At 45.3% G+C, this 288,358-nt stretch overlaps 3 protein-coding genes, 2 long non-coding RNA genes and 1 pseudogene across 6 annotated transcripts; 2 read left to right on the top strand and 4 right to left on the bottom strand.

Annotated features, from left to right (window-relative positions):
• Positions 1-30,274: 30,274 nt before the first annotated feature.
• Positions 30,275-44,885, bottom strand: Reg4 (regenerating islet-derived family, member 4). 2 transcript variants are annotated; one of them, NM_026328.2, is made up of 6 exons: positions 44,821-44,867; positions 42,183-42,366; positions 37,145-37,239; positions 35,738-35,875; positions 33,913-34,018; positions 30,275-30,725 (listed from the first exon to the last, which is right to left on the bottom strand). In NM_026328.2, exons 2-6 carry the CDS (start codon positions 42,247-42,249, stop codon positions 30,658-30,660), a joined length of 474 nt encoding a protein of 157 aa, NP_080604.2. In that variant the 5' UTR covers positions 42,250-42,366; positions 44,821-44,867; the 3' UTR covers positions 30,275-30,657. The 2 variants fall into 2 exon arrangements, with proteins under 2 accessions (NP_080604.2, XP_017175186.1); XM_017319697.1 differs by lacking the exon at positions 35,738-35,875 and having other exon boundaries at positions 30,279-30,725; positions 44,821-44,885.
• A 15,377-nt stretch (positions 44,886-60,262) lies between these two features.
• Gm40104 lies at positions 60,263-64,676 on the bottom strand. The gene is made up of 3 exons (XR_867492.1): positions 63,564-64,676; positions 61,741-61,809; positions 60,263-60,728 (listed from the first exon to the last, which is right to left on the bottom strand). It is a non-coding gene; the product is annotated as a predicted gene, 40104 (long non-coding RNA).
• Positions 75,878-77,257, top strand: Gm9771 (predicted gene 9771; annotated as a pseudogene).
• A 25,596-nt stretch (positions 77,258-102,853) lies between these two features.
• Adam30 (a disintegrin and metallopeptidase domain 30) lies at positions 102,854-106,389 on the bottom strand. Its single transcript, NM_027665.2, has one exon. It carries the CDS (start codon positions 106,168-106,170, stop codon positions 103,972-103,974), a length of 2,199 nt encoding a protein of 732 aa, NP_081941.1. The 5' UTR covers positions 106,171-106,389; the 3' UTR covers positions 102,854-103,971.
• A 10,266-nt stretch (positions 106,390-116,655) lies between these two features.
• On the bottom strand, positions 116,656-253,485 carry Notch2 (notch 2). Its single transcript, NM_010928.2, has 34 exons — positions 253,252-253,485; positions 219,214-219,295; positions 195,904-196,163; positions 194,101-194,436; positions 184,984-185,106; positions 168,694-168,927; positions 167,444-167,599; positions 166,635-166,823; positions 165,389-165,502; positions 164,584-164,697; positions 162,441-162,674; positions 159,866-159,976; positions 155,281-155,473; positions 153,868-154,013; positions 151,678-151,791; positions 150,203-150,322; positions 149,678-149,830; positions 146,068-146,296; positions 144,918-145,119; positions 143,125-143,278; positions 142,690-142,874; positions 140,779-140,911; positions 135,589-135,825; positions 132,352-132,464; positions 131,192-131,697; positions 129,395-129,748; positions 128,495-128,637; positions 128,171-128,381; positions 127,341-127,437; positions 125,394-125,559; positions 123,829-124,130; positions 122,514-122,661; positions 121,804-121,901; positions 116,656-120,970 (listed from the first exon to the last, which is right to left on the bottom strand). Exons 1-34 carry the CDS (start codon positions 253,322-253,324, stop codon positions 119,579-119,581), a joined length of 7,422 nt encoding a protein of 2,473 aa, NP_035058.2. The 5' UTR covers positions 253,325-253,485; the 3' UTR covers positions 116,656-119,578.
• Gm40103 lies at positions 240,915-244,717 on the top strand. Its single transcript, XR_001783932.2, has 2 exons — positions 240,915-241,568; positions 244,410-244,717. It is a non-coding gene; the product is annotated as a predicted gene, 40103 (long non-coding RNA).
• Positions 253,486-288,358: the final 34,873 nt, after the last annotated feature.

The raw sequence follows: 288,358 nt of genomic DNA, 5'->3' as shown, positions 1-288,358 counted from the left end.
TGGCTTCTATTGTTGAGCCTCCATCTTTGCAAACCTTTAAATGGGTTGAAAAGGGGAAAAAAATCCATTCTCGCAGTCACTTTATGTTATTAGCAAGCAAAATGTCACAACACATTCATCTAGCTTTGATTGCTTTCTTGCTTCTCTCTGCATTCTTGGAATTCTATTGATAGATAATGATCACAATATTTGTCCTGTTTGTTATAATAACTTATAATTGCACTGTATTTGATCATGTCAAAACTTTTCTGCATAGCTATACAGAAAACTGCCATAGGCTGTTGGCTGCTTCCTCTCACATCAACCTAGAACATACTAGAGAAAAGGAGAAAGCATGAATGTTAACAGTGTGTACTTGAGAAATCCAACAGAAGTCCTTGAGGGGTCTGAAGGGTATGGGGAGGGCTGGGCACATTAGTGCAGATGGGGCTGGATGTTAGAGGGACATCAGCTGGGGGAAACAAGAATAATCTTGTCAAAACTGTCAAAACTCAGCTGGTGAGAAGAATTCCAGACAGACCAACCATAGCCTGACAGTCCCTCTCAGAGACCCCCATTTCTACTCCCTAAGGCTGGCCTAACAGTATTTTCTCCTAGTGCTGTTTCCCAGGAGCATTGTGGGAACCCCCCAGTCAGAGGTGGCTCCTAAAGTCAGCAGGCAGGAATGGCAGATGGGCTTGTACAGGGTCTGTGGCTCTCCATGGTGTGCTCAGCCTTGACTCTTCACCTTAAACATGCCTTGAAAGGCACTGACCAAGCTGGCCATTAGTGCTTCCCACACAGAGCACCAGACAGAGCAGCCAGTACCCCTGGAAAACCAAACTCACCCATTAAAATAGCAGAGTGCCGAGCATGTGTGAGGCAGACGGTGCAAGCAAGAATTTACAATGGCCACACTATGTGCGAGTAAGAAAGAGCTTTCACTGAAAAGAAATCCTAAGCACGCAGACATAGCGTTGGTATAACTCCACTATCTGAGGAACATTACAACATGAATACAATCAAAATAATTATCAGGAATTTGATTGGGGAGCTTTGAAAGAAAGGCTAACAGGCAGGGTGTGTTGACCCAAGCCTGTAATCCCAGCACATGGGAGGTGGAGACGGAGTCACAAGCAAGGACAGCATCAGTGATGCCTTGCCTTAACCTCACCCCTCCCCAACTCCAAAAAAAACAACAGGCAAAGGCTAAGATGCTAGAAAAATAAATGTGTAAATATCAGTAATATCCAAATAATGGGTAGCCCCATAAGAGGGAATGTTGAAAGAACTAATAAAGTTTTATTTTTGAGGAGATCAGTCCTTTAATAATAATAATCCCAGCTACCCAAAGCAAGGGAAGCTGGGACAGGGATCGAACATCAACCCAAAGAACTGGACAAGTCCTTATATTTATAGACACTAGAGGCGGGGAGTCTCTGAGCTTTAGCAGTTTATCGAAGGACCTAGATAAGCTATAGGGTATGGCTTATCCCCTCTACTGGGGCAGCCTCTGTGAATTATTTCACAGAACATGGGTTAGAGGGAGTTAGGGCCCAAGGGGTGTATGGGTATTAACTTCCACTCTGGCTACTTCCTGCTGAAATTAGAGCATCCCAGGGGTTAATGGCAAGCCTCTCTCCCTCTTCATCCTGTGCCAACTGGTCAGTTGGCGATCCTTGAGTCAGGGGCTGGTATCTGTCTGTATTCACATACCGCCCGAGAGGATGTTATTTATGCTAGTCTGGGGGCATGCTGGGCTGGTCTAGATGGATCAAGCTACAGTTCAACTAGGAAGGGGTTGCCTTTAAATAGGAATTCGAGCTTCTCCCTGTAAGTAGAGTCAGCTGAAGGGCAAAGCACCAAGAGCTGCCCTTTGGAATGGGACCAAGAGTTGAAGTAATGTCTAGTTTAAGGGTGGGTGTCTGCTTGCAGTCCCATAGATGGGTTTAGCCTAGAAAAACGAACTGAGACCCAACAGGTTGGTGGAAGTGGAGGTGATAAAGAGGCCCAGGTAGAGTCCCTACCACAGAGCTTGAAGGAGTTTAGGGTTTAGGATTTTGAAATAAACTGAGTCCTGGGTGGATAGGCCAGGATAAACATAAACGAAATCCAGGTGAAACCAGGAACTCTAAACGATGTGACACCGGTATCTCATTTAACTCTCCTTTGGCTCAAAAGACAGTGCCTGGCTTTCCTTTCACTATCTTTTAGCGTCCAGATTCTTGGTTTTCCGAGCTGCTGTGGGATAGGAGCCTGGGAAGGAAGAGACAAAACCCCAGGAGCATATGGAGTCCAGAAAAAAAAAAAAAAAAAAGGAGTTAGCAGAATCTAGACAATAGGGCAACACTCTTGCGGGAAACCAGAGTCCACCAGTAGACAAGCCAGAGGGATCATCACAACCAAGTTATAGGGCACAGCCTAAGGACCACCGGAACCCTGGCAGTAGGACTAAGGCCAAGTCAGGAAGTTAAGGGTACAAAATGGCTAGCTAGAGCCCCTGAGGTGGTCTAGATGAGAATGACCCACATGGGCGCATATATTTGAATGTTTGGTTCTCAGTTGGTATATTGAGTTTAGGAGGAATACAAAAATTATTGGAAGGGGCATGTCAGTGGGGATGGGCTTTGAGGTTTCAAAAGCCCACTCTAGGTCCAGCCCAATTCTCTGCCTCCATCTTGCCAGTAAGACATATGCCCTCAACTCCTGTATACACACACACATGCAGTATACACACACACATGCACACACACACAAATACACACATACACCACACACATACTACATCATACATCCAATGCTGTGCCTGTCTGCATGAGACCTCACTCCCCACCATGGACCATCCCTCTGAAACTATAAGCAAGCCCTCCTCCTGCACACCCCAGTAAATGCTTTCTTCTATAAGCTGCCTTAGTCATGGTAACTCTTCACAGCAATAGAACAGTAACTAAGGCAAAAGTAACTTCACAACAGAAGAAATAAAATCAAGTCAGTTTAATCCCCAAGTTCACACCAAATATTTTATATAAGGAAGGTTCTTTCCAGGTTTGGTAGAGAGATTCACTGAGACACATTTCAGGTTTACAGCCCTTTAATAATATTAGACTCTTACAATGGTGGGGGTCAGGGGGCTGGGAAAGGAAATACAGAGCAACCAAAACTACAGTGTTTGCTAAAGATGATTCATCTAGGGGCTGACAAGATGGTCTCAGGAGGTGAGAGTGTTTAAGCTCAAGCCTATGAGTTCAATTCCAGAAAAGAGAGACCCTTCTCCCTCAAGTTGTCCTGACTTTCACCCTAGAGCTGTGAATTGCAAGTGTACACACACACACATACACACACACACAAACACACACATACACCACACACATACTACCTCATACACACACACACACACACACACACGAACACACCATACCACACGGATACACCACACCAACACCATACACATACTGCACCATACACACACACACACACACACACACACACACACACGAACACATCATACCACACACACACACCACACCAGCACCATACACACATACTACACCACACACACTACACTAAACAAACTAAACGATTTTTTTTTTTTAAGAAAAAGCTCTAATGTGATGCATTAGTGTGAAAAAATCAGACACAAAATTTGAGGGAACTGTATCACCATGGCAACACTGGGATCAACCAGACATTGAAGTAATAAGGCTGAGGCAGGAGACTGGGAAGTTCCAAACCTTTCTGTGCTACATAGGAAGTTCAAAGCCAACCTGGGCAACTCACTGAGAACCCCTCTCAGAGAGAAGAGGCAAGACAGAGAAAATAGCTCCTTGGTTGGTGTACTGGCTGGTTTTGTGTGTTAACTTGACACAAGCTGGAGTTATCACAGAGAAAGGAGTTTCAGGTGAGGAAATGCCTCCATGAGATCCAGCTGTAAGGCATTTCCTTAATTAGTGATCAAGGCGGGGAGGGCCCCTTGTGGGAGGTGTCATCCCTGAGCTGGTAGTCTTGGGTTCTATACGAAAGCAAGCTGAGCAAGTCAGGGGAAGCAAGCCAGTAAGTAACATCCCTCCATGGCCTCTGCATCAGCTCCTGCTTCCTGACCTGCTTGAGTTCCAGTCCTGACTTCCTTTGGTGATGAACAGCAACATAAGTGTAAGCTGAATAAACCCTTTCCTCCCCAACTTGCTTCTTGGTCATGATGTTTGTGCAGGAATCGGTACCCTGACTAAGACAGTTGGACACTTGATCAGCACACGCAGGGCCCCAGCTCAGCTCCAGAACTCTCCCCCAAACACACAAACACAAGCAGCAAACAACAAATACACGCTCAGGTTCTCAAGAATCTGTGAAGGAAACAGAATTGGGAAGATACTAAAGCAACCAGGAGCACACGGTGTGAGGCACGGGAAACACACAGGTGATCAAATATTTCAGAAAATGTTCCGTTGATTCAGCAAACTTTCCAGAGACAGCTCAATTTCTACAACTCAACGGCATTTCTCTATATCAGCATTAATCTGTAAAAAAAATTTAAACAACAGCAAGAAAATAATAACTGGAAGTAAGTTGAATCAAGGTAGCATAAGATTTGTAAACTTGAATGTAGCTTTTTGCCTCTCTTTGAAATCAGGCTGTGTTTGGTTTCAGTGACATAGATCTAGAGGAAAAGTCAACATGTAAGCCTTTGGACAGAGTGCGCAGGCCTTGCTCACATGTACATTCTGGTCAGTGCTGGTCCGGGACTTTGGACTCCCACTCCTGTGAAAATTCTAGTAACTGCAAACTATTAGTAAATGACTGGCTTAATAAAGACTGGCCAGCAAGTGTAAATTTGGTCCCAAAGACAGTTTTCCTTTATTTTTCTTCTCTTAAGAATGAAACTCATCTCATAAAAATAGAAATAAAGGGTCTATGAGATAGGGCTTAGTAAAGGTGCCTGCCATCAAACTTCAAGACCTGAGTTCCAGGCCATGACCAACTCGGTGGAAGAAGTTGTCCTCTGACCACTAAACATGTGCTTTTGTGCGCACACACACACACACACACACACACACACACACACAGTAGGAGGTAGGGAGAAGGAGAGGGAGAGAAAGAGGAAGAGAGATAGAGAGAATAAAAATTTTAAAAAGAAGGTGTAAATAAGTAAACAGAAGACACCACAACTCAGTCACAATCATGATCAACGCCCTCTTGTGCATCTGTATAGGTAGTTTCTTCATAGAGTTCCAGTGTTGAAAGGACATTCCAGCAAAGCCTGATGCTCAAGGCACCTAGAGCAGGTAGAACATGTGTGACTTCCCAGGCATCCATTTCTCCTTTGGTGGGCGGGGAGGGCTGTTCCTTTCCTATCTAAGAGCCATGTGTTCCTCTCTTGTTTGCATACCACCAAGTTGTTCACTGTGTGCTTTCTCTTATCTTTGCAAGGCCACCCATGCTCCTCGCCCTTCCGAAATATTCATCCCAGCCCCCACTTTCCTGAACATCTAGAACAGATCAACTCAGGGCAGAACCACCTTGCCCACTGGCCCCTAGTCCAATTTCATCTTTTCCCACATTTACACAGTGGCTCTTCAAACAGTGCCAGCTCCACCCGCCACCTGCTGCAGAGCTAGTCTGAGGCCTCTTAGAGACAATCCTACCTTCTTGCACATTGAAAACTTTCATTCCTCCCCATACAGTCAACAGATACAATCCCAGTACCTGTTGTGCACATGTCAGCACAGAGAGCTAATTTTTGTCTGAAAAAAAAAATCTGCCAGTTTCTTCAGGCAGTGGCCCTAGATGGGAGAAAGAAAAACCAAACAGAGAATGGAAAAGAAGAAATGGAGAAAGGAAGGGAGAAAAATAGAGGAAACTACTGGAGAAATGATGGATTTGAACGTGTGCCATTTACTATACATCATCTTAGCTGATCTCCTTCACCTCCCTGATCCATAGGAAAGTTAAAGGAGATAAACGTCTGTTTGCTTCTTTGAGGACAAGTGACAAGTATCCAATCAATGTCAGTAGTTATAATGATTCATTTTAGGAATAAGCTTGGTGGGGCTACTGAGCACCAAGATACTTGGTAAGACTACTGGATATGTCTGTGAGATTATTTCCAGCTAAGTTTAACAGTTAAATCAATAGACTAAATAATGCTGAAGGGGGGGGGGTTGGACCTCATCTAATCATTTAAAAGCCCAAATAAACAGAAACAATGAGCCTCCCATAAGTCAGAAAGATGGGATGCCTCCTGCCAGGGGAATGGTTGGAGCATCAGCCTTCATTCTGGCCTCATACTGAACAGTCAGCAATTCCTTGCTGTGCAGCCTGCCAGCCTTTGGACTAGAATCATTTCTTAGTCTCCTGGTTCTCAGGAGTTTGGACGAGAGCTTGAATCTTCAGTTTTCCACTCACTGATCTCGGTACTTATCAGTTTCCATAATCATGTAAATACCTTATGAGAAATCATATCCATGTCTACACACACGCCCAATTCTTTGTTTTTCTAGAAAGCCCTGACTAATGCAGTTATTTAAAATTTAATTGTAGTTTTTATTCCTTTTCAAAATGATATTCTCCAAAATGATAATATCCAAGATACCTTCACTCTTTTTGTTTAATCCAGTCTTGTGGAAAATTGTTTTGTTTGCAAAACAAGGAACTAACATGACATTTGAGAAGTGTTCTGCAGCCATGAGTTCTGGAGCCTTCTTTACTTCAAGAGTTAGCTATAGAAAAGTAGCTTTTCCCCCCTTTAAGGTCAAGGTTTTACACAAGTTTTTACATTTTTATTATTATTGCTTTCCTATCCAATAAGTTAAACAGTGACCAGAAAGGCAGGGGAACATTGGAGGTATAGAACAACGTAGGCAAAGGTTCAGTAGGTTGTAAGAAGAAGCCTGTGGGACTCTAGTAGCTATCGGCTGAGTGAAGCACTTTCCATAGAAGTTAGTGGAAGACTTTTCCTCTAACAGGAGGAGACCTCAGCCATGACCATGGACATCGCCGGCTCTATTTACTGTTCCACAGAAGTGTTGGCTATGGTTTGCCCACATAGCAGGAGCAACTAGGAGGAACCTTACACACCACCTAGTCTGCAGCTCCTTGAGAAGCAGTAGTGACAGTTTTTGAATCCCTGATCCCCACATAAAAATGGTTAAAGGAAAATCAAAAGCTCAGGAGTACTGGCAAGAAAATGAAGTCGTAGCGTTTGCCTCTGATCTCTCAAATGCAAAAGGGCAAGATCATGCCGCAGATAGAACATTCATGTTGGCCTCTGGGAGTAAGGAAGCAGAGGGCAGGAGGCCTTGGAGGAGGCTCTGAGCACAGAAAAACCCCTAAACCATCTGCCAGAACCTTGGGAGAGCTGGCAGGCTGACACAAGAGCAATAGCTGAGCCTGAAAGCTGACCACCAGTGCTAGTTAAGCGTAAGCTCCACGCCCTGGGGCCGAACAGCACAATCACCCAGGTACTGTTTATACTTTAACAACCTGATTGGTAGCATTCACTGGTTTCATGGTATAAACACCCTCATCAGAGTCAGTTGCAGGTATCAACATGAGCATAAAATTGGGAAGAGCTATATATGACTATTGCGAGTGGGAGCTGGCTGTGGGAAGAGTCATGGCCCCTTTCCAGGCCTGGCTGAACACTGAGTACCAAGTGCTGAAAGAAAAACCTAAACAGAGCTGAATAAGGATGAAGCAGATACCAGAAAGGGAAGGCCAAAAAACCTCTTCCTTTCTTGGGGGGATGGAACCGAGCCAGGGAATTATAGAGAACACTAGCAAGTTTCCGAACACCAAGGAAACGGGAAAGTGCTCTGTAAAACTAGCAAGGCTACTTCAAACCAAATCACCTTCTGATGATCAGGAAAGCCAAGGAAGGTTTCACTGAAATAAGCAACAGAAAATAACGTGGTACCACCCTGTAAAATGTCACTGTAAAACGTCATGCTAGTGAGCAGTAGTGACAGTTTTTGAATCCCTGATCCCCACATAAAAATGGTTAAAGGAAAATCAAAAACTCATGAGTACTGGCAGTAAAATGAAGTTGTGGTTTTTGCCTCTGATCTCCCAAATGCAAGAGAGCAAGATCATGCCTTCCCCTTCCTGCCTGGTATGCAAGTGCCCTGAGGGGAAGCAGCAATCCGCAGACTGTCCCACAGTCCCAACTCCCAGCAGTACCCAATGATTCCTGGGTACACTGGAGACTGGTAAGCACAGCACCTGCCCCAGGCCCTGTTGTTTCACACCCAGGAAACACAGGCTTGGGACCCCTATCACCGACTGTGTTCTGCCTCCCAGAGTGGCTTGCCATCGGTGATGAGGCTGAGGCAGACATGCCATTGATTTACAACTAGAGGTATACCTCATCATAACCCCAGTTATCCACACCATGTGCCAGACCACCTCATCATAACCCCAGTTATCCATACCATGTATCAGACCAACTCATCATAATCCCAGTTACCCATACCATGTACCAGATCAACTCATCATAACCCCAGTTACCCATACCATGTACCAGACCAACTCATCATAACCCCAGTTATCCATACCATGTGCCAGACCAACTCATCATAACCCCAGTTATCCATACCATGTGCCAGACCAACTCATCATAACCCCAGTTATCCACACCATGTGCCAGACCACCTCATCATAACCCCAGTTATCCATACCATGTATCAGACCAACTCATCATAACCCCAGTTACCCATACCATGTACCAGATCAACTCATCATAACCCCAGTTACCCATACCATGTACCAGACCAACTCATCATAACCCCAGTTATCCATACCATGTACCAGACCAACTCATCATAACCCCAGTTATCCATACCATGTGCCAGACCAACTCATCATAACCCCAGTTATCCACACCATGTGCCAGACCACCTCATCATAACCCCAGTTATCCATACCATGTATCAGACCAACTCATCATAATCCCAGTTACCCATACCATGTACCAGATCAACTCATCATAACCCCAGTTACCCATACCATGTACCAGACCAACTCATCATAACCCCAGTTATCCATACCATGTACCAGATCAACTCATTATAACCCCAGTTATCCATACCATGTGCCAGACCAACTCATCATAACCCCAGTTAACTATCCATTCTCAATCTCCTTACGGCTTACACGAGAGCTGATAAATCATTAACGAATGAGGTTCCTGTGATTAATTTTAGCTTCACAGATTCCTTTCTCGGTGCTTTTCTACAGCAGATATTTCATCCATTTCCATCTCTGGATTAATTTAAACAATAATGAATAGATGGTTTTAAAATAACTTGGGCAGGATCTGTGGAGGAGATCGTTGCTTGAAGAAGCTTTAGCAGCTTGTTCCTTTGGTAGTAAGTTGAATTCCATACAGACTAGAAAGACTGGATGTGCATGGTTTAGGATGTGTAGGAAGCAGGTGCCCTCTGGGGAGTGAGATAGTGGCAGGTTGTTGTTTTGCCAGTTGTCCAAGAGTGAATGGGCAAACACTGAAGGGAGAAAGTGGGCCCAACTTTCTAAAAAAATATTTTATATAATTATATATATATATATAATATGTTACATATAATATATAATAAATATATATATAATAAAAATAATTTTTGAAATTAAAGCATAATGATATTATTCCTTCCCCCCTTTACCTTTCCCACACACAGCTCATTTACTCTCTCTCAAATTCATGATCTCTATTTGGTTTTGCTTTTTAACTTTCATTTTGCGTGTGAGTGTTTTTGCCTGTACGTATGTATGTATGTATGTATGTATGTATGTATGTATGTGTATCACATGCATGCCTGCTTTCTGAGGTGCTCAGGAGGGGGAGCCAGATCCCTTAGAACTGGAATTATGGATGGTGTTGGAGATCGAACCAAGGTCCTCTGCAAGAGCAACAAGTGCGCTTAACTGCTGAGTCATCTCTGTATCCTGATGTCTATTATATATATATATATATATATATATATATATATATATATATATATATATATATATTTCTAAATATATAAATAGAGCCTGTTCAGTCCATATAGTAGTATTTATAGTACTATTTGTATGTATGTGATTTCAGGGCTGACCACTTGGTATTAGATCACCATTTGGGGGCTCTTCCCAAATTGAAAGACTATTTCTCCACTTCCTAGCTCTTGGGAATAAAGGAGCTATCGTATCAATATTTTAATAAATCCTGGTGCGGAGTTGCCTCCCTCCTCAATGGTTTACGTTCCCGAATGAAAGACACATGTAGGAAGCCGCCCTCACATTCGCCGTTGCAAGATGGCGCTGACATCCTGTGTTCTAAGTGGTAAACAAATAATCTGCGCATGTGCCAAGGGTAGTTCTCCACCCCATGTGCTCTGCCTTCCCCGTGACGACAACTCGGCCGATGGGCTGCAGCCAATCAGGGAGTGACACGTCCTAGGCGGAGGATAATTCTCCTTAAAAGGGACGGGGTTTTGCCATTCTCTCTCTTGCTCTGGCTCTTGCACTCTTGCTCTCTTGCTCTCTGGCTCCTAAAGATGTAAGCAATAAAGCTCTTGCTCTTGCGCTTGCACTCTTGCTCTCTTGCGCTCTTGCGCTCTGGCTCCTAAAGATGTAAGCAATAGAGCTCTTGCACTCTTGCACTCTTGCTCCTGAAGATGTAAGCAATAAAGTTTTGCCGCAGAAGATTCCGGTTTTCTGCGTCTTTCCTGGCCGGTCGCGCGAACGCGTGTAAGAGACACACAGCTTTTATATTTAATATGCCTTGTACAGCACAATAACTGGGCAACTGCTTAGCCTCCATGTTGTTAGAATCTACCTTGAGTTACACTAATTTCTATGCTCCATCTTGGCTGCTCCTGACCCAATTGAGCAGCCCTCTAGGCTATGTGCTCCTGTCCCCTTTACATGGCAGCTCTGCCTCTCTGTTCTGCACTCTTCTCCAGAATGGCTTCTCATCCTCCTCCTCCTCCTTCCTCTTGCAAACAGTTTTGGGGGACCTAATTAGCATTAGGATACAAGGAGCTACAGGTAGCCCTGAACTTGTCTGAGCAGGTATCTGTGGGGTGGGATGTCCAGTCCTTTGGTAAATGCCCAGGAGTGGAATAGCAGAGTCACAAGGTAGATTTACCTTTAGCCCTTTAAGGGTGTCCACATTGATTTCCAGATTGGCTGTACCAGTTAGCAATCCCACCAACAATCGGTGGGGACTCCTTTTTCCCCACACCACCTCCATCGGTGTTGTCAAACTTATTTTGATTTGCATTTCCCTATTTGCCAGGGACAATAAACACTTTTTGAGCTATTTCTTAGGCACTTTTATTTCCTCCCCGAGAACTCTGTTTAGATCCCAAGCCCATTTTTCGAATGGATCGTTTGCTTTCTGCCTCTATTGTTGAGGTTTTGTTTTTGTTTTTGTTTTTGTTTGTTTGTTGCATATTCTAGACATTAATCCTCCATCAGATGTACAGCTGGCAGGTTCTCATTCAGCAGCCTTCCTCTTCAAGTGACTGTACTTGTGACTGTATCTTTAGCTGTGCAGAGACTTTTAGTTTTACGAAGTCCTACTTGTCAAGTGTTGGGAAGGCCCAAACTCTTGGTGCCAGCCAGATGTCAACCAACAGATGTTGTTATGAATGTCATAGCTCTAAGTCCTTGATGGGCCTCAGGATGGCAGCAAAGGTTAGTTTTCTGAATGTGAGAAATATTTTCCTCCCCATCAAAGGTTAAGGGTCAATATTCCACTTCCCCTACCTTGTAAATCTTTTATGAAAATCGTTTAATCTTCCTCACCTGGTAAAACTTGTTTACATGAAGGCCCCATTGAGTTCTCAGAACTTGAAGGCCTGGAGTGGCTGGCCTCTTCCCCTTCCCTTTCTAATGATTCTTTTAAAACTAGCCAATCTTGAAAGACTGCAGTCAGACACAAGCCAATGGGGAAAAGACACAGCAGCCATCTGTTAGAACAAAAACTGGCTGAACTCCCTGCTTGCACGCAGTGCTTGCTGGTGCGCTCTGGGTCATGGCGCACACTTTTTTACAAAAAGAAACTGTTCTGCCAAGTTACTCTCACTTTGTTCCTATGCTTCTTGGTTCCATACCAAGATTATCTGTTCCTAACACAGAGAACAAGTCTGGGACAGCAGGTTACCAACCGCCAGTCTCAGAGAGCAGGGACAGTAGCTCTGCCCTGAGGCAGGAAGGAGTCCTCTGCTGGGAACAGTGGGCCTCTGCCAGATCTTGGAGACAGGAATGGTGGTTGTTTCCACAACAGAAATGAATTTCCTGCCTTAAGTGGAAGCAGCATATCTAAGAAATGGAGGCAGGGACCAGTGCCTCTCTTTGGGGCTGGACCTCGTGCAGGTCCTAAGGGCAGAAGGAGTCTTCTCTGTCCGAGAAAAGCCTAGTAGGCTTTTATCCAATAAAATGGCGAGGCTGTGCACAGGGTTTATACTATAAGGTGGTCTCAGCCTTTTTAAGGCTGCGGCCCTTTTGTATGGTCCTCATGGTGTGGTGACCCCCATCCACAGAATTGTTTTTGATGCTATTTCATAACTCTAACTTTGCTACTGTTAAGAATCCTAATGTAAATATGTGTTTTCTGGTGATCTTAGGCCACCCCTGTGAAAGAAAGAGTCATTCAAACCCCCAAAGGAGTCACACCCACAAGGTTGAGAAGTGCTGGTTTATAAAGGCCCTGCTTGGCTGGGTGTATGCAAATAAAGTGAAGATAAGGACCAATCAGGAGACAGCCTGTCGGCATGGAAGGGAAGCAACCGCTCACCACAACCAGAGCAAGTTCTCAATCAGCTCCACTTCTCTGGCCCCCTTTCCTCCTTCCTCAGCGTGGAGGAGGAAGGGAGGAGAGTGGACCAGAAAAAGTAAGAGCACTGCCCCACCCCCACCCACCACCATACACAAGCATCCAAGTCCCCACTGTTTTCTAGGGTCAGGCCATCTCATCAGGCCCCCCTTTACACCTTCCTTCTCTGTGCTCTGTTGTCAGCCTTTGTGATCAGGAGGTACCAGACATTGAGTCCTGAGAAACAAACACATAAAAGCAATTTTTATTCCTCAAGGCACACGATACAGTGTTTGTTGCCACGGCACTCTGGTGAAGTTAGCTTGACAGATGAAAGTCTGGAAGCTTTCTCATGAAGCAAAGAGTTACAAGGAAACTCTCTTCCTGGGGTCTGGCATTCTCTCCCTAATCTATATTAATCACAAAATCAATTTTCCACTCCCACGTTAGTCTAGTGTATGGATCCACATGCTCTCTATTAAACATTACCCTATAGTAAGTGCTTTTTAAGATTGTATCCTGAATTAGCTAAAGCCTCTCCCAGTGTTCCAAGATTCCAGTTAGCGGCAAGGAGCTTAACCTATTCAGTAACTAATTAAGCACTACAATAAAACAATAAATCAGAGCCATTATCTGTGGTAAGAGTCTGAGAGTCTCACTGAGATAGAAATCTTTTACTACAGGCTACATTCCATGCCAAGAGAAAATTGATATACTATCCTGATAAAGGGGGAACTCTCCAGACAGGATAAAGTTTTACTAGACCTAAGAATTTAGAGCTCCGTGATAACACATTATTCTTGAGGCCTGTCAAGAGTTAACAACCCCCTGGTGCTATTAACACTAAAGTGTAAAATTCTTGCCTGGCACTAGGCTGATCCTAGACAGGGCTTGTTATCCCTAATGTAAACATTTAATTCGTCCCTACAAATTCCTTTCTGCTGTAACTGGTAAATTTCAGTGTATCTTGTGATTTGTAGCTCCTGATAATTCGCTATAATATAATAGTCTTATACTCAACCAGAAGATTACATTCAGATCCAACACCTCTCTTGTGTGTGCGTGTCTGTTTGTCACTCCATCCGACTCTTTGTCCATCTGCTCGAGAGACTCTTTTCACACAGACAAGGGGCCCAGAGGGTCTGTGGCAGTTTGTATCTTGTATCGTAAGAAGCATCAAGCTGTTTCCTAATTGTGTTCCCATGTGCCTTAGTCTTACAACATGGACCGGTCCTCCTTATGAGCTCCTGAAAGGGAAGGTCCTGACATCTTACTCGTTCTATTATGCTGTACCATCCTAATTTCTTCAGTGTAAGCTCCTGTATACGGCAGAGGGGGATCAAGCCAGTCTAACTTCTTAACAGAATTTGCTTCTGCTTGTGTGTACTGTTGTGTTAGAAGCGCGGCTCGTGTCCAGACAGACCACACCACGCCAAACAGTTCCTTGTGAGGTCTATTGTAGGAGGAAAGGGCAAAGGTGGAGGCAAAGAAGACCAGGAGGTTAAGAGAGAGATCTCAGAGGGGTCCTCCTTTTATTTGGATAGTTGCGGAGCAGTTTGCAGGTAAAGGTGGGAGGTGAGCCAAGTGGATTCTGGGAATATGGTGGGAGTTGCCTTGGCAACAGATGTGCGGGTCCATGTTGACTAGGTGTGATGTCACCGGGTTCAGAGCCAATCCTGATACCTACATACCTCCCTTTTTCTTATCATAAAAAGAAGAAAAAGGGGGGGGGCAATGGTGAAAAGGGAATGGTGGCTCCATGTCTCTTAAGCTGCTTCCTGCTGTCTAGGGGCATCATCAATTTTGGGGTGTAGCTGACTTTCACCATCGGGATACACTTGACAAACAGTCACGTCAGGTTCCTCTGTGTACAGAGGCTCCTCTGTGAACAGCAGCTGGTAATTTGTAATAGGAACAATTTAATAGTTTGGTAGAATTTTTTTTGTACTTGTAACTGAAGGAATGTAGAAAGGCATGAGTAGCCGGGCATGATGGCGCACACCTTTAATCCCAGCACTCGGGAGGCAGAGGCAGGCAGATTTCTGAGTTTGAGGCCAGCCTGGTCTACAAAGTGAGTTCCAGGACAGCCAGAGCCATACAGAGAAACCCTGTCTCAAAAAAAACAGAAAAAAGGAAAGAAAGAAAGAAAGAAAGAAAGAAAGAAAGAAAGAAAGAAAGAAAGAAAGAAAGAAAGAAAGAAAGAAAGAAAAAGAAAGGCATGAGTAATGGCAGGAAGGGCCTGTGCCTCTACCACCTCATTGTCTGACACTAAGGCATAGCCAGCTTTTCTGGCCCCTTCATATAGAAAGGAGCTTCCATCTGTATACCAATCTTCTGAGTCTGAGGTATAGATGGCTTAAGGCAATGTGCCCTCCTGCGTGTGTGAAGGATGAGGTAATAGTTCCTCTAAAGTTTCAGTGCAGGAATGAGATAGGGAGTGGTCAGTGTTAGGTCGAGGAAGAAGATTGGAAATATTAAGAGGCAGGCATGATTGGAAGGTGAGTGTGGAGTCTTCTATTAGCGCTAACTGAAGAGACAGAAGCCTGGATGGAGGTAGAGTTTGTAAGCCTTTGTAAATTAGGAGCTGTGACAGGTTAGAGAAGAGAGGACAGTTATAGGTGACCCCGAGGTTAGTTCTTTTGACTCTTGAATAAGGAATTCAGTGACTGCTAAGGTACGAATACAAGGTGCCCATCCCTGGATGGTTAGATCTAGGTTTGTTTTTTTGACAAGTATGCTACAGGTGCAAAAGAGGGTCCCACTTGGTGACCTAAGACTCCAAGGACAAATACCTCATTTTTCAGCTACGTAGAGGGAAAAAGGACGAGTCAGGTCAGGAAGATGTAAGACCGGGGGCCTTAAGGAGAGCCTGTTGGAGCCTTTGAAAGGGCTTGGTAACAGGTTTGAGGAGAGGTTCGTGGGTGGGGCCTAACACTGCTTCATATAAGGGGAAAGAAAGGAGGGAAAAGGAAGGAACCCAGGAACATAAAAAGCTAGCCAGTCCTAGGAACAATAAAATCTCTTCCTTTGTAGAAGGGACGGTTAGGGACTGAATCAGATCTTGTCATTCATCCTGTAAGTCACGTGCCCAGGGGATCCATCACGGACACTATTCTATACTTATTAACTGAACCCTTACTCTCAACTGCCAAGGCCTCAGACTCTGGGTCTGGGTCTGCCCGTTGTTTCTCTGGACCGTGTGTGCTTTCATCCCTAGGACAGGTATAAATGCCTAAGAGTTCCTGAAACCACATTTCAGTTGATAAATCTTTAATTTCTCATTCTAGGGGCAAACAGGGGTGCAAACTTGGCATGAAGATATCACTCCAAGGTTTGGGATATATGTGTGGCTTTGTTTGTGTCCTACACACATCATTAAAAAGTTAAAGAAATTTTATTAGACGTCCATGACCTTCCTAAATTCCCTCCATGGGCAATTGCCCTCTTGTCTCTCTTTATGTATGATGGGTGGAGGACACATACTTTTCACCTGCATGTATGTCTGTGCACCACGTGCTTGCAGTGCCCCCACCCCAAGGCCAGAAAAGGGTATCAGATCCCTTAGACCTGGAGTTATAGACCACTGTGAGCCACCATGTACATGCTGGGAATTGAACACAGGTCTTCTGTTGGCATCAGGACCTCCCAAACCTATGACATCACATAGGCGACAGCGTGACCTACAGACCTGTTACCAAGACAACAGCTACCATATTCCCAGAATCCACTTGGCTCACATCCCACCTTTCCCTGCATTATGTTATGTCATTTTTCATATAAATAAGGGGAACACTCCTCCCTCTATCTCTTTGTTTCCCCTTCTCTTTCTGCCCCACACCTCTTCTTCCCACCTCCTCTCTCTCTCCCAATGAACCTCTCACACGTGGAACTTCTTGGGTCCAGTGTGTTGTGTTCAGATGCGAGCCAAGCCGCTATTGTAACACATCACCCTCTGGAAGAGCAGCCAGTGCTCTCAACTGCTGAGCTGTCTCGTCAGCCCCAAGCCTCCTTATGTTTCATGCCTGCTGTTAGTGTATAAAACCCTGACTTCCTCACTCCTCATGTGGTGCTGTGAGGGCCCTGTATTGTGTATATTACCAGAGCCTCGAGGGGCTTAAACTCAACTTGCCCACACTTTGTAACTAACTAACACGATTTACTAGTAGCCACTCCCCCATCTCATTTCCTCTCCCTGCCACAATGTGGGTGTCTCTGAGGAACACATGCCAAATAGAGCTGCCCTATTTGAAGCTTTGTTTCATAATCTGATCCGGAGAAAACACATACCGATGTAGTCCTCCCACTTTCCCAGAATCCTGCACTCGGGCCATGTGCACACACAACACACATATAGGGAAATGTTTTAAAGTGTGAAGGACACACCTTAAGGGCAATCCCCAGCGACCCGTGCCCTTCAATCAGTCCCAGTGATTGAAGTGGATGGAACTTGGGACTTAATTCTAGTCAGAAAACGCAACCGAAGTAGTAAGTAGTCAGTTCTATGATCGAGTTTTGTGCCTGCAGACTAGAGAGACTTTCTCCTGTAGGTTGGGAAGAGGCAGATTGCCCCACTTGAGGTGCCTGTGAAAGTCACACAGCAGGTGGCCTCTAGGAACCAGGATATGTCTCTAGAAACAGCCAGGGACCTCAGTCCTGAGGCCATAAGGAAATGAACTCTGGCAACAAATTGATGCTAAGAGCCCAGACCGCTGACACTGCATCTGTAGCCTATGGGCCCCAACTAAGCCATGTGCCTCTTGACCCACAGAAACTTTGAGATAACAAACCTGTGTTGCTTGTAGCAAGCAAGTTTGGGCTGTGTGTATGTGTATGTGTGTGTGTGTGTGTGTGTGTGTGTGTGTGTGTGTGTGTGTGTGTGTAGCAATAGAAAACAACTACACCCTTTGTGGAACTTTTTCATGTGGGGTGCATGTGTGTGCATGTTCACATGTATGATGGAGTGGAGGCCAGAGGACAATCTCAGGTGACACTTTTCAGGTGATTCCTCCCCCCACCCCACTTTAAAAAACCAAGCCACCACCACTCTTAGCACCATGCCAATGCAGGCTAAGCTGGATGTCCAGTAAGCCCCAAGGAATCTCCTGTCCCCATTTACCCAAAGTTGGGATTGTAAACAGGCCACTGCACTCCGCTTGGGGGGGGGGGCGCTAGGAAAGATCCTTTTATTGGGGTGGACATGGAGCACTGGCTAGTCCACGATAAATGATGTAAGAGAAAGATCCAGAGAAGCCAGCCCTTTCCTGCCCTGGTGCAGGCGCAGAGTGAGGTCTGGGCACAGGAGGACCAGGGGGACCTGTGACCAGGCCAGACCTATGGGTGGGGAGGGACGAAATGGCCATTCAGTATGTTGGGGGATCAGCCTGCCCTGGGGTCTGGACCCTTGCAAAGTATCACTGCGGGTGACCTGGTGGGGGACACCACTGTGCTTTAAAAAGCATCTACTGATTCCTCAAGGCTGGGCCTGATGTCCCTTTAACCAATGCTTGACACGAGTTACAGCATAAATAAAAACTCACGGAAAATAAATACATGGGTCCTATGAGGTCGGAGGGCACAGACTGGATGTAGGAAGTGAGTTGCGCACCCAGGTGGCAGCGGACAGAGCTGACAACTGAGGGGCGATGCACATGCACCCAGCTTTTAAAATGTGGATTCTGAGAATCAAATTCCAGTCCTGGGCAAGCACTTAACTAACACAGCTCCTCTGTGGGATGGCTCTGGGGTTTTGTTTTACTAATTTATTTTTTAGATTTACTGTTTTATGTGTGTGAATTTATTGCCTGTATGTATGTCTGTACACCATGTGCATTCAGTGCCTGTGGGAACTAAAAAAGGACAATTAGGTTGGGCTCCCAGGTGTCCAGGGAGCACAGGTGTGTCCGTCCATTAACGTCTCTCTACAAATGGTTTCTGGAAAGCTTGATCTGGTAGAACCTGGTTTCTCCAGTGGCCAGACTAGGTCAAGGTTCTCAGTATGTTCTCGCATGTTGTTCTGGGCTCACTTCAAATGTCTGTTGGGGCTGGAACTTGGCATGTGAAGTTTCTTTCTTGCGTGCGCCAGACTGGCCAGCAGTAACGACGCTGCAACAGGATCCTTCTGCACACGTTTATTGGGAGAGCTTGATTGCAGAGGCGAAGAGACCCCGAGCCCAGAACTGGTGCTACTTATATAGGCCTAGGAGAGGCATGTCTCACACCCGGATTGGTTATGCACTAAGCCTCATTTGCATGTTCCTCATCTGATTGGCTACTCTCTCTCTCTCTGTACCTCACAGAGCCTCATTATCATACCTCATTTGCATGTCTCACATCTGATTGGTTATACTCCCAAAGCCTCATTATCATGCCCGGGCCAGGCAGTGTCTTTGCAAAAAACTTTACTGCATATGTACACATTGGTTGTTTGTCCAAACTTATGCGTGGTGGCCAGCAGTAGTCAGTGCCACTCTGCAACGGCACATGTGGCTTCCCACATTTCTTCTTCTCAAATACATAACTTAGGGATTCAAGCAATCCTTCCAGGTGCTGTGAGTGGAAGCCACCCCATCCCACTCCTACCCCCTCATCCTACCCCCACTGTGAGACTACAGCTGCAGCACTCATACTCCTGGGCTTGTTTCCTGGGCTTCCTGCAGCTGCAGACAGTCTGCAAGGGAGCTGCAACAGCCCGGTGTTCTGATATCAATATCACCTAACAGTTCAGCCCACAGTCACACTGAAAGTCTGAAAACTCCAGATAAAGTTCCATTGCCCTTATGGGGCAGTGGTGGCACACGCCTTTAATCCCAGCACTTGGGAGGCAGGGGCAGGTGGATTTCTGAGTTCAAGGCCAACCTGGTTTACAGAGTGAGTTCCAGAACAGCCAGGGCTACACAGAGAAACCCTGTCTCAGAAAAAAAAAAAAAAAAAAAGTTCCATTGCCCTGCGCTGAACAACCTTGCAAACCCCTCTGCACTGGTCTTCCAGAACAACCCCTTTTCAGCTTAGTCTCATCACCGAGCACAGCTATTACTCAGTTCAGTGGCGGCTCTGAGCCTCCTGTGTGGCTCTCAGCTCAGATACCTACTGGGTATCCAGGGAAAGGAATGTCAGGTCAGGGCTTTGTTTGACTCCACACTCGCACAGGCCCCTCCCATGTTCAAAATTTCCCCCCGGAAGCACAGCCAGGCTGCTGGGCTGCTTCCTTGGGCTTTGCAGAATCAGCCACAAGTTGATTTAATACCTGTCCACAATTTCATCAAATGTATTCAAAGATGTTTTAACACAGCCCTTTTTTTTTCTATTTATTTGTTTATTTGTATTTTGCTCACCTCGTGTTTTCTAGTGGGTAGCCAATGTCACTGCTCTGTGGCTTCAGATACAAACAACTAACCTGCCTGTGTCCTGTGACAGCTTTGGTAACTGAGACCCTCAGGAATTTTAATCAAGTTTCAGAGCTTTCTGTTAAACCCGGGATAATACCTAGTGACAATATAATTACAGCAGCCGGTGAAATCCTTTCTTCGTTGAGCAGGTATGGCTCTCGTTATCTAGGGACACATGTGGCTGTGCTCCCAGTTTAAATACCTGTCCATAATTTCATTAAATTTATTCAATGATCTTTTAAGACAGTCGTTTGTTTGTTTCTATTTTGCAAATGGAAAAATAGCCTCAGAGAGATTGAGCAATGCCATGCCACTATTAGTCAGTAGATCTGGGATTGGAAATGTTTGACAACAAGATTCATGCCCCTTTTTTTCTTTCTCTTTCTTTCTTTCTTTCTTTCTTTCTTTCTTTCTTTCTTTCTCTCTCTCTTTCTCTCTCTCTCTCTCTCTCTCTCTCTTTCTTTCTTTCTTTCTTTCTTTCCTTGTCTATCTGCATTGTTCAAAACAAAAAAGGATCACTTCAGCTTTGCACAAAGGAGCATGCAAGCAAAAAGAAGGGAGCTGGGCAAGGCGATATCTTTTTACAAAAACGTTGCACAGGAAGCTAGCAAGCACAGGGGGTAGGGGGATCTCTTAGTTTTGATGGTAAGATAAGTGGTGACAGTCTTTGTCCTTCTGTCCTGGCTCTGACCTCACGGTCTTTGCAGATTGACTAGTTTTAAAAGAATTGGCGCAAAGGAAATGAAAGACAGGGGGAAAGGGCAGGTTCCAGACTCCCAAGTGTTGCAACTCGACCTTTGTGTAAACAAAACGTTTACCAGGTAAGGGAGATTAAAATAGGGGGGTGGAGGGGGGATTTATGAAATGTTAGCCTTGCCCCTCCTACACGTCCCTCCCCCACCCCCATCCCCGTAGCTACCTTTGACGAGAGAAAAAAAAAAAAACTTTCACAATGTGAAAAAATATACAGACTGCTTTACCAACCTAATCACACCTCCACAGCTAGGCTGGACTGGTGTGGCAGTGCCCTGAGCAGGACACCTGGATGCAGAAAGGGAGGTGATTCGGCTCATTTTAAGAAGGTTTCTGTCAAGGCAGGGAGGGTGTGGCAGAGAAGAACAGTCAGGCATTAGTTCAGGAAGGACTGTGCTGGCAGGCTCTCTCCTTCTTCCCCTGGATTTCCATTAGGATCCCCAGCCTGTAGGATTATGCCACCCACAAGCAAGGCAGGTCTTCCCCTGACTCCTCTCTGGACACACTCTCAGACTTATCCAGAGATGTGCTCGGCTAAACCTTCTGGACATCACTCTATCCGATCGAGCTGAGAAACACCCATCTATCCCTGTTGCTTCTCAAGTAATGCCTTGAGATTTTTCAAGCTTTGTTCTGAGTTTGTGACAAAATTCAGTGGTATATTTGCTTCAGTGGTATATAGCGATTATGAGGAAGAGGAAGCCAGTGCAGCCTCAATTCATAGGTGTCCAGGTCCCAAGTAGAGTCCAGTGTGGCTGCAGGGCTTTCAGAGGACGAAGTAGTTAACTGGTACTTGAGTCAGAGTCCCTGTTGAACTCCAAAGAATATGGACAACTGCAGACATTCTAGGCCCCTTTTGCAAGCCTGCTTTATCTTTGTCAAACCCACAATTTCTGTTAAGTCAAGGTTATGTGAGTTTGATGATTTTTTAGAAATGAGTTTATTTCTATTTATTACATCATTTTTCTTGGTGTACACATAAAGAATATAGTCCTGATTTGGTATTGTAAGGGTCCGTGACTCAACAACGAATGATACCCCGGACTCAAATAGTATGTAAATGCAAAGAGTGTTTTATTCTGCAGAAGTCCAGCATGCTGAGGTCTCCCATTACCAGAATAGAGAGACACCCAAGTGAGCTTGCAGGCCTGATTTAAAGCACATTAGGAAGAGTTTTACAGAGAGAGGTTAAAGAGGCACAGGTTGAAGACATAGGTTGAAGACAGAATGAGCCAGGCAATTGGAACAAATTGCCAGAGTTAGTTTGAAGCCAAGCAGAGCAATTCAGGAGAGGCCTAGAGAGTTTAAGCAAGGTTGAATCAGTCAGCTTGGAGAGGAGTTTGAGCCAGAAGAGCTGAATTGAATCAGCCAGCCAGAATTGAAAAAGAACTAGGAAGGGGTGAGCTTACTCAACCGCAAGTCTTAGAGGCTGAAAAAAGTCTAGGCCTAGATAAGATTGTACAGAGGCTAGACGCTTCCAGGAGCGGGCCCAGGTTAGCAGAATGAGGCACTAAGTCTCCAGACAACAATTACAACAGGAGAATAACAGTTAATTTTACATGCTTTGTTTGGGTACTGGAGTACAGAGGGGACACCATGCATCCACAATGCATTTGACTGAGTGAGGAATTATTTTCCTAATCTTTCCTCCTTATTCCACTTGGGATGTTTACTTGCTATTTATTTATTTAATCATTGTTTTGTTTTGCTTTTGCTTTTTTTAAAGATTTATTTATTTATTTATTATATGTAGGTACACTGTCAGACACACCAGAAGAGGGTGTCAGATTTCATTACAGATGGTTGTGAGCCACCATGTGGTTGCTGGGATTTGAACTCAGGACTTCTGGAAGAGCAGTCAGTGCTCTTAACCGCTGAGCCATCTCTCCAGCCCTTGCTTTTGCTTTTTGAGGCAGGGTCTCACACTGCTGCTCTGGCTTGCCTGGAACCTGCAATGTAGATCAAACAGGTACCAAATTCATAGAGACCTTCTTACCTCTGCCTCCTTAGTGCCAGGATCAAAAGTGGGCACCACCACACACAGATATTTTTTGTACATATATTAATATCTTTTACTATTGTAACACCTACTCATAAGCGTGTGAGGATTCCATTTTGATTAGTAATGTACACAACAATAAAGATGTATGCTATGTCTTTATCGCACTTTTCTGCGTTACTCAGTTCTAGACCTATTCATTGTTTAATTCTAAACTCAGGATAGTCGGGTGAGCGCACAGTGAAACCAACAAACTAGACCACTCCACGGGTGGGAAGAAGGTTTATTGTAAATCTGAAACTTCTGCAGGGCTATCTCTCTGTGGTAGAGGATAGCCAGAGGCATTTGGAGGAGTCCAAAGCAGCCATGGCTGCCTCTCAGGGACATGGAAGGTAGCAAAAAGGCAAGGGAGAAACCTGCCAGTTATAAAGAGAGCAGGAAGCCACAGGGAGGGACGTGTGTCAGAACAGCTTGGGCGATGGCATGGGGCTTTGAGTATGTGCTAATAGAGAACCAGATGCTCCATTTGTCAGAGGTAGGGGGAAGATGAGGGAAGTGACTCTTCCTGGCAGGCAGAGACTGGTTCCACAGGCTCCTGAGGAATGCTGAATATACCAGTAATCCTCCTGTTTCAGTGGTACTTAGAGGCTTGGAGTTTGGGACAGAACAGGTAGGGAGATGGTTGGATTGATAGAGTGCTTGCTACTCAAACATTAGGACCTGAGTTCAGATCCCAGGGCATGGCCGTGTAGTCCCAGCACCCAGGAGACAGAATCAGAGGAACTGTTAAAGCTTATTGGCCAGGCTCTCTACCCTAATTGGCAAGCTCTAGGCTCAGTGGAGACCCTGCATCGGAAAATAAGGTGATTGAAGATGGTCTCTGACATTGACCTCTGGCCTCCACACAAGCATACACACGGACCCATTGACCTCTGGCCTCCACACAAGCATACACACGGACACACTTACAAAACAAATAAATACAATGTAACATTTAAAAATATCGATATGGAACAACCAGTCAGTAGGACATTTGCTATTCTCTAATGACGTATTCCAGAACCAAAAGAGGCTCTAATTCTAATCCACTTACAAATTAAACTTCTGCTGCAGATTCCTTTTTGTCTAAACTTTGTCCCTAAGTCTACGTTTCCAGCTGTCTTCATGGGGCCCACAGGCTGCAGGACAGGATATTGATCTTAGTCATAAACTCTACTATTGAGGCCTGTTTACACACCTGTATTTGTCTGTCCCCTGACTGCAAACAGCCTGGTCTGCCCTCCAGCAGGACACACGACCCGTCACTACTGTGTACATCCTTCTATTTTTATTTTCACTGTTATTTTGTTGTAGCCGTCCCAGTGACCTCAGAGGCTGACCCCGACTTAGGGAACTACATGATCCAAATACAAGTTGAACAAAAGAGTGAGTTGTTCATTCTAGGGTTATCAGCTAGTCCCCATGGACAAAGGTCAGCAGACCTACTTTGTCTGGCTTATACTTAGTTGAAAGAAATGAATTTGAATGCTAAAGTCCTTATTGCCCTGCATCGAATCACTGCACTTAGCCACATTGAACTTGACCTTGACGCGTTAGTTCAAGGGTCTCATTGTATAAAGAATTGAAGTCTGGAAGACAAGCACACATTGAATTAACAAATGGTTAAAATGTCAATGAGAGTTGGGCAGAGGCTGTGTGCTCTAGAAGCTAAGAGCAAAAGGCTAGTGGCATAGGAAAGGCTCCTGGGAAAGGGAGTCATCTCATCAGAAATCGTCAACAGAAGAGAGAGTTCTGGGAAGATGGCTTGGTGGTTGAGAGCGCAGACTGTTCAACTCTCCCTCAACAACACCCTAGTCAACCTGCTTACAACTGCCGGTTACTCTTGCTCCAGAGGATCTGACACCCTCTTCTGGATTTTGCAAGCTTCTGCAGCAACATGTGCACAGACATATATAGAGAGATCATTGAAAGAAAGAAAGAAAGAAAGAAAGAAAGAAAGAAAGAAAGAAAGAAAGAAAGAAAGAAAGAGAGAGAGAGAAAGAGAGAGAGAGGAAGGAAGAGAGAGAAAGAAAGAAAGAAAGAAAGAAAGAAAGAAAGAAAGAAAGAAAGAAAGAAAGAAAAAGAGAGAGAGGAAGGGAGAGAAAGAAAGAGAGAGAGAGAGAGAGAGAGAGAGAGAGAGAGAGAGAGAGAATGAAGACCTAGAGACCTTCCTGCCTCCATCCCACACAGCCACACAGCTTATGCAGGCAGGAGACACACAGAGGCCTGCCTGTCACTTTGCCACACAGTGCAGGTGAGTGCAAGACACCTAGAGGCTTACCAGCTCCATGGACTACCCGCAATGGAGCCACACTACAATGTGCAAGTATGTGTTGGACAGAAGGGAGAGAGAGAAACGGAACAGTTTGAGCACTGTGAAGAGGTGGAACTGCTGAGGAGTGGGGAGGGATAGCCTGTTATGAGTGGCCTGCCCTGCCTCCGGAGGCCATGATGACACCCCAGCCCATGCTGCTGCTGCTGCTACTGCACGTTAGGGTTCATAGCCATGCAACAACAGAGGTCTGTGTTGATGTCTGTGACTCGTATTACCACTAAAGGCCATGCAGACTTCCAGGCAGCCACCTGGAACCATGTAGATGTCCAAGAACTGTGCAGAGCTGGCCCCACCTCTCACTGGCTGCCAAACTCTAGAGAGCAGGCCCTGCACCTTGCCTGGGCAGCACAGTAGAACTGGCCCTGGTTTGCACGTGTTGGGAGTGAGGGGTGAGCCTACCCAAGGTCATGAGCGTGGGAAATGAAGTGATGTGGGTTCAGGGGTGATGTTCTCCCCGTGCCTTGCCCCTTGCCACCTGCAGGAGGGAAAGCTAGCCCTGTCCCTCACCAACTGCAGCAGTCAGGAGAGTGGGCCCCCACACCGCAACTGGGCAGCACAGTAGAGCTGGCTCTAGTGGCGTAGGTGCAGGTGAGCTGCCCCAAAGTCATGAGACCAGGAGGGATGATCCTGCTCCCTGCCTGCTACAGCATTGTGTGAGCTAGCCTGGGCAGTGCTGGAGAGCATCCTGGTTGTTCGAGTGTGGAAAAGCTGGTGGGCTAACCAGCTCAGCTACCACCCAGGCCGAGATCCAGGGCTTTGATTTACCCCAAAATCCACCTCATGTAGGAATCGCTGGAGCTTGTGAAGGACCCGGTCCTGTAGATCCAAAGCTGCAGGATCTCCATGACACAGGGCAACAACAGGACATCCAAGAGGAGTCCCAGTAAGGATCCAGTATTGATGGTATAGCAGAAGCCAGAGGTCTTGGACCAGACAAATGCTTGCAAGTAAAGATGTGTGGACAAAGGGGTAGGTACACTGTGGGACACACTGTGACACACTCCAGCTTCCATAAGGAGATGTTTTCTGTGCTTTGTTTTGTTTTGTTGTTTTTAACTTTTGTTCTTTTTTTTTTTTTTTTTTTTTTTTGGTGGGGAGGTTGCCAGGGCGGAGGGTGGATATGAAGGGGAGGGGAGAAGAGTGGGACTGGGGTGCATGATGGGAAACAAATCATGAGTAAAAAGTTAAAAAATAAAAAAAATAAATTAATCTGAAGCTCTTCTCTCAAGGAATCTGGGTTAGTAGCCACGATGAGTTTGAGGACAGAGAAAATGATTGGTTGCCTGATCTCTCACTTTGTTTTTTGGGAGGTTTGAAGAACTGCAAGGGTTAAGTGTCTTTTGTATTTTGGTTTTAAAAGTATTTGTGGGGGCTGGTGAGATGGCTCAGCGGGTAAGAGCACCCAACTGCTCTTCCGAAGGTCCTGAGTTCAAATCCTAGCAACCACATGAGGAGATCCATGAGGAGATCTGACTCCCTCTTCTGGAGTGTCTGAAGACAGCTACAGTGTAGTCACATATAATAAATAAATAAATCCTTTTTAAAAAGCATTTGTAATTATAAAAATAGATGGAGATGGACAAGGTAGGAGTGGGAAATAAATAATTCCGGTAGAGTTAAAGCTGAGGACTGCTGAGCACAAGCACACTGGGTTTGAGACTCACCTAGCTCCCGCTCGTCAGCATATCTTTTGGATGTCCAATGATATGGTTTAAAAGCAAAATATTACGTTTGGTGGCAACAGCTCAGTCATTAAAATACCTGCCATGCAGATGTAAGAACTTACATTTGGTCCTCAACATCCACGTACATCCATGTTGGGGGGCGCAGGGGGAAGTGTGGTGGTACAAACTTGTGGGAAGGCAGAGATCGATGAATTCCGGGAAATGGTGGCTGGTCAACCTAGCCAGTGAGCTCCAGATCCCAGTGAGAGAGCCTGTCTTAAAAAAAAAATGAGGCCTTGAGAGACAAATGCAGGGTTGAGCCCAGCCTGGTCTTCAGTGAGTTCCAGGCCAGACAAGGCTACACAATGAGACATTGTCTCAAAAAAAAAAAAAAAAAAAAAACCAACAAAACACTAACAAGAGTCAAGTTAGACAGCTCCTGAAGGATGGCACCCCGAGCTGACCTCTGGCCTCCACATCTACGTGTGCCTGTGTGTGTCTGAACCTACTCACAAGCACCAGCATACACATGAGCACACACACACACACACATACACACCAGCACACATATACACAAGGATATGGAAACTTCAAACCAAATTAATCCATGTCTCTCTTTGATGACTTGTGCTTTCTGAATCATAAGAAATCTAACGTGAGGCCACACTGATATTCATCTACACTTAGTCTGGCTACACGTGGCTTCTGGGAGAGTCCTCGAGCTCTTGTCTTAGAACACTTTGTACATATTAACTCCATGACTGAGTGCACATTGATGATTCCGATCAAATGCTCTGCACGCACCTGTTATGATAAAACCACACCCACAAGCACGTGTGTGTTGAAGCCTTAGTCCCTCGAGATCTGACACAGGGCCTTTGGGCTGTGGATCATGAGGACTCTGGCTTCACAAATTAATCAATCCATTTATGGATTCATAGTACGTTAGTCAGTTGGGTTTTGTTGTTGTTTTTCAAATCACTGTGACAAATACTGGAAAGAAATCATCTTAAAAGACCCCCTTCTGTCACCTCCCTGTCACAGAGGTGTCAGTGTGTGGTTGTCTGGATCTTTGATTCTGCCCTTTAGTACGTGGTGGGTCTCCATCATGGTGGAAAGTGAGAGAGAAGCAGATTGCTCACTTCATGGTGGCCAGAAGCACAGGGTGGGGACGAGGGACAAGACTTACAAAGGCATTCCTCCAAGGACTTACTTCCAGCTAACACTCACTTCCCCATATTGCTTTCAAGTATCAAGGGATTTACCCTTCATGATCGAATTATCATTCAGATATTAAATCTACCAGCTAGGAGCCATCTAACTTAACACAAGAGCCTTTGATGAGATTTTTCTTATCAAAACCATAGAGGAGAGCATCTGGGTCTCACTGTGTGTTATGAAAAGCACTCCCTTCCCAGCCAGTATGGGTTAAGCAGCTTTGCTCTGCCGCATGCTCCTGACATGATGCTCTGCCTTGGGACAGGACCAGCAACTGGACCAAGTGATCACAGGCCAAAGCCAGGAACCAAATCAAATCTTTCCCCATTTCAAGTTGGTTTTCTCTGGTATTTTTGTTACATTGACAGAGTGCAAGCACACAGCATTTCCTTCATTGCCTTGTGTCAGGCTCATTCACAGAGCTCTCTGAAGCTTTCTCCAAAATTTCTCCTGCCTCTGTCTTCCCACGCTCTTTAGAGACCGTTAAATTATAATTTGCCACAGTATTTGAGCAGTTTTGAAAGCTCACGAGACTTCCATAGGATTAGCCAGACCCCATTCCTTACTCTTCACATATCTGAACTTAATCCTCAAATTCCTGAGAAAAGATGACAGCTAGCCTGGAGAAGAGCATTGGTTCTTGGTCCCAGCATGTATTCCTAGAGATTTGTGGAGTAGCATGCCTATGTGAATTTCTAAAGATTACTGAAATTTTGTATGCATAAGAGCAGGTTGACCAGCTCTAGAGTCAACTGTAAACCAGCCTCCCTTCTAACCAATGAGAGCCATTTGTCCATACGGAAGAATGCCCATCATGTGCGCCCAAGGGCATGCCAGTTCCTAGTATTGCAGCAATTTCAGGGAGGGGGCTTTGCTGTCATTCCACAAACACTGACCCAAAATGGCCACGATTCTCTTCACAGAACTAATTCAAACCCATTTGAAGAGCTTTCCATGTGTTTATAGAATATAGTTTTACCAGTTACTGTCTGGATTTGTAATTTGTTCCTCTCTTTTGCAGTCACGGGGATATAAACGAATTAGGAGGGAAAGTGGGTCCAGGTTCTTTTCCAGAAACAATAAGGCCTTCTCTTAGTGTCAGTGACTTCTTTACATTCTAGTTCTCACTGCGACGATGCAGGCCTTGCTGCTTGGGTTCCATGTGACCCCTGTCAGCCGGTGCTCTTAATTTAACTACCATGCTTTTATTTCCCGGGCAGTGAGCTGTCCAGATCTCTTTTTGGAGTGGGTGGTTAGCATTTCAGTGGAAATGACCTTCTGTATCTGCCTGTCACCTCCTCGGAAATCTCACCATTGCAGTTTATTTAGTGGTTGACGGGCCTCAGTAGAGCAATACATTATTGTTGAGAGCAAAAGGAAGGGCTCCCCTATGACCCTTTCCTCACTAAGCTTTTCTCCAGTTCCCTTCAGCCAGCCCTCAGATGGCCCAGGGTATGAAGGAGCACCCTCAGGCCAGGGCGAGCCAACTGTTTTCACTGCTTGACCACGTCACGAGGATAAAGCAAGTGACCATCCACCTAATTTGACTGCATGGCCAGGCCACAAAGACTTTCTTCTTAGGCACTTTCCCTTCTGATGGGCATGGCCATGATCACACCTTCTTAACAGCCAGCAAGTCTTAGTGACTTCTATTGCCATGCAGGCTCCTGACCTGGGGGGTGGGGGTGGGTATGTTTTATGGTTTGATTACCTCCTTAATATTATAGCAAGCATGCTGTAAGGAATCCCAAACTCTGAGCACAGAGAACTGAGCCAGGCCACGGAGCTTGTTAACGGCAGAGGAGAGGCAAGCCCCAGGGTCTCCAGGTCAGTCCGCTGTACCACTTGTGACTGTCAACTCCCACCATAGGTCCAGAAGAACTCGTAATTAAATGTCATCCATTCACTCAACCTCGCAGACCATTATCTCTCCTGCTCAAACCCAGTGTTGCCAGGGACACAGGAGGCAGAGATCCATTCCAGACAGGCAGGGACTGACTGATGAACATTCCATGGCAAACGGAGCAACAGCAAGAAGTAAGGGGACATGTGTGGACGACAGAGGGAGGTCAGAGGTTACGGAGGCTAAAGAGGACAGAAACTCGCTCACTCATTGCTGTTTCTTGGCTCCAAAACTTTACTGGTTTGACAGAGACGCAGTAGTCAAGAAAGCACATTTCTAGCTTGTTAAGCATTGCTGTTTAAGACAATGAGAGGGAAGGGGAGTACCAGAAAGGATTGTAGAGTGAACACGGAGACCAGAAGCCCTTGTCCCACCATGCTAATCTCTGAGACCGGAAGTCACCGTCCCACCATGCTAAACTCTGAGACCGGAAGCCACTGTCCCACCATGCTAAGCAGGGCTTGATAGCCAGTGCCCTGGAGGCCTCCTCAATGTTTGCTACAGTGTTTACTCTGGGATAATGATTAGATCAGCCACCAGGTGAGAGGGAAGTGGGAAGAGTTTGTGCAAGGCTGGTAGACGCTTGATTTTTGCTCTATGTCTTATACTTGCACAGGAAGTGTTGGCGGTTGGCACATCCATTTTTGTTCCAAGTTAAGAATTCTGTAAGAAAATAAACAGACATTTAAAACAAGCTAGTTCACTACTGAGTTTACCAGAATTATCTGTGTGCGGTTTTCTGAGTCCTGGACAACAGCCAATGGTGGTTATTTCATGTGTCAACATGGGTAGGATATGATATTGTTTAGTCCAGGTGTCCAGCAATTGCTAGCTGCCTACATGTCTCGATGTTGCTCTGCAGGTATTTTGTAGATATTGTTACATTCAAATCAACAGACATTGAGTAAAGGAGACCACTCTACGTTATGTGGGTGGGTCTCGTCTAATAATGTTGAAGGCCTTAAGAGAAAGGGTCTCCTGAGCCAGAAAATGCTGTCTCTGATGGCTTTTGACTCAATCTTTCCACATCAGCTCTTGCAGTAATCTCCAGCATCACCACCACCCATCTCTCTCCATCCCCCATTTCTTATTCTCTGGGGAATCCCTGACTAATACAAGCAAGTCTTTTCTCACCTAATTGCAGACTATGGAAGCTCCACTCTGGTACCCCTTAGGAGGAAGCAGCAAAGGCTACCCTATGTGTGTGGTGTTTAGTTTGTACGGGTATTTCTTGAGGATGCATTTCTTATCTTTGTTTATGTGTGTGTGAGTGTGTGTGTGTATGCATGCATGTATGTGTGTCTGATTCTGTGTGCACATGTGTGTGGGTGCCTCAGTGTGTGTGTGTGTATACATGTGCATGCATGTGTGTGTGTCTGTGTCCATGTGCACATATGTGTGGGTGCCTCAGTGTGTGTGTGTGTGTCTGTGTGCACACATGTGTGGGTGCCTATGTAGGTCAGAAAAGGACATCAAGTGCTTAGAGCTGGAGTTACATGGGGATTGTGAACTGCGTCTAGTTTTATGTCAACTAGACAAGGGACAGCAGTTCTCAACCTGTGAGACTCCAATGACCCTTTCACAGGAGTCACCCAAGACCATCAGAAAACACAGATATTCACATTACGATTCATACCAGTAGCAAAATTAGTTATGAAGTGGCAACAAAATCATTTTATGGTTGGAGGGTCACCACAACACAAGGAACCTATTGAAGAGTCACAGCATTAGGAAGGTTGAGAACCACTGTGCTAGAGTCATCAGAAAGGATGGGGCCTCAATTGAGAAAAATGTCTCCCTAAGATTGGTCCAGAACTCAGGCTGATCTGACTTGACATGCTGCTGTGTAGAGTCCTTTGGTACATCCACGCAACCCAAACAAGACCTGGAAGAACAGCTGCAGGTGACCAAGAGCAGCTTTCCTATGGGTAGGTATCCATTCTAATCTCTTACTGCTTGCATCCCTCCCACAACATCAGAGGGAGAATGTCCTGGGAATGGAGGGTGAGGGCACACCAAGCCTGGGCAGTGAGCTCAGCCTATCCATGAAGGCACTGGGAGAATATTAAGATGGTAGAGATTCTGTTCTCTCCCTAAGGCACAGAGAAGGGAGAAGTCTGCACCAGGTCAGATAGTAAGAGGAAAATGCTGTACTTCTACAAGGTCATTCAGGACGGAGGTTCTGCCCTCAACCCCAAGCCATTGTGAATATAACTTTTCTTCTTCTTTCCTTGCATCACTGAAGGTTGAACAGAGGCCCTCCCTCACCTATGCTAGCCAAGTGCTCTACTGCTGAGCTATAGTCCCAGCTCTTGTCTTACATTTTATTATAAAATAGGGTCTCATTACATTGCCCAGACTAGCCTTAAATTCACTCTGTACCAGACTAGCCTTAAACTTAAAGTACCCCTTGCCTCTGCCTTCTAAGCATTGTGGTTATGGGCCTATGCAAATTTAAAATCCTAAAGTGAAATAGTGGGTCACAAAACAGATTATGGTGTAGTGTGGAGAGTTTCAAGGGATGACAAAGGGACACAAGTAGCAAAATACCAGGAAGTTCTTCCTAAAAAGAAAGGAAACAGGAATGGGTCCTGCAACAGAGAGCAGAGCTCATGCATAGCGGCACACAGGCAAAATCCATCTACAGCTATAAAATGGCACTGGTGGGGTTTGTGAAGGTTTTCCCTGAAAACCTACCTGTCACCAGCTTAACACCAGCCTTGTTCCTTTCTCTGGGGTTTTTACTTAATTACCTAATTTTATGTTATCCCCTTGCCTCCAACCCCATGCGTGTGGCTGACCTTCCAGCATCTTCACCTCCCATCTTCCTGTAGAAGTGCTGGGATCACACACACACACACACACACACACACACACACACACACACACACACTACCTTGTTTAGCTCTATGTGGGTTCTGGGAGTCAGGTCTTCACGCCTGCACATCGAGCATGTTACTGTGCGCATTCTCCCCAGCCCCCATCTTTGGGTTGCATTGTGTCTGCAGTCTGTGTTCTGACTGCTGTGAGCTGAAGTGAAGCAAAGTGGAAAGGAATGGACTAAAGAGATGCAGGCTCCCAGTTCTTACAGACTGGCTACAGGCTCCTTCAGTGTGGGATTCTGCTAACAGGTAAAGGCTGGAGAGCCCTGAGCCATGAGGATAGAAGGGACCTAGGGAAACATCTGGTCAACCTCTTACCCAAAGCTGGTTGGGCTAAAAGGCAGCTATGGAGTGTCTCATACCATAGGCCTGAGAGTTCCTGGAATGTGTTCTTTTGGAATGTTCTTCAGTTGCTCTTTGGGGCTTTGAGTCTCTCTTCTAACCCAGTTTCTACTACTCTGAAAAGCCATGTGCCCACATTTTCATTGGTTAACTCTGGTGGAAGGCTTCTCATTGCTTCCTAGGGTAGCTCATTGTGTATTAGGATAGCAATAACTATTCACAGTTTCCCTTTAACTTGAGTGGGCAGCCTTGTTTTAATAGCTTGTCCCTATGGGTTTGCCTGTGTTCTGGCTAACTCACCTTTCATAGCAGCAGTATGGAATCTACTGGCCTAAGAGATTCCCTTCTTTAGCTTTTTGCCTCTGATGACATTTGTCATAGAGTGTCCCCTCATGCCTCCCTCCGTTGCTGTTAAAAAGTTCCTTCACTAATATTGACTTGGCAGAGGCTGTGGAGAAGGTACAGAGGAATGACGGTTGACAGACTGTGTTGAGGCCACTGTCCTGTAGGGCAGTGGTGATGGGTCGAAGCGGGTTGGGAAGGAGAACAAGGACACCCCATTTTCTCCCAATAGGTTAAAGGATGGAGCTGCAGCTTGCGGAGAGGGAGGTGGGCAGGGAACTTACTATCCTTGGGGTTCATCTCAGCGCAATGCCTGGCTTCACTCTTTGTCCTGGGATTCCAGCGTCTGTACAGGTTTGTAGACCCATCAGTCCACTGCCATAATTGCTTCTGCAACAACAGGAAGCAGAGGGGATGTGGGGCTCAGCCAGCTTACCTGCTCACAGCCATGCTGCTCTCTCAGCCCAGTGAGATGGGTGTCACGGGGGCAAAGTATAGAGATGTATGAAGAACCCAAATCAGGAAAGCCGCCCCTTCATTCAGCGATGGAAGAAAGCATCACTAATGTTTTACCTTATTATTTCTGATGGAAATGTGGTTATCAATGTACTAAAAATACTATACTCTTCAAAATATATATTCATCTTTCATGTTGCATTCTAAGACCTCCCTTAGCATAACGATGTACCATAGCCTACCTTAACAATCTCCTATTGACTACAGACTATTCTTTCTCATTTCCAATTACTATGGAAAACACTGCTAGAACTAATTTTCTTGAGAATCACTCTGTGTTCTCAAAATTATTTCCTTATAATAGATACCAAAAACAGAATGAATGGGTCAAAGGATGTTACTGCTTTGTGGTTATCAATACCCTCTGACAAAGTACTTGCCACACACTATCTACTTGTACAAACATACATCCTCACTGACCGGGCACAAGGACAATTTCTCTATAGCTTCAAGATATTATTCCTTGTACAAATGAAAATGTTAATAACCTAAGTCAAATTATATCATTTTAGTATTCATGTCTTTGATTATTGGAGATAGGGTACAGTTTTAGAACAGTCGGTTGTCATTTGTGTCTCATATGTAAAAAAAGATCAAACAAAAATATTTCACAGAAATAGATGTAAATATATAGCTTGTCTCCAAATGCAGAGTTTTGATTGACAACAAAGTAAATAAATAAAAATGAAAAAAAAAATTGGTCAGGTGTGGTGGCACATGCCATTACTCCTAGCACTGGGGAGCCAGGGGCATGAAAAGCTCTGTGAGTCTGAAGCCAGCCTGCTCTGTATGGGGAGTTCCGGGTCAGCCGAAGCTACGTAGTGAGACTCTGTCTCAAAAAGTGGAGGACCTGGAAAGACAACTCGGCTGTTAGAAGGATTTGCTGCTTTTACCGAGGGCCCGGACTTGGTTCCTAGCACCTACATGGCAGCTTTCAACTGTGTTACCCCAGTTCCGGGGTACCTGACATCTTCTTCTGGCCTCCTCAGGCACCAGACACATACATGCTTGCAGGCACACACACATACATAGAAAATAAAAATGTAAAATATGTTTAAAGTAAAAATTGTGAAAGTCAAATAAACACCATTTAAAGCAAATAACTGAATAGCAGTGTGTGTGTGTGGGTGTGTGTATCATGCTGATGGAGAGAACAACAGTGATCCAGAGGAAAGAATTAAGAATGATGAAAAAGTAGCAGAGTCTAAAGAAAAGGTCAGCTGAAAGTGTTCCCCTTTAATCAAGACCTAATGGCAGTGAATGAATCTGAACCTTCTAGAATATCACTTGCATGCTTTCTCTCTCCCCTCTGTCTTTCTCTTTTTTGAGAGGACTTTAGAAAAATTGGTAATTTTGTGCCTGAATGATCCAGGAAGACCGTAATTTAAAGTTCTACAAAATGGAGCTATTTAATTATTTCTTCCACTGAGGGCAAGAAAGGGGCCCCTGACCTTCAGCTTGGCTTTTATCATTGGAGTGCTTGGCTGAGGGGCAACTCCTTTCGTCTTGTTTGTAGGCCAGGAGGCTATTTCTCATGACTAGGTTATCATCCTGGGTTTCCCAAGAGGCTCTGTGAGCCAAACCTAGTGTTACCTTTTGTGGGTCATGCAGGCCAATCCACACAGGCAGGTTTCTCTGATAGCCAGTTATGTACTTTGATATGACACTGGCTTCCTTTTGATTCAAGACAGATGCCAGATGGGATCCATTTCCATATGACTGACACTCCAGCTGCAAGGAGATGTCGCATTAATGATGCCATGAGTGTCCAGTTCTCTCCTTGGAGCCCTGGTGTGCCAAGCAGGGTAGTTCTATCCCCCAACTCCAGAAACTGGGATCTGAAGCCCACAGGTAACTTCTGTCACTATAGAAGACAGAAGGCCTTACTGTTGGCTCTCAGAAGAAAAGGCAGCTCTCCTGAGATTTAGGGCCAAAGGGTCTCAATGACCTTCACAAGTCACTTCATCTCTCTGAAGCACAATTTCCTCATAATTACAGACTCTGGTGTCTATCCATCTGCCTCTCATCTTCTTGCTCTTTCCTCTTGCTCTCTCTGTTCCCTGCCCCCAGTTATTCAGGACCCCACTCAATAAAACATTTTGTTCCTTGGATTATCTCTGCTACTTCTCTTGACTTATTCAAAAGGAGATCATTTTTGCTTACACTGCAATCACATTTCCTGCTTTGATGTCACACCATGCATCCTCTCACACTTCTATTGTTTGTTGAGGGAAAGCATCCCTATGTAGCCAAGGCTGGCCTCAAACGACTCATGACCACCCTGCCTCAGCTCCCAAGAGCTAGGATTGTAGGCATGCTCCAGTAGGCCCTGTCCTCTCACCGTTCTGGAGGTCAGAGAACACAGCTGGATAACTCATTAGCTGTCACCTGGTGGGTCTTTGTTTTGGGACACAGATAGGAATCTTGAGGCCACTATGGGCCTGGATCATGTCACATTGTATCTATATGTATCAATCAGTCACAAGCTAGACAGACAACAATATCAATCCTTCACTTACTTGGACTGAATATTTGGATATATCTTAGCATAGCTAGAAAGAATAAAATTCAGGCGTGTGTGGGTTGGGTCAGGCGAGGCCACCTTTTTTTTTTTCTATTTCTTTGCATTTCACCTGGCACCCTGGAGACCTGTTTCAGGTGTTTGCACATCACTCTGGCAAGCCTCACAGGGGAATTTGGGTCTTCTTTGCACAAGAACCCCGTCTCTTCCTGTTCCTTTGATCTGCTTATTTATAGCTCTCTGGAAGTCATGGCTACTCGCTCCTCACTCTGTGTCCACGCAGCCTATTGAAGGTCTGAACGCAGTACCTACATGACCAATGATCACAAAACTGAAGAGGCTGGGCGGATCCCTCTTCTCTTCAACCATGAGGCTTCTCCTGAATGCCCAGGGAGAACTCTTAAATTTAAGTTAAATATGATCTGGGGCTCTAGCTGGCCCTTTTCTTTAAAAGAAACCAACAGCCCAAAACTTCTTACCTCAGCATGAGACCAGTTTCTTAGCTTCCGGAAGTACCCATAGCAGTGGGACCTATAGTAAAACCATCCTGGGGCACAGCTGGGTCTCAAGATATCTGTACAGAAACAAAAGGTAGTTACAGATTATGATGCCAAAAAAAAAAAAAAAAAAACCTGTCAGTGCCACGATGAGACAGTTTTTAGATCAAGAATACCTTGAATAAAGGGAAGAGTCTCTTTTGGAAGGACCCTGCTGAGCTGTTGAAAATGTGTGCTGTGTAGACTTAAGGATCTAGGTAAGCTGATGAAAGAATGCCTGCCTTGCATGCATAAAGTCCTGGGTTTGACTCCTAACACTGTTCATGTCTGTGATCCTAACAGAATACTAAGTAGAAGAATCAGAAATTGAAAGCCATCCTTGGCTACATCGTGAGTTTGAGGACAGCCTGGGCTACATGAGATTCTGTCTCAAAACATACACACACACAGGGTAGAAGCAGAGACAGAGAGACAGAGACAGATAGAGACAGAGACAGAGACAGAGACAGAGAGAGAGAGAGAGAGAGAGAGAGAGAGAGAGAGAGAGATCATACAAAACAAAACCAAAAACTTTATTATTACTCTTCTCCCAGCCCTCCTCAAAGGATCTTTCCCAGGGTGGGTATTTCCTGGGAAAGGGGCATCAAGCTTTCTGAGACTACTGAACACTCTAAATCAATAGGAATTTTAAGGAGCTCAAATATTGCTGTGGTCCAGCTGTCAAAGAAGGAGTTAAGGAGGTCTTATAGCCATTGGAGTTTTGTCTCTGTGTGCTCTGAGGGCTCAACGCTCATCGACTGCTACCATTTCACTAGATCAGGATGTGTAACTACAGTGAACACACTCAAACAATTGGTAGAATGACACAGTCAGGCTTTGTCGAGTAGAGACATAAACTGGGAGTTGGGGGCATTATTAGGAGAAAGAGCCATTTTGGAAGGGGGTGGGACAAACGGCAACTTAGCAGAATGTGACGATGGGTGGGCTGTGCATCAATAGAGAGAAGAGAGGACTTTTTAGAGAAAAGGAATGGGCTGGGCAGAGGCATGGGGACCAGAATGTGTGCAGAAACAGCAAGCCCCTAAGTTTGAGTATAGGGGATCTGTAAGACAAGCATGGCCAAAGGAACGAGAAAGGCTTTGTGGCAAAGGAGACTGTGACTCAGGAAGGCTCCAGTTTCTTACTGGAAATTGATAAAGAAGAGACGAGGAGAAGTGAAGAGGGGCTGATGGCCAAGGGGCAACCAGGCTAGCAATCCGAGCCCTGTGACAATGTGGCTGCACACCTACACTCTAGACCACTGCAAAGGTCTTCCACGGTGATGTGGGCAGACTAGAGCTGTTTAAGTGTGTTGACCTTTTCCCAGTCAGATGACTGCGTGGCACTCTTTGTTCTGTTTCATTTGCTCCCTGTAAATCTCCAGGGCTTTCACACTGATTTCAGACAGGTTCCCTGCTCCTTAGTGTTCTTCCTTCCTTCCTTCCTTCCTTTCTTTCTTTCTTTCTTTCTTTCTTTCTTCCTTTCTTCCTTTCTTTCTATCTATCTACCTCTCCCCTTTTCCCCTCTCCCTTCTCTCTTCTCCCTTCTCTCTCTTTCTTCCTCCCTCCCTGTCAACTCCCCCCTCCATCTCTCTCTTTCCCCCCTCCCTTTTCTTTCCTTTGAAACAAAGTCTCATGCAGCCCAGACTGGCCTTGAACTCACAAAGTAGCTGAGGATGACTTTGAACCTCTGACTCTCCTGCCTGTGGCTCCTTGTGCTGAGAGTATAGGCATTGCCATCATTTGATTTTACAAAACAGTGGAGGGTCAAAGCCAGGTTTTCATGCAAGCTAGGCACACCTTCTACCAACTGAGCCTTGCTGCCAGCTCCTTAGCACTGAAGTGCTTTCTTGGCTCCATCTTCTTGCCCTCTCTAGCTACAATCTCCCAGGCACCAGTGCCAGCTGATCTGGAGCACGAGGCTCTTACAGATTTAGCTCTATTGTGTGTGTGAGCAGATCTGTGAGTGAAGGATAATCACTGAGCTAACAAATGGGAAGGAACGCGTATTGGTCATCTTTTTCTCACAGCTGTGACCAGATACCTGACAAATGCAGCTGGAGGAGAAAGGGGTTTATTTGGTTTGTAGCTTGGCGGGATTCGATCCTTCAAAGCAGGAAGGGCAACGCTGCAGGAGCAAGAGGTAGCGGTGGCGGTCATGTTGTATCCGGTCAGCAGCCACAGTCAGATAGATATTGACATTCAACTTATTTTTTTCTTTTTTATTCAACCCAAGACCTCAGCCCATGGCGTATTTTCAATTCGCCTATCTCTTTTGTTTTTCTCCGTGCCTTTGTGCGCTCCTCCTCGATTCTTTCCTCCCCTCTGCTTTTCTCCATCGTTCTTTCTCACCTTAGCCTTGCATTGTTGCAGCTACCGACATGCGCCCCCTGGTGGGAACACTTAGAAATGCTTCCAACTGAGGCCATGCGCCGTTGTGCCTCGGGTTTACCCAGCATTCCTTGGTACCAGGTCCTTCTCTGGGCAGTTTATACTCTAGAACCCACCCTCACCCCCATTATATAGTTCCTGATATTGCCACCACGTCCCAGATGAGGAAACGAGGCAGAAAGAAGTTGTTGCGCCTCACACTCCCACAGCAAATAAGAAAAAGAGAAGCTATGGTCTAGACAGTGTGGCTCTGAGTTGGGACTCTAGCCGGCTTAGTCATGCTCAAGCTATGTTTAAAAAACAAAAACCTGCAAGCCACTCATATTTATTCGGGCTGTCCTACTTAATAGCCAGACTGTCTCAGACAGATGGGAATGGGCACTCGTGGTACGGACAAGAAAACCTGTTAAGGCCACGAGACAGGAGTGGAGTGGGACTTCTGAGGAGCCGCTGCGTTCTCAGCAGCCTAGAGTCTTTTCACATCTCTGCCACAGGTGCCAAGTCTCCTCATTGCTGCACATGGGGTGACAAGAGACAGGTCCTCGCACCAGGCTCTCTATCTTTAGTGGTCTTTCTAATCTCCTAACCTTCGTACAACTCTGACTTCTTGTCTGCACAGTGAACTGATGTACACTTTCCCCACAGGGTTGCCTGGAGAGCTGGTGGGATAATGCATACCTAATGCAAACACAGTGGTTAGCACGCCGCCTAGCACAAAATAATTGCTAAATAAATGACAGCTGGTTAGAACTATAGCTTTCTTGTGTGATACTGGGGACTGGTCTGGTGCATGGTGGGAAAGTCCTGCCACAGAGCTGTAGATCTACAGGCTAGCCCTAGGCTTCTTTTCTTTTCCTTTTCCTTTCCTTTTCTTTTCTTTTCTCTTCTTTTCTCTTTTAAACCTGAAGCAGAGCCTGTTTAAGCTTCCAAGACTGGCCTTGAACTCTGTGTCGCCCAGGCAGGTCAGGGCTCTGAGGTCATGCTGCACTGTTCTCCTGAGTAGCCAAAATTCCAGACATGCAGAACCAGACTCAGCTAGAATTGTAGCTGTGAGAAACCAGCACCATTGTTATGATAACAAGGTGGAGTATTTCTGAAAAATATTAGCCAGTGCAGTTTTCATTGTGTCTAAATGTCTCTCTGTTTCTCTTCATTGAGCCCCACAGGCCAGGGCAAGGAGCCATTGCTCAGACAACAGAGCTATGATGTTGGCCATCAGCCTCCGTTGAAAGAAAAAAAATCAGTTTCTAAGCTCTCCACATCTACTTTAAATGCAAGATTAGACTTTTTTTTTCCACAAGCTTTTGTGCAAATATATATATATGGGATCTGTCCTAAGCACAGTTCTCATGAATGCAGCAATAAACAAAAAGGTTTTCTACAGCTGGGAGGAAGATCTGTCTGGAAAAGAGCCATGGAAGGACCCGTGCTATATGTTTTGGCTCTAGTCTCCTCCTGGGGAGAGACCCAAGGAGATTAGTGAAGTCCTGGGAAGAGGTTGGGAAGTCTTATCTCATTCTCCAGAAGATAGCCAGGGTCAGTGTCAAGCTCTTAAAGGAAGCCAGAGGTCAGGGCAGCCCCCAAGGAGCATACAGACACGGCTGTAAGGCAGCAGGGACTGGGGACAGTTTCCAGTGTTCTCTGCATTCTTGCAGGGTGCAGGGGCAGTGGCTGAATTCCCTGGGTCCTGAGAAATCAGACACAGAGAGCTGGTAGCTGAGACAAGTGTGGAGTCAGGGGCAGAGTATCATACAAGGCCACGTGGAGGGTAGGCCACGGCAAAAACACAGCCTTCAACCGATGCCCCAAAAGCTCCACCTCTCCCCACACTTCCTTGCATTCATTCATCCCCTTGGCAAAGTCCATTCGAGAACTTCTAGGCCTCAGCAGATCTTTTTAGTGGCCTCTTCCCTCGACAGAACTAATGCTCAAACAAGCAACTCTTGTTTCTCAGAGGTCCTGCCTCCTCCAACTCCCAGTGAGGTTGTGGGGTACTGTGGGAGATGACCAAGCTAGGAGCTGGGCATCAGTGTGACTTTTGTCATTCTCAGATTCAACGGAGCATTTATATCAGAGGACCCCACATTGCATCTCTTTCCATCCCGGATAGTCCGTGGTGGTTCTCCTCAACACACTCAAACCTTCTTCATCCTCCTTTCTCTGCTGCAGATTCCACAGTGTCCCTGGCACGCTCCCTGTCCTTGTGCTATGAGTGTACAATAGTCATCTCTCTAACTAGCTTTGCAGGTCCCTGGTAAACAGGACTTTGTAATATGCTCAAACACGAGAACAGTGCATAAATGGTTGGACATTGTGATTATAGCTATGAGCTACAGACAGCCTGAGGCCTGTTGGCTTCTTGAAACAGGCTCTCTATCGCTCACAACAAACTCAAAATCTTTATTCTGCAACCCTTGACTTAAGGGTGGCTTCCAACCGTCTCAGACTGGCTCTTCTCTGACGGCCACCTGATTTTGCATTCTCATCTTGATATGCTTTCCTGGAATGCCTGGGCAGGTGAGTGGATGGCATACTATGTGCACTGTGTACTTACTACCTGTGGCTGCCTTCCAATAACTGACTGAACTTACCGCTCAGGACTTCGGGGCCAGCTACCCAGCTCAGCAGTAAGAGTAGCCGCACGCCTTTGGAAGCCATCTTCCTCTTTCGATGGAGATGATACTTCAATGCTTTGATTTCAAGGCCCTCAGAGCCCGTTCCAGTTTTTTTCTTTTCTTTTCTTCTCTTTTTTCTGGATTCTCCTAGACCTGCAATCTGGAGCAGTGAGAAAGATGCTGGGATTTAGCTACCACGTCAAAATACTGTCAGGTAGATTAGCATTTTACAATGAAGATAATCTCAAGTTTAATGTAGGGATTGCAGACATTGTGGAATTTTATTTTTCCCTGCAAGCCCTCTGGACCAATGCCAGAGTCCTAAGGACAGGGGCAGAAGTGTTGAGCAGTTCCTGAACTACCCAGAGTTCCCGAGTTGTCTCCAGGACAGTCAGCAGAGGGCGACCTGGGCACGTTTTCTCACAGGGGATACTAGGCCTCCTCAAGTCCAGTAAATGAAAGAAAGGGATTCCAACACTGGGATTTTTTTTTTTTTTTTTTAATGTTGAAGGTAAACAGATGGCTCCAATACAGTTACAGATAAGAAAGCATTGGGTTTAGAGGGACTGGGAGTCATTAGCTCATGTCACCAGCTCTGACTCTTAAACCTTGGTTACATCACTTAAAACAAAGAAAAGGAAAAAAAAAAAGAATCTTTGCTGGTCTCCTCTTTCATTATCAAAAAACTTATAAGTCATTAAAACATCAACACAGACCAGGAGATAAGAAGTGATTCATCTCCCAGAGACAAGCAGTTTGGGCAAGAGCCTGCAGAGCCTAGAGTCACCCTGCCTGGTACCAAGCCGGCTACAAAGAACGTTCTTGCAGCCAGGCTCTTTGCCTGCTTTCTCTTCTGTTTGGTGTGAACCCACGTGTTCTGCTGCGTTTGCAGAGGAAGGCCGCTGTCTCCTGGCAGGCTTGCCTGCTCACTCCTTCGTGGGAACTCAAGACTGCTGCCCTCCTACTCCATGATGCTAAAGTTTGTCAGAAAGTGCTTTTTACTCAGTTTGGTATTTAAAAAGACATTTTTGCCCCTATTTAAAAGCTACCAACAAAATGGAGCATAAGTGATATAATTTTTATCTACTTGTAAATTATATAAATAAAAATGATACACTTTTTAACATTTCGTTTGTGATTTATCAGTTCATAGCTTCGTACATTTTTCTACATGTTGGATTTTTTCTTTTTGATGATTTGTGAGACTGCTTTTTGTATATTTATACCTCCTAGTGAAGTTACTAACAGTGTATCTCAGTTCATATTTTCTCTCATTTATGATTTTTTTTCCACTCTGAAGGGGGACAAACAACAGCTGTAGGGGTTCAACATGACACCCAAAAGCTCCACTTCTGTTTGCTTCCTCGAAGTAGTCCCTGCCCCTTTGCCAAGTGCTGAGCTCTGGGCCTCGCTGGATCTCTTCACAGAAGTCATGTTCAGGTTTTTAAAATGCCTTTGTCCTATGCATGCTCTCCTTTATAATCTTTGGAATTTCTATGAGAAACATTAACCACCACTGTGGTATTAGGTTAGTGTAGTCACCCACACACCCTTCCATTCTTAATTATGCTTTCCTACAATTCTAAGCAATAGTTGTTTTCAAAAAACAAAACAAACAAAAAATCTCCAAAAAACAAAACTATGATAAATGAAGAATTCATTGAGTTCTTATTTAACAATGCTTTATGATAAAAGAATAATAATAAAATATCAAATAATTGATGGCTTAGGAGGGCCGATGTAACTAAAATGGAGACTTCTGGAAACTCTAATCTGCAGCCCTGTGAGCACTTTGGTCTGACATTCACAGAGGGGGCACCCCTTCTTTTTCTTTGCTTTTTTATTGTTTTTTAAATTATCATATGAACCTTGACTTATTTATTTATTTATTTTTGCTGAGGAGTTCTTTCAAATGTACCCTGGGATTTCAAAGTCCTTTGAAATGCCAATGGCGCGGCTCAACTATAGGCCTGACTGACTGGAGGAAGGAGGTCCGCATTTCTTCCCTTACTCTGAATGAGTCTTAAACATCTGGTGAGGCCCTAACATCTCGTTTGACCTCCACAATCAGACTGCACTGACAAGTGTCAGTAACAGAACCGCTTTAGGGTCAAACAAACTGACATCCATTGAGAGAGATTCTTCTGTGACGGTCCCTAAGTTTCACAGCGACCAGTTTCACACCACCACGGAACCCACTACTGCTGGACGCCAAAGCCAACTAACTCTCTTTCAACAGAGCAGCAAGAAAACACAGAACCCAGGGCTAAGCAAAGGGCTCAGAAGGTAAAGGGGCTTGCTGTGCAAGCCGGATGACTTACCTGAGTTCCATCCCTGGGACCCACGTGAAGATGAGCTCACAGTGCTCACAGTGCACTGACTCCACAAAGCTCGCCACGCACGCACGCACGCATGCACGCAAGGGTGCATCCCCGCACATCCATTAATAATGATGATTTTGTAAAAATTAACAATTTAAATCAAACATTACTGTAACAAACTCCCCAGCAGGAGCGATGACGCTGTGATTTGTCGTTTCTGACCCACTGGGTAGCTAGCAGAGAATAACAGGCGTTCACAGAAAGCCCCCTGTCCCTGCTACGGCGAAGATTACCTGATTGGAAGCAACACTCCGAGAACCCTGCCTTCTTCAGCTTGAGTGGGCCTACGTTAGAGTCCTGCAGCTCTTATACCTTCTTGTCTCAAGATGTAATCTGTTGAAGTCATGAAGCAATAGTGTTTACCAATAATTAACCTTATCTATAGTTAAAAAAAAAAAAAGCTGTTCAGGTGATAACTTTAAAATGGACACACATTGAGCTTTGTTAAAGCAAGAGCAGGACCCCTCCCTGTGAGCAAACAAAATCTTCTTTCATGTCCACGTTATTAAAATCCACAGTATCCTGTAGTCGGCAAACTGCCGTTTGCTGTCCATCTCTTCCCTTAATGGAGCCTGGTTCTGCTCTTCCTCTCGTTTTTATCTCTTCGTGTTGTAGATGACCTAACGTCCTTCCCTCTCTGGAACGACGTTAGATTTCTATCCTTGCAGAAAAGACTTGACTTTGGGTCACACCTGATGACCAAACAGGACTCTTGTCCCCAAAGTGCTCATTCCCACCTCCCAGCCTGCACCAAGGTCCTTGGAACCCTTCCGGTTGTCTTTATCCTATGGAACTGAAGGTACAGAAGTCATGTTTTAACACAGGCAAATGTGTCCAAGTAGCTTACACTGATAGAATAGTTAACAGCAAATTCTTTCTTAGACCATCAAACAAGATGCTAACCAAAGCCCTGTGGGCAACCTAGGGCAGGCTTCTCCCATGCACAGTTAAGAAGCCCACCGACTAGACCAGGAACACCTGGCTGCTCTTCCAGAGACCTGGATCAGTGCTTAGCACCCACACCAGGTAGCTCACAACCATCTGTAACTCTAGCTCCAGAGGATCTGACACCTCTGGTTCCCACAAGTCATCTGTGCTCAACTGCACCCACACATAGACACACATACCTACACATAATAAAAACCTCGGGGAAAAAGCCTTAACAAAAGAAAATAAAAGAAATCCAATTCCAAGACAGCAGTGACCTGCCTGGTTCTCAAGGCTTGTCAGTGGTATTCAGAGAACCCTGGCCTCAGTCTAATCTAGGTTTGCTTGCTGAATTCACAACCATTTGAAAAAAACGAGCTATTTAGAAAGGACATCAAGGTTTGCTTGTCTGTGCAGAGGGTAAGGGATTGATTTGTGTTCTGGGCGTCGGACGTTGCTCATCGTACATTATAGAAATGGCTCTGTAAGGTCCCTTGTGCCTGAAGGCGGCCATGCAGATGCTTGGGTCTTACTCCGGAGAAGTGCTGTGCCTAGTGTGGTTAACAAGGGAAGTTATGGCTCCCTGCTCCAAGCCTAGTGTTGTTTTCTAGATGCTACTCTGCCTCTGTCATTGGATCTTTCCCACCTTTGTGTAAATTTATGCTAGGGCCTGAGAAACCAATGTCTTCCCAGCTTACCTCCCCCAACACCACATACCCGAGAGAGAGAGAGAGAGAGAGAGAGAGAGAGAGAGAGAGAGAGAGGCAGGTGGTCTGGCTCCTGGCAGTGGCTGGTTGAGGTTTGAGTTCTGTTCCTCTCTCACTATAAAGCACGGGGAATGTGTTGAACCCCTTGGAGTCACAGGCCCCTAATCTGTATATGAAGGAGGGCATTGCTAGGTGATCTTACCTAGTTTAATACACAACACCTTTTCCCTTTTAGAACTGGATGGGAAAGTCACTGCCACACTGTACAAGAAAGAACACAGATTCCAACTCGGAGCCTTCCATGGTCCAAAGACCTGATGCAGAAGGAACACAGAAAAGTTTCTGCAAAATATTGTGAGCACGTAGATCTTCTCCATGCCAGACTACCTTGACCCTGCTCTGACCTCTGTGCCATTGTTCCAAGACTTCAGACAACAAGAGGATTGTCAGAGCACAGGAGACTATGAGAGGTCTCTCAGCAGAACCTCCATTGCTCTGCACCAAACAAAAGCCCGATAGAAGCCACACACAACACTGAGACATAAAAATAAAAGGGAATTCACCTGATGTAGAGTCTGGCACACATGCGGAATCTCAGAACTCAGAGGCTGACAGAAAACTGTGAATGTGCAGACAGGCTCCATAGTAAGTCCATAGTAGGTCAGCCTCTGCTACAAAGTGAGCTCTAGACCAGCCTGGGCTACATGAAGCTCTGCTTCAAAACCAGAGAATATAAATAAGGGGTCAGAAAGATGCCTGGATTTAAAGCTTCATTGACTATCAAGAAACAGTGATATAAAAGAAACTGTGCTGATAGATGCACCATACCTGAAACTCAGAAAGTAGGCAACCCAAAATGTGCAAATCAGTCACAATTACCTACCAAGAATCAAGGGTCAGAGTGGAGCACTGGAGAGATGCCTTGGCTATTAAAGGCACTGACTGCTCTTGTGAAAGACCTGGGTTCAGCTCCCAGCACTCACAGAGAGGGTCACAACTGCCTGTAACTTCAGGGTCAGGAGATCTGACACCTTCTGCTGGTCTCTGTACACTTCACACATGTGGTACATAGACACACGTGTAGACAAAACACCCATTCACATATAGTAAACTAATAAAATCTAATATTGAGAGAGGGAGAAATAGTCTTTCCCTGGATTAGGATCCTAATTGGTTATCTGATACCAAATGGTGAGCCATGATTGTCCATTACTTGTATGTAACAAACAAGTAACACTAGATAGACTGATTGGGTAGTACACACACACACACACACACACACACACACACACACACTAGCAACCCTGACTTTAAAAAAAAGATGCCATGATTTCAAGAGAGCATAAGGGAAGGTGTATGACGGCGAATGGAGGATGGAAGCAGTGGGGAAATGATGTAATTCTATTGTGGTGGTTTGTATATGCTTGGCCTATGGGAAGTGGCACCATAAAGAGGTGTGGCCTTGTTGGAGGAAGTGCATCCCTGTAGGGGGAGGCTTTGAGTGCTATGCTTAAGCTCTACCCAGGCAGAAGAGACCCTCCTCCTGACTGTCTGCAGAAGACAGTCTCCTCCTGGCTACCTTTGGATCAAGATTTAGAACTCATGGCTCCTCCAGCACAAAGTAATCCTGCACAATGCAATGCTTCCCACCTTGATGATAATGGACTGAACCCCCGAAACTGTAAGCCAGCCTCCATTAAATGTCTGCCTTTATAAGAGTTGCCTTGGTCATGGTGTCTCTTCACAGCAACAAAACCCTAAGACATCTATTTTAACTAAAGTAATAATAATAATAATAATAATGATGATGATGATGATGAAAATAAGAGAAGAAAATAAGTAACAAAAAATAAAAGAATATAAGAGTTAACAGCACCAAGATGGAGAAATAAAGGAAGACAGTGTTGGAAAGCAACCTTTAAAGTGTAAAGGGAATTGGCTGTCCATGTAGAAGCCTAACCTTGGCCAGGCAGTCATAAGGAAAAGTACAAGATAACAGTATTTAGATTATAAGAACTTCAAAGAAAATCCATGGAATTATTGAAATTACTGTTAAAGTATGTCTTTAGCAGAAACAGCAACAAAAACAGAACAACAGCGAAACAAAAACAAATCCATAAGCAAAGACTTTGCTATGCCAAAAGAATAAGCATTGAGTGTAATTAGTAATTAGTAATTATAAAGACATTAGGAAAGATCTGCAGTCGTTTATTTTCAGTACAAACAGAACTCAGAGTGGAGTGCCAGGCAGCACCCACCATTGAAGAGAGTTCACATGAGGATGAACCCTGTCGTGGTCTAGTGTTGATTAAATTTAGACTTTATTAGAAAACAACCATTTAAAGGCTGTGACCATGGTTCAGTTGGTAAAGTGGTGGCTTCACACCATGAGCTCAGTTCACCTAAAAGGCTGGGTGTGGAACCAGCTACCTTTAATCCCAGAGGGAGGTGAGGGCAGGTGGATCTCAGGGGCTCAGTCACCAGCTAGGGCTCTCAGAAAAATCAGGTGGAGAGTCATTGAGTAAAACAGCTGACCAGGATCTCTGACCTCCACATTAGCATGTGACCCCCCACACACACACACACACATACACACACACACTCACACTAGCTCCGCACACCACATACACACAAATATTTGAGTGTATCTATTTTCAGAACTCTTGATAATGAAACTCTAATGTTACACTTCCCATGAAAATTAAGTTGATGAAACTGGAGAGGTGGCTCAGCCTTTAAGAGCACTGGCTCTAGAAACTGGAAACAGCCTAGATGTCCCTCAACTGAAGAACAGATAAATAAAATGTGATACATTTACAGAATGGAATGTCACTTAGTCATTAAAAACAATGACATCATAAATTTGCAGGCAAATGAGTGGAACTGAAAAAGATCATCCTGAGTGAGGTAACCCAGACACAGAAAGACATCCATGGTATGGACTCACTTATAAGTGATATTAGTCCTAAAGTACAGGATAGCTATGCTACAATCCACAGACACAAAGAAGCTAAGTAACCAAAGTGTGTGTGTGGGGGGGGGGTGCGTGAATCTCACACAGAAGGGGAAATAGATATGAAGGGTAGATGAAGGAAGGGAACTGGGCAGGGGTGGGGGGCTGGGAACAGGAGGCACGAGGTGGTGGAGGAGGATGAAGGAAGGGAAAGAGTACTGGGAGAGACAACTGGTTTGGGAGGCATCTCTGGGATGAGCTAGAAACCTAGGACAATGGAAACTACCAGTTATCTATGAGGGTGACCCTAGCTAAGACTCTTAGCATGGGAGGATTATGGAGCCTAAACTGGCCAACTCCTGTAGCCAGGAAAGACTTACAATGGAGGCATTGGGACAGGAACTCAGCTACAAAACCTTAGACCCACAATTTGTCCTGCCTACAAGATGTTCAAGGGTAAAAGATGGAGCAGAATTTGAGGAAAGGGCCAACCAGTGACTGGCCCAGCTTGAGATCCAAGCTATGAGAAGGAGCCCACCGGACATTATTAATGTTACTCTGCTATACTTTCAGACAGGAGCCCAGCAGAACTGTCGTCTGAGAGGCTTCACCCAGCAACGGATGGAAAATGATGCAGAGACCCACAGCCAAAAATTAAGTGAAACTTAGGGAATCTTGTGGAACAGGGGGAAGGATAGATTTAAGAAGCCAGGGGGGGTCAAGGTCACCATAAGAAAACCTACAGAACCAACTGACCTGCACCCTTGGAGGTTCATAGGACTGAACTGGCAACCAGGGAGCATGCATGCAACAGTTGTACAGCTGGGTCTTCATGTGGGACCCCAAACAGCAGGAACAGGGACTGTCTCTGACTCTGTTGCCTGTTTTTGCATCCCTTTCCTTTGACTGGACTGCTTTGTCTAGCCTCAATAGGAGAAGAAGTGCCTAGACCTACTACAACTTGATAGCCAAGGCTGATTGATATCCATGGGAGACCTCCTTTTTTTCTGAGGAGACAGGCTGGTGGGGAAAGGAGGGGAGAGGGAGGAACTGGGAGGAGAAGTAGGAGGGGAAGCTGAGATTGGGATGTAAAGTGAATCAATAACTTAATAAGAAGAGAGAGAGGGAGGGAGGGAGAGAGGGAGGGAGGGAGGGAGGGAGGGAGGGAGGGAGGGAGGGAGGGAGGGAGGGAGGGAGGGAGGGAGGGAGGGAGGGAGGGAGGAAGAATGAGACCAAGACAAAGTTTTTGATCAAGGTCCAATATTTAATTCTTAAGTCTGAATTTAAAGGGGGAGACCCATCCCCCCACTTTGCCAGGATCGCCTTGCTTGGTCAGGATCTCACCAGGAAAATAAGCTCAGCTGCTCAGCAGGTGGTGGCTTCCTGACAGGACAATGGACTTCACCTAGGTCGGAAGACTCCATCCTATGTGGGCTAGGGGACTGTGGCAAAACAAGGTCTGATTTAGTCCCTCAAGGCTGGGGTAGGGCACAGTTCCTCCCTTTTATTTATTAAAAATTAGCTGGACTGGGGCATACGATTTACTTATGCTCTATGGTCCCGTGTGGGAATTATACCGACTGGCAGCTGCGTCTGGCTTAGGTCTGTGTCTATACTCTCTCTTACCTGTCCCAGAGGACACACACAGCTCGGTTGTGTTTATTTGCACAAACATGGCCTTTTAGTGTTTATTATGTATACATATACATGACCTCTTGACACATGCCTCTGTCTTAGGGTGATAGGAGTCATAGAACATCAGTGGCCCATCTTTGACTGCTGGCCCTCATACATATATACATATACATATACATATACATATACATATGCATACATACATGCAGTCAAAACACTCACATGTAAAATAATTTTCATAATTAAAATAAAATTTAAAGAAAAGAGAATGAGCACCCTTGAGCCCCACATTTCTGCCCCTTTGGTATTCATGCTTCCTACACTGGTACACTGATCCAGCAATACCACACGTCCACAGTGGGCCACAAACCGCCAGGCCACTTTTCAGGCCTTTCCTGTTTACAACACCGTTCTTCTCTTTCCTTCCTTGGTCATGTTTATACGTGGACTACTTAGTTAATTCAATAAACGTTAAACATGGTCAAGTGCAAGGGTCTGAGTGTGTAGATGTAGCTACCAGGTGAAAGGGGACAGGAAGATGCATCTGTGTGCACGAATGCACATTCAGAGATCAGAGAGCAGGCTAAGGGGTCATTTCTTAGGAGATGTCCACCCATGCCACCAAATCTGTGGGGACCAAATGACCTTCTTCATGCTTGCATAGCAAGCTCTTTGCCGACCAAGCTGTGTCCCCAGCCCCAGTTGCTGCTCCGTTTTGGAAGTTGTTCCTTTGGTCTACTCTGACAGGGCCATGTCTCCTGACATGGTTCACATGCCTGTGCTTGTGTTCAATGTGTCTCTTTCCATCAGTTTCCTTGGTGCGTTTCACCATGGGGATTCATGCCTCTTTTCTCTTTATGAGACCATTCTCAGCAGAGTATGGACTAATGGGACCAGACACCCCTGAAAACCCTTGTTGCAAACCAACTGCTTGCTGAGGTCAGGTTCCCTCACTCACCTTTTATTAAGTGATACCCACAGAGAAAAATGTCATTTAAAGATGTTTCTTTAGGGAAGGTCCTCCGAAAGGCCTCCAGCACTTTCTGATGAGAGATGCTTGTTTCCTCTTTGGGGAGAACTTACACTCGAAACCCACTGGAAGCCACTTAGCTCTGTCAATGTCGTGATTCAGTTTGGCTTCCCAAAAGTCTCCTTAAATGGAAACACACTCATTGGTACGTCACTATCACAAAGGGAGCACTTCTGAAAAGAGGTGGGTGACTTAATTGGGCTTAGGTGGATGAGGGCTGAGCTCCATGTCAGAACACTTGCTGAGCATGTGTGAGAGCCTGGTTTAATCGCCAACACCAGGAGAAGGAGAAGCAGCATCAGAAAAGAGGAAGAGGAGGAGAAGAGAGGAGGAGGAGAAGAGAGGAGGAGGAGAAGAGAGGAGGAGGAGAAGAGAGGAAGAGGAGAAGAGAGGTAGAAGAGGAGGAGAAGGGAGAAGAAGAGTAGGAGGAGAGGAAGAGGAGGAGGAAGAGAAGAAGAAGAAGAAGAAGAAGAAGAAGAAGAAGAAGAAGAAGAAGAAGAAGAGCAATTAGATCAAAGTGCATTTGTTCATGAAACATTATACTCTTTCCTCCTTTGCCCCAACACTCAGTGAACTCTCACCAATTCATGTACTATTACTGTGACTGCCCATCAGCCTTGCTGTGCTCATGGGCCTGCTTCAGTCTGTGTTGTCCACAAGGAGCCACAAACCACAGATGCTGAAGGTGAATAGTGAGAATAATAAATTGAATATTGAACTGTGAATTCTATTTCTTCTTCTTCTTCTTCTTCTTCTTCTTCTTCTTCTTCTTCTTCTTCTTCTTCTTCTTCTTCTCCTTCTCCTTCTCCTTCTCCTTCTCCTTCTCCTTCTCCTTCTCCTTCTCCTTCTCCTTCTCCTTCTCCTTCTCCTTCTTCTTCTTCTTCTCCTTCTTCTTCTTCTTCTCCTCCTTCTCCTCCTCCTTCTCCTCCTCCTCCTCCTTCTTCTTTTGTGACAGGTTCTTATTTATCCCAAGCTTCCAAGCTGGCCTCAAATTCAATTTGTAGTTGAGGACTATCTTGAACTTTTGATTCTTCTGTCTCCATCGCCCAAGTGTTGGGATCTCAGGTACTCAACACTATGTTTGGTTTTATGCAATTGTGGGGATTGGCCTCATATATGCGAGGCAAGTACTCTACCAACTAAGCTACATCACCAGCTCATGAAACTTCATTTTTAATAGCTATGTGTCTCTAGGGCTACTGTCTTGAACAGGACAGACCAAGAGGGTTGTAGGCAGTTTTTCCCCCCTGTAAAACAAAATAAAACAAAACAAAAAGGTGTTTCTGTTCCTTTCTTCTCACGGAGAAGATCAGAGATGAAGACACAATTCAAGTAAATTCCGAGGACTTACAGGAACCATGGAGAGGTTTGGGGCAAAGCTGTTGAACTTGGATTTGAGCTGAATTTAATTATATCTCCATGTAGCAGAGCCTTGGCTGACAGCTAAAGTACACCTTGCTGAGGAGCCTGTCATCTGGGGTTGGGGAAGGCTTGTGCCATACCTGCAGTATGATTTTCTGACTCCATTCTCCCTGGCTGATGTTGGAAAGGCAATGACCTGTTTGTCTTCCTTGCATGAGCAGCAATCTCCCATTTTGAGTCTGGTAGTGGCTCCTGTTTCTTCATTCAAAGTCAAGGATAAACTGTACCCAGCTTTGGAGTGATGGGGACTCACTTGGTCCCTATTCCTAACTACTGAACCATTTCTGTTTTACTGACTGCCCCTGCTAGAAGCATTTCAGAAGCATCTTTGCTGTTGTGATTTACATGTAAGCATTAGATTAGCAAGGAGAACCCTAGCCAGACAGAGTCAGTGACCCAGGCAGCACACCACCATGCTGATGAGAGAAAACAGTCAGAGAACGTTGCATTTTAGGAGAATTTTAAAAATGAAACCTGGTGAAAAGATTTGTAAATCTGAAGTGACCATATGAAAGGCAGGGGGTAGTCTTAATTCTTTTCCAATTCCAAATCCTAAGGAAACAGCATGAATTTTTGTTGCTGTTGTGTTTTGGTTGTTTTCTCAAGACAGAGTTCTATGTCTAGCCCTGGCTGTCCTCGAACTCGCTTTGTAGGCCAGGATGGCCTTGAACTTAGAGACCTGCCTGCCTCTGCCTCCAGGATTAAGGATGTGTGCCACCACCGCCCGGCTTACTCATTAAATTTTAAACAATTATTGCACTTTGGCTGGAGATCTAGTTCAGTCTGTAGACTGCTTGCCTATTATGCCTGGTGCTGGTGTAGAGTTGTCACGGTAGTGTATACTGCAAACGCTCAGCACTGGGAGGCAGAGGCCAGAAGATCAGAAGTTCAAGGTTAACATTGGATACATAGGGAGTTTGAAGACCACCTGGGCTATATGAGACCCTGTCTCAAAACCACATAAAACAATTGTTCCCCCACACCTTTATGGAGTGCAAATTGTTATGGCTTTAGACTTTGCTCTTTTATATTTGACAGAGATATTGAGCATGAACATCGACGCAAGCAAGATGTACACCACCTGTCTATCAACCCGTCTAGGATGTAAAAGCAAATCCTACCACCGGGAGAGAGGAAATGAGTCAGCATCAAAGTGTTTATTGACTTTTACAGCCAGCTCGCAGAAGCATGAAGACCACAGGAGTCCTACCCCCTCACTCAGCTCCCAAGTAAGGGTCGGATCCCTGCCATTTCATAGGCAATCTGCTCCCTACACTCATGGAAAGCTCTACCACTCAGAAAGCACCAGGAAACTTGTGCAAGAGGCACAGCAGAAAACTCATCACCATGATGGAAGCTGAAAGCCTTCATCAGCTCTGACCTTATTGCCACCTAAACTAAACCCTTCCTCTCAGTAACAGATCTCAGAGGGGATGTGATTACTGTCTATGATCTGTGTGGCCTGAACACAGCATCTCTTCCCAACCACATCTTTATTGTTGGTCTGACTCAGGTATACGCTGGACCATTCCCAGTATACAGAGATGCCTGGGTTCAGGGTACAACAAGTAGATTGCCCACAGAACCCGTTTGTTAGCTTCCCATTTCTGTATTTTTATCTGAAAGGACCTTTATCCTACAATCGTACATTTTACATATGCATAGAAACAACTGTGAAAGATTGTCATAAAAGAAAGAATTGTAGCACATTTCAAAGTTTTTAAATAATGAAACCGTGGTGGAAAAGTCCTAAAACTGGAGGAGAATGTAATGCAGTTTAATGTTTACCTAAATTATTCGTTCTTAGCAGTGGGCTTAAAACAGGTGGAATAGGGAGATAGGGAGTGGAAGAAAGCCAGAAAGCCACAGTCAGCAGGGGTGGGGAAGTGGGGGGGGGGTAGTGAGAAGGTGGGGGTGGAGCAGGGGGTGAGATGTAGGGAGTGTGGGGGTGAGGGAGTAGGGAGGGAGGAGGTGGGGTGGGGAATTGGAGATGTATGCATCATTTTCACTATTTTTCAACTGTCTCTGTCTTTTCATACTTGCTTTATGAGTTCTGTCACAGTCCCAGAGGCCTGGTGACAGAGGGATTATAACTCTGCTTTTACTGCATTTTTATATCATGATTTCACAGTATCATGTTGATTGGAAATCATGATGATATACAAAGAGTGCCTTTCCGCTGTTATAAGAGAAAACAGCCACACCGGATCTCTATGTGCTGCTAATTGTGCATCCATTAAACATGCAGATCGCATTCGCAGTTCCCAGCCAGCTCCAGATGGGAAGCACTCCCACTCCTGTGTGAATAATTATGTGTTCTTAGAAGATGGCCAAGAGTATATTTTCCCTCTGTAATTAGGAGACAGAAAAACAAGATGAAATTATCTGTTTCCTACTTGCCTCACCAGGCTGCTGGGAAAGTCAGTCAGGGTAAGGTTCATGAACGCCCATCTTCAAGCATAAAGTACCAAGTATAAGTACCATGTCTATATAATAAGTTATGGTGCTGAGTAAATGTACCTCATGACTTGGGCTTTTTGTTTCTTCAGCAATAAAATAGAAAGGTTTTAAGGTTCAGATTCTTGTGGGTTATTTCTGCCTCGAGTTTTCGATCACAGGCAGCAGCCCTTGGAACCTCTTCCCTTAGCTTCCTGGCTCTGGTATGTCCTCCGCAGCCCACCCGTTACAGCGCACTGGGCCGGTGAGCAATGCAGCTCACTTATTTAGTCTGGGATCAAGCAGGGCTGTGCTCCAGCACTGAACGTCCAGGATGTCTTTCCTGTTTCTTGGCTTCACTGGGTTGCCATAAGGCTGGATTAGTTGTCTGTAAACATCTTTAATGGCCGGATTATGTGAGAACTAGCCGGTACCTGCTCTTTCTTGGAGAAGAACGAGGGCAGAACCTGTGACAATTCTCTCTCTCTCTCTTCTCTTTTTATTTCTTTCTCCTTGAATTCTGATGGTTTCAGAATTCGTTACTGCCCCAAACCTTATTTCTTTCCAGCTTGTCCTTTAAAGTAATTTTTAAAATCTATTTCATATACCCACCTTGTGTCCTATCTGTCCTCCAGCATGCCTAGATGACGTGGCTTCCATGGCTGTTAAAGTCCTTCTGTTTGTTTTCCTTTGCATCTAAAATATTTTATAATGTTTGGTCTCCATCAAGACAGAGAACATTTTCTCGCTCTGGGACACTTCTTGCTCTTCTCAGTCAGTATCCCCACCAAAGCTACAATTATCTTATTCTTCTCACTAGAAAGTAGTTTTTCTACTTTTTAAATTTTATATGAATAAAATGACATAATGTTTACTGTTTTATACCTGGATCATTCACTCTATATGATTCATTTAGCTCGTATTAACACAGGAGTTTATTCTTTTATCTTATCAAGTAGTAATTCATTACATGGATACGGTACAGCTTATTTGTTGTTATTATTATTCATTCTTATTTGATGGGTGGATGGGGGGGTGAAAAGGAGGCCATGACTGATCTAAATGTAGTAGAGGAGAAGGCTTACTGTAGATAAAAGGGAGAAAACAGCCAGAGGCCGAGGGAGAGGCAGAGACATCTGGGAGAATCCAAAATGAACATGGCCAGACTGAGCCAGGCCATGTGAGGGAGAGAGGAGAGTCTGGAGACCAAGCCAGGAGGCCAAGAGGCCAAAGGGAGACAAAGGCACCAAAAGGGTAAAAAGGACCACATAGCCCAAATGACTCATTATATAGAGAAGAGCAGCGAGGGAAAAGCAAGCCCAATCTTTGGACTGGAGAGTTCAGAGTAGGGGTGGGGTGTGCTAACCAGAGGGAAAGGTAACAGGTGCGCACTGAGGAGTCCTGGGAGAACCTGGCAGCCAGAGTCCACTTTGATATGTTAATGGACACCTCAGCTGTTTGTCCCAGGTTTGAGACCCAAACAATGGACAGTTCAGGTATTTCCAGTTTCTGACTAAAACTGCTGTGAATCATCTTTTTCGAGCTTTTTGGTGGACATATTTTCCTTTCATGCATAGTAGGACTTTCTTTCCTATGGAATATAGGTATATTTAGATATTTAGAAAATGACAAATTTGTATTATAGAACATTTTAACAATTTCCCACACCCACCTGCAATGCCAGAAGGCTGAGAATCATCCCCCTTCTCCCTGACACCCTGCAAAGTAGTGTGTGTGTGTGTGTCCCAGCTTCAGCAACACTTGGCTATGTAAGTTCCTGATGCTTCTTGTGGTGATTCCATAATTAATATGTTTGTTTCATGAATATGAAGATTAAAATCTGCCCAACTTTCAACAGAGGTACAACTCAAAATGGCATAAAGTATTTTAAAACCATGGGTCTGGCTAGAGATTAATGTTTGACATACACAGCTAGAGAAGTCCTAAAACTCAACAAAACACATACCGTCATGTGGAAGGAATAACGTCACCCCATGGGTATGGTGATATAGCCATACCAGACTGAATCAATATCTTCACCTTTGGCACTATTCACAATAGATAAGGCTTGGAATCAACCCAAGAGCCCATCAGTGAATGAAAAGATAAAGAAAACGTGGTATTTAATTAATGAGACACAGTGTCGCTCAGTGTCCACAGGGATTTCATTCCAGGGCTCCACCCCAAATCTTGTGGAAGCAAATGTTAGAGAGGTCTGCTCTCCTCCTGAAAGGGAACAGTTTCAGATCCCTTCAAGGCCACACTCCCAATGACTTAGCATCCCTCTAGACACTACTCCTCATAAAGGAGCCACTAACTCCTAGTCACATAACACAGGTAAACAAGTCTGTAGATATGGGGATTCAGGGAAAATTAATATCCAAACCATAACACCATATAATCTAGCAGTTTACTTCTGGGTAGATACATGGAAGAGCAAAAGCCAAGCATGGTGGATCATGCCCAGTATTCCAGTACTTGGAAGGCTAAGACAGGAGGATTGATTGTCTTGGCTACATACTGAGTTCCAGGCCGGACTTAAGTAGGAAGTAGGACCTCAAAAATAAACAGAGTTAAAATCAAGATATCGAAGAGATACTTGTTAATTTATTCTCATATATATTATTCACAATGGATAAAACATCTAGCAACAAGTTCAAATGTCTGGCAACACATGAGTAGATAAACAGAATGCAGTGTACCCATACATTGGGTACACTTCAGCCTTCTAAAGAAAAAACCCTCTGTAATACAGGCATGAGTTAGTATGGGGTCCATTGTAGTAAATGAAATAAATGACTCGCAGGTAAAACTGTGTGGTTTCACTTACTCGGGGTAATTTAGAGACAGAAAATAAAGCTGATAGTTTGCAGTGAACAAGGTGAGGGAGGGAATTCCAAAGAATAGTGTTTCTGTTTTACAAGATGAACGATGTAATGAGAGAGACACTTGCCCATTACATACATGTTTAACTTGACTGAACTGTATGTTTAAGACAACTGAGATAGTAAATTTAGTGCTGATATCTATTTAATTTGGAGGAAGATCACTCAAATTTCACAGCCCTTCCAGTAACTCATTCTGGGCCTCAGGTTTCTCATCTTTAGAAGAATGAGGCAGGAATGAATGATTTCTGACGTCATTTTTACCTCAACAGACTTTGAAGGAAGCAGATGAGTGTAGGTATGGTTCATAAGTGCGGTACTAGAAGATGGGTTCTTACCATTGATTGGGTACAGGCATAGGAGATGGGTTCTTACCACTGATGGATGCTGGCATAGGAGATGGGTTCTTACCACTGATGGATGCTGGCATAGGAGATGGGTTCTTACCACTGATGGATGCTGGCATAAATGAGTTCTTACTACTGACAGGTTCTGGAATAGGAGATGGGCTCTTACTTCTCATGGGTAAAGGAGTAGGAGACAGGTTCTTACTGATGCTTCTGATGCAGGGGGCTCTATTATTCACCTAATAAAGTCAGAAATGAATTGTGCATCCCTAGACAGTTTCACTTCTACTTCTATGCTATATAAGCACACACAACTCCATATGTACATGCTTGGCTTCATGTATCTATAGAAAAATCTAAGAACCACACATGAGAGATAACAGAATGTTTGTCTTTCTGAGGTTGTCTTAATTCACCGAATGTTATTATCTCTGGTTGTATTAATTTCTCTGCAAACAACACAAGTTTGCTCTTCATGCCTGAAAAGATCCAATGTGTTTAGAGATACCATATCTTCCTCTCATCACTTTGTTGTTGGACATCTAGGAAGGTACCCTCATTTAGCTGTGATTGGACAGTGATGCAATAAATGATGATATGTGATGATCTCTGATATGTTGACTTAGATTCTGGGCCATTTGGTAGACCTATTTTATGTTTTAGAGGAGCCCCCATATTAGCTTCCACTGTGGCAACTCCCAGTAGTGAACAGGGCTCCTTTTGGTCCACAGCCTTGCCATCTTTGGTAATGCCTTCTTAACGACTATCTAAACATTATGTTTTTAGAAGTAGATGCTTTCAGAAGCATCAGGTTTCTTCCTGCACCCACAGAAGCTGGGGACAGAGTGGAAGAGCTTGACTCCCTAGGGTCTAGTCAAGTCCTGCTAGGGTGAAACATGAAGCCAGTTTTCATGCAGAGGTTATGCTTGGAATAACAGAATGGCTAAATGAAGGCCTGGGTAAACTCTAAGCCATCAGGACCTCAGTCTCCCTTTGATTTATGAGCAAGCCCTTCCCCCAAAGTCCCCACCGAAGCACCCGGTTTGCTCTGCTCTCTAACTTCTTCAGGACAAACAGTGAAGATAAGAAAGAGATTATGATCATTTACCTTCAAGTCTGGGAGATATTTATGTCCCTCAATGTTCTCATGCCTCTTAATTTTGAAGTTTGAAACATGTCTTATCTCTTGAATAAATAGTAGATAAATTTTCTTTTAAAAATAGGAAATGAACACTAGCCATTTACTTTGAGAGATGGATTTATAGGGTTTTTTTTTCATTCATTTTTTTTTTTTTTCATTGCTTAAGAAAAGGTCAACCCACAAGTGGATTTTTTCTTCTTTTTTCTTTTTGGTTTGTTTGTCTGATGGAGTCTCGTGTATCACAGGTTAGCCTGGAATTCATTATGTAATGAAGAAGGGGTGGCCTTTGACTCTCCATCTTCCTTCCTTACCTGCTTTATGTAGTGCTGAGGATGGAACCTAGAACAGGGAAGGAGAGGGCCGGGTTGAAAGGAAGAGGTTCCTGGGACACGGCTTGCCAGCTGTAACAGATGTGGTCCTTGATCAGAGGCTTCAGAAGTGTGGTCTTTTTTTGTGATGGGCCATATGCATCGGCCGACTGTCTTAGCTGTGTTAGGTTGATGCTGTCCTAGAAGGTGTACTTCCGCAGCGCTAGAAAGTCAAAGCCGAGGGAAGCCCTGCATGGAGATGTGGCAGGGAGGATTGACTATGGGGTGCAGGGATGCTGGCGCTGTGATCCCAGGCAGGGAGGCTCCTTGCTCATGCTCAGCTTCAACACCTGTCATGTGGAAAGGTTTTGATCTGTGTTTATTGAGTACATTAGGGGGAAGTAATGAGGATCAGTGTGTTTGCAAACTAGCTTCCCAAGAATCACTGTTGGCACCACACACACAAGGCCCCATACCCCCACGCCCTCATACCCCCACACCCCCCCACACAACGCCCCATACCCCCATGCCCTCATGCCCTCATACCCCCACACCCCCACACACAACGCCCCACACCCTCATGCCCTCATACCCCCACACCCCCACACCCCCCCCACACAACGCCCCATACCCCCACGCCCTCATACCGTCATACCCCCACACCCCCACACTCTAAGACAGAGTCTTGCTGTATAGTCCTGATGGCCTCAAACTTTCAATTCTTCTACATGGGTCTCCTCAAGCACTAAGATCAAAGGTATGTACTACCATGTTGAACTCCAGAACTACCCTTCGTGTAATGGCCTGTGTGAGCTAGAGCAATTTTATGTAAACATTGGGAACTGTGATATGTGTAGTCCCACCAAGAAAGGAAGCAGGCAGATGCTGCTAACCCGACCCATCCTGCTACCTAGAGATGGAGACCTTAAAGTTCTTCCTGTCCTCAGAGTCTGTCACTTCTCACCAGCTTCTACAATTTACAAATTTATAACAAAGCATGGTTTTATTCTGGCTGAGCTGTTCTACTGGAAAGTCCTTGGTGTGATTGAGAGAAAGTGTAGATGTAGGGTCTCCAGATGTTTGCAATGTCTCATTTTTTAAAATGATTCATTTATTTATTCTTATTTTATTGTGAATTGGTGTTTTTCCTGCATGTATATCTGTGTGAAGGTATTGGATCTTCTGGAGCTGGAGTTACAACAGTTACCATGTTGGTGCTGGGAATTGAACCTGAGTCTTCTGGTAGAATAGCCACTGCTCTTAACCACAGAGCCATCTTTCCAGCCCCACAGTGTCTCATGGTTACCTGCTTTTTCCAAAGCAAAGCAAAACTGAAGAGTCGCAGCAGTCAGATGGTTTTACCTGCACACCCAAACCTGGAATCTTTATGAACACTTCATCTTCTGCTTATCACAGTCTGCAGTAAGCCACCTGCCAATCCATCCAGCAATCCAATTTAGTTTCTTGATGTATTTCAAAATACACTAAAGACGTCAGTGACATTCCTTCTAAATACTCCAGCATTCCCACCCTCTACCGAGCCAGTATTTCTAGGCTTTTTGACCTCACCCACAACAAAACGAATAAATCAGTCATAGTCACTCGGTGAGACTTGATTAAATGCATACGTGCCTGTGGACCGGGTATTAGGAAGCTGCGGCATATCACTCTGAAAAGTGTCTTGTCTCTTACATCTCATGGCAGTTCCTACCCTATATTCATAGCATATATAAGAGTTTTCACTGTCATTTTCTTGCCTTTAATCCAAGATTTCTGCCAATGCAATTAAAGACCACGTTAAGGAGCAAGTACTGCTTATTTCACTGTGGAACAATCTTAAGGTTCACCCAAAGCAAACAAAAATGGTTTGGGGTTTTAAGAGCCACCCAGCCTTTGTGTGCTCACCCCCTTGGACATGCAAAGAGGGTATTGGATTCCCCTGTGGCTGCAGTTACAGGCTGAGCTGCCCAACATGGCAGGAAACATACTCGTGTCCTTTGTAAGAGCAATAGCTGGTCTTAACTGCTTAGCCATCTCTTCATCCCAATGTAACCTGTGTATCAGGAGCTGAGCCATCTCTTGATCCCAATGCTACTTTTTAACCCCACTGAACAAGTACATCATAGATTATTAGCTCACTCTCCCATTAAGAGACACTTGAATGCTTTCAGATTTAGTTCCTATGGATAAAGCATTCTTGTACAAATTATTTGTGGACAATTGCTCTCATTTCTGTTGGGTCAATGCTTTGAAATGAAGGAATCACACAAAGGAGAGTAGTTTGTTTTATAAAAGTCAGCCATGTATTTTCCTGAAGTGTTCAAAGATTGTATAATCCCACCAATATTGTATGAAGGAAGAGGAGGTTCTCGCTGCTTCCAAAGGGCCTCTCTGCATGCGTGCATTTGTTCTAACTAGAGATGAAGGTGAATGTGATACAGGGGACCCTCTTGCTACCACCACTGCCACAATTCTGGGATTCTGAAAGGATCTTAATAGTGTAAGGAATGAGTGAGAGGCTGCTCAAGGCACAGCTGACCTTGGCGGTAGGGTCACAAGGATGTGCTTTGTTGGTGAATTATGGCACCTTTGCCTAGGGGGCAAATAAATCCTTCTGTCTTTATCTTTGAGGCTATGGAGAGCCAAACCCAATATCGTCTGTGGAGAAAGCCAAGCCTTGATAAGAGTTAGTGGCTAGAAACTGAGAGAGAATGCATCTGTGTGTGTGTGTGTGTGTGTGTGTGTGTGTGTGTGTGTGTGTTGGGGGGGTGCATGTATGTGAACTTTATACATGCAAAAATCAGACAGCTTACAGGAGTCTCTTCTTTCCTTCCACAATGTGGTGGGGGACTGAATTCGGGCTGTCAGATTTGGCAGCAAGTGTTCCTACCTGAAAGGATCTCATCGGCCTCATTATGTTGCCCAGACTGGTCTCAAAGTCCTGCGCTCAAGTGATTCTCATGCCCTAGTCCTCTGCCTAGCTAGGGTTCCAGGCATATGCCACCGTGTCAAGCCTCAAAGCAGCTTTTAGATAAGGGTTTATTGTCATCTTTTAATGGGTTAGGCTTAAAGTTAATCCGTCTTATGGTGTTATTACAAAGTCTTGCGTCCTCTGTGTTCTCTCACCGATAGCATCGTTTATAAAATGCCCACATGTTGCCTGTGCCCTCCCTTTATGTACTTACCACATGGTCAAACACTTGGCCAGGAAACAGATGGTCTCAGAATTGGTCCAGTGTTTATGAGCATAGCAACCCAAGAGTCTCTTATCTGAAACAGCCCTAGGAATGTAGGAGATAGTAGCCAAAGGTTGTCCAGATGGCTGCTTTAGGGTATGAGCTTCCATTAGCAAACTAGTTGAAAGAAAACCAGAGTTACAGACTGTCCAAGCCAGAGGATAATTTGGAGGTAATCGAGAACTTTCTCATAAGGGAGCTGAATCCAGGGTGGGTGCGACTGCAGCGCCCCCCAGAGTCTGACAGGTTGTTACAGTTAGGGTTTTAGTCACCATGAGGGAGAAATGCACTTGAGTGACTTAGTTCCAAGGAAGAAGAGTTGCTCTGTTCCTCCAGACCCAATTCTGCAGTCTCATCCTGAGCGAGCCCTGCAGCAGATCCCCAGCTGCAGCTTTCCCTCCTCTCTGAGCACATCTCCTGAGGCTCTAACAGACATCCCCTTCTAACCTACCTCCCTCACTCATCACTGTATCCCAGCCTGCAACACCAGCAGGCATTCCCTATGACCACACCAGCAGAGCAAACCAGTAAAATAGACAACTTACAGCCATCTCACTCTGAGAATCCAGAGATGAAACAGAAACCAAGAAACAAAACATCCAGCCAACAAAGACAAACGTAGACATCAGCAGTATTTTCCCACCCAAAAGAGACTGGAATGTAGGGTAAAGGCTCATGGAGGCACAAGCTCCACTTCTCCGTGTTCAATGAGTTGTGTGGATGCTGTCTCCAGCAACTTTGTGGTCCTCAGTCTCTGTGTGGGAAAGTACTCTGCAGACAACTGAAAGAGAAATGTATATCCCAACCCAGCCACAAGACCTTTGGCCTACAATGTGTCCTGCCTGAAAAAACAAGCTAGGGCAATGGTGGCACTGTTATGAAATATAATGTGGTGACAGTGGTTTCATGCCAAGGTGTCCCCCTAAGAAATTGCACCATGCAATACACCTGGTATTAGGGGGTTTACTGGGGACAGGAGGGAAGGGGGGACCTGGAGAAGGGGTAGAGGTAGACAGACAGAAGCAGAGCTGTGAGGGAAGAGAAGGAGGGATAGAGAAGGACTGAAAGAGAGAAAGAGAGGAAGAGAGGAAGAGAGGAAGAGAGGCCAGCTGGAACAAAGGCTGGAACGGAGAGGGAGAGGGAGAGGGAGAGGGAGAGGGAGAGGGAGAGGGAGAGGGAGAGGGAGAGGGAGAGGGAGAGGGAGAGGGAGAGGGAGAGGGAGAGGGAGAGGGAGAGGGAGAGGGAGAGGGAGAGGGAGAGGGAGAGGGAGAGGGAGAGGGAGAGGGAGAGGGAGAGGGAGAGGGAGAGGGAGAGGGAGAGGGGGGGATGAAGTAGCAAGCCTCTTAGTCCTCTAGCACCTGGCAGGCAATGGCGGCCGGTGATGATTCAAGTCATTGCTAGGTGGCTGTTGGGAGGAGCCAGAAAGAATTGTCTATAAGCCAACAGGTACAGAACTTGGAGTAGCCAACTAATGTCTGATTTGACTTAAGGCCCACTCCATCAACTACTAGAGACTACATAGCCCAGAAAAGTAGGGTAAGAAAACAAACATAACTGGTCTTTAAAAAAAACTCAGTGAGACGATTCCTCAGGATACTCCTCTGTACCCATCAACTGGTGCCTTATGCAGTCACCATCAGAGATGCTCCCTCTGGCAGCAGATGGGAAGAGATGCATAGACCCACAGCCAGGTATAACATGGAGAAAAAGTCTCCATCAAATCTCTCTCCTCAGAGCTCAGGGAGTCCTGCAGCAGAGGAGGTGGAAAGATTGTAAGAGTTAGAGGGGATGGAGGACACTTGAAGAATCAACTAAACAGAGCACATATAACCTCACAGAGACTGAAGCAGCCAGCACAGGCCTACATGGGTCCGTACCAGGTCCTCTGTGGATATATTTTAGCTATTAACTTAGTATTTTTCTGAGTCTCCTGACGATGAGAACAAATGGGTCTCTGACTATATTGACTGCTCTTGGGATTCCCCATCCCCAAACCCGTTGGGTTGCTGTGTCCAACTTCAATATGGAAGTTTTGCTTCATCTTATTATATTTAATTTTGTCATGTTTGGTGCTTTCTCTTAAAAGCCTGTTCTTCTCTAATGAGAGAAAGGGGGTTGATCTGGGGGTGGGGGTTGGAACTGGGAGGAGTAGAGGGGGGAGAAAAGCTAATCAAGGTATAGTGTATGAGAAAAGAATATATTTTCAATGAAAAAGCTTCCTTCATATCAAATTACAATGCTTATCTTACACATAAATATTGTTTGGGAGTTAGTGAAAAAACAAACCAGCAGACAATAAGTCACAAATACCAATCCCATAAGGATCCATTGAATCTGAAAGGAAAACCTATTATCAGAGTACAGTACAAGAAAAATTCTCAGTTCCCAAGGCCTTGTGGACAGTCTAGGAAAATTAAGGGAGACTATTAACACAGTGACTACCATCCACCACCGCTTGGGTCGGCTTCCTTTCTCAGACAGGCAGCTGAACCAGTTCCTCTCATAACTGAGAAAGATAGACTTTGGGTTTCACATTCAGACCAAGATAAAGGCGGAATGGTTAGAATCTGTTTAAAGGAACTGTTTTGTACAGTTTGTGTCGAATGGGCATCACTGTTGTCTAAGCACCACAGATCTCTTTACTGTGTTCAGTGCAAGGTCAATTGCTCTGTGTTCTCAACAGTTACCTGCAATCCAACCAGAAAATGTGATGAGAAAAATCTCATAGGATATCAGAAGTCTAAAAAACAAATCTCCTCATCTGTTAAAACAAGAAGTTTTATTTATCTGTGTACAGTTAAAAAAATGGCCTGTGTTTACCCAGCAATTCTAGAACAAGATAACAGAATATCAGAGAGATTAATAGAGAGATTGCCTTGCCTTACAACATGAAAACCACTGATTTCTTTTAGCCCAATCTTTTTTTTTCACTTGCTTATTTTCAACATATCTGATATATAAACTAATTTTTAAATGTACATATTAGTGGGATGTTATATAATGGTTTGACAGACTCATTCTTCATTAAATGTCTGAATCAATCAAGTTAAACAAAAACATCTTTTTTAAAGAATAATTTTATTCACTTTTAAAAAAAGAAAACTAGGAGGAAAAGAGGAGGATAAGGAAGAAGAGGAGAAGGAGAAGGAGGATGAGAAGAAGAGGAGGGAGAGGAGGAGGAGGGAGAGGAAGAGAGGGAGAGGAGGGAGGGGAGAAGGAGAAGGAAGTGGAGGGGAGGAGAAGGAAGAGGAAGAGGAGGAAGAAGAGGAGGGAGAGGAGAAGGAAGAAGAGGAGAAGGGGGAAGAGGAGGGAGAGGAGGAGGAGGGAGAGGAGGAGAAGGAGGAGGAGGAGAATCACCCGTGGAAACAAAGCACAGCTGGGACATGGCTGAGGAAATGAGCAGATGTGTGTGGTTAATGGAGCCAATGTCTTCAGGCCACATGCCTGTGGCTCCAGCCAGACATTTCCTCTCTTGAGTCTTCTCTTAGCTCAGCATTCTCTGGGTATTCAAACTTGAGCCTGATGGCTCTGACCTCAATACTACTTGACAAGTCTAATCCATGCAATCCCTTCTTCCCGAGGATCCGCCCTGCTACCCCTCTCGTTGCTCTCGTTGCTCCAGCACTGTCCTGTGGCAGCTGAATCCTTCCATCACCTCAGCCCCTCTCCCACAGTCCCGATTCTCATCAGATCTCCTTATCACCATTTCTGTCTTTGTCTCTTTGGATCTGACTTGAGAAGGTCCAGAGACATCCTTTTCCCCATGGCATTAAGACATACACTACTGCTGAGTTGTAGAACCCAGTCTCAATGGATTTATCTACACAACACAACACACCCAAGGCTAGGGAGTGTTGGAGGGGAAATCATGAAAGTGATTGGAAAGAACCTAAGAGTTGGAAGATGGAGAGAGATGCTACAACAGGACGTCTCCTGGATGTGACACGACCCTACAGCTGTGCTCACCTCACAAGAGTGGCCCCTATCAATATTTCCTCATGGATGAAAGAGGAATTCTTGAAGCCCCACCCCACTGCACCCCCCGGGAGCTAGTTTTCTTCAGTGCTATAGCCACTGAAAAGTGGTTATTTATCTGGTAATTAAATCTGTACTCAGGCTCATGCAAACAACCCCAACCAAACTCAATGGGCCAAGAACAAAATTACATTACAGTAGGAGGGGGCTGCTTGGGAAGAAAGGACTCAATGGGAGGGAGTGGGCACAGAGATAAGAGAGAGCAAGAGGGGAGAGATGACTCAATTGATTACATGTGTATAAGATTGCCAAAGAACAAACTGGAAGAGAGAAAGGAAGGAAGAAATGGAAGGAGGGGGGAGAGACAAGAAGGTAGAGAGGGAAAGAGAGAAGGAGGGAGGAAAGAAGAGAGGGAGGAAGAAAGGAGAGGGAAGAAATGGAGGGAGAGAAGGAAAGGAGGGAGAGAGAGGGAAGAAGGAAGAAAGAAATAGAGGAAGATGAGGAAGGAGAGAGAGGTGATGGGAGAGGCCACTGCAGGTTGGTATTTCCCATGGGAGTGAGGATGATGGGCTGGTAGAGGACAAACGGACAATGGCAGTTACCCTTCAGAGTGGACAAAGGTGGGGTATGTACATGGAGGAGGGACCCTGGTGGTGACTAACCCCAGGTTCTCTGGGGATGAAATTGGAGAGAAGTGCAATCATTACAAAGGCACTGGCTTTGAGACATTTCCTTCAGCTCTCTGAGTGACTCTTAGTGGAGACTTGGTTTCTGAAGAAGATAGAGCCCTGCAAAGCTATCACATGTGCGCGATGAATCTTCCTCCAGGCCTTTCCCAGAGGCATGTGGAGCTATGTCCTGGGTGACTAAATAGTTGAGACACACTCAGCCCTTGCAGGACTTTCGAGGTTCTGGCTCCGAGTAAGGCAGACATGTGGGTCTCTGAGGTAGCCATGGAAACACACCACTGGCATCTCCAGCCCTAGGAAGTCAACCGGACAAGCCAACAACTGCTGTGCTCTGGACCCAGCATTCCCGGTATTTGCTTAAAGGGCTGGTGCTACAGCTCAGCAGCACATTGTTTGTTTAGCCTGTGCAGGGCCCTGAATTCAACCCCCATCGCTGTTAGGAAAACAAGACGGAATAAAACAAAACACAAAGTTGCTCATCTGACATTTTCCCAGGTTCTGTACTGGCACAGGAGGAAAGCCTCATTAATTCTCCCCACAGGCACCACACTGAGTTATACAGAGGCCATCTTCCTGTTCAAGCTCTGACTTTTCTTTCTCCACAGTTTGTTTTCTTTCTGACTGCCAATGCGTTTATACAAAAGAAGAGAACCAGCCCTTGTAGTTCTAAGAGTCTGTCTTTCCCTGAACCCCCTGGTATGATACAGTGACCACAAATCCACAGTGTGAATCGCCTAGTTTTCTGTTGCTGCATACAGAAGCACCACAAATTGCAGAGGTTTAAAGCAATACCAGTTTGCTCTCCCACAGTTCCCACAGGTCAAAAGGTCAGGCCTGAGTTAGCTGGGTCTTCTGACCCAGGAATTTCAAGCTGAAAGCAGGCATCGGGCAAACTGTGTTTCCTTCTGATGACTCTGGGGAAGGAGTCACTCCCAGTCTTTTTAAGTTGTCAAGTGAGTTTAATCCCTGCAACTGTGGCACTGAGATGGCTCTGTCTGTCTGTCTGTCTGTCTGTCTATCTGTCTGTCTGCAGTGGGCTTCTTTCAACTCCTCCTGGCCTCTGACTTTTTGCTACATGCATGGCTTCTCTGTGCCACCAAAATTCCTCTCTGCTTTATGTTTTTCTCCAGGAAAAGCTCTGTCTCTCTTCAGAGGTATTTCCACGAGGTCCATTGATTTGAAATCCTAATCAGCATCATGAAATCTTGTTTTATATGAAATTTAGAATGACTCCAGGTATGAGATCTCATTGCTGGCTCTGTCCCAACTCAAGGACATTATATAAGGTTAAAGATTATTAGGGATCATCTTAGGGTATTTCCTATGACAATGGTATGAAGATATAGAGGTTGGAGAGATGGCTCAGTAGTTAAGAATACTTGCTGTTCTTCTAGAGGACCGAGGTTCATATCCCAGCACCCACCTCGGGTGGCTCACGGCAGTCTGCAACTCCAGCTCTAAGAGATCTGATCCCTCTGTCCGACATGAGCACTTTTGCTCACATGCGCATACAACATGCAGGCACATAAACCTACATATAATTAAAACTAATACAAATAAAAAACCCTACTTCAAGTTTAAACAATGAAGGGCGACAAATCTCTGCTCTTTCAGAATAAATAATACCAAATTAATCCTCCTTCCATAAACAATTATAACATTTTCAGATAATGGAGGAAACTCTACCAGCGCTAAGTTTCTGAGGGAAACAGAAGTTATGAGGGAAGTGGCCCCCAGCCTAATTCTTTCCTGGACAATTATAGGACGATTATAGGCTCAGGATCACAAGATCAAATTTTCAGCTCAAAGGAGATTTAGGGATAAGGAGCAAAGACAGGAGATGGAGGACAAGGAAGAAAGGAAGGAACAAAGGAGAGGGGAGAAAGGGGGCAGGGGAGGAAGAGAAGGGGTGTTTGTTCTGGAATGGGACAAAGGAATGGCTTCAGATAAAGACAGACATGGCCCACAGGTAAATCCCAGTTTATAAAGGTAAAATGAAAAAACTCTAGGTTAGGATGGGTTGTTTAATGTTGATTGGGCGAACCAAAGTGGGATTTTTGTTTGCTGGATTTCAATGCTTTGATATTTGGTAGTCAGCCTCAGGTGGAGGAAGTGGCCAAATAAGAGAGTGGACCTTGACAGCTAGCTTTAGGAAAGTAATCAGACAGGTTTTTTGTTTTTTGGTTTTTTTTTTTTTTTAGCAAGGCAGAGGGAATGGGAGAAGGGCAAGGCCCACCTGAGCCATGCTTGAGCTGGCCAGAGTCCGTTGACTGTGTATCATCAACAGCACAATGAACTGTAGTTCAAGTTGAGTATAGCAATTCCACTTAACCAAAGTAGGACTCTGAGATCCAGACCACTGAAGCAACTGGACCATCCAGGAAAGCTCTCCAACAACAAAGAGCCATCAACACACTCATTCACACGCACACACACAGGGGTGGCCCCAGAAGTTCTAAAAAGCTAGCAGATTGAACAGAGAATAGATAACAAAGGAAAGACTGTCTCTAGAGCAGCCCTACTGAAGCCTAAAATCAATGCTGACAAATTCTACAGGGGAGCAGCTGATTTGTGAGAAGTCTGAGCCATTTGATTGTCCTGAGAAATACCATGCACTTTTCCATTGATCACTGCATGAAAGCATAAACCAGTCTACAAAACTCCAAAGTGATTACAGAGTAACTCAACTGTCCACTAGAACAAAATCAGTTTACAAACTCAATGCCATAATGAATTTACCTCAGTACATAAAACTTAATATGTTCTCCTAGGACCTGTACACTCTTCAAACACATGCAGAATATTCATTAAGATAGAACACGTTTGGTGAACCATAATATAAGTCTCAATAAAATGTTTAATTACTAATTATGTTTGGTGACCATAAAACTATATTAGAATTAATAACAATAAGGCATGTGAAATAACCAAATATTTGAAATTTGAATAATATCCTGTTAAATAACATGAATCAGAGTAAAAAAAAAAAGACAAAAACAAAAACAAAAAAACAAAAAAAACAAAAACAAAAGCCAAAGCAAAACAAAACCTGGAAAATGCTTTAAGCATAAGGACAATAAAAACTACTGCGTAGGAGTAGTACTGGCAGGCTGAACGCTTCAACAGGCAATCCGTGGGAAATACACAACTTCATGACTGGAGACAGTAGTCTTGAAAACAACCATTTTAACTTCTAACCTGGACAAGCAGCTTGAACCGAAAGGAACTAGAACAAGATAAATCCCAAGGAGCAGAAGTCGTCAAATAATGGAAAATCCAAGCCAAAAATATCTGTCTTCAAAATTTGATAGCTATCCAGCAAGGCTAACTGAAAAGAGTGAGAGAAAATATAGGCATTCTTTTAAAATTTTTATTCATTATTAGTGTCTGTGTTTGTGTGTTTATGAGATAGAGAGGTGGAGGGGAGAGAAGGTGAGTGTCGGGGAGAAGGGTGAGTGTGGGGGAGAGGGTGAGTGTGGGGGAGAGGGTGAGTGTGGGGGAGAGGGGTGAGTGTGGGGGAGGGGGGGTGAGTGTGGGGGAGAGAGGGGTGAGTGTGGGGGAGAGGGATGAGTGTGGGGGGAGGGGGAGTGTAGTGGAGGGGGTGAGTGTGGGGGAGGGGGGTGAGTGTGGGGGAGAGAGGGGTGAGTGTGGGGGAGAGTGGTGAGTGTGGGGGAGAGAGGGGTGAGTGTGGGGGGAGGAGGGAATGTGGGGGGAGAGGGGTGAGTGTGGGGGAGAGAGAGGAGTGAGTAGGGGAGAGAGCAATGGCAGAAGGATTCCTGCAGCTCTCTGGACAGCTCCTCTTGCCGACTCAGTGAACTCCAGGTTAGTTGTGCAAAGAATAAGATGGAGAAGGACAGAGGAAGACATCTGAGTTCAACCACTGATTTTCAATGTAATGCTCACCTGTGCATACACACACACAAACACACACACATGGAGAGAGACAGACAGACAGACAAAGACACACACACACACACACACACACACACACACACACACACACTGTGCACCTACGACTGAGCTCATGGTTAGTAAGGAAACCCTGAAAACTCTCCATGAAAAAAAGGCACGAAGGGAAGATAGCTTTCTCCAAACCGACTCAATACTGTTCTAGAAGTCTCAGCCAACACAGCAAGAGAAAAGAAAGACAGGGGGGAACAAAATGACAACCTGAAACTTAAAACTGAGGGAGAGCTTGGCCATGGCGCAGCAGCTAAGAGCCCTTGCTGCTCTTACAGAGGACCCAGATTCAGGCCCCAGCACCCACAGGATGGCTTACAACTGCCTGTGACTCCAGATCCGGGGGATCCAATGCTCTCTTCTGACCTCTGCAGGCACCAGAGATACAGGTACGTACATGAAGACAAAACACTCATACACATAAAATCTTAAGAATAAAGAACAAAAAGACGCATGTATTAGTAAATCTCAAAGAGTTGTCAAATTACCACTTGTAATATGCAATTTTGGATGACTCACAGTATTCAAAGGCACTAAACAGAACCAAAAAGTCTCAGCACAGGAAGCCATGACATGCAGAAAAATCAGTCTGGCCGGGCGTGGTGGCGCACGCCTTTAATCCCAGGACTCAGGAGGCAGAGGCAGGCGGATTTCTGAGTTCGAGGCCAGCCTGGTCTACAAAGTGAGTTCCAGGACAGCCAGGGCTATACAGAGAAACCCTGTCTCGAAAAACCAAAAAAAAAAAAAAAAAAAAAAAAAAAGAAAGAAAGAAAAATCAGTCTGATACTATCAAATGCCATTGTTATTGTTGTTGTTGTTAAATCTCTTCTGAAAGAAAGAAAAAGAGGAAGTAAAAAGAAAAAGTCCTCTTAGTCATGGAGCTATCTCTCCAGCCCTGCAATTAGATTAAAAATTAGATTAAAAATCTCTTTATAGGCTTGGGAGATGGCTCAGTGGGTAAGGCACTTGTTGAGCAAGGGAGAGAACCAGTGTTCGGATCCCCAGCACCTATGTAAAGTCAGATACACTATTCCATGTCTGTAATTCCAGAGCTCCTATGGTAAGATGGGAAGCTGAGGTGGGAGACTCCTTCGAAGCTTGCAGGCCACTAGCCTGGTAGATACAACGGCAAAACAGCAAAAACCCTGTCTTAAACGGGGTAGGAGTGGACTGACACCTGAGGTGGATTCTGGCCTTCATACTTGTGCTATGACGCGTGCGTGCACACACACACACACACACACACACACACACACACACACACACGTGCACACACTGTTTCTGCATTATCCCTGTTTCATTAATACCATAAAACTGTCCCTAGCCAGCCTCGCATTACACACCTTCCAAGCAGATTGATTGTTTGGCAAATTCCTGCCCTGACATAATTACTACCTGGTCAAGATCCAGACATTTACAACATCCAGAAATTTCCTTCAGCCCCGACAGACAAAGTCTTCACCTAAGCTGGCTGGCTGCTGTAATTAGAGATTAACTTTACCTGTTTTAAAATGTCATCTAAATTGGATCGTTTGTCCCGTATTTTTGCTGTCTGGCACCTTTTGTTCCACATGGTGTTTGGAGATGCTGCTATGTTATTAGTGACACCAGGTGTTTATTCTTTCTATTGCTGAGTGCTGTACACAGATCTACACTGGGCAATGCAGCTCTGAGTTCTCCTGTGTACTTTGTTTTAGATTTGTTTTCAGTCCCCAATGGGTCACACAATCTCCTTGTGTATGCGACTTCCAACCTGTTTTCTGAAACAACTGTAGCTCTTAGCCCTCTCCCAACAAGGGATTGTGATGTGTGTGGCCTAAACTCTTGCAACAACTGGTGGTGTCAGTGTTTGACGTTGGCTGCAGATAGATGGGAACGAAGACCTCTCAGGGATGCTGTACACTTGCGCCTTCCTGACAACTGACGGTCTTGAGCATCTGTTATGCATCCGTGCTAGGAGTGTGTGAATACTGGCACTCCCTCCTTTGTCTAGTATCGAGATGCTTGCTGTGTCTTGAAATTACCATCCCTGTTATCGTAACCTCTGTGTTAGAAGCTTTTGCATGGTCAGGCGTCCTTTGTCATATATCTAGATTGTAAGTACTGTTGGTGGCTTGCTTTTCATTTTTTGTGGAAGAATATTGCAAACAGCAAAAATTCTATATCCTGCTGCTTACCTTGTCTGTTTTCTGTTTTCCCTTAATAGTTTAATTTTTGTGTGTGAAACACTGGAAATCACTACCCAACTTAAGGTTGTAGGACTTTCTTCACAGTTTTTTTTTTTATCCCCTAGACTTCAGTGCTTTGGTTTTTATGTGTACCTGTGTGTGCACACATGTGCATGCCAGAGTCACGGTTGGAAGTCTTCCTCGATCTTACCTATGTTATTTTTGTGACAGAATCTGTCATAGAATCTGGGCCAATTTGGCTGGCCTGGCTGCTCAACAATCACTAGGGATCCATCTTTCCATACCTCCCACGACCTCAGGTCCCCATGCTAGCAAGGCAGACTGAACCATCTCCTCACATTACAGCTTTTGTATTTAAGAGAGAGAAGAGTGGGCCATTTAAAAGCTAGTTTAATGGGGGCTGCTGAGATGGCTTAGTGGTCAAGAGCACTGACTGCTCTTCCAGAGGTCCTGAGTTCAATTCTCAGAAACCACATGGTGGCTCACAATCATCTATAATGGGATCTGATGTCCTCTTCTGTCTTGCAGGTGTCCATATAGACAGAACACTCATACACATAAAATACATACATATATATATATATATATATATATATATATATATATATATATATATGTTTTTTGAGACAGGGTTTCTCTGTATAGCCCTGGCTGTCCTGGAACTCACTCTGTAGACCAAGCTGGCCTCAAACTCAGAAATCTGCCTGACTCTGCCTCCCAAGTGCTGGGATTAAAGATGTGCACCACCACCGCCCAGCACATATTTTTTAAAAAGTTAGTCTAACTATTATCCCTCTAGAGATTTAAGAAACCATGTCACTAATCCAACAAGAGTTGTCTACTGAATAAAGAAGTAATAAAATGCAAAACATGGTCATTAAAAAAAAAATTCAGGGGTGGTGGTAAAATTCAATGGCGGAGCATTTTGTAGCATGCACAAGGTCTTGAGTTTAATCCTCAACACTACAAAGGTAAGGTAAGTTAAAAGAGCAGCAGGAGTGTAGAACAGCCAAATACCAACAATCAGAACCTTTGCTGAATACCTACTATGTTCTGTTCCCAATGCCTGGCAATTTTTGGTTCATTTTTGTTTCATAATAATCTTTGAAAAATGTCCCGCTAACACCTGCATTTTGCAGATGACAAAACTGAGGTGTGAAAATGCCAAATAACTTCCCTACATCATACACCGAGCTACAGTGAGACCTGAATGTCAAAACAGGTCTGAACCATAGATCAACAATCTAAGAGATCAAGAACAAAAAGAGAACAGCACCCACTATGAGAAGGATAAGAAGGTGGAAGGGGGCACTTATTTACCAGCACCTGTTAGAACCTACTTCTACAGAAGACCAGCTGAAACAGCTAGCCTGGTGGGACTGAGCAACTACTAGATTCTCAGACATCCCATCCACAGCTGACCATTGTTGGGTTACTTAGACTACAGACTACCCCCATCGGATGAGAGGAAAAATGGTTGAAGCAGATCGCCCTTCATTGGTGGGCTAAATACAGAAATGAATGAGAAAGTCCTTGAGGCAGTGTTTGGCAAATATGGACGAATAGTGGAAGTGCTTTTGATGAAGGACAGAGTAACTAATAAGATAAGAGGATTCGCTTTTGTCTCTTTTGAAAGCCTAGCAGATGCAAAGGATACTGCCAGAGACATGAATGAAAAGTCCTTAGATGGGAAAGCCATCAAAATGGAGCAAGCCACCAAACCATCATTTGAAAGTGGTAGGCATAGACTACCTCCACCTCCAAGAAGCAGAGGCCCTCCCAGAGGTCTTCAAGGAGGAAGAGGAGGAAGTAGAGGAGCCAGAGGACCCCCTCACTGGGACGACACAGGAATGGTGGTGGCTATTGCATGAATTTTACCATGAGTTCTTTGAGAGGACCTCTTCCAGTAAAATGAAGACCACCACCACGAAGTGGAGGTCCTCCTCCTAAAAGATCAGGACCTTCAGGACCAGTTCGTAGCAGCAGTGGAATGGGAGGAAGAGCCCCTGTGTCACGTGAAAGAGATGGTTACTGAGGCCCGCCACGAAGGGAAGGCCTTCTCGAAGAAATGTTTGTTTGTCCCCGAGAGATGATGGATATTCTACTAAAGATAGCTATTCAAGCAGAGAATATCCAAGTTCTCGAGATACACGAGATTATGCACCACCACCAAAAGATTATACTTACCGCGATTATGGTCATTCCAATTCACGAGATAACCATCCATCAAGCGGCTATAGTGACAGAGATGGATATGGTCCGGATTGTGACTATTCAGATCATCCAAGTGGAGGTTCCTACAGAGATTTGTATGAGAGTTATGGTAACTCAATGTAGTGCTCCACCTAGAAGAGGGCCCCTGCCATCTTACAGTGGAAGCAGTCACTATGATGATTACAGCAGCTTTCGTGACAGATATGGTGGAAGTCGAGACAGTTACTCAAGCAGCCAAAGTGATCTCTACTCAAGTGGTCATGATCTCGTGGGCAGCAAGAAAGAGGGCTTCCCCCTTCTATGGAAAGAGGTACCCTCCGCCACGTGATTCCTACAGCAGTTCGAGCTACGGAGCACCAAAAGGTAGTGGCCGTGGAGGAAGCCGATCTGATGGAGGGGGAGGCAGAAGCAGATACTAGGAACAAACAAAACTTTTGGACCAAAAATCCCCACTCAAAAAAACAAACAAAAACTGAAACTTAAACTGTCTGGTCATAAACTAACTACCAAGGGCTACTTAAAAGAAACATTGCATTACCTTTCTAAAATTCCCTGCTCCCTTTAATACTGTTTATGTTCTTGTGAGGGGAAAACGTAAGGCATGTTTAATTTTATTTGCTATTATGAGCTGCTTTCAACAAGCAAATGGTAGATGTGTGAGCCTTGACTTGTTGCTAGTGTTGTAATTTTCCAAGTAAAAGTGTCCCTAAAGGCCACTTCCTGATTTTTCCCAGTAAATGAGGCACGCAATCCCCAGATCTTCCACAAACTTCCAGCCATCTAGATGGCCTCTGGTCTCCACTGAGAGCTGAATCACCCTGCCTGTGCAGACAAGCTAGCGGTTAGAGAGGGTTGGTTGCATGTGCTACTTTCAGGATTTCAGGGTGTCTTCCAAACAAAATCTCAATGTTCACAGTATATATATTAAAACAATCGAACAAACCTGAGATCCAATGCTTAGAGATGTACCATTTACCCAGAAACCCTCCTCCCCCGAAAAAAAGGAAATGGATAATGGCCATATTTTGCTTTTCTGACACTTCCTTGGGACTCTACAAGAACCTCCCTCCCTGAGTAAGACCATTTAAGTGTGTGTTAAACAACTCCAAAATACTCAATAAAAAGTCTGACAAAAAGAAAAAAAGAAAAAAGAAGGTGAAAGGGAAAGAAAGCTACAGGTACATAATTCCTGATACGAGTTCTAGAGGGAAACACAAGGGAAGAAAACAGACAGTTAACAATTCCTTTAATCCCAGCACTCTCGAGGCAGAGGCAGGCAGATTTCTGACATGGAGGCCAGGCTGATCTACAAAGTGAGTTCCAGGATAGACAGAGCTATACAGAGAAACCCTGTCTCAAAAAAACAAAACAAACAAAAAAATTAACATAAAAATTAGAAAGGCATTCTGGTTTGTCTACAGATAGAAAGTATCTATCACACACACACACAAACAAACACACACAGGCACACCTTGATGAAAATGTATAGTTTTAAAGTGTACGGAAAGAGGGGAGGAGAGCTGGAGAAAAAAAGGAGAATTCTATCAACAGAGGTTAAAACAGGAACGGACACTGGGGGTGAGAGGAGAGCAGAGAGCAGGAGCCCCTTCCAGGGTCGAGCGGACTGAGGCTTACCCCAGACGGTGGCAGTGTTAAGGAGAGTCACTTACAAAAGTCGCAGGCAATGCCAAAGAAAGGCACTCGGGAGAATGAAAACAAATGACTGTGAGAAAGAGCTGCTGTTCCAGGGTCATTTTCCATGGCCCCCAAAACATTCCAAAACCATGTCAGAGGGGAGGCAAGCAGACCCAACAGGATCGCCATTTTATCATTTCAATACCCAAGAAATGATCAGTTGGCATTGTTAGCACTTATTGATGTCACTGTCTTAGAATCTGAAATGGCATGGGTGCTGTATAGAGATGACACAGGTATCTCTGGAAGATAGGGGAAGCCCAGGGCTTTTTCCACTTCTCTCACAGTCAATCCAGAATACTTTACCTGCAGTTTCTGAAATCATACATGGGATTTTCCCCCACATTTAACTAATCAGTTCTCCAATGGACCCAGTTGTCGCCCTCAATTTTGACTTAGTTCTGACACTACCTTAAGACAGCACTGGGCTTAGTATTTGAAAACTTGGTTTGCGCAGCTCTCTGCCCCGCCCCCCACTTCCTATGCCAAGTGCAAACAAAAGCTGGGAGCTCAGCTTCTGACCTATGGTTACAGCTGGGGTTCCTACAACCCGCTCCTTGGCTTTGATTAAATTGCTAGAGCAGAACTCAGGAAAACACCCTCTCTTTATTGGTTTATTGGGCTATTAATAAAGGGCATGACATAAGAAGCACAGCTAGATGAAATCCAGCAGGGATAAGGTATGGGGAGGGTGTCTGCAGTTTCTGTACCATCCGCTCCATGAGCACCACCCTCCAGGATGTTCCACGTGTTCAACTATCTAGGAGTTCACACAAACTCTGCCCTTTAGGGTTTTATGGTGGCTTCATTATGCAGACTGATTAAGTAATTGGCTATCTGTGAACAACCAACCCTTCTGCCTCTTTTATGACAGTCATGAGTGATATAGATGTTCCACTTGTGGCTGAGCACCCCCACACACACTGACCTATATTCTCTATACTTTGATCAATTGAGAGTTTCTACCTTAACCACTATCTACTGCACTATGAAACCTCTCTGATGAGATCACTATCTACTGCACTCATCTATCAGTATTGGGATATGAATTTAGAGAGGAGTTTGATAGTATACCAATTTACCAGAGTAACAGTAGTAATGGCACCCTGTGGGCTCCACAGCCATAGGTTCTTGGCCAGATTTACAGTACTAGACTGGCGTTTCCTTCCATGGAGTGGGCCTCAAACCCAACCGGAAAGTGGTGGGCTACACCTAAAACACTCATGTCACTACTGCACTCATGGGCATATCTTGCCTTGCCCAACATTATTGCAAGTCACAGGGTCACAGCTGAGTGAGACTGGGGATTACTTTTTTTTTCCAGCAGCCTCCAAAAACACCGTCCAGTGTGATGAAAGCTAACCAACAGGGAGGACTCTTCCTAGTCAGGACATGAGTTCTCCATGTCTTGTGAAAAGGAAAAGGGAAATAATAAGGGTGGAGGTTTTCAAGTGAGAAAAGATATGATCATAGGGCAAAAAGAGGGCTGTGAAGAGGAATAACAAATATGAAGAAATAGCCATACAAAAATCCATTATAATATACATATCTACATACATGATACACACACACATATGTATATATCCACACATGTATATATGTATACACACACACTCACACATACGCAGTGGCTTGAATGAGAATGGTTCCCATAGGCTCATAGGTTCAAATGCTTAGTTCCCTGCTGATGAAACTACTTGGTAAGGATTAAGAGGTGTGGTTTTATTGGAGGAGGTGTATCAGTTGGGTCAGGCTTTGAGATTTCAGAAGCCCATGCCATTTCCAATTAGTTCTCTCCCCCATCCCTCTTCTTCTTTGTCTGCCTCCTTCTTGAAGATCAGATGTAAACTCTTAACTACTCCAGCGCCATGCCTGCCTGTCTCCTGCCTTGCTTCCTGCCATGATGGTCATGGACTTTTACCCGAGGTAACCATGAGCCTCGAACTAAATGTTTTCTTTAATAAGTTGCCTTGCTCATGGTGCTTCTTCACAGCAATGAAAAAGTAACTAACACACACACAAACCTATTATAAGATACCTACCTTTTATTATTATAATTATATATATAATTATTATAAGATACCTACCTATCTACCTATGAGTTGAGTTGATGTTACCATTCACCGGGAATAATACTGCTTCAAGAACCTGCAGTTTGGAAAATAAAAGGACAGTACAAGGCATAGGATACAACTTCATTGAGTAACTGATCAGATGTATTTGGAGACTCTTCAAATAGTACAAACCATTTTTGTTGCCCTAGAATTTGTATGTCCCTAGAATTTGATAAGACCATTGCTGAAGACACATTTTGGTCTTATCAAATTCTAGGGACATTTGCATTTTGGTCACAGAACTTGAATCTTGTTTCTTTCTTTTTTTTTTAAGTTTTAAAAAATTGTATTTTATGTATATGAGTATTTTCTTTGCATGTACATATGGGCACCCTGTATAGTGCCTGCAATAGTCCGAAGAGGGCATTGGTTTCTCTGAAGCTGGAGTTACAGATGGTTATGAGCTACTATAAGAGTGCCAGGAACTGAATTTGGGTCCTCTGCAAGTTAGTGAATGCTCTTAACTGCTGAGCTATCTCTCCAGCCCTAGATCTTAGGGGTTTTGTTTGTTTGTTTGCTGTGTTGTGTTTGTTTGTTTGTTTGTTTGTTTTAATATATGCAGCTAGGGTCTCTGGAGGTACAAATGTATGCAGGATACAAAAATAGAAGAAATAGAAAGGCACTTATAAAGGGGAAGAAAGAGGTCTAAAGGAGAGGAACGGAGGACAAGAGAAAGTGACAAAGTCTAGCTGTCATGAATGGAGGGGGAGGGATGGAGGCATCAAGAGAGGGAGGGAGGCAGAGAAAAAAATAAAACAGTATTTATTTGTATGCTTACCAAAAAGTTATTTTTAAAGTACATTAAAATTAGAGAAAATCAAATATAAGCCAGAAGGGAAGCACTTAAAAAGGCCCTGTATTCTCTAATATCACAGGGAGAACAGGGTAGCAGTGCAAATAACAGGGCTTCTGAGATTAAAAGTTGCCTTTGTGATGGGAAAGAGGGGAACAAAAGACAGTTTATTTCTAAGAGAGTGGGGGTGTAGTTCAGTGCAAGAACATTTGCTTAGAGGTGCTTTGATCCTCAGCACAGTGTGTGTGTGTGTGTGTGTGTGTGTGTGTGTGTGTGTGTGTGCGCGCGCGCACAGAGAGAGAGGAATTGAAATTCTATTTCTAAGAGAGTAACAGAGGAGGAGTAGCAGGTGCCACATGGCCGTTGACAGGGAACCAGAGGAGCACAACAGAGAAGCTATACAGTGAGACCTGGAAAACCGTCTCCAACCATGGCTTCCAGGCCAGAGAGGCGAAGCCATAGCCGTGAGCTAAGCCAGATGGCGTTGGTTAAACAAACCTAACCCCAAAGGACAAGCTCCCAGTTGTGGCACACTTAAATCGAGTGTGGGGACTCAATGACAGTTACTCCTCCCAATACTGCAGGCTCTCTCACATGTCAGAATGCTACAGCCAGCCACCTTGAGGTGGGGGCTATTGTTTGAGACTGAATTTTTTTGGAGACCTGAAATCAAGAGACAGCCACAAGTCAGGGAATCTGGGGATAACATGTCACAATGTTTGGGCAGGAACCTCTGACTGCATCACATTAGCTGATGGCATAGAAGAGGAAACAGGCAATATGTGTCTTTTTATGTCTGGCTTCGTTTTGCTTATTTTTCAGGTTCCGTCCATTTTCCCGTGAATGCTGTGATTTCAGTGTGCACATGAACCTGTGTCCTGCTTCCTCTCTCCATCCTTCTCTTGACCCACCTCCGGGTTGGTTCCATGTCTTGGCCACTGTGAACAGTGTATTAATACAAGCCAATGCATAGGTATCTCTTTAGAACACGTGCTTAGGAGCCTTTGGGAGTATTCTTGGGAGAAGTCTAGTGGGGTCAGGTGGTAGTTAGCTTTTGGGGGTTTTTAAGAACATACACATGGAGTTGCACAGTGGCTGCACTGCTTTAATTTCTGGCAGTGACTGAAGGTCTTGCCCCTCATCATTGCTGGCCTTTGTTGTCACTGATTGTCTTGATGTCAGCCATTCTGACCAGGATGAGATGGAGTGTTGAAGCAGTTTTAAAGGGTTTTTTTTTCCCTCCCTCCTGGTGACTAAAGGCACTGAGTACCTTAAAAAAAATATTGGTTGAGTGTTTGTATTTATTCCTGTGGGAATAGCGTTTTCAATTCATCAGTCTACATACCGACTGGATGGTTTGGATTTGGGTATTTAATTGGGGGAGGGGGATCTTTATGGTTCAAAGTATTAATTTCCTGTCAAGAGAGATCTGCCTGGCTCGGGCTGCAGGCACTACCCAGTAGTCATTGCTAGAAACCTCGTACAAGCCTTATGACACAGAACAGAAACATAAAATCACAAAAATGCAAGATGTTTCATTAATAAGATTGCTAGTGTGCTAATTGATCAATGAATATAGTTGAACTTATTGCTAAAAGAGACAAAAATACTGTTTATAACTCCATCTGTCATTTCTCTGTCAGAATTTAGTGGGCAGGAGGGTTGCCATAGTTCTTAGCCAGCCTGGATGATATAGCAAGTACCAGGCCAGCCAGGCATACATACAACAATACATGAATATACTCTAATAACTGTGTGTATGCATACTCAAACCAGGCTTTCCAGGTCCTCTCTTCCACAGCCTCAGGCAAAGGCTCTCTCAGCAGCTGTATCCTTCTGATGGTCACTTCTGCCCATTTGTGTTGGTGGTTCAGAAATGGTCAGACTAATGCCAAGCTGTCTACACAAGTTTCTTGTTCAAATTCTGGGGAGGCAGTGTTAGGATCTCTGGGTCCAGGGATCATTTTAGGGCCAAAAGACTTTTCAGAACCTTAACAAACATGATCAGAACCCTGATTCAGGGCTTTGATTCCCACTGCTGCCTAGCAAAAAATGTTTGCATCATAACCCCTCAAATCTATGAAGCTCTGAAGAATTTTATACCTGGCATTGTTGTAAATCATTTGCTTCTCACAAAAATCCTGTGAGACAAGAAGTGTTAGGCTGAAGAGATGGCTCAGTAATTAAGAGAGCTTTCTGCTCTTCCAGAGGACCTGAATTCAGTTCCCAGCACCCACTTTAGGCAGCTCACAACTGTCTGTAAACAGTTTCCAGAGGATCCAAAGGTTTCTGCTGATCTCTGAGGACAACCATCGGTAACATCACACACACACTCACACACACACACACACACAATTAAAACAAGTATTTTTATAGATAGAGAAAACGAAGCATAGAAAAGTAGATCAATCTGAATCAATAGATGGTATAAGGAAACTAATCAATATGAACCAGTGGATGATACATAAGGACTGATTCAGGATACCACACTGCCTTTGGAGTAGAATCTGTGCTGAGAATATCTTATATTCAGATTCCTGTATACTCACTGATAAACTTCCTGATTTCCAGAACCGAATTCTTACACAAATGTGCAGGCCATGTCTGAGCCTGAACCTAAAGTGTTTGATTTCCTTGAACTAGTTTCCTCTCCATCACTGTTTACATCAGAAAATGTCTTTCATTCTACTTAGTTCTATTTTGAAACTTTGAAGATAATTTTGACTGTTTTTTTCATACATTCTCTGTACTTCTCTATTGAAGATTTTTAATCCAACAATATGGCTGCTCTGGGAAGAGATTACACCCAAAGACCTTCTAGGTCTATGGAATCTGACCAGAATGCAGACACACTCTGCATTATAAGGTGATCTGGCTAGAATACAGACATGCCCTTGTTACATAATCCCTAACAATGAAGGTAAAGTTAGTTTATAGAATAAAGCAGCCATGTTTGAAAGTAATATCTAGTTGAGGGGCAGACAAAGTGACAAATCAGAGAAAGATTTCACAGAATGAATCAGAAAGAAAATATGCCCAACTCTCATGAGAACAGACAGGAAAGAGAGACTACTTAAGAGAGCAGTGAGGAGGGGGCAGTGAGAGAGAGTTTGTTTTACAGAGACAAGCTAACAGGTGAACACAGAATGAGCCAGAGAAAGAGAATGAGCCAGAAGATTAGAACAGATCACCAGAGTTAGTTTGGGCCAGAACATCTGAATTGAACCAGCCAGCCAGAGTTCTAAAAGAGCAGAAAGGGTGAGTTTATTCAGTAGTGAGTTTCTGATGTGACAATTCCATCTGGCAAATAAAAGTTACTTTTATCAAACCTTTAAGAATTTATCTAATACTAATGTCTCGAGTCCATTTCAAATTATGGGTGACATCTGTATGGTAATAAAAACTTCAGAGTCTTTAAAACATAGAGATAAACTAGAGATTTTAACTTCCTATTGAAAATTATTTCAGAGCATAATACCACTTCTACCCAGCCCTTCACCCATGTATAGTCCTTTTTACAGAAAGAGAAACTTCACATGTCTACGTGGCCTATGTTTAGGTTAACATCACACAAGGAATAATCTTTTGAGGACAAACCTGTGAGAGACAACTGCTGTTCTATGAGAAAGTTCCATGTAATGACTTCAGTATTCAGTGTTTCTGATATCAGAAGAGAGATATCTGATGTCATCACAAAATCTATTCTTGGTGCCCCACACATTATTATTATTATTACCATTATCACTATGGAAGTGCCTCCTTGTCTGTGATAACAGAAGCAGCAAAGTTGAGGCTCTGAGGAAAGTGAAGATACTTTAAATGCTCTTTTCAGAAAAAAAAAAAATGCTAAGGTGGGTGTGGTGGTACCGTCCTTTAATCCCAGCACTTGGAATGCAGAAGCAGGGGGATCTCTGTGAGTTTGAGACCAGCCTGGTCTACAAAGGACAGCCAGGGCTCTGTTACACAGAGAAATTCTGTCTTGAACACACACACACACACACACACACACACACACAAATTGCTCACTCCCAGAAATGTTTTGAGAGGACTATGAGATTTTAGAGCAGGCTAGTTGAATCAAGTTCTGTCCTTTCAGGGAGCCAGTTCCCAAACACAGGACAGGTGGCTCTTTATCCTAATGCCCAGTTTTCAATGATGAGACCATAAGACACATAAAGAAACAGGAAGAAATGCCTCCATTCAGAGGACCAAAATCAAGCTGTGGGAAACCAACCCTGAAGAGACCCAGATCCCTGGATTACTGTAGATGCCAGTAAGCTAAAGGACTGCACAGAAACCTAAATGCAATTAGAAAAATGGCCTGCAAACCAAATGAGAACACAGTTTTGTTTTGTTTTGTTTTGTTTTGTTTTGTTTTGTTTTGTTTTGTTTTGTTTCTTCTTTAAATACACATAGTGACTCCCAAAGTCTGTGTAGAAGGCTTGGTCCTTGTGTAGAAGGGATGGTAGCCAGACCTACTGAAAGGTCCTTTGCCATGGGAAGCTGTGCCTTTAAGGGATCCTGCTGCTGATCCTGTGGAGCCTGCAGTTCATGGTGTGAGGTGGGTTGCTACAGAGTCAGTTTCCTGGATAAAGGGGTCTTGTTGTAACAGCACCCAGGCCTTAAAATATGACTGCCAAAATCCCAGCTAGATGAGTAAACGAGTTTATCATGAGTTGCTCACAAAGTAGTGAGCAACTGCAGGGTCTGGGAAGGGGAACTGCATTCATCCGCAGTCACCAGTACTCTGCCTACCTACCAAAAGCCTGTTTGGCAAGGCTGTCTGCTGCAGAATGAATGCAAATCTAGGCATAGGGCGCCACCTATTGTTAACACGCCAGCAGCCACTAGGCTCACCAATCAAGTGATGGGCCCATCCTTGCTCACAGTCAGACCACCGAGAATGGTCTTATTTTGCAGCAGTTCGGCATGCCAAACAGCGAACTGGAAACTCTTTGCAAGAAGGACTTACTCTGTCTATGCTTTGGAAGAGTCTCAGCACTACCTTTGCTCTAATATTGGTCCCTAGTGATGCTGTCTGGTACCCTCACAGGAGACCCAAAATGAAGGGGCTTCTTCATCACAGACTGGAACTTGCAGAAACATAAAGTAAATGATCTATTTCTCTAAACTGTATCAAGCATTTCATCGCAATAGAAAGCCAACTAATGTATGGACACAGGCCAGGGTAAATATTATGAACAAAGGAAAGAGGTTTAAATTACTGTGCTGAAAAATTCAATTACCAGGTTAAAAATTAGCTAGGTGGTTGTTGAATTAATCTAGTTTACATTGCTATAGCAAAATAACCAAAGCTGGGACCTTACAAAGATAGGAGGTTTGTTTACCTCACAATTTGAGAGGATGGAAAGCCAAACAGCATGAAAACGCTCCAGTGAGGGACCCCTTGACTGAACCACACAGCAGATGGCATCACCCAGGAAGGGTAAAGAAACAAGAAACAGTAGACCCTGAAACAGGAAGCCAGTGTACAAAGAAGGGCCTTTGATGACTCTCGCTGAGTCCCACCACATAAAAGTCTCGGTGCCTCTTCCACATCATACCCAAGACAGAATTGAAGTGGAAATCTCTGGTTACTTTAGACTCAGTTGTGTGATGTTTCTGGAAACTGTCTTATGAGAGGATGCTTTGCTGAGAGCAGACAGGTGGTGTTTTTCAGGAAGCTGCTAGGGGTCAGGGGGAGGCACATGAGGTGTGGCTAGAGTGGATGCTTGAGAGGACATGTGATATTTGGAAAGGATACAAGTATAACCCAGCGGACACTGGACAATGAATGCTGTGGCATTGGTTCACCTTGCTACGCTTTGCTAGTCTTCGTTGGGCTTTGCTGACACTGGTCTTCACTGACGACACTTCATGGTATTGGCTCACCTTGTCTTCTTTGGTGAGCATTGTTTATTGTGACTTCCATAGGAAAAAAAAGGTGCCAAAGCACTTCTTGGGATATTCCAGCAGCTTCTTGCTACTTCTGCAGACTCGGGACAATTGGAAGAGCCTCTGGCTTTCTTCTGGATCCAACTGTGAGCTGAACTGCTGATATCCTGACAACAAAGATCAGAATCGCCCCAAAGAACCATTTCTAAACAGGTTCACTTCCCCGTGTCCTAATAACCTTTCTTTTCCATTACTTCTGGTGGGTGATAGGCTAAAACGGAGGTTGAAGCATTTAAGAACCTGTATTAAAGTAGGTTTTCTAAACCTACACAGAATCCCAGCACATTCACCTTTCAAAGGACAGCCCATGCCCAAGCCATAGTGTTCTTTCTCTGGCCCCTCGGGTCCATATCTCAATGCAAATATGTTTATTTCATCATCTTAGCCCCAACACTTTGTAGAACTACTCAAGGGTTCCCATCCAAAATTTTGTCTCAGACATGATGCAAACTCAGATGTGAGTGGTTGTAAAACAAAAACCAAATGCCTGCCTCTTCGATTCATGATGGGGCAGAGATAGGATGAACATTCATGTCTCGAAGGGGAGAAATAGGGAGGGAAATGGGAAAAGACGATTCAGAGCAAGACAGAAACCCAGCAGGAAACCATTAAAATTCAAGCCCGAAGCTCTGTGTTCTGTGCACGTGGGACTGGAGGGGACCCCATGCCTTAGGTTATGACACTCTAAGGCCCTGCTGCTTACACTGTTGCTCTCTTTGACTGCATTCTGACATTGGTGGCTTTCAGAAGTACATGCTGCTGGCCATTCTGCCTTTCTGGGATACTCAAATATGGTCCATTCTTATAGCTTAACTCAGTATAGCTCACTATAGTGAGAGGTCCCTGCAGGGATTATGACCATCAAGCATACTTTTGCCTGCCCATTCAGTCTTTAGGTTGAAACCTCAGTGGAAGCCACCATGAACCCACAACTCTTGCATTCTGTACACCAAGAAGACCCTCACCATATGCCGGCATGTCAGCTACCCCAGCCTGCTTGAACAATGGTCAGAATGGCCACAGAGCCCTTTCCCTTGGAAGACAGAGGGATAGGTTCCAACACAGATCAAAATAGAGTTCTAGGGCCTTCTTTGAAACAACTCCAGCCTGCCAGAGCTCCAGGCCTGTCATGGAAGCAGTAGCCTCAGAGATTCTAATATACCCTCAGATCTCCTTCCTGCTGTCCTGGCACAAAGCGACTGGTGCCCTTTGTCCTTGCCAGTCTCCTTAGAAGACGGGCACTCTGCCATGCTGCTTTGTTTTCTGACACACACTTTTCTGTTTTCCTTGGCTAGGCTGAGATTTTTCCAAAGCCTTTTGCTATGCTTTCCTTTGCTCTCAAATCATGCTAAATTCAGCCAAAACCATCCACAGCCCATTGCATAATGTTGTTTTGGAATTTCTGCCAGCAGAAACCTTAGTCCATCACTTCAGTCCAGACGTCTATGGAGTGGTAAGGGCGCAAATCACTATTTCTTTGTGGTGGTATAACAAGGGAGCCATTTTCTCCAATCGAATTCATATTCCTAATAGCATTCATATTTCTGAGACCAGTTTCTTAGTCCTCCCTGGAGTTACCTGCAAGGGCTCTGCATTGTAAGAGTCTTGGTCTTTTTCTCCTTTTCTCCACCACACTTCTCTAACATTTTCCAGCTGCCAGTTACAAAACCAATTACAGTAAGAACATTGAGGAACCAGGGAGCAGTTTGGGACCAGAGAACACAAGGAATAAGGCAATAGTGTGGGACCAGAGAATGCTGAATAAGCAGGTCTCTGACTCCAAGAGTCCCAGAAGACCAAGGCTGCAGAGAGCAATGGCTCCCAATCTCTCCTCTGTTACTCACTACCACATGGAACCCAGCAGAACCAGATGGATCTCACAGAACGTCACCTTTCAACTCAACCCAGCTGGGCCAGCAACTCAGCTCATAAGTAATTTTTTTGTCTCTTATTTTACCTCCTACTTGTGTCTCACTGTGGTTTGACTTTTGTTTGTCTATTGCTCAGTTGGGTTTTGTGTTTTTCTACTCAGTGCCCTGTAAGGTAATATTTACTATTCTCTTTAGCCACACCTCCCCAATTGACTCCTCCCCTTCCTAAGCCTTTTTATCTCTCTTTTAGCCTCATCTCCTCCTCCTTTTGCTTCTTAAACAGAAACTCCCACAGCTCTAAGTCTCTAACTAAGATCTGCAGACCCGAACAGTATCCTACCTCTCCCCTTAGCAACTTTACCTACCTTGATTTTTAATTTTTTTCCCGCAAGGTTATCTAATGATTAATCCTTAACCTTACCCACTTCACTGCTAATCCTATGAACTAAAATCCAAGTATATTTCATACTATCCTTCTTTTTTTACTCTTCTACGTTGTTTTAATTTTTTACTATTTTAAATGTGTGTGTGTGTGTGTGTGTGTGTGTGTGTGTGTGTGTGTGTGTGTGTACAGAGGCCAAATACCCCTGGAACTTCAGTTACTGGCAATTGTGAACCACCTGATATAGGTGCTGGGAATCAAATTCAGATCCTTTGGAAGAGCAATACATGTTCTTAATCACCAAGCCATCTCTCTAGCTTTCTCCAACAGCTTTGAAACCCAAGGGGCTACTGTTATTAATTGGTTAGTACTCCAGGTGCTTAGCGGTAGTGTCAGATAGCTGTGGCTGCTGTCCCCATTAAAATTCTACTCATTAATACAGAACTTAGAGCAGGCACCCAGGGCTCTGGGTCTGAGTAATTCTCTTCTGAACTACACACTCAACACTACTACATCCAAGTGTCTCATAAACATTATAAATACTTCAACAGAAAGATTATAAATGATTAAAAAAAAACCTTTAGCCATCCCAGCACATGCTGGATGTCATGAACGAGGATAAAAAAGAGAGAGAAAAGACAGGAAGTTAAGTGGGTAGGAACTAAGGGAAGGGAGAATCTAGGAGGAACTCTGGGAGGGGTGACTATGATCAAAGCACGTACAGAATTCTCAAGAATTATTAAAAATGCGTTTTTAAAACACCTCAAAATAAAAACAAGCCAAGCAAAGAAGTAACATGAGATGTATAAATTACAATGAAATAATATAATAAAAATGAAAAAAACAAAAGCAGCATATTCCTTCAAAAACTACTAATCCTATAGCAGTGGCCCCTAACGAGAGTGAACTGGAGGGACGTGGTTTCCCAATTTTCTGAGAAACAGCCATATTGGTTTTCAAAGTGGTTGTACCAGTTTGCACTCCCACCAGCAATGGAGGAGTGTTTCCCCTGCTCCACATCCTCGCCCAGCGTGTGCTGTCACTTGTGTTTTTGATTTGCATTTCTCAGATGACTAAGGATGCTGAACATTTCTTTAGTCTTTCTGGGCCATATGAGATTCATCTGTTGAGAATTCTGTTTAGATTTGTATTCTATTTTTAAAATTGGATCATTTGATTTGTTGATATCTAGTTTCTTGGATTCTTTATATATTTTGGATATTAGCCCTCTGTCAGATGTAGAGTTGATTCCTGGTATTTTCTTGATTTTATCCTTTTTTTTTTCTTGCTTCCTCTTATATTTAGCTATTACTCCAACATCATTTGTTCTTTCCTGTGGCCTTATAGATAGGTTTGTTTTTCTCTTTAGTTTAATTTGTAGGGTTACTTCAAGGATTGTTTGAGGAGCTAGCTTAAAGGACATGAATTCTTTAGTCTATTTTGTCATGGGAAGTTCAGATCTTTCAGGTATGCTCTTAAATTGCTAGTATAAGATCTCTCCATTTTCTTTCTGAGGGGCACTTAGTGCTAAGAACTTTCCTCTTAGCACATCTTTCATGTGTCTGACAAGTTGTCCATTCATTTTTGTTACATTCTAAAAAAAAAAAAAAACAACTTTTAGAGCTTTAGTTTGGTACAGGATGAAAGATCTGTTTGCATTCTTCCACACACCAATATCCAGTTAGACCAGCATCATTTGTTAAAGATGCTTTGTCTTTTCCACTGAATAGTTTTGGCTTCTTTATAAAAAATCAGATGTCCATAGGTGTGCGATTTACACGTGGACTTTGATTTGATTCCATTGACTGACCTGCCATTTTTATGCCAATACCATGCAGTTGTGTTGCCATAGCTCTGGAATAAAGCTTGAAATCAGGAATGGTGACACCTCTGGAAGTTCTTTTCTTGTACAAGATTTTTTAGCTATCCTGGGTTTTTCATTTTTCCATATAAAGTTGAGTATTGTTCCTTCAAGGTCTGTAAGAATGGTGTTGGAATTTTGATGGGGATTGTCTTGAATCTGTAGATTGTTTGGGTAAAATGGCCATTCTTACTGTGTTAATTCTACTGATCCATAAGCCTGGGAGATTGTTCTATCTTCTGATATCTTCTTCATTTTTTTTCTTCAAAGACTTGAAGTTCTTGTCATACAAGTCTTTTACTTGTTTGGTTAAAATTTCCCCAAGATTTTTTATATTATTTGTGGCTGTTGTAAATGGCATTGTTTCCTTGATTTCTTTCTCAACCCATTTGTCATTTGTATATAAGTACACAGTAGCTGTCTTCAGACACACCACAAGAGGGCATCAGATCCCAATACAGATGGTTGTAAGCCACCATGTGGTTGCTGGGAATTGAACTCGGGACCTCTAGAAGAGTGATCAGTGCTCTTAACCACTGAGTCATCTCTCCAGCTACTGATTTTTGTTGTTGTTGTTGTTGTTAATCTTATATCCAACCACTTCGTGGAAGGTGCTTACCAGCTATAATTCTCTGATAGAATTTGGGGGGTTGCTTATGTATACTATCACATCATATGCAAATAATGATACTTTGACTTCTTTCTTTCCACTTTGTAGCCCTTTGCTCTCCTTTAATTGTCTTATTGTTCCAACTAGAACTTCAAGTATGGTACTAAATAGATGTAGAGAGAGTGGACAGCCGTGTCTTATTCCTGATTTTAGTGGAATTGTTTTTGAGTTTCTCTCCATTTGATGCTGGCTATTGGCTTGCTATAATTTGCCTTTATTATATTTAGTTAAGTCCCTTGTATCCCCAATCTAAGACATTCATCATGAAGGGATGTTTGATTTTGTCAGACATTTTCAGCATCTAATTAGATGATCATGTGGTTTATTTTCTTTCAGTTTGTTTATATGGTAGATTACATTGATAGATTTTTGTATGTTGAACCACCCCTGCATTTTTGGGATGAAGTGTACTTGATCATGGTAGATGATTGTTTTTAATGTGTTCTTGGATTTGGTTTTTTGTATTGGTATGCATGAGGGAATTTGGTATGTAATTCTCTTTATTATTGAGTTTTTGTATAGTTCAGGTGTAAGGGTAACTGTGATCTCAAAAAATGAATTCATCAATGTTTCTTCCATTTCTATTTTGTGAAATAATTTGAGGAGTATTGGCATTAGCTCTTCTTTGAAAGTAAAGCAGAATTCTGTGATAAAACTGTCTGGCCTGGGCTTTTTTTCATTAGGATATGTTTCAATGACTATTTCTATTTCCTTTGGGGTTATATTTAAATTGTTTATCTGATCTTGATTTAACTTTGGTAAGTGGTATCTTTTGAGAAGATACTCCATTTCTTTTAATTTTTTGTAAGTTAGATAATTGTTATATTCTGTATAATTTAGTGCTGGAAATTAATATGGCAGCAATTATACCTTAAAAAACTTTTCCCCAAATAACCACACAGAGACCTTTTAATATTTCAAAGCCTTAGGCCTTAGCCAAGCAGACTATCAACTAGATCATGTAAGTTAACCTGACCACCTAGCCCCATCCAGACATGTGGCTAGCTATACATTCCAGGCACATAGTCACATCCATCTCCTCTGTTGTCTTCTAGTCATCAGTTTTTATGAAAGCCAATCAGAGAATGGCTTACGTATCAGAGACACAACTTCACACAGCGTACCCCAACAGATTTGTACCCCCTTTCCAATTCTGATTAGATAATAAGCTTAAAATCACTAGAGCTGGGCAGATCTCAACCCTCTGTGCTGTTTCCTGAGATATCACTTGCCTTGTTTTACCTGGGCAGCTTCAACTCTATAGGGCCAGCCCTCATGGCCATGCATTCACAATCCAAGCTACTCATTTTCAAGAATTATTTATGTACATGAGTATACTGCAGTGTCTTCAGACACACCAGAAAAGAGCATTGGATCCCATTACAGATGGTTGTGCGCCACCACGTGGTTGCTGGGAATTGAACTCAGGACCTCTGGAAGAGCAGTCAGTGCTCTTAGCCGCTGAGCCATCTCTTTAGCCCCAGCAACCTCCTTCTTCTTCCTTTCTACTCTCCTTGTGGTCCCTGCCTGAGACCGAGAGTCCAAGGAACCCTCACTCCACACTCCCCCTCTCTTCTGCCCAGCCGGGGCTGTAGACATCTTTATTAACCAATCAGGGATAACTTGGGGGCGGGGCAAGGATACATAGCATCATTTGGTGTATATGAGGATCTTCTTGTGGGGGGAGAGTATAGTATTTAGGAGACCAGTATTTAGCATTTCAGAACAAACCCCTACAGGAAGACATTAAAAAATTGAAAGATGTCTCATACTCATGATTTGAAAAGAATTGATTGTGTGAAAATGGTTACTTTGCAAAAGCAATCTACAGATTCAATGCAATCCCAATACAAATACCACTGATATTCTTCACAGAAATAAAACATTAAAACAAAACAAAACAAAACAAACAAACAAAAAATCCTTAAAATTCTTATGGAAGCAACGAGACCACAAGAAATCCTGAACAAAAGTACATTACAGAGGACATGACCATTCCTAATTTCAAGTTATAAGAGCCTTAGTAATAAAGACAGCATGGTACTGGCACAAAACCAGTCACAGATCATTGGAATAGAATGGAGTGCCCTGCAACTACACCTACCTGGGTTTCAACAAAAATGACCAAAGACACATAGAGAAAAGAAAGCATCTTCAACAAGTGGTGCTGTGAAAACTGGAAACCTACATGCAGAAGAACGAAACTAAACCTAAACTATGTTCAGATCTAACATAGACATAAAACTTTGAAACATCTAAAGCAGTGGTTCTTAACCTATGGGTTGTGACTCCCCAAAAGACAGTTAGAAAACATAGATATTTATATTAAAATTCATAACAGTAGCAAAATTATAGTTACAAAGTAGCTACAAAAGTAATCTTATGGTTGGAGATCACCACAACATGAGAAACTATATTAAAAGATCACAGCATTACAAGGGTTGAGAACTTCTGTGGAAAAAAAGTAGAAAGTACACTTTAAGATATAGGCATAGATAACTTACTAATCAAGATTTCAATCACTTAGGAAATAAGGTCAATAATTACCAGATGGGATCTCATGAAACTTAACAACAACAAAATCCTTTTATACAGCAAAGGACATTAGTTACATTGACAAACACCCTATAGAATGGGAGAAAATCTTTTCCAGCTATAAATCTGGTGGAGGATTAGAATCTAGAATATACAAAGAACTCAAAAGAATAAACATCAACACACACACAATCCGTTTTATTAAAAAAAAAATGGGCCATGGAGCCTAACACAGAGCTCTTAAAAGAATATAGATGACTAATAATCAGTTAAATAAACTTAGACAGGGTATAGGGGTATATACACATCTCTAACCCCACATGGGAAACAGGGGCAGGTGGATCTCTTTGTGTGCGAGCCCAGCCTGGTCATATAGAAAGTCCCAGGCCAGCCATGACTACATAGAAAGATCTTGTCTTCCAAAAAATATTTTTGAACTTAAGTAGTTATCAAAGAAAATAATATAAAGTTAAAAGGGAGTATGTTAGAAGAATGAGGGAATATGAAGGAGCAAATAGGGCCTAAGTATGATCATATGTCATCATATACATATATGAACTTATTAAAAATAAAAATCTACTTAATTGATCATCAAGGAAATACAAATTGAAATTTATTTGATATTCCATCTCACCCCAGTGAGAGTGGAGATTGTCCAGAAAACAAGAAAAACAACAAATGCTGGGAAGGATGTGGAGAAAGAGGACCACTTATCCACATCGGAGGTGGGCAGGTTGATACAACTATGGAAGTCAGAGTGGGCATTTCCCAAAAAGCTAGAGATAGAACTGCCATAGTGCCCAAATATGTCACTCTTGGGCATACATCCAAAGGACAGAGACACCTGCTTATCCATGGTGACTACTGTTACATCATCCTGCACCATAACTGCATCTAGTGCAAAATAATAATAATGATAATAATGCATGGAATGCCTTGACCCAATTAGAAAGGTGCCCAGTACACCCTCATTACCATGGCCTTTGAAGACTTCACCATTGTTTATCCATCTTCAGCATCATATTTGAATTAAAACAATAGTAAAAAATGAAGAAAAACAAATAAATTAATTCATAAAGAATATAAACAATTATAAATATATGTGTACCAAGCAGACGGAATGAGGAAAAATAAATTAACTTTATACTGATAATGACAAGCTCCAATACTATGCTTTCAACAATGGGCACAATACCCATATTAGAATAGCACAATAAAACACAGGACTTCAGCATCATTACAGACCTACTAGCCTCAACAAACATACACAGAATGCTCCATTCAACAAGGTTAGAAAACTAATTTGAGATGAATATGTTCTAAGATTTTAAATGATTGAAATCACACATTTGTTTTACTGATCTCAGCCATTCTGTCAGGTGTAAGATGGGATCTCGGAGTCATTTGATTTGTATTTCCCTGATGGCTAATGTGAAACATTTCTTTGTTTTTCAGACATTTGTGTTTCCACTTTTGAGAATTCTGTTTAGATATGTACACCATTTTTAATTGGGTTAGTCCTCTATTGGATGTGGAGTTGGTGAAAATCTTTTCCCATTCTGTAGGCGGCTGCTTTGTCCAATTGAGAAAGTCCTTTGCTTTACAGAAAATTTCCATTTCATGAAATTTCATGAAATTTCATTCCATTTATTGCTGATCTTAGTGCCTGCACTATTAGTGTTCAAAAAGTCTTCTGTGCCAATGAGTTCAAGGCTATTCTCCATGTTCACTTCTGTCAGGTTAAATGAATCTGCTTTATGTTGAGGTCTTTGATCCACATGGACTTGAGTTTTGTGCAGCGTGATAGATATGGATCTATTTACATTCTTCTACATGCAGACATCCAGTTTGACTAGCATCATTTATTGAAGATGCTCTCTTTTTTCCCATGTGTATTTCTGTCTTCTCTATCAGAAATCAGACTTACATCTGGATTTTTAACTCAATTTCATTAATCAACATGTCTGTCTTTATACCCATACCATAATTTTTATTAGTACAGCTTTGTAATACAACTTGAAGTTAGGAATGGTGAGACCTCCAGCAGTTTTTTATTATTCAGACTTGTTTTAGCTATCCTGTTTTTGTTTTAATTTTATTTTCTGGTTTGTTTGTTTTTTGTTTTGTGTGTGTGTGTCCCTGTATAAAAGTAAAAACAGACTTTTCAAAAATCTGTGAAGAACTGCTTTGGAATTTTGATGGGAATTACATTGATTCCGTAGATTGCTTTTGGTGGGATAGCCATTTTCTCTATGTTAATCCTACTGATCCATGAGCATGAGAGATCTTTCCATCTTCTCATATCTTCAATTTCTTTCTTCAGTGATTTGTAGTTTTTATCATGTGATTCTTTCTTTCTCTTGGTTAGAGTTTCCCCCAGAAAATTTTATATTATTTGAGGCCATTGTGAAGGGTGTTGTTTCCTTGTTGTTTCTCAGTTGTTGTTTACAGGACTTTTATCATGAAGGGGTGTTGGATTTTGTCAAAGGCTTTTCTGCATCAAATGAGATGATCATGCAATCTTTGTTTTTCAGTTCGCTTATATTGTGATTACACTTATTGATTTATAGATGTTGAACCATCCCTACAACTATGAGATGAAGCCTACTTGATCATTATGGATGATCTTTTTGATGTGTTCTTGGGTTCATTTTACAAGTATTTTATTGGGTATTTTTGCATCTGTGTTCATGATGGAAATTGGTATGGAACTTTCTTCTCATGCTGGCAATGATATGTAGTAAGGAGAATACTCACCCATTGCTGGTGGGAGTGCAAGCTGGGAGAACCCCACTATGGAAACTGGTAAGGCGATTCCTCAGGAAGATGGGAATCAACCTATCTCAAGACCCAACTGTACCATTCTTGGGCATCTACCCAAAGGACACGACATCCTATCACAAAGACACTTGGTTAACCATTTCAATGCTTATCTATGCACAATAGCCAGAAACTCAAAACAACCTAGATGTCCCTCAACTAAAGGATAAAGAAAATGTGGTACATTTTCACAATGGAGTGTTACTCAGCCATTTTTTTAAAAACGAAATAATGAAATTTGCAGACAAATGGATGGAACTAGGGAAAAAATTGTCTTGAGTGAGGTATCCCAGTGCCAGGAAGACAAATATAGTATATATTTGTATAGTATTTATATGTGGACATTAGCTGTTAAGTCAAAGATAACCAAGCCACAATCCATAGAACCACAGAGGAGGATTAGAGCCTACAGATAGTTCTTGTTTGTTAGGATAGGGAGATAAAATAGATAATTACAGATGGATGGATGGGCAGATGGAATGGGAGGACCGAGTGGAGAGAGGAACGAAGGAGAGACAGTTAAAATTAAGGGGCACTTGAAAGGTGGTGTGTAAACTTAACATAGTCGAAGCTTCCTAAAATATATGCATATATGTAGGTGTTCTATGTGAAACTGCTAAGTAATGGGGGAGAGAGAGTCCTGTTTGGCCTTCTCTTGTTAGCAAATGAAGCTTCCTATGTGAGGATTGGGTTACATCTTATTGAGTTGTTGGCCAAAGGGGTCCTATGGAAATCCTCTAAAGAACCCAGGCTGTTACCAAAACATTAGGTTGCTCTCTACAAACTAACTGCAAGTCCCCATTGATGAAGGCACCTATCCAACTCATAAACATGGAGAAGTTGAGCTGGTATCTACATAGAGCCTTCACCACTACATGCTAGTGTCTTTGGTACAGGAAGGCACTCTTCTCGATACCAAAAGAGAAACATAAACAAGCCACCCACAAACCCTACAATGATGTCCTGCCCACAAGATAAGCTAGAGCAATGTTGGCACAAAGTTTGTGGGCATAACCAACCAACATCGATCTGATTTGACTTAAGGCCCACTTCACAAGATGGAATTCACACCCAACACTGCTTGGATTACACAGCCCATGGTTCTAGAGTAAAACCAAATTCTACTGGTCAAAAAAAAAAGTCATGATAAAATGACTCCTAATGATATTTTGCTATATCAGTGCCTTGCTCAGCCATCATCAGAGAAGCTTCCTCCTGTACCAGATGGGAACAAATGCAGAGACCCACGGCCAGACTTTGTACAGAGAGAGACCTTGGAAACTCTCATCCCTAAATGGCATATCTCTCTATCAAATGCCTCCTCTCAGAGCTTAGGAAACTCCATGGAAGAGGAGACAGAAAGAGTGTAAGAATGACAGGGGATGAGGACACCAAGAAAATAAGATGCTCTAAATCAACAGGAACAAAGCTCATATGAAGTCATGGAGTCTGAAGCAGCAAGCACAGGACCTACACAGGTCTGCACCAGGTCCTCTGCATTGTGTGTTCCAGTATAGTGTTTTTATGAGTTTCCTGACTGTGTGAATGAGTGGGTCTCTGATCCTTGCCCCTTCTCTTGGCCTCTTTTCTTTTTGTTGGTTTGTCTTATCCAACTTCAATATGATAGATTTTGTTTTCTCTTATTTTATTTTCTTATTATCTCTTAGAAGGCTGTTCTTTTCTAATGAGACAGAAATGGAATGGATCTAGATGGTAGGGGAGATGGGGAGGAACTGGAAGGAGTAGAGGGAGGGGAAACTGTAATCAAGATATATTATGGAAGAAAAAAAACTACTTTCAATAAAAGGAAAAAAGAAAAGAAAAGAAAACACATGACATATCTTTTCCAATCACAGTGGAATGAAGCTAGAAATCAGCAGCAGAATGGAACTGGAGAATCCTCAGGTCTACAGAGTGAATTACAAGGACAATTAGAAAGCATCTTGACACGAATAAAACTGTAAATACCAGGCATCAAATTTAAAAGCACAGGAACTAGAGAGATGGCTCAGGGGTTAAAACTTCAAGCTGCTCCTGCAGAGGACACAGGTTCAATTAATTCCCAGCATCCACATGGCAGCTTGCAACCATCTGTAATTTCAGTTCCAGATGATCTGGTGCCCTCTTTTGCCCACCCCTTCAGGGGCACCAGCTATGAATGTGGTTCATAGACATTTATACAGGCGAAACATCTATATACATAAAAAATTTAAGAACCCAATTTATTAATATACCATAAACAGGCCCAATAGGGAACTTTTAGTTATTAAAGACACCGAATGAGAGAAAATATTTTTCTTTTTTTAAAAAATAAATTAAATTATTTATATATTCACTTTAAACCCCAATAACAACCCCCCCAAAGAAAATCTTAAATAAACTAATCTTAAGGTAATAGAAGCAAAATTAACTAAGCCATAGTCATGGATGGAAGACCCAATAAAGATGTGAGCAGAGGTCAGTGAATAGTAGAAAACAGAAAATTAATAGATCGACATCAATGAAACCATTAGTTGGTTATTAGAAAACACCAAATAAACAAAAACAATGAAAACCTGATTTTAGTATATATTCGCAGTGAAAACACACAAATAGCCAATAAACATATAAAAAAAGATGCTCACCGTCTCTAATCATCAGGGAGTCGGTAAATCAAATAAGTTGCAAGGAGATAGTACCTCAGAAGCATAGAAGGGCTATTACTAAGAGTCAGAAGTTTCCTGTCACAAGGATGGGCAGAAATTTGACCCCTTGCAGAGATGCCTCTGTAGCTCAAGCATTTTCCACGAAAGCATCAGGACCTGAATTTAGATCCACAGATACTACCTTAAAGCTGGGCCAGGTAGTACACACCTGTAGTCTCAGCACTCCTATGGTGAGAAGAAAAAGAAAGGCAAGAGACATCTGGACCCTTGCAGGTCAGCTAGCCTGCATTTGTAGCAGTGAGAAGAGAGACAAGGTAGAAGGGTAGAACCAACACCCAAAGTTGTCTTCTATCTTCCTCATGTGTACCTGTGTGTTTTTGATGTGTAATTTGTATGTATGTATGTATGTATGTATGTACAGAGAGGAGATTTTAAAAAGAAAGGAATTGGAACCTCTGGGCAATGCTAGACAGAATGTGAAAAGGCATCCACATATAGCGAAAAAAGTAAGGCAGCTCAAAAAAAAATCATAATTAAAAATATAAATATCATAAGATCTAACAATTCCACTTTCAGACATATCCTCCCAAAGAATTGAAAACATACGCATAGAAAAATGTTTCTGCACCAAGGCTTTTAGTAGCCTTGCTCAGAATAGAAGAAAGGTGGAAGCAACTGGAGTTGGATGGAGAAAGAAATACAGATCTTAACAATATGATCTCGTAAGCAAGACCTACATGATGACACCACCAGTTAACATGCCAAAGGGAAGAGGGAAATCTCACAGGGCTCTACCCCCTAGTCGAAGAGCTAGGCAATCAAAGGCTGGTGAGAGAGAGACAGGATCAGTTTCTTCTAGGGCTGAGCCCCTGGTAAGGTTAGCCATTCCTAAGTGGCCAGCCTCAACAGGAGTTGAGCAATACTAAATGAACTCGGTATGCTCAACTCAGGGTTTATGGATTAGAGAGAAAGTTAAGGAATGCGGGTGGTTTTGAGGGGTGTGCGTGGTTATGATGTAAATGAAGTGCTTGGATAGGGGTGTCAAATTTTCAACAAAATAAGACTTTAAAATTTAAAAACTTTACAACATAACAGACCACTAAATTTTTAAAAAGAAAACATAGTATATAGACACCTAGAGATGTCATCCAGTCTTATAAAAGAAGAGAATTCTGACACATGGTTGAATCAAAACTGTCGAGAATGGACAATCTCTGAATTAAAAGGGTTTGTTGAACCATCAATGATGTTTGCTAGAAATGGTCCAGGGACTGGGGCACATTTCTGCAACTGGCAGCAACTGAGTTACAAAGCAATTAGAAAAATGTCTTTCATGCCTATAAGCCAAGAGCATTTGGATAGCAAATTATGTGGCCATGTTAGGGTTTCTCTCATATCATCATACTACAATACAGATACCAGCCACACAAAAGAAAAATACCACATAAATGTACTTCTATGAGGGATCTAGCTTATTAAGTCTCACAGACTGAAAGCAGACAATTGGTGGGGGCGGGGGAGAAAAATGGGGCGTGATTTATTGGATATTCAGTATTGCTTGTGTAAGATGAAGAGAGTCTTGCTGGGTGTAGTTAAGGCACAGCTGGGGCAGGCTGTAGAAGGCTGCGGTGCTGCCGACAGGAACAGTGGGAAGATCCAACTTTGAGCAGGATGCAACAACTGGGGCTGGACCAAGTATGGAAGTGGGACGAGCCTCTCCCTGGACATAGATATGGCAATGACTCCTGGGAAATTAGTTTTCCTCTTCTCCTGGAGTGGCAGCACTGTGCACAGGGGAAAGATTAGAGGCTTGAAGGATAGTGGGGGTGGGTTGGGAGGTGGGGAGTCGGGTAAAAGGCATTCTTCAGTCTCTGAGTTGTACTTAGGGGTGCAACAAACCCAGAGCTACTCAACAAAGACCTACCTGTGAAACAGACGCACTGTCCTAGTTAGGTTTCTGTTGCTACGAGAAACACCATATCATGACCAAAAGCAATTTGGGAAGGAGAGGATTGATTTCAACTTACACTTTACAGTCCATCACGAAGGGAAATCAAGGCAAGAGAGGAGCCTGAAAGACCATGGAGGAGTGCTGCTTACTGGCTTCCTCCTCAGGACTTACTCCGTTTGTGTTTTCAAAGCACCCAGGACCACCTGCCCAGGGGTGGCACCACCCACACTGGGCTGGATCCTTCCACAGCAAGCATGAATCAAGAAAATGATTCCCCAGACTTACGGACAGGCCAATCTGACTGAGACTCTTTCTCAACAGAGGTTCCCTCTTCACAGAGAGCTTCAGCGTCTGTCAAGTTGATACACAAAAGTAGCCCAAACCATGCAGCAAACATGATTTTTTGTTAGCAGCCATGTTAAGAGACTGCTGGGGGCAGACATCTATAGACTATACAGAATACAGGTGTTATGATTGCTTAGGATAGTGGGCCTATCTGTGCTCACCTCATCTGAAACACACAGGGACAGACAGAATTGTCTGTACCCACCAGAAGAGACATGACGGAAAGTCTCGCTGAAGGGATCAACCCTTCTAACTTGTGTTTGTTTGTTCTTCTAACTTATAAAATGTGTTATCACCAAGTATATCCTGCAGCAGGTGCACAGGTGCATGCAGCAGGTGCACAGGTGCATGCAGCAGGTGCAGATACTAGCATCAAAGAAGCTGAAAGATACTCAGGGGAGAAATGAGCTTCCTTCATCAGGATGCTAAGACAGGGCTGTACTCTGAACATCACAGGTGTCCTCTGACAGGGACTGCACTCAGACAGACCATTAGCCATCTTTTCAGGTAATGGAACGCTTGATCCCAAATTGAAGGGAAACCGAATCCTGAGGAGAAATTGCACTGTTTTGTTTCCAAACAATAATATAGTTTATTTTTGCTGATTTGAAATGTATGGGAAATTTGCACGATATCATTCTGGGAAAATAATGAAGAGTCATTTGAATAAATGGTGAACTTGTTAAATGACCAAATATATTAGATGACAGGATTGCTGGTCACATTTATGACCTGACCTTCTTTGCTTTAGATAGAGTCTTGGCTATTTTTGTTTTGTTTTATTTTTGGTTTTGCTTTTTTTTTTAACATTTGAATCATGTTTTATATTTTAATGCCCTTATGGGTGGCTTAAGTAAAAATAATGTAAGTAAATTACACTAATATTAGGAAGAAATTTACGGTACAGATTTAACCACACTCTGTTACACTCTGCTCCTGGGGAGTTTTTATAGTTTTTGTCTTTGAGAAAGAAGCCTAGGAATTGCATCAGTGATAAGCAGGGGAATCTCAAATTATTGTTGTGACCCAGCTATATAGCATTGATCAAATACTTAAATAAGGATCCCAAGCAAGATCTATAGATTGTTGGGATGCACTGTGTGAAGGTTGTCTCTGTATATCCAACCATTGACTGCTGTACCAGCAGAGAGCTGAGAACTGTTATTCTTATGGCTTCTCACCTGCCTTATACTGCATAAACAGTCACCTCCCTCGCTTGTCCATTGGCTTAATAAAGAACTGGTGGACAACAGCTAGGCAGAAAGGGGAAGGCAGAGCTTCTGAACTGAGATAGGGTCTCTGGGAGAAAACCATTAGAAGCAGGGATTCACCAGCGGGACAAAGCGGTGGCCAGATGTGAGCAGACGCAGAGAGGTAACTAGGCATGTGGCAGGTCGTGGGCTAGGATAGTCAATAGCTCAGAGTCTGCCCAGCTAAAGGCCTAAGCTATCAAACAAATTAATAAGTCTCGGTGTCATCATTTAACTGGAGGATCCAGAAAGTCCCACTACAATGTATTGCAGATAGTAGGACTTTAACATGAGCCATGAATACAAAAATGCCACTCCAAGTGCCAAAGTCACCCCTGTGTGAATACAAAACAAAGGGATTATTTTTCATTCATTCATTAGTGTATTTACTTTACATCCTGATCACAATTCCCTCTCCCTCCTCGCCTACCAGTCGCTCCCTCTCACCTCTTCTTCCCCTGCGTCTCAGCTGGATTTTTTTGCTGGAGATTACGGCGGCGATTACGAAACAAATTTCTTATCAGCTGCCCCAAACACACAACAATCATGGAGACGAGGAATAAGATAGTACGCAACATGTACAGAGCACTAGTCGTTGAAAGTACTTCTATCCTGGGTCCAGGAGGCCCACTGTCAAGGCTCCCACCGTATCCTACCTCTACACAAAATGGGGGTTCCCAGCCATATGAGCAATGGCAATTCTTTCTATTGTTGCAAACACCTCGGCTATTGCACTTGTCAGGTAAACAGTCAAACTTCAGGTTGGTGTAGTCCACACAAGTCCTGTTAAGACACACCCGATTACGACCACAGGAGGTACCATCACTAATGTCACCTATGTCAGGTACCCCATGGGGTATCATGGTTCCATGATAGCTTGTGCCCCAGCAAATGAGATTATCTCCCCTCAGATAAGTGGACAGTATAATGGTGTGATCTGGAAATTTGGAGAGGGCTTTAACATTGATACACTGTAGCCTGCCACAGATTGTGTTGCCTCTATGACACCTTGTATATCGGGTAGCATTTACAATGCCACAGTTCCCAGACTGGTCACCTAACATGTTCACTGCTTCGTAACACTGGTGAGGGGCCTCCTTGGCTTTACGCCCAAAGATAGACTGGCACTGCAGGTACCTGGATCTGCATCCCTTACGGAAACAAAAGCCTCCGTTTCTGCATGGAGTTCCATCCTGCTTGTAAGAGTCATCTGGACAGACACCTGAGGTCCCATCACAGTACTCTTCGAGGTCACACTCATTCACTTCCTTCCTACACACATATCCTGATGGAAGGAAGTTACATTTATGACAGCAAAGCCCAGAGGAGCAGTTGACACCTTCTTTCCATTTACAGTCCGGCCCACAGCACAGGTCTTTTTTGCAGTCTTCTTTAGAACCACAGTCACATTCCTCTTTGTTTTCCACAATTTTATTTCCACACCTCTCTACGATATGTAGCTTTGGGAAGTCAGACAGACAATAGGACATTTTATAAGATGCGTGTAAAAAATACTGATGGTAACTACAGTTACTAAACCCTGTACGTCCTGTCCCCATGATGCAGCTCTTCCTACCTCTACACTGACAGAATTCCTCATCATGTATCATCCCCACACAATGGCCCAATTCATGAGCAGTCCAAGTAGCAGGCCCAAGGATATTAACATTGAGGAAGCTGCTTGCTGATCCAGCATGGAATTCTTCACAGGCTCTTCCCCAGGACCATGCATTAGCATCTATATATCTTCTCGCAATATATAAATGGAACCAGTCCGCGGGAAGCCGGTGATGCATTGAGTTTCTTTTGTAATGCACGAATTGACCTAAAACTTCAGATAAACTGGGATAATAAAGACGTATTCTATTATAGTATGTCCAGACTTCAAGCGCTTTCAGTTGAATCTTCAAGCTGACATCCTGAAAGTAGGTGTCTGCAATTGAAGCCAAAAGAATGGCGTCATCCACCATCCTAGACATATTGCCACGGGCAAACACGAATCTATCCAGGTCAAAGACCATGACCAGTTCCAGGTACCTTTGGTGCTTGTAGGACTGATGAAAACTACTTATCCTAGCCATCTCCTCTTCCTCGGCTGTTTGCCCACCTGTTTCTTCATCAACCACACCACAAGTCTCATTGTTAAAGTTGTCCTCAGTTACGAGATACACCACGTGTTCGAAACTGGAAGAGGCCCTGAGGGGCTCGATTTGGTAGTATCTGGAGTCAATGTTCAGTACGCCTCGCAGACCTCCCATGCATGTACTCAGAGTAGATTCGGATTCCTGAGAGCCTTCCACGGAGCCCACGTAATTACACTGGTCTGGTATATGCGGATAATCCTCTATCAGACTGCCCTCTTGAGTGAAGGAGAAAACTGGCAGATGTCTTGGCAACAGTAACTTCTTGGGTCGCAGGTGAACAACACGCGCCTTGCCTTCTATCTGTAAGAGGTATGACAAAGAACTGTCTACACCCTGCGCCCCTTTCTTAAAGCTTATTACTTTGGGAATGGTGATTTCATATGAGTCAAAGCCCCAGTCAGGGTCAAATAGTAGGTCTTCTTCGCCTACAGCCTCATGAAAGAGCATCGTCAGAAACAGCCAGCGGTGCTGGGGCAGGAAGGCCCACACTGACCTCATGATCTGTTCTATTTATCCCCGCTTGGTTTGTCCTGGACCCAGGAGTAGCAGGAGCAACTCCAGCCTGGTTTGTGCATCAGATTTCCATGGGACTCCTCTATAAGCGCAGGAGCCCCAGGCGCACTGCTCCTCTGGCAGGCTTTCCTGGGAAAACGGGACTCTCAGGGCCTAGATGGCGGGTTTCCCCAGGCGCGCCCCTTACCTAACGCATCCAGTTCCGTTTTCCTCCCCCACCCCCAACCCCTAACCCGGCAGTGAATTAAGCTCGCGCTTAAGAATAGAGGGAGACCGTGGTGGCGCACGCCTTTAATCCCAGCATTTAGGGGGCAGAGGCAGATGGATTTCTGAGTTCAAGTCCAGCCTGGTCTACAGAGTGAGTTCCAGGACAGCCAGAGCTATACAGAGAAACCCTGTCTCGGGAAAAAAAAAAATAGAGGGAGACAAGCACGATAGAATAAAGAGCACGCTACAGCGTGTTCTGAATATGTGGGATGCGGAGGGGTGGTTGTAGTGTCCAAAATGGAGAAAGAATAGGGAAATTGGCTCAGAAGACAACTTATGGAGCCTGTCTACAGGAGAACAGAAAAAAATTCACATGTTTTGGCCGTTGGTTGTGGAACATGCCTTTAATCCCAGAACTCTGAGTGGCAGAGGCACATCTCTGTGAGTTCAAGGCCAGGCTGGTCTCCAGAGTGAGTTCCAGGACTACACAGAGAAACTCTGTTTCAAACAAACAACAATAACAAAAGCACCATCACCACCAAAACAAAACAAAAAACAAAACTAAACAAAACAAAAAACTCCCACATTTGATAGCACCTCCCACACCTCACTAGTAAGTGTGCCCCATTTTCTGGTGGGTCTCTCCAAGAAGCTGAAGACACGAGTCAGATAGTCCCAGATTCCACATCCCACCCTCCTGCCCCAGGGTTCCAGCTGCTGGCTTTTCAGAGTTCTATGGCCGAACTAGAAAACGATGGTTTTTGCCTCTTTTGCTGCTGGTCAAGAATTTTCATGATAGTGTTGCCATGCTCAGTAAGCACTTGTTGGGGTCGGGAGAAATCCAGGGGTATTCTGAGAAAGGTACATGGTGAATATAACTGTAGTATGACTATGCACAGGTGACAGATGACAAAACGATGGTGAAGAAAAATGTGTGGCAGAAGGCATGACTCTGGGCTGAGAAGGAAAGGGAGGGGAGGAGTATGAGAGAAAAGCACAGCACTTATGGAGGGGTGAAGGCCTCAGAGAACTTTCCCTGAATGAAAGACATGAGCATTGAAAAGGCTGTCGCCATACTCAGAGGTGGCAGCTTGCCAGCCCTTCCGCCCTCCAGGCTGGAACGTTAATTATCTTGATCTTGTGCAGGCAGCCACAGCTGCTCTGCACTCATAATTGTGGAGATCCCATCATGCCTAGAGGATGCTGTTTCCTTTGGTCCCCTTCCGCATCTGGCTCCTACAGTCTTTTCACCCTCTTTTCCTAGATGGCCCCTGAGACCTGTAGGGTGGTGTAGGGTGTGACAGATACCTCTGTGGCTGAGCACTCCATAGACTCTTAGTCTCTGCACTTTGGCCAGTTGTGAAGTTTTGGTTCTTTGTTTTGGTGTGTGTGTGTGTGTGTGTGTGTGTGTGTGTGTGTGTGTGTGTGTGTGTGTGAGAGAGAGAGAGAGAGAGAGAGAGCTAGTCACCTGAAAAGACAGACTTTCTTTTTCATTTTAACTTTTTTTTTTTAAATTTACTTTATGTGTCTACATTCAAATGATATTCCCCTTCCCAGATAGAATTTTAAATGTGGTCAGGTATGTGGACATCCTAAGGTAACATAACTTGGGCTAGGTCCATCCCAGCACCATCAGCAGAGCCTCACATCAGCAGAGCATCCCATCACATTCCTCCATGGAACTGTGTGAGGGAAAGCAGGCAAGGAGACCAAATAAGAGACCCCAGAAAACCTAGGATGCATGGCCACGCTAAAAGAAGAGGCTTGGGGGTGGGCTGAGGACTGGGTTTGGAAAAGGAAGGGCAGGTTGAAGGGGAGCTAAGCAGGGGTCCAGGAACGCTGAATTTAGCCAAATGAGGGCTACTGTAACCGTGTGAGCTGGTTCAGGCAAGAGCTCGTGAGCTAAAGCAGACACCAGGATGTAGGTAACTAACTAACTAACTAACTAACTAACTAACTAACTGGAGATTACTTAGCAAAACCAGCTCACCTCTTTAGCTGGGCAAGGAGGAAGCTGGTATGGACAGAAAGGAAAGTTAAAAAGGACAGGGTTCTGACCATTCTCATCTGCTGCTGGGAAGCCAGACTGAGAGCCTGGCCAGCCTTCAGGGGCTGAGCTGCCCCACGGGTGGGACTCCCCAGCAGGAGGCTGGGCACTGCTGAGGCAGAGCCACGTTGTACACAGCACTGTGGGGTAAGAAGGTAAGGGAGGGTCAGGCCAGCCCCCCCCCGCCCCCCCAGCCCCCCGCAGCATGCTCTGTGAGCTCAGCCTCTGGCAGTGAGAATGAGGACATGGCAAAGGGAACCCAGGAGCCAGGAGAGAACCTGTGTCTCCTCTACTGTGAAAGCTGCAGAACACTGTCAAGAATGCAAACAATGGCAGCAGACAGAGTAGCTGGGGAAAGGCTGAGTTATCCCCTGACCATTGCTCCCCAGACTCCCTCCACCATAAGAAATATAGAAATCCTACATTTTAAGACATCACTAAGTAGTAGCACACCCCTTTGGAGCAGATCTCTGCAGATCCACGAAGATGTACTGTTTTGTAGTGATGCTATATAGACAAATAGATGACTTAAGTCTTAATGATGATCCTACAAGCATTCCTAAAATTATATCTGTGATTATTAAGTCCTTTTATAACGGGACTGCTATTTTAAAAGAACTTTCTTTTTATAAAGAGAACATCTTTCTCTTTCAGAGTCAGTCTTGCTACTATGCTCAAACTGTAGTGAGACCCAAGTCTGTGGGTCCCATAGGGAGTACAGACATTTGCCACCACATCTGGCAGGATATTGAAACTTTTGAGACGTGGGACCTAGTTGGAGGAAGTTGCATCACCCAGGGTGTGCCCTTCAAGGGGATACTGGCCCCTTCCTCTTTGCTTCCTAGCTATGAGATGACAGCTTCTCACATTCTTTGCTGTGATGTTGTTTTAGCACTGACCTAAAAGATACAGGTCAAGTGACCAGAGTATGTCAAACTCATAAGCCAAAATAAACCCTTTCCTTTACAATTGATTATTTTAGGTATTTCCCCACGAATATGACAAAGGGGGCAGAAGAAACTTTGAAGAGGCAGTGGCTCTTCTAATGATCTCAACGGTGACAGCTCTACAGGTACACACACATCTCAAACATGTATGTACATATGTAATAGATATGAGTCTGTATACAGACAGACTATTAAATATGTGCAGCAATTTATATGTGGACCATATCTCAGAAGAGTGCCTATTGTTTATTTTTGCATCTGTAATATTCAGGTCAATATAAGTGGTACATAAATACAGTGTTAGGAAATAATGACTAAAATGGACCAGTTCAGTTCAATGGCCGTCCCCACAGCCACCTCTCTGCACCACTTCCTCATGGTGTTTCTGCTCCTGGTAAGTCTCCCTCCTTCTTCCTTATTTCATGTGTTCTATTGCCTTCTCTACCCCGTCCTCTGAAGCCCCTTTTAGAAAGTGACTTAAATCTAGAAAATAGTGCCTGTTGTTCATTTTATTGTAAGATTGGCTCTTCCCAATGAACAACAAATACTGCAAATAATTTTCTAGATTTACTTCAACGGCCCGACAGGTGCATGGTATTCTAGCAGCATGCACTGCTCTCTGACTTGACCAGTTCTCTCGTGTGCCACAGTTATGCTAGTCAAAAACTTCGCGTTTATCCTGTTTTAAAGTTTTCCTGTATTATGCTAGTGAGCATGAACAAAATATGTACAGCAATTAAGATGTATGTTTATATATAAACACACTTTTTTTTTGCCCTTTGAAACTACTTCCATTGTATTAGATTGCTAGAATTGAAATGAATAGATCAAAGAAAGTGAACGTGTTCATACTGGCTAATATTGACTCACCTTTAGAAATGGTGTTCTTTACAAACTAAGAGCCACACTGCACACTTGGGTTTTACATATTAGAATTAAGACCATCTAATTAGCAGCATGTGCCAGTAGCTGTCACCTGAGAGAACACAGGCACCTGAGAGCCATTCTCCACATTGTATAATAGCTAAGATTTTTCACTAGAAAGAGAATGTAGTTCAATAGTTACCTTGCGTCCTTGGATTGTTACTAAGGTGGGGTATATTTAGTAACTGAAAGTGAATCTGCTTTTAGTTGTCAAAAATATCAACATTTCTAGGGGTTGGGAGAGGGCTCAGTGTGTGAGCCTGCAGCTTGAGGACCTGACTTCCGATCCCCAGCACCCACGTTGAGAGCTGCACAGCTGTCCTGTCCCTGTATTCCAGGCACTGAGGGGTGGGGCACCGAGGGGTGGGGCACCGAGGGCAAATCCCAGGAGCTTGCAGGCCAGCCAGCCCAGCTGAAATGGTTCAGGAAGAAACCCTGCCTCAAGGCAATAAGGTGGCAGGGAAAGATAGGAGGATGCTTCTTCTCCTGCTTTGTCTTCCATATGCACTTACACACACACACCACAACCACACACTACACACATCACACCACACATCACAACCACACACCACATACACACACACACACACACACACACACCACAACCACACACACACACATCACACCACACACAATACACATACACCACACATCACACACACATTACACCACACACACACATCACACACACCATATCACACACACACATCACAGACACACCACAAACACACAGACATACCACATCTCTCTCTTACATACACCCTTAAAAAGAAAACACTCTGGAAACCTGGCACTTGGGAATGTGCTTGAAATAATGTAGGAAGAGTTTGTTTATGGAGCTATTAGAACCAACAAGGAAAAGTTCTCACTCTTAAAATTCTTTCCAGCTCAGTGTGCTGATAAAGCTTAGCAGAGTGCCAGCAAAAAAAAAGTTTAATAGATCTTTTTTTTTTTTTTAATGTGTGTGTTGTGGCTTCCAGTCTCCATCTGTACCCAGGAGCTAAGGCTGTCCTACAGCCCTCTGCACCCAAATCCTGCTCAAAGAGAACTGTTCTCCCCAGAAGTGCTGACACACCTAAGATCACCAGTTCACAGCCCACAGGAAGGACAAGCTCCAGTCAGAGACAGCAAGACCAACTAACACCAGAGATAATCAGATGGTGAGAGACAAGTGCAAAAACATAAGCAACAGAAATCAAGGCTACTTGGCATCATTAGAACCCAGTTCTCACACCACAGCAAGTCCTGGATAACCCAACACACCGAAAACTGGATTTAAAACCACATCTCATGATGATGATAGAGGTCTTTAAGGACATAAATAACTCCCTTAAAGAAATACAAGAGAACACAAGTAAACAGGTAGAAGCTCTTAAAGAGGAAAAACAAAAATTCCTTTAAAAATACTGGAAAACACAACGAAACAGGTGAAGGAAATGAACAAAATCATCCAGGATCTAAAAATGGAAATAGAAACAATAAAGAAATCACAAAGGGAAATAACCCTGGAGAAAAAAAAAAAAAACTAGGAAAGAGATCAGGGGTCATAGATGCAAGTATCACCAACAGAATACAAGAGATAGAAGAGAGAATCTCAGGTGCAGAAGATACCATAGAAAACATTGGAACAACAGTCAAAAAAAACAAACAAACAAAAAAAAACAAAAAAAAACAAATACAAAATGCAAAATGCTCCTAACCCCAAACATCTCAGAAATCCAGGGCACAATGAAAGAGCCAAACCTAAGGATAATATGTATAGAAGAGAGTGAAGATTCCCAACTCAAAGGGCCAATAAATATCTTCAACAAAATTATAGAAGAAAACTTTCCTAACCTAAAGAAAGAGATGGCCATAGACATACAAGAACTCCAAATAGATAAGACTGGGAAAGAAATTCCTGTAACATAATAGTCAAAACACCAAATGCACAAAACAAAGAAAAAATATTAAAAACAGTAAAAAAAGAAGGTCAAGTAACATATAAAGGCAGACCTATCAGAATTACAGCCGGGCAGTGGTGGCACATGCCTTTAATCTCAACACTTGAGAGGCAGAGGCAGGCGGATTTCTGAGTTCGAGGCCAGCCTGGTCTACAAACTGAGTTCCAGGACAGCCAGGACTACACAGAGAAACCCTGTCTCGAAGAAAAAAAAAAAAAAACCAACAACAACAAAAAAGGAATTACACCAGACTTCTCACCAGAAATTATGAAAGCTAGATGATCCTGGGCAGATGTCATACAAACCCTAAGAGAACACAAATGCCAGCCCAGGCTACTATATACAGCAAAACTCTCAATTACCACACATGGAGAAACCAAAATATTCCATGACAAAACCAAATTTACAGAATATCTTTCCATAAATCTAGCCCTACACAGGATAATAGATGGAAAACTCCACCACCAAGAGGGAAACTACCCCCTAGAAAAAGCAAGAAAGTAATCTTTCAACAAACCCAAAAGAAGACAGCCACACAAACATAATTCTACCTCTAACAACAAAAATAACAGGAAGCAACAATCACTATTCCTTAATATCTCTTAACATCAATGGACACAATTCCCCAATAAAAAAGACATAGACTAAAAGACTGGATATGTATACAGGACCTAGCATTTTGCTACATACAGGAAATGCACTTCAGCAACAAAGACAGACACTACCTCAGAGTTAAAGGCTGGAAAAAAGTTTCCAAGCAAATGGTTCAAGAAATAGCTGGAGTAGCCATTCTAATATCAAATAAAATCAAATTTCAACCAAAATAAAAATGTAAATACATAAAATATCCAAAAGAAGATGTGTGTTGTGTATGACTGCGTGCACGTGCACATGTGCCTTTGTGTGCAAAGGCCAGAAGCTGGCATTGGGTGTCCTCCATCATGCCACCTATTTCTAAGACATAGGCTCTCTCCCCAAACCTCAGATTGGTGTGTTCTCAGGTAGGCCCAGAGGACTAGCAATTCCTGAGCTCCTGACTCTACCCTTTCAAACCTGGAAGTACAGGCATGTGCTGGCTTGAGGGTACTGGGATCCAGACCTGGGCCTCATGATTGTGTAGCAAGTGCTCTTGACCACTGAGCCATCTCTCCAGCCACCCATCTGCTTTTGAAACAGGGTCTTGCTGTATAACCCAAAGTAGTCTCAAACTCATAATTCCTGATCCCCAATCTTATCAGATTACTAACAGCTCTAAATTTTTGCTCAGCCACAAACCAGCCTTCCTACCCAACATAGTCCTCACCCCACAGCAGCTATAAAATACATCGTCACATTTCTTGTGTTCACTCTTTGCAGTGGAGACAAATGTCAATAGTTGGGAGTGTGGTTTAATGGCTATCTCTGTGTAAATGTATATAACCGACTAATATCTATTCTTTTTGTTTGCCTTAACACAGGTACCACTTTAAGATCCTTTTGAGTACAAGGTATAAGGGACAGCTGGAACCTGTGTTTAACCCCTTTGATTACTCTTTCACCAATGAGCATAGCATTTGTTTTAGATGGTAGTTGATACCTTATTTTGTGACATTCCCTGGCATAATTTATTTCATAGTTTTTCATGAGCATGTAATTTTATCAGCACATTCTTGATTTCTCTGAAGCTGATTGTGTTTTCTTGATGGAGCAGCATCTTAAAAATGTTTGTTTTTATTTTATTTGTTATGGGTGTTTTGCCTACATGTATGTGTGTGCAGGATCCCCACAGTCTACAAGAGGGCATTAGATCCCCTGGAACTGGAGTTTCAGAGCACTGTGAGCCACCCACTATGCAGATGCTGGATTCTAAATCCAGTTTCTCTGGAAGAACACGTGATCTTAACCACCAAGCATCTCTTCAGTCCTTTCAATACACTTCTTTGCAGTTGTTTCCTTAGGAGATGGAATGTTATAATACCCACTTGTGCCAATTTGGGTTACTACCTGACACAAGCTAAAGTCATCAGAGAAGAAACTTAAGTGAAAAAAAACAACAACAAAACAAAACAAACAAACAAGACCCTCCCCCACCGGATTCTCCTGTAGGCAAGTTTATGGGTCATTTCCTTGATTGATTGATGACATGTGAGAAGACCCATCTCACCATGGATGGTGCCGCCCTGGCAAGCCACAAACATCAAGCCAGTCAGCAGTGTTTGCCCATGTCCTCTGCTTCAGTTCCTGCCGCCAGAGTTCTGTCCTGCTCTCCCTCCCTTCATGAATTGTAAGCAGAAATCAATCCTTCCCTCCTCGAGTTGCTTTTGATTATGGAGTTTACCACGGTGATAGGGGGCAAAACACATCAGCACTGTAGTTTTAGTTTGGTAACAGCTGATTTAGATTTGTGTATCTAGAAGTAAGATGAATCTATAATTTTCTTCATGTTTTCCTTTACGGCACACATGTGGAGGTCACAGGACAACTTGAGGAGTTGGTTCTCTTTGTCTTACCATGTGGGTCCCTGGAATGGAACTCAGGTTGTCAGTTTTGGTGGCAAGTGACTTCACCCATTGAGCCATTTCATCTTTATAGGGCTTGAAGAGTTTCCATTTTCTATCCTGCTGCTGGACTGTCTCCAGGTTGTGCCATCACAGCTAAGGAAACCCAGCAGCAGGCCAGGAGCAGCAGTTTTGTCACAATTAACACAGAATCCCTTTTACTTTGTGTCCCCTGGACTAACACATCAGTGACAGTGGAAGTTTCCCCCAAAATGTGGTTGGACAACAACGATTGAGGAAGACCTGTGCCTTCAAATACACCCTCCTCCCCATTCAAACTCTGGCCCAGGACTCTGAGCTATCTCTCAGGGTGGGGTGAGACAAGCAAGGTTTATGGTTTGCCTTGATAGGAAACCTGTGCTAGGTAGTTTTCTTTCCAGGTTCCAGTAACTCCTCTTGGCTTCCATTCCTTTGTCCTAAAAATTAATAGACTGGTCAATGCTACTCAGGGGGGGAGGGGGTCTCTGCACTCCATGTTGTGTTTCTAACACTCACGCATCCACTCCGCTATTGAAACACAGTCTTGTCTAACCCTAGCTGATCTTGAACTATGTAAATGAAGATAATCTTAAAATTTGGGATCCACATGACTTCATTCCCAAGTCCTGGGAATACTGTCACCTGGTAGTTTTGTTGTTAACTATTCTATACCGAAAGAAACATTGTATTCTTTATTCCTCACCCTCTCCATGACAGAGGCACTAAAGGCAGTGATCAGCTCACAGATCCCAGGCACCCCACATCCTGGAAAGCTGGTACTATAGGAGACTGTTCTATTTTATTCATTCCAACCTGATGTAAGCCAGTTCCCAGCTCTTAGGCTGTGAGGCTTGACTGATGCTTGGCTGAGGGAGACAATTCACTCCCTTTCCTCCATGATTGTGGGCAGTATCCGGTCCTGCTGATCTACAGCAGTGCACACTTGAGAGCAAGGCTGCAAGGCTTTCAGGTGCAAGGGCAGGAGATCAACAGACCGGTGACCTTCAGCCTACATCCATGGAAGGAAGTGTCCTCCAAGCAAGATTCAGCACCACAAACGTTTGCAAGAAGCAACTCCAGCTCCGAGAACGGCCCGGTGGGGCATCCCTCTGAGGCTCTTATGATCTTCACACACCAATTAAAAAACCCACGTGGAGGCCGACATGTCTTATGTACAATTATAAAACCTGAGGACTAACTGATGTGTGCGAATGAGCTGTGAAGTCCCGACTTAACCAAAGCATCTCCCAAGATTTGAAATCAAGTCATTTCGGGAGAAAAACCGAACTGTTATCTTTTTGTAATTATGCACACTCGATCTAGAAGTGTCTATAAAACACCAGGAAGTGAAAATAAGCTAGATGGTTCGGTTGCTGTGTTACTGCTGGCATCGTTCTGTGCCAACCCCAGGGACTTGTGTGCATACTCTCATTGATTGCCTCTATAAACTAATGCACCTGTTTCAAATCTATACCCCGATATTACCATATAATCCTATTGTAAATTATATCCTACACAAGCCCACACAGACTAGCAGTGCTCGGGCAAATGAACCAGTAAGTGTTTCTATCCCAATCCTTGCCCCAGCACACATTCCCCACGTCTGTGGGGGGCACCTGGTCCCAAGCAGCTGTCTGTTGGTCACATCCTACGGTCAGGGTGTAGAGGAATGACCCTGTATTATGGCATTTCTGAATGGATGAAAACTTTCCCCTCAGCAGCATTTATTTGTGATCAAACTAGACAAGAAAATGGAAGAAGCCCAGGACTGGGCTGAAGATTCGGGATGAGGAGGATTTAAGTCTCTCTCGCCAACTGTGACGTCACGAGGTGATCACTGTGGAACCAGGGCCCCAGCAATGGGGAAGGGCACAGTAGGCTATCACTGAGCTTTGACATGGAACCTTTTTTATTTTGTGATAAAAATGTTTTCATATAAATTTCATCTTAATCTACTTTTAGAATGAAACTTTAAAAAGTAAAAACAGTGTGCATATTCCTTCCTATATTTAGTCAGGAACACGAAGTCATTTTCTGGTTACTGAGTTTCTCATACAAACAGATATAATGTCACTTTTCAGGGAAATATACACGAGGAAGTTGCCATAGTACCAAAACAGTTAAGGGTGGGGGCCTCAGGACATAGACACGTGTCCTTCCAAACAGTCCTCGTACATTCAACGCGCTGGTTAAAGTCCGGGTCCTGAAATCACACGTGAACACTGAACACCTTTGGTTCATTTCTATGCAAGACTTCAAGTGGCCAAGTTTAACAAAATGATATAACCAACTCGTGCTGACGGCTTTCTTGAAAATCTTTAACTCAGTCTTTCTTTCCTTCAATCCCCCCACCATCGCATAAGTCAGAAAATTATGCTTAAAACAAAAAAGAACAAATTAAAAAAAAATATCCTTAAAGGCAGGTAAAAGTCAAAGGAAGATTTCATAGGAATAAAAAAAAAAAAAAAAAAAAAAGCCCAAAACAGGGCTCTGTGTATGGAATAAAGGATGTGCCTCATACAACCTCGGCCTCTTGACTCAGGTCCCGGAGTAAGGGACTGCCCATCCCCCTTTCTTTTCCTGGACACTACACAGGTCAAGAATTCTAACACCTAAGGGACTGATCAGATAGATGTATGACTGGCAGTGTTGTCTTCTTCATCTCTGTAGTCTGTTGTCTGTCACGGCAGTTTTCACATCCCTCCTCCTAAATCCCAAAGGATCCTCTTTGAGGGATCCTTGAAGGAGAAACAGCAAGTTTGTTCTTCTCTGTGTCTGGGGTAGGTCCAGTGACCAGACCCAGTGGCTGGATTCTTGGTTACTGTTCGCAGGCAGTGGCACTAGAGCTTTAGGGCAGACAGTCACCATTTAGGGCAATAAAATGTCTCTATTCCATGAAAGGGGCTGGTAAGATGATGTCACCACATGAGAATAAAGTCAAATGATCAAACTTAATCTGCCATAGACCAGGACAGAACAAATTATTTTTGTTGATTCAGTGAACTTGAATGGGACTAAAATCCTCACTTGTTTATAGACTGCTGTGTAACAGATACACAGACTTACTAAGTTCACAAACTGATGAATGAGGCGAAGGGCACTTATTTTAACTATCACAGGAATAAAGACTATTATTAAAACAACAACAACAAAACCCATAAAACAAACACCCCCAGGTGGTCCCCCTAATAATATACACAAATGCTCCAGCAGAACTCATTTTCCTGTGTCCTGGGTGCCATGGCACCAGGAAGCAGTGACTGATGGCATGGCCATAGGGGCAATTATTAGCCCTATGACTGAGGAGAAAACTATCATCCTAGATTACCACAGATAAAAATGTTTCTGCTCTTGAGAGTCTGAGAAGTCACTGAGACCACACTGCAGGAAGCAGGTTCGGATGAGGTACAATCTTAATCTGAACACAAGGACAATGGGGAGCCGTCATCATCGGAAGGGGACTCTAGGGAAGGAAGAGAATGCAGCATCGACTAGCAAAGGCTGCCTCGTGAGCTCAGGAGACTGTCCCTTCTCCACATCTGGAACCCAAATACAGACTCCACGTCTTCACTGAGAACCTACTGTGTGTGCACCAGTCTCTCAGATCACACGCTGTGGAAAGAAACTGGCTTCTGATCGGAAAGCAAAGTGGTCCTAAGGAAGTTGGCAGTCACTGGGTCCCCTGTGCCCCAGGCAAGTTCTGTCCTAAATGGCAAGGGCAAATGGAGAGGCATTTTCTTCTGCGGGCATCTATGAGGAGCAGTGCAGCAGCCAAGAGTACCTTCATCTGCTGGATCAATGAGTCCTAAGATCAGGTGATAAATGTGCTTCACAGTGGCAGTCAATGGAGGGCCTGGAGGGGGGCGATTGCTTCTTGAGCAAGTTAGCTTATTTCTTGGACATTCCAACACTCACCCACTTTTCCTACTTTACAACAAAATGAGAGGAATATCACAGTACCTAAGCCTCCTAGAGTTCAATTTTATACTGACTAGGCCAACTGACAGAAGAACAATTCAGATCCTTCCCCCTGATGAGTGTATATGGGGCCCCACATGCAGGGGAGAGAAATTAAGGTGCAGGTTCAGAAGGAGGCTTCTAGTCCCCAAATATTTTGCTTCCTCTTTCCTTCTAGGAATAAGACATGAAGACTAGTGTGTGCATTTTCCATAGAAGCATACTTCAGAGGCCAGGGCTGAGACCCATGGCCAGAGTAAACCCTGTGAGGCACCTGTGAGGTGCCGGGAATGTGGGAACAGGAGGCTGAAGTCGGTTTCCAGGTCAGGAATGATTAAGAGCACAGACATCTCGCTTATGACACACTGACGGGGATCAACCACAGACGGGCGCAGAGAGGAAAGCACCGAGTGACGTCAAGGCCACTTCCAGGGCTGAGAAGACTGGACACGTCAGCCTGGACAGAGTCCCGGGGCACTCAGTCAGAAGCCCCGGGGCTTAAAATGTTACTCAGGCTGCGAGAATGTCTGGGCGATAAAAGGCATCCACGGTATTCTCCAAATTAAAAGAGAGCAAGGGGTCTCAAGGCTTGTCACTCATCTTGCATCTCCATGAACTTGCAGGATGGGTGAAGGTCAGTAGGAGCTGCGTCCTCCCCTAAAACTGCACAGAGAGCGAGGGAAGATGGAGAGAAGGCTTCTCACGCTTGCCTCAGGTTTGGAGCCTCTCTCTCCTGCCTCCGAAAGATGGTCACGGACGGGACGTCTCTTCATTTCTCTCCGGATAACCTTCACTCGCCCCTCAGCAGTATGTGTGATAGGCACTTCCATCTCTAAGGCTGAGGCAGACTCTTCATGCATACACCTGCATGTTGCTGTGTGGTGGCTCGGACATGTGTGTTCCGGGTCCCCGCTGACCGCCTCCACCACCTCCAGGAGTTGGGCTGGTGGTCACATCTGACCAGTCAGATGCAGAGTGTGGTGAAGAGCTTGACCATTGGTCAGGAGACTCTGGGGATGGTGTCAGGTATGGGTGCTCGCCCTGGAGGTGACCACCATGACTGGGGGTTCGCTCAGCAGCATTTGAGGAGGCGTAACTGTGTTGGGAAGGGGGTGTGGGGTACTTGCCCACAGAGGCTGGGAAAGGATGATAGGTTGGCACAATGGTCTGAGCTACCTGCCCCTCCTGCTGGGGCATCATGGTAGGTGGGAAAGCCACACTGGGCAAACGGGGCATCTCTGGGATCTGGTACATAGAGGGCAAGGGGCCTGCAACAGCTGGAGGGCAACTGGACTGCGTCTGGGGAGCTCCGGCTGCCTGGGCAATGCTGCCTTTTGGGATAAGCTGGAAAGTCACGATGGGAGGCAAGGGCTCCCGCTGGGTGGACATGTGCTTCCCTTCCGGAGGTCTGCTCTGGGGAGCTGCTATGCCAGGGTGGGCTCCCTCTGCAGGAGCCAGGACCATGCCAAACATTTCACTGTACTGGGTCTCGTTCATCTCCACACGGTTCATCCAGTCTGCTGGGACAGGAACTGGATGTAACCTGCCCAAGCTTCCTGCACTGCTACTACCTGGGGGCGCGATGTGGTGGTGGGATAGCAGCTGGCTGACCGAGGGGAGCACGGTGCTGGCTCCAGGAGCCAAAGGCTGCATGTCATGAAGGTTAGAGAAAGACAGCGCATGCTGTGTGTGCACTGGGGCAGCCGGGGCGGCAGCAGCCAGCAGGGGGGTGGGCGAGGCCTGTAAGATTCCAGGGGATGTGATCATGGGAGAGGATGTGGCATCGGAGACATACGTGTGAGGAGACTCGAGCGAATCGACGGGGGATAGAGTCACTGAGCTCTCGGACAGCTGGACCTTCTCGTTCAGACACTTCTTCCTCCTGCTGCCCTTGGCATCCTTGGCCTCCTTGGCAAGGTTAGGCAGGCTCGTGGGCATGGTGCTCTTGGTGTTGGGCCGCCTAGCCTTCTTACCCATTGGGGTGTGCTTCAGACTGAGGAAAGACCTGTTGGGCCCACAGAGGACAGGTGAGAGCGCAGAAGTCAAGACCGTTCCCGGAGGGCTGGGAGTCACGTTATACTCGTCCAGGAGGCGAACGATGTCATGGTGCATGCGGTCCCGAGCCACATCCCGGGGAAGGCGGTCCATGTGGTCAGTGATGTCCCGGTTGGCAAAATGGTCTAACAGGATTTTGGCCGCTTCATAACTTCCCTCTCGGGCAGCAAGAAACAAAGGTGTCTCTTCCTGAAGAAAGACCGTAGAATACATTTTAATACCCAGAGAACACAGGATTGTTTCTAACCTTTACTCTTTTATAACCTTTTTAGTGCTTTTCCTAAGTGCTTCCTCTATAAAATGCCACAGACAGACAGTATCATTTTCTACATATTGTGTATCTTTGACTTCCACAGCGATCTTCTCTATTCCAAAGAACCCAGTCTGCTCCCAGGACCACCAGCTTTTTAGACAGCCTCAGAGCCAAAGCCTCACTGAAAAGAGATGGGCTTGTCAACACGAAGTGCCAAGGGGAAACTGGGCTACCAATAAGAAAGAGGAGGGAAGCCAAAGTGTACAAAGAATTCAGAACATGAGATGGCAGGGGCGCGGGGTGGGGGTGGGGCTTGAGGAGAAGAAGGAAAACAGTAAGTGCAAGAGGAATAAAGGAGGGGTGAGGAAAGGAGGGGGGCACAACAGGAGGGGTAAGGAGAGGAGGGGAGCCACAACAAGAGCGGGGCCACGGGGCCACGACAGGCAGCTCAAACACAAGTGTACCTCGGTATCCAAGAACAGAGAAACAAACTACCGCACAGAGAGAAGGGAGGAACGTGAGAGAGGTCGGTAAGCACCTCCCAGAGCAGACAGACTGCTGAAGGAAAAAGGCAGGAAGGAGTGCGCCAAGTGATTCCCAGGGCAGTGCAGTGAGCACCGGACAACCAGGGGCTGCCTCCCAACAAGGCCTGCATCCTCCCTCCCTCAGGCTCTCTGGACCCAGCTCCCGCACAAGCTTCCCCATTTGTCCTCCTAAGTGAGAGAGACACTGCTGTGAGCATACTCAGGCTCTGAGCTAAGAGCTGTACCTTATTGTCCTGCATATCTCTGTTGGCCCCATTCTTCAACAGCAGAAGAGTCGCCTCCACATTATTGACAGCAGCTGCCCAGTGGAGGGCAGATTTTCCTGCAGGGGAAACATTTTGTAAGTAAGACACTAAGGAAAGTGCTGTGCTGTTGTTTTGTTTTTTTCAAGAAACCTTGAACTCCCCAGAGAGCAGCATGAGGTCAGGGGCCAAGAGAGCCCACAGGAAAGCACACTTGTATTTTCCTTTCCTTGTGTTCTCAGAATATTTTGGCACAGGCTGGGAGCCTCTAGCTAACAGGATCCCTGGTGTGGGACATCCATGCCCTCCACATGCCCAAGCTTCACAAACTGAAGATAGCAAACATGCTACTATACACCAAGTACATATTGAGGATATCTCATAACCCCCAGTGAATCCACTCCCACAGTAAGAGTGATTATGACTAGGAACCCACAGGCAAACTTTTCAAGAACATTCTTTGAGGTCCAAGAACCCTCTTACTGAAAAAAACTACAACTAAAGCCCCCTCTCATCTTAATGTGGGGCTCCTATCACCTCAGTCTCTGAGCCCCGCAGACTGAAGGATGTGCAAATGATGGGGAAGGACAAGGGACTGTCCAGTTTCAGATCTGAGAAAGTCCTCTCAGAAGGGTAGCAAGTCTCTTGTGTAGAGACGCTCTCTGCAGATGGAGCCACATCCTTGTCCCTACCATGGTCATCCACTGCATTGACATCTGCTTGGCAATTGATCAACTCTGCCACCATTCCTTCCACAGCCAGGCGGGCAGCCAGGATCAGGGGGGTAGTACCATCGTTCATTCTGGCATCCAGATCGGTTACACGGTTGCGGATCAGAATCTAGAAGAGAAGCAGAGAAGTGTCCCTTAGATAAGGAAAAAGAATGAAATAAGAGCACTCCAAATGAGGTGTCCCTGGGAGGCAGGCTATTCTATGCCCTAGGAGCTATAATGGCTAATCATTAGGCATTTGCTGAATAAGTGAATGAACCACTATATAGGGAAAGGTATGTACAGGTGTCACAACTTCAATCATGCATACAGCTAGAATGTTTCCAATTTCCTCTTCAGGTTAAAATACGAGTATCAAGGAACACACTGCCCACTCATGTCAGGGATGAGCCGTGGGCCCACAGACAGGCAGAGCTATCCAGAGAGTTAACAGTAATCCAAGGAGTTGGGTCATTTACTACTCCCATATGACCGCCATCTGCGAGGCATCACTGCACATCAAAATATTGCTGATTAGATTCAGAACCCTGTTGCTGACTGAATCATTCTCTGGCTACTCACAGTAGGTCAGCTGGCCTTCCCCCTTTTCTCTGGCTACTCACAGTAGGTCAGCTGGCCTTCCCCCCTTTTCTGTCCCGCATAACACTCATTCAGAAGTTCTGAATGAATTCAATGAGCGGGTAAGTGTGTTAGTTAAGCTGAACCACCACAGGCCTGTAATAGTTATTTTATTTTGTGCGTGTGCAGGCATGTCTGTGCAATGGTACACACACAGAGGTTTGGGAACAACCTTCAGGGATCAGTTCTCTCTTTTTACTATGTGGGTCCTAGGGGCTGAAGGTCCTAGGTCCTTGGGTTCTCGGGATTGGTGGCAAACACCTGTGGTGTTTTGAATGAGATGTCCCCAGTTAAGTCTTGGGCATTTGATTTAGACTGGTGGCCATTTGGGAAAGATGTATGGCCTTGTTGGAGGAGGTATGTCACAGGGACGTACTTTGAGGTTTGAAATAAAATGTGTGCCACTCCCAGTAGCTCTCCGCCTCCCATTTGTGGTTCAAGATGTGAGCTCTCAGCTGTTCCTGGCCCCCACAGCCCCCACACCTTCCCCCAGCCCGGTGTTCTCACTCTGCCATGATGGACTCTGATCTTCTGAAAGCATAGGCTCCACTAGACTTGCTCTATTATAAGTTGCCGTAAACATGGTGATTTACCACGATACACCTTACCCACTGAGCCACCTCATCTTTCAGATTCAAACCAACTCTTGGCTCTTTACCTGAAAGACACCTTGGGCGTCTGCTGCCACCGCAGCGTGAAGAGGACATCGGCCCATGTTGTCCTGGGCATTTGCATCCGCACCAGCATCCAGGAGGCGTTTGGCAGCATCAGCTCTCGAATAGCGGGCTGCAAGGTGCAGGGCCATCTCGCCAGTGCGGTCTGTCTGTGCTTGAAGGCTGGCACCTTGGTAGACCAAGTCTGTGATGATGTTGGCAGAAGAGTCCTCAGCATCTTCGTCTTCATCACTCAGGTCTGAGCTGCCTCCTCGGAGAGAAGCCAGCATCAGTGGAGTACACCCATCTGTAGGGAGGGAATATTGCAAACACATTCAAATTAACCCATTACAGGAACAGTTCTGCTGACCGCCATCATGCTGTGGGCTGTGGACTCTCCGTGCTTGTAGAACTATGACAGGTTTTACATGACAGCACCAGCTATGTGAAGAGTGTAGGGAAGCAGCTGCCTTCTGCCCTGAGGCTCTTCCTCAAACTGACAAACTTTTCTGCTTGAGTTTAAGTGCAATTATGACATCTCAAACTAGACAGACAATATTTTAATCTGCCTGTAAGACAGGAATTATAGTAGTTCCCCACAGTCTGCTGTCGGATACTGTGGTGGTTCGAATAAGAATGGCCCCCACCAACTCGTAGATTTGAATGCTTAGTTAACAGGAAGCGACACTATTTGAGAAGGATTAGGAGGTGGTTCTTATTGGAGGAAGTGTGTCACTGGGGGATGCATTTTGAGGTTTCAAAATCCCATGCCAGGCCCAGTCTGTCTCTGTCTGTCTATCTGTCTGTCTGTCTCTCTATCTCTCTCTGCCACAGTGTCTCTTCACAACATCAGACCAGTGACTAAGACAGATACTATTTTTCTATCCCCCTAAAATCCAATTTGTTTAATTTTCTCAGTATGCTGTATATGAAGCACTGCAAAATCCTTCCTTTTCTTTGAAATCTGCATTTTCAGTTGAAAAAAACTTAAGGATTTATTTAATGAGTACGAGTGTTTTGCCTACATGTATTTTTGAACCATGAGCATACAGTGCTCATACAGGCCAGAAAATGGTGTTGGAGCCCCTGGCACTGAGGTAGTAAGGCACCATGTGGGTGCAGGTCCTCTGTAAGAGCAACAAGTGCTCTTACCACTGAGCATCTCTCCAGCCCATAATTTAAAATCACTTAAATATTTATTTATCTTATTGTATGTATATGATATGTGCACATATGCCTTAGCACATAAATTACTGGTATGGTATGTATGAGCACATGTGCGTGCGTGTGCATGTCCATAACACGTATGTGGAGGCCAGAGGACGACTCTGTCCAACTTTGACATGGACGCTGAGGCTTGAACTCAGGTGGTCAGGCTTTCATGGTAAATACTTTTACCCATGAGCCACCAGTGTCATTGTCCCAGGTTCATAATTTCCGCATGACAATGTTTCTCACATATTCATTCCCTCGAGCTTCCTCGAGGTCTGCAATTGGCAGGGGCAGCTGGCCAGGGGGAGAAACGCTCACCGACCAGCCAGAACCATGGAGGGCAGGGACCGCTACTGACCTGGGCCTCGGACATTCACGTCCAGCACGTCCACCTCCTGTTCTGCCTGAGGAGGAGTGAGTGCCAGGGATGGAGTGTGGCGGATGTCTGCAGCTTCAAGGTGCTGCTGTGTCCAGGGCCGTCGATCGATGGGGTCATCTTCCGACAGCAAAGCCTCATCCTCAGCCTGGAGAGGGAAGAAAGGTTCCCCTCATTAACCTGAGCCCTCCAGGAGCTGCAGACAAGGCTGAGGAATGGCAGGGTCTCCTCCCATCTCTTCTAACCTGCCTGTGATGGTCCCCTCCACCTTGTTTGGCTGACTCCTATTTGCTCTTCAAATGAAATTTTAATCTTGTTGACTTTAATAAGTGGTTTCTCTCTTCTCAGCTGACCGTGTGGTATGTGCTACCTGGCACTGCATCACCTGTCAACCATGGTTGCTAGCTTCTTTTCCTTTCCTTTCCTTTCCTTTCCTTTCCTTTCCTTCCCTTTCCCCTTTCCCCTTTCCCCTTTCCCCTTTCCCCTTTCCCCTTTCCCCTTTCCCCTTTCCCCTTTCCCCTTTCCCCTTTCCCCTTTCCCCTTTCCCCTTTCCCCTTTCCTTCCTTCCTTCCTTCCTTCCTTCCTTCCTTCCTTCCTTCCTTCCTTTCAAAGAGTTTAGTATGCAAAACAATGGTGTTTTTTAAAAAAGATTCATTCATTCATTCATTCATTCATTCATTCATTCATTCATTCATCTATTCATCTTAAGTACACTGTAGTTGTCTTCAGACACACCAGAAGAGGGCATCAGATCCCATTACAGATGGTTGTGGACCACCATGTGGTTGCTGGGAATTGAACTCAGGACCTCTGGAAGAGCAGTCAGTGCTGTTAACTGCTGAGCCATCTCTCCAGCCCCAAACAATGGGTTTTTACAAATCATTGTACCTTGCTGGTACATTCACCTCACACCCCTTTCCTGTCCTCCATCCTAACAGCCCCTTGTGTGTACTGTCTCTGTCCTGTCCGTCTCCATAGTTAAATACAGACTCTGCACATGAGAGAAGGCACACACTATTTCTCTTTCAACTGGAAGGTTCTTGAGAAGGGGAATAAACTCTGTGGGACAGTGCTCAGGGGAGCACCGCGGAGAGGACGAGAGATCAGCATCTGCCCTTTACTTGACTCTATCTGTGAAAGCAGATAGGCCAGAGGTACTCTGGCAACTCAGCGAGAAAAGAGCTATCACTGTTGTTATTATTATTGCTATCTTATAGGCAAGGAATATTAAATACAAAGGTTTAATTTAAATACAAAGTAGCTGCAATCAAGTAGCCTGACTAGAGCAATGCTTCCTGTTGCTTTTACCACTTCCATTTTTTTGGAGATTATAATTACACCATTTCTCCCTTCTCTTTCCTCTCTCCAAGTCCTCCCATATACCCCTCTTTGCTCTCCTTCAAATCCAGGTTTCTTTTATTATCAGTTGTTGTTAAATGCTTATATATCCCTAAATACAACCTGCTCAGTTTGTACAATGTTATCTGTATATGTTTTCATTTGTTTATTTTATTTGGTTTTAGAGGTAGCTCAGGTTGGCCTTAAACTTGGATTCCCTTGACACAGCCTCTAGAATGGTGGTTTAAAGCAACATTCTTGACCATCATGCTCAGTGACCTCCCCAGAAGTTAATGGTCTTGGCTTTCTTCACGGGATAACTCCATCTCCTCTTATAGAAGTATCAGAGAAGCACCCATAAATGGAACTGTGAGCATCTACACCACCAGTCCTGACTCAGTAAACACAAGTGTGACACTTGAGCCAGAAGGCAGGCTGGCTTTACTATTTAAAAGGTCTTCCTGAAGAACATACATGAGCCACAAAGACTGTGCTCTACGGGCCCCTGCCGATGATGGGGCTCCAGGAAAGACACACACTGAGAATGTGGTCACATGACTGCTAGTAACATGGCTTCCTAAGACAGCTTACCTTGGCTTTCTTTGGCTGGGGTCCTTCATCATCAACCCAATGTTCACTTGTCCCAGAACCAATCAGGTTAGCCTCTGACACTTGCACGGAGAGATTTCTGATGATATTCAGGGGAGAAACAAGAGGAGAGGTTACAGCTGGGCAAACGCAGTAGCTTTCTGCACTTCACCAGCACTCCCACACATCCTCTCACTCTGTCCAACGGGATAGGATGCACAGCACTTTTTCAAAATTATATTAACATTTTTCAAAATTAAGTGTCTATGTCTGTGTGTATCTGAGCATGTGAGTTCAGGTGTCTACAGATCCCGTGGCAGCTGGAATCACAGGGGCTGTAAGCTGCCCAGCATGGGTGCTGGGCACTGAACCCAGGTCAGTTCCTTTCTTGACTACTGAAGTATCCCTCCAGCCCTCTAATTATATTACACACTCACAGCACAACATGAGGAAGTCACTTCCGTCCTTCTAGCTTATGGGCACTGGGGATCACACTCAGGTCAGCAGACGTGGCGGGGGCACTTTCACCTACAGGGCCACCACACCAACTCTGATGGGCAATGTGAGATGTGACACTTCTGAGCACTCATTCTTTCTCTTCTCACTAAAAGACCATGTCTTTTGAGTGTTCTCCCACTCAAACATTGAGCGGCACTTCGTCAGGTGTGCACAGAAAGAGGCGGCCATACTCAAAGACCTAGACAAGCCATTAGGAGCTGTGGTCAAGGTGACTAAAGGTGAATTTAGAATTTGAGATTATGATTCAGTAATATGCCCATCTGCTCATCTCTGCTTCTCCCTGTGAACTGTGTCTTATTGTAAAGCCCTCTTACTTCAGCCCCACGGCATCCTGTCCCACAGGTTCACGGCGCTTGTGATTGCTAGAGTCTCGGCGGAGGGTGAACCCTTCCGGCAGCCAGAGGAAGCCATGCTTGCGCTTCCGCTTGGCCATGATGACCCCCAGCAGGATGAAGAACAGGATGATGACAACAGCGACCGCGAGCAGATAGAGAAGCTGGGCGTTTCTTGGACTCTCCAGTTCACCTGAGAGTTCAGACATAGGGACAGTGATGTAGAAACAGCAACCTCTTCCTACCAGAAGGGTGAGCCCCAGTGAAGGCCCTTCCCAGCCCCACTCCAGCACTAATGCCACTCACTGAAAACAGACACTAGAGGGTAGGATAGGGTCCCTTGGATGGCATGAGAAGCCAGGAGAGCAGCTGCCGCATCTGTGTTTTTGAAGCACTGGTCTGAATCTTGAACACACTGTCGGTTGTCGATCTCCAGAAATATCTTAGAGCTTAGAGGGAGAATGGGGGGAAGAAACGAAGGGTCAGGTCTGGCAGGCTCGGTCAGAAAGGCTCACGTGGTCCACCCTCCCCTCCTTCAGCATCAAGCTTTCCACCTTCGGGAGAAAGAACTCAGAAAGCAGGATGCTTCAGATGCTGAACATGGACTCCTGCCTGGGAGGGCTCATGTCCAGCTGACATAAGCCCCTGGCTGGGTGACACATAACAAGTAACTGGGGAAGCGGTCCTAGTGCTCCCCCAGCCCCGCCTGCTCAGCGCAGATTGGTGCCCCCTTGTTCTCCTATGTGTCTACACTCATATCTCAGCAAGGAAAAGGCTGAAAGTTACAGAGCATCAACACACAGTGGGGCGTGAACGACAGGCCCACCCACTGAGGATTACTGCTCGGGTCAAGCACAGGCGTGAAGGGGGGCCTTGAAAATGAGGCAATAATGAACCCAAAAGACACATTATGAATGTGGTTCTCGGCAACTCTGGAGAAACATTACGAATCTCAGATCTGAGGAGTCCTTTCTCATACCTGCATCTTTCTTGCTTAGCTGATCTTTAGGACCCCTCAGTCAAGGCAGATCTGTATCCTTAGATTTAAGAGGCCAAGATGTGTGTTTTAAATGAGGGGTACTCTACTTGAGCTTTTCATTTGGATGGGCTGAGTATCTGTACTAGGGATCAAAGTGCCCAGCTGTATGAACTGGCCTGGAAATGCTGGTCCTTTGGGAACTTCTAAGTCCAGAAACACAAACCTACCCTATCACCTCCTGCTCCTGCTCCTGCTCCTCAGGAAGAGACCTGCGTGTCATCTTCTGCTTCTTCATGGCAGCTGACTTCTCCCCAAAGTAGGGGTACACCATGAGAGCGCCCTGAGAATCTTGTTTAATGCGCAAGTTGGTGTGGAGCAGGGTGCCCAGGGCCCTCAAGAAGCTTCGCGAATCCTGCAGCAGCTGTTCAGGGGGCAGGAGCACCACGATGATCAGGGTGCCCTCTGCCAGGTTCTCAGGCTGGTCCGAAGCGCAGTCCAGCCCATCCCAGCCACACTCCTCGCTGTTGCATCCCTGATCACAGTGGTTGTCTTTGAAGTGGTCTGCACAGTATTTGTCATACCTAGTCAGGAGAGAGGAGGAGGGCATCAGAACACACTGCAGCCTCGGCTTCCACTCAGAATGACCGAGCACTTTCCTACCCATCTTTTCTGGCTCATTTTCAGCACATCAATGTCTAGAGAAACTTCCCATAAATCATGCACTCCAACACCATGGGCTATACAGCTATGGCACTCGACGTTATCCCTGGAATGGGGAATATTGTTATACCCATCATCCTGCATGTGTTTAGTAGGTCCCACTGAACTAATCATACTACAAGGGCAGAATTTTGTATAAGAATGCATATCTGAAGCCAAAGTCAATGTGGCTCACACTTCCCTCTCCCCACTGACTCAGTCAGAGCAAAGGGTTCTAGAAACAGAAGGAGTCCAAGCTTGTCCCAGACCTCCAACTATCTAAGTGCTATTCAGAAGAGTGTGCCAAAACTGTCTGTTTCTTTCTCTTTCTGGAGTAAGACAATTACAGAAGGTAAGGGGCAGAGAGATGTTCATACAGGGTGTGAGATCTAGCTCATTTACTCTCTTTCAAATGCTAAGAAAAATCTGGGTGTGGTGGTGCATGCCTATAACGTCAGCACTTGGGAAGGCAGGAGGATGATCAGAAGTTCTAGACTCAGGAGTTTAGGGCCAGCTTCTGCTGTATGGAACCCTGCCTCACAACACACACCCACTCACACCCACACCCACACCCACACACACACACAGTGTTGTGTATATACACAACTACCACTAACATGTCAGGCAAAAGAATGAGAACTGCAAAGGTCCCCCTGAGGCATGACTGATTCTCTCTCCTCCTCCTTCTGCCACCCCAGACCTTTGTTATTTGGAGGGCTTTTCTTGCCATCTGCTTGACTAAAACCAGGCAACTCCAACAGCTGTGTATGTTCGTGGCAAGTTCTTTACCTTCCAGGGAAGATCACTAACAACACCTAAGCTCACAGAGCTGCTGAGACTCTCTTGGGGTGAAGTGCAATAGTTAATAGGAACGTCCACAAGGACTCTGTCTACAACACTGACGACAAGGAGAGAGAGCCAAGAGGCCCGAGCTCACCCTAAGTTCACGCTTCTTAACTAGATGGGAAAGCTAGTCTTAAGGAAAGAAATGAGCAGGGAGACAGTGGTACAGACCTTTCCATCCATCCTGCAGCAGGCTAGGCTGGAGGCTGCCTGAGAGTGGCAACGCCACTTCCAAGATTATTTCCCCCACGGTCGCAAGAGCAGCATGTGAGAAGGCAGAGATAGGCAGAGAGAGGGGATGTTATGCAGTGAGCAGTCCCAGCCCTCTGTCAGCAAGGGGCAGCGTGCACCGGGACAAGGCTGGCACCATCTGAAAGGCAGAGGCGGCTTGGGCCGAAGCACCCGAGCAGTTAGGAGCAAGAACAGGAGACTGAGTGTGTTAGTGACAGCCCCCCTCGGCCTCTGAGGCCCGGGGCTCTTACTTGCACGTCTTGCTATTCCTCTGGCACTCAAAGTTGTCAAACAGGCACTCTGCGGTGTTGCACTGCTCATCACACTGGTTGTTGATGTATTCCCAGCAGCGAAGAGTGGAGGTGCAGTTGGCCCAGGGGTCCTCCATAGTGAGGGAACAGTCACCTCCATCCCACTGGCAGGCATGACTATTGCAGGCCTCGTCACAGATGCCATCCCGAGCCTTGTCGGCGCAGTACTGACTCTGACAGGTAGCAGGAGGGGTGCTGGTGGGGGCTGTGTAGAGTTCGCAGTGGCTGCCCCCGAACGACGGAGGGCAGCGGCAGGAATAGTGAGGAGGCTGGCGCTGAGGATAGCAGGTGCCCCCATGCTGGCAGGGGTTACTGGCACATCCTGACTCGCAGTCCTTGGGGTTCAGGCAGAAGCAGCGAGGTCCCGAGTCAGTGTGGATACACTGCTCCCCTCTCCTGCACTTCACTTGTCCACAGCTGCTCTGGCATCTCGCCCCAGAGAACCCCTGTATGACACGGCAAGGAAATGAGGATGGCAGAAGGGCTTAAGAGCTTGCCCACGGGTAATATTCACCAGTGTTCTAGAAATAACCTCTTCAGATCAGTCAACAGGTGAGGGCTGATGGCTCACGGGATGAATGTGGCAGGCTGTCACTTTAAGGTCCTAACTAGACAGGTGTCCTCTGAGTATCGCCCTACATGGCACTCTCTGTGTGAGGGGACTTCTGGCCTTTGGCACTGGCAAAGGCCTCTGCACAGCAAAAACTGCATCAAGCTTCCTTCTCGTTTGAGAAGCGCTTACTTGCCAATGGCCACTGCTAAAGGACAGGAGCAGCAGAATGGCGCTCACCTAGCGGGGCAGGGAGGCCGCCATGCCACAGCACCAGGGCTAGGCTGGGAAGCCAAGGGCGCTGGCCCCATTTCAGGGGGACAGCAGACCACTTGTGGTTCCCACTTAATGCTCTGAAGGCTGACAGGCTTCACTGGGAAGCTTAGTTGCTGAGCGCAGCGGAACAACTAGAGCCAGGGAAGACCCAGACCACCTTCAAGACACTAACACCTTAGCATCCTTCTGGGGGCACGAAAACACAGGCTCAATCTCAGCTCCCTAGAGCATATGGAAGGCGGTGCATCCCTTATGTCAGCAGCAGGCCACTTACTGGGGGACAACGACAGATGAAGCCATCGGGCATGTTGCTAGCCACGGCACAAGTCCCTCCGTTCAGGCAAGGCTTCTGGGGACACACATCTAGGAAGGTTTCACAGTGCCGGCCTTAGGAGAGAACATGAACAGCAGATTTACAAGGTATAACTATTAACTCAGAGACACTAAACACTACCCTAAGGGATAGGAAGCAGCCTCAGAGGCAGCAAGAGGCAGGGCAGGGCAGGGCAGTTCTAAGCCTACAGGATAGCGAGAGGACACTCTGTGGACCTCAACACAAAGGGCCCATCTCTACTCAGACGAGTCCCTCAAGTGTCTTGCTAAGACAGCAAGCACACAAGAACTATCTATCCCAGCCTGACCCCCAAAGTGACAGGCAGAAAAGTGAAACAAACTCCAATAAAAACAAAAACTAGCCGGGCAGTGGTGGCACAAGCCTTTAATCCCAGCACTTGGGAGACAGAGGCAGGTGGATTTCTGAGCTCGAGGTCAGCCTGGTCTACAGAGTGAGTTCCAGGACAGCCAGGGCTACAAAGAGAAACCCTGTCTCAGAAAACAAAACAAAACAAAACAAAACAAAACAAAACAAAACAAAACAAAACACCAAAAAAAAAAAAAAAAAAAAAACCTAAATCCTCTCAGGCAAAGGGAGGTTACACCTCAGCTTTAGTACGCGTCTTGTTTTTAAGTTGAAGACTATTGTTAGCATTTTGTTCAGCTACCTCACAGAAGCAGCAACATTAGGCCAAAGCATGCACCCAACCGGGACTGATAGTTTGGAGAGAATTTTGGAGAGAATTTTCATCTTGTCTTAGCTACTCTGGCCAAATTGCTTTACAATACATCTGACTTTGCCCAGAGCTCATCTACTCTAAACCCAGCTCTAAGGCAGAGGACACCTGCTGGCTGCTTCTCCCTGATACACTGGACAGGTGCTTGGAATCACAGAGGGAATGTGGGGCTCTGCTGGGGTCTCTTGACAAATCGTAGAAAAAGGGTCCCATCTGCCCTGTGGCCATTTGAAGATTTAAACTAACAAAAGCTTTAAAGTGCAATGCTTTTGCCATTCAGAATTGAGAAACAAGAATATGAAATGTCTCAGATCACAGAGGCAGACACTAAGGTGAAACGGCTGATGGGGACAGCAGCATCAAGAGCCCCCGCTGACCATTAGAGGGGACATCTCAGAGCACAGCTCAGTGGACCACTTCCAACATGGGCACGAGCAGACAGCATTTCCTGACTTTGGGAAACTCACTCAGGTGTCCCCACACCTTGCCTCGCCCTGTCCTGCCCCTCTGCCTTTTTCTCCTTTTTTAAGTTCTGGTCAGCGTTTGACATATGAGCATCCTCAGAGCCCACACTGCCCCAGCGTCTATAACAGCTGGAAAGAACAGTTTCTTGTTGGGAGTTACTGCACTGAGGCAGCTTTCACACTGTGAAATCCCATCCATTCTCTGTAGAATTCCAAGCATTTTAAGGGTGGCATGTATTTCAGACTGAAAAGAAGGAAGGGGTGGGGGGTGGGAGAGAAAAGAGACGGAAGGCATGCAGGCTGGACAGGGGCTCAGCATGGACCAGCATCCACACTGGAAATTACCAGTTAGTTAGAGGACTGTGCTGTTCCCAGGCTTCTAGAATGTGAGGACACACCCAGCATAAGAAGTCCAAGCAGGTTCCAGAAAGCACAAGACAGATTTCAAAGCCTATGACCATGACACATCTCTGTACGGGCAACTACTTTAGCTCCAAATGTCACCATAAGTGACTAGGTGGCCTACAGAGCTCCTGTTCCGAGGCAGCGCTTGCTCTCTTCACGCCATCTATGAAGAGCAGGCTCGGCGCACAGCCAAGCCTTAGTCATGCAGGAGGACCATGCTTACTGCAGCTTCCCTGGGGTTCGCATCGGCTGCTTTTTGGACCTGATCTTTTAACAGGCCTCCCAGAGTTAGAAAGATGACAGGCACAGACACAGCAAAGTAACTCAGCACAGAGTGTCAAAAGGTGCAGGGTAGTGGGTCCACCCAGACTCAGATATACGGCTCCTGAAGATAAACGTCTTGTATTTTCTTTTTCTTTGTTTCTTTCTCTTTCTCTCTTTAAGATTTATATATTTATTTTATAAATGTATATAAGCACACTGTAGCTGTACAGACAGTTGTGAGCCTTCATGTGGTTGTTGGGAATTGAATTTAGGACCTCTGCTCGCTCCAGTTAACCTCGCTCACTCTGGTTGGCCCGCTCACTCAGTCCCTGCTCACTGAGGCCCAAAGATTTATTAATATATCCAAGTACATGGTAGCTGTCTTCAGAAACACCAGAAGAGGGCGTCAGATCCCATTACATGTGGTTGTGAGCCACCATGTGGTTGCTGGGATTTGAACTCAGGACCTCAGGAGCAGTCAGTGCTCTTATTGACTGAGCCATCTTGCCAGCCCTTGTATTGTCACATAAAAGTTTGAGAGTATACAGTGATCTCTGTAGTACTCAGTGTGGGTGTGCTGAATGCTACTGCATCATTGCAGTGGGGGTGTGCTGAATGCTACTGCGGTCACTGCAGTGGGGGTGTGCTGAATGCTACTGCGGTCACTGCAGTGGGGGTGAGCTGAATGCTACTGCAGTCACTGCAGTGGGGGTGTGCTGAATGCTACTGCAGTCACTGCAGTGTGGGTGTGCTGAATGCTACTGCAGTCACTGCAGTGGGGGTGTGCTGAATGCTACTGCATCATTGCAGTGTGAGTGTGCTGAATGCTACTGCAGTCACTGCAGTGGGGGTGTGCTGAATGCTACTGCATCATTGCAGTGTGGGTGTGCTGAATGCTACTGCAGTCACTGCAGTGGGGGTGTGCTGAATGCTACTGTGGTCACTGCAGTGCTGAAAGTTATTGCACAACAAGCTTAATATGATAAAGATGGCAGATTTTATGTCTTGTTTAATTTATCTCAATTGAAAAATGTTAATTTTGCCCTGTACCCCAACAGATTATTTTTCATATTCTTGCCAAGCATGATATAATCCATATACCACAAAAGAGTCTCTCAGAAAAGCAAAGGTAAAGATGAGCCTAGTTATGATGCCCATGGTATAAAGACTTAAGGAAACCTGGGCCCTGCGTCCTTGCCCTAAGCTGGTCTTGGCTTGCTGCAGGAGGTCAGACATTTCCATAGAGATCATGGTTTGCTTACTCAAGACTCCTGCACATCAGACTAGCAAGGGCTGAGAGGTTCTCACCCGTGAAGGCGCTGCGGCAGATACAGTTGTAGTTATTTTTGAGCTGAACGCAGTCCAGGCTGCCCTCTGAGCTGCAAGGGTTGGACAGGCATTCGTTGATGTCCCCCTCACACCGCTCCCCAGCAAAGCCAGGCAAACAGCGACAAGTGTAGCCTCCAATCCGGTCCACGCACTGGCCACCGTTAAGGCAGTGGGGGCCCCCAGCACATTCATCGATGTTCTCTTCACACAGCAGGCCTATGAGAGAAGAAAGACAGAATTACAAAAATCCACTGAACCCGCCATTAGCAAGGGATAAATGCCCTTGTGGGCTTTAGAGATTAATTTGAGTATAATCCTTAATCTACAGTGGGAGCTTTTAAATTGGGCAAGGCAAAAAATATTCTTAGCCCATGCCAGCTGCATGCAGCTCGTGCAGCTGCTTCCCGGGGAGCAACAGGAGAGGAAGTTGCACCCTGAGGCTCCACTTGTGTTTCACCCAATCCAGAGCAGCAGGGACAACTGCGCCATCGCAAGCACACGGGAGTCAAAGCTCAGGAGACTGTGGGAGTTTTCCACCCCTTATCAACTCCCATCAAACTGTGAAACAGTTCAACAGGGAGCACATCTAATCACTACATAGGCTATGCTGGGGTTAGATTTTGGGCAATAGTATTTTATGTTTTATAAACACTGACTTTTTTTTTCTTTAAAAGAGGATAGGTACACTAATATCTTTTATTTAAGACAACAACAGAGTGGAAATATCTTGCTAAGAATTTGAAGATTATTCTGGCTAAGTAACACACTGAAGATCTAGGAGCCATCTAGTTAAAATATCTGTGAACACGTTTAGAAACAACAAAATCAATGACTACTCCACAAGGTAATTTGAAAAGGTTAAAAATGAAGATACTTCTATAGCACTTTGGTATACTTTAAGAGAAGCAAGACATAAAAAGGGAAGGAGACACAGATGTACCTCACTGTCAGCAGCAGTGTCAAAAGGCAAATGGCTGAGAGCATCAGAGCAAGCTGTGTGGCCTTGCAGGCAAGTGCTCTGAAGGACAGACAGAGGAGACGTGGACAGATGGAAGACATACATTATCTGATTATGCGACTCCATGAAAAGGCATGCTCACTGTATTATATATGAAGGTAATATGATCTCAAAAAGATATCAGCAATACTTTTTAATGGCAAACTGACTAAAAAATGATATAGAAAAACCAAATCACAGCCAGGAGAGCATGAAAAAGAGTCCTTCATGGTTAAAAGTTTGTTGTGAATCGACGGACAGAACAACAGCCCAAATGCACACCGGAGCTTAGAATTTGATCAAAGTTCCATCTCAAGTCATTGTAGAAAACATCAACCATCCAGTCACATGGGAAAGCCACTTCAGGATTCTAGTCCAGGATAAAAACACAGAAGAATGTCTTTATAAATCTTGAAGCATGGAGGATAAAATCAACTACCACTCAGATGCAAGCAGCCATAAAAAAGATGGATAAATTCAATATGATTAGAAATAATCTGCATGTAAAAAATCCCCAGAGACATCTGAAAGATTCCGACCTCAGAATAAGACGTCTGAAAGATTGCAACCCCAGTACATCAGGAAAATATCCACATCACACAGCAAAGACAAACAACTTCTGCACATAGTAAGGACAGACAGCATCTACAGAAAGGAGGAAGGGATAAATCCCAGTGGGAAAACAGGAACTTGTAAATATGCTAGATGATGAATTACATAGAGAGGATGCAGCCAGCATTGCCACTTAAATGACACTTAACCTCGGTATAGTGGCCCAGCAGACTCTATTTCTGAAAACACATTCTGTAACGTGCACTTATATGTGTCCTTTAAAAAAAAAAACACCAATGTCTATCACTAGAGGACCAGTTAAGCACAATACATAATGTTGTCATAAAGGGGAATTCTGAAGCTATGAGAAAATACTGAAGAAGTTCCCTATTTTGATATGAAAATATTCCAATTAAGTAAAAAGGTCAAGAGAAAAACAGCATCTTTGATACATCTTTAGAGTTAAAAATGGAGGGGGTAAAACTATCTTTGAATTTGGCTCCTACATACATAATGCAATTCTGAAAGATAGCCTTTTAACTCCTCTAGAAACACACAAGAGGCTGTCTGCAGTGTGAGGGGAGAGGGAGGGCGCGGTGCTGGGGGTGAGTACAGTGGGGAGTGTGTCTTTACTGCATGTCTTTCCATGCATATGTGGACATGTTTACCCTGTCCACATGCACATATCACCTTATCTACTCACAGATTAGATTAAAATGGGAACCAGAAAGTGGAAGCAAACAAAGCCAGGACGTGCTCCCAGTCTCACAGGATACTTGGTGTTTGGCATGAGGAGTAAAATAAGCATAAAGCTTCCATGTAGACGGAACTATCAGTGATGCACAGCTTATCATGTGAGCGTGACCTCATTCTTAGCCTGAAGCAAACACAGGATGACAGAAGTGTTCTAGGTTAGCCTATGCACTGGGAGCAGGAGGTATGCGCAGGCAACATCCAAGGCCTGGGAGTACAGTGCTGAGAACAAGCACTGGAATAACTCACTGTACTGTAAGAGAACTCCAGAGTCGCTGGGAGCAGTCACAGGTGGACAGGGTGGATGGCCAGAGAGGAAAAGTCAGAACAAATATACACTATGTCAGGCACCTGGAAAGATCAGCACACAGGATATAATCCAACAAACATTCAAACAGACCACACTGGAAGAGAACCACACTATAACAGACCATTAAAAGGCAATCTTGGAAACACTGCAAAGGAGAGCCAGGTATCGTGAGAGACCATCAGTAAGACTAACTGCTAAGTTCTCGGTGAAGACCACGGCAGGAACATCAGCGAGAAGACACATCTGAGGAGCTGGCTCAGAAACAGTCAACAGATCAATAGATATACTAGATTATTATTCTAAGCTACCACAAAGAAGTATTTAGGAGCCAAGCAGTGGCACAAGGCTTTAATCCCAGCACTCAGGAGGAAGAGGCAGGCAGATCCCTGAGTTCAAGGCCAGCCTGGTCTATAGAACAAGATCCAGAAAAGCCAGGGATATACAGAGAAACTCTGTCTCAATACAACAACAACAAAAACAAAGAAAAAGAAGGAGGAGGAAGAGGAGGAAATAGACGAGAAGGAGGGGGAGAGAAAAAGAGATTGATTGATCAGTTGATTGATTGATTGATTGATTGATTGATTGAGAAAAGACAAAAATCTCATTGGCTTAGGAGATGTTCCACTCTGGGACTGGATGCATCTATGTCTATGTGGTAGTCTGTGGTACAGTACAAACGCATGCCCTTTCCTGGGTTCTCAGCCTCCACAGGCCTTGGAAGAACAGTAATGAGTGGTTCTGACACACCTCTGGGAGCGTGATGTGTGTCACCTCCACACTGAGTAAAAGCCCCTGCACAGCCCTATGCAGTTTCTCCACCTTTGCTGTGGCTGCCTTGGAGCCTGCAGCCCCAAAGCACAGAGAAAGAAAGGCAGCAACCCAACACCTGTGCAAGTCTGAGTGCCAAAACAGCAAACAAAAAACCCCAACAAAACCACTATTGTGCTATCTGAGACTTGATATATATAATTAGCTACCACTAGAATTGTAGCTTGTTCTAACCAATACCATTATTTAAAGGCATTAACCACTCGGGCATGGTAGTACATGCCTATAGTGAATTTGAGGCTGAGGCTACTTGGAATTCTGGGAACAGAAAGAGAGGAGGGGAAGAGGTAAGAAGAGAGAAGAGGGATGAAAGAGAGGAGAAGACATAGGGGAGAAGGGAAGAGAGCGGGAACAAGAGGGGGGAGGGAAAGGGGAGGAAGAGATAGGGAGAGGGACTGAGGGGAGAAAGGAGGAGGGATGGGAAAAGATAGAGAGGAAAAGAGGGAGATGGGACTAGGGACTGGAGAAAGAGAGAAGGAGAGAGATGGAGTGGGGGATGTAGAAAGGGAGAGGGGAAGAGGGAGAGAGTAGAAGACAGAGGGAGACAAAGAGAGATGGGGTGGGGGAGAGAAGGGGAGATCAGATGGGGGTGGGGATGGCTATGAACCTCCCAAAGGAGAAGACAGAGAATCAATTTGCTTCTTACCTTATGCATTTAGCTTTACTACTCAAAAATGCCCTGTCACAAAAGATGGATGGATGGATGGATGGATGGATGGATGGATGGATGGATGGATGGATGGATGGATAGATGAATGGATGGAAGGATGGACGGACGGACAGGTAGATGGATAGATGGATGGATAGACGGATGGACGGACAGGTAGATGGATGGGTAAATACAAAGGAATACACTAGTAAGCACCTGGAACTTTGCACCATGGAATTTCCTATTTCTAGACTAGAAACCATGTAATGAATTTTAAAACAGTTAGTTGTAGGCTAGTCTTCAGCTTTCCCTTCCCTAAGACTCATTCTGTATTACATACCTATTAATGGAGTATTCTTCTGCCTCAATTTAGCCAAATTTGATCTCTAGGAAAAAGAAGGTATTCAAATGCACTGGCACAAAAGTCTACGTAAACACAAAGCCAGCTATGAGGGTCTCCTCTGTTTGATTGCTGCCTAAACGCACGACTGCTATCTTTGCCATGTTGCTCACAGGCTACGCATTTCCTTCAGCACCAGATGTCCCTAACAAGCAATGTTAGCAAGCAATGCTCTCTCCAGGAGGCAGTCTGGAGCAAGTGGCAATTCCCAGAGCACACTGATGCTCTGTGGTCCACAGTCCAGGGGTGTAGTAGGTGCAGGTGCAGGAGCACAGCCTCCTGTCTGCTGCCTCCCAGGACAGCAGCCAAACACATCTCATAGATTCCCTCGTTCTATGGACAGACTTGGCTAGCTTAAACAATTAAAAAGCAGGCCTATGTGGATTCGCTTCCTTTAAAAGGTTGACAGTTGATTTCACTTGAAGCACCAAAAAAACCTGGTTATCTAGGGTTATGTTCATTCTGCATTCTGTTTTCCTGAACATAAGCTAAGAAACAACCAAACCTGAATGGAAGCTGGCAGGAGATCAGAGTGAGAGCAGATAACTGAGTAAGTGGCTCCAATGAAGCTAGTCTTCTTTAAATTGTCTCAGATTTTAAAAGTTGCTTCAGCACTAAGAATGTATGCCTAGAGGGAATGTCCCTGGTGGAAAGAGTAACGAAGACTGAAGACTGCATACCCCGGGTGCCTGGGGGACACGAACACTTGAAATGGTTCACAAGGTCGATGCAGGTGCCTCCATTCTGGCAGGGTTGGTTCTGGCACTCGTCCACTTCATACTCACAGTTGACACCCTGATATCCTGGAACACACTGTCAGGATAGAAGGACACGGAGAAAGGGGTCACTGCTGCAGACCGACCACAGGGCCAAGCGAGAGGTCAGGTTACCATGACTTTGCTTCCATCCCACTAAGCAACTGTGTATCCGCCCCTCTATAACCACTGCATTCTCTGCTGCTTCCTGGTGCAGGGTCACGGTTACCTATTCCTCTTCTAGCCCCTTCGCCCCCCAAAGCCACTTTAAAGGAAAGTGAGGACTGTATGTTCTGAGGGTCATTTTCATGGCATCCCCCAAGCAAAACTTCCAGGTAAGGATTTCCTCATCCATGTAGTGCGCACCCCTTCACACATGATGTGTAGCCTAAGGCTCAAGCCGCACGTGCATGCAGGAGTAAAGAGGCTGTGCCCATTGCAGGATTGTGTGAATGGACAATGAGGCTGAAGGCAGTGGGCGACGGAGGGCAGGGGGAGACTATGGAGGGTGGTGGACAATGGAAGGTGGGGGGAGATAGAGGGTGGGGGGCAATGGAGGGTAGTGGGCAATGGAAGGTGGGGGGAGATAGAGGGTGGGGGGCAATGGAGGGTAGTGGGCAATGGAAGGTGGGGGGAGATGGAGAGCAGGTGGGGGGGGAAATGGAGGGTGGTGGGCAATGGAGGAATTGGAAGAAACAAGTCTTGATAAGGAAACAGACAACTGTGGGGGAAGTTTCATTTAGACACTGCTACCCCAACAGTGCCTGCAGAGGAAGTCCCTCACAGCACAAGACGACAGAGTAAGAGGAGAAGCAAACTTTGAAAGAGGGGATACCATAGCTTAAAACTGTGTGTGGTGACATTCAGTGACCCAGCAACACCAGTCTTACGGTGAGGGAGCTCCCGGGGGAGTTTAGGCTCCTTGGCCTCCAGAGTTGACTACCTAGGATACACTCACTGTGTGTCTCTTTGCAGGCCACATGAGGCAAGCGATATTAAATGGCTATAATTCTGCTCATTTTGGCTATTAAAAAAAGTCAGCTGTGGAGAAGTTTGAGTTCAGCAGCGGCAGGCTTTTGAACTAACAGACTGCGACCTGCTCCGAGAGTGGCCTGCTCGGAGATAAACAACGGAGGCAGCAGGAGAGAAGCCTTCTGTTGTTGCTCGGTGGTCTGGTGGGTTTCGGGTTCCCATTCTGGTGTTTGTCTAACACTGGCTCTAACATCTATCAGCCCAGACGCTGAAAAAAGACACATTCTTTTTTTTTTTTTTTTTTTTTTTTTGGTTTTTTTCCAGACAGGGTTTTTCTGTGTAGCCCTGGCTGTCCTGGCACTTACTTTGTAGATCAGGCTGGCCTCGAACTCAGAAATCCGCCTGCCTCTGCCTCCCAAGTGCTGGGATTAAAGGTGTGCGCCACCACCATCCAGCAAAAGACACATTCTTAAACATTACAGTAACCCTGAGCATGGTGCTGTGGCATAGCAGGTGAGACCACACTTTTATTTTATTTTTTTTTTTTGGTGTGAGAGAATTACTCATTGGCTGATGAACTGTGTTGCTCTTCAGGAAGCAAGGGGACTACTGTACTAGGTGAGCCTGCAGGATGCCAACACAAAGAGCAAGCCAGTTAAGGAGGGATGGTCCAGACTCTATGAAGACATCTTACCAGAGCTATGGGAAAGCATGGCTGAAAATAAAAATGCTGGCTGCAAACACTATGATAAGGACGAGTAGACATTCATACTCTGTAGGACACAGACGGATGAACTCAGTAGCCAGTGTTTTTAACACCGGCACTACGTCATTGGAGCCCTCTGGGCTAAGCCATCTCCTCACCTCACATCTGTATCCTCCGATGAAGTCATTGCAGGTGGCACCGTGCTGGCATGGATTGGATGCACACTCATCAAGCTGCTCCTCGCAGTAGCTCCCCGTGTAGCCCAGGGGGCACTGGCAGTGATGGGTGTTGCCAGCATTGATACAGATGCCCGAGTGCTGGCACAAGTGTTCAACAGGTACTCCTGGGCACCAGGTGGAGAGAGAAGCATCAGAGAGTGCGGCCCACGGCAGGTTCAACCCAAAAGCAAGTGAGCCTGGCTGGTGGCTGCTCTAGGGTTTGCTTCATCTGTGTCTAGTTCTTCATTTCAACCACCTTTCTCTTTGGGATCTCTAAATGTTCCTCTAGCCTTTCTTCAGACCCTTGTCCTTTCAGTACTGTGCCCTAAGATGATGGCCTATATGTCAGTACCTGATGCTTGGGGCAGAGCTCACCTTTCTGCAAGGCTGCCGCCTTACAGGACACGTTGAGCACATCACAGTATGCACCATCCCATCCAGGCGGACACAGACAGTGGGGCCTTGCCTTTTCCTGAACACAAGTTCCTTTGTTTTTACACGGAGACCGGCTGCAGAGGTTCACCAGGGTCTGAAGCGGAGGCAAGGGTGTACATGCATCAAAACCCAGATGCCATAAATGAAGTCTCTAAGTTACAGTGTGTCACGAGATGTCAAAGGAAAGGACTGGTTTTAGAAAGAAAGGGACGCCTTCACAGAAGCCTTCACTGGGCACCCTGTCCTAGACACACTCTGTCACTTTATAGCCTCGTTTGTCTGGCCAGTGTCATTTTAAAAGCCCTTACCTCAGGAACCTAACCACTCTAGAGGCTCAGTAAGCTGTTATCCCCAGAGCATTAGTCATGACTATGTGAGCATATGTGGCCTCCTTGCAAGGCTGGCAAGAGCTATAGCTGCTGCCTGGGCCCATGCTTCCTATGTTAACCCCGCAGGACCACATATGCCTTGACCGCTCCTGCCTATGGGGGGAGATGGGTGAAATGATCCAACTCAAAAGCCTAAACGGTCCACAACCGTATTTTCAACTCCAGGATCACAAATAACATGAGGCAGAGAGGGGCCTGCCTTCCTGACACAGACTGCTGCTGGCTGAGAGATGGTCAGTGGAGGATGGGGCAAGACCAAGCTGCTTCATGTGGGGAGCGGGGCTGGGGTGGCTGCTTCTGGGTCCAGTGTCATCCAATGTGGTCTCTAATTAGTCTCGTATTCATGAGCTCTGAGTTCCGTCACTCTTACAGAAGATGTAAAGCGGCACAAATTACAATTTGTATGTGACCTTGGATAGTTTAAAAACTATCCTTTCTGGGGACAAGGTGGAGGCTGTTTCTCCTCCATGAATTGAAAGTCAGTTTCCTATGATGGCTTCTTCCATCCTAAGATTATAACAGATTCATATTTCTATATTTGAGTTTTAAGAATACACAGTTTGGTGATGGCTATGTTATAACACTGTAAAGCAGTACCCTGGTGGCTCTCCCTGGTATTTACTGATTTGACTTCGATTGTTCTGTCCTGTGTTTGAATATGAAATGTCCTCAGAGGCTCGTGCACTAGTGGTTTAGTTCTCAAAGATGGTATTACTTCTGAACAATTCTGAGAACTAGAGGAAATGCCAGCTGGAAACAGGGCTCACTGGGTACATGTCTGGGGGAGCTACATCTCGTTCTTGGCTTTCCCTACCTCATCTGTCTGTCCTGCCTCCTCTCTCCCTCTCTTCCTTTGTCTTTTCCCTTCCCTCCCCCTCCTCTTCTCCTGTCCCTCTCTGCTTCAGGCCACCATGAAGAGTTCTACACCGGCTCTGTCCCAATGACACTTACTCTTGTCTCAGGTCCATAAACAAAAGAAGCCAGTGAAGCCTAAAATCTCTAAAACCACAAACCCAAACCAACCTCCTATTAAGTTGCTGTTGTTTTGTTTTTTAGGTTAGCAATGAAAAGCTCACATCCATTCTTCCTGCATATGCACTGTGAAGGTGTGTACGTGCTCACTGTCAGTCACAGTTTCCACAGAAGCTTGTTAGCCCATATGGCATTGCTGGTGTCACCAGTCTGGACTCTTCTAGCTATCAAGAAGGTGACCCAGCCACCTCAGGGACCACCTGAGATGCTGTTCTCTCTTCTCAAATGGTTCACCCCACCTGGAAACTAGACAGAGTCCTCGGCTACTGTGGGGAGCCAGGTGAGCGGGTGAACGGGAGGGAGGCTGATTACCTGACAGTTTTTCCCGGTGTAGCCCAAGGGACAGATGCATCGGTAGGTACCCAGACCATCAACACACGTTCCAGCATTCAGGCACGGGTTAGAGCTGCACTCATTGATATCATGGAGGCAGAAGGGACCAGTGAAACCCACGGGGCACAAGCAAGAGAAAGAGTTGATTCCATCAACACACGTGCCGCCATTGAAGCAGGAGCTGAGGAGCAAATGAGAGACAACATCAGCTGTGTGAGCTGAGGCCCTGAGCTGCTACTGTAAAGTCTGGCTGCTGAAATGTAGGATGTCGGGGCTGGAGAGATGATTCAGCGGTTAAGAACACTGACTGACCTCTTCCAGAGTTTCTGAATTCAATTCCCAGCAATCACATGGTGGCTCACAACCATCTGTAATGGGATCCGATGCCCTCTTCTGGTGTGTCTGCTAATAGCTATAGTGTACTCATATACATAAAATAAATAGATCTTAAAAAAAAAAAGCAGAGAAATAGAGGATTTAACTGGACAAACACCTCTGAGACTCCAATGCCTGTGCCCAGTAAGTTTTAAAGTCTTCTAAACTAGACTGGAGGTCAGAGATTGCAGTATCAACTTCCTTCCCAATATCCATCTTAGGAGCATTTGAAAGACAGATCTGCCTAGAATCCTGAAGAGAGTTGTTTTCCATAACATTATTTTATCATTAAATCAATCAGCCTTACAGGAAAAGTCCTAAATAGCTTTTCACTCTAGATTTCTTTATGAAAGGGAATAAACACATTGCTAAAATAATAAAAAGAAATCAAACAAACCTTCTAAAAACTACTTAGACAGTGGTAACAGATCTACAAAGAAAGAGAAATCTTACAGCTGGAACAAAGAGACAGGGCAACAGAACAGAACTGAGGGCTCCTCTGCTCCATGGCAAGAAAGAAGCGATGCTGTCTATTCAGTCTATCCCACTAAAGCCTTTCAACCTCTGACCTTTGACCTTCCAATTACATGTCTTTCAAAAACTGAGCAATGAGAGAGGACTGTGGAAAGAAAGGGCCTCAAGTGCGGTTCATCCTTGCCCTACAATCCTGGCATTGTATTGTGATATGCTGTGATGTTACCTCCCCTGCCTCCCCGTCCTGTGAGCTACTGGTGCCCAGGCCCACCCTGCTCACCTCTCAGTGCACTCGTCAATGTTGTTTTCACAGTGGACTCCGTGGAAGCCCGCAGGGCATGTGCAGGTGTAACTGTTGACATAGTCGGAGCAGGTCCCCCCATTCTTACAGGGCTCGCTCAGACACTCATTCATGTCTGTCTGGCACTTGTCCCCTATGAAGCCAGGATGGCACTGGCAGGAGAAGGTATTCACATGGTCCACACAGGAGCCTCCGTTCTGGCAGGGGTCTGAGACAGGACAAAAGAAGTGGGACTCAGGACAGCAGCACTGTGAAGGCAGATGACCCAGGCCAAGCCACACCCTTAAGAAGCGCATTCCATCCCCCACATTTGACCCCTTTCATTTATCCTGACATGAACCCTATCATGAAAATTAATTCAGTTATCGTTTGCCTGAGATTTTTTATCTGTTTGAAAATCAAGACCAATCTAATCTATATTAACACTATTTTATAACATTAATAGTCATAAAACTTCCATTGATCCTCCACGTATACGTAAATCAATTATGTGGCCTAACACATACAATATTGGGAATATTGGTAAGTATTTTCAAAACATGTTTGTGGAGGCTGAGGGGTCAGGTTATAAACTCAGTCTGTTCCAAGAACACTGCATAAATCAATCGACTTTCCTGTACTTCTCTCTTACTTTCTTTTTTTTGTAAATTGCTTCAGTCGGAGAAATGTCAACAGGTCCTGAGTTATAATCACAGCAGGGCCTCACACAATCTAATGACAAAGGGGCTAAATCAAGAAAACCGTGACATTGCTGCTGGCATTCAGAGTGTTAAGTTATAGTGGCAGAAACCATCACAAATATGAAATGAAAATTTAAGCAGTGAATTGAAAGGTCAAGTGCGCTCTGCTTTATCAGAGAGCCATTTAACACACTCCAAAACATGTTCAAGAAGAAAAGAGTCAGCCTTGGTGCTTCACACTGTAAGCCCAGCATTTAAATGGCGGGAAAACTGCCATAAGTTCGAGGCCAGCACCGGCTGCACAGGGACTCCCAGGGCAGGCTGAGCCCTGAGAATGAGGGACTGAATTCTACCCAGATTCTTCTCCAAGAGAGAAGGAAGAAATGGTCCCTACCAGATCCAAGAGGGAAAATTAGCATACATCTCATAGCTATTCAGGGTAAAATAAGACTTATTATTAATGAACCTGTGCCAAAAAATTGAAAATAAGTCAGTTAGGTAATGTGCCATGCATGTTTTTCTTGTTTTCATGTTTTGTTCGGTCGACTCAACACAAACCACAGTCACTGGAGAAAACGCCATTATCAGATTTTCCTGTAGGCAAGTCTGTGTTGGCGTTTTCTTTATTAATGATTAACATGGGAGGACCCCAGCCTACTGGGGATCCTGGATTCTATGAGAAAGCAGGCTAAACAGCAGATCTGACCCTGGTGGTGGTAAAGCAGGTGAGCCAGCCCCCTAGGGTGTGGGTGTGAGTGTGATACCCTGCCTCCTTACCTCCCAGCCACCTGCAGTTAGTTAGTCAGGAGAGCTCGCAGAGTGAGCTGGCAGGAGGGCATGGGAGAGAGCAGGAGAGCTAGCCCTGCCCCCTCAGTGGCTACAGCATTTAGGGGAGCGCACCCTGCACCTTGCCTAGGAAGCACAAAGGAGCTGAGTTCAGTGCAGGAGAGGTGACCCTGCCTCCTGCAGATAGAGACATAGGTGGCCCAGCCAAAGTAGTGCTGAAGAGCTCGCCCCAGTGATGAGGATAAGGGAGAGCCTGTAGGCTAACCAGCTCAGCTACCACCCAGGCCCAGATCCAGGGCCTGAGTTGGCCTACAACAAAATCTATATCATCTGTGAATCGCAGGGACACAAAAAAGGGGCCAGTTCTGTTGAACCAAAGCTGCAGGACCTCCATGACCCTGCGCAACAACAGGTTAACCAGGAGAAGTCCAGGCGAGGATACAATATTATTGATGTCACAGAAGCTGGAGGCCTCAAACCAGACCAATGACTGACTGTAATGAACATTTGCAAGTAAAGACGTGTGGACAAAGGGGTGGGTATACTGTGGGACACACTGTGACACACTACGGTTTCCACAAGGAGATGTTTTCTATGCCTTGGTTTTTCATTTGTGTGTGTGTGTGTTTTATTTTAGGAAGGAGGTTGCAAGGGTAATGGGGTGAATATGAAGGGATGGAGAGAAGCAGGGTTGGAGTACATGATGTGAAACTCACAATCTATCAATAAAATAATAATAAAAAATAATGTGGGATAAGGATTTCCATTATGAGAAGGAAGGAAGGAAGGAAGGAAGGAAGGAAGGAAGGAAGGAAGGAAGGAAGGAAGGAAGGAAGGAAGGAAGACTGAGCAAGCCATGGGGAGCAAGCCAGTAAGCAGCACCCCTCCATGGCCTCTGCATCAGCTCCTGCCTCCAGGTTCCTGCCCTGACTTCCACAGTAACGACTATAGTAGTACGATGAAATGAATCCTTCTCTCCCACATCACTTTCAGTCACAGTGTTCATCAGAGCACTAGAAACTTAACTAAGACAGATGGAATCTCTGAAACACATTTCACCAAAGCTCAATCCAAACCAAACTAAAATAGTCAAAAGTTAAGACTCAAAAAGAGTAAATCTTAAAAAAGATTTAAAACTTGGCAATGATGATGATGACGATGATAAAGAGTCCATTTCTTGCTGTTTGGGAGGAGTATACACCCATTATGCACAATATCTTTAAGAAGGAAGAGAAGGCAAACTCCTATCATAACATTTTTATCTATAATGCCTAAAAACTGGAAAAGCAAACAAGTAACAATAGCACAGGTCAAAATAATCCAAAAGTCTAAAATGCAAAGCTCTCCAAAGTCTGAAACCCTATGAGGGTCAGCACCATGTCACAAGAACAACTAAAATTCATTGCACAGTCAGCATTCAGATGCATTGAAAGAATTGCATCAAGTTACCTTCGGCCTACTCATGCACGGTACATATGAAAGCATGAACACACCTCATGCTCCCACTTGGGTCACATCCCTAAGATGTGAATACTCTAAAACCAAAAGGCCTGGAACGGGTGAGTGTCCTTCAGGGCTGAGCATGCTCAATGTGCACAACCAGAGTGGAGACCACTCAGCAATAAGACGGAAGACCCTAGTGGTGATATGGACATGAACCAGCCTGAAATATTACTGACAAGAGCATGCCTATATAGATGCATCTATATAAAGTATTAATTTATCTATGGTGGCAGAGGCTGGTCTGTGCTGGCGTGAGACAAGGAAGTAGAACAGGTAAAGCTACGAAGCGACTTTTAGAGGAACATTCATGATGGTTGATGGTTTTCTCTATCATTTTGCCAAAATTGGATGAATTCTACCAGGTATTAAAATACTTGTAGCTTTTGTCTGTTTACTGCCTTTCAAAAATCTATGTTCTCACAAAGCTACCACAGCACTGTCCGTAGTTTGTCAGCATTTAAGATGCTGTAGAGAGATGCTCAAGACAGATTCTACTATTTTGATTTCTAAAGACAGTAGCTTCAGAAGGAAGACTTAAAGATCCTGGAGTGTGGGACATCGATGTCAGTGTAGGGAACGTGGCCCTCTCTCTCTGGGACCCTGAGGGCAGGTGTACTCACTGGCAAGGCAATCATTGATGTCCTCTTCACAGTCCATCCCACTGAAGCCGGGAGGACACTCACACACGTAGCTGCCCTGAGTGTTGTGGCAGACACCATTGTTCATACACGGCTTGGAGATACACTCATCAACGTCAACTGTACATCGTTTACCTATGAAGACAGGAGAATGAACAGCCAGTCCTTGGAAGAAAATTCCCATAGAAATCAAGGCAGGGTGTAAGCTTAGGTGGGTGTGAGTTTCAGTCCACTGTGAGCTTAGGGTGTTTTGGTGCAGGAGGCCACCTGATTGGTCCGATGCAGGAGGTCCTTCGGAAACTCCTCCCAACTGCTACTCACAGCTTGAAACACTTGGGTTGGAGGGTCTCAGCTACTTGAGGACTATAAAGATGGAATCTGAGAAGGTGTTATGAGCCCTTCCAGCTAGTCGCTCCCTACAGAGATTACAGGTGTCAGCATGGTCTCCCATGTCATCTGAGGGCCGATGGCTTTGTTTAAAGTGCAGGATGCATCCAGCATCATTACCTTGCCAGCCAGGAGCACACAAGCAGCTGAAGCTCTCAAAATTGGGTGCCTCTTTACAAACAGCAGCATTCTCACACGGGTTTGGGGAACAGGGAGCCAACACTGTTTGACAGTTCTTGCCTGGAAAACAAATGACAGTCTGTGATAAAGAATCAACCGAGGAAAAGATGGCGTCCCAAGACTGCAAACACAGGTGTGCTCAGAATCCCAGGCTACAGCAGCAACTGAGAGGTTCTAGCTTGGTGGTGCCATGACCCTTTAGTACAGTTAGTTCCTCATGCTGAGGTGACCCCAACCATAAAATTATTTCCATTGCTACTTTGTAACTGTGATTTTGCTACTGTTATGAGTCCTAATGTAAATATCTGATGTGCAGGGTATCTGATATGCACATAACCACACCTGCTCCTTCCAATATTGGCCCACTGCAGCTAATCTGGTGACCGTGGGCAGCTCATTTATCTCCCTGAGACTTCCCTAGCCTGTCCTCAGGGAGGATTTCTGCGGACTAAGTGGGAAGCACACTCTAAGTCCTGTCTAGCACCTAGTGAACTCAGTCTCTCTGCTGGCTGCTTCCTCCCCTGCTATCACTGGGGCCGGCTCTATACCTGCATCTCTGTTGCCAGGCAATCTCTACTGCTATCACCAGGTGCTAACAGCTGCCTGCTAGTGGGTGCTTCCTGCCTTAGAATACTGAATTCACACTTAGAGAAAAATTAAAATTAAAAATGATTCCACTAAAAAAAGGATCAAGGTATGTTTTAAAACACATTAGTTTTTGAGAAGGTGAATTGCAGACTCAATGCTCCAGTTCTTAGGATTGGTGGCAAATGCTTTTACTTACTGAGGAAGTTTACAGGATATTGAGTTGTTTCTAAAGTCAAGTGACAACAAAGTCAACTTTAACAGTCATCTTAAAACTTTGTATATAGAAAGAAAAACACATTACCATGAATTTTCTCAATAATTTTATGTTACAATGTCAAAAGGATAGATGCCTCTGGACCAAGTAGGCATCTGGTTCTAAATATCATACATAAATTTAAAACCCCAAAGAGTAAAACACAGGGCTGGGGGTGGAGGTCAGTCACAGAGCCCTTGAGGATGACCCACAATAGCATGGCTATGTCATCTAAAAGTTCACCCCAACATGGGTGGTGACTCAGGAGAGCTGCGCCCCTGAAGCTCACTGAACAACTTACAGGAGAGGAGGAAGGGGCAACTGCTGAGAGAAGAATAAGTAAAAAAATGAAAACAACAACAACAAAACAATACTAAGGAGATGCAAGGCCCTGGGATCAACCCCCAGCACCAGAAAAACCAACAAACAAAACCCCAAACACTAAAAAGCATAAAGGAAGGAAGCCTTGGAGACCACGAGTGACACCAAACTGAGTCCTCAGAGTATCGTCACTTACCCAAGTCACAGGGCACACCCCCCCCCCCCCAGCCATGCTGGCACCTGCAGTACCCACCTGTGTAAGGCAACATGCAGTGGCAAGTGTAGCCACTGACGTCATCAAAGCAGGTTCCTTGGTTCAGACACGGGTTGGAGGCACACTCATCTATATTCACCTGGCAGTTGTAGCCTGGAGGAGGAGGAGGAGGAGAAACACATACACACTCAAACTGTCAGCCTCAGTTACTCACCAGCTCTCCTGGTGGTTGTGAAAATTAGAAGTCACAGACTGACACTCATTTCTTTGGGTCATGGGAGCACCTGCTCATTCATTTTAGTTTGACGGTTGGCCAAAACTGTGAGGGAGGGCCTGACTCAGGCCTAACGCTCCTCCTTATGGAACTGGATTCTGCATAATGAACTGAGCACTCGCTATGCTGAAAAGCATGCTGCTCTACCTAAACATGCACCCTTTAAGAGAAGTCTCTGGTTCGTCAGAAAAAGGGCAAACTCATGAAGAAAAGCCCTGAAGTGCCTGCCCACTCTTCCACCGGTATAGTCTCTGCTATCAGTGAGCTAGGTTCCAAAGCCTTAAAAATAGTTCTCCTATTTCAAGGCAGAAAATTTATTCCCACTAAAAGATCAAAAAGAAAAAGAACAGAGTGGGACTAAGGCAAGACCAGAATCCACCTGTCTTTGCACCTCCAATGTGACCCAACAAGGACCATAAAGATGGCAAAGCCAGAGCACTGTTAGCAGAAGGGAGCAGGGAGATGGCGGGCTCAGAGGGGCTCATAGCTCACTGAACAAACGGGGTTTGATTGTATATTCTCATTTCCCATGAGATAAATGGTAAGTTACAGTGAGATTTTAAAAAATGGAGGGGAGGGGAGGGGGAGGGGAGGGGGAGAAGAGGGGAGGGGCAGGGGAGTAGAGAGGAGAGGAGAGGAAAGAAAAGAAAAGAGCTTTTGAATCTACAAGTTTCCTAGAAAATGTAATAACATTAGTATCTGATGTAGAGACTTTCTAAGTCTGTCTGGTGTCGTCTTGGGAAAAAAAATCTCCTTTCTCTGACATACTTAGCATGTGTCCTGGACAGTTATGTTACTGTGATACACACTAAAGCCATCTGACAGATGGAACCTCAATAAATAAATGTGGGCAAGCCTACAGAGCACTTCTTAATTAGTGATTGATGACAGAGGGCCCAGTCATTATAGGTGGTGCCATCCCTGGGCTGGTGGTCCTGGGGTCTCTAAAAAGGCCGAAGAAAGGCCGAGGAAGCCATGGGAGGCAAGGCAGGACTCTCCATGGCCTCTGCATCAGTTCCTGCCCCTGGGTTCCTGCCCTGTTTGAGTTCCGGTCCTGACTTCGTTCAATGATGAACAGTGATGTGGAAGTGTAAGCTAAATAAACCCTTTCCTCCCCAGCTTGCTTTTGGTCATGGTGTTTTATCTGTTTAGGATTTTTTAGGGGTAGGACAGAGTGAGGATTCTTACAAATAAATAACAAGCTACTTGAAGGATGTCATTGTGTCTCTCTCCAGTTATCCTCCTGCACACAACTGAGGGTGACTTAATGCAATCTGTTAGAGTAATACTGTACAAGAAATAGAGCGTCACGACCTTGCACTTCATGCTGATATTCAAAAAGTTCCCGATTTTGGAAGACTCCATGTTTGGAGTTAGGGATACTCAACCTGCAATCAAAATGAGTAGTTCTAAAAGATGCCAAAGTGTCAAACAGCCCAACTCGGGGAAAACTGACTGTAAAATATTGTTGAGACATGTTCCTCTACTATGTATTTTCCCAAAAGAGCACAGGAAACTGAGTGTCCAGAATAGCTCATGTGTGAGGATTTGCTGGAAAGGTCCTGAGCATAGCACAGGGCTCGATCCAGTAAGTACAACACTCTCATCTCACTTCTGAGAAGCTTATTATAGAATCAAGCCTTGGCCAGGAAGCTTACAATTACACAAACACTGGAACTTAGGTTGTCAGGCAGCACGCACTTTTACCCACACGCCCCTAAGTCGAGTCTTAACTGTTTAAGTATTATTGTCCCAACAATTTACCTCTCTGCTAAGCTGAAAGTAGAAAGATATCTACTCTTGTTTTTATTCCCCACATATCTCAGACATACTAACTGCTCAGCATGGTACTGTATTAGTAAACTACAACAAAAAGAAATGGAAACCAAGATGTGGAGGGGTGTACCACAAGGGAAGACAAACAGCGGGTATAACAAGCCGAGACTTCACTTCACCTTTGAACCCCTTCTTGCAGGTACACCTGTAGCCATTCACCAGGTTATTGCACGTTCCTCCATTCTGGCATGGGTTAGAAAGACACTCATTTTTGTCCACCTCACAGTTGACACCAACCCAGCCTGCATCGCAGAGGCACTTATAGCTGCAAGAAGAGAGAGGTGTGACTATGTGGTCCAAAGGTACAACTGAGTCATAAGAGACACATAAGAGATAGGTGAAAGCCAGTTTCACCTTTCCTTTTGTCTGGTATTTTGAGGACAGAGTCTCACTCTGTTGCCCAGGCTGGCCTAGAACCACTATGTGGTCTTGGCTTGCTGCAAACTCATGGTAATCCTCCTGCTTAAGCCTCCCTAGTACAAAGATTACAGGAATTAGCTCATTTCTATATTCCTATGGATCTATACTGGAATCATCACCACATGGTAAGAGTCATGAATCCATCTAGTATGTTCAGATGGGAGACCTACACAGTGCTTCCCTGGATCATGAGGAAGCTGATGAATTGCAAGCACAAGCTATGGCTTGTCAAATATACTGGGGCAATCTGAAGGAAACATGAACATGAACAAAGCTCAGAATCGCTAGTACAAAGTAGACATCAGAAAATAAGCCACTTAAGCCTGCTGAGGATTGACTGGAGTCTTAACAGGTCAGTCACACTTTCTTCAGACCAAAAAAAGCCAAAAAGCTGAAGATATCTGCAACACATATAATATCTGACTTCAACATCATTAGTACGTAAGTATAATATCAGATCAGGCAGAGAAGGGGAGCTGGGAAGTGGGGGAAGGATGGAGAGAGAGTGGAGGAGGGGAGAGCCGTGAAAGGGTGCTTTAAAGATCATCATGTTCTGGATCAGAAATCTAGCTTAAGCCAGTAAGAAAAGGAAGTTATCTAACACACTCTCCATTCTTTTAGGCTTGAGGCATGGCCATGCCCCTCATAGTGTCTAAGACACTCTTGTTCTAAAACCATCACATGCTGCACAACTCTGAGGGCATGCAGGCTGCAAATGCATTATCCCAGGCTCCATGACAGAACAGGAATAGACGGTGTTAAGGTGCCCGTGGCTCTAGAACACTCGTCAGATCTCAATCCTGTAGTGTAAAACACAACTGCTACATGTATGAATTCCTGGACCCTCCTGTGGGGTCCTCATTGATTACTCATGTAAAGGAGACAGTGTTTATTTCTCAAGTAAGCTCTCAGTCCTAGGAGACAGGCCAGCTTCTAGAGACAGAGCGGTGATTTGAAAGACTTTGACACAGACCTTCAAAACCTTTACCTAAATATCAGGTCAAGTTCCCAACCGACAAACTGAAGCTATTGTGTTAGTGTTTCCTTCAGTTGGTTTTAAAGGCCAACTGGGCCAATCAGTAACTACTAGCTAGCACAGGGTAGCTACTCACCCACTGAGACCTCCAGTACAGTTTCCGTGGATGCAGGGATTGCTCAGGCACTCGTTCACCTGTGAGTAGCAGCTAGGATGATGCGGTCCCTCGGGGCATATACACCGGAAACCATTCACATCATTGATGCACGTCGCACCCTTGCGACAGGGGTTGGAGGCACACTCATCAATGTCAATATTGCACCTCTGGCCTGTAGAGGGGTCAGGGGCCATGTCACTCAAACTTAAATTCTCAAGGGACGGGGTTAGAACGATGAGACGCATATGCAGACACTTCACGGAGGCAGGCTGTAAGGTTCAAGGACTAACACGGAGAAGCATGTCACACCATGCAAGGAAGGCTCGAGGAGCACTTGCTATTAATAAGGAAGGGAAGTTACTAATGACAGCAGATCGAAGCCACGGCACTCTCGGGTAGACTGCATCTAGCTTAGAACTTCAGAACTTCACAGGCATTAAGGAGAACACCAGATGTCACCAGAGACAGCTGCCCCTCCTGGCACTGCCGTGTGTGCGTGGAGAGCTCTGCCTCACATGTGTTCTGTCACTTTTCTGTTTCTGTCACACGTGTTCTGTCACCAGAGACTGCTGCCCCTCCTGGCACTGCCATGTATGTGTGCAGAGCTCTGCCTCACACGTGTTCTGTCACTTTTCCTCAGTCAAGGTTTTACGTTTCTATCTCTAGTTAATCGCAATTAGCTGGGATATGAATGGACTGCTAGTTTAATGTTAAACTGATTTTAAAAAATAGACACTTTGGTTTCATCCTTAGAACAGAGCCCACTCACTTTCTTCCTCCGTAAGTAGTCTGTAAGCAAGAATTTACTGCCCTCCAGAAACTGAGAAAACACTTTGGTGACTCCCAGTCCAGACCAGTGGTTTTCAAACTTTACTGTAAGAACGTCTCTTTGAAATGTGGTTTTATGGTCCAGTGGTTAAGAATGCTGACTGTTCATACTGAGGACCAGAGTTCAGCGCCCAGCACCCATGTTAGATGGCTCAAAAGTGCTCAGCTCCAGCTCAGGAAATCCAATGTCCTCTTCTGGCCTTCGTAGGCACCAGAAATAAATAAATAAATAAATAAATAAATAAATAAATAAATAAACAAACAAATAAATAAATGAATGAATAAATGTATGTTTTTTTGAAACAGTGACAACAAATTTCTAGGCCGCATTGCCATAGACTATGATGGCCTGGCCTGCCAACCACATTTCATACGATTTATGTGGTTCAGACACCAGAGTCTCTAAAAATATAGGTCCTGGCAGTACCTGAAATCGAAGTGGACGTGATCTTGCCAGAACACACCTGCGGCTAAATTTTGAAGGCCTGTCTGCTATAGCCTTCATCACCGTTGTCTTATGCTGTATATGTATATAGACTAAGCATACAGATGTCTTTTTATATTTCTAATAGTTGAGAATTAACATTCTCCCTATAGTATTGGGAGTGAAATCTAGCAACTATTATGAAGGAATTTATGAACTTCAAGGACACAGTGTTCTAAATCAGGTTTAAAAGTCTTTTTCTAAAATTAATTTAAGAAAGAATAACACTATATTTATTTAGTTCAAAAAGTTCCAAATAAAAGAGACACACCCTTTAAAGTAAGGCATTAGCAGGCTGCCAGCCTCCATGCACAGTGAACCATCTCTGGTGGCTCCTGTGGTAAAGACCCACAGTCTGGGATAGCTGCCATTTTCCTCTGTATGTCTTGCCTCAGTCTTCCAAGTGTTCAACATGAGCCACCTCATTCTTTTTTATCTTTTTTTTTTTTTCTGTTTCTTTTTCTTTTTGTTGTGGTACTGGGATAAAACTTAGGATCTGCAAGCACTCTTCCCAGCTCCTCATTTGCCTTTAAACAATTTCAAAGATAAAGTTTTAAGCCATTTTCATGTGCATTTGCACCATCCCTACTTGTGCAGCCTGTGTGTAGGTTGGCAGCTACTTCTGTAGTGTTCTTCTATAGTTGTCACACAGTGTCCACTGGGTATCAGAAATGGCTAGTGTCAGCTCTGCACCTTGTGGGGCTAAGCGTTGATCAACATGAGAATTACTGCATGTTTCTTACTATTTACAGTAAATTAGTTAGTGTATAATAGATGCCAGCGTGCTGCAGTGTGGACCTCGGGTTCTAGGCTGGATATGACAGCATGCTGCAGTGTGGACCACGGGTCTAGGCTGGACAGCAGAAGTTGTCTATTCATTTGCCAATGTGTCCTGAGAACTTCTCCTGCGATAACTACTGCCAAAGGATGAGAAAGAGGGTCCCAGCCCTGGGAAGAGTGCATGGGCTCTCTGTAGCTCACTGGCTTATCCAGCACCATCTCTGCAGCCATATTCGTTAACTGAGCACTGCACAACTCCATTTATGGATGGTGAGGAAATGTAGGAAGACAGTAGATCTGGGGTAGGCTGGGCTTTTTGTTTGTTTTCTGGAAGACTTAGTTTGTTTTTGGTTTGTTTTACTTTTTGGGTTCTGTTGTTCTTGTAGTTTGGGTTTAGTTTTTGGTACTTGGGTTGGAACCCAGGGCCTCATGCATGCTGGGTAAGCACTCTACTACTGCGCTTGGCCTCTCTGCCCCGTTCTTGTTGTTTGCTTTTGTTGTTTGCCTTTTCACTTTTCATTCTGAAACAAGCTCTTACTAAGTTGGGCAGCTGACTTGAATTCAGTCCGTGGTCCAGGCAGACCTTGGACTTGTGGCCATCCTGCATGAGCTTCTACAACAGCTAGGATTATGGGTGTCTGCCACCAGGCTGTAACCCAAACACCACCAGGGGCTTTAGAAAATGAAAAGGAGTTTATAGGATCACATGATGCCTGACTTTCTCCCATGTAATCAGAACATGTAGAGCTCCTGTGAGAATAAAGAACAGCCTTAGGAAGAGAAGAGACAAAGGCCTCCCTCGGATATTCTAAAGCTCCTATGAAAACAGCAGGGGAAATGATTAAAATAAAATAGAAGGAAAAGCCCCAAATACTTCACAGTTATGGCTCATGACTCTTAGACATTTCCAGCAACCGATTTACAAAACAGCCTCTTGGACCAGAAAACAGTTCCCAAGAAGGGGGCACCACCCAGCAACCAAAACATTCCATCTCTTGGTTATGTGGTTTCATGCTACACCTTATGTTTATTTTAGAGTATTTTTAGCCTATGTGCCCCCTCTTTGACCCCGTTGATTTGCTAAATGTTAAAAACAGACAGAATATGATTCCCTGACATTTAAAAAAACTAAAACCGGTGAGAAGCCTTACATAAATCCCAGAAGAAACCGTAACAGGCTCCCCCTTGGCCATGTAATGGGAATGAGCCTGGGCTCTGGCGTAGACGCCTGGGAAAGACCCTGATTGCAGGGCACTGGGAACATCACCCTGCGTCTCTCGCTCTCTGCCCTCTCCTCAGTACCACAGGAACAGTAGCATCTATCCCAACTAAGTGAGGTGAGACAGCATCTTTGGTTCCTAGCTCAGAATAAGCCGTTCATACAAATTGGGCATTTTCTTCCTGTTACACTTAACAGGTCTGTGTATTTAGTCAGCTCCCACGTATTTGAGAGAACAGTTTTCAGGATGCCCAAATTCATCGGGCTACCTCAGTGGGTCAGGGCATGAAACCTTCACCACACTGGCGTCTCAGTCACCAGGAAGAACTGAGATCCACCAAAGCCACAAAAGTTCCTGACATGTCATACCGCTGGCATAGAGGAACTGGGTACCTAGCACTCTCTTCACCTGGCTCTGACTGTCCTTAGGCTCTGCCAAAAGCTCTGAAGTGGGCTACACACCTGGGGAGCAGATGACCATAGGGCAGTTACTAAAGGGTAATATTATATATGTCTGCACATGTGTGGTAATGTCCAGAAAAAGCAGAACACACAGTGTATCCTAACAATGGGACTGTCACCGATATGAGGTATCAGTGAGGGCCCAGGCTTCCTCTGGAGCCTCTACGATAATTTTTCCAGAAACATAAATGACAAAGTTAATGTTAACAAGGAAAAGGAAGAAGAGAGAATGTGTGGATTATACTTCACCTATGGGCACATGTGCAAACTCTCTAGAGGTTCATACCTAAGGAAGAGTCACAATGCAGAATAATTCTAATCTACTTTCTTTTCATGGGCAAAAAGATCTTGCTCACTGTAGACAAACTATGTGGTGGTCTCCTCAAGTTATGCCCTCCCCAAACAGGCTCCCGGGAGAGGCGAGACCCCAGGGTGAGCAGCCAGTGTTTCCATGCACGTTTACCTTGGACACAGCCTTACAGAAGGCACTGGCCTCTGCCTGTGGGGAAGCAAAGGTGGCTTTGCAGGCATTAACCCAAGCACGGGGATGGAAAGTTACCATCTGCTAGGAAGTCTCAGGGAGCAAGACACGCGTGGCCTGAAACGCTAAAGGAAAGGCTGTGTTTCCACTTAGGAAGGTCTGGAACAGAAAGAGAAGTACAGAGCAGACTGCAAACCTTCCAGAGACGATGAGAAACAGGAAACAGGTGAAAAAGTGATTTTCACTGAGGGACCCCTTTCCCAGCTTGATGGGGCTAAAGGAGGCCCCCTCCAAAGACAAGGAGTGTTACCTGTGAATCCCGGAGAGCACACACAGCTGTAGCGATTGATGCCGTCCACACAGACTCCGTGCATACAAGGGTTGCTGGCACAGTCATCAAAATTAATTTCACAATTAAGGCCTGTAAAGAGACCCAGAGAAATGATTCTGTGTTACCACAGGAATGTCAGCACTTCCGCCTGTGGTGCTACTCAGTCAGAAGTCTGTAGGGGATCCAGGCCATCCGATCAGAACAAAGCGACGCATCGCCAAGTACAGTCCACAGAAGCCAGAACTGAGAAGCCAAGAGGACTGGATTACTCATACTTAGCCATGATTTGTCCCTTCTACTCTGTTGTCATGGAAACGGTACAAAGGCAATATAGGCAAAACTGTCAGCATCTCTGCCAGGATCCAGGCTGCAGGCCCCAACCAGATGGACACATATCTACATACCCACAGCCAAACAAACACATGCCCGCTTCATGGCTTTGGTGAGGACAATAAAATCTGTCACTGTGTAACTTGTTAACTCTCAGCCCTCAGGTTGAGAGAGCATCACAGCCAGGAGGAGCAGCCATGGCCTGAACCATGAACTGAAACAGCGGCAGCCTACCGTTCTAGAATCCCATTTTAACTAAAACAAAACAAACAAAACAAGAAAACATACTGCAATCATTAAAGTGCATCTAAGCAAGCTATGTGGGGTCCATAGACTGTTTTGTGGTATAAAAAGTGTAAAAGTAAAATCTCATGTAAGAATACAGATAAAGCTCCTAGACCAAATGTCACCATTTGAGTCACTCACCAACCGTCCTATCTGTAAGTGATCAGACATTTGTTAATAATTACCACCTCTATGCTAGCTCCAGAATGTCATGCAGCCCTCCTATGTCGCTGAGGCTAACCACAATGACCATTAATGAGAGACAAGCTTCCATATTCCTGTATGCAGGGGTGGGCCTTTTAGCCTCCGGCCCCCAGTCCATGAAGTCCTAGCATGCCAGTACAGCTCCAGACCCTGAGGTCCTGGTTCAGCTGAGCTGCCCACAAGCGTCTACACTGGCAGAGCAGCCCTCTGGGGCCTCAGGTCTGCAGCTCTCCTCTGACAAGGTCTGGGGTTCTACTGTTTCTTAGAGCCCGAGGAGACTTCTATGCTGTTGCTGAATTGGCTGCTTTTCTGTTTTCTCTTCCTTATGCTAGATCAAGCCATTTTAGGTGACTTGAAACTCAAGAGAACTAATTATTCCAAGAGTTTATCATTATAAAGGACAGATGAGAGAAGACCCTAACAGTGAGCGTGTCTCTCCCTTTGAGCACCCAGACAGTGGAAACCACAGGAACGGTGAGCAAGCTATGATGATTCCTTCCTTCCAAACATCAAACTACCAACAGAGACTGCATGATACCTGGATCGATCAGAAATCGTGACTCCGTGACAGTCTATCCACACTGTCCCCTAAATGGACTTTCCAGCCAGGCCGGCAGCACCTGCCAGCTCCTTTCTACTGAACACAGACCAGCAAGTCTGTATGTTGCCTGCAGCTCTTTGCTCTAACTCTTCAAACAGCTGCAGCAATGGGTCTGGCCTCTCTCTGCATGCTGCCTGCTGCAAACCATGAATATTAACTTCTTGCCTCTGTCCCTGAAGGAAAGTATACCTGATACACTCTGGCACAAGGATATAATCCCAGAGGAAAATAAGTTCTTGCCAACCCACCACTCGCCAGGTTTCCAGCGTGTTTGTTACAATGAGGGAGACAGCAAGCCTAACACAGCCCCTCCATTCTAAAGGCCCCTATTCAACTGCTTGTAAATCTCTCACTTTTCCTTCGTACTGCAATTTCTCATGTCTGGGGACCAGCCCGGAAGCAAATTGCTTTTGGAAGGTTTCACAAAGCCCTATTCAGTCCTTTGAGGGAGTTATCTAAATGTGGGGAGGGGACCCACATTCTCAGCTGTGAAGGCATGGGATGTTTTTCGTATGCTTGAGCAATTCAAAAAGGACTTTGTTTTCAAACTTGGCATGTGTGAGGCCCTGGATGAAGACCAGGACCTTTGACAAGTTTGAAGAAATGGATTTGAAGTAACACAATGAAATCAGGGCAGCTCCCCACTCCCCTGCCTCTGCCCCCTCCATAGGCCGACTTCCTTAAGTCCAGGATGAGCCCCTACAAATCACCCCGTGTATCCAGTAGGCCCTCTGCTCCGCAAGGCTCACACTGGTTAATCTTCCACTCAGACATTTCCCTTTGATCTCTCACAGTATCCCTCTGTCTCCAGCTAAAGCTGTGTCCAAGATCGTTCCTCTCACAGGTAAAATGGAATTCTGGGAAATCTGGGAAATGTAGCTGCCCAGTGAACTAGCTCCAGAACTCCTAATAGGACAGAGCAGGCCCTCGTCTAGCAAGCAGCCTCCCTCTAGGCTCAGGTGGCCTGTGAGGAGCCTGAGGCATTTGACTTCGAAACTACCAAGGTCTTACCTTTGCCTGAAATTCCTGAGGCCCCACCAGACACAGAGCAGGAAGAAAGCTGTCACTTTTAGCTGACAATGCCAAAGAGCAGGCCCTGGATGGAGGGACTGAGAGAAGGAGGGACTGTCCTACCTGATGTGCCTGGTTGGCAGTTGCACTGGTAACCATTCACCAGGTCAATGCAGCGCCCATCGTTCAAGCAAGGGCTGCTGTAGCATTCATCAATCTGGTCACTACAGATGGCTCCCATGTACCCAGGGTTGCAGATGCAGGTGTAGGAGTCGATCCCATCCTGGCACTGGCCATGGTGGCAAGGATCTGGGTCACAGTTGTCGATGTTCTCATCACACAATATGCCAGTGAAACCTGCAGAAAGAATTTTAGTGAGGAGCCTTTGAAACCAGGGAGCACGCTGAGTCTACACCCAAAGGCGGCCTGCCCAGCCGCCCTGCATGCCCCACGTCTGGAGCAATCTTCACAGGTGGCTTTGAGCAGTGGCCTTGCCTGTCTGATTTATAATTCGAGCTTGGGGACCCCGTGCTCACAGATTCTTGGAGGAGTCTGCAGAACGGATATGCCCCTGTGCCTGAGCCTGGGGTCTGCTGCTCTCTTCTCAGTGTGCTTGCTTCCTGGCCTGCAGGGAAGGAAGGCACTCCACACTTCCTCCTTGCATGCTGCCTCTGAGCAGCTCTCCTCCCAGCACACAGGCACTGACTATGACTTCACATATTCCGTCTTACAGATCTGAGTCTGGAGAACAGAGTCTCAGAGCCCGTCCAAGAGTGTTATGCTACTAATTTCTAAATAGGTATTCATTAAATAAAATGAATGATCCACTTGTGACTCTCTGAAAGACAATGAGAGAAGTAAGCATCCCACAACTGAGGTGTAACTTGATCCATGTCCCACCTCTTCCTAAAAAGGGTCCAAGGAGGTCTTTCCTCCCTTTTATTGTTTAAACTTATTTTTTAAATTATTATTTTTCAAATGGGTGGTGTGGGTGTGTACATGTTGAAGTCAGGGGACAACTTTTGGGAGTAGGTTCCCTCCTTGCTCCCCGAGGTCTGGGAGTCGAATTCATGTTTTTAGGGGTGTGCGGCAGGTGTTAGTACCCACTGAGCACCTCAGCACCCTCCTGTCCCTTAAACATGAGATCTAGGACTTAAACCTCACTGCTGTGAAGTCACGCTCCACAGAAGCAGGCTAGAAACGTCTGGAGCATCTCCAACAGGAGGCAACGTTCCTACGAGGAAAAGGCAGCTCAGCAGAGTCCACACCTACAACAGACATCAGCTCTGCACCACTATGGGAACAGAGTGTGCTTTCCTGAGACCTGAGAGAAATCAGAGGCACAAGGCCTACATGCTAAAAACCTGTTTCTAACTTATGCTCTGACATTACTCATGACTTTGAGAGTCTGCCTGCCTATATGTATGCATGCGAACTCTGTGTGTGTGTGTGTGTGTGTGTGTGTGTGTGTGTGTGATGCCCACAGAGGCCACAAGAGGGTGTCAGATTCCCTGAGACTGGAGTTACAGATGGTTGGAACCTGCTATGTGGGTGCTGAGAACCAAGCCCAGGTCCTCTGCGTGAGCAGCAAATGCTCTTGCTCCAGCCCTCTCTCCCTATAGCTTCTATCTCAGAATCACATAAGGAAGAGGTTTCCTTTTTGAATAGTTTAAGGCTTTCTCCATATTGATGAGCCATGCATCTGCACAGCAAGTGTGCTGTAGTCATTCAGCTCAATAAAGCCCATTCCCATGTGAGAAATATGGTCCAAGACCCAGAAATGTGTTACCAAAGTTTCTCAGAATACAGAATCAGATCATGCAGGGAGCACCTTCCTAGAGAGACACAGCCAACTCTCAAGGACATCTGTATCTACACTGCACAAAGGTTGGACTCAGAGACACAGAGACCCTGTAGAGAGCCTCAGTGAAGAACAGCTTTCTTCTAGAATTCTCCTATTCCCAAGGTACCAGGGAAGCAAGCTAGAAGCTCACTGCTGCCCAAACCCTTTCCATAAACACACAGACACCAGCTGAACATGTGGGCAGAACTACTGTGTGGTGACAATGAGCCAGGGGCTACAGGTAAGGACTGTAAGAGCAGCAGGAGGTCTGCAGCAGTAGGAGGTCTGCAGCGAAAGCATGAGCCAGCCCCTGGCTGTTAGAGGAGGGCAGCACCCTTTATGCTCTACCTCCGAGCAGCTAGGGGAAGACAGTCGCCTTGCCCACAGAGGGGCCTCAAAGGGATGGGAGGGGCTGACACTTACCTGTGGCACACTGGCATTCATAGCCATTCGGGTGATCGATGCACTTGGCCCCATTCAGGCAGGGAGTACTGGAGCAGTCATCAATGTCGATCTGGCACACTGGTCCTGTGAAGCCTGGAAGAGGCACCGAGGTGACACATATCAGAGACTGACCCATCTTCCTTTACTGAAACAGTGGTTGAATCACTGGCAGAGTGTATGCCAAGGGGTCACCAAGGCAAAGCTCGGAGGTCAGAGGTACTGGGGTTCTACCCCTGACTCTCAGGTCCATCTCCAGGGAAAGCAAGAGGAACTGAGACACTACTGAAGATGGAGTCTCAAACCAGTAACTGTATCCCCAGACTGAAAGGATCTTCTCTTTGGAGATTAAGTAGAAAAGCCACCGTCCACAGCAGACAGCTGGCAGGCCTTCAACATCAGCAGAGGCACAGGACCTTGGAAAAAAATCTGATGTGTGGTGCCGGCCTGGACTTAATGGAATAAAATGTCTTGGGATTTAGGAATATGACTCATGAGGAAAAAATAAAATCCTGCGCTTCTGTGAGGTGTGAGCACTCTGAAATATACACACAGACAGGGAGGTCAGGGGCCGTTCGAGAACAGACTTGGACTTCAGGCCACAAAAGTCTTGGAAGACATGCTGGCTGAAACAGTTCCCCACCTCAGCATACACAAAGTCTCTTCCCAAGTAGCCACTTTAATGACTTCCTCATGCTCGGCCCACACGCACTCGCTCCCCCTCCCCTTCCTGTGGTTGGCTGGCTTGGGGTTTTGGAGAGCACAGGGGCAGGTGGCAGGCGCTTACCAGGGGGACACAGACACTGGAAGCGGTTGACTTTGTCCACACACTGCCCGTTGTTCACACACGGGTTGCTCTGGCATTCATTTACCTCCAGCTCACAATGCACACCTTTGAAACCTGCACAAATGGACCACACATGCGGTTCAGACAGAAATAAAGGGGCATTCCAGCCAAGGAAGCAAAAATGTGCAGAGAGAGCTAAAAACCTCCGCAAGCATGAGCAGCTCTCCAAAGAAAGCGAGTCTTCACTATGATAGAGTAGTCGCTGTAGTGGACAAAACATAGATGCCGTAAGACATTTTTGCCAATGTGAGGAAGAGGCAGGGTTGGTATGGTACAGGTGTGAAATCCCCTCCCAGGCTCGTGTGCTTGAACACCCAGTCCCAGCTGGTGGCGGCGAGGACAGCTGTGGGAGAGAGACGGGGCCTAGATGGTAGACTGGCAATGGGACCTTAGGACAATAGCTTTGCTTTTGTTTCTGTTATCTCTGCTTCCCAACCCACCAAAATATGAGGAGCTGCAGCCACATGCCCTGCCCCATGTCTTCCTCTGCCACGATGGACTGACTTGCCTGTGGGACTTTAATTCGTTCTGTCAGGTACATCACCACAGCGACAAGAAAAAAGGCCAATGCAAGGGTACACCCCAGGACACAGCATGCAAACCAAGACTCCCACATTTTGGATAACTTCTAGTTTCTGGACCCCTTCCCCACTGCCTTCCTAAGACCAACTGAAGTGGTGCAACTTGGGGTGCCGGTCAGGACTAGGGGGAGCTCCTGCCGAGGCTATAGCGCTGGCTTCAGTCATTAACAGAACAGCTGACCTGTGCTGTCACGTCGTCGTTCTGTTTTTGTCCACTGAGGAGTCGCTCCAGAACACAACTGAGCTAGGGGCTCATTCTGGGTAAGCAGCAGATGCCTGCATTAAGTGTGGCTAACGACTAGCTCTGTAAGTGAGATGGGATGGCACACGGGATCCTTCAGAGCATCAGGACACTCCATGTTTAGAGGGTTCCGGTGGGAAACGGCTCCGGAGGCTTCCCACTGTGTGAAGCTGGAGCCTGAGGTGGAGCTCCTGTCTGACTTGGTCTGCTCTGCTCTGACCACCCCAGTTGTCTCCTACTTTCTCTGCAATCATGGGGCTTGCAGGGGTCCCGGGCTCAGCTCTCTTAGTCAGCTGGGGAACCCCGCGCTGGCTCAGTGCATGGAGTCAGTGAGTCCTGTCAGCAGCTGACCAGCCCTCCTTACCTGGCATGCACAGACAGGTGAAGCCTCCGATCTTATCCAGGCAGGTGGCGTCGTTCTGGCAGGGGTCTGAATGACACTCGTTGATGTCCATCTCACAGCGAGGCCCTGCGTAGCCCTTCAGACACTCACAGTGGAAGGCGCCATCTGTATTCACACACTTTCCTGCATGCTCACAAGGGTTACTGTTGGCTGTAACACATAAGAACCAGTTACCAGGACCGAGCGCTTGCCAGAGTTCCCACAAAGACAGATAACACAGGGCAGTCAGGAATCTACAACCCAAGGCCCCACTTTAAACAAGATCACTCTGTTTTCAGGTTTATTTGTTAACTTATAAGAAGAAATGACAAGAGTGGTCTCCAAATGTGTGCTGTTTTTTTAAACTCTTACTGAGGTAGGACTTTATATTCATTTTATTTATTTATTTTTAGCTATGTGCATGTATATATGTCTGAAACCAGAAAATGAGGTCATATTCCCTGGAGCTGGAGTTGCACGGAATTGTGAGCTGCCTGATGTGGGTGCTAGGAATTGAACTTGGATCCTCTACAAACGTAGTACATAATTAACAGCTGAGCCATCATCCCAGCTCAGGAGCGTCTATTAATAATCAAGTCTAGACTTGCCGTTGCACTGAATTCCCAGAATGCATGTACAGTAAAGGTTGATTGTAAATTACGTGTGTAGAACAGGAAACAGAAATTCAGGTTTGGGTGTAGCAGTCGCTAACGTACAGAACACTCCCGCTGCAGCACTTTCTGAGCCGACACGACACACCTCCAAGTCTAGAAGAGATGCCAGACACTCACCCATAGCACACTCATCCACGTCTTCTGTGCAGTCAGCGCCCTTGTAGCCCTGTGGGCAGGTGCAAATGTACTGCCCGTTCAGGGGGTTGGTGTCACACAGCGCCCCCTTGTGACAAGGGTTGCTGATACAGGCATCATCCAGATGGCACAGGAGACCTGTCTCAGGGTAGAGCGAGAGAAAACACACACACACACACAAAATCTCTCTTAGAGAAATGCTTTTTCTTGTCAAAAGCAGAACCAAACAAACCAATTAAGACCCAGAGGCAACATTGCCTTCACCTGATTCTACACTAGGGACATGCCACAGCCCTCAGCTGCCGCTGACAACCTGGGCATAGGTGAGCACTCTGGGCCAGAGCTCTCAGGGCCGGGCATGTATTTGTGGAGGAACACGGGAAAATGGAGCTATCCTGTGGAGAGTACCAGCATTAGCAAACAAAAATTGCAGGTGTCCAGTTAAATCTGGATTTCTGGTAAGTGTTCATGTAAGTATGTGTCAAATACTCCGTGCTTCCAGAGTTTGACCCAGCATCTTCCTTCTCCAGTGTCACACTCCCTAGTGAGCACGGCTCGCTGGCATCTCACGAGCCTCAGAGCTGAGCACCACCTGTCTGTTCTCCAGCACCCAAGGAATCACATCAGCACATTCCTGGATCAGGTGCCAGGGGGAGGGGGGTGGGGACCTGCCAAGTGCCCAGGCATGAGGAAGCCAAGCAGGGAGGCATCAGGCTCCCTGCTCTGCAGAGTTCTGGTGGGAACCGGATTTTCCAGTCTGCAATTGGCCAAGACTTCTTCCACAAAGCTAGAGGTGTGGCTTTGGGAAAGGCAGAAACACAAGGATGTCTCAAGACTGCCAGGTACAGGTTTCTTGACTGAGCTATCTTCTTCTAGTGGGTTTGCCTGCAGTGCTCCGCCACTCCTAAAACTAGATGCTGTCCAGAAAACAAGGTGACCTGTGCCCTCTAAAGAGTTCTTCCTAAGAGACTCCTAGAGGCACACTCTTCTGAATAAATGGGTATTTCATTTAAACTGTCTCCCTGAGTCCACGGATTGGCCATCTAGTCTGGATTTCTCCGGCCAGAGTCTTGGGGAATTCTACTGGAACAGAATGTCTAGGGAAGATGACTGCCCTTTACTACCAGACTGCATTCCAGAATGGTCCTCAGAGGTGCCACAGGGAAGAGAAGGCCAGAGTGTGCACACTCCGGCCTCCGCCACCTCTAGCTCAGCTGTGCTGTTGGTCTTACCCGCCTTTCCCTCCGGACACAGGCAGGAGAAGGAGGCCACGCGGTCAATGCAGGTGGACCCTGGCGTGCAGGAAGCATAGGCACAGTCATCGATATTCTCGCTGCAGTCATCTCCGCTCCAGCCGTTCACACACACGCAGCCATAGCCTCCGTTTCGGTTGGTGCAGGTGCCTCCATTCTGACAAGCGTTGGGCTGCAACAGACACTCGTCCACATCTTCTGTGCAGAACTGCCCTGTGGGGGGAAAGATGCTGGGTTAGGACCCTTAGGTCATAAATGACTGGCACCCTAACAGCCCTTCACTGAGCTGCCTGAGCCTGATGTAAATGGTACCTACAGCAATCTGTGTCCTCTTATGAAATTTAAGGTGACCCTGAGTTATCCAAATAACACTTATCAGAACAGAAATGGCCTTTCTCGAAGCTCTGGCAACATGAAAACCTATCCAACTAGCCAAACTCTGTAGGTGCCTTGTCTTAGCCAATTTCTTGGGCCAAGAAATAGAAAAGTAGGGCTAGAGAGGCTGCTCAGGCATTCAGAGCACTCACTGCGCTCTCTGAGAGACCAGGGTTTGATCCCAGCACCCACTTCACAGCTGTGTGTAACTCAGTTCCAGGGAGTCTGATGCCCTCTTCTGGCTGGCCTCTGAGGGTTTACATGTGGTGCACAGACATACATGCAAACATACACATAAAAAGAGAGGAAAGAAGGAAGGAGGGAGGGAAGGAAGGAAGAAGGAAAGGAGAGAGGAAGGAAAGAATGCAAGCAGGTAAGCAATTGAAAGTGGACAGAGCAAGGAGAGACATGGATGGTGCTTGTGTCAGTGCCCTGGCTTCCACACGGTACACACACCTCACATAGCAAAGACCACTAGGAAAGGGTCCCCGGTATCTCTCATGAATTCTCCCAAAACAGACTATAACAATTTTAAAAGTGTGGATGAGCAAGAATAAACAAAAGCCTCCATAAAGTACAGATGTGAAAGAAAAAGCCACAAAGAATGAAAATGGAGCACAGCGTCTCACCCCAGGGACACGGTCCACCCAAGTGTCTCACCCCAGGGGCACGGTCCACCCAGATGTTTCACCCCAGGGGCACGGTCCACCCAGGTGTCTCACCCCAGGGGCACAGTCCACCCAAGTGTCTCACCCAAGGGGCACAGTTCACCCAAGTGTCTCACCCCAGGGGCACGGTCCACCCAATGCCACAGGAGCTGAGTGAGGCCCACTGTGTCGTCCGACAGAGCACTGAAGGACCACTGCTGGGTATGTGCTCCTACAGATGAGCTATGAGTGCTGGCTACCATGGGGACTGAACTGCTGGAAGGGTCCTGGGCACAGAAAGAGGGGATGTTTTGTGCTCCTTACAACAAGGAGTTCATGATCCACAAAAGCAGTTTGGTCTCAGACCACCTGGATTATAAACAAATTAATAAGCAGGTCTTCTTGGAACTATTTTAAAACCAGCTTTTTCTTCAAAGGCTATTAAAATTAGACTATCTAAATTCTCTAAACCATAACAAATTCTAAAACCAAACAACAACAAAAAGTCATTCATTCCCCCTTTGTAAGTAAATAAATAAACCGTCAATGATCAATTGAAGGGGCATTCTGATTAGGAATCTACTTATGAAAAAAAAAGCATAGACTGCTTGAATTTTAAAAATACTAAAGCCAGTTGGTCCTGGTGGCACAGGCCTTTAATTCCACCACTTGGGAGGCAGAGGCAGGCAGATTTCTGGGAGTTTGAGGCCAGCCTGGTCCACAAAGCGAGCCCAGGACAGCCAGGGCTATTACACAGAGAAACCCTGTCTCCAAAGCTAATTTATTAATTTATTAGATTAATTTTAATGAATTAAAAAATACTAAAGCTCCCCACAGTCCCCGGAATACCTCCTAAGTCATATATCTACAGAAGGCCCATACTGTGCCCAGCTGTGGCCGCTTCCCTTCATGCTTGTGCTAAATGAGTCTGACCACCCACACTTCAGCCTGGTTTGGCCTTCAGCCTCTCTACTATAGAAGCAATATAACTGTCACTTGCTTAGTTACATATTCTTCTCCTGCTCCCTCGCTGCAAACAATCTGTCTGGGGCTTCTGTGTCGTTGCAGCAGAGGCCATTACCTTGCCTGACAGGATAGATGTGGATGTTTGGGGTCTCCCCTAAGAGACCTTCCTGTTCCTCCCCTTGCTTCACTTGCAGGGCCTCTGAGAGAATGCATATGACTACCATGATCTAGCCCTACTGCTGGATGCAGGATGGCATCCAATCCAAGTTACATCACTGTGTCTCTTTCCATTATTGGACTGAAACCACCCTGCCACAGGACTGACTGGCTAAGGCTGGTCTGCAGGGAAATGGTAAAGTGTAGAGCAAAGTAGACTATCATCACAGCACTAAGACTACTGGCTCCTGTCACTCCTGAGAAGCTGGCTGGGAGCCCACCCATCAGCACACAGTTCTGAGCAGGCTCTCGGTGTACAGCAAGCTTCTTGATCTGAAAGGAGGTTCTACCGATTGCTACCAGAAGTATCAATGACTCCAGCCAGACTAATTGAGAAGGGAGGGAGTAAGGGGGCTAACGAGTGAAAGAGAAAAGCAATGAATGAGTGAGTGAGCGAATGAATGATGGGGTGAATGAATGATGGGGTGAATGAATGATAGGGTGAGTGAGTGATGGGGTGAATGAGTGAGGTGGTAAGCAACGTGCTGAAAGATTGAAGGAGTGAATGACTAAGGAAGAAGGGGAAGGAGGAAGTGATGAAGGGAGGGGAGAGGAGGGAGGGAGAGGAGAGAAGATGGAAGGTGTAGAGAATGAAGGGAGGAGGAGCTGAGTAAAGGAGAGAGAGAGAGAGAGAGAGAGAGAGAGAGAGAGCGGGCAACAGATCGAAGGCTGAAGAGCTCAGAGTGCAAACACCCACCCCAGGATAGATGACGTCATTCGGTACAAAACATTTGCTCCCTTACGCTTCTAGCAAAAATGCTACTTCAAAGAATGACAGCTGTGTTATTAGGATTCAGGCGGGGCTGAGAAATAAATACATGACCACAAAGTAGGTAAAGAGCTGTTGTAACCTGGGTAATTGCTGAGTCTAGCCATTGCACTTACACTAACACAGTCGGCTGTGCTGCCCCTGAACCTCCCTGACGTGTGGAATGCTAGCATGGTCCGTGTCACCATTCTTTAGTGAGGCCCTGAGATAAATCTGGGTATGAGACACTGTTGTGTTTAAAAATATACTTTATACATACTATCGTAAGAGAGACTGAGTAAGAAATAAAAAGTAGGTAAAATAATATTTCCTTGGGAAAGAAACCTGACACTCCTGGGAAACGATAGTAATAGCTGGATTGTCTACAATGAAGCAGACATTGTGAGCTGCCACCCAAACCATGTCATTTGTAACTGAACAACGGGCTCAGAGGAGTCACTGGCAGGCAGCAAGGGCAGGGAAGCTGGGACTGTAACTGGTCCACCTTGCACTAAACTTAACACAGACTCGTGGTGTGAGTCGGACAGGATCGGACCAGCGCTACAGGCTGCATCTTTCCAAGGGCACAGGCATGCAGGGGGTGGCGTAGGGGTGGGGGTGGGCTGAGATGGGGTGGCAGGGATGGGGTGGGGGTGGGATGTGAAGACCAAGGCCATGAGTCACTCTGCTGGATTAGGGGGAACTTACAGCAGCAATGCACTGCCTGAAATGGAAACATGCTTGAGGGGTGGGCAGCTCACGGCTGCTTCAATGAGGCTGCATCTATATGTCCATTTGACACTGCTAGACACAAAAACAGACAGCTAAGGACACCCCAGCTTAGAAGTGATTTTCTGCAAACCACATCATTTTTCTCTTAGGTTGTAGAACAAGAACCTCCTAGACTCCTTTCTGATAGTTCTTTCCCTCTCCCTCATACAAGTCTGTCACCAAGCTCTATGGTCAAAGATGCTGAAAACGGTAGCCTGGGTAGTTACTACAACCCCTTGCTCCAAAACTTCCAAAAGACGTTTCCTAGGATACCACACTTCGTGTCCACATCTGCTTTGAGCAGGAGAAAACCCAGGCAGAAAGAAGCCCACAGTGGGGGGGGGGGGGGGGTTCAGCATCAAGGAAGCTTCCCAAGCTCAGGGAGCGCTGTCACCAAAACCGTTACCATGCCAACTCTAAACCCCAGCCCCTCCCCCAGCCCAGGGGCTTCTGTGGCAGTACCAGGGAATTGAACCCAGCACCTTGCACATGCTAAGTAAATGCTCTACCTCTCAGCTACATCTTCATCCCTGCCCCCAGTTCCTAAAGTCCAGTGAGAAGGCGCAGCTGTCTGAGATAAAGACCATCCTAGTGAAGGCAGCAGAGCAGAGGTCAGGAGAGATTAGGATGGGAAAATTCGGCACTCAAAGGACACTGGGTGCATGCTCTCTGCTCATTCGACTTTTCTCGTTCCCCTCAGGAACACAGTGCTTGCCTTTGTGGGAGGAAGGAGGCTTACTTCAGAAGAAAGACCCAACACAGGCAGGTCTAGAAGACAGCAAATGAATGCGGTGTACTCTCCTACTGGAGATTTAAAAGGCCAGAGATGGTTTAAGACTTTAAATTTGAATATGAACTCTGGACTTGATGTAACAGGTAAAGAACAGTTGGGGGAAGACATGATTGACAGTAAATCATCTGTGAATACAGGGAGGGCAAGGACAAGTGATGCTTAGCAGGAAGAGAGGGAGAATACTAAGTCCTGAGCTACCTAGCAAATCAAAGTGTGCGGTGGGAAGGGAGACTTGTGTTGTTGCCCGGCCCCGGTCTTGGCAACCCTGTCATCTGGGTCAACACAAACCACGCTGTGAACTCCCTGAGTAGACTGCAGAGTTCAGTGAGGCAAGTCTTCAGAGGACAATAATCACCTCGTAGTAATTTTCACTTGGAGATGCTGCAGGCTGCCACCACTTAACCTTGGGACCAGAGCAATGGGCTGCTCAGGCCCTCTCCGACTCCCTCGGGCAGAAGGAAAAGAGTAGGGCTTGTCTTTCTAACACAGTCACAGGGGGCCCTGATCCATTTGGTCTGAGACATCACACTCACCAGTCTGCAGCTGGCAGATACTCTAAACACGGACACCAGCTGAAGCTACCGAAAACTTTCTGGCTTGTCCCTGTACGTCACACAAGACTAGCCCTCCCCTTCAGACATCTTCTCTGACCAACAACAGCTTCTGGCAGCTCATCTAATGCTGGGTTTTTTTCCTATGGCAGGGCTCCGCACATCCTATGCTCTCTACCCCTTCCAATTGCAGGGTTAGCTACTCACCATCCCTCAGACGTTGCTTGTGACTCAGCCATACCTCTACATGCCCATCTCCCGGAGACTCACCACTGCCACTGTTCCAGTCATCTGTCCTGGAATCTGGCAGAGCTGGACTTTATCCCACGACTCTCATCCCTCCTCCCATTAGGCTACAGGTTTCACAAGGAGAGGGTCTGGATCTACCATCTGCTTCAGAAGGTATGCCAGATACACTTGGGGTTGGTGGAAAAACAGACTTTAGACAGCAACAAATCCAATTATGCTCGAGATGAGGAGTAGGGCCAGAGAAGTATGCTAACCTGCCCAACTGTGAATAGCTCTTTACAGAAGAACTAGAAACACAGATTCAAAATGGAAATATGTGCTTAAAAGGGTGGGACTGACAGACTGCTACAGAAGTCAACTTTCAGAATGGGAAAGGAATCTGAGCTGACTCCTGAGGGACAGCAAGGATTGAGAAGCTCGGAAGAGAGCTCAGCAGGGTTGCAGGTGAAGACAGCACCAGCCCACCATTTGTAAATAAGGCCCTACACTGGGTTTGTAAGAGTTGGGCCATGCCAAATGAGCCACAGTCCATTAACACAAAAAACATTTAGCAACTATAACAGGCCAGGGTACTTCTCAATGCACCACACAAAAAACATCTCTCTGACTTGGAGTTACAAGATGGGATGAGAGATCGGGAGGCCACTCAGGGAAACAGAGACCTGAGCTCTGAATATGCCTCGCCCCCCCGCCCCCCCCCCAATCTGTGGACTTCAAGGTCTGCAGGGAATATTTTGACTCTTAATATTCAAGCACATTAAGAGTCAACACACATCTTGACAATAATCCCCACACAAGAAGCATAAAGTTTAGTTAGACTGTCCCTGACCCTGTTCCCTTCCTTTCTATGGTAAATTCACCTCTGACACATCCTTCCCGCCCGCAATCACTCGAGTCCAGGCCACAGAGAGCATTTCTCCAGTTTTATTCTATAGACTTTCTCTATGCAGACTCTAGTTTATTTCTCAAGTTAAAGAGCAGAGGAAAAGCCATATGGCTGTACAGGCCTGCAGGACTCCTGGTGATTGAACTAGTCCTTTGCAGTGTACATGCACTTGATGGAAGCCCAAGTACCTGCTCCCTAGGAGGGTGGGAGTGGCTAAGGTATGAAGGAAGAAGGGAAGTTCACAGAGCTAATTCCATACCACCATCTCCTTCAGGACTCCTCAAAACCTTGTTTCCTACATCATGACCAATGCCATTTTCTAGAGAGCTTCCAGAATGATCTTAACATATAAACCGGATTGAGCCACCTCTTCTCTGAGCCCTCTGATGGTGTCTCTGGTGGGATACGATTCCGCCACTTGTCCTGCTTTCTGTACCAGCTTCTCCACTTCTTTGTCCATACCTCAAAGTGGTCGAGGTCCTTCACCTTGACGTTAGGACACGTGGTTCCCTGTGCCTGGGGACATTCTTACCCTGCCTTCCCCACATAACTCTTACTCACAGTCTACATCTGAAATGTCATCTTCCCCCAGAGACCTTTTCTGCCAAAACAAAATTAGTTTTCCCCATTAATAGACCTCCTCTCACCCTCTACTAACCTTGCAAGCCATTCCCTACAGATCAGATTTTATACATAGATTATTATTTCTCACTATTGTTTAATTCAGGACTTTAAACCTTATAGAGAAATGATGGCAGCCATCTACCTCATTGCTGAATCCCCACAGCTTAGCAAAAAACCCAGCTAATAATATCCAGGAATGTTAATTTATTAAGTAAGTGATTGATCTGTCTTCTCTTATTATCATAATCTCAATAGAATAGCAACCTTACTTTTCCAACAGCAACAGAGGGTATCGATTCTGTCCATTCCTCAGTCTCCTTCTGTCCTTATCTACATCCACCAATCAGCTCAGGAACTCCTCATCCAAGTCCCTTACCCTGTTTGCTAAACGACATCTCAATGTGACACCAAGTTCCCCTTGCCTCTGTCCTAATCTACTTCACTAGATCTAAGACCAATCCATGCAGCGATGACAATTTTCTTCCTAACTGAAGTCTACCCCATCCCTAAAGACATCTTCCAAGACAGCGGCCTGCAGTAGAGTCCTGCAGTCCTCCTAAGAGCACCGTCATCTTTGTAAGGGTGCACTAAGAGAGGTCCCGTCTCACAATTACTGACCTCCAACAGTAAAAATGGATGCATTAAATTATTTCTAGATGCCAGACATCTCTGTAAGCTCTTTCCATTTACTGCCAAACATCATCTTTCCAAGAGGTGAGCTCAATTTACAAACGTTCTCAACAAAGAATCCAGGGGGGAAATGGCATGAGAAACACCAGAAAATCTAATTTCCCTATTCATTCATTGCCTCACCACACACACACACACACACACACACACACACACACACACACACACACTCACGCACTCACGCACACACGCACACACGCACACATGCTGTGTCATGTCTGGACTATTTGTACTGGGATTACCCATGAACAAAGCAGCCCTGGTTTTTACCCTGTAGACGTTTAGGCAAATAGTGGGTATCCCACACAAACAACGATAATACAGGGTGTCAAGTATTTTAATGGGTACCTGTTGCCTCAGGAGAACAGAGAGCTAGAGAACAAAACTGGGAAATGAAAGCCCGAGGGACACATGGGCAGGGCAGGCTGTCTACGAGTGTATGTGTGGGTGGAAAGAAGGCGTGGAGAACATTTCTCAAAGAATGACATGGAGTACGCACTTCGAATAAGAAGGACCATGGCTCACTTGAGGCAATGAGAAGCAGAGGGTGCAGCTGAATTGCAAGGCGTGCATGGGTAGTGGGGAGATGCAGAGAGCTGGTTCCATGCAGCACTCTGCAACTCCATCCCAAACCAAGGACTCACCACCAAAGCATTTAAGGAAAGAAACAGCACATGCGATTTGTGTTTCAGAAAGCCTGCCCAGCTACAGGAAGAATGCGCTGAACTCCACCTCACCCCTCCAGGTCAACAGCAATTTAAAGCACAGAGGAGCTGAAGGCCACTGTGGCCACTATAGCAACAAGAGAGTCTGTGGTGCATCTGGGGCAAACTCCGGATGCAACAGCACCAAAGCACAGCCGGGCTTGGCCTCTGTGGAGAGCTGAGCCAAAGCTGGCATTCAGGAAGCTGACCCCTGGCACAGAGGCTTCTCCAGAGAGGAAGGTAATGCCAAGCTTCACTCTCGCCTCTGGAAGGCCCATGTGTTGGCTCCATACCCACTTCTTTAGGCTCCTCACTTCTAAGCCAATTGACACGGGAGAGCCCTCACCTCACAGGGAGGTTCAGGGTGAGGGGATCCAAACAGCCCAGAATTTCTCTATTCACAGACAAGTAGTTACTTTGTGCAGAATGAGTAGAGTGGAAAACTCCACCATGGGGCTATTATAAGGTTCTGCAATATAAAGTATGGATGTGTGCCACATACGATCAGATAAAGAACACACTGTAAAAATATCCATTGCCAGGAACTAGCACACTGAGAAAGAGTTGGTTCTCCGCTCTCAAGACACTAACAAACTCGGGTTCTAAAACAACACTGAACAGCAGGGTCAGTGGAAGGGGCTGAGAAGCAGCAGAAGAGACAGGAAGGATGGAGATAACTGTGTGTCACAAGAAAACAAAAATGCTCTGCAAATAAAACTCAGGGTCACAGGCTGTGAAGGACAGAACAGAAGACAAGGAACTATAAATGTTCTCCTAAGATGTAAAGGAAAAGGAAGACAGGCTGAAATAGCAAGGGAGAGGAGCTGCGCTCTGTGGGAGGGAAGGATGGCCTTCAAGAGATTACAGGGAGAACATCAAGAGCAGTGATGCTGACCATCAAGGAGGAAGAAACATCCCACCCAGGACTCATCACCAGATGCAAAGGAGACATGCCTAAAATCCCAGCTTACACTGGAGACCCAAGAATTCTATACCAGCAAAATGCTTTCACACATGAAGACAGCCTATCCAAGAGCTTCCAGCTCCCGATGGCTACCAGAGTGCATCCCTGAAGACGTCACATCACTCACAGTTACCTAATTGACTGAAACTCAGCCAAGATGAAGAAGCCACACACATGAGATGCCTGTGGTATAACTGATGTGTTGCACCAAAGCTGCACTCACAGCCCAAGGCATTAAGATGCACTAAGATTTCAAAAGTCATAACTACACTATAAAGTGAATTTTTACAACCCAGATTACAAATGGAAAACCCATGAGAGCAGGAAAGGTGAACCAGAGCCAGGAGATACTCTCACCCCAGAAGAGCTGCTCCATCAAAAACACACCAATAGCAAACGCTGACTATAATGTGGAGATGAGGGAAAAGTGGGCTCCTACACCCTGTTGATAGGAATGCCTATCAGGATGGAAGCTGCTCACAGTTTGAAAACAGAACTACCAGGGGCGGGAGAAACCGCTCAGTAGTTAAAGAGCACTGGCTGCTCTTCCAGAGGAACTGGGTTCAAATCCCAGCACTTACATGGTGACTCACAACCACCTGAAACTCCAGCTCCAGGGTATTCGATGCTTTCTTTTGGCCTCTATGGGCACTGCATGCACATGGAACATACACATACACACACACACACACACACACACACACAATCCCATATGGGGAAAAGAAGCCAATACATCCTGGAGACATCTGTTTCCATGTTTACTGAAGTACTATTCACATCAGTCAGGAGACAGAGACAACGAAAGCTTCTATCAACGGACAATGCATACAAAAATATGCTATGTGCACATCACAGACCATGATTCAACCATGTAAAGAATACATGTGATCAGAGCTGGAGAGACAGCAGTTGTTAAGCTCACATATTAGTCTTCCAGAGCACCTGAGTTCAAGTCCCAGCACCCACATAGGCGGCTCCAGCAACACGAGTATCGTACACCTCTGGACTCTGTAGGCAACTGCCCCTCGCATGCACATACACTCCTGTGCACATACCCACATATCGGTTTTCTTAACAACAACAACAAAAGAGAGTGGGATCTTGTCACTCTTGCCTCTCCTGGTTTTCACTCACTCATCCAGGAGCTGTCACTTATTAAAAATGGTCCCAGGAGTGTGCTACATATAGTAAGACCAGTGATCTACCAGGTAAGCTGAACCTATAAGCCAGATGGAGCAGACAGAGTACCGCAGAGGCTGCAGCAGAGGCAGGCAGAGGTGAGCAGGTGAAGCCTTCTTGTGGGATAGCCTGTGACTCAGTGGTGCCTCAGACAAAGCTCTCTTCCAATCTCTTCCATCCCCGTTTCTTAGCTTCCTTCTCTGCACCAACTTCCTCCTTCATTCCAACTTCCTCCTCCATTTTCTTCAGTCTGAACACTTGTCACAGTTCTGGCTTCAATCTTGTTTTACTCACTGGACAGTGTTTGCCTCACAGACGTAATAGATTCTCATGAAAACTCACTGCCCCCCCCCCCAAATAAAAACAACTCTAGATCTGAGGCTCTGGGCCTGTCTCTACCTACCTCATCCGCCTCTATCTCCCTCTACCTGCCTCTATTCCTCTATTCTGCTAATGTTTTCTGAAAACTTAATTCAAAGTCAACATCAGAGAGTCAAAGCATAGGTTTGCCTTCTCAGTCCTCACTGGGTGTGTTAATTCTAACCCACACCGCACCTCTTTCTGACTCTGTCTTGTTCATGCTTTCTATCTCTTATAGTGATTCCATGCAGGGTTGCATCTTCTTTTGACAAAACTTACAAGGTAGGACTTGTCTTAGCTTTGTGCTCTTTATAGACTCACAGAGCGCCCTGGACTGTGAGTTGTTCAGTAGGTGTCTGCTTCTGAGTTTCCTCACTGTCATTCCGTAAGGGCTTAAAAACCTGGAATACACTGCTGGCCTATAGTGAGGCCCAAGCTAGATATGAATAAGGAACCACGGGCAGGAGGCCTTCCTGGTCTAGCCCATGCCTTCGCAGCTGTTTCCACCCACATGGCTTCCTATCAGCTGTAAAGGGGCCTCTAGGATGTGGATGCTTCAGGTGATCACCCGGGTGATCTGTCAACTGACAGGAAACCAAAACTGGGGGTGGGAAGGCAGCATTCCAGAAGGTGGGCTGGAGGTCAAGTTGTAACAACCGGTGAACAAAGAAGGTGAAGTGTGAGGAGTGTTTTCCCATCTTCTCAGACAGAGTGTCTCAGCCTAAGATATGTTCCCGCTCCATCCCTATAGTCTTCACACACACACACACACACACACACACACACACACACACAGGGTGGTGAGTGTTTCCAGGGCAACTCACCAATCAGAGTGACCAAAGCAGAACCACCTCACTCAGCATCCAAACTCCAGCACACAGACTCTGCTCGAAAACCCTGGAGCTCGCGGCCCACCTCTGGCACAAGCACTCAAATTCAGGCCAGATGTTCTTTCTGAAACCAGAGCAAGAGCAATCCTAACCCCCACTGAAGGCTCACTGCCTTTATTATATAGGAGAGTGAAGAGAAGATGTGGTCCACTTGATTGACTCAAATTTACCTAACTTTCATTGCTTGCCTCTGCTTCGTGTCCCAAAGCAGTGTTCCAAGCCCAAGTTGAAATTACATTTCTGGATTAATAATGAGAGCAGGAAAATCAATCACATCTGCCCTGGGAATGAACTCAAAACCAAAAGCAGCCACACAGAGGAATTTGTGAGTTGAGCTTAGAGTCAACTTTAATTCTGAAGGAAATGAACCTTTAAGAAGAAAATTCAAATAACCATCTATGTAGACAAAACATTAATCTACACTGCCCTCATAAATTTGGGGCTTTTTAAAGTTCTTCCCTTCCGTGGACATTTGCCAGAGTAGAGCTATCCTGATAAGAAGGCAGGAGTCCAACAACGGCTGCATAATAAATGCAACTGTGCTGAGCCTGCACCAACCCTCTGTACTTTCCTGCCTAAGGAATATCTGCATATTCACTTTCTCCATCAGTCAACCCACCCCCAACACACGTGAGCAGAGCTGCCTAGTTCTGGGGGCCTGTAGACTTGGGAAAACCCTCACTAGTGACTGAAGATGAAAAGCTCTGTACTGAGCTACAACAGCCCCACCCAGCCCCTGGGGAGGAGCTACCGCCAAACAAGGTCAGAAGGAGGCTGGCTTGCTCACCATGGAGTACCCAGAGGCAGAGTTGCTCTGCCCTAAGCCGAGGGGCCAGCAGCAGCCAGCTCTGCACAGCCCCTGAAGCTGTAGCAGCACCTCTCACACAGAAACAACAGAGATGCACACGGGTGCTTCTAAAACTCCTAACAGCCACTTTAAAAAAAAAAGTGAAATTAACCCTTCAAACTCAATACATCTAAAACACTGTAACTGTGAGACTTAATCTCTAAACATTCCCAAATGGAATATTTAACCTTTTCCTATCAACCTCCTCAGAAATCAGGTATTGTGCAGCACTTACAACACCCCTGAATTCAGACATGTCACACGTCAGACTCTCTCAGGCACATGACTAGCAGCTATCATAACAAATTGCTCCAGAGTGTTCATCATAACTGATGCTGCTGAAGAAACACAAAGGCTACAAGACCTACTGCTGCACCCTGATTGTCAAGACCCCCACAGAGTACGTAACATACACGGGGTATAACAGGCCATAAACAAAGCCCAAGAAAAAGAAACTCTTCACTGCAAATCAACGATGAACCGAACTGGAGATGCTTCTATTCACCTGGAGGTCTAGAGCCGAGAAGGGTGGTGTTTCCTGCTAACCCACTTATGGAGCAAAACTGTCCTGCTGTCCTCACGAAGGACGAGGCAACCTCCCGATTTCCCCATGGATGTGCAAACCCATGCCGGTTCCTTCTACCAAGTAACCTCTGCCACTCTCCTGGGGCAGGCTAGAAACCTCCTCTCCTCTCCCACTAGTCCCGTACAGCCCTCTTTGCCTATCAAACGCAGGCCAAGCAGCGCAGACTTCAACTACAGCTGGGAGCCGAGGGGGGTTATGATCAGTTGCAGCAGGCTCTTAGGTACAGGCAAGAGGCAGCGCACTGGCAATGAACCCTTCACGCGGTGTGAACTCCTAACCTCAGAGTCACCGGTGAGGTTCCCAAGAAGGGAAAACAAATCATGAAATCCTAGAATAATGAAATCAGAAATTGAATTTTTGAGCATTAAAGGCACTTCAATGGTCTTTATCCGTAAAAGATAAAAAATAAAAGGCCACCTCACAGAGCCCTCTTGATACAGAAAAAAAGAGACCACAGATTTGAAACTCAATAAATCTAGATTAAAACATGAACCCAATCACGATTTATTTACCAAGGGCAGATAATTTAATTCTTTTAGGTATGCATTGTGCATCATCATCATCTAATAAGAAGGATACTCAATAGGTTATACCGCTAATAGAAAATATGCAATTAGCACATTAAGATGCTGACACATCTAAGTCGTGAGTTGAAGCTCTGCTCATTCCTGTCAATTATGTAGAGCTCAGAGCACTAGCAGCAATAAAAACAGGGCTCCTGGGAAACACAACTACCTCTGCCTTCTCAGCATCAGCAGAAGGCAGCCATTAAATGCAGCTACCAATGTCTGCCACAGCGGCTCAACCCCCTGTGACTCCACCTCTCCACCACAGCATGCTTCCACAGCTATATAGACACATCCAAATGAAAGGCAGCCAGAGGGGAGCAAGAGCCTCACTCAGCCTGGACGGAGGGAGGGGAAGGCTTCCTGGGAGGAGAGCACCTGAGTGAGGCAGGGAGAGGAACAGAGGGGAGACCTGAGGAAGGGGAAGTTGGCTGAGGACCGGATGTGGAAGCTTGCTTGTGCAGACAGGACTGTTGGGCAGAATTGCTAGGGTGAGAAGAGCTGACACACGCATGCGGAGACTAGAAACCAGACAGACACAAGGCGTGGTGCTTCACACAACCAAGGAAGAGCTTGGATTTTCATCTAAGGACAGACACAGCCTCGTCATTGGAAATCAAAGAACTGGTCTGAGTGAAGGAGGAGGCAAGCGAGAGGCTGAGGGTCATAGCATGACAGTGATCAGCAGAAATAAACTCTGCCTGAGGAAACTTCTCCATGACCTCTGCTGCCCTTTCTACAGACACAAGGAACTGGGAGAATGGCACTCCAAATAGAAGACCGCTATTGCAGGAAAGCACTGCCTGTACACCAGGGTTAAACACTGGTTCTCAGAGAACCCTTCCCTAACATGACACTTCCAGGTTAACCAAGGTTAGAGCAGGCAGCCTGATGCAGCATCAGAAGAGTCAGTTATGAAGTTACACCACCAGTTACTGAGCCCTGGCGACAGCAGCCTAATGCCTATGCATCACACTCCACAGAACAAGCAGAGGTTAGAACAGAGCCACAGCTGGCAAGCATTTCTCCCAACCCTGTATACTGCATCTTCAGAAGAATAAGGTCCAATATTAGCAGTGACTATTTCTCATGTAATTAACTTTCTGATAAATTTCTAAGCTGGAAGAGAAAACAGTTTCTGAAAAAATGTGCCACAGGAGTGGTAAAAGCTAGAGAGAAGAAAACCTGTCAGGAGGTGTTAGGAATGATGTCCCGGGACCAGGGCGTCATGAAGAAACTGCAGAAGTCCAACTCTAGACCTGTGGGAAAGCACTCAGAAGAACGGGGATTAGAAGTAGAATTACGGGCTCTTCCAGAAAACAATCACAGCACTAAGTTTTAAATCCTCTTTAGACTTTTCTATCCATAGTCTATAGTACTGAGGCACTCTAAATAATTATACATTTCAGAGACCTAGAGCCCTGGCTGTTTCCTGAAGGAGATAGTTCAGGTTTCTCTGGTCACATTAACTCACTCCTCCCTCTTCCGCATTAAGCCAATCAACTTCTTTCAAAACAAGGTCAGTGTAGACCATTGAGACAGTGCAGAGAAGAAAGGTTCCTGTTGCACAAGCCGTGTCCAGAGTTCAATCCCCGGGAGACACATGGTGAAAAGAGAGCATAAAGACACAACCAGGATGTGTCCTCTGACCTCCAGATGATGCTATGGCATATGCACCCCCACATACATACACAAACATACATATATACATACACACACACACATACATATGTGTGCTCACATGAAGGCACATGCACACACACACACACACACACATGTACACAAATAGAAACTTGATGGCCGGGGCAGGACAGAGTTTCACTGTGCCATTATGGATGCCCTGGAACATGCTATGAGACCAGCTGGCTCAAACTCACAAACATCTACCCACCTCTGCCTCCCAAGTGCTGGGGTTAAAACTGTGTACCACCATCTGGACATAATTAACTTAAAGACTATTTATTCAGCTCTTCATTTCTTAACCAGTTTCTACTTATCTCTGTGTCAGTCATAAACAGGTCAACATGAGCAGAATCTAAAGACAAATACCTACATAAGATCACTCACCTTTTAAAAAATGGGTTACAAACCTAAGAAACACAAGAAACTTCAAAACGGCTAAGGATTTAAGCACAACTGACCTACTCATGTCAGTGGTAGGGAAAAAACTTACTTTAAACCACTGTGCAAAAAAGATACAAAAAAGGAGAAAGACATAGTAGAAATGATGTCACCAAGAGTCCCTGCCCATTGCCCCTGGCATTGTGAAAGGACAGCTGTCTGTCCAAGATAAACCGTAAGCTCTGGGTTCTTAAGATATGCACAGTTTGTTGTGCATCAAAGTACAATTTTTTTCCCTCTCAAATACCTACAGAGCACGTTCTGTGTCCAGACCACAGGCTGACAGATGCTAAGCTCTGCTCTCCAACCCAGAACAGTGCTTGTCCCAGCTCTGAGCTCAGAGCTCTTCTTGCCCAGGGGTGCCTGTGAACACACTTCAGAGTGGGCAAAGAATCACGGGAGAGTCCCACTCAAGGCCTGGGAATTGAAGCCAGGCTACACACTCTGACAGCTAAGCATCCTATGGTAACATGAACACAATACCCACTTTGCTAAGAGTTTCGTCTGCCACGTGCCGTACTCTACCCTGAACCTACCAGTCCACTGAGGGGGACAGCGGCAATTGTAGGTATTGACACCATCCACACAAACTCCTCCATTCTGACACTTGTGGTTGGGGCAGTCGTCGATATTCCGCTCACAGGTGCTCCCTTCAAAACCTGATCAAAGAAGAACAAAAGACAATGAGGATCTCACAACACAGTGTTCTGCTCTCACTAGCAGGACATGGTCACAGGACAGACCTGCTTTGCAATTTCAGTGCATATCCCAGCAACTGCTGCACAAGAAATACCCAGTCCTCTACTCTTTGGCCTTAAGCACAGCTAGACAATGAAAGTCATTCAGTATGCCTCTTGCGTTCATAGTTACCTCACATTCATTTCTGTGAAATAAAATCAGAGAAGACAAATGTATACTTGGACAACCATTAACTGGTTCCAAACACCAGGGTATTGGATTTTCCGAAGCTCCTGTCTAGATTACTAAAAAGAACAGCTCAATCAATCAATGATTAATTAAGTCTTTGAGGCTGCACATAGAGCTTGGTGGTAGAGTGCTTGTCTAGAGGACATAGGCCCCAGTTCCACAAAAAAAAGGACAGAGAGAGATTGGAGGGAAGAGAGGGAGGAAGCTGGGAATGAGAGGGAAGGAAGAGGGAGAAAAGAGAGGGAGAGAGGGAAACCGGACATTTCTGAGAAGGGGAAGGAGGAGCACTGGAGCTAAAGGAGGAGTACTGGACCTAAAGGAGGAGCACTGGACCTAAAGGAGGAGCACTGGACCTAAAAGCATGCAAGTGAGAAGAAATGGCAGGTTGGGGGCAAGCATGGAAGGCCAGTCAGGGTCACATAGGGGAGGCGGGTAAGGGGCACATGGGGAGAAGATCAACCAAATGAAATAGAAAAAGGAACCCACACTTTCACACGCTAATTTTAAGAAGGAATGAAAATACTTCAAGGACTTAAATTTTACCTAACCCAAGAAAAATGTTTTAATGAACAAATAAACTGGAGGAGAAAACAGTGTTGTAACAACAAGATTTAAGTCTCTCTCTTTTTTTTTCTTGGACAACAGGTCAGAGGATTCCAAAACTACACAGGTGACTTGGGTGGGAGGACACAGGGGAGACACTGAGCTTGAGGTAGGAAGAGCAGAGCTGAGTCACAGCGTCCCCACCTGAAGCTGTTCACTGCACAGCATTACAAACTCTGAGTCAGCGTCGGTCATTTGGTAGGGAGTCTGAACACACCTGCCCAGCCTGCCTTTCTGGACTGGTAAGTGCCACATCAGGAAGAGTCCTCCACAGTAACACAGGCTTTGGGAGAGGTGGCACTGGTAGTGACTAGAACTGCCAGTGTTCCAAACTTCCTGCTCCTCTCTCCATGTGAAGGCTTCATGGCTTGTCTTCCACACGTCTGCAACTCTAAAATACTAGGCTCACCCTAAGTCCCTGTGGGGTGGTTCTCTGTCACTGTCACTAAGTTTCTTTCCTTCCTGTGTGACCAAATTTCTGAATTAAAGAAGAGAAGCCCTGTCAGCTCTAAGAAGAGTGGCCAGTGAGCACGTATTTGAAGCACTGTGTGACCAAACATTTGCATTCCCCAACGTATCTCTTACAGCTTTCCTCATTCTATTTACACTACATCCTGGGGTACCACAGAGTGATAGGCAGATGCCCTATTTGTTGGGTACAGACTTCAATCATGCCTTGCTCTCTTCTTTCCTAACCACAAGCTACTATGGACTCTACATCCGATTTGCTGTGCTGAACCATGGCACAGTGACTGATGTTGTGACAGTCATATAAATGAGTATAAACCAAGTAGACAAAACCAAAAATCACCTTATAGAAGACAGAAATAATTAAAAGCTGTGGAAGCATACATTTACATTTTTTAAAATTATCAAATTACTTCTATTTCTGTCTATTACATGAAAGTCTTACAAATGGGCCAGTGCACAAGAAGATGTAGAACTGCTAAAGCACACCCCTAAGTAGTGATAAAGGGAGGCTTCTGACTACACCTCTACCATGCAGCCAGTGAGTAGCTTCCCTCGGCAGCCTCTGCTCCAGGTCTGTGCTCAGGTCCCAGCCCCACCCTTCTTTGATGACAGACACTGATGTGGAAGTATAAACCAAATAAACCGCTCCTCCCCATTGACTTTTGGTGATGCTGTGTCACCACAGCAACAGAAACCCTAAGAAAAACATCATCTCCCTAACTTAGTCTCACATGACTAAGGCTAAATAGTGAAGAATAAGGTAGCAGGCTAGTGGCAGTGCCCTTGTAGCTCAGCCAAAAGGAATGTTAACTGGGACCTTGACATTGTACTAGCTAGTGTTACAACTCATTGAATTTACCAATCATGTACAAATTAAGAAACAGCAACACTTCATCAAAACCATAGGAAGCAAGAAAGACAGTTTTCATAGCTGATAATTTTCAAGATAGTTCTTTCTCATCAATGGGTAAGTAGGGGAAAAGGAAATGGAGAAAGAACGTGAATTTGCTTTGTTAAAAACATAGGTTCCAAGGTCAGACTCGCAGTCACTGAGGAGAACCCAGCACAGCATCCCCACCTACATTGCTGCTAGGATTCCCAGGACCTGGCTCCAAACATAAATGAGTTCCATGTAAAGAACACTTAAATTAACCAATCAGATGTCCATGAGTACAAGGGTGAACGTGGACTCACATACACATAAAAATTCATTCAAAGACTTGTAAGAGGCCTAGATCAGAGGTCCTCAACCTGTGGGTCAGGATCCTTAGAGGGGGTCACATATCAGAAATCCTGCATATCAGATATTTACATTAAGATTCATAACAGTAACAAAATTAGTTATGAAGTAGCAAAGAAATAACTGTATGGTTGGGGGTCAGCACAACATGAGGAACTGTATTAAAGAGTCACAGCATTAGGAAGGCTGAGAACCATTGGCCCTAGATAAAGGTGCTAAAATAGGAGTGGATCTTTTCTAACTTGAGCTAAGCAAAGCTTGCTTAAATATGGCCAAAAGCTCAAGCAGGGAAAAAAATAGATCTCCTCGGGACATCTAAACAGTGAGGGGGAAGGAAGGGGGCAGCCACAGAATGGGAGAGAGTGCCTGTGAGTCACACATACAATAAGACTTGGATCTAGGATGTATTTTTTTAGAACTTACACAGCTTAACAAAAAATACAAATAACCCAATCACTAAATGATAAAGGCTCTCAGTGGACACTCCCCAAACAAGCACATAAACAATAAGCATAAGGACCAGGTCTTGTCGCTGCAAGCCATCAGGGAAGCACAAATCGAAACAAAGAGATGGATAATGTCACATCCCTCTGGACTGTTATAATCAAAATGGCAGACGGCAACAATGCCGCCACGGAGGTGGGAACTGGAATACTATTTGGCTACTGGTCGGAGCATAGTGCAGTGTGACTACCTTGTGAGTCTGGCCACGCCTGGAAGTTAGCGTTACCATATGACTCAGCGACTCCTCTCCCAGGTAAAGACCCACTGGACAGAACTCAGAGTCAAAATGTCACCCCCTGAGAAATACACGGTGGCAAGACTGTGCCAGAGACTATTGGGCATCGAGAAAAGGAAAGGTATGGCAGTGCATTCTACCATGCATGTTGTAGCGCATCCAAGTCACACTGAGTGAATAGGGGCCACACGGTATGTGTTTCCATCTATATACAATACCCACAGTAGGCAAAGAGAGTCACGAAGTCCATCATGGTCACCCAGTACTAGAGGGAGTTAGGAAGCATGGGCGGGATATAAACAGACAGTATGTGGTTCTTCTGCAGCGTGAGAACATTACAACCTGACTGTGGAGATGACGACACAAATCCGTAAGTCTAGCAAGTAGGAGCTACTGTACATCTATAAGAGGAAACTGGATGGTGTGTAAATTATATCTCAATAAACCTGTTAGTCCAGGGGAAGGTTCTTAAACGTATGAGCTCATACCATTTTGCAGCAAGGGGATTAGAGCATCCGCTGGGGATCATCTCCTTTAAGCCTCTTATATTATAAATGCGGAAGCTGAGGGTAATTGGGCTGGGCTCACTAGCCCAGAATTGCAAGGCTAGTGGGCAGCATCCAGGAGGGAACCAGAGCACCACTCAGTATTCACCAGCCTGTTTTATGAGACCCCAGAGCTGCCTGCCCTACAACAACCTGAAAAACAGAGCATAGGTTAAAAGTCCCCAGATCTGAGCAAACTCAAGCCACATCCATTCCTCCCCAATAAGGCATGATTGACACTTTAAAAATAGAGATGCAGACACAAATAATCACATTAAAATAACTAAAAATCTAGAAATCTTTCTGAAAAGGGCTAGCAAATTCTTGAAAGAAACTCTCCATCCAAAAGTGAGGGTGGGACAGGAAGTTACAGCCATCGCTTCTTGAAAACATTTCAAGTCTGTCGGAGGAGTAGCACGCAGATCAGATGTACGGGAAGGTAGATGCGTCAGTCACAGAAGAGCTCGCAAGGAGTCCACTGCTCAAAGCCAACTCCCATCCTTAAAAGGCCAAAAGGGGAAAATTAAACTCAGAAGGGCCATTTTAAGACTGTGCCTTTAGGAAACTGTGGGCCACCCTGCTGAGCAACATTCAGTAAGGGGCATGTCCTCCCATGCAGAGAGCAGGTCTCTCAGGAGAGCTGCTGTCGGCCTGTCTTCAGGCCCTTTCAATGAGGGTGGAGAGCTGCTGGCAGGAGAGGAGAAGCCTCTCAGGCAGACTGAGAGACCTCAGTGGCAGTTTTTCCTGGAAAGAAATCTCACAAAGGTGAAGCTGTAGGGTGTGATCAGAATGTGCAAGACAAGAGCACACACTCCTGAGCGTGGAAATGGTAGAGAGAACCACTGCTGGTTGTACTTCTGCTCACCAACAACAGAGCTCAGAAGACACACAAGTACAAGGCCTTTCCTGCCAGGAGATGACACACACTCAGCCTGCACAGCATACAGGCCCTTGCACTTTACAAGAACAGGCTTTCACTGACAGCAATGGGCAGACCAGGTGGCATTCTGAGAAGTCACCATATAGAGAGTAGAGAAAAAAAAGCCAGTACCTTCCAGGACTGTCCATGCCAATTGTGAACATTTCTCTCAATGTTGTACAAACTTGAATGACTTTTGTGGTATGAATTCCTTCTTCCTGGGTCAACACAGTAACTACAGTGCTCTTTGCAGAAAACCTGCACCTTAACCATGCAAACAGAATCACTAACATGTCCTACTCCCCAACTTTCAGAACTGAAAACACTCAAAATCACTTTTATCCAGTATTAGAGTGTCCTTGGACAAAAGCGGCCAATCCTGAGATGCAGGATTCCAGACAGGAAATGACACCAGTCACCCCACCATCCTGGCAAGCATCTGTGGGCCTGTTCCACAAGGGCCCTGTTTTCAGGTGTTTGGGACAGTGATCAATAAACAAAAACAAGGGTCCTGACCTTCAGTCGATCTGGGGGACAACTGGCAAAAACCAACAGGTATAATGGAGGAAATGACAGGGTACCGATCATACAGTAGGACTCTAAGTGTCACAGAAAAAGAAAACAAAGACTGAGGCCAGGGCCAGTAATTATGGGGATGGAGGGGATGGCTATAATTTTAAATAGAGTGGTCAGAGTACGATTAGAAATGCAAAGACCCAGATATAGCTGTCTCTTGTGAGACTATGCCGGGGCCTAGCAAACACAGAAGTGGATGCTCACAGTCAGCTATTGGATGGATCACAGGGTCCCCAATGGAGAAGCTAGAGAAAGTACCCAAGGAGCTAAAGGGATCTGCAACCCTGTAGGTGGAACAACATTATGAACTAACCAGTACCCCGGAGCTCTTGACTCTAGCTGCATATGTATCAAAAGATGGCCTAGTCAGCCATCACTGGAAAGAGAGGCCCATTGGACTTGCAAACTTTATATGCCCCAGTACAGGAGAACGCCAGGGCCAAAAAGTGGGAGTGGGTGGGTAGGGGAGTGAGCGGGGAGAGTATGGGGGACTATTTGGGATAGCATTGGAAATGTAAATGAGGAAAATACCTAACCAAAAAAAAAAAATATATATATATATGTATGTATATGAAATGCAAAGACCTGCACTGTAGCAGGAAACAGCAGTGCAGGGGATGCAGGAGGCCTTGTGCCCCGCTGACTCAGTTTCCCCACTGTGACAACAGAAATGACAATTCTGTTAGGCTGGGTGTGCCAACACATAGAGATTCCTATTCTAGCAGCATCTCAATCCCCTGTCCAGAGCAGGAACAAGGAAGGGGAGTGAGAAGGGAACTACAGTAAGAAAGAACTGTGAAAAAGAAAGTCTAGGAGGCCTGCAAGAACACTGCCCGGGCCTCTCCTGGGATAGAATAGAGCATGAGCCTTCCACACTCTGGAAAAGCCTAACTTGCTCACAGTGCTGTGCACCACCCACTCCTTCTATACACACAGAAGGCAGTCATCTGCCTCAGATCAGGTGATCCCAAAAGACAAGCACTAGTCCAGTGAGCCCTCTGTGCTGTGTGCAGTACACCTGGGCTAATGCAAAACAAACACTAATTGCTTATAATGGAAGTGTCTTCTTTTCCTCATATGTAAACTACGTTTAATTTTAATCCAAACTGCTCAAGACATTTAATGAGATGTCAAACACGCCAAAGTGGCCTCAGAAGCAGATGAGCAGTGTGACGGCCACCAGGTACACCAGGTGCTGGCTTTGGAAATGACCTGCCTGGGTTCCAGGGCTCTGCTTCTATAGGAAGGATCAGCTGTGGCTCATTAAGTGACTTAACATGCCAGACTCTAGACACTTCCTCTGAGGAAACTCAAAAAATAATACCTACCTCCAAAGTATTAGAGATGTGTGCACACACATGCATGCATGTGCATACACACGAATAGACAAACACACACACACACACACACACACCAAGCACAGCATGGAATTCAGGCAAACCTCCTTACTCCACCACTCCAGCCCTGGCAGTCCGCTGGCTGTGGAATCCCTGGTTATTTCCTTTCTCAAGGAGGAGCAGCCATTCTCATTTGACAAGCCTTTCCTGACCTCTCTCAGAATTCCCTGAGGTGCTTTATCGTGCCTAGTGGATAACAATGCAGAACAATGCGGGTGAATAATCACTCCCCAGCTAAAGACTTCCTTTATTGACCTCTCTAACTTCCGGTCAATATCTTGCTGCCAAACAGCCTCTTGTTCTAGGCAACTATTAAAAGCAATTTTCTTGAAACTGAAAATGGCGCACAGCCCCCAGCCATAAATCACACTAACTTCAATTATGAGCCACTTGGGCCATTACATTAGGTTATTAGAATGTCTGCAATATTAAAATATCTACAAAGGAAGTTGTTTATATTTCTCTTTCTGTTTTTAAGTCCTAAAATGCAAACAAATGCAAATATAAAGAAAGATATCATAGTCTCTCCTTCTACATGATAATATAGGTGACAGCAATTCTTACTAAATGTTTATTTAGCATGTAGAATGATGGTTATTTATTCTTGATTGAAAGAGAAACTAAAGCAGTATGATTAAATGTACCTCCTTCTGTCTTGGCTAAGTGACCAGCTTGACTTAGGGTTCTGACATGCCGCTTACTGCAACACGGGCCAGATACTGTGCACATCGGGTATTTACATTACAGTTCATAACTAGCAAAGTTACAGTTATGAAGTAGCAACAAAATAATTCTACGGTTGGGGTCACCACAACATGAGGAACTGTACTAAAGGGTCACAGCATTAGGAAGTTGAAAATCAGTGCTCTAAAGAGAGGGCTTAGTGATTAAGAGCATTTGCTGGTCTGGGTGCGGATCCAGGTTCAGTTCCCAGCACCCACATGGTGGCTCACAACTACCTGTAACTCCGGTTTCAGGGACTACAATGCCCTCTTCTGACCTCCTTGGCTACTAGGTACACATGTAGTGTACAGACATACATGTAGTCAAAACACTCTTAAACATAAAATAAACAAACCAAAAGAGTTTCAAATAAATTGCCATTTGGTTTTCTACTAAGGATTGACCTATGACCTTTAAGCCCCTAAAGATGACACACACAAACCGATTATGTGTTGAGTCCTAGACTCAACACCGGAGTCTAGGACTCCCACTCGAAGAGTGGCTGAACAACTTCTTTTTGAGGCAATCCTGCTTATTTTGCACATTACACACACACCCCACACCCCACACACAGTTTTCTCTTTTGTTTTTGTGCTAAGGGTATTTGTATAAAAACAGAATCTTTGTTGCTTAGTAATTCATCTGCTCCAGCTGCTTGTGCTCTGTTCCCAATCAAAATTCTTGCTTTTCAGCATCCTCATTACTTTTATATGGAGTGAAGTGAGCTGGCCAGGCTTGCGCCTTTCTCCCTCTAAGGATCACCAGACTCTGGGCCCCCAAACACAACTCCTCTGTGTGTCAGAGTTGGGTTGTGTGTGTACCTAGGACCCTGAGCAGCCAAGAGAATGGCAAAGTGTTGTGTCGTGATTAGTTTCTCCCACGATGTCAACCAGAGCTTGTCAGAAAATGCCTTGGTTAACAGAAGAGCTTCTTTCAAGTCTCCACAGCTTGAAGGTGGGAAGGGCCACTCCCATGTCAAGGTGAAAGGGTTAACTACTATATCAAGGTGGGAAGGGCTACCCTCTCCCCAAGTCAAGGAAGGGACGCAAGAGAGGTAACTATTCTGTGTGGGGGTGGGGGTGCGGAAGCATAAAAGGGAGCTGATCCTCCCGTCTTGGTGTCACTTTGGCTTACAGTGCTTACTACACACACACACACACACACACACACACACACACACACACACACACACAGAGTGTGTGGTTCTCACCGTCTTCCCCACTCCAGATCTTCCTGGCCGTTTCTTAGAACTGTTTCTCCAAAAGGGACAATAAACAATTTTCTAAGCACTCATCGTCATAAACTCTTGACATGTTAAATTACCCCCTGCTCTACTTATGGACCACAGTGAGCCCATAAAACCCCTCCCTCGCCAGCAACCCACCCCACACAAAGCTCTCACTTCTCCTTCCCCCTGCTTTGCTTCCTAAAGGAGGCTCTGGGAAGTACACCCTCCACCTTCATCCTGAGGTTGGTTTACCCCCACTCCCATAGCCAAGAGAGAGCTCCTCACCTGGCAGGCAGTTGCATTCGAAAGTGAAGTCGCCAGTCTGACGACAGGTGCCTCCGTTGACGCAGGGCGAGGGTGCACAGGGCACATAAGGGCTGTCACAGTGCTGGCCTGTGAAGCCCTGAGGACATTGGCATCTGTAGGAACCAGGAAGGTTGAGGCAGGTGCCACCATGTTGGCAGCGTCCTGGAATGTCACACTCATTGATATCAGCTTCACACTTCTGCCCTGTGAGGCCTGCAGGGCATTTGCAGGAGAACTGGCTGGCCACAGATGTACAGGTGCTTCCATTTTCGCAGGGATGAGATAGACAGGCATCTGTCCACTGACACTGCTTCCCTAAAGGAAGGGTAACAGAACTTAGTACCACTCGCAAAGGGAGCCAGCCCCACACTCAGCAGCTCTGTCTCCCAGCCAGCGAACAACAAGACCTTACATGGAGACCCCTAGACTTTGGATTCTACAGCGCATAGCAGTGTCACCTGAAGATCTTCAGACAAATGGTGTTTTTCAGAGGCTGAGGCCTTAAGGTGAGACTCAAAGACTCAGGGGACAGGGCACCTGAGGGGACTGAGTGTTGGCTACATGAAGCCAGGCCGGCAGGAGTCCATTAGTCCTGCAGCCCAGGGTCAGGATCCATCGCTCTCCTAGCTCCAGGTCCGCTGTTAAGCTGCTTCTCAGCTGGGAACGCCTCTTGTTTACTGGCTGTTGACCACTCTGCCCAACAGCTGCCACCTCTTCAAACTGCCCTCAATGCCCACCCAATGCTGTGTCCTTCCACCCATGCCAGCCACCACAGCAACAAAGCTGAGACCCCACAGCTCTCAGTCATGTCTGCTGATGGTTGCCGAGTTGAGCACTTCTTAGAGAAACAAGACCATGCTTCTTCAAGCACAAGAGAGGAAGTCTAATTTTTTGAACACCCTGTTCATTTTGGCTTATAGATTTATAGAACCATTGGTTTAGTGTCTCCAGCAGGGACCAAAATGACAAACAATTCTCCTTTTGTCAGTAAGTTGTAGGGAGAAGAAGAGTTGGAGAAGCCAGAAAAGCCAGTGTCTAAGCAGAAACTTCAAGGTGTCTGACCTTTTTCCTTTCTCCCCCTCTATCCCTTCAAACTCTCCAAAGGTAGAGGACGCACTGACTGCTCATCTGACAAATTAGAAGATTCTCAGTGCCTCAATATAAAAGATGTTTTAGAATGTTCTTGAATTATTTTCTTTCTATACTATATAAAAGATCTCACATATTTTATGTCCTCTTAACCATATTTTTAACCTTTTACTTGTTTAAAATAGCTAACATTTATCTATTAACAGATTTTTTTAAGTGTCCCTGAGCCTTTTCCCCATATTCCAACTTGTATTATAACGCTAAACGTGCACTGGAGTTGGGGGACCCGGGTGTGGGAGTTTGAATGAGAAACATCCCTCCCAGGCTGGTATCTAACAGCTGGCACTGCTGCCTGGGGAGCCCCTACTGCAGGAAGCCCAGAGACAAGGGCAGGCTGTGAGCTGAGCTGCTTCCTATCTGGGGTTGAAACCTGACCAGCCAACTTTCTGACAGGGTGCAGCCCCCACCTCCCACCCCACCCCCATACCTTCCCTAGATACTATGTATCCTTCCTCTAGAACTAACAGAAAACAAACTCTTCTTGGAGCTGTGGTGCTCTGAGCTGCTGTGATCGAAGTGTTCTATGACAGCAGTGAGAAGTAGCTAACACAGGGTAAGGCACTGAGGACTAGACGTGCACAGTACAGGTCACCACGGAGACCGGAAAGCACGTGCTCTGGCTGAACCCATTACCTGTGAAGCCGACTTGGCAGGTGCACTCGTAGGTGTCCCGGCTGAGCATGTGACAGGTACCCCCATTCTGACAAGGGCGGGACACAAAGCAGGGGTGAGAGGTGGAGTATTGGCAGTCCTCTCCTGTGAATCCTGGAGCACATCGGCAGGTAGCTTTCCCCAACATGCCCTGCGGCACACAAGTACCACCATTCTGACAGCGGTTTTTCTCACAGGGGTCTCGATGTTGGCAATATTCTCCCAAGAAGCCCTCTGGACATCTGTATTAAGAAGAAAGGAAAAATCCATGAAAACCACCTGATTTCTTGTGAGTCCAAAGACCAGAAAACGATGTTGTACATGCAAGAAAATATTCAAGTGTAAACAAAGACGTGTAAAGGTACAATCTACAAACTCCCTGACTGCGGAAGTGGCACTCAGAGAATTTACTATATCTCCAAGTCCCTGTGAGTCCTGGCAGGTAACAAAATACCAGACGGGTGACCCAGCAGGGTCAACTACAGCCAGGCAGCACGACCCTTCCTCAGAGGTAAAATATACCCACCACATCTGTCCATCAGCACAGGCTGAGATGGTCTCCTTATACAGTGCTATGAAGACCTGCCTCCTTTGTGGCCGTAACTTTCTCATGCTGGCGAGGCAGTGGACAGGACTATGACGCTTTCATGATAACAAGTACACTGAGCCCTCCAGACCTCCCAGTTAACATATAGCTGCCATCATGGGCTCCTTCACAACTGAGTGCTAGGACATGGTAGGTCTCTCTCTCTCTCTCTCTCTCTCTCTCTCTCTCTCTCTCTGTTCTGCACTTGCCTCGCTGGATTACATTCAGGTAGCTAAGACCGACACAGAGGAGGAAAGGAAGGTTCAGGAGGGGTTCAAAGAGACATCATAAATGTTGATAACTAAGCAAATGAAAAACTGGGTATAATGAAGAATGCATAGAAAATCTCAAGTAACACGTAAACAGCTGTGTATAGCAGGGAACTAATTCAAGAACAACACTCTAGCTGAGCGTGATGACACACACCTGCAACCCCAGGGTTTGGGAGGTTCAAGGCCAGCCTAGGCCACACACTGAAATCAAGGGCAGCCAGAACTGTATGAGAACCTGCTTCAAAACAACTTTCTCCCACATTTTCCAATTAGTTCATTGAGAAGTTGTTCCTCTCGTCTGTAAGACACATAGACACCCCATAGACACAGGAATCACTTACAGAAATGTTCTCTAAACAGCCTCAGGAAGGATGTGAAGTTGTTTAATCGAGACCACTAACGACTACGTAACAAGAACACATTTAAAGACTGTGCTTCTCACTATAATGTGCGCTGTTTGGCTGGAACCCCAGATACCTGAGTGATCTACTTGTCAATTTTACTTTTTGGAGGACAGGAGAATGACATAGAAGCCTGTTCCACTCCTACCTAAAACATCTTTAAACCAAGCCTTCACCCACAGACCCAGCTCCTGTCATGTCTTCCCTGATGACTGGAAGCACTGAATTCCTTCCTGCTTTTACCAAGCACACCAAAGACACCTCATTAGCCAGAAGGTTTTTGAAAAATATGAGGAAGGCATGAAACTGGGGAACTAAGACAACATGCTCAGAAGAATTGCGCAGTAGCTATAACGACTGGTGGGGAAAGTAGCTGGTAAACAGGGACGGTGTGTGAGGTCATCAGCGAAGGCCTCCTGCCCCTTCCCAGAACTCTATACGGTGGTGGGGGAGGGGGAGAGAGGACAGGACTCTTGAGCTTCTTCATCAGTAAGTCACTCTCCAGATAGGCAAGGAGCAGAGTTCACAGTGATGAAACCAACAGACTGGCTGTGGACAGGGAGTGCACTTCAGAAGGGCACAGGTCTTGTCAAGAGTCCAGGCGTCAGGGCTGAGAGATGGCTCAGTAGTTAAGAGCATTCTGTTCTTGAAAGGATCCAAGTTTGGTCCCCAGCACCGCACAGCAGACAACTCACGAGCCTGTGACTCCAGCTCCAGGAGAAGCTGATGCCTCTGGCTTCCTGCCCTGCACTCACACGCACACACCCACACACAGATATGCACAGACACACACTCACACGCACACACCCACACACAGATATGCACAGACACACACTCACACGCACACACCCACACACAGATATGCACAGACACACACTCACACGCACACACCCACACACAGATATGCAGACACACACTCACACGCACACACCCACACACAGATATGCACAGACACACACTCACACGCACACACCCACACACAGATATGCAGACACACACTCACACGCACACACCCACACACAGATATGCACAGACACACACTCACACGCACACACCCACACACAGATATGCACAGACACACTCACACGCACACACCCACACACAGATATGCACAGACACACACTCACACACCCACACACAGATATGCACAGACACACACTCACACGCACACACCCACACACAGATATGCACAGACACACTCACACGCACACACCCACACACAGATATGCACAGACAGAGAATGAAAACTAAGTTACTTAATTTTAAGAAGAGTCCAGGCTTTGGGCTAACTGCTTCTCCTCACTGACATCTTAAATAGTTAAAAAGGCCACTTACACTGTGGGATTGTGTGAGAACCAGGCAAACTCAAGTATGTGGAAAAAAAAATTATAAGCATTAAAATGCTCAGCAAATAAAAACCATTTTTCTCTTCATGCGTGCTGAGGAAAATATGTTGCCTTATCCAAATCACAGCTTGCTTTGACAATAGGCTGTGAGGCTTCGCTGGATTTCTTTTTCTTAAATAGAGGCACTGAGAACACCAGTGTGGCATGGCTAAAATTAACCCTGCAAGGGATTATTAAAAGCACTTGCGGCTTATTCAAGAAATGTGTTGTGGAAGATGCTAAGAAGCTGTATCCCACCTCCCACTCACAGCTACAGGCCTCTGGGCATCAGGCCTGTTGATCTTCCAGGGTGGGAACCATGCACCGTGTGAAGAATGGCGTGCCTGTAAACCCGGGTGGGCTCTGCCCAGCTCTGCTCCTCGACTGTTGCGCCACCCCCAGCGCTGCCATGTGTCATCGGCTGAGAAAATGCAAAGTCATTTAAATGTCAACATCATGAACATACAATGAGAACAAGGTCCCCAGGAACCCAGAAACGATCAGCAGGAAAGTTCTGGGACCTCCGAGATGAATTTCTAGGGTTTAATCCAAATAGCCATTCCCTACCAAGTACAGAAGATAAGCTTCCACTAAGTAGATGGTGTTTAAGAAGCTGGCCACAGTGGAGAAGAAGCAAGGAGTCCTTAGGGGTCTGGTGTTTAGGGGTCTGTTTCTGTATGGCCTATAAACCATGAGTGGTCTTTACATTTGTAGATGCTTGAAAAACTTTTAAAAAATCATATTTTGTGGTACTTGGAAAATATATAAATTCCCATTTCCGCATCCATAAATAGTCACGTTGGAGATCTGCCAGGCTTGCTCATTTGCAGATGGCCATGGCTGCCACAACAACAGAGTAGAGTATTTACAGCGAGACCACATGGCCCACAAAAATATTTAGTCCCTGGAACTTTGCAGAAGTTTGCCAATTCCTCAGTAGAGAAGACATGGAGCCTATTAATAGCATCCAATATGCTTATTAATCATGACATTAATGATGATGAAGAATACTAGTTTAGTACAAAAAATATTAAACCCATTCATTAACTGTTAGAGCAAACGCTTAGCAAATACTGACTGTGTGCCAGGCGTTTTTTGTTTTTTATTTTTTTTTCCTAGTAGTCATGGATACACATAGGTTCCGCATCCAAGGACTCGACCAACCATAGGTCAAAAATGGGCAAGATGGCATCTGCACTAGCCATGTTCAGTTGCTTTGCCATTCCCCAAATATATATCATGGCAGCTATTTACACAGTGCTAACATTATATTAAGCATTAAAAGTAATATGCAGATGGTTTAATGTGGGAGTTTATGCACAGGTTGAATAAAAAAAAACTATGTCGGGCTGAAGAAATGGCTCAGCAATTAGGAACACTGACTGTTCTTCCAGAGGTCCTGAGTTCAATTGCCAGCAACCACATGGTGACTCACAACCATCTGTAATGGGACCAGATGCCCTCTTCTGGTGCACCTGAAGGTAGGTACAACGAACTTATATACATAAAATAAAGAAATAATTCTAAAAAAAAAAAAAAAAGACTGTGTAACTTTATCCAAAGACTGTGGGATTCCTGGAGCCAATGCCCAGCTGATTTGAGGAACAACTGTGCTGGAAAAACCTCTGTGCTCATAGATGTAAAGTCTAGCAGAGACAAAGGCAATGAGGCCTTAGTCGTGGTGCAGGGTCAGGGTTCCCCAGAGTGTGGTGATGAGTTCCTGGAACTGGGGTTACAGTAGTTATGAGCCACTCTGTGGGTGCTAGGGAATAGCCCAGGTCCATGACAAATGCAGCCTGTGCTCTCAGCTACTGAGACATTGCTCCAGCCCCACACCACTTCCTGATTTAGCTTTCCTTCTGCCTAATGTACCTTTTACCCGAGGCTGCTGACTGAGGGGAAAGTGTGTGAGGCAAAGGGACACAGAGCACCAAGCACCAAGGTCCTAAGGATGGAAGCAACCCTAGCTTAGCCAAGGAGCGGCAAGGGACCCTGTACTGCCACACCTAAGGGCATAAGGAGTAACGACGGAGGGAAGCTGCAAGCTGGCAAGGACATGAAGCCCTTAGTCGAGGTGCAGGGTCAGGGTTCTCCAGAATCCTTGGGATGACACACAGCAGTTCCATGTGCCTCCTAATGTTTAAAAGAAAACAGCAAAGTAACTTGTTAAAAATTGACTTGCAGAAAAGTAGAAATTGTTGGGTGGTGGTGTAAAGAAATGGCATTTTCCCACCAAGGACAAGCCATCCAGTTGTCAGTCACACCGTATGAAGCAGCAAAGGTGAAGGAGAGAAAAGGGTATGTGTACAAGAATTGCTTTGCATGGTCTCATCTGAGAGGGTTGTATTCGAACTGTTGTAAGAATTGTAAGAATCTTGACTTTCTTTTTTACGTTTGGAAACATCAAATAAAATGGAAACAAACAAAAAAAAGAGGCCTCTAAAGCCCATGGGCAGAACCACCTCGCTTTATATGAAACTAGACTTTCTTATTGGTGAAGATCCAATTTCCTAATTAAAATGTCCTGAGTTTACCATTCCTCTGTGTCTTTGTGTTTAGCTTAAAATATATGCAGGTCTCTTCTAACTTACCTTTTCAACTAAGTCCCTCTGCCCTTTCCTTCTATGGAGGCATCCTGTGCACAAACAGGCTTCTCGGACGCTGGGCAGACAGTCCTCTTTCTCTCCATCCACACCGTCCGCAGTTCTCAGAACACAGCCTGCAGCCCAGCAGGCTCCATGATCACCTTCTGAGAGTTCCGACTTGGTCAGGCTTAGCTGACACTTCTCTGCTCACTATAAGTGAGTCCCCATTCCCACTGGAAGCTGTGCGGGTCACTTCCCGCACCATCTGGAATGTGACCATGTCTCTCACAAGACCTGGCAAAGTTAGTCTACCTCTTTCCTCTTCCATCATGGTCATTTTCAATTCAACTCTGGGCCACACTGCTCTTCTCTCTACTATACATTTAATGTTTGTCATTTTACAATGATTTAAACACAAAAGATGCCAAAGGACACCACTCTAGGGCACCAGTTTAGCTTTCTAAACCATTCACCTATCATACTATGTCCTGCCAATGACTTAAAGACAAACATTAGGAAAACATCATTTTTCCATGAAACTTCAGCTCTTCCAATTTTCTAGGGGTCATAATTCGACTTTTATTTAATCCCTTGAAGTTATATATAATTGCTGTGTCTGACAAGTCTTGTTAACCGAATTCCTGTAACGCTTATCACTCATGTTCACAGTTTCCCTCTTGATAGCAATTCAGATCATCTTTAAAGCCTCAGGCCAGACATCTTGTTACTGGCTCTTTTCCCACCTCCACGCATCCCTGAATAGCAGAACCTTAAGGCACCTTAAGGTGATTTCTATCGAATGCCATAAGCATTTCTAAAATATTCCGAAGAGGCAATCACCAGGCCCTGCTTGCACCAACACACGCCCGTGGCAGGCCTTTACTATGTTGACTACACTTCCATTACTAAGTGGTCACTTGGTGCTGCTGAGCCTGTGCCCCAGAACCAGCCGCCTGGACTGCAGAGCTGGCTCACCATGGATTCGGGAGCACAGCACTGGCCCCCTCTCTTTGACACAGACTCAGTATGAGTGCCTGCCCTCCTGGGGTCTTCACATCATCACAGCACTGAGAACACTATGTAGCAAATGTACTTTTTAAGTAAAACTACTGGCTTGCTGCTTTAACATTCTTTGGTCTTTCCATTATAAGATACATCTTTCTCTAAAATTCTGCCCCCCCCACCCCCCCACACACACACCACAGTAACTAAAAGTATATGTTCATACTAGCACTCTTCATTAAAAAAAAAAAAAGTTCGTCCATATGTCCATGCCAGCATGACTCATAATAGCTGAAGGTAGAAATAGCCCGAATGCCCACCATCTGATGAGTAGAGAAATAAAAGCCATTATATCCACACAATAAAATATTATTTGTCTGTGAAAAGAGATAGACTCCTGTCACATCCTACAACACTGGAAATATTATGCTAAGTAAAAGACAGCAGAACCAGGCAGCCACGGGTCTTATTCTGTCCTTAGAGATGAGCACAGCAGGCAAGGCCACAGACACAGGCAGGTGCTTGCTGCCTGGTCCCCACGGCTACATCCATTACCTAGTTCTTAAAAGTCTACTGTTGATGACACAAAAGAACCTACTGTTCATTTCACATGCACATGGTGGAACAGGGTGAAGGCAGGAAAGAGAGAAACGCAGTAGAAAAGATTCCATCCGAAAGGATTCCAGTACAGCCCCCCTCGCTGAAACAGCCCCTGCCTCTCACAGGCCTGCATTCTTGACATGAGGCAGGGACGTGAATGGCAGTTCCCACCTATAGTCTATCTGCAATAGCTGTCTCCCCAGTAATACAGGGCAGAAAACTTTCCCACGTGAATAGCCACCCATCGAGAGAAACGCCAAGAGCAGTGAGAGGCTCTGTCAGCTCCAACACGGGTGAAGTCTGAGAAGGAAACAACGTCTCTTCCAACTAAACCCCAGGGCTTGCTCCCCCACTTTCCCCACCAAATGTTCAGCAGCAGGGTGAGCCCAAATTGTGCCCAGGCTCTACTGCAACCCTTTTGGTTTTGTTTTTAGGAGTTTTATTTTTACTTTTGGTGAGGATCTGGTCATTAAAAACAACAACAAAGAAAAGCCCCACCACACGCAAGAGGGAGGGGCATTCTTCACACAACAGCAATTTCAAAATCCTGAGTTTTCAAAACCTGTGCAGAATGTGGGATGGAGGGAAAATGTCTCCTGTGGGCTGATCGCAGCGCAGCTGCTCCTCATTAAAGCTCCTCTTGACTCCCTCTGGGCTGGTTTCCAGCAGAAAATTCTTTAAACAGAACGCAGCTTTCAGCCCACTTTCTTCTTGCCCTGGGCCTCTCAGCCCTCCACTCTACAGCAGCAGCCAGCCTCTGCTGAGCCCAGGACGGAGACAGCCATTAAGGTGAATGGGGTGGGAGCTAACAGAACCCACAAACCAAATTAAACACTGGTCAGTAACAAAGGTCTACAGTTTGAAGGGCCCCAAATCAGTCTGTTCTTTCCTGTGACCATGATGCCAGCCAGGTTTCCTGCCACCGCCACCCACCCCTACCCTGTTCCTGTTCCCCTGTTAAAGTAGATAAAATTAATTGCTAACAGGCGAAGCTAGCGTAACCAGTGAAAGTTCCCTTTTAACTTTCCCAAAGCCAGGCTGAAAACATCTAGATGCCCCAAAGCATTCAGACTCCAGCCTAAAATGCCCCTGCTGTACTCAATAGCCCAGGCCACTGGGCAACCTGACATGGCCCTCATTTCAAGAACTTCAGCCCCACATCTCACTAGACCTTCAGCCTCTTAACTCTGTGACTCTATGCAAAAGAAACTAAATGGGTTGTGCTCACTGCTGACTGTTTTGTTGTTGCTGTGGTTTGTTTTTTGTTTGTTTTGTTTTGTTTTAAGCACAGACTTAGTTAACATCCTAGTAATTAGAGAAAATGGAAGCTGCATATCATATCACATGCATCTTCCCATGTTCCCACTCCCACTCATTCCCCACTGCTACTTCCAGAAATGAAAGGGAAATAAAGAAAACCAGAGAAAGAAACAGTACACCTTCCTTAGTAAGAAGGGGAAGCGCTGGTGTGCAGAGTGGAGCCCCAAACAGGCTGTTTGTGGTAAAACATGCTTTCTAGGGCCTTCTTGGTTTGATGTAAAGGAAACAAAGACCTGTATATAATCAACCCTACACACAGACACACACACACTCTCTCTCTCTCTCTTTCTCTCTCTCTCTCTCACACACACACACACACACACACACACACACACAGAGAGACACACACTCTCTCTCACACACACATTCTCTCTCTCTCTCTCTCTCTCTCTCTCTCACACACACACACACACACACTCACATCTGACACACAAAGACTACCAAACCCTGCAAGGCAGGCATTTTTTTCTACTATGTAAATCTGCTTCCTGGACAGCACGTTTCTGCCTTTCTTGTACAAGTATTTCAGAAAATGTTAATCTTGATTCCCACATTAGCTGAATGCTTCCAAATTAAAAGTTTCCCACAGGAAAAAACCGACATGGGAGCCGGGAGGCCAGGGCTCGTCTTCTGGAGCCCCACCTCGCTTGGTTCACAGGTGCTCAGGTTTTTCCACCCCCTCATCTGAATAAAGCAACAAGCACACTGATGCTAACACATCCAGACTGAAGAGGCTGAAGAGGCACGACCTCAGACCCACTCATTCACAGCAACTCGACCCTCTGTAGGAGGCTGGTATAAGGAGTGAGGAGATGGGAACACATGCTTTATTTACAATGGAATGTCGTGAGCGCCCTTATCTTCCAGCAGAGAGTCTCAGCGCATTCATCAGAGCTCTGAGAACAAGCGGAGTGCCCAGGCTCTTCAGCAGCCTTGAATGATGGAACCGGGACACACAGACAGTGCTGAGGCTTGTGTCCTTGATGTAGCAGAAGAAATAATCAGTCCTTTACCATGTGCCCTGAACCCTGAAAAATATTAGAATGTGACTAAAACATCACAGAGCGGCTCTTATCACACCCTTCACCATAACAGACAAACTGTCTGAGAGAAGGAGATGCGTGCTCTAAGTGTTGTGTTGCAGCAGCATGCCAGGGGCTGTAATCCTGACAAGCACTCCTTACACCACTAAGTTCTATCTGGTCCACATTTGAATGTATATAAGATGCTGTTACGATTAACCTAACGGTCTATCTGGGTGACTTCCATATTACTGCTGATGGAGGCAGACCTTGCTCCTGCACTGTGCATCATTCCCAAGCCCTGGGAAGATGCCTGAATTCCTTGTAGACTTTGACCTGGTGCATTGTGTTGAAACAACGGTTTCAATGTAGCTTTTCTTCATGCACTGTACGTTCTCTGTGCTCAGCTTCCTCCAGCTCAAAGAACATGCTACAATCCAACACGCCTCCTGCCAGACCTGTGCACACGTCAGTCACAAAGCCCCCACTCTCTCCACCCTCTGTCACAACCATGCCCTAAAATTCCTCCAAGCCTCTGCCTAAACGTTATTTCCTGCTGGCAGCCTCATGCTGCCTGTAAGCACACTCGAGAGGCTCAGGCAATAAGACCCTGTCCCCACCCCCAAAAGAAGGAGAGGAGGGGAAGATACAGGAAGGAGAAGAAAGGGGAAGAGGGAGGAGAGAAAGGGAAAGAGAAGGTTTGGAAGGGACATCCCCACTTTATGTTCCCATAAATCTGACACAGTGCATTAACCTTTACTACAATTATTTATCTTCTCTAATAGACAAGAGTTATTCTCTACTATACCCTATGTGCCAAACACAGTGACTAGCATATGGAAGCCATTCAGCTGTTCAAATTCTTAACGGATGCCAAAGGGCAAGATGCAAGGGTCCACATAATCTTTACAACTTAAAGGCTCCAGACTTCAATTACACTGGAAGTTTGGGAACCACTGGGTTGAGCTGTTTACCTAAAGGATCTTTAAGCTAATTAAGATTCTTGATACACAAAGCACCTACCTCTTAACCTTCATAAACCCAAGGCTATTCAAAGCTGCCCTACCCCATATGGAATAGATTTCTTTAAATCACATTTTCCTAATATATATGTGTGTGTGTGTGTGTGTGTGTGTGTGTGTGTGTGTGTGTGTTACTCAGCTTTCAGAGTGCATATCTGCTGCACATAAACCCTCTGACTGTCACATACAACAGAAATTGATTGCAGTGCCCATGTAAGAGGCTCACACTGCATTGCTGTGCCCAGAAGCAGACACCAGGCAGCACCAGCTCTGCCAGATTTACCTGCAAGCCTCTCAAGATGCTCTTAAGAGCAAACATGACTATTAAACCACCACTGTCACAACACCCAACCCCAAAACTTGTCCACACAAAAGATAACTTTTATGGCATTTACACCAACTAACATTTATTACTTTGATGGTAATGAGAACAATTAATTGCCAAAGAAAAATGAGTGGTGTTCACTTCTTTGAATGATGTTCCTCGTTAATTTAGTAGAAACCCTGGCTGTAACTAGCACACATCACCTCAGCCAGAGATGGCATCGACCAAAAGCGGGCAGCAGAGGGATCAAGGGTAGTTCACTGTTGTGATCTCAGCTCCTCTGCTTCAAGAACATCATTGCACATTAAATCAAGAACAAACAGCAGAAACAGTGGCTTTCTGGCATCTGGCACTTCTGGGGAAACAGGAAGCTTTCCAATGGCTCCTGAGCCCTAAGGTGGGCTGGCACACTCCACCATCTATGTTTGGATCATCAGCTCAGGAACTGTCACTGGTGGCATTTTAAATGGGCATAAAGTGACACAGAACTGTCAGCTTGACTCTTGGCCTAAAAGATGTGATATCTAGCATTTTTAAGGAAGTTTGCTGACACTTGCTCGAGGGCAGGACACCACTGACATCATAAAGGCAAAAGGCTTACAGTTTAGGTGAACTCTTGTTCACTGCAAATAAGGCCATTTCTGCAAGAGATAATAATGCTCAGCTGGTAGAACCCTCGAGTCCCCTGTGTGAGTCCCTAGGTTTAACTCCCAAGACCAGAGCAAAAGAAAGAGAAGGAGAAAAACAAAACAAACAAACAAAAAAAAAACAAAAACAAAAACAAAAACAAAAAACAAAACAGGGTTATAGAAACCAGGCCACTTGAGAAGCAGTTATTATGAAGTATGCTTAATTTCAGAAAGACAGCCCAATGCCACACCATCTGTATAGAGAAAAACAAAGACTGGGAGCATAGCTCAGAGGTAGAGCATTTGACAACAGCAAGACTCCAGATTGGTTGCCAACACCTAAATAAATAAATAAATAAATACCTAAAACAGTAGACATCTGCAAAATAATTATGGTTCCTAACTACTCCTCTTAAAAACAGAGTCATTGCCTATCAGGGGGAGGGAGGAAGATCAATTCTTGGGAGTAAAACTTATCTGAGACTTTATAGTGGTCTGTGGCCTTTCATACTACAGAAACTAAACATCCAACAGACACGCTGAACTTACCACTCCACTGTGCCCAAAGCGAAGGCAAAGGGAAGTGCAGAGACACTTGTGGGGCAGTAGCAGCAAGCACAGCAAAGCCAGAGCTGACCGGCCCAGGCTGATCTGTGCTTCCAGATGGAGCCCAAGGCCAAGGTCACAAGTGTAAGCAAAGACAGTCTACAGCAGGAACTATCATGGTCCATGCCACAGACATTCTACATCATTTCTGGAAAGGTGCTTCACTGACTAGAGATGTGGGCAAAGCCACTACAGATGGACCCACACTCTCCTCAGCACTGCCCAGCAGCCTTCAGGACGGTTCTATGGGAGACTCTGAGGGCATGGGTGCATTCACAAGTGTATACACGTGTGGGTAAACACTCACAATCCAAGTCTGTCACATATAAAACATGTGTGCAAACGTACATAGCCATGTGTGTCCAACGGTTGTGACCTTTTGTCTATCTAAATGAATATTAAAGTTTTTACAATGTTTGGCCAAGGGCTCCAGGATGGCCCCAGATCTCTCTGGTAAAGTTGCTGACCCACAGCCCTTTCCTCAGCCTAGCCTTGGCTCTGCTGCTGGACATGTTACCTTGAACAAATCACTTTACCTCTCTGATCCTCAGTCTCCCTTGTGTTAAAAAGAAGATGCTTGGTTCTGGGCAGAGGGCTCGGTGGTTATGAGCACTTGCTGTTCAAGCAGAGGACCAGAATTCAGTTCCTGGAACTCACCTGGCAGCTCACAACCCTCTGTAACTCTGCCTTCAGGGACTCTGATGCGCTCTTCTGGCCTTCCAAGAGCCCCAAGCATTTTCTAAAAGTAAGATGCTGGACCAAACAATCTCCAACAGTTGCTCTGAAATTGTACAGGTGCCCTCAGTTCTGTTCAGAGCCCTGGAGTCACAGGGACACACGCCTCACCGAGAGCTGTGATCTCCCCATTGCTTGGATTCACTGGACTTTTAAAAAATGAAAATGCCTATTCTTTCAAACTGCTTCACAAAAACCCAAATCTTTTGTTTTTAAGGTCTGCTTCCATGATAACACATATGTCTACCCACACCAGCTCTTAAAGGGTTGCTACCATAAAGAAAAAAATAAGATAAGATGTCCAGCTTTCTTCCTAATGAGGTCAAGAGAACTAACTGAATCCTGTCTATATTCCAGTCAGTCGGATACACAGAGGAACACAGAGGAACTCACTCGGTTGTATTCTGTGTCAGCTTGTCATATATACATCACAATGAGTAGGAAGGACTCTAAGGTGTCTTTACCCTCCTCCTAAATGAGGTGACTTCAATAGTGACACTTAACTCCTTCAGCACCCTTCAACCCCAGGATGTAAGAACTCCAAGTCCCACTCCTTGGGCAAGAATCACACCCCTCATGGAGTCTAGCAGTCCCTCCAAAGGGCCTGTGGATGCTTATGTAGATGAACTGTTGCTAAGGTGTCACCTTGAGCTAAGCCCTCACAGGAAGCAAGGAGGCCAAGACCGAGCAAAACAGAACTAACAAACCATCAGGGCACCAGGAGGAAATCCAGAGACCAGGGACCTCTGTCCCCTTCCAGGCCTTAGCATCTTCCCCAAACCCCCATGCCAGCGTGGCAGCCTGCTTTCTTCAGCACAGAATGACACGGCAGCAGACATCTCAAGCCTTACAGGTAAGTTACAGGAGACATTTTAATGGCTGACATGTGTGCGAGAGACAGTGGTCTGGGAAGAACCCCTCACAGGGAATCAACCCTTAGGTAAATCTGGGGAAGGCCTTTCTCCAGAACTCATTTTCAGACATCCCTTCAACTCAGCATGAGGGCCTCTCCTGCTCCCTCCCCAGGTCACAGTGATGTTGTCATTACCTCCAATAAAACCGGAGGAGCCAGGTGTGGTGGTACAAGCCTTTAATCCCAGCAGAGGCAGAAACAGATGGATCTCTTTGAGTTCAAAGCCTGCTTACTCTACATAGTAAGTTCCAGGCAAGGTTAAGGAGAGAGAAGGTTAAGGAGAGAGATCTTGTCTCTAAAACAAACCACCACCAATAACAACTTAGAAGGGCTATGTGAAGCGCATCACTGAACTGTGTGTAGATACAAACTTAGGACTCTGACAGTCAGTGCCAGTCTTTGCCTGGAAGGAAATGAGTCACCTTTCTTTAGTAATCAAGGGCTGTCCGGTTTTAAGGAGTGACCTAGACATTCACAACCATAAGTTTCGGCAATAAGAGACCAAGAGTCAGACACCACAAATATTATATACAAATAGGGCCGTGGCAGAAAAATTAGAGTCGAGAAGGTTCTTTGGGTACTGCTCAGAATGACTAAGGTTTCAAAGGGGCAAGCTGCCCAGTGAAGAAATTCCTCAAGGAGATGTGCCTGACTTACACAAGCACCAGGGTTTCACAATCTTAAAGGGCCAGGAGGTTGAGGGACGAAGGCACTGCCAAGGTCTAGGCAAGAAAATCATAACCACTGTCAAATGTTTTCCACGCGGAGCAGGCAGCCTGGTCTATTCTGGATAATTGGGGGTTTGGATATGTACTATATAATTAGAGGAAACAAGCAGTAAAGGACATGAGCTAATTTGGGGTAACCCAAGACTTGGCTAACAGATACCCACTCACTCCGAATTCCTAAGATGAATTGAACCTGGCCAGTGAGATGCTGGGCAGAAGACATGACTGTGAGATACCTAGCCTCTTGGCTAACAGAGGGAGCCCGCGCATAGCGCCCAGGCACTGTCTCTGCTCTTGTTTCACTCCCTCTACCCAAACTTTTTCTTGGCTTCTGAGATTCTTGAACTCCGAGTTTCCAGCCACAAGCTACCTGGCTACTCTGTCTAGCAACACAATGAGTCAGAAAGTCCAGGGAAGGAAGGTAATTGCTGCCAGCTGCCCTCTCTTCCTGTGCCTGGGCCCTTTCCCCAGCCTCTCACGCTGGCCACTCCACCTCCACACGCTCATTGCTAACATGTGCTCAAGGGATGTTTGTCCAAACCACTTAACTGTCGCTTGAAACCTGACTGGTCCACACACTGGTTCAGTGAAACATTACATGAACTAGAATTTAGACAGAAAAAGCAGCCAAGATGGAGACATATTTGGGGCTTTTGGGTCTATTCACACGACCCAGCACAGAAAGGCCTGAGAAGCCTCTGGCATGTGTGGCTGCAGTCCTCCGAGTCCTTGCCATCCTAAGGGGAACATGGGGTGTTCCTATTTGAATAAAACAGTCTGTAGCTGCCTTGGGTGACAGATCCCGAGAAGTACGAAGAGTCAAGCAGAGGAAGCGCCTCGGTGGAACAGGAGGTGGAATTAGAGGCTTCTGCTACCACGGAGACTCCAAGGCAGGCAATGTTCTCATGAACTTTCTCTTCCTACAGGAGGGGAAGCGGGTGGGAGGGTGTGATTCTGTAGTCATTGAGCAATGCCAGCTATCACCACTGCCCTTGCCTTCGCTCCTCTTTCCTAAAGCCCTTCTCATAAAGACCATGTGGACTATTTCTGGAAGGAGATATTAAACAGAAGCTGCGGCATCAGAAGGGGAAGCCGGATGTTCCTATCCAAGGACCTTAGACCCAGATGGCTGCCTGCGTCTTCAGGGAGGTCACTAACAGTCGATATGATCTAGAAAGTATAGTGAAATTGAAGAGGAATATTAATTTGCCTTACATTTCGTGAGATATAAAATAGAACTCAAATTATACAAAAACCTGGAAACAACACAGTTTCCTAATACATGTGCACACGCGTGCACGCTCATTCCTGCATATGTGTGCATGCAACAAGGGGGAGACGAGACACTCCTTCTTTCCTGGGAATTCCAACCCCTGAGCACTGAGGAAAGGGTCCATCATGCCCACATATTTATGCTATTTTATCAAAATAAGCTTGGAAATCTCTGAATAACTATATTTCCATTCAGTTGTGACTAAGGGCAAATATAGGCAAAACTAAAATGAAGAATTTAATTAAGCTTCTCCAGAAGAGAAATATTTCTCATTCTTCTCCCCAGGGAAGAGAAGTGGGGAGTCAGGGGGGCTCCTACATGAAGTGATGGCGCTGACAAGCTACGATTGAACAATAAGCAACTTCACCCAGGATTATGGTTAACCTGGAGGCCGTGTTCAAAGAAGCTGAGCTAAATTCCAATCTATTAATGCCAGCTTTGTGAGCCAAAATTAATTGATTTAATTTATTGGCAGCTACCCAAGACAGGCAGCAGAATTCAGGCAGAGCCTACGGATGGCACTCTACTTCCCTATCAAACAATGGTTACTGACTGATTCAGCCAAAAGCATAAAGGGGACTTAGATAGCGCACGGGGACTCTCTTACCATGCGCTGATAAGAAACTGGTGATCAAGACCGTAATGGAAGACTCTTCAGACAGACTCACAGCTTAAAGGACTCTGAAAGGACCATGTGAATAAAACTCCCTTTGGAATGGCAGTTAGACAAGGTACAGCCTTGATGGAAATACCAACGTACATAGGTAATTCATGTGCAAGCACCAAGTGCCATGTTTAACAAGTAGTTCTGTGTTGGCAGCAACATCCAAGCAGTCACGGGGCTTCGTCCATCTCAGTGTCATTCATGGCTGTGTAAAACGGTTCTGGACCTGCCAGTCCCCAGTCAGGAAATGGGGAGGTTCAAGGTTTTGTTCATTTGCTTTCTCTACTGAAAAGCTCAGTCACAAACAATATTTTCCACCCCACATTCCACTGCCTTTCTCTTTATATTTCATCTACATAATGGCAACAGGCACTAGTACAGGCTCACCCATGTAACCTAAGCTAGCTAAAAGCCAGTAATAAATGGTTAAGTGAGATGCTGAGGCCTACCTAAAACCACTACTTCTACTTTCAAAGCAAGCACTAAAAGGCCAGAAGATAGGCACATCAGATAAAGGTGCTTGCGGCCAAGCCTGACAGCCTGCGCTGAGGCCCTGGGACCCACATGATGGGAGAGAACTGGCATCTGCAAACTGTGCTCTCATCTCAGTGTGCATGCCACAGCACATGCGTGCCCACACATAAAAGTAAGTAAATATATACATAACTTTTAGCTAATAAAAGCAGAGATTTAATCGTATTCTAGTAATTATATGTTTTCAAGTGTCACAGTTTCTTTTTGGGGCAGTCTTGTTTGAGCTTTCAGTTTAATACACAATTTGGTTCCATTTTATTGATAGGTAAACTGAGACAAAGACAGCACATTTTTCAAGAATTCCTCTTGAATCAGTTAAAATAGAAAGTTTTAAGATCTTGGGCAAATTATCTAAACTCTCTGAGCATCCATATACTGACTGATAAAACAAGAATTTAGCATGCATTTCATATAAACAGCTGAACTGATGTCAGAGTTGGTCCAGAACAATCAGCTAGCACTGAGCCGTTACACTGCCAAAGATCTGATTGCTAGCAGGAAGTAGACTCAGACTCAGTCTATCTGGCATAGAAATCTATGTTCTCTGCATGTTACCAGACAGGACTCTTCCAAGACTTAATCCACTCACAAGCACTAGGCTGAGCCACACTGGAGCCTGGGGCTAAGGCAGTAATGGGTATTGCTAATCTCCTTATTTAGAATGTTAGGATTTTTCACCATTTTTTGCATTAACTTTGATATTTTTGAACCAAGGTATCCCCGACTGATGAGTGAGTTTTCAGGCAGTGCCCTGACTTCCACACCTGAGGCTGTGGCTCTCCCCACTCACCGTAGCCCCAGCTCGCTCTGAACAGACCATACGAGATTCAGTTGTTTCCTGCCTAACTTTATTTCTCGCCCGTCCTCACAAGAGCCCTGCAGGGCTTCTCGGGACTGCTGTAAGTCATCCAGTGGACTGGGAAAGGCTGGTGACTCCCGAAGAAGAATGAAATAATAGAACAACATCAATTAATTGCAACTGCTACCACGGACTTGAGCGGTGCATGGGGTGCTGCCTGTGGTACACACAGACTGCAGTAAGTCACTCTTAGGTTTTTCAAGATGTGTTTATTTTTTACGTTATGTGTAGGGGTGTTTTGCGTCTACGTATCTGTGTACCACCTGCAAGCCTGGTGGCCTCAGAGGCCCAAGGTGACTTCAGGTGCCCTAGACTGGAGTTACATACAGATGGTTGTGAGCCACCATGTGGGTGCTTGAAACCAAACCTGGATCCTCTGCAAGAGCAGCAGGTGCTTTTAACCACGGAGCCATCGCTGTCTGCACAATAAGTAACTCTGGGAGTTAATCATTCTTAGGCACCACTCTCAGAAGAAGAAAAGAAACATTACCCTGTGAAAGGCAAAGCTACCACTCTTCACTTAAGATCTGCAAGACGCTAAGAAAAAGGAAGATGAAGGCACTCAGAGGTATGGCTAACTCTGCTATCACCTTCCAGAGAGCGTAAGCACGCACGATGTTCTGGTAACCTGGGCACCCAACATGAAGGGACCAGGCTGGCAGGACCAGCTTGGCAGGGAAGCAAGCGAGCAATTGGCAGTGGACAGTCCACTCCATGGCCCTGATCCTCAGCAACCCTCACAGCAACGCATGCGCTCAGGAGAAGGTGACAAAAGGGACTAAGGCTGAGCTGGCCACAGTGGCACACACCCTTCTGAGACCACCACCGCGGCACAAGCACTAGGCTAGGGCCTCCATCCAGAGCTGAGTTCTGGGGGAGTCTAGCTCCTCTGCTCTCTGCTGTGATACCTAACGTGTTAGGAGGACAATGAAGGCAACCCGCCCAGCTTTCTTGGATGGATTTCAGATGCCTGGACCACCAACATCACTCCTAATCCTGGCAAAGAAAATACTTAGTTGCTAATGTTTACTGCAGCTAGCAACAAGGTTTGGATAAAATGTGACACAGCTTATATTTTATAACATTTTGCATCCATCATCATGCACTTAAAAATGTAATTCTTAGATACAAACTGGAGTTTCCCAGGAGTAAGCCCCCATCCTCAGGGACTCTGCAATTGTGTGGCTTTGCATGTATCCTTTCCTCCCTTTCCCAGTACTGTGCTAGGCACCTCAACCCGGCAGGCGAGGGTGAAGGACCCTTCACGACCCCAATCTGCACCCTCACGAACAGCAACAATCACATCAGAACAACTCTCTTGTTCATAACAATTATCAACTCAGGATGAAATATTAAAGGCACTAGAGAAAACTACAAGGGACACAGGACAGACGCAAACTGTGAGAATCCCACAGTTAGCTGCTTTCCCTCTGCAAGCTGCTCTACATGAAGGTCCTGCAGCGCTACAGAAAAAAAGCAAGTGGCCATGGACATCTCTCTAACAGAGACAGCAAGTGGCCATGGACATCTCTCTAACAGAGACAGGGCAGGGCGGGGGCACCAGGAGCCATGGAGGTAAACAGAATTTGAAAGGCAAAACCTTAGAAAAGACCTGGGAGGAGGAGCGCAACGTCTGAACACAACTCTGAAAATACTTCCCCTTCAATGGCTTCTGACTGTGCAGAAGAGGAGAACACAGGACCCAAGAGAAAGAGTTGGATGGCTGTAAAGACTGCGCAGGCAGTTAGTTCCTCCTTAGAACTCAAGTCGGCCAGAACAGAGGGCCTGTTAAGAACATCCCAGGCTCGGTCAACCCCCCCCCCCCCCCCACGCTCCACAGCAGTCCTCTGAAGGGTCACATTTGGCCATGTGGGCCATCTCCCAGCAGTAAGGGTGAAACAGAAGCAAAGCCATGTAACATAGCCTCAGTGGGATCAAAGTGATCCGTCAGGGATGGAACAGACCCACTCCCACGAAGCTCTGCTGGGATAAACACTCCGAATGCATCATCCAGTGTCCAGGCAGTCATTTCAAAGAGTGAAGGAAAGCAAACGTGAGCCCAAAGTGAAGACAAGGAGCAGCGGGCAGACCGTATGTAACAGGATAAATACGTCCTTAGAGTGAACGTCCCGACTGGGTAACTCATGACCTCACCTACACCCGCCAGGCTAGCAAACATGCACTGCCCGTGATTTTTAATCAAAATGGGATTTGCGTGGTTTATACTTGAAAGCTTGGAACAAACAACTCGAAAGTGATTAATTACATCCAAACGTAATTATATATTTACACCTCCCAGTAGGACAGGGAGAGAATAAAATGTCTTAACTTTAAGTACTGAGAGGACTTTATTAAGAGCTGACAGCGACTATTTAGCAGCAGTAATTGAGTTTCATGCAAGATTGCACAGGTTCCCCTTGCCTGGCATCACAGTCTGACAGGGTCCTTGAGCTCATCACAGTGTGAAGGGGGGGGGGGGGGAATAACCACACAGTTGAGCTGTGCACAAAACCTATCTTTGAAAGTACTTATCCGCATCTGTCAATGTGATCTTATCGAGGGTTTCTATAATTTCTATAAACAATCATTAGGTTTTGGCTGAATCAGCAGGATAAGGCCACCTTAGCAGGTTCTGGGATACCTTCCACTCTAAAACAGTTTTCTCCCAATTCCCACCCTACCCCCTACAGAAGGAACTTGGCTTCAACTCTGTTTCCTTAATCCACTAAGCAACCTCAGGGAAAAAAAATAAAAAGACAATCACATGCCCTGCACATCTGATGTAATTTTCATAATCCTCTAAGTGTTGGAATACTTACTTACTATGTTGTGAAAATATTTACTGAACAAACTCGCATACCTTATCCCTCGGGTCGGGGGTGGTGAAGGATGCTGACAAGTGCCGTGAGTACACACCATTGTTACTTAAGATGATGCTGAGGAGCCAGAGAGCAATGTGCTCAGCCTAGGCTGCACTGCCACTCTCCCGTGGTCAGTCACGCCCACGACCTCTCCTGAGGACACGGTGGACACATGGGAGAGGAGAGCACTCTGCCCAGGCTTCTTGCTGGTCTCCCAAAAGGATGGCTCTGCCAACTTTCGCACTTAGGCCTCCTTTTCCAAACCTACTTTCTTTGCTGTGTGACCCTGGCTGGCCTGAAACTCACTATGTAAATCAGGCTGATCTTGAACCCACACAGATCACCCTTAATATGCCTTCTGTCAAGTACTGGGACAAACAGTACTCACCACAGAGAGTCCCAGGCTGACACCACTTCTAGCATGCACGTCACTATGCGGGGCTTCTTCCTGAAGTCGGTACAACCATGCCTCCCTGGTCAAGTCTGAGGCTAGCAACTGCCTTTCTCTAAAAGTGAACTTCTGGGCTGGAGAGACGGCTCAGCGGTTAAGAGCACTGACTGCTCTTCCGAAGGTTCTGAGTTCAAATCCCAGCAACCACATGGTGGCTCACAACCATCCTTAATGACATCTGACTCCCTCTCCCGGTGTGTCTGAAGACAGCTACAGTGTACTTACATATAGAATAAACAATAAATAAATCTTTTTTTTTTAAAGGTGAACTTCTGTGTCCTCTCCAGTACTCAGACACTGTTCTCCCTGATGCCTCCCCTCTCACATCAGACCATGCGCAGATCAGCATGTATGTGAAACTCCCCCTGCATAACTCATTAAGTCCAATTATACCCAACCAGCTTGCCTCTCCACCAGGCCAATGCCACACAAAGCAAGTAAAATTCCCAGGGGAAAATCAATCTTGAAAGATAAACAGATAAGAGACATGGAAATGATTACATGTGCTGAAATCTGTGTGTATGGACCTTTTTACTCAAGGATCCTGTGTGGCTGTTTCCTCCCAATTGAAACATTTATTCTGCAAAGGTAGGAGGGGCTGGTAAGATGCAGCTAATGAAACTCACAAGGCATAAGAAGCTTGGGACCCAGAGGATCTGCAAAGCCCTGCTCCAGGGTTACAAAAACAACCATCAGCTGGTGGGGGGAGCAGGCTCACGTCCTGCGAGTTGTGTGAGTTAAGGCTCTCTAGATTTTGTCACATGCTGGTGGGCTTTTCAGTGTGGCAGCTGGCCTTTTAGTGGCCTGTGCTCCAATAAGGAACCCCAGTGGACTAGCTAGACTTAAGTGGCATCAATTCTTGGTTCCATTTTCAGTGCCCCACTTGAGGTAAATAGGTGTCTGTTGACAGCATCCTAGAACAGCAGTTCTCAACCTGTGGGTTGTGACCCCTTTGGGGTTGAACGACCCTTTCATAGGGATCGCCTAAGGCCATTGGAAAACATAGATATTTACATTATGATTCATAACAGTAGCAAAATTACAGCTATGAAATGATTTTATGGTGGGAGGGGGGTCACCACACATGAGGAACTATATTAGAGGGTGGCAGTACTAGGAAGGCTGAGACCTGCTGCTGTTGAAGAAGGCACAAGACACTTTGCTCTACAGTCTCTACATAGCAGGCACCATGCTAGGTATTAGCTATGCAAAAATGCCCAGAGTCCGGTACTAAGAAGAGGCTCAGCAGGTAATCACATTGAGCCAGTTAGAACAGAGTAACCAACCACACAGCAGATGCTGCGAGAGACAAACTGTTGAGGTATTGAACTCCCTCCCTTAGTATCTTCCAAGTGGAGGAGAGTGTACCACGTCGGGTAGTTTTCCTGGCTAAGACTCAAGTGAGTAGCCACAATCAGTTATATAATCTTCCATTTCTGATGCTATCTTAATTCCAACCCAAACAAACCAATGTTAAATTTGACTGTCATCACAGTTTAAAATATTTTCACTTTGTTGAAGAAAACTGTTTCTGACCATCTTTCTGAAAATCTTATGACATTAAAGAATGCAGATCGTAAGGTCAGAATCTAGGGGTAGTTGTCACAAGGTCAAAAGAAAAAGGACCAGCAATTTCCTATCCACATCTTATTTCCCTGGTGTAAAGAGAATGGAGCTGCCTTAGCACTAAAACTTCTGAGGTAAAAAACATATGACATCAGTAAGAAAGGTAGCTTGGTTTGGTGATGCAAGCCTTTAATCCAAGGACTCTGAGCAGAAGCAGGCATATCTCTGTGAGTTCAAGGCCAACCTTGTCTACAAAGGGAGTTCTAAGCAGCCAAGGCTAGATAGTGGGACCCTGTCTTTAAAATAAGAAAATAATACATAGAAGAAGTGGGGAAAAAGCTGTGTATGAAATTATCTCACAGCTTGTCTCAAACAAAAAAATTAGGCTAGATTAGACCATTGGAAAAACAGAAAGGAAGTGTTCTTGAATCAAGAGGTACTGAAAGTTTCCAGGTCCGATCCCCTCCCACCCATGTGCTCCACCCATAGACCGGCCCCTCCTCCATCCTACAAGCTCATATACATCTTGCTCCATAGTCTCGCATTCAGAACTGGACTTTTTAAACAGGGGGATTAAAGTTTTCCAATGACTACTTGACATTCATTTAGAGTGTATCTACTTGGTATGACTTAAAAACATGATCATATCTGGTATTTGAGGGAGAAAAAAAAGGCTATCTCTTACACTGAAAAATAAAAGAAATACTCAATAGATATTACTAGCCACTCACTAAAACCCTTTCACAATGATAAAGATAATGGCAGGATAGTGACTTACTCTCCTCAACCATTTCACTAACAACCAGCCCGCCCTTCCATCCTCACCACCCACAAAAACTACATCAGAAGATCTAAGAGCCAGCAACACTTCACAGAAGCATTGAAATTTTAAAAAGCCCAAGCACACCTTGCCCAGGGCCTACTGTCAGAGAGATGATTACAGAAGAACTTACCGGCAGAAGCCTGTGCCGTTGTGGTAGGTAACACAGGTCCCTTCATTTACACAGGGCTCTTGACCACCTCGACACTGCAAAGCTGAAATAAAAGACAAAGTGGAATCAGAAATCAGGCACCAGTCACAGCCCTTTGACGGCAAAGTGGGATCCAAAGAGAAAGCCTTTCTTAGCACCCCTGCACGTCCCTTGAGACTTCACTGACTAGCCAGTGTTTGGCTCCCAAGTCACAGGAACACAGTTCACCTCACAGTCTCCTCTCATGGTCTTGTATGCCCTTCGTTCTCTGTGCCTCCATGTGTCTGGCAGACACATGTCCTAGTGACAATGAGATCGTTAAAGCCGTACCAACCATAACAGGCTGTGGGCCTTTCAGGATTTAGACACTTCAGCAAAGCACACAAGAGTCCACCACTGACTACTTAAGATCTGAGTGGACAGCGGTTGACTATAGGAGGAGCTGCTTGGCTTCAGGTTACGATTTAATAAAATGGGCCACTTTAGTAAGCAGCCAAAAGCATCAACATCCACTAACAGGACCCAGAAAAAAGGAGAAACCACATCTGTGGAGAAGGGACTACAATAACCTCTCATTTCAAGGACTCACAAAAAAGCAAGGAGAAGGTGGTCAATGGAGACGGTGGGAGAAGGGACTAAGTAAACAAAGTAGAAACTAACTTCGTATTTACGGACACACAGAAGCCCCTTGCGCGACAAGGAAGACTTTAGCAGGAAAGGCTCCCCAAAGCAGCCGACTCAGCGTGGGTAGGGGAATGGCCATACCCCAAAACTTGCACTGATTTCAGCCAGGAAAGGAGGATGTCTACCCAGCTCAGGTGCTTTCAGCATCCAAATGTTCAGCTTTTAGAAGTGGAATTTTCATCACCAAAGATACATCAAGACTCCTAAGGACTACTAGGAAGGCAAGATAGAACCTATTCTAACATTCAAGACATTCAAACCCCTCTTAGAAGTGTTTATTTATCAGGCACTGTACACACGGGAACTAATTCAGCTTTGACAACAACCCTGAAATGGTTCATTTCATCACACCCTACGTCATAGCTGAAGAAGCAGCGTAGGCAGGCAGCCTGTGAGATCATCACAGTGAGCCAGAGCCAGATACAACACTGGCCTGGGGTGACCAGGCCCAGAGACTGTCCTTATGCACAGAGACAGGCTACTTCCCACTACCATGGCTGGGCGGGTGTTATTATGACCACGTGCTGGAAAGTGAGGGCCAGAGAGGTTAAGTGGCTTCCTCATGAGGTATCAGATCCTATCTGGTGGCAGCACTGAGCCTGAGAGCCAGGCCTCTCGCTAAGCCCGGCCTATCTCTGCGACAGCTGTTGGCATCACAGAAGCACCCGCTGGGCTGTGCACTCAACAGGCACAGCCAGGCACATCTTCTCATCCACGGCCCACTTCCCTGTAAGGCATAAGCGCTCCCTCTTCCCACACTGATAAGCTCCAATGCAACTACCATAATTAAAACAGTAATGTCAGGTTATTTCCTCCATACTGCAGCGCTCAAACTCATGTTTTCATCCTCTTGAGACACTTTTATTAGCTCTCTTCTGGTTGCCTTTTCCTCTTCCTCTTATTTAAAAAAGGAAAACAGCTCAGGAAAGGACTGTACCACCAGCACAGAGCGTTCCAGCTCAGTCCCCTACAAGAATTCCAACAGGCAAAAGCCATCATGAGTCCTGCCTCCTGTACCTAGCTGGTAACCTCAGGCAAGACAGCCTCACTGGGCTCCATTCCCTACCTGTGAACTAATCTAGGTTGACCGCCCCCAGAGTCCCCTGTAATCCAGCAGGGAGTGGCACTCCATAAAAGAGGCTGCAGAGGCTCAGCTGGAGAGCGCTAGCTGTGCAAGAGTGAAGAGATGAGATCAACCCCCCCACTACCCCCCCAGGCACCCACGCAAAGAGTCAGACATGGCTGTGCACGCCTGGGATCTCAACCTGAAGAGGGGGATGGGGGCAGCGCCCAAGAGCTCACTGCATGGCCAGGCTAATCCCCAAAGCCAGCTTCAGCTCAGATTAACACCCTGTCTCAAGACAGTGAGGGAAAGAGAAGCAGAGGGAGGCAGCAGCTCCCCCTCTGAACCTGGCGTGTGCACACAAGGTCACTCACCTCCACACTCAGTGCACGTACCACACACAAATGCATAAGCATTACACCACACACAGGGATAATGTGTTAAGAAATATACCAAGGTTTTTTGGTTTTGTTTTGTTTTGGGGGGGTTGGGTTTTTGTTTTTGTTTTTGTTTGGTTTTTTTTTGTTTGTTTGTTTGTTTTTTGTTTTTTTTGTTTGGCGAGACAGGGTTTCTCTGTAAAGCCCTGGCTGTCCTGGAACTCACTCTGTAGACCAGGCTGGCCTTGAACTCAGAAATCTGCTTGCCTCTAGCTCCCAAGTGCTGAGATTAAAGGCGTGCGACACGAAATACACCAAGTTTTAACAAGTACATAAAAATAGGCAGAATACAAAGAGAAATTTATCCAGGAGAGCAGAAGGACCCCAGCCACCCATGACTCAGCTGTGGGCAGGGAGAGGAAAAAAAAAAAAATCACAGCCTGTTCCTACTAGGTGTCCTGGCAAATAATCACAGTGACAGATTCATAGAATACACACAACCTAGAGTCAATATGTGCCTATCTACCTAGCAAATAACTTTACAGCCTTGCTTTAGAGAACCAATCCAAGTCAGTGACCAAAAAAAAAAAAAAAAAAAAAGGTGGGCACCCCAGGCTAATAATTAATGCCACTTGGCTGGTTTCTGGGATTCTACTACCTTGAACCTTTAACATTTCCCCAGTCACAGTTTTCAAACTTCAATATGCATCAGAGGCGCCTGTTAAATCAGTACCTGGACTGGCTCTCCAGCCCCAATCAAATCCAAGAGTGGATGGAGTCTGAGACACCAGCCCAACTTTTCTTCTCAGGCTGCACACAGTAGCAGAGGAAGATCAATCTTTCAGACCACGGTCTGTATTTCTGGACATGTACCCCACAATAAAAGGAAAAGCAAACACAAGAAAGTGGACTTGTGTCTCATTGCCCGGTCACTTGGCAGTGTGACACAAAACGTAGAAGAAAGCTTCTAGAATTTTTCTTTTTTCGGAGTTTTGAGATAGGGTCTCACTGTAGCTCTGGTTATCCTGGAACTCACTATGTAGAGCAGGCTAGCTTCAAAATTCACAGAGCACCATCTAGCTCGGCCTCCTCAGTGCAGACATCAAAGGTGGGTGCCACCACCCTCAGCTGAAACCCATTCAGAACACAGCACATCTACAAAGCATGCAGATGCAGGGCCCTGATGTCAGGGACACTGTAGTCAGCAAACTCTCACAAACTCTGCTTCTCTTAGGGGAAAACAGGCAACAACAAACAAAATGTAAATAAAGCCTCTTTAGACAGTGGTATGTTCTAGAAAAAAAAACAAAACCAAGCAACGAAAAAAGTTCTCAGGTAGAGATAAGAAAAGCCCACTTGAGCAGGAACCCAGGCACAGAAAACTAACATACATTTGGGGATTGAGATCGCAAATTAAACAATAGTCACAAGAAAAAGGCCATGGAGGCTAGGATGGGATAAGTCACCAAAGGCCTGGTCAGGTCACAGCTGCTCCTTCAAGTGGGAGGGGAACAAACTGCCCTGTTTAAGCACATCAACTTCAAAGGAAAATGACACAATTTAATATAGAGTATGATATCAATAAATGGGATTAATTCCTCCCAGATGCCATCACCAGCCCTCTAATAAAACACACAAGCCACGCAGAGCTTACTGCTATCCTCCTAAAGGGGCAATAAAAAAGAAATGATTCACTAAATGTACAGCCAGTACTATACTTGAGCAAAGGGCCACTCCATACACGAGCATGGCGCTCAACCAGCAATACACAGAGACCAACCAACCATGAATGAACCAGTCTCTGGATACACCATCCTCTCAGCCTACAGGGAAGGGACAGATGGAACAGAGAGAAAGGGACCTAGCCAAATGACTCCAGAAAAATACAAACACAGCAAAAATGGCTTTTATTGGATGCCTTCAGTATACCCTCTTAAAACTCACTGTCAAAACCTCTCTACAAAGAACTACGAAAACAGCACAGACCCTTGAAGCCATTCAGTCCAGACGAGGCTTCATATTCACATTTATTAGCCTCCACTGTATACAAACACTGCAGACAACAAGGTACATATCAGTCAGTGATCTTTACCAGGTCCAACGCACCAGGAATTTATCTTCGAAAAGACAGACTGAAGGTATCCAGGCTTGATGGAGTCCCCATCACAATTTTCTAGGCTTTCCGGAGCTTTTTGGGCCGTGCCAGCTATGTATCACAGGCTTAAAAGCCTCCCTTTGTTTTAAGAATCTCAAACATGAGTAATTAAGTCTGGTACCCCAGACGGTGTAATCTGAGCAGCCTACAATGTGTTTCACTCCTTGCTCTGACAAGCAATGTTTTAAATTGGCAATACTTGTTGCTTTGTAGCCTCTTCAAATAAGCCTCTGTCTGTTGTCTGACTCACATGACTCTTTTCATACCCTGCTCCTTCTGCCTGCAGCGCGCTCATCCGCTGCACCCTCAGACGAGGTTTAATGCTCTGAATGGCTGCAGAGCCTAAAGTAGAAGAGTGACAGACACAGGGCGCTTCTTTTCTCCCTTCAACGTTTATGCAAATTTCAAGTAGCAGAATTTGAGAGCTGAAGTCTGGGTTGCTGGCTGGGACTTGGCTGTGTGTCCCTCTGTTGCTTCTGGCACAGGGCCTCTGGAAGGAGTGCCGTCCAGTGGACACGGCCATGTTTTCTAAAATGACTGCTTGCACTACTACCCAAAATAGGAGAACTGAGGGCAGGCGGAGACAGCAGGGATTTGCAGTGATTCTCACAGCACCCTTCAATTTCAAACAACAAAGCTTCCACTTTGTTTTTTATTCCATTTTTGGGGGGCAGCCGCCGAGGGGGGAGGGCGTGTCAGCCATGAAAAAAAAATACAAACAAACAGAAGCACAGAAGCTCACATTTAAACAGAAGCAACGTGGGAGTAGTTGTCTCCCTCCTGAAATCAGTCTTGGTTAAAAGAAAGGAGAAAAGCAACCAGGGAGACACGGATTTTTATGCCTCCCCTAATATGTCAAGGATCTCTGCGTTCTTCAGAGATCACCAGTAGAAAATATTTCTGACCTAAAATATGCCGATTCCTGATGCAGACAGGACATCTAGAGGGCTCCCCGTCCCAGCTGCTTTCCCAAAAATGAAACCTGCTGTGGTTTGGGAAAAACAGAAGCAACAGGGTTTCACTCCGGCCCAGACTGGCCGGAAACTGACTGTGTGATCCAGGCTGCCCTTGAACTCCTGGCAAAGCTCTTGCCTGCCTCTCAGGTGAGTCACCATGCCCAGCATCTAGGATTTTCATTTTATACAGAAATTCATTTCTATGAAATATTAATCCTTGATTCTAAAACCTGAACTCATCAATGTACTATGTAACACCAGAGTTTACTATACAATGGTGGTGGTGGTGGTGGTGATGGTGGTCTCCTTCTTCTCCTTCTCCTTCTCCTTCTCCTCCTTCTTCTTCTTCCCCCTCCTCCTCCTCCCCCTCCTTCTTCTCCTCCTCCTCTGCTTTTCTCTTATCGGGATTATAGAAAAAACAACTAGACCCCAATTGTGAGCTGAAGCAAATGAGTTCAACTAGGTAAGTTTCAGCCCTTGCATGTTAAAGATTACACTATATACAACATATGGTTTGAAAACCCACAGAAGAACCAGGACATGTCAGTCTATTAATGGCACCACTGCATGCTGTCCCTCTAGACGGCACTGAACGATGCGACCCCTCTCTAGCTTGCTAATTCCTACTTGCATTCCGAATCATTTGCTTCCACGTGCTTCCACTATGGCTTGGGCAGGTGTATCATACTCTCACCCTCACGTCTAGCAAAGTTCTTGAAAGGCAGTGGTGTTGACAACAGAGATGGCTCATCTCCATGTGTATGAACCACGGAAGGTGCATAGTCACTGACATTCAACAAACTAAACAGCTAAGACAAAAACCTACTGTCAGACTCAACCACCAGCTCCCGTGATTAAAATGTTCAAAGGTTTCCATTTTACTGAGCATGGAGACACTGAAATGAGACTCTAACACAGATTTTACGTTTGTCAGGAGAAGTAAAATAAACAGAGGAACACAGTTAGACACATCTTAGCCTTTAACAAGAATAAAAGTCTGAGAAAGTAGAATTGTACATTTCTGATCTCGGCAAAACTAAAACACCTTTCAATGTTTCTTCTGTCTTAAAATACGCATGAGCTGGGGCTGGGGAGACGGCAAGTGGCTGAGAGGCCACACAGCTCCTCCTAGCACCCACACAGTGCCCTCTTCTGACTTCGGTGTGTACCTGCACTCATGTGCACGTGGCACATGCACATATAACTAAAATAAGTCTTTAAAATAAAGGAAAATTTGTGTGCATGATGATATTCCCTCCGACCCAACCCCTGTGCACCTTTAGCCATGTGTATCAAGGAGGGGAGACTGACTGAAGAAGTTGGACAAAAGCAAAATCATGTGCAACTAACCAACAAATGCAAAAACAAACTCCTCAAAAGGAAACTGTCCAGGAAACTTGAGCAAGGACGCATGCCTGCTCTCCTCTCACAGTGAGGGAGGACGCATGCCTGCTCTCCTCTCGCAGTGAGGGAGGATGCATGCCTGCTCTCCTCTCGCAGTAAGCACTTTTGCTCCTGGCACATCCACTGGTCAGTAGGTGCCAGTATGGTTCCAAGAAGCCCCAGTGTATTTCCTCAGCATGGACATCCATCTGGGGAAGAAATGGCACTAACAAAGACAGACGCGGGGCTTACAAGCCCATGGCTCAGTGTGCTAAAGCCTCAGGTAGAGGAAGAATTCCCATCCAAAGGCTCAAAGGGCCAGCCTTCTAGCTGATCTGTCGTACTACCTCTATCTGTCCTCTTATCAAGACAAATTCTGCCTGCCAACAATTCCCTGTTCTTTTAGTAAGCCCTCTCTATTAAAAGATATTTAAAAAAAAAAGTATTTTAAGTACAACTTAAAGTTTTTAAACCCCATAATTTTAAATAGAAGCTTTTAAGTACCCTTACTGGAAAAAATTATAAGTATATATAATTTTCTTGCTACCCTCCCCCCAAAAGAAGCAGAATGTCTTTTAGCTTAAACTTCTTGGTGCTTTTTAAGTGAAGAAGACAATGTCTAGTGTTTGTTCATCCAGAGGTAGATTTCAAAAAAGTCTAAGACACAATGTTATATTAAAAAGGAAAAAAAACAAAACAAAACAAAACAAAATCCTGTGATTGTTAAATGCTATCACAAAATATGGCAACTTCCCAAAACCAAGCAGGGAAAATCCAGAGACTAGTCTCAGATTTCCTGACCAGCGTCCATCCTCATGGTCTTTTTCAAAAACACCCTTGTGTGGTAGGAACAGGGGCTATTCACAAGAACCAGGCTGGGCAGGAGTCACCGGAATACCGCAGCTGCTGTGCAAATGGTGACACCACAGAGTTCAACGATATGCTCTGAAGTGTGCAAGTCGGCAGCTACATGGTCATCTCGGTCCCAGATGCTCGATACCTACGGCACCAAATGAACCCCACTCACCCGTGCATGGTATTCAAGCCCAGCATTCCTGCACACGTCACTGAGAATTGTCTAAGTCCAAGAACCTCCAAAGGTCCTAAGTCCCTGGCCTGCCTATATCTGACACTCCAAATCAGCACAGAGACTTGCAGTCAGAAAAGTAACCGTGGAGATGGGGGATGCACAGTACACCCAGGGCCCAAATCTGGGGACCAGAGGGAGCCAGCAGGCAGACACCCACTCTGTAGTGCACATGAAGATGGTGCAAGGGGCACAGCCCGGCCCTTCCATCCCTAGTCTTACTTCTCAGTTCTCCTCAGCTGTTTCCTCACACAGAAATCAACTCATATCAACACGAGGGCAGAGAGAAGCAGGCGACACTGATGGCTGCCACTGATCCCCGCAGCCAGGGAGCTCCTTCATCAAACCCTAGGCTTCCAAAAAAACAAAGTCAACTCACAAACACAGAGGGCCACGATGCCCTTGGCAGCATTCTCAAGTCTAGAGAGGTCAAGAGTAGCTCAGCCTGGAGGTCTCAGAAAGGCCGCCAGTGACAGTGCAAACTCTAGATTACTAAACTAAGACCTGAGGGTAAGTTCTGTGTGAGGTGTTGCCCCTCCACCCCATCCATCACCCCCCTACCTCCCCCCCCCCCCCCCCGCTCGTCATTAACAAGTCCTGAGGGAGCTCAAGGATCCAGAAGAGTGAACTCGGGGTCAACTCCCATTCATCTTCCTTGGCATTCCTTCTATTCGGAGCTGAAGAGAGTTCCAGAAGCTTGTGGGTTCTAGGACTAAGGCAACAAACACAAGCCCTTTCTGCTCCACCTACATCACTCAGCTCAGCTGTGAGGACAGGCACACATACAATCAATGCTTGGGAAATGGTTGCTAAGCTGGACTGCCCAAGGAATGGAGAGACCAGTAATTTTCTATCTCCCACCAAGAGAATGATAAACAAGGCCTTAATTGCCCACAAAGCACAAGGAAAACCTGCAAAATGACAGTTTATTATAGCCTTTTATAAGGACACAGAGACCTGGTGGAGGGGACATTTTAATCCCTCTTGTTTATCACTCTTAAAATTCTCTCCTCGAGAACAATTCACCCCACTGAGGACATGGGAGCGAGAGGCCTGTTGAACAGAGGGATTTAAGAGGGAGTTTACCAGTTACACCAGTCCATGCCCAGGGCTGGGGCCTGCCTTCCCATCACCTCATCTCATTACCAGGGTCAAATCCTTTGGAAAAGCCGGTACTGGTACAAGTAAGCCTAGGTTCAAGGGACAAAGGAGTCAGTGGTGGGGTTTGGTGGAGTGCCAGAGAGGAAACAAGCATCCCCTCTCCCAACACACGATTACCTCACCGACAATATTAAAACCAGGGTATTGTAACCACTTTGGCTATGCGCCCGAGTATGTCTCCGTGGAAAGTCTCAAATACTCTACGTTTTATAGTTAAAAAAAAAAAAAAAATTCAAACCAAGTCTCTAGCTCCTACCTGCCCCTGCAATGTGGCCTGGTTTTCGGCCTGCTAAATTTATAATGTTGGCAAGATTATGACTTTTGAGCACGGTGGGCTCCAGCCTATCTCACGGATCTGAGCAGAAAACAATCCCAACCCTGCTACTGGAGGTCTCAGGGAGGAACTCTGAGGACATGAACTTCAGAAATGATCTAACTGCATCCCAAGCCATATAGCTAGAGGGTCAAAGGCACCCACTCCAACAACAGCTGAAGCTGGCGTTGACTGAGCACCAGGGAGCAACACAGACCATAGACAGCAGCCCTGTACAGAGTATTTACGACGGACGGCCCAGCTCCTCACAGGCAAGGACTCTCCACCCAGCTCTAGAAATGCACGGCTACAATAAAGTACTGTCTCGGCCAGCTAGGTGTCTTCATACAAATCCTTTAATCCCTACAACCTGGCAAGGCATACAAATTGATATTAGCTCCACTTTGCAAAAGAGGAAAGAATTTTAAAAATAACAGACTTGCCTATAGCCATACAGATGGAGACTCCAAACCAAGGCTAGAATGCAGTATTTTAGATTTGTTTTGTTTTGTTAATCTACCAATCCTGTATTAGATACAAAACAACAACAACAAACTTGCATTAATACCATTTGCGATACAACAGTCTCGTCAAATAGACAGCCACTTACATATTAGCCATGCATATGAAGAACACCTCTGCCAAAGCCCACATGCTTGTGAAAGTAGGCCTGAGCTCCTAGGACAGGAGAGGCTACAGTGCTGTGTTCCAGACCCACCCTGGACAGTCAAGCCCTATGAAGACACACACTTCACCATCACCGACCTCCACAGCAATCCCAGGCTTTCCAGCCTGGGAAACAAAACAAAACAGGGTACTATATGGAGTTGAAAGCAGCAGGGGAGAGGCTGAAGTTGTTGATAATCAGACTGTAGCTAGACAGCATTTCTTCTCAATAACAGAACAGCATGGGGAAGGAAGAGAACACCCAGGAGTCAGAACTGGAACTCAGGAACGACTGACCACACCTCACTTTGACAGGAATTTACTCTTACAGATGGTGAGCCTAGTGACGGGGACAGTCACCCTCACTGGGACAAAGAATCCACAGTTCAAACAGTTAGATAGAAATACCTCCAAAATAAAAAACACATCTGCAAACGAAGCTAATGAAGACGGAGCACTCACCAGGAAAAAGCGTGGCATGCTCTGTAGAGGGTGGGTAATGACTGATGCGGTGAACCAAAAGGCCATAGGAAGCTGGGGATTTTCTTCATCTGCTCAGCTTCTGTCCAATTAAAAGAATCAACAGAGACAGCAGAGAGCAGCCTAACTTCCCAAGGCAGGAAATAAGCAATTCTGCCGCATGCCCTCGGTGCTGCAAGAGTCGTTAGCTCATTCTTTCCACATGGCTCAGACCCCAGACCCTAGTCTTCCAAAGACAAAAGTACATTACATTTTCATATGTTGTCCCCAAAGTGTCACCTTATTTCATGTCTGCACTACTTTAAAACTGTATAAAATAGGGGCTGGGGAGATGTCGTAGGACTTAAGAGCACTGGCTGATCTTCCAGAGGACACAGGTTCAATTCCCAGCACCCACATGGCAGCTCACAATTGTCTATAACTCTAGTCCTAGGAGATCTGACGCCTCCTTTTGGCCTCGGTGGACATTGCACTGAACACACATGTTGCATTATGCACACAGGTAAAACATCAGTACACATATAGTTTCTTTAATGAAAAAAACTTAATTAAAAGATGTTTTAAAGATATTACTTTTCTGCTTTCTTAATGGCACTTTTTAAATATTTTACTTCTGTGTATATGTGTTTGAGTGTAAGTTTGTACATGTGAGCACGACCCTCCAAATAGTAGTACCCACAAGGGCTAGAAACTGGCATCAGATCCCCTGGCACTGGAGTTACAGGCAGTTGTGAGAGCCAGATGTAGTTCTAGTTCTCTGAAAGAGCAGAGCATGCTACCAGCCAGAGAACTGTCTTTCCTGCCCATCGTTATGACCTTTGTAAGGGTATCAGACACCATGTATAGTATGTGTGTGTGTTTTGTGTGTGTGTGTGTGTGTGTGTGTGTGTGTGTGCTCTATAAATGTTCTACCAAATTCAAGAAATTCAATGACAAAAATCTGAGGAAACTAAAAACAAAGAGTTTTGAAAAGTATCAGCACAAAAGGGTTGGGGGTGGGAGGGGACAACCAAGAAGAATCGCAAAGGGTGCCTTCTTATTGTGCAGCCAAGCCCCAGTCTGAGGAGCAGCTGTCTTTACTCAGCTGGAGGAAAACCACAGCACTGGGAAGACCTCGCTCATGCGCTGTCCCAGGCTAGGACACTGCTCACTGGGCCTCCTCAGCACACAGTCTAACTCGTTTTTCCAGTGACATTAATAAGCTAAACAGCCCTAACACTGAACAGACTGGCATGTCTATGGTTGAAGAAATGCCCAAAACGTCTACGTACACTGCACCCATGTCTGTGAGTCTGTCTGCTTCTACCTTACAGCCAGCCAGTTCCATTCTGCTTTTTATATCTCAAATGGTAACCTGCTCTATCACAAAAATGAAAATTCTTCCAATACCAAAATAATCTTTTGTTGCTTCTGCTCGGTGTCCCACGGCCTCTGATAATCCCCACATTGCTGAGCTTCCAAACGCTGAAATGCAAGTTTTTCCTCTAATGTCTATTTTTCTTATGCCCTGCTCCACTTTGGGCCCACAGAAAGGCCGACGGAGAATCTACAACCGTTGCACGATGCTAGCAGCCTTCAGTAGGGCCCTCAGATGATGTATCACCCATTTTATTACTCTGTCACTTCTAGCTTACTCTCAAGTAGGCTGATTTTTTTTTTCAATAAACATTTACCAAGCTCTAACTCTGGATCATGAGCCAGGCTAGTCACCACGATATGAAGGAGAGACTTAATCACACCAAACACCAACCCAGACTGTTACAGGGAGAGCTGTTGGTTCTCCTTTTCCAAAATCAAAAACAGTATTCTGGCAACAACAGATTCAACTTAATTCACGTGCATGCTCTATCCTCATCTTTTCCACCTCAAAAATGTAGCCTCTCAATTCATGCAGTCATTCACAAAAGCTACTTTGCAGAAGGGCATTAGGAACACTGGGAGTAAAAGATAATCTAGTTAACGAAAGAGCCAACAGCTTTGGCATTAAACTCTTCAATTTACCTTCTGGATCAGTGGTCTGCAAAATGAAGTATGTGTATCCTGGAAGGGTATGGGGGGAGGTGCAAGACCCTCCACTGGGAAGCTGGAGGAAACGTTAGAATGGTCTAAAATTAAGCCTTCCTAAGACTGTGCACACACTGGCAGGCAGGCTCAAAAGAATGTTTTTCTTGGGGTATACTGTTTTAAAGTTTTCACCCCAACACTCCACACGGTAGGATATGCACGCCCTTCAGAGAATATGACAGGCCAGGAAAACGTAGAGATGAACTGGGCTCACTCACTAGCATCTCTACAGGACCCACTGTCACCCGGCTAATGAAGCAAGCAATATATAGTGCAGCAAAAGAAAAATGAGGGAGTGCATGCCAGGTGAGCCAGGCTCTGAGGAAAACAGCTCCGACCTCAGCAGAAACAAAAGAAGGAACTGAAGGCAGCGTACAGAAATGTGGGCTTGCTGATAGGCGCCCTTCTCACTCCCAACAGCTACGGCCCCTCTGCCAAAGTAATTAGCAATTACATGAGCTAACACAGAAACATCACACGCAGCCTGTGCTGATCACTAAGGCTATCACGCTCATTCCATCATCCATGCCAGAATTCCCTGGAGACATGTTCTGTCTTTATCTGCAAACAGTGGGACTCCATGGCCGAATTTTCACCTACTCAGCAGGTGAGGGTCAGCTTCCCTTTTCAGGTTCTGTCAACATCTCTAAAGCATCCACAGCACCACGCAGAAGATAAGATTTGATTCCCAGGCATCCTCAGCACTATCAAGGGAGCAGGTGACTGGGTGTTGTGTGGCTACTATCTCCGTGCTCTTGGAAACTTAGTTTTTCTAAGGCCTAAATGTCACAATCTGCTAACACCAATCTGTGGGTCCACAGCTAAGGAAGCTGTATCTTGCTGACATTTTATAATAACCTAGGGTAAAAATATACTTTATACCACATATACACATACACACCCCAAACAACACTTATGACTGTGGTACCTTCTCTTGAGTCCACTCTTTTCCTACAATGTGCTGTTTGATACATAGCAAACTGGTTACACACACACACACACACACACACACACACACATATATATATTCTGTTTATCAGTGTCTTTTTTAATCTGCATATATATCTATGTACCACAAGTAAGCAATACCCAAGGAGGTCAGAAAAGGGTATCAGATCCCCTAGAACTGGAGTTATAGCCAGTTGTAAGCTGACAATGGGTGCTGGGAATTGAACCCAGCACCTCAGGAAGAGCAGCCAGTGATCTCTTAACTGCTGAGCCACCTCTTCAGCCCCAAGTTATGACCTCTTCAAAGTTCATCATCTTTTACATCCTGATTAAGTCACTGAGGTTTTTCTAAGGATTAAATGCATCATCAGCTACCCTGTATCTAGCAGGGAGGCCACTGTAACAAAGTGCAGGGATTCCAAACAAAAGCCCAAGAGAAAAGGGCAGGCTTACCTGTACACATCACTAACCATCAGGAACAAGTCAGTGCTGGCCTATGCTCACTGCAGCCCCACAAATGGAGGTTTTAGCATTTTCTTCAAAAACCCCCAGCAATTCAGTTCCTGGCACCTGGTGGGCACTTAAATATTTGTTGAATGAGTCTAGTCATGCATGCATATATGAATGAATGAATGAAATGGATGGCTCCAAAGAGTTTTGCTTTTTTTGGTCTTTTTATCTAGCACATACCCTGGGCTCACATTGTCATTACCTGGACTTCTGGAAACTCGACTCGGGGTGCTTCCTCATATTCTACAGCAGTTCTCAAACAGCAAACAAGCCCATCACCACTGCCTACATAACACTCTTAGTCCCAGCTATAACAGCACTGCTCTGACCCCCTTGTGTCTGACCATTTGTCAAAACAATGAGACCTCATTAAGCATTTGTGTTGTAGAGAGAGACACATTCCAAAAACAAGGCACATAAACTTTAAAACACCAAAGCTACAGTTGGCAAAATCAGAGATCATCTACCACATGGGACTTCCTCTCACAGAAAGCTGTGGAGAAGCTCAGTATTTTCCATGACACTGCCTATTTCCCATCCTAGCCAGAAGCCCTGCAGTGCCATTAGATAGCCACAGAACCATGCATGGTTCAGGGACAGTAAGATGACTTTTACGATAAGGCAACAGTGTGTCCTCTTCCCACAGAGGACGTGAATCCTAGCACACTCTCCCAGAGCCAACAGTACATCTCCTAAAAGAAGAGCCCACACTTTTGCCAACTAACATTCCAGCTCTACAAAGAGGAACAGGCAGGGGAGCTGGCTTTGTTGTCCCTAACTCACCCTGGTACCCACAGAGCAAGCTGGCCTGAGATCGCACGGATGCCTGCCTCAGTATCTGCAGACACACTGCCCAGTCTCTGTAAAAGGTACCGATGCCCCTGTGAGTGTGGACAGACTAGTACAGCTTATGTTCTCACATGCAAATCATCCCTGTAAACTGACTCCTTCCCTCCTACTCATGGTGACCCAAATGCATTGCATTAGAAAATTGCCCACAGGTGACTTAATAGCAGATGTGACAAAACCATAAACTAGAAAGAATGAATACCTTCACACAAATAAAGCACTGTGATGTCACCAAAAGCTTGCACATGACAAAGAAATTCAATTTGAGAAAATGGCCTACAATACTTTGATCTTTTCTGTTTTCAGAAGGAGCAGCATATGTATATGCACATGTCTATGTATGTATGTATGTATTCATTTTGTTTCTTGTTTTTCATATATAGTCATATAGATACATATATATATATTTCATATATATACATATATTTGAAAAACAAGAAACAAAATGAATTCTTTCAAAACCTCTCAAAAGAGAATGTTTAAAGAGAAGTTTGGGAAGAAGAGGGTGGGAAAGGCTATTCTCTTCAGAGCTGACTTAACCTTTGATAGAGCTACCCTGTCTTTTTTCATGGCCCTGAAGAAATAGCTGAGCCATTATCGCTGTTGATAATGACCAGCAGATGCGGATGAGATGATTGCACATCACCAGTTCTCAGACTCCAGGCTTGTGTAATTGGGTGTGTCAATCTATGTCACTCCACAGATGGTTATTAAGCGAGCTACAACTTCCCTAAATCTATCTTTCAGGAGGCCTGAGCAGTGCTCTAGATAGCTATTCTCTGCCAACTGAGAAGAGATACAGAGATAAATATCCTTTCTGAAAAAAAAAAGTTCCAAAGTCTATTGTTCCTCCATACACACACACACACACACACACTCACACACTCACACACCAACTTAACCTATTAGGGATGCCCAATTTCTAATTCAGATATCCAAATTTTCAGATTTAAAACTTCACCCCTGCTTGAGATATAACAAAGGTACTAATTTATGTTCCCCCTACATCTCTCACAGACACATACACACATTCATATTCTCTCTCTCTCCCTCTCCCTCTCTCTCTCCCTCTCTCATCCTGCTACATAGTCTAGGTGGCCTTGAACTAACAATCTTCCTGCCTCAGCCTCGCAAGTACTAGGGTTGTGTGCAACCACATCTAGAGTCCCCCAGCTTCCTATGAGAAGATTACATGAATGTTGAAACGCCGTCTTTGCTGGGGAGCAACCCTGCTGTCTCGGAGTTCTAGGGATTACAGCACCAGAGATTCAGCTGCCACCTTCCTAGAGAGCAGAGTGCAGCGCCATCCTGGTACAGCTAGGTGCAGCAGCCTTCACGGACGTGCTCCAATGACCACGGGCCAAGACAAGCACCCACCTGGACAGCTGCAGGAGTCAAAATGATGGTCCTTTGGTGTTTTCTGAGAGCTCACATATCAAACTTTTAATTAGCCCCTCACACCTGTGACCAATAGCACATTTTAAGAGGGTTTTCTTGAATAAATGGTCCATACAGCATGGATGTAGGCAAGGGCTTTCAGATCACCATTACCTCAGGCCTGAGCGGCACATCTGGAGTGCACAGCATGAGTGCGTGGGTTTCCTCTCTCCTGAACATCTCGCAGCTAACATCCAGCAGCAGCCTTTCCTCCCCTAAACTCTATCTCTTAGCACGCCCACAGAACCTGAACTCACACTTCCTTGTAAAATCACCATTAACAAAACATGTTCTATTTCCTCATTTTGATGAAAAGAAGAAACCTGAAGTGCACTTGTGTAAGTGACAGTGCACTGCGGACACACCCGTGTGCATGCGCAGCACGGGTTCTATTTACTGTTATAATGATTAAGGAAGGAAGCATTGCCAGCCAGAGCTTAAAATTACACTAAGGAGTGGCTCCTCACTGCTGTGTACTCTAGACAAACCTTAGGTAACTTTGGGAGGCAGGTGGAGTGTGTGTGTGTGTGTGTACCCATGATGCATGTGCAGCAGCATACATGCAGAGGTCAAAGGGCAACCTTCAGAAATTGATTTTTTTTTTTTTTAAACCTCTTGAGTTCCAGAGATCAAACAACCTCGGGCTGCCAGGCTTAGCAGCACCTTTATCTTCTGAGTCAGCTCAGTTTGTCAGCCTTTGTTTTGGGTTTGAGACAGGGTCTCGCTTTGTTTAGCCCAGGCTGACTTGGAAGTTACTATATAGTCCAGGCTGGCCTTGAACTAACGGAGATGGTTCTTCCTCAGCCTGCTGAGTGCTGGAGCTGCTGGTGAACACAAGCACGTCCAGGGTACGCTTGGGGAACTTTAAGGAGCAGTTGCTCTGGCAACATGGAAAGAAAGCAAGCTTAACATATGAAGACTGGGTAATAAACAAGCAGGGAAGAGTGTGATGCTGAGTGAGCAGGCACAGGCCCCCTGTGGCGGCTGAGCTGTGTCAGTGACACTTTCTGCCAGCTTCTCCTTGGATCCATCCTGCTTAGGTGGGACAGGGACAGGTGACTAGAGCCACACCTGGACAGCCCAGCTTTGGGGAAGGCACCCTTGAAGTCTAGCCAACAGAGATAGTCAGACAGGAGAAAAGTGCTCCAGGCCATGGGGAACAGAATCCAGATGAGGGGTGCTCTGAAGGAAGCATGTGGTATATAAAGGCGAGCTGGCAGACATGTAAGAATGTGGGTCCCAGGCCTGGCTCTGTCAGACACTAACTACATGATTTAGAAGAATTCCCTGAAGTTACTAAATATTCATTATTCTCATCTATGGTTGAGTTGATTTGAGGCTCAAATAAGATAGGGTTGAATATAAACTGAGAAACATTATTTAATATAAGTGTTTCATTAAAACAAAATTCCCAGTCTAAAGTTCTATGAAGCAAAAAAAGTCCTCCCCCAACTTAGGCCAGAAATGATAAATGGCAACAAGATTTATGTCAGGAAAGCCCCTTCCCCAGCCCACAGGGCACAAACATGTACATCATTAGGTGATGTAGCATCAACCACTTCTGAAAGCAGCTTCCCCACGGTTCCACTGCTGTCTCAGCCACACTCAGGAGTCAGAGGCAGGAGCAGGCACCCACCCCCTACCCGACCCCAATCCCCAACCCACCTCCAGCCTTCTCTGGCACAAGTTTCAGTGGAAGTCCCATCACATGTCTGTGTGAGGCCCAGTGCTGGAAACAGCCCCTGGCACCTGACACCATGGACTTGGGGGTTAACGACAGAAATAATCCAACCACGTAGCTTGGCACTGGCAGAGTTCTGCAGCTTTACTCTGAAATCCTGAACAGTATTTTTCTATGAATCGATGGCTTCTGAGGTGAGAGGAGCAAGAGGCTGCATGCTATGAACAAAACCACTGCAAACAAGAGTAGCAGACTCTTGGTAAAGCTTTCGGCCTGCATTCTGGGTAATCCAGAATCTTGCCTTGGTAGCAGAGCAGAGCGAAACGGGAGTCACTGAAACAAACAGGCCCAGGGAATGTAGAATTACCATAAGCCTAATGACACTTAAAGTTCTGGGACCCCCTACCTTTGTGCCCACAGCCACACAGGCATAATTAAATGTCTCTAGTCTTTAAGAGCACTCCATAAGTTAGTTATTACTATTACTCCCACTACACAAATGAGGGGCCTGGGACCTAAAGACTTCAATGGCTTCTCTGATATTCCCAGCTGATAAGAACCAAAGCCAAGTCTATCCATGTTCCAAACCCCAAGCGTCCAGAAAGCGTATCTAAGCATCCTGCTGGCTGCTGAGAAATGACCAGTGCTGACTGCCGCAGTCTTTACGCTGCTCCCCCCCCCACCCCCCGTCACTGTTCAACTGGTGGGGAGCACAGCAAGTCCTTGGCAGAAACCGGGTGTGCTGAGAAGACTCACATGCACAATTGTGTGCCCAGGACAAGCCTGCGCTGCAAAGCAGAAAGGGTGCTCTGGGGTTCCCTCTTCTCACAAACAGCAGTGCAAATGACTGCTAGTTCTCAGTGCCAGAGGAGACGACACTGAGGAATGCTCATGGAAAAGGCAAGGCCTCTTCGTTCTTGGCCCGGAGCGAGCGACAGGTGCAGAATGCCATACACAGTTCAAACTTCCTGGTCAGGACAGGTTAGAATGGGTAGTTTTAACTAACATTGAGGCAGGGCAGGTTGAAACTGGGTAGTTTTGGTTTCTGGTGAGGACAGGTTAGTACTGGGTAGTTTTAGTAGCAGGCTGTGTCCAGTGTTGAGAGACTGAAGCATTCCAATCTGTTTTACACATCTCTTTTTGAAGGACACAGTAAGAAGACAACTGCACAGTCCAGAGAAAGCTAATTGTAACCAAAAAGCCTGCCAGAAAACATTTCTGAACACAAATAGGACTCCGAGCTACCATTTCCAATCTTTCTAAACTTTTTCTTATTATAAAAAATAAAAATATAAAAGCTATACTATTCATTCCTGGTCCCAATCTACTGAAGAGTTTCTTTGAGAGGGTCAAGAGAAAACACAGACGAGACCAGTAAACAACTCTTTGGCATTACTATCAATATAAATACATCCTTCCTAGTTAAAAAAAAATCAGAAGGAACTAGAATTCTTCTAAGTAGAAGTGGAAATTTTAATAATTTCCATAACACTATGCAGGTATTTATTCGGAGTGAAGATACTGCTAAGAACCAAGTGTCAATTCAGTACATAAATGATTAAACTCAAAGCTAAGTCATCAATGGGACACAGGATTCCTCCAGACTGCCCTATGGTTGGGGGTCAGCTTTCGTGTCAAGCCAGTGCTCAGCCGCTGCTCTGATCCACTGGCTAGGACAGTCACATGCATGGCCACTCCCTGGCCTTTCTGTGACCAGGAATCATAATGCTTACTCTAAGGACTTAAGCCCTCAGAACATGCAAATGACTGGAAACCACATAAGCTCCATGAGAACGGAGGTGTCTGTCTGGTTTACTTTATGAGCAAGGGGACATGTCCTAGGTCACCTTTCACACAGGCACTGCAGTTTCTCCAGAGTGTCTTCATACATATCTAGGTTATATCCAGATAGTCCTCCCCTTAGTACAGTCTTCTCAGAAAGTAGCTTAAACTGCTTTTGTAGGAAGATCCAAATTATAGGGAACATAGTTTAAGTGTTTTAGGGATATCTTAAGTTAAAATGAATACACAACATTTTCTGTCAATTGTGTGCTTACCAATAATTATAAATATCTTTAGACTATAAAAGAAACCTTTCATATTCCCACAATGAAAAAACAAAGTCTTAAAAATAATTACAGAGGGAGCAGAAGGGAGTGGTAGGTAGAAGGTGGCTCACAAAATCTGCAAAGTAGAATCTGAAATCTTGTCTTAAAACAAAACAAAACAAAAGAACCCTAACAACCATTTGTCCAAGGCTGCCAAGACTTGAGATAAGCAAGCTGCCACGGGAAACAAATGTTAACGTCCATCTGACACAGCAGCTTCCCAGTCCTGGATGAGCCAACTCTGAATCATCAGTCACATCAGGCCCACTGGTTACCCTCACTATGACAAAGAAGTCCAAAGGGACAAGCCTGAGTCCCCAGGAAACAAGATCTTTACTTCAGAGACAGCTTCAAGATGGCTACACCTCTGCCCTCCCCACATCCTTCCTACTTCGTCACTGCTGTTGGCTCTGAAAGCAACCCTCAGACCTCAAAACCCAGATAGTCAACACACTGACACACTTCTGAGGAGCAAGCACAGAGAGAAACAACAACAACAACAAAACAAAAAACCACCTGACCAGAAATCAGGAGCATAAATCCTGGCCCTGGCCCTGGCCCTGGCCTGGCGCCTATCCCTTTGGCAGACACTCTGTTTCTACAGGCTTCAGTTTCTCCATCTTTAAAGTGGGTATGAAGTAGGAGGATAGCTCCCAGCCTGAGAACCTCCAATTGCCTCTGCAAGTGTAGTGAGAGGTGTCGCACATTGGTATTATTTTGCAATGTCTAACAGAGATAATGAATTGAGTATCCTAGCCTTATTAATATCCCTCACCATGGTACAGAATGGCAGACAAGAACATCTGTCATATCACAGAAAGTCTAGAGTAAGTATGAACCTTGGAGCTAGAGAGATGGCTCAGTGCATAAGACTGCTCTTCCTGAAGAAGCAAGTTCAGTTTCCAGCATGCACTTCAGGTGCATAGCCACCTGTAACTCCAAGGGGACCAGACATCTTCTTCTGACCTCTGAAAACATCCACACACAGAGACACATACAAATAAAACTTGAAAACTCAAGTTAAAAAAATAATGAGTTTTGAATCTAAAACTACTCTAAGATCAACACCTTCAGTGTGGCCTGACATAACATATAACCACACACCTGGTTAAAAAGTAAAAGCAAAATCTTACCACCTTCCCAGCAGAACCCAAAACTTGTCCAAGTTGGACTTCCACCCCATGAAGGGAACAGACTTCAACACTCCCCAAGTCAGAAGAAAGCAGGGTACAGCCCCTGACCAGGAAGCTGAAAAGTCCCTGGTTCTTCACGGAGGACTGCAGTCACTCACTCACACTAGATTCCGGAAGATGGATGAAGCATTCCATTCTGCGGGAATGAACAGGCTGTCCACACTGTGACCTAAAGGAACATCAGTGCCGAGTCCTTACCACACTCACTGCACTCCAGACACTGTCCTGTGAATCTCACACAGACCAGTTAACATTCACAACAAGCCCCCAGATCACACACTACTACTCTCCTCGTTACACAGACGGCAAAAGGAAGGCACAAAGAAATCTGTCCTAAGAAAAAAAGCTGGTAAGCTGGGAACCAAACTTGTTGGTGCCTCCACCTTCTCCCCACAAAGCTGACAACTTCCTCACAAAGGCTGGACACACACTGGAATGTCCCGAGGACAGCCAGAGACTGGTGCGCCTAAGAGCAGTCCTCCTGAGAGAGCTCAGAGCTGAGAGACCCATGTTGACCTAACGGGAACTCCTGCCAATCTCCCTGAATTCTTTTTGCCTGTCCTGGCAGTGGAGCAGCTAAGGGGAGGCCAGAGCCACAGCTGCACCTGTCAGCTGACACAGCCATCCCAGCCTTACTGAGGCTTACAAAGGCTTCCTAAGAGGCTGGCTCTTCAAAACAGAAGACTCTGGGATTTAATGTTTAGTTATTCCTATCATAAAGTGTGTGCGCAGTGTCTTTGAACCCAGAAGAACATTGGGATCAAGCCTATTTATGAACCTAAACTAAGCCAACGACTAACTGCAGCCTCAGTCTCCACATCCCGCCCTGTGTTCCAGGGAAGTCATGGAGTGGGCAGCAGCTGTGAGGCCCTGGTAGGGCTCTGGATGCAGCCTGATGCCCCTCTGACTTAACTTTCTAATCTCCGAACTCGAGCTACAGCGCCAGTGACTACTGTTTACCCCAAAGGACGGTCATGTGAGCGCAATGAGGAACCACACACGACACAGCCCTGGACGGATGATGCTTACAGAGTAAAAGCGCAGCAGACCTTTTTGGGAAGGAAATGAACATTTAAAAAAGAGAGAGAGAGAAAGAAAAGAAAACAATCAAAATGTGCGTTTAAGTGCCTGCCCTGCCCTCGACGACCAACGACCATCTAGGAAGAAGCAACAGGACGCAGTGCAAAGCCACCTGACCTCTTGGTGCTGGGCTCCAGCAAAGGTTTGAAGGGATTAAAGGAGCAACTCCTGTGAGATGCTCTTTGAACTACACAGGGCTGTACTGATGTTGGAGGTTGTCTTACTTTATAAAAACAATGTTTATGTTAATTATATTGGCTGGTTATTCCAGTACTGGAAAAACTGAGGCAGAGGAATGTTAAGCCACAGCACGAAGGCCGATGTCTCCAAACACAGGGTGGAGACAAGGGCTAGGCCAAAATAAATTCAGGCCAGGACAAAGCCGAAAACTAGCACATCTTAAGTGAGAAGAGTGGAAACTAGCCATAGATCCACAGTCTCACCTGCAGGCTGAGCCAGGCAGCAGGGAAGCAGGCCTAGTAATTCCCTGCTTCCTCCCGAAGGCAGAATTGTACGTCAGGGTGAGAAAGAACTCCACTATCAAATCTCTTTGCCCGTCCATAAATTAATTATGTGGAAGGGGCACAAAAACAAAGACCAGTTGTCACAAATTAGAGTCCTAGCTTGGCTGGTGTTCTCCTAACCACCTCATTAAAAGAAGAAAAAGAAAGAAAGAAAGAAAGAAAGAAAGAAAGAAAGAAAGAAAGAAAGAAAGAAAGAAAGAGAGGAAGGAGTTGCAGTCCTTCAGAGTTTCCTTCTTTGGTTGGTCAGAAATGTCCTCATTCCCCAGGTCTCCTCATGCTAAATATGGTAATTGCTGGCAAACAACCAGCCCAGTAAATTCCAATGATACTTAAGCATTCATACAGCCTGAAATTGCTCTGCAGCAAACGCTTGGGGCCGGCAAGGCTTCAGCACAGAGCCGTTCAGCCGGAGCACTCCATGTCAAAAGCAGTGGGGCGTCTTAGGAACACACAAGCTTGCAAAACTCAATCTATTCCTCTTTATTGCAACATTCCTCGGCAACAACACCGATCGCTTCCCCGCTGTGCTCCGCTGTGCACTCGCCCTGCACCGGCAAGTGGGAGGCTGGAGTGAGAAAGGGAAGAAACAGGTGGTGTCCACAGGGTGCCAAAACAACAGGTTGCTTCAGGCCACTCCATCCCACAACGAATCAATTTGGTGAGGGTAGAGAGAAGGGAGTCTCAGTCACCCAGTTGTCTGCCTGAACTGACTGCCCTGACCACTGTCCAGGCTCACCAGTTAGGTCCCAGTGAGTGGAGAGGACAGGATGCTGGTTTTGTCTTTCAGAGTGTTATGTGCTCCACACATTTCTGCACCCTCCGAAAAACAGGACAGTAGTGGAACCACATACCATTTGCCCCCAAGGTCTCTTCTTAAACCCAGTATATAGTAAACGTACGGTTCCTTGATGCATATAACTTACAAGCAGCTGTTGTGTGGTAAAGTCAGATCCAAATTTGAGAGCACCAAGCCAGGCAATGGCAATCCATACTTATAATCCCCTCTAGGGACATGAAGGCAGGAAGATCAAGAGTTCAACACTAGCCTCCACTTTGTACTGAGTTCGAGGCCAGCCTGGGCTACATGAGACTCTCAAAAAATCAGAACTAAACAACTACATCCAAAAATGGAATTTAAAGTAGCTATAGAAAATACTACTTAATATATGTATTTTTTAAATGGCCAAGGACAAGGTATGAGGGCATCCACCCTGAATCCCAGCAGAGCCCAGGCAGATCTCTGAGTTCTAGGCCAGCCAGGGCTGCAGACCCTGTCTCGAAAACTCAGAATTCAAAAGATGAAAAACTATTACCTTATCAAAGGACATTTCTTATACTAAACTTGGTATTGTGTATGGTATTCTAGTTTGCTTATTTGGGGTCTTTATGTTCGACTGAGCGAGGCAGAGACAGACAGAGTGAGAGGGTTTCGTGTGGCTGACTGCTTTTGGTGCTGGACATTGAACCCAGGGCGTCATGCATGTCATACATGTACTCCATCCCAGCCCCAGCCTGTATGTACTGTAAACTGACAGGCATACTGTGATATGTTTTAAGCAGGTGAAGTACCAATGCCTTTAATAGCTAAAGTTCAGATATATTAAAAAATTCACGGGTAAAAGACTCAGTTGAGTAAAAGAGATAGAAAGGAAGAAGAGGCGTTAGACGAATGAATCCACAGAGATCTTTTTTTCTATACTGCTCTAATAAAAGGCAACAAGAGATGAGGTAGGATTCACCATTTGCCAGGTAATAACAAGAGTTATTTAAATGAATCCCAGGGCTGTCGGTGGCTGGCAGCGCTGGCAGCCTCATATTCTGCTAATGAAAAGTATGACTGGGTCAAACTCTATAAAAAGTAATGCAACCATTTGGCTGAAAAGCTTCTGGATTTTGGTAGAAAGTAAGGGATTTGTTTTTTTAAAGATGTGTTTTTATTTTATGAGTATGGGTGCTGTGTCTCCGTGCATGTCTGCACAGCATGTGTGTGTGGGGCCCACAGTGGTCAGAAGGTATGAAGCCCTTAGAACTAGAGCTACAGATGGTTGCGAGCAGCCAGAGATGGGTGCTGGGAATCTGGAAAAGCAGCCAGTGCTCTTAACCGAGCCAGTCCCAGCAACAATATACATTACAGAATTCTTTATATTTATGACACCTGGAAACTAAGGATGGATTTCCACAAAAATGAAGGCTAGTAGTCCCTTAAGATAGTGTAGTATGTTGCCTTTGAAGTCATATTCTTAAAGGCTACTAACATATATGGAGGAAATGTTCATATTATTTTTAGTGGAAAACTATATGTCTGTTAAAATCCCAATTAAAGTTTTATAATAGACACTGAGCATGGAAAAATACTGTAAAGTATCAATCAAAATGTTAACCACAAGTTTGGCTTATAAACGATGTGATTATTGGAGATGTTAATTGTCTCTGATTTTTTTTTTTTTTTTTTTTTTTAGATGCCACTCTCTTAGGTTTAGAAATCGCTGGAATACCAAAGAGCAACGCTTCCTCTGGTGGGCAGCTGATTCTTATCTGTACATGGGACAGGGCGGGGGGGCAGGGGGGGGGGAGTTGGATCCAACCAAATTTGCAGTCAAAAGAAAGAGGTCAAAACATATGAGTCCATTCCTTAGTATTATTTAATTACTAGAATCAAATGTATGAAAACATTTTAAACAGAAAACTGCCTGTGTGACTTTCAAATGTATAGGAGCTTTTAAAATCTAAGGGTGAAAAAAGATATAACAAAATACATACATGAATACCAAAACACTAACAGAGGTGTGGTGATATTATTCTGATTGCTCACACATACCTAAAGAATTCCAAATGTGACTGCTTTTAAAAGCACATATACACACAAAATCTTGTAAAGGTGCCAGGGAAAATCAACACAGTATAAATACAAGTTAATTATGTGTAAACATAAGGAATAATTCTGTTGCTATGTAAACCTACCTAAGCGAAACTGTTACAATGTTTGTTTTTAGTTACAACCATTTTCCTTAATGGCTAGGCAATGTGGAGCAAGGACTGTAAGTGGTTGCTTGCCTTATTTGGGAGGACAGGGGGTCTTCCAAGATAGCCTAGCTGCTTGTCCTTACAGCAATCCTCCTGTCTCAGTTTCCAGCATTCTTGAATTAGGTAAGCACACCCCACCCAGCCGTTGCTGACGTAATGACAAACCTTGCACTAGGCACACCATTTGAGCTTTTGCCTTTAAATCCTCATAAAGATTTGGAAGTGTCTTAAATGTTGCAAAAAAAAAATTTACTATCTAAAGGTAAATGTGTGCCACTTAAAAGAAGAGTCAGCAAATGAACAGCCATGTACACTTCAAAGAAAAACATACAAAATGAATAAGCAAGATAGCTTGTCCTGGAACCTCAATGAGACTGAATAGCTTCCAAAGGCAAGGCTCCGAGAGCCCAGAAACACACAAGGCTCCCAGCACCTTTCCACCTTCTCTCTGCAGGAGTTAACTCAGGCACCACCTAAGTAGACAGCATTCGGTTATTCTTACTGGGACACCTCGTGAGCCCAACAGACAAGATTTCTCTCTCCTGCTAGGTAACGCTTGTGACCTACACCCGATGCAGAATCTTCTCAAAGGGAGGGAGGGGAGGGAGGGCAGGGAGGAGAACACAAAATGAAAAGGAAGCAAACCACACCATTTAAAAGTACACCTGCCTCTGAAAAAGGACATATACTTTAGAATACAACCACAGCTGTGTCTTCAACACCTTACCTGGCAAGCAAGGCTGCATTTAAAGGGGGTGCTATTTGTTAAATGAAGACGTATTATTAAGGAGACAATATCTGACTCCAATCAAAATATTCTCATCGTGTTTTTCTGGCCTCACAAAACACACATACTTTCTTCATATGAATAAACATGTCTGTGAGTGGGAGAGTCACTCTTACCCCAGAAACAGGTTCTGCAACACCACACACCCAACCAGTCTTTGTGTGGCAATGAGTCCACTCTGGCATGATGTTGGTCTGATATATTCAAAGAACCCAGAATTACTATTCAGTTGCCAGCAATCTGTAGAAGGAACTGACTTGGAGACTAGAGATCTCCGCTGGCAGGCCTCCAGGGAACTGGGCTTCAGTCCACTGGAAGATGGGACCCAGGTCCTCCACACCTGGCAGAAAAGTCATCTGGTCAACCAAGGTGACAGCCAACAGTTCCAGACAGCAGAGGGAGGACAGTGGAGTGACCGCCCCCGCAACCACCAGGACCTTGCTCCATCTCTCCTGGTACCACATAAGTACTGAGGAGCTGGCAGAACAGGGTTTTGCCAAGACAAGTAAAGCAGGGTGAGGGCTATGTCAGCGTTGATTAATCAATGCCACCAGCAGCAGCGACTCTGGGTGTGTCCACACCACACACACCCCATGCCTGTGATGAGGAGGTCTTTCAGCCACTGCCGCTGAGAACTGGGATCTTCCCAGGAAGACAGTTTCCACCCTGATATGTCCTGTAGCAAGCCTGCCATGCAGGGCTGAGGACACAGTGCTCTCTCACCACAGAGCCACTAATAGCCACCACAACCTCTGCCAATGTTATACTCACACCCGCCACCAGACGGGGGTCTTTGTCTTCTTCTCACCAAGGCAAGTTGATTATTCTTTTCCTATGTTACAACAGAGAAAAGAAAATAGCGGACTGTGCAAAATAGCAGACAAGCCCCCCTGGGTGGGGGGAGCTGGGGCTGCTCTTCTCTCCTGGGTACTCCCCAGGAACCCCACTGCTCTTAGTTACCCAGACTGCAGGAAACTGCTTTCAGAGAGTTCAATAAATGGCTAGGTGGCTTTCAAACTACACACCGTGTACCTCTCTGCCTCATCTCAGTGATGCTATCAGTCCTGGGGGCAGGAGCCTAACTTCCACTCTGGGTACAATTCCCACATACCTGGAGACTATATTTCCCTGCACTGCCTGCCCCAAGATGCCAAGGGAAACAATTAAGCCTGACGACACACCCAAGGCCTTAACATAGCATCACTCTAAGAGCCCACAGTCTTCAGAGGATTCTACGCAAATGTGCCTGGACCCCTTGAACTGCAGGCCAATTTGATGGCTGAGCTGGCACTTTGGTCTTCAAGCCAGGCATTGAGGGCCTGGGTCCCTCTTCTAATGCCCTGGAGCCCAGTCCCTGAGAGTCCTGCAGGCAATTGAGCAGTGACCCTGAATTCTTGAACACACTGACCAAAAGTAACAATAAAAAATGAATGCGATCATTGCTTTGCTCACTCCAGCTCCCAAGAGCCCTCTTTCTCTGTTTCACGCTTTTGAAGGCCACAGTGTTAAAGGCAAACAGGTAAGAATCCCTTCAAAAAGGGGCGGCAAACCTCCTGCTGCTGCCAGGGAACACTGTGCAGTCTGACCCGCCGAAGCCCAAAGGACAGCCAACAACTTCTGAAGCCACTTCTTTCTTTCCATCAGAGGCGGTAACATGAAGTGCCATGGTAACAGGGCGACCCTGGGCCCTTCTTGCTAAACGTGCCATGTAGGGGGCCTTTGGCACGCTCATCATTCTCCCTTCCCCTCATGCACCACGTGAGAATATCCCAACCCAAGTCAGTACTGCCACCCAATGATGGCTTGTTCCTCTAATCGAAATAAGAAGGAAGCTAAGGCCTACAGATCACTCTAAGTTCAAGGCCAGCCTCGAACACAGTAAGTTCCAGCCAATTCTGGCTACAAAGTAGTAAGACCCTCTCTCAAAAAATCAGGACAGGCTGAAATAAGTTGTCTTCCTCTCTCTCCGTGCTCCTGTACTCAAGGGAAAAGCTGCCAGCAGAGAGGCAGTCACAGGTTAACAAAACAGATATCCTCCGAGGAAGCGTCAATCACCCGGGCTAAAGACAGCACTTCGTGTGAAATCCGTGCATTCCGGGATCTATCCGAGTGACACTGATGGAGGGAGGGAGACTGCCTTTAAAGACACACGCTATACCTCTGTCAGTCCTAAAATATAGACTTCACAGACCGGCTCTTTAAAAGCACAAGGCAACATTACTAGCCTTGCAGTGCCAGCAGAGCAAGTGATGGCCTCCTTTTCAAGCTATCACTGTATTGCATACAGCTATGTTTATGTATATGCTTGTGTGAGTGTAAGTCATGTGTGTGTCAGTGCCCATGGAAGCCAGAAATGGGCATCAGACACCCCCCCCAAACTGGAGTTACAGGCAGTTATGAGGCACCTGATACAGGTGCTGGGAATCAAACTTGTGACCTTGGAAGATCAGCAAGCACTCACAATCCCTGATCCATCTCTCCAGCACCATCTGCCTTGCTTTTTGGGAAAGGATACAGTTTATTGTTTCATCTGGAGTGACTGGCTGGTACAGCCCCAGGATCATCCTGTCTCTGCCCCCAGCTATGGAATTACAAATAAACACCACCACAGCTGCTTATTATGTGGGTGCTGGAGATCCAAACCCAGGTGTTCTTGCTTGTAACAGGTACTCTACACACTGAGCCATCCCCACCCCTAACTAGAACGTACAAATTCCCAGACACAACTTGAGATCCACTGAGTCACACTACCCAGGACAATCATGTGTTCTTTTCGTAAGAGGAGCCAGGGAAGCTGCTGGACAAACTCTTTCCTTCTTCATGGACCTATCTGGACAGGGAGGTATGAAGACGTAGGGCTAAGGTGGTTCACCTGAACAGCCTTCCCAGACAGAAGAACATAACGTTCTTCACAAGTTCCACTCCTTTTATGGACAAGTGGGTGTCACTTCAGTGAAGGGTACATAGCCTGCTCTTTTTTACTTCTGTCACCCACACAAAGCTCAGGACTCTGAGGACAAAATCCAGAGATGATACCAATGAATAGAAACAAGAGGAGAGAAACTTGGTGCATATAAGAACTAGAGGTCAAAGACTGCCTCTTGATAGGAAACACAGGTACACTGCCCCTTGCCAGGTAGAGATCAGATCTAGCATGGGCAGAGAGAAGCACCAGAGGGCTTTAAAGTCCCCATCAGCACATACAACAAAGAGGTAACCCTGACCCACCTCTTAGGTAAAAACAGGGGATGGGTTAGCACAAAGCCAGGTGAGACATGATGGTGCACACTGAACACGAGCACTCGAGAGGCTGACACAGGAGGACCAAGGTTCCAAAGCCCTGTCTCAAAAGGCGCCAGGCAGTATAAGTCTGTAGGCACACTGAGCAAGCCACAGGTGCTCAACCAAGGCGTTCCGCTCAGGTGCCTCTGCACACTGGACACATGCCGTGAACATCCGTAGGACAGAAAAGGGCTGTGTGTGTGAGGCAGAGCACCTCTCTCAAGGAGCAGGATCTGTGTGTCAGAGGCCAATCACATGTGGTTGTCTGGCACAGGATTGCAGTATCAAGTTTAAGATGAAAAGGCTCAAAAATAGCAAAACAAAGCTGACCCCAAAGAAAAATATACTATTCCAGAAATGATCCCAAGCTGTGCCCCAAATGAAAGCCTTCTATAGAAAAGGTGAACAAAAGTGCAGTGAGTGTTAACCTGTGACCACCACATGGAGCAGGAGAGGTCAGGGAAGAGAAGACACCAGAGCCTCATTGCAAACACCACTTAATAGGCATCCAGCAGGACCACTGTGGCCTACAATGAAAAAGGACTGAAAGGTACTGGCTCAAATGAACACGTCTTCACAGGATGCCAATGAGATGCCAAGGAACCATGCCAAGTACAGGGTAGAAATGTGGGTACCAGAACACAGACAAGCAGAGGCACAATTCTTTCCCTGTAGCATACACTAACAGTAAGCACTCAAGGATGTGTTTCTGTGTACACAAATCCATCTGTACACAAGACAGAAGCAGTATGGACGATACACAAGGCCCTGGACCTGAGGCCTTAAACAAAGAAATTCTAGTCCCAACTCTGCAACCAGCCCTGTGATTGGTGACAAAGTCCATGAGAATGTGAACTACCAAACCATGGGCTCCCCTGCAAGGTCACCAAATCAATTAATAACAGAGCTGGAGGAGATTTCTGGTTTTCTGGCTCCCGGCTTAGTGGCTTGTCCCAATTACTACATATACAGTGGACCGGTGCAGAGGGAAAGTGCCAGACGGGGGACATTCTTGTTTTCAAGGTGTGTTTGGAAAGCAAGAGAAGACAGGAGCAGGAGGATCCAGAAAGTTCAGGAGTGGAGGGGACAGATCAGTGAGACATCCGGACAGACATCAAGAAAGAAAACAGATACAGTCTGTAAATACAGCACAAGAATGCATTCCTATCCAGATCATGCCTTAGAGGGCACACACACACACACACACACACACAATCACACACACACACACACCTGGAAAAGTTTATAAAGAATCCAAAATTTATATGTATATATAACATTTGAAGAAGAATCCGTGGCAGAGGGGGTAGAGGTATCACTCACACATGAAGCCTTTTTAGAAGCAGTTGTGCACAAGAAGGATCCAATCACAGTCTACAGCTTTCATGTTAGCAATTTCTGAATTCTTTAAGAGTCAAAAGGGTTAACTGCTGGAATGGCTGGTTAAAGCTGGGTTCACTGTGGAAACTATTAAAATCTAAAAGGCAAGATCTCATACACCTCTTGAAGGCAGAATTAATCTGTGATTGTCCCACTCGGTCAATTTGTCAAAATCTTTTGTAAGCCTTATTTAAAAAAAATAATAATACAGATTCTCAGGCCTCCTGTGTCAGGACACCAGGGTGCTGAGTGGAGGTCTGCTGCAGCCAGGACATGGAAGGGGCAGGGAGGAGGGTCACCAGGAATGGAAGAGTGGGAACTACATCAATGCAAATTCTGTGGGCAAAATAAAATTTCTGTGGGTGTGATATTTTTAAAATGTATTATAAGGTTTCTCTCAAGCATCCAAGCATATCCCACTGCGCTTAAACATTCTTTAAAGGTCCTGAAATCAGTGACAGGCCAGGTGAGCCAAGGCTGCCCTTCTGGGCAACACAAATCCACAGAGGAGGCAGAAAAGAGATGCCAAACACCATAAAACAAGAGATTCTGCAACCAACCACTCCCCCCTCCCTCCAAGAAAGAAAAACGGGAAATAGTTATAGGGTGAATTTTATCTCCACCCTAAAGGAAAAAAAAAAAAAACTTGTTCTTTTTATAGTAGGGATTCAACTGAGAAAGTGTCTAGGTGACAGCAAAACCAGGGAGTCACTCCCACCGCAGAGCCAAAAGCAAGCCAGAAGTAAGGGGAGTAAGGGGTGGTCCAGAGAATTGTTCAGAAGCTCACACAGATGGGTTGACAGCTCCTTGCCTTAGGAACCAGTGATGTTCAAATTAACAACTGGCCACGAGCCAAACACGGGAACACTCAAAACTTAGGGAGGGAGAGTTATAATTGGTACCTTGGCAAATACACCATAATAGATTAGGAAGCTTCCCTGCTAGACCCTGGGAAGATTTAAGATTTGCAACAACAACTAGCTCTTTAATCTCTTTCATGAGAATAGTTTAGCATCTAAAGAACACCTGTCCAAAACCCAAAATGCCTACATTTGAGCTGGACTGACACTCAGTGTGACGCCCCAACCGATATCGGTGACAGCGAGGGCCTGCATTAGCAGAAGTGGGGGCATCAGTTCAGCGCACTGGGGTTCAACATGGGAGAAAGCCCGTGTGCCAGCCTCATCCCATCTCTGTTGCCAGCGTTAGCACTTGTGAGTCACTTTACGTACTAGTCCCCGAAGTACTCAAGAGAAAAATAGTTAGGCTTTGAATCCTATTCCATATGGGAAAAGACACAGGTCATGAAGACTAAAGTTACTTTACTATGTAAAACAAGTCGTGGGGGACCAAGCACTTTCATCCTCAGAAAAAAAACCACACTAATCATACAGCTCTTTACACTAAGTCTACACTGAGGGCTAACAGCTTCACTCAAAGAAAAGGGGCAAGGCAAGAATGCCATCGTTGAGTTTTGAGGAAAACTTTCGGGAACCATTCAATCCTGAATTCAATCCTGGTCCACTTCTGAAAACCTACAGACCCAGCAATGTATGACATTCTAATTTTCCAGAAAGTATCTGGTTGATGCTGGACAGCCCAGCACTGTTTGCAGGTGATAAATAATCGAGTCTTCCTCAAAGCATCTGCGATTGGCATGTCAGCTGCCTGTTACAATGAACAAAGACCATACTTTTCTGAAACTCATCCCTTCTCTGAGGAAATGTACTAGAGTTTTTCTGGTAAAAGTTAATTGTTCTTGAGTAAAGGGGGACCCTACCAGTTCAACAAACCAGTACAAGACATAGCCCCACTGGAAGCACAGACTTCAAACCAGTACAAGACATAGCCCCACTGGAAGCACAGACTTCAAACCAGTACAAGACATAGCCCCACTGGAAGCACAGACTTCGAACCAGTACAAGACATAGCCCCACTGGAAGCACAGACTTCAAACCAGTACAAGACATAGCCCCATTGGAAGCACAGACCAAACCGCTGCTCCTGCCCTGAAACAACTTTTCTGAACATCTTTTAAGTGCTACGGGTTTAATATACATTCTTTTAATTAATCCTATTAGCTGGGTAATTTCATCCCCATTTTATTGGTGAGTTAATACAGAAGATTTGAATCCAGGATTACAGAGCTGGACTCCAAAGCCGAAGTTCTTTCCATACAACATTCCAAAGAAATGTAAAATCTAAAGATGTGGGTGGAGTGGGTAAAATATGATCCGATTTCCTTTCCTGGCTCCCACCAAGTTAGCGAGGGGGCACGGAATATCCCACCATAACAAGCCTTTCTAAGCAAGCACTTCGGATCAAGCAACGTCTCCACTTTTCCTCGCCTGCCCCTGCCCCACCCCCAACGGTGCCAAAAGAGCAGCAAGCTGCTGCCAGGTTGGAGGAGTTGGGGATCGTCACACCACATTCCTGGGGCTGGACGCACACTGGAACCGCAGCAGAGCTCCGCGCCTCGGAAAGAATAACAGCAGTTGAGATTTTCAATCATGTGGCTCAGCACGCTGCCACACCAGTTCCCCCACTGCTGCCTCCACCTATCCAAGACCTAAGCCCCACGCCCAACTCCTCCTCCGGACAAACCGACCGATCCGGGTGTCAAAAGCTGGGAACGCCGCAAGCCCCCGCCGCCCTCCCGACCACACTCGCACCTCGGCCCGCGAGCTGCTCGCCCGAGACCCCGCTAACGCGGAACCCGGGACGCTACGCGTTGCCAAGACTCGAGGCCCGGACGAGGCAGTTTGGAAGACGCAGTCCCCGTAGCGCAGAGACAGAGAGGGATGGTCTCCCGGGCGCCCGGTACTCACCGTGCGCGGGGCCCGCGCCGCACAGCCAGAGCCACAGCAGCGCCCGCAGCGCGGCGGGACGCAGAGCGGGCATCTTCGGGGCCGCAGCCAGAGCAGATCCGCATGGGGAGCGGGTCCCGACCAGGAGCCCGGCTCTCGCGTGCTCTACCCTGCCCCCGCGGCTCGCTGAGTCCTGGAGCTCCCGCTGCGCCGCCCCTGCACTCCGCGCAGCCAGGCCGCCGCCCGAAGTTTGGCTGAAAGTTTCTGGCTGCGCCGCGCGGCTGGGCGGCCCGCGTGTCCTTCCGCCTCGGCCTCCTCCCACCGCGAGGCTCCGCCCCCGTCGCCGCCGCGCGCCCAGGGGTTTCCCGCAGAAAGAAGCGCCGGTCCTCTGCGCGCGGAGGGATCTGAGTGAGCAGCACCCCGTACTCCGCCCGCTCGACCGCCGAGCCCGCCCATGAGCTCGGAAAGGGGGGCGGCTGAAGCGCCCAACATCAAACACTAGGGTTTACCCGGGTCCTGAACTTGTAGAGAGAGGCAGACCTCATGCCCCACACACCCACCCACACACTTCTTGGCTGGTTAGAGGAATGAGGGAGAGCAAAAACGAGACTGTCAACGGAAGGCAGAGGGCAAAGGCGCCAAAGTACTCTTAAGAGGACATTCCTTAAGATGCTCTGGGCATTTCGTTCATTCATCCGTCCATCCACCCACCCATCCTTGGTTCTTTTAGTGAACTTCGTGTAGCAAGGTGCTTGGGACACTGGAATCGTCCGCTCTAGGGTCTAGAAGAATTTAGGGGAGGCTTTCAAGAGACAGCAGGAGCTTGAAACTCTAGTCAAAGGTGTAGAAAATAGAAAGAAGAACCAGGAATACTCTTTATAACCTATTAATAGCTGCGAGTGAAGAGTAACCTAAATGCCCCACCCTTAGGGACTAGATGAATAATGCATAATTATAAGTGCAATACAATTGAAAATACCATCTTCATATACGTCAGCCGTAAAACCAAAATGATGATGAAAACACGAATCGCAGAGCGAGACTCTAAGAATGCCATTTACATATAAATGTTTCCAAACAACACTGAACATTGTATGGACGTTTGTGTGCATAGTTTTTAAAAGATAAAGCTATTACACTAACAATTTCCAAAGTGGGAGAGTGGAGGGTGTGATCTGTCTTAGGAATAAATGCATTTGTAGAACGAAATTGGCAACTACGAGGAATTGCATAAGTAACACAGGACTGTTTGTATTTCTGTCTTGACTACACGGGGAAGTCTTTATGGCCCAGGATCATGGCCTTCATCACTAGTGCCTATCAATTAGTAGATGGTGACCTAGAATGCAGAATACCGTTCAGCAAGTGCAAATGGGTGTGAACATTAAAACTGCAGTTTAATAAGCACTATAGAGTCTGAGGAAATGGATCAGCGGGAAAGAGTGCTTGCTGTGCAAGCACGGGGACCTGAGTTCAAATCTCCAACACTCACAGTGAAAGCCAGGTTTGACTATGCACATGCCTCAAACAGCTGTAGGGAGTAGAGTTAAATGAATCTCTGGGGCTAATTAGCAGGTAGCCCAGTTCCAGGTTCAGTAAGAGATCCCCCCCCCCCCAACCAGGGAATAAGTTAGAGAGTAATAGAACAGGATATCTGATGTCCTCTGACCTCCACACACATGAATATATACATACACATATACAGCATATATCATACATATATACCATATATCACACACATACAGCATATGTCACACACATATACCTTATACCAAACACAAATAATAATATACCACATACACATATACATTACCTTGGGAAAGAGAAGCTAGTACTTACTGCAAACGGTCACATTGGGACCCTAGAAGCTCTTTTCAAAAAGTAGCATAATTGAGGACTAGAGAGATAGCTCAGTGGTTGCTGTTCTTGTAGAGAACCTGGGTTCAATCCCCAGCACCCACATCCCACATGGTGCTTCACGTCTATCCGCAACTCCAGTTCCAAGGGATCCACTTCCCTCTCCTGGGCTCCACAGGCACCAGGCATGCACATGATGGACAGAGATACACGCAGGCAAAGCTCCCATACACATAAAATAAAACCAAATTTAAATTTAAAAATAGTATAGTTAGTGAAAATCACTAGGCAATTTCTGCTTGTGCCATGTGTTTAAAGAAGAGTAATAACATTAACTTTCATTTGTTCACCCATGGTGTTACCAGTCTAATCTCTACTCACGTAAGAGGGTAAATCGTGAGTTGCCGATACAAACTTTAAATTGACCTACAAAGATCAGATTTCTCACAACCAACATGCATACAAAAGAGAGTAAAGGTGCTCACCCCTGAGGCACAGCTCCAGAAGTGGCTGTAGCTGTGTTCCTCAGGGTGACAGCTTTAAAGACAATAACCTTCAGGGCTGGGGAAACAGTCCAGTGGGTTTAACCCGAGCTTGCTCTCCCCTACCATAACAGGCAGAGGGGTGGGGAAAATGGTTTAGCAGTTAAAAGCTAAGTCTGCTCTTCCAGAGAACCAGAGTTTGGTTCCCAGCACCCATGTCAAGTGGCCCGTGACCTCGTATAACTCCAGTTCCAGGAGATCTAATAGTTCTGGCTTCACAGGCACCCACATATATGTGCACAATGCCCACCATACACAGAGACAGACAGACAGACACACACATACAAAATCTTGACCAAGAAAAAAAAAAAAAGCCAAAGCCAAGTATTAAGGAGGCAGAGACTAGCTGGCCCTTGGAGCTTGTTGGCAACCAATCTAACATAATTGATGAACTCTAGACCAATGAGAGACCTTGTCTCAAAAGAGATGGCAGTCCAGATAATAATACCCAACTTTAACTTCTGGCTTCTATACACATGCACATATATGTATGCATACCCGCAGATACATCTGTGTGTGTGTGTGTGTGTGTGTATGTACACGTGTGCATGTTCCTGTGTACATTAAAGAATAGAAAGTATTACATGATGTGAAACTTCTGTTGAATTGTTGGAGTGTTAAACTCACTGTGTGTGTGTTCTAGTAAGCACTAGATAAATAATGCAGAAATATTATAAATAAAAGAAAGAATAAGAAGGTGCTCATAAAAAGCGTTATAATCCAGTCAAGAGTGTTACAGGTTCAGCCTGGAATTCGTCAGGGAATGTAAAGTGAATTACATATTCTAGCTAGCCAGTATAAAAGATACAAAATCCTGGTATTTTATTTTCAAGCTGTAAACCTAAATTGGACAAGTTTGGAACTATTATAATTTATGTTCCAGCCACATGTCCCTTGTCACTTGCTATTTTGTTCTTGCCTGGGTTATTCTCAGGGTCCATTTCTCCTTGTTGTGCTCAAGATTCATCCAGCCTCGAGGTGACCTTCTCCTCCCTCCCTCTTTTCCTTTCTCCTTCCCCTGGTCTCTCCTGAAACCTCTCACTAGATCATCAAGTCCTGCCTTTCCCTCTCTGTCTGCCCATCACAGGTTGTAGCCTTTTATTAACCAATTAACTTGAAATTGGGGAGCAAGCAAAGGCTGATGTATGTGAGAATTCTCTTGTTGGGGGGCAACCAGCTCTTAGGGTACAGAATATAGCATTTGTATACACAGCACCAGACCAACTATCATCAAGGGAAAGCTTCAGGAAGAGGCCGATAAGTAAACTAAAAGTCAGAGAATTAAATGATCAATCAGATGAAGAAATAGCCAATCAGGTGAGCAGGGACTTATTGCGTTTAGAGGCTTACTTCTGCCACAGGGACAGGGCAGGGTCTGTGAAAGCAGATAATCAAGAAGATCAAAGTTTGTCCATGAACTGGGGAGACAGCAACTTAAACAGGAGCTGTGGGAGTGCTGGACATGTGGGCGTGGCTTTTGGGATTAGCAACTGCTCAAAGGAGAGAGCAAGAGTAACATCAAGGAATCAGCAATGGCCTCAATACCTTGGGGCAGGAAGACACCATTCCTAGATAAAGGCTAGCAAAAGGAAGAGAAAGGTGGTTCGATAGAGGAGATAAAGTAGGCAAGAAATCAGCATAGCTCTAAGGGGAAACTGTGTTCGGGACTTACAGCAGTTATGGCCTTTTGAAAGAGCCGGATGTAGCCTGGCTGATTCACAAGTGTGGCCTTGCACTCTTGCAACTGGTCTCTTCCCTGGGTGAAGCCTGAATATCACTGTCTGCATCTGTTTTCCTGCTGCCAGAGTGGCTTGTGGTAGCATCTCAAACCCTGAACCAGAGCCTGAAGAGGTGGAAGTCTCCAACCTGCCTACAAAGCTAAGCCCCAGATAGACTGAGCACTGTAACTAGACTGGGGATGGCTCTTCTCCTAAGAACATAGTTCCTCATTAGAGCAAGTCCTTCTTCTAAGCCAGATTGGCAGGGACACCTGGAGGTCGGGGCTGGGGGGAGTCCTACAACCAGTCAGAGCAGCTGCAGATCCTTGGTGAGCCATAGCTTCACTGGTGCAAAGAAAAATGGGATCCCGCAGACCTTCATCTGAAAACACACTCTGCCTCCAGAACCCCGTCTCGATTCACACTCCACTAGTACAGAAATACAAACAAGGGCTACCAAAGGCTTTGATTGTACTCAAACCTTAAAATATGCAGTTAGGCCCTATTTAATTAAAACCCACAGATAAGATTTCCTTCAAAAGTAAGAACAGAAGCGAGTGCTTGCCTGCCATCCAGTCTGTCCTCTCATAAAACGCTCAAGGGCTCCTCTGGAACGCACAGTTACAGACAGTTGTGACCATCTCGTTTACCTATTTTGTCCTGGTTTCTAGGGCATTTGTATACAGAGGCGCTCAATAATATATGGTGGGGGGGGGCGTGTTGTGATTTGACCTAGTTTTGCTTTATTCGGGTTTGGGTTGGGTTTTTCTTCTGAGACAAGCTAGCTGTAAACATCACAGAAAATGACTTTGAACTCCTGATCCTCCTGCCTCCCTCTACCTACCAAGTGCTGGGATTACAAACGTCCCATCACAGCCAGCTAAGCACATGCCTTTTCTCTCCTGCAGAAGCCATTGAGCCCATGTATATGTTTGTGTGTGTGTGTGTGTGCGTGTGCGTGTGTGCATGTGTGAGTGTGTGCATGTGTGATAAATGAATGTGTTGGAAGGGAAGCAAGTTTGCAACAGGTGTGAGACTGCCTCTTGGAAAATCCCAGGCAGCGTCAGTCAGTCAGGTACTATACATCCTGAGGTAGAGACTCAGCAGGGACCAGACCTGAGCTGACCTACATTACATATCTCACCATCTATGAGATGGTGGAGGCGATGTTAGTGGAAGCAGGAATTACAAGTGAGATTTCTTTTAATAATGCCTTCTATTTAGAAAGTGCTTTATACTTACCCAAGCACGTTAAGGTATATTATCTCGCGATCCTCAAAGCAGCCGTGGGAAATAAACAGACCAGCCATTATCATCACCATTCACAGACAAAAAAAAAAAAAAAAAAAAAATTGAAGATAAAGTGTCTTGCCCAAGGTTAAATAAGTAATTAATGACAGAGCTAAGACAAAATCCCTTGGTTTTGACTACGTATTCAGTTTCACTGCATGGGGCACAATAGTACAAGCATTTTTGGAGGTGCTTCTCAGTGCAGGGGCCTGCAGGCACAGAGTGCCAGCCTCTTTCCACTTTCATATTGGTACAGGGCAAGCTGACCTACTGCAACTGAGAAATTGAAACAAGTAAGTCAACTCTTGGAATTATTTTAAAGCCATTTTGAGAGCTTGCACTCTGCAGAGCACGTCCTTGACTCTGTGACAATACAAATCTAAATAAGCCCCAGCCGTTCTTGCTCTGTGGACATCACAGACTCACACCACAGCTCCAATGGTGATAAGGTGCTGGCCCTTCCACCATTCTCAGCACTAAGATTAATTTCAAGGCCGTCTGTATTTTCAAGTCCTCGTCCTGAGCAATATGAATCAGGGTGGCCAGCACAACTAATTGAAAACGATTTGAAGACCGGGGCCATCTCTAATTTATTTCTTCTTCAGGTTTGTAGCCCCACAGAAATGGATTTTTTTTCTCCCCTCAACAAAGCTCTCAGTAAAGATCCTCATTTCCAGGCCTGTAATCCCAGCATTTGGGAGGCTGAGGCAAGAAAGCTCAAGGTTCAAAGTAAGTTCAGTTTTGGCACAGACTATGAGGCAAACCCTGTCTTAAAAACAACCACGAAATGAAACAAAACCAAAACACTCCACCCTCGAAATGGTCTGCATAGTTCAGCCAAACAACTCAGCAGTCAGTCAATACAGTGATCAGACCCGGCTCTGAACATAGACCCAACTGTCCCGCCTTAATGAAGCATACAAATAATAAAAGCTGCTATAATTTTGGTGTCTTGGTGTTCTTTTCCCTTTTGCAAATGTAGGTATCTCAGTCAGTATTAAAGCAAAGCAATGTGAAGATGCCTTTAGGAGGGTTGCTCCCTCATAGGCATAGGCTACGTGACAAACACAGCTTACCTGGGGACCCTGTGCTGCTCAAGAGTCGAGGAGAACTAATATGTTAGCATGGAACTTTTGCCAGAGCAGCACATGACCTTAAAATTAACATGTTAGCATAGGAAGGCTTGCCAGAGCACCACTTGACCTTAAAAACCTCTCTTACATATTTTATACTGAGAAATATCACACTTCACTTCCTAAGTGGGTACACACACTACATAAATATAAAATAGGAACGTACAGAAACAGCTGACCCGTGTGTCCCAAGACAGCTCCCCTATTCAAGAGCATCACAAACCCACAGGTGTATAATTATCAACCCATGATATTATTGGATGAGTATCAGTGCTTTCGTTACTGAGATGGATATGCAACTCCAGATGAAATGTTCACAGAGACAATTCCATCGTCTCCACCCGCATCCTTACATTGCACCTTCCTGAGTAGCCCAGCAACTCTTGACCACTGAGGTCCAAGTTCTCAAACAGCTTTCCTCCTCTAGTGTGGATCATCTTTGTTCCATACTCGTGCAGATCCACGTCTGCGTCTTCTGAAGCAAAGAGGGACATTTTTCTTACTATGCAGAACGCCAAAGTGATTAATGAAGTTTGAGAGCAGAGGCACCAGAAGTAATGAAGGGGAATCCCTGTTTATTAAAAAAAAAAAATGAGCATTTAAAATCTCCTTCTGAGTGAGTAATTCATCAGGGGATAATTATTGGCTGGCAACAGGTATTTATAATGGAAGCGAACACAGCCTTAACGCGGAGGTGCCTCTGAAAGCACCCTAATTAAAAAGGGAAAGAGTAATTTTATGGGAAAGTGCAAACCAGCAGCGTGCATGTCTGCTAATGTATGCGTATGTGTGTGCGTATGTACGTCTGCTTATGTATGCAGAGAGATGGGGTGGGAACTGCTAGACCCAAATGGGTATGTGTGCCTGGAGATAATGGGCTTATAAACATGCAAATGGAATTTCTAGTAAAACCAGGGGCACCCCAGTATTTTTGGCAAAGGTGGAGTGGGTTAGATTTTGGCAGGTGAGGGGTGTTTTGCACTCAAGTATCCTGGGTGTCAGCTTGGTTTTGCTTTTAATCACTTTGTTCTGGTGGCAACCCTGAGCTGTGACTCCTCCCTGGTCCGGCTGTGTGTCCTTCACACCTGTGTGTGTCTTTTCCTCTCATAACAGCTGCTGGAGGTTGAAGCAGAAATCAAAAAGCAAATGGTGCCAAGACAGAGAATGTTTCTCACACTAACATCTATGTCTGAGTCTAGGAAGGCATTACCAGAGTGCAGAAAAGCTCTGGGAAGAGCCATGCCTCTGTGCAAGACAGAGTTACCTGAAGTGAACTCTATCCTGTCTCTGTTCTGATGACTGTCACTGTCATTTTTGACATTTACTAAAAACAATCTTTGGGAGAATAGACATTCTTATCACATTTTATTAATTTGTTTGATTAGTGTGGTGTGTGTATGCTGATGTCAGAGGACAACCTTCAAGAGTCCATGTGGATCCCAGGGATTGAACTCAGGTCTTCAGACTTGGCAGCAAGCACCTTTACCCATCGAACCACCCTCCTGCTGGAGAAAAGGCATCATTAAAAGGAAGAAAAGAGATAGTAGGGTGGACACAGCTGTACTCAGGCAAACTCCAAGTGCTGGCATTAGGAAAATAGCTTTCAGTTTCAAATAAAAAAGGCAACCACGAAGAAGACAGAATTGTTCCTTAGTCATCTACCCTCTTTGGGTTTGGGGGAGAAAAGGGAAGTACGAAAAGTTGAAGAAAAGAAACACAGAATGCAAGAACAGGAAGGTAAAAGGCTGTTCTGGGGCAGCGTGCACCTGCTCAGATGCGGGGAAGTAGCATGAAGAGGAGCAAAAGAAGAACCAGCATGGAGTTCCCCCTTGCACATCCCCATTCTCCTCCCAAAGGGGACCACAGCAACGTCCCAGCAATGAGAGAGCTGCCTCTGGCTATCTCTCTAAATTCAAATATCTGAAGTCCAAATTGGTACACACACACACACACACACACACACACACACACATTGTGAGTCTTCATAGATTTTAGCAATAATGACTTTAATGGCACAGGCAGCCAGTGTTGATGCAGTAACTCACTTGTTGTGTGGCACACTATGTACTTTAGCTGGTTGTCATGTATAACTCTCCAACCTTAGCTTACAAGTATGTATTGTTCTCACTTCACAGAGAAGTAGCCAAAGATCCTCCAGCTTCTACCTGACACAGAGGCCACAAGTCTCTGCCTTAGAAAGCCAAAGCCACCTGTCTTATTCTGTATTCTATTGCACCATGACCACAGGAGCTCACCCTAAAACACTGCCCCTGATCAGAGGACCTTTTTGAGCACTAAGTATGTCCTCATTCACTTATCTAAAGCCAGGTCTTATAAGGGCATTATGAGACCACAGACCTCTGTGCTCCACTAAAGCATGGCAATTACATTTCTGTTCATCTGCCTCAAATGCTAAAGCAAGGCTTGCCCATCTACTGTGTCTGCCACAGGGAAGCCCAGACTTCAGTGCTTGGTTAGATGCTACAACTTTTCATTTTAAAGTATTCTCTTCTAATATTCTCTACCCAAAAGGAGATAAACCCAATAAAGAATCCATTCTACTTTGGCCATAACAAATTATAAACATAAAGATATCTATTTTAAATTTTTCTATACTAATATTACCACTGACAGTTTGGAGGTATTTATTCAGTTGCTCTTCAAAGGCACAGTGTGTGTGTGTGTTTGTGGGTGTGTGTGCATTCATGATGCGTTTGTGTGTCCATCAGAATGATGCCAAATGTAGGCAGACTTTGGCTACTTTGTGGGTTCTTCTTTCTTCTACCCTTTCAACCCCCTAACACTAGATAAGAGAGAAAAAGGATTCATTATCCGTAGACTACTTCCTGCTGATTAGGGGTGTTGAGTTCCTTGGGACAAGTTTGATCTTCACTGTCAGGATATCTAATTTCTTCTTGTTTCTTCTTTGTGCACGACTACTTAACAAACCACTACCAACAGCAACCAACCCACTACCAACAACCTACCCTGCCTCTCAGGGTTCTAGTATCTATATACCCTGTGAAAAGTTCCCATAATTCCAAGTGTCACACAATCACAGAAACTATCTGCTACTGGCAAAAATCACACCCCTGCATGATGCAAATCACAGTCAGCTGCTGTGAATAATCCTAAGCATTCCCATATTCCACACCTGGGATTAAAATAAAAACATACTCTTATAACATTTCTGTGTGTTTTAAACAAACAAACAAAATTCTCACTATAGTCTAGCACGTTCCTCAGTTCACTCTCCACCTTACTTTTTGAGACAAAGTCTCTTTCTGAACCCAGAGCTTACTAACTCAGGTAGACTAGCTGTTCAGAAGTCCCAAGACTCCCCCTACTAGCACTAGATGATAGGCAAGCACAACCACTCCACAGAGCTCTTCACATGGGGGACTGAAGATTCAAACCCAGCCGTTAGCGCTTGTACAACAAGTACTTTATCAATCGAGTCACCTCTGCAGCCCACTCATGTGTGCCTTTCTATGGAGTGATAATCCAGACACGTTCCTAGCCTTTATCTTGCTTCCTTCAGTAAACCCATAGATTCTGTTTTCCCTTGTGGCTACATAAATGTCATATGCAACATTGTTGTTATCTACAAAATACTCAGGTGTTAGTTGATACATGAATGCCAAATACTTTCTCCCAACTTAGGGATCAGTGTTCAGAAGTATTCTACCTTACTGAAGGGACAACCCCTGGAGACAGTGCCCTGCTCTCTGCTTTCATTGCCAAGGTCAGAAGGATGAGGCAGTGGGCCCTTCCTCACTTCAAATTACTGAGAAGAGATGAGAACTCCCTGTCACCCTCTCCCCAGTGCTCTCTGCCCCTCCACAGGGTAGTTAGGCCTTACCGTGCTGCCCTTTCCTTCTTTCTGTTCCTTGTCCCTTCCCAGTAAAAGGCTTCACTTCCTACTTCATCAAAGACATGTCCCAGCACAACCATCACCTCCTCTGTAGTCCTGGCTGGCCTTCACATCTGTGCTAGCCAGCCATCTAAGGACTTCCCAGCCCCTCCCTTCAGGGCCCTCAGCCTTAAACTACACTCAACTCAACCCTTTTTATTTTTTATTTTTATTTAATTTAATTCCTTCTTTTTTGAGAGTTTTTTGTTTTGTTTTGGGTTGGGTTGGGTTTGCTTTGGTTTGGTTTGTTTTTTCTTTTTTTAAAAGATTTATTTATTATTATATCTAAGTACACTGTAGCTGTCTTCAGACACACCAGAAGAGGGAGTCAGATCTTGTTACGGATGGTTGTGAGCCACCATGTGGTTGCTGGGATTTGAACTCTGGACCTTCGGAAGAGCAGTCGGGCACTCTTACCCACTGAGCCATCTCACCAGCCCTGGTTTGTTTTTTTGAGACAGGGTTTTTTCTGTGTAGCCCTGGCTGTCCTGGAACTAACTCTGTAGACCAGGCTGGCCTCAAACTCAGAAATCTGCCTGCCTCTGTCTCCCAAGTGGTAGGATTAACGGCATGTGCCACTACTGCCCGGCTACTTTTATTTAGTTTATTTTGATATTTTCAGGTTTTCTTGGTATTTCAGTTCTGTCTGTCCCAGAACTCGCTGTGTAGACCATACTGACCTTGCCTTGCAGTCACAGAGATCTGCCTGTGCCTCCCAAGTTGGGGAATTAAAGGTATGAGACACCACCCTCTGATTCAACCCAACCTTCTTAAAGGGGCAGTTTATTCCTTGATAATGCCTAATCTATGATAGCTTCACCCTCTTCCATGTAGCAAGTATCTATCAGGTAAAAGTAATTTTGAAATAGAGGTGGGCAAGGCAGTTTCTGTTCCTAAGAAGCTTCTAGTTACTTGGGAGGACAGATAGTGCATCAAAAACAACAAAATTAAAAGAGGTGTCATAATGGAAATGTATGCAAAAAAGATCCAAAGGAACTTTCGTGGAGTCCTATGGAGGTGACATCAAACAACGACCTTGATGTGTACATGTATACTGAGTCACTGAGTATCCAACTAAAGAGGGAAAGACTTGTTATGTGATAGTTTCCTCTGAAATTGAGACATTCCATTCTTCAGAGAAGCCAATTAAGGAGAGAGGTAAACCTAAAATAGCTTCAGGAAGTCCCTGAAACTGACCAGATTCACTAGGCCCCTCCCTGACAGAGTAAACAAAAGCTGAGAGTACATGTCTAAGGTAGCAAAATCAAGCTGCAAAGAAGACTCTCAGACCGGACCATCTGCCTGGAAGAAGCAGAAACCAGCCAAGCTGCCTGGATGAGTAAGTTTAGACCAGCTAAGAAACTTGGGAAGGACACTGTCCAACCTGTTGGGCTGCTTACAGGTTGTGCTGTGTGCTCCAGGTTCCCAGCTTTTTGAGCTGTCTTGGTGATACAGCTGTCTTTGAGTCATTTATATTTCTGTAAGTGACCCCTCGCCCGTATAGATTTGCTTAGACCAATGTTTCTCAATCTTCAGTATACAACAGCATCACCAGAAGGTGTATGAGAACATCAAGTCAGTTCTTGGTGACCCAGGTCATTTGCAGTTCATCTAGTTTGGGGTGTGGTGGGTAGTGTGAGGGTTCCTGATCTGGAACCTTTTATTATCTCTATCCTGTTGAAATTGTTTGGATGAAGTGACTTTTAGGTGTCACCAGACTTTCAACTGCCAAATGCAACAGACAGAATCTCAATCCTTACCCTCTTGACCTGTTTACACCATTACTACTTAACAGCACCAGCACCAACAACCTCACTGAGCCTAGTAGTCCCCAGGTACCAGTCTCACATTTGGTCAGTTTACAGATACACTAATCCCACAAGAGTTCCCAGAACACAAGTGTACTTTATGACTCCAAACTTAAAACCCACCACTCTCCACAGGTCCATCCTCAGCACCATGGACCGGCATAGCAGTCCACTGACTTCCAGTCATGCTCATTCCTTTCTTTCTTGCTTTTTTTTTTTAAAGATTTATTTATTTATTATATGTAAGTACACTGTAGCTGTCTTCAGACACACCAGAAGAGGGCATCAGATCTCATTATGGATGGTTGAGAGCCACCATGTGGTTGCTGGGATTTGAACTCTGGACTTTTGGAAGAGCAGTCGGGTGCTCTTACCCACTGAGCCATCTCACCAGCCCGCTCATTCCTTTCTTGCTGCTGTCCTATAGCACACAAACTGTATCCCGGTGCCATCACATTACCAGGAACTCCTAAGACAGGCTGTGGACTTACATTCTCCTGACCTCTCTCTATATTCTTTCTTTGCCCAGAATGCCTTTCTTCCTTCCTCTCCCTCCCCATCATTCACTCATCTATGGAATCCTGGTTCAGGGCCTAGTCTAATCTCTTGTGAAGCATTCCTTTGCCTTGTGGTTCCCCTCCTGAGCTACTCCATAGCTGGCCACAACATACTACATACCATCCAAAAATAATACCAATGTACTGGGATTTATGTAAGTCTAAACTCTCTCTTCTTATCATTGTTACTCTCATGGAAAACTTTCAATATTGGTCTATTGAACGAATGCTAAGAACCTCGTGCATACTCAATACAGGATGATTTGAGTAGGCGCTCCCAGCTCATGCACTAGAACCTAGCAGTGGACAGGCAAATGGGAAGAAGAGGCGATAAAGGGAAATTTAGCCGCAAGCAAGAGCCAGTCTGCCACCTCATAGACACACAACTCCCTGACTGAAAGGTGGAGTCACAGTCACTCTTTTGCTTCATATGACTCTCTCTTTCCTTGATGACACAGTGGCTTGTCAGCTTTTAGCTGAGCAGTTGGTTATGCATCTCGCTTTCTTGCTTTGGCAAAATACTTGCAGGCACAGTTACCCAGAGCTAAGGAACAACATGTGTGGAGATTGGGTGGAAAAGAATTTGGTAGCCTGACTTGGTGCACACACTCCAGCAGGCAGCCATCATATTCCACTACTGAAGGAGTGTCAGGAAATTCTCTGCCTAGGGAAAGAACAGATTCTGTCGCTGCTTTTTTCCTTCTTCTCCCTCTCTCACGCCTCCCTGCCCGCCATGCCTCTGCTGACTTCTGTATTGGCCGGATACTACAGACACCAAAGGAACTTGAGTTACTGTGTGACTGGCCTGTGTTCTCATTCTCTAGTGATCCTGTGAGGTTAGAAAGCATGGTTAGCCAATGAGCTCACCTCATGATACCTGACTTTCCTGCAGAGCAGCCATTCACAGAGTGACTCCTAAGTGCTAGATGTTTTGAATACATAATCTCATCGTATTCTTTCAGAGCAATATCTTTCCTTTCAACAAATAAAGACTCAGGGACTTACAGAGGTGAAATGATTTGTTCAAGGTCTAAAGCTAACATAAAGTAGAGGGTGAAGCTTAGACTTTTACTGCAATAATTCTCCAGCGTGTCTGCTTTCTATCACTCAAGACATCTTGGAGAAGTAAGCAAATTGAAAATAATGACGTCAGCCAGTGGGTAACCAAGGACAAAAATCGGTGTCCTATTTGTCAGGGCAGCCCACAAATATCCACTATATTGAATTAGACGGATATGTTTAATGTTGTAAGAATCTATAAGACTTTAAAATGATATTATAATGTGCAAATGACTGGGAATTAAAAGAACTGTCTAATGGCTCACCACCTATTCTTATCTCTACATTCCCATAGTCATGGCCCCTCTGAGTAGGGTAGAGATAATTCTGTGGACCCAAAAGTCAAATATTCATACCTCATTTGCATCTTACTTAAGAATAATGCTTTTAAAATCTTCCCTCTTCTTCATCCTCTCTCTAGAGTACCAAGTATGGGCAGAAAGAAAGAACAAAGTTGTGACTATATGTCCAACTACTTTAGCAAGATATAAATGCTGTTCATTTCTAAAACAATGTCAGAATCACTAAAACAACTATTTTTTTCTAATCAATGTGGCACCTAAAAAAGTAGAATTTTATTTTCTTTTTATAGTTTTTTCAAGACAGGGTTTCTTTGTGTAGCCCTGGCTGTCCTGGAACTCACTCTGTAGACCAGGCTGGCCTCGAACTCAGAAATCCGCCTGCCTCTGCCTCCCAAGTGCTGGGATTAAAGGCGTGCGCCTCCACTGTCTGGCAAAAGTAGATCTTGAGTATTTCATTGTTCTGCTTCTAGCCTGGGCGTTATGAGCACATAGAGCTGAAGATAACATCTGTCATAGAGCTCAGCACACAAGAGTGGATGATAAAGTCAACGCAAAGCTGAAAGCAAGCAAGATTTACTGTGGATAAGTTGCCAAGACTTGGCTGTGGGTTCCAAGTGGACACTGTGGCTCAGTCATCTTCCCTCTTCAGCTTTGCAGCTCAACATCACCCTGGCTTCAGCACTCAGGGTGGGAGCAGGAGGCAGGAGAGAAAGAAACGACAGGAGTATAGAAGATGAACCCACTCCGTGTGTGATTCATCTGAACAGACATGCAAGGATTCAAAAGTCAAAGAAGTCACAGGCTGGAGGAATGAGTAGACAAACAACTGTTGGGCTTCCCTCGAGCGCTCTTGTCTATTAAGTTGCCCTGGCCTCAGCTAAAGGACTTGTAGCGTCTGTCATTCAAAGATAGCACATTCCCCTCAGATTATTCCCTCTTCTATAATTTCCTTGCCTCTCATTTCAGAAGTAGGTTAAGGATGTTCAGGTTTCCCTCAAGCGTGGTAATGAGTTAGTCACAAGAGGACTGCATCATTTAAATTGCCCAACCTGTTGAAAGGATGCCATGAAAGCCGCTTCCACAAACACAATCTGGGGACTGTTTTTTTTTCCTCTTGTGTTGCAAAATGTGGGGGTGGAGTTAGCTGCAGGTGTGTAATCAGTATAAAAGCTGCTGAAGCAGGAGAAAGTGGGCAGCTGTCTGGACCAAAATGCACATGTGATGGTTTCGTGCTGTCCACTACACTGGGGCCTGAAGCAAGGGGATTGTCAAACATCAGAAGAGTGAAGACTGCCAAAACCAAAAGAAAGAAGGAGGGGAAGGAGGAGGAAGAAGAGGAGAAGGAGGAAAAGGAAGAGGAGGGAGAGGAGGAGGTGGAAGAGGAAAAGCAGAAGGAGGAGGAGGAAGGGGGCTGGAGAGATGGCTCAGCAGTTAAGAGCACTGACTGCTCTTCTGAAGGTTCTGAGTTCAAATCCCAGCAACCACATGGTGGCTTACAACCATCCTTAATGACATCTGACTCCCTCTCCTGGTGTGTCTGAAGACAGCTACAGTGTACTTACATATAAAATAAATAATAAATAAATTCTTTTTTTTAAAAAAAAGGAGGAGAAAGGAGAGAAGGAGGAAGAAGAGGAAGTGGTAGAAGATGAGGAGAGGGAAGAAAGGGAGGAAGAGGAGGAGGAGAAGGAGGAGGAGGAGGAGGTAGAGGAATAGAAAACAATGGTACTTTTCCTGAAGGACATCAAAGTTGAGGCTAAGCTAAGAGACAGCTAGCTGATCTCCCCTAAGTGCTCACAGTTACTCACTGGTTTGGAATCTCTCCCCAAGCTACTTTTCATTCAACTAATCCAAAATGGCTGCCCCCTTTTCTCCTCATGTGCTCGCTGGTGCTCTTCTTGTAACCTGAGCCGCAGCCTCCTCACTTACACAGTATCCATCTTCTTTTCTTTACTGCTCCTCTAAAGAACCTTTTACATTTATTTTTCTCTTATCCATGAAATTTTAATACTACTTTTTGGTGTTTGATTTTGGACGTCAATGGTACTGGGCTAAGGACTGCCCGGAAGTCAGAAAACTCACTGATTTAGGGTGTGTCTGTGTTTCTGGAATAGGACTACAATGGCTTTGGTGCTCTCTGTTCCCACCCATCAGCATCATCAACCCAGCAAAAACTTCAGTAAAACACACAGGTGGGGGAAGGGTGAATATTCTCTCCTGGAGCTGGGACAGTGTCCCCGTCCCCCCCCCCCCGCCCCCCCGCCCCATGGGAGGGGGGGAGGGAGGGGGAAGAGTTCCCAGTTCTCGAACCTCTGAAGCAGATTGGAACAGCAGGATCAGCTTTCCACAGCTATATTATGCTGATGGTCTATGTGAATGCACGTGTATATATGAACATTATACAATCTTTCAATTAATTTATTCCTCAGGAGCCATCCTCACTCTTGGTGGGGAACACCTCACATATCTGATGTCTGTAGAGTACAGAACTGCATGTGCAAATGATAGAACGATACCATAGGCAAAATTCTCTGGGGGGAAAAATCCATGAGAATGGCAGATGTAGGAGTTTATGGAGGTAAGACTGACAGCTTATGTAGGTTATGACAGACAACTGGCTACAAAGGTTAGCCAGGCAGATCATAGGTTAAATATGAGGCTGAAGACAGTGTTAATGAAAGACAGTAGAGCCAAGTTCAAGGCTGGCAGAGGAGAGCTTTCATCCTTTCGATCAGAGAACCCCCTCACCCCATCCAAAAACATCCTATGGAAGAAAAATTGCTATTAGCTCTGAAGCTTTATACTTTATTTTTGATGCTAAGAAGTTTGAACAGCCAGATTGTGCCCCATAACGAAAGTCTCAGCTTAAGAAAGGGGGTCTCCCTGAGAGCTGTTCCTACCTCCCCGAACTTTGAACCCCTTTGTATCACACAAAAACCCCAACATAGAAGTGGCTAGCTAGGGTCAACCTCACCAGGCAGTTAAGCAGCAGGATCCCATGGGAACTCTGGTTTTCCTTTATTCGAGTAACATATTTAGAAACAGAAGTAGACCCAAGGACCAGAGGTAACCTTCCCAAAGCTATGCTTCCTGGAACCCTAGGATTGCTTCCTGGTTAGATCCAGGGGCCTTTCTTGTTAATTGCCTAACTCTAGAGCTAGTGGGTTTGGACCCATTCATTCTCTGGACAGAATACAATGTAGCAAAGCAAAACACAAAGGAAGGCATGGAATGTCGACGAATATGTGACGCCTTTGTGACCCAAATGAGAAAGTGACTGACTCCGCCTTGAGAAGATTATAAAGGGTATATAAGAGAAAAAGAGTTTTATCACTAACTCTTATTTATTTATTTATTTATTTATTTATAGGCAGGGACTTGCTATTTAGCCCTGGTTGGCCTAGAACACCCTATGTAGACCACACTGGCCTTAAACTCACAGAAATCCACCTGCTTCTGCCACCTTCAAGCTTCATTAAAGGCCTGCACTACCACCTAAAACTATTACAGCTTTAGTCATTAACTAAATCTCCATGCCGAAGTTACACGGAAATCATCTCGGTGCCTGGCTCTTTGACTTTTGATAAATAAAGTTAGCTCACACTTAGTGTGTGTCTTAATGAGCTAGGTACAGGCAGGGGGAGGAAGGCAAAGAAGCTGCGCCTCAGGAAGCTAAAGCACAGTAGAGAAAGAAGAGCTGCTTTCAAAGCAAGCACGCATGGTGAGCGGAGCATGGTGGCACGAAGGTGACAGCTCCGAGGAGGCACATCCAGACAGTGTGCTGCAGAGGGAAGTCATCCTAGCTGAGCTGGAGCTCGGTTGGAGTTGGACGTTTGGGTAATGGCTTCCCACACAAGTCACCACTCTAAATCCATAAATGTAAGGTTATTGGGCACTGGGGACTTTTCAGATGCGACAAATTCAAGGCAGATTGGAAGCTTAGACTATTTGCATGGTCCTGATGGGGTCTTTTTTTTTTTTTTTTTTTTAAAGGAGGCAGGAATGAGAGAAGAGAAGAACTGTGAAGTGATAGAAAGGTGGAGCTATTTATTAGAAGAAGGCAAAGAGTAGGGGCAGTCTCTCACTAAAACGAGAAAATAGTGAACAGATTTTCTGCAGGACTCCTGGAGGGTGAGTAGTTCCTCTGAGGCCTGGGCTTCAGCCCAGTCATTTCAGGCTTCTAATTGCTGAAGAATACGATGTTCAATTACTTTTGAGCCACCGAGACCGTGGTAATCCATAAAAGCAGAAATAAAAATCTCCTACAGGTGGCCAGGCCAGACAGGTGTGAGAGGGGAGGACACCGTGGGCACAAAGAATGGCAGACGCTAGGGCACAGAGGCCTGGGGTAGCATGGCACATTCCTGGGGGTCACCAAGTAAAAAATAAACAAGATTACAAACAAACTCTTGACGGTAAAGGGGTTGTGTGATGGGGGCTGCCATGAACGGCCATCGATGCAGCTAAGGTACTGCTTCAGTTTAGAAGTGAAACTGAGAGCCATTTTATGGTCTCAAACAGAGCAGTAAGGCTACTAGATTTTCAATTTTGAAAGAAAGAGAATGGGGAAGAGCCTGGGGTGGGGTGACCATTTAGGAAGTGGTTGCAAAAGTCCTGCGCAAGGGACAAAATGTGAACAAATAAAAAGTCAGAATAATGAGACTTAGGGCCCAGAGAGTGACAGAGTATTGGGAACAAGGAAAAAGAAAAGAGTCCGGGTGACCCAAGGTTTCTGGTTGGGCCTTTGGATGACCTTGCTGTCTTAACTGAATGGAGAGAAGTAGAGAGTCCACCAAATACATCTCAGATCCATTTGTTTGCTTGTCTGGGACAAGGACCTTGCTGTGTAGTTTAGGATGCCCTAGAACTTATGCTCATTCTCCAGGGACTCCCAAGTACAGGAATTATAAGTGACCAGCAATATTCTCAGCTCGAGGCTTCATTTCTACACCCACCGAGACAGCAAGCCCACCAGCCTTCGCGTAGACGCTGCCCATTGCATCTCCTTCAGAAAGCCTCAGCTGCCCATCCTCACGGCAGTTCCTGCCTTGTAGTTAGAACAACTCACTCAGTGCCCACTGATAGTGTTTAGTGCTTACAGCTTACGAGACATTAGTGACTCCGGGTTACTCTAAGGAATGAAACAATGACAGAAGTAAACTAGCTAAGATTGCATCTAGAGTGTCCAGGGCAACTTGGAACCTTTCCATCTTGAGTGTGCACCTCCTGTAATGACATCCAGTTTCTTTTCACTTTACATGTACAACTTTGGGTGTGTCCGCAGGCTCCCTGTCAACTTCCTCATCCCAGATTAGCAATAAGAGCTCTCAGGTTACAAGTGAGAACTGAAGCAATATTGCTTAAAACTATCTATGGGGTTTAAACTTATAATATGTATTTTTCTAATTTTTTTTCAAACTCACTAAGTGTCCTGCACAGGACTTATGCACAGGTCATACTACAAGTGACTCATATGTGAATTTCATAACACCCAAACTGGTCCACACCCAGTCCAGTGACATAAGCCCTGGTGCTTGTCTGATGTAATATCTTGGTTTATGCTCTAAAGTTTCTTAATGCTTATCATTTATTCTTTCACACTTATCATTTATTCTTTCACTGGGATAGTTTAAAGGAAATTAGAGATATATAGGCATATACTCTTATATATATATAATTAGGTACACATACATATATGTGTATATGTGTACATAATTAGGCATAGGATCTGTGTGTATGTATGCCTAATTATATGCTAGTTGGTGTTTGGTTTTGGTTTTGCTAGCTCACTAAGGACTCTGATGGCCCTGGTAGTTGGTGCTGTTCCTGTAAATAGACCTTGGGCTATTGCAGGCAGAAGGATGTTTGACAGATCATCTGTTTTCAAAGAATGAGTACTTCCTGCTCTCTCTTCCACTTCTTTCATCAGCTACTTCCTTATACTCCTCTCAACACAAATGAATATTAAGATTAATGTGAGACTCTCAGTTCTTTCTTTCTTTCTTTCTTTCTTTCTTTTTTTTTAAAGATGCTGAATTCTTTATCAAGTTCTTTCAAAAGAGTCAGTCCGGCCATCTCGGTTTTGCCAGCCCTAATTAGATGAAGTTACTGAGCATAAATCACAGTTTCAAATCAACCTCAGGCTGTGTGCTGGATGGGTGAGGAAAGAGAAGGAGCCATTGTCTCTGGTTCTCTGGCCAACTCCAGGGCTGCCCTGTGCTGGATTCCCTCCAGGCCCCGATGAATACCATCACAGCCTTATATTACAGCTCTTCTGGGACGTTAGTTCAGCCCTCATCTCCAGTATCCAGTTGTCCTCTATGAACAAACCCTTTTCTGTGGCTTTCACAGTCCCACATGGAATGTTCCTCATGCATTCCATATCAGGACAACACTATTTACATAAACACTCACGATAAACTCTTGAAGTCACTCTTGACCCCTTGTTTCCCACCACTCCCGCCTCATCTTCAGCCGGTTGCCATCACGGTCCATCGCCACTGTGCTAGTTTAGGCAGCTTTTCTGTTTCTCCATCTCCACTGCTTCTCTTCCCATCTTCATCTCTTCTCCCACGGACCAGTCTTAGCTCTCTGGTCCTTACTATGGCAATGCTTTACCTGGATTCAGCTGTTTGTCTTCCAGACTCCAGAACCCAGGTACCCCAGCGCCCATTCCCTTATAGGCTCTGCTAGCATTCGGAGACAAGACTACTGACCTTCAAGACATCTCCTTTCAATTTCAATTTTCCTTTCTTAACAAGGACTGTCAGGCTTTTCTTTCCACCCACATAGGGCCTGACTAGACTCTGTACCCACCCCCAGTTTAACAATGACATCAGTAAAAATTCACCAAGATGCATCCTCTTGGGAATCTCATCATTTCCCAAGCATGCCATCATTTCTCAGCACGCCCAGCCTTTGTGATACTCCTTTCTTGCAATCAATCAACCCCTGCCCTCTACCCCAAGGAACTTTGGGTGTTCACCACCTTGAAGCCCATGCTTACAATTCTGGGAGGACTCCTGCACTCCAAGCACAAGCCACTGCATTATCAAGAGCATCTGTGCAACCTTTTAATGACGTCTGTGGGTGATTCATTCAACAGAGGTCATGTGAGCTAGACACTGAGTTAAAGTCTAGGGGAACCAAAAAAAAAAAAAAAAAAAAAAAAAAGACCTTGGCATCAAAGGCCTTCCGTTCAGATGGTAGAGAAAGATGGCAGTGGCAGTGTAAATAGTAGATATACTTATGTATTGAGAAACTATCAGTGTTCCAAAAAGTGCTGCAGTTTCTGGCTCTAGAAGCACGGATGACAGAATACACGGAGACTAGAACAAGGGGCACAAGGTCAATTCAGCTTTCAAGAGGAAACAGAGAGATGCAAAGCTACTGTTACAAAGGACACAGCCTTCCTAGAGGGTGACAGAAGAGGCCATAACACTCTGAGGACAGTGTGAGCAAAGGCCCGGTGGAGTGGCACAGCCTGCTAAGACAGGAAAAAGCAGCTTGTGCCTAGAGCTTGGGCATCAGTGCGGACATGAAGTTGGAAAGGAGGTTTTGCCTTTATTGGCATCATGGAGCCATTGTTGGGTTTTAAGCCAGCGCCACTACAGGGTGATCAGTGTTTTTAGGGGAATCATTTTACCAACGCTGCACAGAGACCAAAGGCAACTTGAGGCATGATATAAATGGCTCCTGGATTTGCAGCTCCCTGGTGTCAGGTGCCCTGTGACTTTCATCTCTAGCTCCCCAGTGTCTCACAGGCTCATTTGCTGACCAGTGAGGGGCAGGCTTTGTGCTCCTGGTACTGAGCATGGGTTTGAGTGAGGAGAGGGTGCTCCAGGCTTGCTGTGTCCCTTGTCCGTGAGGCATCAGGGAATCACTGTGCGCTTCTGTTTCTTCATCCTTAAAATGGTGGCCCATACAGAGTCATCTTTCAGTTCTCCTTTGCTCTGACATTTCTGTGATTGTATAAGGGAGGTTCCCTATTTTTTTTGAAAGTTTGCAGCCAATATTTGGCAATACTAATAACCGTTAAGAGAGGTGACAAGAAATTAGTGTACCATGAAGCACAGGTTGAAAAAAAAAGAACATTGCATCAACCAGTGGTTCTCAACCTTTAGGTCTCAAACCTTCAGGGGCTCGAACAACCCTTTCACAGGGGTCGCTTAAAACCATGGGGAAACACTAATATTTACATTATGATTTATAACAGTAGCAACATTACAGTTAGGAAGTAGCAACAAAAAAAATAATTTTATGGCTGGGGGTCACTGCAACCCGAGGGACTGTGTTCTAGGCTCACTGCATTAGGAAGCTTGAGAACCACTGAATAAACTGTCTCTTGAGTGGTCATTAATCACTGGCTAATCTCTGCCTGCTGTCTGATACAGACCTGTGCCCTCTGAGGTTTCTTCCTTTTGGGAGGAAACAAATAGAACTTTGGATACTGTAACCATGTGTCTGTAAGTACACTTTGAGAACACCAGGGGCTTGCGAGGAACCCCTGTGGTGGTGTTCCCTTGAACTTAGTTCTGTCTTTACTCGCTCTCCAGAGTACATAAAGCTCTGTCAGGTTCTTCATGAGCCATACGTCGTAGATTATTTTTTATTTTTGTCTGCAATTGATTTAACAGAGTAGGCTCTGATATTTCTGAAGCATAGGCATATTACTAGCCTGACCACCAGATATAAAATTCCACATCAGAACTACTACGGTGGCCAAAAAGAGGCAAATATTTCTCTTAACTTTGGAGCTATTTGGCTTTTATATTAATGAGTCCCCTCCCCTTGAGAAGCACCCTTTGTGGATAGGATGGCCCACTTGGCAGGGTGCCTGCCCAGCCCTGGCTTCAAGCCCCAGCACTACACAAATCATATATGAGCGCATAAACCTGCAATCACACTACTCAGACTGCAGGCAGGAGGTTCCGACCTTTAACGTCATCCTCCGCTATGTAGTGAGTTCAAAGACACCTTAGCCTACATGAGGGCTTGTCTTAAAAAACAGACAAGGGACTGGAGAGGTGGCTCAGTGTTTAAGATCCGCTGCTGTTCACATAGAGGACCAGCGCTCAGTTCCAAGCACCCATCTTGGGCAGCTTAAAGCTGTCCATAGCTCCAGCACCAAGGAAACTGGTATTGTTTTCAGGTTTTCATAGTCACACATGTGTGATTACACCACACACACACACACACACACACACACAGAGGCAAAAGTAAGAAAGAATTTCTTATGTAGCCCTGGCTGCCCTAGAACTCTCTATGTAGACCAGGCTGGCCTCACACCCACAGAGTTCCACCTACTTCAGCCTGCTGAGCACTGGGATTAGAGGTGTGCACCATCACACTTATCGAAAGTAAAAGATACCTTAATTTTTTTTCCACTGCCAGGACAGTTTATTTGATTGGGGATGGGCCCTACTATGTAAGCAGGCTAGCCTGGAACTTAGCATGTCTCATGTCTACAGAGTACTAGATTAGAGCATAGGCCACACACACACTACTGTCTACAGAGTACTAGATTAGAGCATAGGCCACCACACACACTACTGTCTACAGAGTACTAGATTAGAGCATAGGCCACACACACACTACTGTCTACAGAGTACTAGATTAGAGCATAGGCCACACACACACTACTGTCTACAGAGTACTAGATTAGAGCATAGGCCACCACACACACTACTGTCTACAGAGTACTAGATTAGAGCATAGGCCACCACACACACACTACTGTCTACAGAGTACTAGATTAGAGCATAGGCCACACACACACTACTGTCTACAGAGTACTAGATTAGAGCATAGGCCACACACACACTACTGTCTACAGAGTACTAGATTAGAGCATAGGCCACACACACACTACTGTCTACAGAGTACTAGATTAGAGCATAGGCCACACACACACTACTGTCTACAGAGTACTAGATTAGAGCATAGGCCACACACACACTACTGTCTACAGAGTACTAGATTAGAGCATAGGCCACCACACACTACTGTCTACAGAGTACTAGATTAGAGCATAGGCCACACACACACTACAGCATTGATTATCTGCTTTTCCCCAGGTTGTTTTTCTCAATTAAAATAATAAATTTTCTTTGTTTTTGTCTCTGTCATAATTGAGCTCCGTGGGTGTTAGGATAAAATTATTTACATTTAACTTATTCAAAGTGTTTCTTTTTCACTTTTAGAACATCATGACCTCTTAGCTTTTTCTTAGGGGATACCGTTCACTCTACTTCACTGAGCTCATGTGTCTAATTCCTCAACCCAAGATCTATATTTACTCAAAAAACCCATGAAGAAAAGTCTCATTTGCACCATATTTTCATAATAAATTATGCCCCTGGGTTTCTCTTTACTGAAAAACAGAGCTGCTAATTTTATGCCAGGGTATAATTCTCTAGGTTGGCTTGTAAACCAGCCACAGAAATGTGGAGACGCTTCCACTGGCATGAGCCTCCCTTAAATCAAGAGGGAGGGAGGGAGACAGACATGTTTATTTCTTTGGAGGGCTGAAAAAGAAAGAAACAAAGACACACACACACACACACACACACACACACACACACACACACACGCACTCCTCCATCCCCTCCCCTCCGCACCTCTCCCTTTTTGCTTGCTTGCCTCTCTCAGGCTCCAGTAGGGCTGGTCGTGTTCCCATGAAGTGCCCGTTGGACTTTGACTTAGCCAAGCCTCAGCTCTTTTTCAGAGACTTTTTATTCTGGAGAGTAAGGAATAGAGGGTTTGCCTCTAGAGTGTCACCTAAAAACCAAGAGGAGTAATATAGGGGCCCTCCCCACAGAGACAGCTCCCTTCTCTGGAGAGCTTTGGCATTCTGGATTTGAGTAAAAGTGCAGGCCCCTGTTGTTACATAAACAGTTACCTCTAATCCCATTCAGAGCCCCTAGAGTTCACTCAATAAGCTGCAGATTCAAGAAATGGGTGGCTAGGCCTGGAGGGCACATGCCTGTTCATAGCTCTTGGGAGGTAGAGGCTGGACAAAAGGTTATCCTTGGCTACATAGTGAATTTAAGGCTTGGGCTACTAATGACTATCAAAGCAAAAATGAAACAAAATAATAGATAAGAAAGAAACATGGGAGTATAAGGTGTGACGGAGGGGTGTGACACAGTGAGGAGAGGCCCTTGCTGCCAAGCCTGACAACCTGGGTTCTATTCTGGGAACCCACAGGGTAAAGGGCGAAAACTAACCCCCAAAAGCTTCCCTCTGACCTCTGTACAAACACACACACACACACACACACACACACACACACACACACACACAAAATAAAAAAATAAATAAATGTGATGAAATATATTTTAAAAGATAAATACTAAGAATCAAGAGTTTCCTAACCAGGACACTGTGATACAGTTCTAAATGATATGTTCCAAAATTCCTATAGTTTGTTCCAAAACTCACCCAAGCACAGCTATCTGAATATCATTCTGGCTTCTCAGTGATAAGAAAAACAAAATAATATTCTCAGGAAAACCATCCACCTATAAGCTGGTACTCAGTGCCTGTTTCCTTGTCAGCCAAGGCTGAAGATTACAAGAAAGTATTCATGCTGTAGGCAAAAACTAGAGCTCTGTTGTCACAGTGTGAACCTATGTGCATGGTCCCCAGCATCACACAAGCCAGGTGCAGTGGCAAAATATAATATCAATGAAATGAGTTTCTCTTCCCACTTTTAGACACTGCAGAAGGGGGACAAAACACCCAAAGAGTCCTAGAAGGCTATAGAACATTACAAATTAATAAAAGATTGTGTGTGTGTGTGTGTGTGTGTGTGTGTGTGTGTGTGTGTGTGTGTGTGTTTGAGACAAGGTCTCCTGTAAGCTAAGCTGGCCTTGAACTTTCTACCCTCTGTTTCCCCCCCTAGTGCTAGGGGCCATGAATGTCTCAGTGTTCTCCCAACTGCTTCTTTTGTCTGATCTTCCCCTAGTGGTACTGAGTGTGAAAGGGCCACTGTTCTATCTGTCCTTGGAGGAATAAATGGAATTGTGTATTGATTTTAAAAAATAACAGTACAGGAAAGATACTTTGATGCTATTTGGGAAGGTTCTATGCGTACCCATCAGTGCGGACTACTCTTGACAGCGCTGGCTGTGCATTGCCTTTGCACTATGCAACTCACACTTGCTAAAAACAAGTTCTTTGGACTGGAGGCATGGCTTAGTAGCAAGAGCACTTACAGCTATTGGAGGGGACCCAAGTTTTAACACCAGTACTCATGTCAGGCAGCTCACAACCACTTGTAACCCCAGCTCCAGGGGAATCACATGTCCTCATCTGGGTACTGCTGGCACCTATGTGCTCTCCCTCCCTCCCTCCCTCCCTTCCTCCCTCTCTCTCTCTCTCTCTCTCTCTCTCTCTCTCTCTCTCTCTCTCTCACACACACACACACACACACACACAGAGAGAGAGAAGTAGATACAAATAAATATAATAATTAATATTTTTAATTAAAGAAAAACCGAACGTTTTCAATGAGGAGCCATGCATCTTTACAAACATAGCTCTGCCTCCCTTGTGTTCTTGAAGGGCTACTCTACAAACAACTGCAGCTTGTGGAGAAACGGAGCAGAAAAAGACGAATCATTTTTTAAACTAAACTTGTCAGTTTTAGAAACAAACCTAACAAGTTCCAGTGGCAATAGATAATCATCCAGTAGAGGGGTGCCAAACACGTAAACAGATCTAAGTGCTGTTTTAGTAAACCATTTGCTCTGAGAATGCAGACCCAGCTCACCACGCCAGGGGGGGGCCTGCAGTGTGTGTCTGCAAGCCTGATCGCCTGGGTGTGAATCCTGGTTGTCGTTCCTTCCATCTAAGTTCTTAGACCATCTGTGGCCTCAGTTTCCTCCCCTGTAAAATGGAAACAGTGGCAACACCTGTTTCATAGACTTGGTTGAACAGGGAACAGATTAATGCATGTAAAGGGATTACAACATGTCTGGCATACAGGAGCAGTTGCTTTGAGATTCTTTGTAGCCATGAGATTCTCTGCATTCTTATTGGGAGTTGGACTTCCACCGAATGGAGGGGACAGACCTGGAAAGCTTTTAAGTGATTCCTAAAATCTGTCTCCTGGAATCCATGTGGTTTATATTAAGGCAGAAGTTGACATTTTTCCCAGCTAGAAACAGTATTTGTCATCTTATAGGCAAATTTGGTTTTGTTTAAAGATGAACTTTTCTTCTTCCTCCAGGACTCATTCATTCTCCCATTCTTTCTACTGGTGTAACATATGTTTCAATTAGAACAACTGGAGTTACCCTCAAAGGCAACAAGGAGAGCTGCATGCCATTGATGCTTAACTACCCAAGTTGTTACTAAGAAAAACAGTTTCGAATGGCAATGTTCAGTAGGGGATTCATCTCTATTCCATTCAGTAAGTCAAGGGCCCAGGACTATTGATTACATCAGCTCTGCTTCCTGAATTCACTTTCAATAATGGGGAGGAATCTTTTTGCCAGAGAGAACAGGAGTGACCGACCCTACATCCCTTCTCATGCTGGGTCAGTAGGGCATGCACCCTGACCCAAAAAGGAAGCACACTTCTGAGTTAGATAGCTGCTAAGCACTGCATCTTAGAGGATTTGGGTGGGATCCTCCCTGCAGACTCAGCTGCCTGCCTGATCCCTCCGCAGGCAAGGGTGCAGAGTCCTCACCCTGCAAGATGGCTTCCTCACTGTGACTATGTGCTAATGTGGAAGTGGGCCATGCTCTTCCTTCTCCTGTGGCTGCTTCTCCTCCGTGACCTGAAATGTGCCTCTTCTGTCAATTTCATTTGGATACACTATTACGTTGAGAGATGAAAATTAAGTTTCCACATCACCCCTTGCCATAACTATATTTGTAGGGAATATTTATAAAACAGGTAATTTGTTAAATATAAATGATTTTGAGTTGAGACTAGAAAATAAACCCAACAAGCTGGGGAGATGGCTTGGTGTAAATATGAGGACTTCTATACAATGCCCAGTGCCCAAGTCAAAGTACTTTGAGCTGTGATACCCACCTAAAATCCAGCCTTGGAGAGGCAAAGGCAGGAAAATCTCTGGAGAGTACAAACCAGCCAGCCTAGCTGAGCAAACAAGCTTCTGACTCAGTGAGATACTCTATCTTAAAGAAAATAGTGGAGAGCAATCAAGGAAAACTCCTGATATCAACTTCTGGCCTCCAGTGAGACACACACATGCACACATACACATGCACACAGCAACGCCCACACAGAAAAGAAACACATATTCCATGAGTAATGTTAAGGTTGTCTAAGCCTTTCCACCCCAGTCGAACACTACTATCCAAATAGAGGCCTGCTTCTTGTAGACACAGTATTGCTCAGGTCTTCTGGGCCAATAAAAATGACATCTTTAATTCTTTCTCCAGGGGAGAAATCAGGAAATAGTTTGTTATTTCCAGTGCCAGCACCCAGCTCAATCCCTGGCGCACTGCCTGGGATATAAAGAGCATGTGGTAAATATTGATCGAATGGACAGTTACATGGCCACCCATTCCCGTAAGCCAGCCTGACTCGGGACGAATTCAGCTGTCTGAGGCTCCCTGCGTGCATCTGCTCTGCATCTCCCCTTCCCCCCCCCCCTGCATCTGGATGACCCTCCTAGGTCCTCTGACCTGGATCATCATCTGGCCACTGCTCCAGTGACCCTGTGAGGGCCGCAGTACAGTCTGCCACCGCAGCTGGTGGACAGTGATGGACAAGGGAAGCCAGACCTTCTTGCAGGGCCCAATAAGTCCTTTTCCTCAGCATAGGCCTGTGTTCAGGATCCCTTATACTGGCAGAAACATGCTCATCAACAGCCTTGGTGCCTGCAGCTGAGCTGCCCTTCCCAAGGCTTTCCTGGGCTCCCTCGCTTGCTCATCCAAGAACACTCTGAGAATCCTCTCTGTATTATGACATATCTCTGGCTCTTTTGGCCACAAGGTGTTTTACTATCATGTTTTGCAGCTAAAAATCCCAATATGACTTCAATATTAGCATAAATTTATTATAGATTCCCAAAATGCTGCAGGGACTTCGTCTATTTCTTCTCTGGTTTGCAACAAGCTAGCCTTCATGTCACGTGATTTCCTCCCTTAGAGGATTCTTTTAATTTTTTAATTAGGGTTTATCTATGGTTTTTTACTTTTCCTCTTCTGTGTGTGCTTGCATGATGTATGCATATGTGTACATGTGTACAGTGTGTATATGTGTGTGAGTGTGTGTGAGTGTGCATGTGTGCGTAATTGACAGCATGTTTGTGTAGAATTCACAGAACCTCACCCAGTATTGGTCCTTACCTTCCAACTTCTCTGGGGTGGTGGGGGGGGAGGGGGGAGGAGTGACAGGATTTCTTTATTTGCTGCTGCAGGAGGGAGGGTGCCTAGATATTTGAACTCAGCTCCTCATGCTACAGGGTAAGTACTTTACCCAATGCACAGTTTCCCCATTACTCCCCCACAAACCCCATCCTCCTCTTTTTATGTTTTTCTCTTCTCCCTACCACCCTTCTTTTTTTTTTTTTCTCTTTCAAGTTCTGATCATTTATCTGTTACTCTTAAAAGCCTTTCTTCCCTCCCCCTTTCCCTTTTCTTTTTTTCTTTTTTTTTCCCCTTTCTTTTCTTTTCTTTACTCTTGTCGTCAGAAGTAGTTCTCCATGAGGACAGCTCAGGTCTTCTCACAGTCTGCCCCTGACATTTTCCTTTGACTTCCTTTATTCTCTTGGCTGAACGTTGGCCATATTTTGCAGCCTCCTCCTTGTTTGTTCGTTTTTGTGTTTGTCTGCTTTGGTGTGTTGTTTCTTCAGAGCACTGTGTCAGCACTTGTGTTTCGGCGCAGGGGCATGACAGAGTGCCAAGTGCTTTGGCCCTGGGCTTCTGACCTTCTTTGTTTGGGGCTTTCTGATAACACATTGGTGGACATCATCTTCTTCAGAGATATTGAAAACTTTCAGATTCTGCTGGCTCTCTTGGTTCCCAACCTTTGGGGCACAGTAATATCTGTCAATCCAGGAATACCCTTCTGTAGGCATAATTTTTTTTGCAACCTACTTTTAATAAGGGTTCAACTTCTCCTCTAGACCACCACCTAGCAGAAGTAGTGGAAGAGAAAAGTTATTACGGTATGGGGGAAGTGGACTTGTTCAGCAATAGTTCTTTGGGGGCCAGCTCCATCCTCTTGGGCAGCAGCTCAGTCCCATAGCAACACCAAATATGACTATAGACCAGTCCTGTAGGCAGTAGACACCAGGCATGAACCAGCAACTGTAGTTCAATCCAGAAGTAACCACCAGGCTCCCCAACCAGTCCAAGGTGAAGCCGAGGAAGTGGCAAGCTGCCACAGGAACCTCACGAGCAGTTCTTTGAGTTTCTCTCAATGGTGTCATCATCACCACAAGTTGTGCTCCACAACGCTATGTAAAGCGAACCAACGCATGCATGTCACTAGTGAAGAATAGCAAGGCGGAACCAACCAAACCCATGCTCAGTGCTTGTCTTCCATATGTATTCTCCTTCACCATGGATCCTTTCATGTGTTTGCTATATCAAAACATCATTTCACCTGTGTCTGCTTCAGGAAAACAGTCTTTCACATGTCTGCTTTAGCAAGACATCCTTTCACCCGTGTGCCTCATCAATTGACATAATTGACTTTCCAAAGAGCTAGAAGCCTTCCACTTCACCCTTCTGTCTTGTACAATAACCAGGTTGATGACACTCAGGTTGGCACCCACAGTGCTTCCCCAAACAGCTTTGTGCTCCTCTCTCCAGTTCTCCCGGGTCTATAACAAGCATGTCTGTACTCAACAGCAGGCACACTCTGCCGTGGGGCAGACCTTGCTGCTGTTCCCACGACCATATAACCCTGGTAGTCTTCACCCAGAGCATCATCACCTGCTTCTCTGTCCATGTGCTCTCCAGAGGAAGTCTAAAGGTTGTGTCCATTGTCCACTTCAACGAGCTTCTCACAGCCAGGGGGTGGGAAGGAGATGTTCAGCTTCAATTCAAAATGGCAGACTGCTTAAGAGGCGCCAGAAGAAAAGCTCTTCTTTTGTTGCCCATGCTGGCCTCAAGTTCACGATCATCCTGTCTCAGCATCCCAAATGCTGACACGGCCATGTGTGCACCACTGTGCTTTGCTTGCTATTCCCCCCTCCCGCTCCATTTCATCCTCCCCTGTTAAGACTCCCTAGCTCCTGCCTCAGCTATAGGAGGTATACACTTTACAGTTTCTTACACTGGTTTCACTAGCTGTGGTCAATTCAATCTCTATGGGGCCAGAGGCAAGTTGCTTCTTTAATCTCTCAGTTTCCTAGTATTAAACAAATAAATAAATAAGCATATCAGAGTATTTCCATTGTAGGGTTGTTACAACATAAAGAAAAATCCTACATTTCCCTAGTCTATAATTAGGATTCTGAGAGTTTTTATCTCCCCCTCAAATATTTTTGAGAAACTCATGAAGTGGACTAACTTAATGTATATTGAACAGTCTGTGCCCATCACTGATTCAAGGTACACAAAGATAAACAAACCAGGAAAGTCCTTCCATGGTATTTACATTATAAGATAAGGAAAAGAACAACAACTGTGTCCTGGCTCGGTTTCTGTCAACTTGACACAAGCTATAGTCATCAGAGAGGAGGGAGCCTCAATTGAGAAAATGCCTCCACAGGACTGGGCTACAGGCAAGGCTGTAGGGCATTTCCTTAATTAGCAATTGATGAGGGAGGGCCCAGCCTGTTATAGGTGGTGCCATCCCTGGTCTGGTGGTCTTGGTTCTATAAGAAAGCAGGCTGAGCAGGCCATGAGTAACAAGCCAGTAAACAACTCACCTCCGTGGCCTGTATATCAGCTCCTGCTTCCAGCTTCCTACCCTGTTTGAGATCCAGTCCTGACTTCCTTTGATGCTGAACTGTGATGTGGAAACATAGCCAAACAAATCCTTCCCTCCCCAAGTCTCTTTGGTCATGGTGTTTCATCACAGCAATAGGATCCCTGACTAAGACAAACTGCCTAGTAAGATAGATGGCTCAGTAGTAAAAGTGCCTGCTGCCAAGATTGACTACCTGAGTTCCATCCCCAGGTCCCGTATGGCAGGAGGAGAGAATGAACAACTGAATTCTTTTTCTCTGACTGCCCCATGCATTCCTTGGCATGCACATGAGCACTCGCTCACAAACACACATGTACAAAAAATAAATAATAAAATATAAAAGAAAAATAGTAAAAACCAAGGAATCAAAAGGATGGAAGAACACAAAATGGCTGAGTGTTGTGGAAACCTAAGGTAGGAGGTATTACGGTGTAACCAACAGTGAGGTCCCTTTGAGATACCTAGGTGCTATGTGACCAGACCAGACCGCAGCTCACGATTAGAGAGCTTGGCCGGACCCATGATGGCAGCTATATAGTATGAGTTAGAAACCCAAATCAGGGCGTGAGCAGGGAGCCCTTGTGGCTACCCCAGTCAATGATGCTTTTCAAAAACAGGAAGTAAGACAGTCTATGTTTTCAGCATCAATGCTCACCTGAAGTGTTATTATATAATTACATGAAATAATTGCTAATGCCTTGTAAGAAGGCTAATGCCTTGAAGAAAACATCTCCTGCCATCATAACTGGTCCATGTTATTGGGTCTATAGGGTACCAAGGACCATGGCAGCCTGTGAGATGCCTGACAGCATCCTCTTTCAAAGCAGGAAATGGAAAGCTATCTTCCTCACAGCGAGTTCAGGTACTGTTTGGGTGGCTGGCTCCAGAAACAGTTCATATTACACAGCGGCGTGTTTTTGTTTCTCTCTGAAAAGATACATATTGGGTCATGGCTTAGTCTTGACATGAATTGGCCATAGGCATGGTCTTCTAATGCCAAAGACTAGCCTTGCCATTCAGACTCTTTCCTCCACATGCTGTGCCCTCTGTGAGACCCTCCTCTATCTGCCAGCCATCAGTCTATCTTGGAAATTTCACACATTTCTATCTGCCTACTCCTGACAAAACCCTCGTAGAGCTAAGATCTAGGGTTTCCCCCAGCAGAATGTTCAATCCCTTGTAAACCAGTGGTTACCCATTGATGCCCAAGGAAAAGGGATACTGACCTTCTCTGCATGACAGATCTCTTTGTCCAGTGTCTGCTTGGCTAGAACTTTGTATTGTGTAAGAAGTAGAACGTGTATAAAGCTCTTAGCATAGATCTATTTGGTAGGTGTTCAAAAATTAGAAACTATCATTTTCATTTAGCTAGTACCTTAATGAGACACTATACATTTGCCTGTAATAAATAAATAATTATATTTATGGGCAGCAGAGTTTGCTCAGTGGTTAAGAGTACTGTCTGCTCTTTCCAAGGACCAGAGTTCTATTCCCAGTCCTATGAGTTGGCTCACAGCCATCTGTAACTCCTGCTCTGAAGAATCTAATGTTCTCTTCTGGCTCTGGCATGAACCCCCACATAAGTGACATAGACTTGCACATACACATAAGTTTAAAAAAATAAAAATAAAAATTAGGGCTGGAGAGATGGCTTCGCAGTTAAGAGCACTGAGTGTTCTTCCAGAGGACCCAGGTTCAATTTCCAGCATGCACATGGCAGCTTATACCTGTTTGTAACTCCAGTCCCAGGGTTTCTGACACCCTCACACAGACACACATGCAGTCAAAACACCAATGCACATAAAATAAAGATAAATTATAAATAAATAAATAAATAAATAAATAAATAGATAGATAGATAGATAAATAGATAAATAAATAAATAAAATAAAAATGTATCTTTAGAGGTACTTAAGATCACTGACTATCTTCTAGAGGACCTGAGTTTGGTTTCCAGCACCCAAATCATGTGGTGCACGTCTGCCTGTAACTCCAGTCCTTGGGAATCTGATGTCCTCTTCTGGTTTCCACAAGAACCTTCACTCATATGCATAAGGCCCCCCCCCCAACACATAGGTAAAAATAAAATAAACCTTTAAAAAGAAATAAATTGGTTGTTCATATTTTTCTTTGAAACTGTATAAAATCATATACTAAATAATTAGAGACACAATTACTTAACAAAACAACAAGATTCTAGACTACAGCTGTTTTAGCAGTCTTTCACTTATTGAAGCCACTTCCCCACGTGGCCACTGCCTGGTTACAGCCCCAACAATTTTTCTAAAATTACTCTCCCTAAACCCAATAGCTACTTGTTAATACCATTCCTTACGAAGAAGATGGAGGGTCTGGGAAGGGAGGGTACTCAGAGGTGGATGACAACCTGGAGCAGAGAATTCACGAGTGGATGAGAGGGAGCAAGAAGGAAGGCCATTAGTTTCCAACATGAAAGAATGATTCAGAACCAAGGTTGGATCCAACCACTCACTTTCCTCACAAGTCAGGCAGTCCAGTTAGCAGCCAACTCACCAAAAGAGGAGAAAGACTCCAGGCCCAAATGAACTCCAAACATGCACAGGCTGAAGAATCACAGTAGGCCCAGAAAGAAGACAGCAAAGAATAGATGATGGGAAATCCACACTCACAAAGCCAATGGTGCATCTGGCTCTGCTTTCTCTGGGAATGTCTGATGACAGATGTAAACCCACAGTTATCTCTGTCAGAGATGAGAGATGGCTCCCAGGAACACTCCTATACTGGATTTTATGTCAACAAACTGCCCGCCACACCCAACTTCCTCTTTGAGGTGAAACTGCCCCACCCACAGCCCCCTGCTCTGTGCAGCAGAGCTAGGTTGTTCTTTTACCCAGGAATGGCTCCTGATTGGACCAGGGATTGGGCTGTCACCTGAGGGCTGCCTCTCCAAAACAGAGTGCAAAAGATGAGCTTCATCAACGGATTCCACCCTTCCAGGTCATGGATCAGAAGGCAAGATATAAAGAAGCCTTTGTCTATGGAAAAGAAGCTGAAGGGATGCCATA

The sequence above is a fragment of the Mus musculus genome, chromosome 3 (genome assembly GCF_000001635.26).
Source record: "Mus musculus strain C57BL/6J chromosome 3, GRCm38.p6 C57BL/6J".
In the NCBI taxonomy this organism is placed as follows: Eukaryota; Metazoa; Chordata; class Mammalia; order Rodentia; family Muridae; genus Mus; species Mus musculus.
Note: the sequence above shows the minus strand (reverse complement) of the source record. Positions and strands in the feature narration are given on the sequence as shown.

Excerpts from the sequence above, each read along its gene's own strand:
- Reg4 (NM_026328.2), bottom strand. The coding sequence starts at position 42,249 with ATGGCTTCCAAAGGCGTGCGGCTACTCTTACTGCTGAGCTGGGTAGCT. Across the intron at positions 35,876-37,144 it reads GAAACTGGTCTCATGCTGAG|CTGGAGTGTCAGTCATATGG; the intron begins GTAAGAAGTTTT and ends ATCTCCTTGCAG. Across the intron at positions 30,726-33,912 it reads TGAGATGAACCCCAAGGATA|AATTCTTAACTTGGAACAAA; the intron begins GTAAGTTCCCTG and ends ATTTTCTTACAG.
- Adam30 (NM_027665.2), bottom strand. The coding sequence starts at position 106,170 with ATGAGGTCAGTGTGGGCCTTCCTGCCCCAGCACCGCTGGCTGTTTCTG.
- Notch2 (NM_010928.2), bottom strand. The coding sequence starts at position 253,324 with ATGCCCGCTCTGCGTCCCGCCGCGCTGCGGGCGCTGCTGTGGCTCTGG. Across the intron at positions 162,675-164,583 it reads TGAATGCCAGTGTGCCACAG|GTTTCACTGGCATATTGTGT; the intron begins GTAAGTGTCAGC and ends TTCTTTCTGCAG. Across the intron at positions 155,474-159,865 it reads GTGCTCTCCGGGATTCACAG|GCCAGAGGTGCAATATTGAC; the intron begins GTAACACTCCTT and ends ACCCCTCTACAG.